At 33.2% G+C, this 267,626-nt stretch overlaps 1 protein-coding gene across 2 annotated transcripts; it reads right to left on the bottom strand.

Moving 5' to 3' along the window:
- Window positions 1–42,696: 42,696 nt before the first annotated feature.
- On the bottom strand, window positions 42,697–212,965 carry LOC126881295 (katanin p80 WD40 repeat-containing subunit B1). Of its 2 annotated transcripts, none has more exons than XM_050645491.1 (12): window positions 212,588–212,965; window positions 125,807–126,062; window positions 106,184–106,329; window positions 100,633–101,042; window positions 83,228–83,507; window positions 68,170–68,232; window positions 67,975–68,111; window positions 60,797–60,977; window positions 56,705–56,970; window positions 46,446–46,687; window positions 46,314–46,388; window positions 42,697–44,900 (listed from the first exon to the last, which is right to left on the bottom strand). In XM_050645491.1, the coding sequence occupies exons 1-12, from the start codon at window positions 212,616–212,618 to the stop codon at window positions 44,648–44,650; spliced, it is 2,340 nt and encodes a 779-aa protein (XP_050501448.1). In that variant the 5' UTR covers window positions 212,619–212,965; the 3' UTR covers window positions 42,697–44,647. The 2 variants fall into 2 exon arrangements, with proteins under 2 accessions (XP_050501448.1, XP_050501447.1); XM_050645490.1 differs by having other exon boundaries at window positions 83,219–83,507.
- Between the last annotated feature and the right edge of the window lie 54,661 nt (window positions 212,966–267,626).

The raw sequence follows: 267,626 nt of genomic DNA on the forward strand, positions 1-267,626 counted from the left end.
AGTCAATGCTCAGAAAACAGAAATCGTCAACTTCAGCCAAAAGACAGCACTGCAAGACCTAAAACCACCGGTGCTGGGAGGAAAAGAGCACAAAGAAACAAAATACCTTGGAGGGGGGGGGGGTTATTTTGATCATAGGCATACATGGAATACTCATATCCTGAAAACCACACAGAAAGCTACTATGTCCTTGTGCAGATGTAGAAGAATGTGCGGTAAGAATTGGGGGCTTAACACCAAAATGACTCTATGGTTATACACAAGTGTTATTAGACCCATGGTAACCTATGGCTCGGTGAGGTGGTGGACAAAGACGCAGCAAGTGGGAGCAATAAGGCTGCTAGGTAATACACAAAGGCTATAGCATGCCTGTGTATTACGGGGGCCATAAAAACAACTCCCAGAGCAGCGCCTGGAAGTCCTGATGAATCTACCACCCCTTCATATCTTTGTTCAGGGCAAGGCCAGATCAGCGATGCACATATTAATGCATTGTCAGCTACATATAAGCCAGGTACATGGTACTGGTGCTGACAACTAATTGAGGAGCTAAAAGACGATATTGTGATGGGACAGCCTATCGATGCAACAGCAACGAGATATAGCTTTGACAATAAGTTCAAAATTAATATACCAGGCAGGGAAGACTGGAAGGAACGTTACCCATGCAAGCTGATACTACCTGGTACACTGATGGCGCAAAAACATCGGAAGGTGTGGGAGCCGGCATAGTAGGGACAAAGAATACATATCTCCCAAGAACCGACACAAATGGATTATCTATGAACTAAATTTTTAGGCGCATGTGCCAGATCGGCCATTTCTCAATTTGTCTGAATAGCAAATAATTTTGGTGACATTTGTCTTGTACAGGATCGGCATCGGCGTTTGTTTGGCTTGGCTTGGCGTTAGTATTTTGTTTTTGTATCAGTTTGTAGCTCGTAATATTTTGTAAATATAGACTTATTTTCTAGGTTTTAAGTTTAGTTTTTATTTTATTTGTGTATAGTGTATTAGTTTACTAGTGTAGTATTTATTCGTGTGTACATAGTTAAGTTTGGTTAAGTGGTTTATTTACTGTTGGAATGGCTGCGAAACGACGAGGGTTTTCTTGTATATTTCATGGCTGCCAGACAAGAACAGGGGATGGTTTAAGCCTATTTTCAATCCCAAAAAATCAGGAGAGGTATGTAGCAATTTTGTTATACCTTATGGTCCAAGAGCTGTGAGACATTTTTGAGTAGGTATTTTAGGCAACCTGAAAATTTTTCAGGTGACTCTTCCATGATAGCCTAATACAAAAATGCCGGTCTGGCTGAAGGGTAGCGGTTATTTTCCCCAAAAATCCCCCCCAAAGTTAAAAAAGGGTAAACATTGTTATTACAAAAAATATCATTGACGTGACTTTAAATTAAATTTAAATATTCAAAGATAAAGAAAATAAACAGGCCAGGCGATTTGAGGGCGATTTTAACTCTGCAAGATACTTGCATGGGCGCCCCAGGATTATTTTCAGGGGGTGCATCTGAACTTCAGAAGATTTCATCTGAATCTGTAGGTACATACTATTAACGAGTATAAAATATACAACTATACATGCATAGCTATGTACATTCCTTCCGGACAGGGAGGTGCAATTGTTATTTTGACAGGGTATTTTTTAATATTAAAAATAAATATTCTAAAAAAACAGGTTTTTTGGTGAAATTTTCCAACAATTAAACAAATTACGCGTGCATGTGAATGAAAAGGGCTATAGGTAATTCTTCAACACCTAACGGAAATTGATGGATACTAAATATGGATAAATTAGATTTTAATTGGTTTGAGGGAGATTGGTTGCCTATAGTTCATCAGCGAACCAAATAAAATTTCAGATATATTTCTGAAGGTAAGCTTACATACATCTTGTTTTTATAACTGAAATCTTTTTTTTTTTAGTTAACTCAATCTTCTGCTTATTCGTGTGCCTCATCCTTTCATGACAATGGCGATCATCACGGCCCATTTTATTTTGTCTGCAGCGATTCTGAAGAGTTCTATTGTTGTTTTTACACTCCACTACTTTTAATTTTCCAACCAGTATATGCATCGTCTTCCCGCTTCTCTTTTTTCTTGCACTTTTCCTTATATAACCAATGACATCACGTTTTTTTTTATTTTGTAGTATATGACCAAAGTAGCTCATTTTTCTTTCCTTCATAGTGTTGAGTATTTCTTTTGCCTTTTTCATCTTTCTTAATGTTACCGTGTTTGTTACGTGTTGTGTCCATGATATTTTTTACATTATTCGGTAACACCACATCTCAACAATGGCACAAAGTCTTTTTTCAGATGCGCCCGTGATTGTCCAGGCTTTGACTCCGTATAAAAGGACAGAGAATACGTAGCAACTTAATTAATTAATCAATAATTAATTTTTAATTAATTCTAAATACATATTACAACTATTTACAGATCATGTAGAAGAGGAATCTGAGTCTCGAGGGGAGTCTGACAAAGAAGAAGAGAATGAATATTTAAGCTCAGATGAGGAGTTTGAAGAAGTACAAGATTCGGACGCAGAATTAATTTAGTTTATAGTTTTATACTTTTCCACCTATATACCTATTTATAATAATAAATTTGTCTTTTTCTTTCATATTTGCAAAATCTATTGTATAGTATAAACTATAATATATATATATATATATATATATATATATATATATATATATATATATATATATAATAATTACTTTAACTTTTAGAGGCACAACAACATGGGTATCGCCAGGTCACGTGATTTTTCTCGAGCGAACGGACTCGCTTAGCTACAACATAGGACGCAAAGAGCTATCGGTATACGCTCTTTCTCACACTGCTGCTTACCTATAGCGCTTTTCATTTACATGTACGCGTAATTTGTTTAATCACCTGGCAGTTGGAAAATTTCACCAAAAAAACCTGTCTTTTTTAGAATATTTCTTTTAATATTAAAAAATACCCTGCCAAAATAACAATTGCACCTCCCTGTCCAAGGGCGGATCCAGGGAGGGGGCCATGGGGGCCATGGCCCCCTCCGAGAATTAAAAAAAAATAAATTTAAATATGTTTTCTGGACTAGAATGGAACAAAAACAGTAACGGAAGCTTTAAGAATGACATAGGATGTTTTATAAATCAAATTTTAGATAATTTTACAAAGTGTCAATTTTTAGAACGACCTTGGCAGCCATCAAAATCTTATTAATTCCCATATTCTATACACACAAAGAATAAAAAAGAAATCAAGCGTTACTTGGATCACAAGAACTTAGAACAAAGGAGTTGGTGGGTGTTTTCGCACAGTTAAAAGGGATTGTTTTATAAGTATTGCGTTTTATTTTTCTAATGAAAAATATGCTCATAATAAAGGGATGGCAGCCCAAAGCCTTGTCATGAAACCTTCAAAATCTTTCGCCAAATTCATGGGCAAAGACAAAGCCATACAATCTCATGAAAAAACATCATACCACAATGTTATGAGTGCGTTGAAGTTGAGGTGGGTTTTCTACAAAGATATCGCAACCCGCAAAAGTCAGTCGTTAGCCAAATAGACGCTCAAAGGTCTAAACAGATATAAGAAAATAAAGAAAGACTACGACTAATAGTAGAGTCTATAGTATTTTTAGGTCGACAAAATATTCCTCTAAGAGGCCATCATGATGATGGCCTTCTGCTTCAGGACGAAGATGCTGGACCTAGCAATGAGGAGTCCAGGGCAATTGTCAAGGTTTAAAATCGCATCAGGAGATAAGCACCTATTAATCGACACCTATCTGCAGCAATATGCATTAGTAACATCAGTCAAAATCAATTGATAACATGTTGTGGTGAAGAAATAATTGAAAAAATAATGAATCAGGTTCAAAATACAAATTATTACTCTGTGATATTTGACGAAACGACCGACGTATCCCACATAGAACAGCTTTCTCTAAATTTGAAATACATACGCAATAACAACATTCGTGAAAACTTTGTCAAGTTCATTGATGCTTGGGCTTGACATAAAAACAATGAGTGAAAATCAAGAAAGAGGGGAAGAACAAGGCCTGACAGGAGAAGCATTCTGAAAAATAGTATTAAACTTGTTGAAAGAACTGCACTTATGGATCCGAAGAAACGTGGAGGGATCGGTACTGACTTAATAATACTTTAATAACGATAACTTTTGAATGTCTGTATGCAACTCAAAAGTGTGTGAAAAGTGCCTTAAAACTCACCATTGTAACCCTAATTTTTTAAAATTACTTTCTGGCCCCCCGGTACCCCTCCCCAAAAAAAGTTCATGGCCCCTCCCGAAAATCGGTCCTGGATCCGCCCTTGTCCCTGTCCGGAAGGAATGTACATAGCCATGCATATATAGTTGTATATTTTATACTCGTTAATAGTATGTACAGATTCAGATGAAATCTGTTGAAGTTCAGATGCACCCCCCTGAGAATAATCCTGGGGCGCCCATGCAAGTATCTTGCAGAGTTAAAATCTCCCTCAAATCGCCTGGTCTTTTTATTTTCTTTATTTTTGAATATTTAAATTTAATTTAAAGTCACGTCAATGATATTTTTTGTAATAACAATATTTACCCTTTTTTTAAATTTGGGGGGATTTTTGGGGAAAATAACCGCTACCCTCCAGCCAGACCGGCATTTTTGTATTAGGCTATCATGGAAGAGTCACCTGAAAAAATTTCAGGTTGCCTAAAATACCTACTCAAAAATGTCTCACAGCTCTTATACTATTATTCTTTATCGATGGAGAAGTTTGTTATGTATACATAGTGTGACCAACTCCAATTCAGTCGAATTCGGGACAAGGCTAAAAAAATATACCTAAAATCCGGGACTTTTCAATGAAAATCGGGCTATTTTTTTAAAATATATCTACAACATTAATATCATCATTTTATTGATTATTTAACATTTTTATGTTGACAAATTTTTTTTGATGGGATGGGTTGTAATGATAATTACATTTTTGTTAGTTTTTGACGTTTCGACTTCCAATCCGGAAATCGTTCTCAAAAAAGGAAAAAATTAACTGTTTGGATTTCCATGTAAATAGAACCTAAGGTTAATATAAAAATAAATATAATTATCATTATTTAATATCCATGTTTTTGAATCGTCTTTTCCATAGACCATAATTAAAATACAGAAACGAGACGGACAAGTCCAGAGTTTGAGTTTTCGTAGAACTATAATACCACGATATAAAATGAGGATTATTTTTCGATTATTTTACGAAATAACGAGCGATCCACAATTATTGGGATCAAAGCTAGCCGTGCAAAAAATTACGTATGTCTTGTTTTAATCTGAATTTATATCATTGGTTTATCAATTAATTTTGATTAACATTATAAAACATAAAAATTCATCTTTACACAGAACTTTAATCAAAAATAAAAAGAATTAACAAAATTATTAGTAACAATAATAAATAAAATCAAACAAGATGCTGTACAGTAGGAAAAATGAAAGAATACCCATGAATGAACATATAAAACACACTGTATTTTTCTGTCACCGTGTCAGACAAAAAATTGGCCAGCGCAAGTACATGTAATAATTATTATTACATGTACTTGCGCTGGGCAATTTTCTTTGTGACACGGTGACAAGAAAATACAGCGTGTTTTATATGTTCGTTCATGGGTATTCTTTCATTTTTCCGACTGTATATATATCCACCACCATCTCTACATAACCTAACTTTTCTTGTTAAGTTGACGTACACTGCAAAGTTGACGTAAACTGGAAAGTATATCTGAATTAAGAATAGACATGCACTGTATAGCTATCTCTGTCGTTCAGAGCCACCTATGGTGACAATAATTTTGGATCACACGTTATAATGAATTAGGAAATACCTCGACAAACAAGTAATAATTGGTCCTAGGTTTTCACCCAAAGTAATCGAAAGTAGAACTGGAAGTCGATATTGGAACTCTTCGTGTACCTTTGCGTCGATTGATATACGATTTTACTAATTTTGAGTCATCTTTATTTACATTCATATCATATTTTGAGTGACTTTAAAACAGTACCTATGGTTGTAACTCTAAAACCGAAGTCCGATGTCAAATTTCTCATTTTTAATACCATCCATGGGTTATAAGCTTTCATTCGACACCTCATTTGTCATTCTATCTGTATTAGTAACTGAAGAGTTGCATTCGCGGTCGGACGGACAGACAGTCATGAAACCAGAAGTATATATTTGTTCTCGTCTTGCGAATGAGCGTCGAATAATATATCACTTGTGCTATTGCGGTGACTTTAAAAAAATACTTCCGGTCGCATTTCTAAAACGGGAAGTCCTAGGTCAAATTTCTCACCTTTAGTACCATCCTTGGATTATGAGCTTTCATTCGACACCTCATTTGTGATTCTACCTGGTACAGTGACGTAGGAGTTACATTTGCGGTCGGACGGACAGACAGTCTAGGTCAAATTTCTCACCTTGAGTACCATCCATGGATTATAAGCTTTCATTTGACACCTCATTTGTCATTCTACCTGGTATAGTGACTGAAGGAGTTATATTCGCGGTCGGACGGACAGACAGCCTATTAGGTCACACCAAGTCGTTCAAATTCTCACCAACTCGTTCACACTTTTTCAAAATTGGTGAAAACAACAAATTATATTTTGTATCGTTGTATCAATATAAGCCAAAAAGAATAATTAGTGAATGTCACGCCACTATAATATATTTTATTATTGATCTTTCAATGCTAAAATCAGGATAAAAAAGGTATTTTATCCATGGTTTTAATCAATATAATTCTCACCATTACTTTGTGTTGTATTTGCAACCTTTTGTAAATCAATAATAATTCCACCATATTAAGAATGTCAACAAAAGCCGGCCCTGCATGCAACCTTTTTCTCAGTGCAACTAAAATTTTATTGATACACGCCAGAAATGTGCGAGACTTTTCTCAGTGTACTCGTGTGTGCTCTTGCCAACTCGATACTAAAATTAAGTACATGCTAACAAAAGAATCGCCGTCCGTGTCGGTTCTTGTGGGAGATATGTATTCTTTGGTAGGGACAAATCAAGGAACCTTTCCCAGTAAGTCTGTCAAAGGAAGTCACCGTTTTCCAGGTGGAAATTACGACAATCCATCACTACTTGGAAGAAATAGAAGGGCAGGAAAGAACGTTCCGTTCAGTTGCCCGTTGAAGTTCCGTTCATCTTCAGAAATAGTCAAGCAACGCTTAAGGCACTCAATTCTGTATATGTCAATTCTAAGCTAGTATGGGATTATGTGTGCCCTAAATAAACTAGGAGCCGTTGTTCTCTGCTGGGAGACTGTAGCAAGGTTACGGTAGCTTGGGTACCGGGGCACGGGGGTCATAAGGGCAATGAGAAAGCAGATGAAATGGCCAAAAAAGGCTCATCAATACCATTCGTTTGATCGGAACCCTTCTGCGGCGTTGCAAAGGCAGTAATAAGAACGGCTACAAGAAAGTGGGCAGCTCACAAATCTTTATGTTGTTCTGAAGATATTTTCTTGTGGCATTTTTGAAATTAACTAGTTTTGATGGGAACTAAGCCACAATTTTACTAATAAATGATTTTATTAACGTTTCGACGTCAAAATCGGATGCCGTTGTCAAAATACAAAAAATATTAATGAATTAAACAAAAATGTTGTTGCTTAGTAAAAAATTATCGTAATTAAAAAATATAGTATATTAAAATATATATAGTAAAAAATCGGCAATTCAGACATATATATTATACATTTTAAAGTAGAAGACTTTAAAATGATATTGCCAATATTTATGAGTTGTTTTCCTGGGACGACTTTACTGAAAGATAGTTCATCCGATTACTTACATGAAATCAACCCCAACTTAAAAATATCCGTCACAAAAAAATTTATTGGATCGAATGGAACAGAACAACTTAGAACGGGATCCTATAATATTTTTTGTATTTTGAAAACGGCATCCGATTTGGACGTCGAAACGTTAATAAAATAATTTTTTAAGTAAAATTGTGGCTTATTTTCCATCAAAACTAGTTAATCACAAATCTTTGGAATGTTGGAGGAATTCATCAGGACAAAGACAGGCGAAACAGTTCATTACAGAACATTAGCCAAAATTTACGGCAGACCTAATAAGCAAGACAGGAAAACAGTCAAAGCCATAGTAGGTCTGCTAACAGGGCACTGTAAACTGAATAGGCACTTAAAACTGATGGAATTGTCAGATGATGACCTGTGTAGATTTTGTCACCTGGAAGAAGAAACAGCAGAACACATTCTATATCAGTGTGACAGTCTGGCAAATGTGCGGTTCTTTGCATTAGGAGAAGAAAATCCAACAGCAAATAGCTACATGAAAGGTTCAGTCTGGAAGCTATTAGACTTTTAAAAAAGGGTCAGGCTAGAGTTTGTTATCTAGGACTAGAGGATCACAATAGATCTGAAAAGGTTTAAGTAGAGTAATAGGTCTATCTATCTATAGTATTTTTACTACAAAAACGTTATTACGTAGGTCAAAATTTTTGACGTAAGAGAACTGTCAAAACATTAGAATGTGACTTTTCATTATTGCTATGTTTATTATAAACACGGCAATAATGAAAAGTCACATTCTAATGTTTTGACAGTTCTCTTACATCAAAAATTTTGACCTACGTAATAACGTTTTTGTAGTAAAAATACTATAGGAATATGGTCTATGGGGATTGGGAACATATCTGGCTGACATGTGTCGGACGCGTTATCCTTATCGGATCATGCATACATATGCTTTGAGATAAACGCAGTCAAACCGGAACCAAGGTTCTATACTTTAATAGAGACCCTAAGGTTACCGATTGGGAATTCTTTAGGAGGGATCTTGGAACAAGGGTACCTAATTATCCTAAAAGGCCAAAAAACAAAGTTGAGATGGCAGTAGATTGGTTGCAATATGCAATAGTGGTCTCATATGAGGAAAACTGCCCGTAAAACGATAGTCGTCCTACCAAGCAAGTAGATTGGTGGAATAAGGAGCTGTCTGAGCTCAAAAGAGAAACAAGACGGCTCTTTAATAGGGAGAAGAAGAAATCAGGTGATTGGAAAGCATATAAGGTTAAACTGAAAACCTATAATAAGACAATCCTATCAGCTAAGGAAAGGTCCTGGAGAGAATTCTGTGAAACCATTGAAAGTGTATCTGAGAGCGCAGGGTTAACAGAATTCTCAAAAGATACAGTGTGTCCACGGATGAGGTGCCCAAGAGGAAAAACTTTTTTATTTTCAATTTAAGCGAAAAACGTTATTTTGATAAAAAGTTTTGCTTGTATTAAAACCCCATAAAACGAAATTAATTTCAAGTTTTTCAAAGTCTGCCTAATTTTGTAGCCAATTTTATGTAAATCCCTATAAATTTTTACACTAAATTCGAAATTGTAACAATAATTTAGTGTTGCTAAGCTACAATGTAGCTTAGTAACTGTCAACTCCCATTAATAATTTGCCAATTGTCATTTTTTTCGACAACGTTAAGCATTCAACAATGATTTTATGTGTCATTTTTTAAATAAAAGTTTAAAATTTACGTCGAAAAAAATGACAGTTCGCAAATTATTTATCGGAGTTGACAGTTACTGAGCTACATTGTAGCTTAGCAACACTAAATTATTTTTACGATTTTGAACTAAGCGGAAAAATTCATAGGTATTTTCGTAAAATTGTCTACAAAATTAAGCAGGTTTTGAAAAACTTGAATTTTATTTCGTTTTATGGTATTTTAAAACAAGCAAAACTTTTTATCAAGAATGACATTTTTCGCTAAAATTGAAAATAAAAAAGTTTTTCCTCTTGGGCACCTCATCCGTGGACACACTGTATAACATTATAACAAAGTACGAGGTAAACACTTCGGTTGTATTTAGGTATATGAATTTATTAAAAAGAATCTTTAAAATGTATCCAAAAAGTTATGGACAATTATTACAAAAAACACAAAACGTTTTCGGTCTAAACTGACCATTTTCAGTGTGAACGTCCAGTGTACATGTACATACTTGTAACTATAGCTACTGTGGAAGGTGTGAAAACCTTTAAATTACATGGTTAGCTTATTTCACAATATGCGACATCAAGTCGATGATTCAAATCTTCTGAAGTACCGTGGCCAAATTTTAGGCGTGAGTAGCTTCCATGACAATTTGCCGATATCGTTCTCGATCTAGCGCGGCATGTAATAGTTTGATTTAAACGCTGATTTAAATAAATATTGTTAAATAAGCTAACCATGTAATTTAATTTAAATAAATATTGTTAAATAAGCTAACCATGTAATTTAATGGTTTTCACACCTTCCACAGTAGCTAGTTCCAAGTACATGTACACTGGACATTCAAACTGAAGATGGTCAATTTAGACCGAAAACGATTTGTGTTTTTTGTAATTATTGTCCATAACTTTTGGATAAATTTCAAAGATTTTTTTAATAAATTCATTCATTCATTGTTGATTTAATCTGTCTAATATTGACAGGTTTATGTTTATTGTTTTTTTTACAAATCATTATTTTATTTTTACAGTTTCTAATCTAATTTCTATGTTTTTTTATCTAGTATAATTTAAATTTATTAAATTGTTACACCACTCCCTTTTTTCTTTTACCCAAGCAGTAACTTATTTTTTATACAAACAAAAATTTTTGACATTTTTAAAATTTATGGGCAGTTGGTTGTATATTCGTATATAATATCACAAGAGAGAAAATTTTGCCGGCAATATTTTTGACTGGTATGAAAGTTTGTTGCCTGGCAATTTTCGCGAATTAAATTTTGACTTAAATCACGAGACGTCAGTCGAGTGATTTTGTCAAAATTTCATAAGCGAAAATTACCAAAAGGCAACGAACTTGAATGAAACCAGGAGAAAATTTTGCCGGTAAATAATTTTCTCTTGAATGATATTCGACAAGACTATTTCACGAGACAATTAATACACAATATCAACGAAATATAATATTTATTTATTTGTTATTACCAGAAACTTTCGTGACAGATATGTCATAATTTTGTTGCTGAGAAATCACGTCGCTAAGGAGTTTTGTCAGTAGGAAACGATGCGTTGCTATGAAGTTTTATCAGTTAAAAACAGTCTAGTGAAATAGTCTTGGAGCAAAATATTTAATTGACCGTTGCGTGATTGTTTTTAAAGTGTGAAGACATTCGACATTCAATTTTCTTCTTGTTTCATAATTTGACACTTTTACTTAAGAGGAATTTTATCTTTATTAATATTTTTAAGTAGCTCTAAGCAGTACAATTGCCGAACATTAAGAACATGAGTTTCATGAAAAAGTTGGTCTGATATTTTTTCGTTTTCCATATATTAGTTTAAGAAACCATTTCTGAGTATTTTGAAGGGTCACCAGATGTCAATCAGCTACTCCACCCATCCTAAAATCCCATATACAAGATGAGACTGTACTAGAGACAGAAGCATTTTAAGCTGTTCAACATCCAAAAACTCTTTTAATTAGCGGAATTTTGGTAGCAGTCCTCGTATTCTTCTTCTAATATTTTTTATTTGTAAGTCCCATTTAAGGTGCCTGTCAATTATGACTCCTAAATATTTTATGTACTCTGCTTTAAATATTTGTCTTTTTTATTTATTTTTAATGAATTAAAGTTGGCAGAGAATTTTTATACAGTGCGTCCATAAAGTAACGCATAAATTCATTATTTAGTAAACCGGCGACTTTAAAGAAAAATCCCAAAACAGGTCGATTTTTATTTTTAATTTCCGATTTTTTGGCATGTATATCATAGTAGTGACGTCATCCATCTGGCCGTGATGACGTAATCGATGATTTTTTTAAATGAGAATAGGGGTCATGTGATAGCTCATTTGATAGGGTATTCAATTCTCTATTCACTAATGTAAACATTAACATAATTATTTATACAGGGTGTTCAAAAAATATTTTTTTAATTAAAATAATTGAGACAAAAAGAAGAATGTATGTAATTTATTTATTTCAAAATGCTTTTTCCTACTGTCAGTAAACAGGAAAAAAAATTATTTGACAAATAAACACTGATTTTCGCTTGAACGAAATGTTCAAACGGGCAAGAGGCAGGTGGGTGGCAGCTTTAACATTGAATTTAAGCGAAAAACAATATTTATTTGTCAAATAAACATTTTTTTCCTGTTTTCTGACAACAGTAAAACGTATTTTTAATTAGATAAATTACATACATTCTTCTTTTTTCTCAATTATTTTAATTAAAAAAATGTTTTTTTGAACACCTTGTATAAATAATTATGTTAATGTTTATATTAGGGAATAGAGAATTAAATACCCTTTCAAATGAGCTATCACATGACCCCTATTCTCATTTAAAAAAATCAACTATTACGTCATCACGCCCAGATGGATGACGTCACTAGTATAATGTATATGCCAAAAAATCGACCTGTTTCGGGATTTTTCTTTAAAGTCGCCGATTTACGAAATAATGAATTTATGCGTTACTTTACGGACGCACTGTATATTGCAAAAGATATATATGTATTTAGTTTTTTCATAATTTAATGTGAGTTTGTTTTTTGCAACCATGTTTTTATAATTTTAAGATCTTTTTTTTATAATTTGTCTTGTTCTGCTATAATTTTAAGATCTTCCCAATTATCGGCATTAAAAAATTGCAGTGTCATCAGCAAAACTAATTATGTTTCCAACAGTTTTTAGTTTGAGCATGTCATTAACATAGAGTGTAAAAAGTAGAGGGCCTAATACGGTCCCTTGCGGTACGCCATAATTAATTACTTCAGGATCACTTTTGACACCATCAATTTCTACAAATTGTTTTCTGTCAGTTAAGTAACTTTTTATTAATGTCAAAACCCGTCCTCTCAGACCATACTTCTCAAGTTTTTTCAACAAGCTCTCGTGTCAAACGCCTTAGAGAGATCGACGAATATGCATAAACTAAGTTTTTTTCTGATATTTGTGATGTTAGTTTACAAATATAATCTTGTGTCTATTTTCTTTCTCTAAAACCGTATTGGAAATCCGATACTATACGTGACTAATATAATAAACCTGTCCAAAAAACTTACTAATCTATTTTTTAAAATTATTTCAAATATTTTGGAAAAAACAGACAACAAAGAGACTGGTCTGTAATTAATTACGTCTTCTTTTTTTCCTCTTTTAAACAGAGGTTTGATTTTGCCTATTTTCAGACATTTTGGAAAGCAACCATCCTGAAAACATGCATTAATGAGAAAAGTCAAAGGAGTAATAATTTCTTCCTTAATTTGTTTGATGGTTTCTGTCTTGATCCCATTCCAACCAGGAGCTTTTTTGTTTTTTAAAGATTGTATTGCATTTACCACTTCTTTTTGATCAACGAGATACAAGTACATGCTGCTTTCTATCATATCTATTTCCTCAATCTGGTCATTACAAGTGGGTATTTTTTGTGCATACGTTTGTCCTAAAGTACTGTTATGTATATTAAATTCATTTGAAATTTCTTTTCTGTCAGTTATTATTTCTCCTGTTTTTGGTTTTAACCGATTCAATTTTTGCATTTCCTTTTATTTTTCCGCACAATGAATTAATTACATTCCAAAGTGATGAGAAGAGGTCTTATTTTTTCAATTCATTGTTTTGTATAATTTCTTTTTGCAGTTTTAACTAAAAGTCTTAATTTATTTTTATAGTCTGTATATCGTTGTTTTTTTTTAAGTTATCTGAGGGATCTTGGATTAGCTGATCCTATATACGTAAAATACAACCCAAGTGTTTACTTCACAATACGTTGTCTTATCGAAGGTATACAGCCAACTACAGGGTTTACCTCTTTTAAAATTTTAGATAACATTAACAAACCCAAGTCAATTAAATTGCCCAATGGAAAGTATACGGACAGAGAGAAGGAGGCTGTAGAGCATCCTTGTGGGACCGGGAAGTGTTCACTTCCCGAGTTCGACGCAATAGGACTTTTCAATGTTTCTCATTTGTCTCGAGCTCCTGTCATATGTCGTATAATATATGCATACTATTAACACTTCAACTCCTGGGCCCATTTATCCTCATAAGTTGTCAAAGCCTGGCCACTTTTTGTCGTTTGAATAAGTTCTACTCTTGTAGCTACCATTTAAAAACTTTGCATTATCTTATCAGGTTATACGCATTTTAGGTAAGCACTGATGCTGATCAGTTATGCGATCGAAAACTAGTTCTGTGATGCAGCCCTTTTTAGCGATTTTAACAAATCGATGCCTCAGAAGCAATCGGTGTGAGTCAATAAGTGTTTAACATGAGATACTAAGATGTTTCTGACAATAGTTGCAGAAATATAAGTAGGTACACTTGAGAGCAAAATAATCGACTCACTTGCTGAATTGTACACGTTAGAAGTCTCGATTGTTCTAAACCTGTTGTCCGATTTGAGTGATTTTTATAGTATGTTATAGCCTTATTATTTAAGAAAATCGATGTAATATTATTATTGCTAGACAGGTAAAGGTCATTTTATATCGGGTGTAACAATCATACGGTGTTTTTTTTTTCTTAAAGTTCGGAACACCCTCTGTAATATTCTAGCATATATAAAATATTTAAATTAAAACTCATTTGTAGCCTTAGGCTTTCTTAAGAGCTTGTTTATTGATTCATTCGCTTATGTTCAATAATAAAAGAGATATGTACTTTTATATTACAAATGAGGTATGCTATTTGGTCTCGATCAATATCATTCCAAATCTCGAGAGCTACTGTTTCTACCTTATGTAAGGTTCTAGGAGGTGGCAAACGCTGTCGTAGTTTTCTGCCAATTATGTCCCACAAATTTTCGATCAGGTTAAGATCTGGACTAAGCGATGGCCAATACAAAGTCCGAAGATTTACCTGTTGTAAATATTCGGTTACAGTTCGTGAACGTGGTCTTGCATTATCGTGCATTAGCAAAAAATTGTTACCAATATAAGGAGCCGATAGCATCGTAGCTAAGTCCTTCGCTATGTAAGATCACTACTTGAACACACTCATCGCGGGTCAAATTCTAGCATCGCGTTCCATTTCCACCAAATAACAAAAAAAAACTACGGACTTAATTGAAACTTTAGATAATAAATCTACTAATTTTTACAACAAACCAGACACTTTTTGACTGTCAACCATTTGACATCCATTAAATTGTTAATTTCTCATAGCCTACTTTAAGATTGTTTATTAAACTAAACAGAAAATGAAGATTTATTGATGAAAAACATCGCTAGTTGTTAACGTACCTAACTCTTTTATTATCCAACATAGACAAATGAATCAAAAAAGAAAATGTTAATAAACCCTAAGGCTACCCTACCCTAAATATTTTTTATATGCTAGAATATTCCACAGGGTGTTCCGAACTTTAAGAAAGAAACACGGTAAGATTGTTACACCCGGTATAAAATGACCTTTAGCTCTATAGCAACAATAATATTACATCGATTTTCTTAAATAATAAGGCTATAACATACTAAAAAATTACTCAACTCGGACAACAGGTTTAGGAAGTTCGAGACTTCTAACGTGTACAATTCAGCAAGTGAGTCGATTATTTTGCTCTCAAGTGTAGTTATTAAAAACAAATAAACTGTCTTTATTTATCATAATATGGGTAACATATTCATAAATATAAAAAAGGAAATAATATTATTATACAGTGCGCTGGAGTAAGTGTTACCCCCTTACTAACTTATTTATCTTTAGCACATAAGCAAAACGCTCGGACAGGTCGATTTTTAAAATAATCATAGTATATTATAGCATCAATGTTTCGAACTTTACGCGCTACCTCTTCAGGTGACAGTGATAACTTTGATCTTTTTTAATGGGAAAGTACATCATGTGACCCCTCATTTAAAAGCTTTTGAAAGCCTGATTACAAAAATGTATAATACTTTAATCCAGTGGCGCACTCAGAATTTTCCCTTAGGGGGGTTGGCTAGGGCGGGGTTCGGACAAAAAATCCCCACAAATTATTTCTGCACAAAAAATCCTCAGAAAAAAAATCCCGGACAAACATGCCGAAAACTTCAAATTTTACATGACAAACGAGTGTGAGTTTTTTCAAAAATCGTGGAAGATATGGGGAATGACCTAAGGCTGTGGGTCACTCTGCCTTGAATAATTAAGCTCAAAGCATTGCCTATTATCTGTATGCATTCATGAAAAATTTTTGCGCTATTAAGAATGTTTAGCTTTGTTATGAAAAAACGCAGTACACAGGTTTTTGACATAGCTTTTGAAGCAGTTTTCTGAAATGTTTCTTGCAGTGAATTGAAACTGATGGCTAAATATTTTTCGTTATGTATTACCAAAAAGATTACTACCATACGCTGAAGAAATAGTTGGTGACTACCAGTGTGATTTCAGGCCCGGAATATCGATTGTTGATCAAATATTTACTATTAGACAAATGCTTGAAAGGATTGGGAGTATAATCAAGACGTGCATCAGATCTTTATAGATTTCAAACAGGCTTATGATTCAATAATTAATCATCCTACACTATGGAATACAATGGTCGAGCTGGGCGTACCCAAGAAACTAACTGCGGTAACACAAATATGTGTAAGTAACTTCTTTGCACAAGTTAGAAGAGGTGGGGAAATATCAAATGCTTTCTGTGTAAATTCTGGACTGAGACAGGGAGATCCGTTGTCCCCATTGTTGTTTAACCTGGCCTTAGAATATGCCAGGCGAAAAATTTATCCAAAAATCAAACCAGGCATAGCTGCTCGGGGAGAGGCCAGATAGGAGAGAAAGTCTGTAGGACGGCCTAGAAAAAGGTGGAAAGATGCAGTCAGAGAAGATCTGGAGAAAATGGGAGTGAGACAATGGGAAATAGTGGCACAGGAATAACATGGAAGGCAATAGTAAACCACTCGCAAGGACACTCAAAGAGTTATAACGCCATTCATGATGATAATAACTAAATATTTTTAAATTTACAAAAAGTAACAGGTTTTTTGCATTATAATCAAGATTATCGTTTTCAGGACCAGCAGTTCTCGTCACGAATAGGCAATGTTTTGAACATAGTTATTCAAAGGAGGTACATATCTTCCACGATTTTTGAATACTTGTTTGTCATGTAAAATTTGAAATTTTCGGCATGGAATTGAAATTCGAAATTTGGTAATCGAAATTACAATTCAGGCTTAATATTAATTGCTAATCATTATGTTCGTGCCGAAAAGCGGTTTCATGGCGATTGCTATGGCTCTCACGCACTGAGGCTGAAAAACATTTGAGTCGATTGCATTCACACGGGAAAATTTTTAGAGAACTATTCGGCAGCAAACATTCCTTGGGGATTTTTTGTCCGGGATCTATTTGTGGGGTTATTTTGCCCAAAAAAATTTGTGGGGATTATTTGTCCGGGATTTTTTGCCCGGGGATTATTTGTCCTAGCTTCGCTTGGGCTCCGAAATTTTTTGTATTGTTTCTGAAAGACAAGTTACATTTTCCTATTATTCTTTATATTTTTTTATATGCTCTGGGAGGGGTTTTAACCCCCAAAACCCCCCGGGTGCGCCACTGCTTTAATCCTTTTTTAGACCGTATGCACAAAATTTCGGTCGAATTATTTTGAAATGTATTCATTTTTTTCGAATCCTGAGAAAACTAATAAGTATTTTTGAAAAATTTAAACGCAGAATGAAATATTACAGTATTATTGAGGGTTAAAAGTCCATGAGAACTTCTATAATGACTATTTTAATAAGTCACAGGGGTGAAAAAAAAAAGAAAATTTAGACGGAATTTTAATTTCAAATTATCATTCAAAAGAAATTTTTGTTTATTCTAAGGGACTTTCAGCCCTCGGTACTAATGTAATCTTTTATTCTGCGTTTACATTTTTCAAAAATACTTATTAGTTTTCTCAGGATTCGAAAGAAATGAATGCGTTTAAAAACAATTCGATCGAAATTTTGTGCCTACGCTCTTAAAAAGGATTAAAGTATTATACATTTTTGTAATCAGTATTTCAAACGCTTTTAAATGAGCAACCCAATCGAAGTTGACATTGACAGTTGTGACAGTAATTAAATATTTGATAATGATCATTTTTGATTAGCGTTCGAACCGGCCATTAGTGTTAAGTATATCTCATTTTTTCACAAGTCTATTTTAGGGAGAATGTGACTTGCACCGTTTGACTTCTGAGGCATCCAAATACAGTGATGAGCGCGATAATAACCGGCAAAATAGCGCAGAAGATGTAAAACATAATACATTGCCAAACAAAAAGAGATGAAACTAGTGGATGGAGAAATTGCCGTTATAAACGTATAAATTAACATTAAATTACATAATTTCCCACCTTTAGACGTATCAGAGGAGTATGACAACTGCCACTGTGACAGTAGAATTTTATAAAATACTCCTATCACAGACGTCTAAAGGTGTGAAACTCTGTAAGGTCAATTATTTATACGTTTATAACGATACTTTCCACCTTCATTAGTTTCATCTCTTTTTGTTTCGCAATGTATAATGTTTTCCATCTTTGGCGCTATTTTGCCGGTTAGTAGTGCGCTCATCACTGTATACCTTTTATAAAGCATTTTAGTCGTGAAAAATAGAAGTCAAAGTGTTAATATACGACATATGACAGAAACTCAAAACAAATGAGAAACGTTGAAAAGTCCAATTGGGATACTTACATTAAAAAAGTCACTCTAGAGATTGCGCAAACAAACAAACACATTTATTTATTTTGTAGTTATTTATTACAATACTAGTATTTTACAACTTATAATACATTATTTCAAGAGAGACAGTTATTGATGTCAAAAATATTAAAAACGATACAAAAAATTAATAAAATCACAAATGGCACAAATTAGTTTGTGTATATAATTAAACGTAGGCAAGACAAAAAATGTCAAAAACTGTTAAAAACCAAAAACCTGTCTTTTATATTATTAAAAAAACCTTATTATCACTAATACTAGTATTATTAAACAGTAGTTCATAATAAATACTTATAAAAATCAGAATTTAATTTTAATAGTAACTTTTACGATTAGGTTGTTTTCCAAGCATACAATTACCATGCATATTATTCCATATTCAATACATATTCATATTCAATATCAATGTTATTACGAATGATTAAAAAAACTATGAAATAAGTAGGTAATTGGACGGATTTTGAGTCTTCCATATACAGTGTATTCTCCAAATAAATAAAAATCCCATTCTACTGACAGCTCTTTAAAATACCGAATATTTTTGTAGTTTATAAAAATATGAGATTTTTTGCTTTTTGGGTTACTGTGTACTAATTAGTTGGTAATATAAAGCGTATTTAAACATTCAATAAATTGTTAAAATGATTCAGATCTGCTATTAATTGAACTCCTGAAATAAAAAGGTGTCATCAACAAAAATATAATAATAAGAAAGACAACATTTAATACATTAGAAATGGGCCAAATGGTGTTATCATTGATTTATTGATTGTGATGTAACATTGTGATTACGTCCTTAAAAATAATTTTTTTCAAATTTTTTGCTTCATGACAATTCAAACTGATTTTACTCCAAAATAACACTAAAAATAACTATTAACAAAATTTCATATCTAATTCCTAGTTTACAGGTTGTGCTACCAATTTATTCTTTGTCTCAAAAACTAGAACAATAAGAAATAACGTCTTCAACAAAAGTCCGACGAGCTTTTATTAAAATAAAGTCGCAATTTGTAAAAAAAAGTTCCAGGGCATAAGAACTTCTGGACTGAAGAACTTAAAACAATGTTATAAAGCCAATACATCAACAGTTTTCAGAAGAGTAGTAAACAAAATTCAAACACTTATGATTATTGTCAACATACAACAGACAGTACACTAAGAAGATTATGAGAAAATCATGTTGATAATAAGGTACTTCCAATGGAATGAAGCATCAGAATAATCGTTCCAATAAGATACCAATGCAACTGACTACGATTATCAAAGCACTTCGAGTGCAGAGAAATATCAGAATTCAAAATGAATTAACAGATACAATATCTGCTAAGGGGGCGTTCAAGTATTACGTAACGCGATTTTTGACCCCTCTCCCTCCTATGTAACGCACCGTAATGGGGCATTCAAGTAGTACGTAACGCAATGTTTGAAGGTTTTTGACCCCCTCTCCCCAACCTGCGTTACGTAATACTTGAACGGCCCCTAAGAAAGGACAATGCCAAGAAGACGCCTTATCCTGCATCTTATAACTTCAAATTTGAAAAAATCATAAGAGAATTAACAGCCAACCTCAATCATAAGAAGAAAAACACGATTTTTCAAACACGTGACCTCCGTCTAAGAGCACATCCATAGTGCAAGCTGGTTTCTGAGTCAGAAAGCCGAGTCCGTGTGCGAATAATCCTAATAACATCGTGCATGTGCACTTTGGACAGGCCCGTTTAAATACGAAGGATCATTTGCACACAGACTCTGCGTTGACTTCAGAAACCAGCGTGCACTATAGACGCGCCCTAACACAAAAATGTCGGCTACTTTCAGTTCGGCTACAGGGTGCTTGGTAAAGAATGGGCCATAGCTTAACCTTAGATTCCTGAGCTTAAAACAGGTCGATTTAAACTAACTTATCTTAGTACGAAAGTTGATAATAACCGAAATACAGGGTGTCAAAGTTAAACTTTTATTTTATTTACTCTTGAATATTTCCTAACAGACATGGGATAACACGAAACTTGGTTATAATCTTGGTTATAAATCTCATATTAAAAAACTTGGTTTTTTGGGATGAGAAATCTAAATTCGTCACCAAAAATTATGTATTACCCAGAGGGCGCCACATACGTTTTTAAGCGCTCATTTAATACGTTCAAATTTTTATCCCCCACTCTACATACTATTTGAATCAAAACTTTTATTCTCTTAATATTTTTACTTAAAAAAGGTATACTACATTCATCTTTATACTGTTTTCGAGATAAACGCATTTTAAATCTGCGATACAACATAATTCTTTGCGTAATATCATTGTAGTTACATTCGAAAAATAAATTTGAAACCATAATAATTGTGCCAGTTCTGATATTTATGTCATTGCATCGCAAATTCTATTTGATGAAATTTGCGATACATTTTTGTAAATTTTTATGGTTTAAGTTATTTTTCGGGTGTAACTACAATGGTATTATGCAAAAAATTATGTTGCCTCGCAGATTTAAAATGCGTTTATCTCGAAAACGGTTGAGTTTAGCGAGAAAAATATTAAGAGAATAAAATTCTTAATTCGAAAAGTATACAGGGTGTCCAGAAACTCTACCGACAAACGAAGACAGGAGATTCCTCAGATAATTTTATGACAATTTAACCCAATTCATCTAGTCCGAAAATGCTTCCTAAGGGAGCTAGAGCTCTTTGAAGATGGCGCCATGTAATTAGTTTTTCTTAAATACCTCCAGAACGGTTCTATTTAGAAAAACGAAAATTGGTACACATAATTACTTTCCTGAAGTGAATCGATTCCATCCATTGCTAATTTCTAGTACCGGTCATAGGCGTACGTTTTGGGTAGGGCAACGGTTATTTTATCGCATAACTTTTTTGTCTTCAACTTTTAAGCATTTTTGTTACTGGATTATTAAATTGTGAGGTATTCTAGTACTAAAAGGTACTCTTACTTTAAGTCGATAGGATACACCGTTTTCTATAAAAATTGATTTGAAAGTTTTTAGTTTTGGGAATTTGAAAAAAAAAAGTTTAAAAAAAATAAAAAAAAACCGATGTATTTTACCAACTTAAAGCAAGAGTAACTTTTAGTACTCGAATATCTCATAATTGAATAATCTAGTGTCAAAAATACTTAAAAATTAAAGACAATAAAGGTGTGCTATAAAATAACTGTTGACCTACCCAAAACGGACGCCTATGACCGGTACTAGAAATTCGCCATTAATGAAATCAATTAATCTCTGGAATATAAATAAATGTACCAGTTTTCATCTTTCTAAATAGTTTTTTTTTAATCTTTTTTTTTTTTAAATTCAAGGAACGAAAAATTTTCAAATCGATTTTTCTAGAAAACGGTGCATCCTATCGACTTAAACTAAGAGTACCTTTTAGTACTAGAATAATTCACAATTAAATAATTCAGAGTCAAAAATGCTTAAAAATTAAAGACAAAAAAGTTAGGCGATAAAATAACCGTTGCCCTACCCAAAACGGACGCCTATGACCTGTACTAGAAATTCGCAATAGATAGAATCGATTCATTTCTGGAAAGTAAATATGTATACCAATTTTCGTTTTTCTAAATGGAAGCGTTCTGGAGGTATTTAAGAAAAACTAATTACATGACGCCATCTTCAAAGAGCTCTAGCTCCCTTAGGAAGCATTTTCGCACTAGGTGAATTAGGTTAAATTATCTTAAAATTATCTGAGGAATCTCCTGTCTTCGTTTGTCGGTAGAGTTTCTGGACACCCTGTATAGAGTAATAAAAAAATTGAATCTATTAAATAAGCGCTGAAAGGCGTATGTGGCGCCCCCTGGGTAATACATCATTTTTGGTGGCAAATGTAGATTTCTTGTCCCAAAAAACTTACCAAATTTCGTGCCTATCCCATGCCTGTTAGGAAATATTAAAGAATAAATATAATAAAACCTTGACACTCTGTATTTCGGTTATTATCAACTTTCGTACTAACAGTCCTGTCGCCAGTGGGGGTACAACGGCCTCGTTAATTCAGATGGACTTTCTAAAGTTTTTTTTTTATGTATTTTGGCCCGTAGAACACGAATTTTTTGGGTAACGGTCGATCCGGATGTCGATAAGATTGTTATAAACAAAGAACTTGAGGAATCACATAACAGCGATTTTTCGCAAAACAAAACATTGTTTTGTATTTTTGGGGTCATTCTAAGCAAAACACCTTTTTACAAGTTTTTTCGTAGGATGCATAGTTTTCGACATAAACGCGGTTGAACTTTCAAAAAATCGAAAAATTGCAATTTTTAAACCCGAATAACTTTTGATTGAACAATAAAATAGCAATTCTGCTTACCGCATTTGAAAGTTCAAGTCAAATTCTATCGGTTTTGATTACTTTCATTGCTAAAAATTAATTTTTTTATTGTTAAACAAAGCTATATACACATAGTGATTGAATGCTGTTTTCAATGCATTTCCCATTTGAAATCCAACGAGTAGGAGCGCATACACACAATTTCTACGTAGATTACGTACATTAAAACGCATGCATTGTGCACGGGAAACACTATGTGTTTATGGCTTTGTTTAACAAATAAAAACTTAATTTTTAGCAATGCAAATAATCAAAACCGATTGAATTTGACTTGAACTTTCAAATGCAGTAAGCAGAATTGCTATTTTATTTTTTAATCAAAAGTTATTCGGGTTCAAAAATTGCACTTTTTCGATTTTTTGAAAGTTCAACCGCGTTTATCTCTAAAACTATGCATCCTACGAAAAAACTTGTATGGCCCAGAGAGAATCTTGCTGAGAATCACCCAAAAAATACAAAAAAATGTTTTGTTTTGCGAAAAATCGCTGTTATGTAATTCCTCAAGTTCTTTGTTTATAACAAACTTATCGACATCCGGATCAACTGTTACCCAAAAAATTCGTGTTCTACGGGTCAAAATACATAAAAAAAACTTGAGTAAGTCCATCTGAATTAAGGAGGCCGTTGTACCCCCCCTGGCGACAGGACTATAAGGTAAGTTAGTTTAAATCAACCTATTTTAAGCTCAGGAATCTAAGGTTACGCTATGGCCCATTCTTTACCAAACACCCTGTATATATTACTGTTTTACTATCACGATAGAATTTCACTTCTTTGCCCTTGTTGTTTGGACAAAGAAGTGAGAAATCAAGTACAAAGAGCAAATAGACCAGCAGGATGCCTTAATAACACTATATGGCGAAACCGACATATTAACACTGAGATGAAGTAGAGAATTTATAAAGCCAGTGTAAGACCAATAATGACATATGCATCAGAAACAAGACCCGATACAGCCACAACACAAAGACTACTGGAAATGGCAGAGATGAGAGTACTGAGAAGAATTACAGGAAATACACTGAGAGATCGAAAGAGAAGTGAAGATATCAGAAGACAATGTAACGTACAGTGTATAAACGAATGGACACTAAATAGAAAAAGGGAATGGAACAACCGCATAACCAGAATGGGGGAGACACGTGTGGTCAAAATAGCACGAGATAAATCACCAATCGGTAGAAGAAGTATCGGCCGACCGCGCAAAAGATGGAGTGACAACCTTCCATAGAGGTATCAATCCGCCAACGAACAAGCAGAATTGCTTATAAAGAGGAAAAAGAAGAAGAAGGAGAACGAGGAGAAGAAGAAGATAGAATTTCAGCAAGCACAAAACCTCAGCGCCCTCACGGTGTGAGTAAACAGGATATTACGTTGAAAAAAATTCGTTGAAAAAAAAGTTTAAGCTATGGCCCATTATTTACCAAACACCCTGTATAAAGAAGCTGCAGATTGAAAATATCATCCTAAAGATGAATACTGCGAATCTTATGGGTTGATCTATTGACGAATTCTGAAGTTCTGTGCTGATACATCCAGAACGGATAGAACCACATGAAGAAAAATCCCCTATAAGAACAGGTACCCTTGTGTCGTTTTTATACTAATTACTATATTTTATTGGAACAAACCATAGTTATAATTAAAAATATTTTATGTTTTAGTTTAGATGTAGAATAACAAATTTATTCTAGTTTCATAATATAATATTTTGAAAAATGGTTATTTTTTACAAAACAACATATTTTATCAGATAATTAACAATGGCTCAATTAACCCCTTTTCAAATGGGGTAACAACAATTTTTATTATAGTAAAATGAAGAATGATGCGAATGATGAGAAGTATGCATTTGTTTATTTAATATTTACTGATTTTTAGACACACTGAATATTACCCAACCGTATTCTATCAAGTACATAAGGCATCTCTGAATATTTACATACTTTATTAATATTTTGGTTAGATATGAGTCTAAATTCCAACTGAAAAAATAAATTTTAATAGACTTTTAATAGACCAATATTTTTCAATTATTACTAGAAATGTACTTATTCTTCTTTTAACACAATATGACAAAAGTTCAATGATCATTTTAATTTATTTTAATACTACAATAGAAAAGTTTAAACTTTCATATTTAATAGTTGTACTCACTTATGGAGCCGAAACATTAACACTCGCAAAAAAGGTAGTGAACAAGATTCGCGTAACTCAGGCACCAGATGTTGGGTGTCTTCCTGAGAGACCAAATCCCAAACGAAGAAATACGCCGTAGAACAAAATCAACAGACGCTTTTGAAAAAATCGCCTCGCTAAAGTGGAATTGGGCAGGACACGGCGCCAGATTGTCAGACAACCGATGGACAAAACGTATTGTCGAGTGGAGGCCACGAGAAGAAACACTACGGAGCAGAGGACGCCCACCGACCAGATGGGCCGACGATCTGAAGCAGGCTATCGGTAACTGGATGCAAGTCGCACAAAGCAGAGACAGATGAAAAGAGCTGAGGGAGACCTATGCCCAGCAGTGGTCCCATAGGGGTTGATGATGATGAGTTCAAACTTTAAAACAAATACTTATAATTTTACGAAACTAGTACATCCAGTTTTTATATCATAGGAGGTAGAGTTCTCGAACACGGCTTTCAAAAACGAGGTCAATTACGAGAAGAAATTTTGAAAAGTGTTACGAATTTTCAAAGCGATATTAATGAGAAAATATCTCGATCCAAGATACGGCCATTATAAAGTATTGAACATTTGGCAGAATATGTAGGGATTTGGTTGTGGATCTAACGAAAGTTTGGCAAAATTCAATCGAAAATTAATTAAGTTAGAAATTTTCTCAAGGTACATTGACACTATTATAATGTAATTCTAACAGCAAATCTAAGACTCGCCTTATATATTACAACTTCTTGATATTATTGTACGGAGTTGAAAACTGGACACTCATTAAATGTGTATTAATAAACTACAAGCTTTCGAAGTGTGGACGTATCGAAGGCTGGAAAGAAAGGAAGGAAGGAAGGAAAAAAAGCAACTAGAAGTAGTGAAAATGGTAAAAATACGAAAATTTGAATATTTTGTCCATGTCATGTAGCATACTGGCATACAGAACGATACCGAGCTCTGCATCTTATTATTTACAGGAAATGATAGGGAAAGGGAGTCCCGGTCGAAGAAGAACATCATGGCTTCGTAGTGAGTGATTTAATCAGTCTTCGTCGTCATTCTTCAGAGCTGACGTAAATAAAATTATGAAAAGAACGTTCAGTTGTGGGCATGGTATGGAGAGAAGAAGAACTACATGTAATGCAGATGTCTAACTACCTGTAATAATAAACTAGTAAATTGGTTTCAGATCATAAGTTTCGTATCTTAATAGCTTTAAAGATATACCTTAAGGGCATAGGCGCAAAATGTCGCCTGTCAAAATATTCAATGTGTTTTAAATGTATTCATTTTTTTCGAATCCTGAGAAAACTAATAAGTATTTTTAAAAAATTTAAACGCACAATGAAATATTGCATTATTACCAAGGGTCGAAAGTCCCTTAGAATAACCCAAAAAAAAGTTCAAATTCAAGTTTCTCTTGAATGAGATATTTGAAATTAAAAGTCACACTAAATTTTCTCTTTTTTTTTTCACCCCTGTAACTTATCAAAATAAACACTATAGAAGTTTTCAGGGACTTTCAACCCTCGGTAGTAACGTAATCGTTCATAATATTGTTGTTCTAAAGCTATTTCTAATGCAATCTTTCATTCTGCGTTTAAATTTTTCAAAAATACTTATGTATTAGTTTTCTTATGATTCTAAAAAAAGAACACCTTTTAAAACATTTTGACAGGCGACATTTTACGCTTATGCCCTTAAGTGTATAAAATTTTATAGTTTTCTATTAAAACGGATTTTAAATGAGTTGGAATCAATATTAAAATTTTACCATTATAAAGTCAGTTAAAACTTACTTCGACGATTTAAAAAAATTATGTAACAGAGTAAAAACAAACAAAATATACGTTTTTGTCGCTCTCAATCTTTAGATTGTTTCAATAAGAACTTGAATCCAGAATTTAATGAAATTGTGTCTGACTTATTGATCACGCAATCGGAATAGATACTGCTTTTTTCAAAATATGTAGTATGTACATCCAAGAAACTTAATTATTTATAGATTATTATACACTCACCGGCACAAAATTCCGCCACCCAAAATTTTTGATAAAATTTGACAATTTATTAACTTTATTATTTGTACTCCGATTTTCAAGATTCTTACATCAGTTTGTAGGTACATGTGTTGATGTCGTTTGGTATTATTCCAGTAACAAAAAATTTTTGCTTAGAAGGCATTATACGGGGGTGAATGCAAGCGTTGTATTTTCTCCCAACTTTAAAACATTCTGTGGAAAAATTAAAGGGCTGATTTTGTTTTATAGTCCTGTCATATTATCCCGAAGGCATCACTAAAATTTTATTTTTTGAATTATCCGAATCTCTTTTCTTGTAAGAAAATATGTTCGCTGTACAATTTTTTGTAAATAAAAACAGATTTACTCGTAAACATATATCTTAAATAAAGGATGGATTGATAAGATTAGAACGGCCCGCATGCAGCCCAGACCTCAATCCTATTGAGAATTTTTGCTTTGGCATTATATGGCATTATACGGGGGTGAATGGAAGCGTTGTATTTTCTCCTAACGTTAAAAAATTCTGTGGAAAAATTAAAGGGCTGATTTTGCTACATACTCCTTTTGTATTATACTGGAGATATTCCTAAGATTTTGCTTTTTAAATTATCCGAATATATCTCTATTGTTGCAAGAGCTGTACAATTTTTTGTAAATAAAAACACCCATTGACTCATAAATATAAATATCTTAAATTAGAGGTTGGATTGATATGATTAGAATGGCCCGCATGCAGCCCAAATCTCAATCCTATTGAGCATCTATGGGATGAACTAAAAATAGCTGTTTGCCGTCATCCTAGGCCTCCAGAAAAGGCCTTTGGTACAGTTATGGCCCTGGTAGAGGAATATCGAGCTATTCCCCAGGCAAGAATAACACATCTTTATTCGATGCCAAACAGATTATTTTGGTGTGTTATTAATTTTGTTACCTCCAGGATAATCTAAATTTTAGGGATACCTCCAGGATAATACAAACGGAGTATGAAACAAAATGAGCCCTCCAATTTTTCCACAGAACTTTTTAAGAGTAAACTGTAGCGCGTCATCAATATTTTTGTTTTTCGAAAGTTCTGCGAACTTTTAACAGTGAATCAACAGTGCGTCAGTAATTCGACACTGACAGTGACATTTATAGTATCAAAAACAATAATTTTTATACTCATAGGCGCGAAATGTTGCCGAGTCAGTCACGTTCGATTTCTTGTTATAGAAAATCGATTTTTAGTAGATCCAATGTGACACAAAATCTAGGCATGGGATAAAAAAGTTTATTTGAAGAAAGTGTATTTTTTTGTTCTTCTTAATGGCGGTACAGGCTCCTTTTTGCAATATTTTATTTAGTTATAGAGTAATTTCCACATACTAACATATTTCTCAAATCGGGATCTGTACCGCCATTCTTTATTATATTTCGAATATGTGTGCCAAATATCTCGACAAAATATTCAAAATTACAGCCGCAATCTTGGACCGCGTTTGTTACTACCTGTTGATCGCTACTGTATGCTCTTAAAGTTTGGAGAATATACAACGCTTACATTCACCCCCCGTAGAATGCCATCTAAACAAAATTCTTTTATTAGCGGAATAATAACAAACGACATCAATACATGTACCTGCAAACTGATTCAAGAATCTTGAAAATCGGAGTACAAATAATAAAGTTAAAAATTGTCAAACTTAATCAAAAATTTTGTGTGGCGGTGAGTGTAGAAGTTAACAAAATATTCCCGAAAAAATAATGGATCCACTTCTACCAATAGTTTACAGTGGCGGCTCGTGACCTCAGTATGCGGGTAGCCGACACATATACCATATACATATATAGTGTGCCGCATCTAAGAAGAATATACCCCTATTTTTCGACTATCAAAATAAATACAGATTTAAAATTTTGCAGTCATACAGTTTGATGGTTCACAGTTTTTAAGATAGGCTACTGAAATTTAAATTATAAACGCGGCCTACTGCGAATTCACAAACAGGGCGAATTTTCGATAGTTTGTTTCGCATATCGGAAAAAGTTATTTGGAAAAGTTGTTCCATATATTATTCTAACCACACATACCAAATTTCATGACGAAATTCGCACTTTTAGTTTTTTCAGTACTTGTAGTCAGGATCCTAAAACATACAATTGGCTGTCCCGCGATGCAGCTCGAAACAACCAATGTCAAAGGCGCAAAAAAATGTAGCCTTTAGCCCCAAAAAATTCCTCGTCCGCCACGGTCAGACAAGCGACAATTAAAAACAGCGATGTGCTTAGCTGAGAGAGTGAGAAACACATGCCATTCTGCTCTGTTCTTTAGGCTCCTTCTAAAAGTGCCTATATAGGGTAGTGCCGTACTACGGGTAGCGTACAATAATTACAACTCCGGAAAGAAATTAAAAAGTAGCTTTTTTTATTTTAGATTTTTAGATACTTAGGTATTGTGTCAAAATTTCTTAATTAAAATTTTGAAATAAGTAATTTATATTAACAAATAATTTATTACTGTACATTTGAAGAGGTTACGCGGCGCCTACCTTGCATGCCCGTGATAGTTTACCATTATACAAAATCATTCAATTTGAAAAAAAAAAAATGAAACCAAAAAGCCTTAAGGTACTAGTACAGTTTAGAAGACCAAAAATAATCATTTTTTTCAAGAATTTTTTTCTCAGAACCTTTATTAAAAATGAACATAACACTTTTTACATGTTAATATCTAACTTTTAGAGAGTACAAAAATATATGTTTTTTCATTTATGCATGTACACTACTATTGTAGAGGGCGCAAAAGTCGAGGCCTCGAAAAATGATGGCGGGCAGTTAATCTCAGGATTGGGATATCTGAAACAAAAAAATCGTACTGCATTTGAAAAAGGAAGGTTTCTTACGTGACAATTTACCACAATTTGACCAAAAAATAAAAAATAAATATTTTTTAACCAAGGAAAACTAAAAAGTGATTTTTTCAAATTTCCGTAAAATCTTTTTTTTGCGGAATTTTTCACTAACGGTGGTAAATTGTCACGTAAGAAACCTTCCTTTTTCAAATGCCGTACGATTTTATTGTTTCAGAGATCCCAATCCTGAGATTAACTGCCCGCCATCGGAACTACTTTTTTTCGAGGCCTCGACTTTGGCGCCCCTACAATAATAAATGAAAAAAGATATATTTTTTGTATTGTCTAAGAGTTAGATATTAATGTAAAAAGTTTTATTCATTTTTAATAAGGTTCTGAGAAAAAAATCTTGAAAAAATGCTTATTTTTGGTCTTCTAAATGTACTAGTACCTTAAGTAATGGCCAGTTAGTGCTGTATAAAAACATAGATATTATTTCAAACAATATATTTTGAAAAATGACAGTCTGATTGAATATTATTGCACGACAAATTGATTGCTTTTATGAACAATAATACTAAAATTTTCTTAAAATACATATCCTTACAAATACTGCAAGCTTCCTAGATTCAAGTTTTTATTGTGACATCCTTAATTTTTCATAGGTTATCACCCATTAGTTTTTTTATAAAATTTGAATAAGTAACTAACTACAAGTCTTTGGGACTTAATACTAAGTTGCAAAGGCGATATTTACAGGTATAAGCTTATGGAAATGTAAAATATTTACAGAATTTGAAAAATTTAGTCTACAAAATATCAACTACAACAATTAATATTTGGTCAGAAATCTTTGAAGATCTACAATAGTCAATAAGTTAAATTCGAACTAGTGTTACAATAATTGGAAGGTTATAATTAAGTAAAATTAATGTAGTCTTGGCAATAATTACAAAATATTACATAGCTTGTTAAATTTGATGTACATACTTGAGTAAATGATTTAAATGAGCACTTATATAACAGATAAAAGTGTAAATACTGCAGAAGTGCTAATTTAAAAACATCGTTTTTAAAACTATTTTAAATAATCACCATTATATTCTGATAGGAAGGGAAGTTTTACAGAAATTAGTAAACATAGAAAACCGCACTAAAAGTTTTGAACAGTTTACTTCATATTTCAGTGTATCAATAGTATCAATCGAGGAAGTTGTAGTCTGCGTTTACAAGGTAGTACATGAATATTGTTTGAAAAATGATCGTTTTCAAAAAGATCATTCAGAAATTGTTAGGCCTGGATCCCGCGTACCAAAAAAAGTTGATTAATAGCAAGCTGAAAATTTGTTAATAGCTTAACGGTGTCTCGTCGGACAAACTTTGATATATGGGAACACTGGAACAGGGGAAGTTTTAATTGTGGAACAAGTTAAAAATTTGGAACGCCAGACTACGAAAACGTCCCATGTATTTTGTCGGACAGAAATTCCAATTGATTTATTACCCTTTCATTAAACGCTCATGCAAAAATCAGACTGGTATTTATCACCAACTGGGCATTTTAATAAGTCCGACACGTAGAACATGTCAAATGACAGGAATTATGACAGGTGATAAATAGAAGTCTGATTTTTGCATGAGAGTTTAATGAAAGGGTAACAAATCAATTGGAAGTTCTGTCCGACAAAATACATGGGACGTTTTCGTAGTCTGACGTTCCAAATTTTTAATCTGTTTCACAATTAAAACTTTCCCTGTTCCAGTGTTCCCGTACATCAAAGTTTGTCCGAGTAGACATCGTTAAGCTATTAACAAATTTTCAGCTTGCTATTAATCAACTTTTTTGGCACGCGGGATCCAGGCCTATGTGTTGAAAGAGAGTATAACCGCCAAGGTGCTGAGGAGGTTATGTCTTATCAAAATTGAAGTTGACATACTTGGCCATGGTGTTATAGATAATAGCCATGCTTTGGCTGAAAAGACTGACGGATGTTTTATGCCCTATGGTACATTCAAATTCTGATGATTCTGGTTGTTTCGGAATTATTTCTATGTGCTTTATGCGGTTCTGATTGCGAGACTGTTCGTATTGTGTGTACAGTCGGAAAATAGAAAGAATACCCATGAACGATCACATCAATCACTTATTTTGTATTTGCTATCTTTTTCTATAACAAACGTTTGTTATTTATAGAAAAAGACAGCAAATACAAAATAAGTGATTGATGTGATCGTTCATGGGTATACGCTGTGAGCTCGTACGTAGAGGGGATATTTACAAATTCGCGAGCGCCAATAGTGGCAAGTCTGTAAACGTTTACCGGAAATTTGACATAAATGTCAAAGTGATTAATTTAAAATTAAAAGTAAAAACATTAATTATAAAAAAAATTAGTTGGTCAAAGCCGTGGTATATATTTTTACCTTAAATATACTTACGTTTTAAATACTGAATTTAAGTTTTTTTAATGTTCCGTAATATTTAATTATAAATTAATCTATTAATCTTAGCGACATCTACACGATAATTGTGAAAGTATCCGAAGTAAGAAATTCATATTTTATCAATAGAACGTCAAAATGATTAGCAAAATCTTAAAAAAATCGATTACAATTTAATTACTTTTTTGCGTTGTAAATATTAAGCGATAACAATTAAATAATAAATTTAAAAATTACCGGTGAACGTTGAATTACTAATCCGCTAGGAGCGCCACCAGCGAAGCTCAGAGCGTATAGGGCTTTTCATTCACAGTCATTTGTTTCGAGCTTCTGTCATATTTTGTATATTCCGTGTATATTATAGACCTGGATCCCGCGTAAGAAAAAAAAGTTGATTAATAGCAAGCTGAAAATTTGTTAATAGCTTAACGGTGTCTAGTCGGACAAACATTGATACACGGGAACACTGAAACAGGGGAAGCTTTAACGGTGGAGCATGATAAACGTGTCGTCCTGACAAGTTTATGATAGTGAAAAATAGGAAGTTGTTTTTAAGTTTGTTCAATAGCCAACGTTATATAATATATGAAAAAATGTTTGTCCGACAAAAAGGTTGGGCATTTTAACGAGTCCGACACGTAGAACATGTCACATCACAGGAACTATGTTGGTGATGAATAGCAGTCTGATTTTTGCATGAGAGTTTAATAAAAGGTTAAAAAAGCAATTGGAAGTTCTGTCGGACAAAATGAATGGGAAATTTTCCTAGTCGGACATTCTAAACATGTAAGATATAGACAAAAATGTTGGTGATAAATAGCAAGCTAAGTTTGATTTGTTTATGTACAAATTATATTTTGTAACGCAAAAAGTTATATGTCGGACAAAAAGTTTGGGCAAATCGAAGGAAATAAATAAAAAACATTTTTTCAGAATGACTTCAGTCACATGTTGATAAAGCTATTTTAGTTGTATATTATTATTTATATTCACATATTTGCATGTGCATATATATATATATATATATATATATATATATATATATATATATATATATATACATGCACACTCCAAAAACAGTGAGGTAAGTATCAATGCATTATTTTTTTGGGTGGAGTTTGATCTAGATATTCTCAAAGTGACAATAAAAAATATCAAAGAACATGTGAAAGCAATCTCTTAGGGTTTTCTAATTAGGCGCATTAGAAAGTACGGAAAATTTCCTACAAAAAACGTTGTATACATTTTTTTCCATACTCAAATATTAACCCTGTAAACGACATTGAAAAATGTGAATAGTCTAAAACTTCGGTGCTTATAAGAATAGACGTAAATATGACACATTATGCTTAGAAGTATGTATTAGAAGGCTGCATTTGTCAGTGTGACACTTTGTGCTATACAAAGTAGTATTTGAAAGTACATGGTCTCTGAGTTTCTGTTTGCCACGTGTGTTGGAAATTAAAATTTATATTAACTATGGAGTGTTTTTGTGTCTATTTTTGAGTGTCAACAGTTTAAATTTTAAGTCGCCAAATCGAAAGTGAAACCATTCAACGGAACATTTTTGAGTAATTTTCGAACATTTTACAAAGTTAGTAAAATACTTGGTCATCAATTCAATGAGGTTCAGTTGCCAGATAATTGTGAAAGTTCTATTGAATATCATTCTTCGTGCTATAATGCTTTGCTTGATTGAAAAAGGGTACCTAAATAAATTATTAATAAAATTGTATAACGTAATTTTTCTCAACTTTCTACAAATGAAATAATAATGTAATTAATATGTCACATGGCAAGAAATAATTTGCTGCCAAAATAAGTCGATTAGTTTAAATTTGAAGTTACGATTGCAATTTATTATGAATTATTGTCAAAAGTGACAGTTTTTCTTAAATGGAAATGTATTCATAGACATAAGGGTAGACAGGGAATACAGTGCAAAAAGTCGATAGGTGGTCTATCTATCTCTTTTAACCAAGCGATCCCGCGCATGTGGCAGACAAAGATAGCTAGACCACTCAATACATAATATAATTTACCTGATCTACTATAAATGTATTACAGTGAGGTATCTAAATGATGTTGAGATAAATCGAAAGATATCGATTGATTGCAGGTACTTTTGACATAGAATAATCACCCCTTATTGAAATTTCAAAAATTATTTTTTTAATTTGTCCGACTACAAAATCTACCCCTTATTTTTTTCCGACAACAGTCATTCTTGGTAAGGAATAATTTACTTAATTAAATTTCGTCTTTGTCGGAAAGCTATTTATCACCAGCATTTTTGTCTATATCTTACCTGTTTAGAATGTCCGACTACGAAAACTTCCCATTGATTTTGTCGGACAGAACTTCCAATTGCTTTTTTAACCTTTCATTAAACTCTCATGCAAAAATCAGACTGCTATTCATCACCAACATAATTCCTGTGATGTGACATGCTCTACGTGTCGGACTCGTTAAAATGCCCAACATTTTTGTCGGACAAACATTTTCGCATATATTACATAACGTTGGCTATCGAATAAACTTAAAAACAACTTGCTATTTTTCACAATCATAAACTTGTCAGGACGACACGTTTATCATGCTCCACAGTTAAAACTTCCCCTGTTCCAGTGTTCCCGTGCATCAAAGTTTGTCCGACTAGACATCGTTAAGCTATTAACAAATTTTCAGCTTGCTATTAATCAACTTTTCTTTCTTACGCGGGATCCAGGTCTATTAATATTATACACAGATTATACAACATATGACAGAAGCTCGAAACAAATGACAATCGATGAAAAGCCCTATTCTTTCATTTTTCCGACTGTATGTACATATTGTGTACGATTGAAGAAGTGCGTCTCACATTTTTTGATCAACTATTGTCGGTATACTCTTGTGGAACACTTCTTCTGGTAGGATGAGGGCTGGTGTTTTGATTTTATCTTTTTTATGTATTTTTCCTTCACGATTATCGATGCATCTTTCCATTGTACTGTGTATTCATTGTTCCAGGTTATGTTTGCATATATGTGATTTGTCGAAATCATTATTTTTTATGTATGGTTCATGTTCATTTATCCTGTCGCTTAGTGATCTTGCAGTTTCTCCCACATATAAATTGTTGAAATGTGTATCATAATGTGGAAAGCTCAAATTTAACTATTTCACCAACTTTTAAGAAATCTTTATCGTCTGTAAGTTCAATTAATATGTCATTCATAGTAAAATATAAAACTTTATATAAAATTATTGTAGAATAATGATTTAGTATGTATCAATAGATATGTACCAATTGAATGTTAATGGTATGGCTGTAACTGTTACCAACCGTACCACAAATATTTGTTAAACTGGGTTTACTGTTTAATCACATAATAATATTATAGTATTATGTTATAATATGTACTGTTTATTAAACGGGCGTTAAATGTGATTGTAAAACTGTCTTTATATAAAGACATAAATTTATAAATGCACATAATAACCACAAGTGACAGTGCACAATAAACGATAGTATTTTTAATTCAGACAATCAAAGTGAATGTCATGATATAGAATACAGGAATATGGAGATATATACTATAACAACGAGATTTTGCGTCTTCTATGTTCACTAGTTACTCACCCACTGTACTGTGCTTACTAAGATTGTAAAAATCTACAGAAAGAAATGTACACCGATTTTCTACAAGAACATGTAATAATACTATGTAATTCAGTTCGAATCACCGTTATATATTTAAGAAAAGTAACTTTGGTGAATATGAACTCTTGTATTAAACGATTTATTTTAATATAAGTCTCCTTTAATGACGCTAATTTTACTTTATTGCTGGCTTCTGCGTTTGGCTGTGTTTTGCTGGCTTCATCGCTACAGAATAATTGCATGCATGTGCAATATTTTCCATTAACACCTTGACGGACAGTGCGTCAAATGTGTAAGCAAATGTTGTGACACTATTATGTATTTTGCAAAGTAGAATAGGGAAATTCCTGAATTTCTTTTAGCGCTTATAGTTTATGGAAACAATGAGATTTTTAACATTTTTTGTAAACATGTGGACGACGACCATGAACATCGTGTAACATTTTAATCTTATGCATCTGTGTATGCAATGTAACATTTTTTTAAACACCGATTTTTGGTCACAACTCGTTATTTTAAAAATGTCGTCTATAGACGTCGTGTCACATAACATAAATTGAAATTAGACGTCTATAGACGTTCTGTTCATCAACGTGTTAAGAAAATTCAGATGACGTCATATTTTTGACAATGTCAAAAAGAATGAAATATATCAAAATGTGGGAAACTGGAAAGATAGATTGACTTGTTGAATGTTTATCTAAAGGCTAAACCCTAGGAAAATACTATTTGAAACAAGAGCTATTATAACCCCATTCAAAAGAATTAAATAACACGGCACCTGCTTGCCTTGCTAGTGATTACGTCATCAACTTAGTTTAGTTATCCAAAAATTTATTATATAAGTTTTTTTAATTCAGATAATTGTTGGGGTGAGAAACTTCAAATATGTACTGTGTATTAACAGTAGAAAAAATACTTTCCTCTCAAAACAAATTGTCAACAAATATTAATAGAATTCGTCACGAAAGTAGTATTAATCTCTTTTCTTCTGGTTCCTATCCGTTTCGGATCTTGGAAATCATATTGGCATTCATAATATTGCTCGCTGCGGCTCAAAACAGTTCCGTTGAGATTTTCTTAAACCATGTTCTTAAATTCCGCATTCATGATATTCTCCTTCTACCATGTCCGCGCTTACCTTTGACTTTACCTTGCAATATGGACTGATGCAGCAAGTGACGGTGCTGATTTCTTATAACGTGTCCCAGATACTGCAGTTTTATGCGTTTGATGGTAAACGCAATCTCCGGTTCCTTCTTCATTCTACCTAAAACTTCCTTGTTCGTGATCCTTGCTGTCCATGATATTCTCAGCATTTTCTATAAAGCTACGTAGTATTAATACTGTAACGAAAAAGTTAATTTCGACCGATCTCAAATAACGGTTGCAACTCGGAAGACTGAAACGTGGATTCTAACGTGAAATTCACACTGGGATTGCAGTACGGTTAAGATAGGAATGCGCATTCAGTGTTGCCACAGTTCCTGTGCGACGCTCTTGAGAGAGCAATCAACAACTGGTGAAGACCGACAACCCTGTGCGTTTATTCCCCATTAAAAAATGTATTGCCCTACCTTAGCCGTACTGCATTCTCAGTGTGTAGACCCTAGATAATTCTCGCATTCTTGAGAAGTGGTCAGAAGCCAGACCAAGCGATGAATAGAGATGGGTGTACCATTCCATATGATTCTGAAATAACTTATTTATGTATAAAGGAAACGATACTGTTAGTTTAAGGGGCTATCCTAGTGTAAAAGTACGAAATTCATATATAGGTCTGGATCCCGCGTATGAAAAAAAAGTTGATTAATAGCAAGCTGAAAATTTGTTAATAGCTTAAGGGTGTTTTGTAGGGGTGTATCACTAACAAATTTTCAGCTTGCTATTAATCAACTTTTTTTTCATACGCGGGATCCACACCTAATACATTTTTTGGGAATTTATAAAATAAAAAATACTTTACCGATTGTTTTGAAAATTTGCACCAACAGTTACTATGAAAAGAAGTGCATGTAAAACAATTTTTATAAAAAAAAAATTTGAAAATTAAACGATTTATGCGCCATCTACTGGCACCGTGAAAATAAAAACATGGCCCCACTGCTGAAGTGATTGGGACTAATAGAGATCCTGAAACATAAAATTTCAAAGTGATTATTGAAATATAAATTATTTCCTATACCATCAACTAGGATTTTTGAAAAATATTAAAATTTGGAAAAATGACGTGTTAATTTTTTTTTAAATACATATTTTCAAATATTTTAAAATATTTTCAGTTTCAAAAACCGCCAAATTGGCATTTTTTATCCGATCAAAAAAAACGCCTAGTTTGTGGATGGTATAGAATATAGAAAATAGCTTATATTTCAATAATAACTTTGAAATTTTATGTTTCAGGATCTCTATTGGTCCCAATCACTGTAGCAGCGGAGCTATGTTTTTATTTTCACGGTGCCAGTAGATGGCGCATAATTAGTTTAATTTTCACTATTTTTTTATGAAAATTGTTTTGCATGCACTTCTTTTTATAGTAACTGCTGGTGCAAATTTTCAAAACAATCGGTAAAGTACTTTTTATTTTAGAAATTCCCAAAAAAAGTATATGAATTTCGTATTTTTACACTGTAAACTTTTAAATACATAGGTTTATATAAATATATATAAATTCCAACGGCTGGTTTTATAAGATCGTTACAATACGTATCTTTTACATGTCCCTGTATAAAAATAAACAAATTTGAAATTATTGAATTCATTCAATGCAAAGGTATAAACATAAAACATACAGTAAATGATGTTCATTTTAAAAACACATTCGTGACACTTTTTTTTATCAAATAAGTCACGGGAAATACATTTTTAATATTTTAGTTAGGTCTCATCTTTTCTTTTCTTTTTATACTGTCATAAAATTAGTGTGGAATAACCTAAAACTAAAATTTAAAACAATTCAAATTTAGCTTTTTAACACATGTTAAAAACTTTAAGCTACATTTATCTCCAATAGAGGTACGCAATTTTACTTTGAAACTAAGTTTATTTGACATTTCGATTTCCACTTCTGAAATCGTTATCAAAGTACAAAACATTAATAAATTAAACAAATTTTGGTTCTGTTGCTTGGTAAAACATTCTTTACTGATTTTATTTTATCTGACTCAACCATATTGACAATTTAGACGTATATGTATTTTAAAGTACATAGATAGCATCTAGGAAAGCTGCCAAAAACTCAAAAATAACATAATTAACGCAGCAACAGAATCACTTAGAGAGGAAGTGAAGATCAAATGTGAAGAAAAGAAGAAAGCCTTCTTACAATACAGAACAAAACAAACAAAACAGGCATACAACCACTATAAACGAATCACTAACGAAACGAATAATTTAGTCAGACAAATAGAAAAGAAACACTGACAGAGCTTCTCAAAACAGATAGAACACGACTTCTACGGAACACAAAGAGAGAAAAATGAAACACATTCAGAAGGAAACATGAGCAGACTACGTCCGATCTCTATTTGCTAAAGGTGACGATAATGAACGAATAAATTAAGAAATTATGCTAACTGTAGATGCTTATCGTAAAAAATTGTAATATGTAATGTTTACAATCAATTTTGGTTTAATTCATTTTTTTACTTAACTTAAACATGCTGCAAGAAAACAGTTTTAGAACTTATTTTTTCTTTTCGACTATTCTCATCAAATGTTCAAAATTCAAACCTATCCAGTTATGATATTCTGTCAAACGGTACGATATAGCCTAAAATAGATTGCAAAATAATTGCCACAAAACACGTTCTTTTACAGTTAAATTTCACGCCGAATTGAGAAAGCTACCGGCATAGAAAAAAAAAGATATTGTTTTTATCACACATATTATAATTAACTAGTTTTGATGGGAAATAATCCACAATTTTACTAAAAAAAAAGATTTTATTAACGTTTCGACGCCCAAATCGGATGTCCTTGTCAAAATACAAAAAAAAAACATTAATATTTTTTGTATTTTGACAACGACACCCGATTTGGGCGTCGAACCGTTAATAAAGTAATTTTTTTAGTAAAATTGTGGCTTATTTCCCATCAAAACTAGTTAATTGCAAAAATGCCACAAGAAAATAGCTTCAGAACAACACACATATTATGTTTACTTTCTTGGCATATACAACACTAAGAAACAGTGTCAACTTTTTGGTAAAGTTATAAAAAATTTTAAGCTATTAGATTGCAATAGATGTTATTCTATTCTAGCAAGTTCTGATGAAGCCCGAAAATATGTGGCGAAAGCTTGAAAATACAAGACACTTACTTGGTTAGCGGATGAAGCAATCGGTTTTACTGCTTCCTTCGTAAAGGATTGTCTCCCAGTTACATTCACACTTGGATTTTAAACTGCTATATTTAAATTTGTATTCTGGAAAGCGCGTGGCTTGAACCGTAAACGTACTAAATGATTCACAAAGATATAAGTGTGCTGAGCCATCGAGCTGACAAGAAGGATATTATAGACGGAGAGGCAGCGCTGTAAAATCTCTTTGAATTTACTAAAGCCAGATTTTTCACAGTTGATTACTGTGAGTGTGTAGAGAAACATACTGCGGTCGGTCAAGCGAAACGTAGAACAGGGGTTACTAAGAGGGTATCAAAGTTGGTTTGCTACGAAGGTAATTATTTCCATTTACTAGGGCTGAAAATCAGTACACACATTCTAAATTAAATATAAATAAAAGTTATTATAGTCGGTCAGCTGTACGACGGGACAGAGCCGGTCGGTCGGCCCCAATAGTCGATTGAGGAAATGAAGCATTTTGGCTCGCAATTTTTTCGTCCAGCATGAATTTACTTGAAATTTTCACAGAAGGTAGGGAATAGTCCAAGGATCATTTTCTATATCATGCCGCTATCATACGCTAAAACCTTGGGGGTGGTTGCCACCCCATCTCGGGGGTGGGAATTTTTTATTACATTTTAACCATGTGATTCATGTGATTTAACCATGTGATTTGACAAAGTGATTCTAAGAAAAAAATGTTTTTTTACATTTTCTTCGTAAAACTAATATTTTTCGAGTTATTCACGCTTGAAAATAACAGTTTTTCGACGAAAAAATCGACTTTTTTAGAGGGTTTTTTGAGAATACCTCGAAAAATACTCTATATATTTTTGGCGATAAAAAGTTCCTTCAAAAATTATTTTGTAGGATTTTTAAAGAGCTATAAGACTGTGTAAATTAAATTCCGTAAGACACTTAGTTTTTAATTGGGGCGGGTTTAGGGCTCGAATAAGGGGGTGTTTGCTGGTAAATAGAGGTTTTAAACAGCTATATCTGGCTAACTATTCACTGTAATGAAAATCTATGCACAGGGAAATTTTAGTCATTAAAAAAACTACAATTTAGTATTTTAAAATTTTTTTCGTATCTTCAGTATTTTCGGAGATATTTTGAAGTAAAAGGTGAAAAATACCAAATTGCAAAAAATCAATTTTTCTTTAAACTCCAATTTTTCCAAAATTAGGCATTTTAAATAGGTCAAACTCCTTGAGTGTGTTGATAATATAAACATAAAAGGAACTACAGAAAGGTGAAGACAAATTTTGAATTAGGAAGGTAGTTAGGGGGTTGTTTTCACTGATTTTTCGTAGAGAAAAGCAGGTACCGACATTTTTTTGATTATAAGCCGCTTAACTTTCATGCTAGAAACTTGTTATTTTTTTTAAAGGTTTAATTGTATACTTGAAAAAAGATTATTTAAGTTTTCCTCGAAAAATGCAAATTTTTCCCATTATTTGGCTTTGAATATTTCAAATTATGCATTTGTCGAAAAAAGATAACCTTTAACATGCCGTATCCCGGTTTGTATTGGTCTTAAAGATATTATAGAATTTGGTTTGTGTTACTAAAAGATACAATTTCGATATCTACAGTTTTTTTGATCAAATGCATATTTTTCAAGGTATTCTCAAAAAACCCTCTAAAAAAGTCGATTTGTTCGTCGAAAAACTGTTATTTTCAAGCGCGAATAACTCGAAAAATATTAGTTTTACGAAGAAAATGTAAAAGACATTTTTTTCTTAGAATCACATTTTCCATCGAATTACATGGTTAAAATGTAATAGAAAATTCCCACCCCCGAGATGGGGTGGCAACCACCCCCAAGGTTTTAGCGTATGATAGTGGCATGCTATAGAAAATGATCCTTGGACTATTCCCTACCTTCTGCGAAAATTTCAAGTAAATCCATGTTGGACGAAAAAATTGTGAGCCAAAATGCTTCATTTCCTCAATCGACTATTGGGGCCCACCGACCGGCTCTGTCCCGTCATACAGCTGACCGACTATAATAGCGTTTATTTATATTTAATTTAAAATGTGTGTACTGATTTTCAGCCCTAGTAAATGGAAATAATTACCTTCGTAGGAAACCAACTTTGATACCCTCTCAGTAACTTCTGTTCTACGTTTCGCTTGACCGACCGCAGTGTGTTTCGCTACACACTCACAGTAATCAACTGTGAAAAATCTAGCTTTAGTAAATTCAAAGAGATTTTTCAGCGCTGCCTCTTGGTCTATTAGGATTTAAGAGTCTTTTAAAAATAAGGTACATACGGTCAGAGTTGCAAACGGCAATAAGGATACCTGTAAATAAATATCCACATCATTAACAACTATACATGACAAGAAGAATTTAATACCTAAATCACATACTTATTAAAAAAAATGAGACCCACTAAAAACACATTATTTATGCTTACATATATTTGAAACATTATTGAATACTATGGGTTTTGAAGATAAAAATTCATAATTTGGTTTTCTATAAATATGATAACTCTACAGTTCTGAGTAGGTGCATTAACATTTTAAAAGATATGTCTACAGTGCCCAATTGCACATGTAACCTACAAAAAACTTTTGGTCTCTAATATTTCTCACTAATTTCGGTCAAGAGTGGCTACTAACTGTTATCAAAATACTGTAAGTTTCGGCCAGTATACAAAACTAAGTTAGATTTTCAAGTATACGTTAAGATATATAGGCAACCCTGTTATTCTTTATACAATATCAATATCCGATAATATCGAGGTCACACAACTTGTAACGTGTAAATATGAGAGTAGCTCATATTTTAATGTTTAGGCCATCGATGAGAGAACTCATATTGTAAATAAAGATGTAAAATTTTGATATACAGATATATATCTATAATAGGAGTAATAAAAAGTGTTATTGAAATCAGATACAGCCTTCTCTGTTAACTGATAAATGAAGAGATAAGTGGATAAAGGTCATAATATGTCACATTTTTTGAGAAAATTGTTTTATTAGCTTTTTGTTCTTGTAATACGCTGTTTAACTTAAATGTTGTTTAATTTAAACGCTCGCGCTGTTTAATTTAACATTTTAAAATTACCTATTTTTAGCAAAATAAAAAACAGGAAGGTATTAGAGCAATATGTCACACAATGATTTCCGAATTGTGGTGGATAAAGGTATTATGTCCAAAACTGCGTTTGGTCATCATACCTTTATCCACGTCAAATGTGTAAATATGGAGAATTTTCTACTACTTACTATTTGGATAAATGTAATATGTCCACAATATTTGACATATTTGGCTTTAGGTAATTTTTTTAAATTTAATTTAAAGCGTAAAAAAGTACCTTCGCTACCTGTTTAAAAAAGTATAGCAATGCAAATTTATAAAACAAATAATGAACTTGGAACAAAAGACACTAAAATGCTCATTACTCAAAAACATTATTTTGTGACATATGACCTTTATCCATTTATGTCTTCAAATGTGTTAATAAAAAATTACTTTAATGAGAGCAATTGAACACAAGTCTAAAACACAAAACATAACGCAAACTGAAAACAGAATTAAAGCAATTCATATATGGCGATTGGCAAGTAACTTATTACATAGAAAATCTTATACTGGATTTTGTTTCAAACTTTCTGGCTCGATAGTACCTTAGGAAAGTAGTAAACAAAATACAGCTCCATATTCCATGTAGGAAATTCAAATTAAATGATAAAAACGAATAATAATATAAATTGGAAACAAATGACATGAGACACTTCTCAAACTCCCATTATTTTCGAACAAGATATCAGTACTCTCAGTATGAAACCGCTAAAAAGTTGTTACAGTTACAGCAACTTAGACTGTAAGACTTTCATAATAGTTATTAGTTGTTTAATGTTCAGTTAATTATGAGACTCTCGTGTGTAATAAGTGTGACATTAAGAACTAACATTGTGTTCTTTATTTATTACAGCCCATTCACATTCCGACAAAAGAAAATATGAGCCACTTTCTGAACCATTCTTCGAAAATAAAGATTCACTTTCATAAACTCGTATTTTTGAATTTGACTAATGCATTTTTCGGCGGTCGTCTTTGTCAGTCGAAAACAGTCTGGATCATCTTATGGATTTCTTTGAAAGACGTTCCTATACCTGGCAATGTCTGTTTTTTGACAACAAAAGATCGAATTTCAGTAAAAAACTCATGACATCTCACTGACTTCTGGTATCGTTCCTCTCGACTGATGTCAACACCGAAGCTTCCAACTGGCGAATGGACGTTGTTTCGTATCGTATCTCCGAAGTGGCGAAGAATGAATTTTAGCGTGTTACAGCCAACTGTTAAATACCTAAAATCAAATAAAAAATATATAAAAAGTAGACGATATTATAATAGTCGAACTGCACAGTTATGAATACACGAGAAAGAAACGTGGATTATGGAAAATAAACTTGCGCGACTAGAAATCGGCCCAATTTTAACTTTTGATTTGAACTATATTTATTTCTGAAACTAATTACTTGCATAAAAAAGGGATATACTGTTTGAAAGATAATTTAATACGCTTAAATATGAGTATAAATTTGTCATATATTGCCACCTATCATTTACATGCGTAGCAACCGATAAAATATAGAAAAGTGTTATAAGTATTTGATGTTTCTAACGATAATAAGTTTGTTAAAATTTGTTATTAATGCCTTTGCAGCTAAAAATTGGGTACTGTTCGTTTTTCATAATTCATTAGTGTTCACAACTGGACTTAACTTAGGTACTTTAACAACTAGCCATGTTCTTCATCAATACAGGGTGTTTCTAAATAAGTGCGACAAACTTTAAGGGATGAAAAAAATAATGACCGTTTGCTTTATAAACATATTTCCGCATATGCTTCGTTTCCGAGATACGGGATGTTGAATTTTTTCTTACAAACTGACGATTTATTTATTGCTCTAAAATCGGTTGAGGTAAGCAAATGAAATTTGGTAGGTTTTAAGAGATCGTTATTGAGCACTTTTTGCCACACAATTAAGAATTTTATATTCACCTTTGATGTGCATACGGGTAATACGACCCATATGCACGTCAATGGTGAATACAAAATTCTTAAGTGTATGTCAAAAAATGCGCAATAACCATCTCTTAAAACCTACCTTTCATTTGCATATCTAAACCGGTTCTAGAGCAATAAATAAATCGTCAGTTTATAAGAAAAAATTCAACATCCCGTATCTCGGAAACGAAGCATTTGCGGACATGTTTATAAAGCAAACGGTAATTATTTTTTTCATAAAGAATTACCCCTTAAAGTTGGTCGCACTCATTTAGAAACACCCTGTACTGATGAAGCACATGGCTAGTTGTTAAAGTACCTAAATTTTTTAGTATCCAACATGAGAGAATCAATTAAAAAAACTGAGTGTTAAGAAAACCTGAGGCTATAGATGGGTTTTAATTTCAGTATTTTATAAATGCTAGAATATTCCACAGGGTGTTGCGAACTTTGAGAAAAAACACAGTTTGATTCGGACACCCGGTATACAATGAAAATTTACCTGTTTAGCAACAATGTTATTATAGCGATATTGTTAAAGAATAAGGCTATAACATATTAAAAAAATCATGTAAATCGGACAACAGGTTTAGGAAATTCGAGACATCAAAAATGACCGATTTTGTGGGCCGTCCGTTTTCTCTGACGCGCAGTGTATAAACAACTGTTACATTTTTAATTACAATATTACAAAGAATTCATACTTACGCTTCATACTTGCTTTGCAATAATTCTAAAATTTTCGGTAATACCAAAACACACAGATCGAGATTCCACAAAGAGCTAAAAACAAATACAATCAACAAAAACTGTTTAATTTTAATAACCAAATATACTTACTATTTTGTATTGATAACACCTAAGAGATCTACTAAAACTGCAACATCTCCCATAGCTACCGCAGATTCTACAGCAGTTTTCATGTCCTTACTTCTGTATTGAGTAAGTACTAATCTTAAACTTCTTTTCCGAGTGTTTAAAATATCCATAATGGGATCATGTCCACGCATGATCACGCCCAGTACTTCAGCTTCTGACATGTCTGGAAGTTGTTGTTGAAAACCTGGAGAGGTGTAGTTCTTCTGAAAAATAATAATTATTATTAGAAAAATTTCCTTTTTTTAAAATAACTTAAAAAGTATTAGTGATACGAAAATTCTCAAAGAGTACAAAAATTTAGGTTTTGCTGTTGTAAATATGCTAGTTTCATTTTGTTTTTCTGTAAGACAAAAATACGTAAAGATATGGCTGTTCAAAGTTTGCATATATTCGTAACTAGTGACTCGTTCCAGCCTTTTCAACTATAACCCTTTAGTGTAGGAAACAAAGGTTGAACCTTGCAAAATGGACACAAGTCCGGTTGTTTTTTTCTGATATATCAAGGGGTGCTTATTATAAGACTAACTTTTTCTGAAAAAATTTCGCCCCGGAACCCCCCTTTTCACCCCTTTAAAGGGGGTAATTTGTGGTTTTTGCGGAACGTAGCCCTTCCTGTACCTTTTACAAAAAATTTCTTTTATAGAAATATGAAGAGGACTATATTTTCTACGATTTATTTCCCGACAGCATCTGTCTATCATCCACCGTTTAGCGGGAATGGCGCCCCAAAGTTGATAAGTTTTTAAATATTTTTCCCTAACTGTAACGGAAATTAAGAAGAAACCCTGCGGCAATTATTCACAAGTAATTGATTGATTTTTGGTATAGGTTTCACTTAAGGGTAATTGCCCTTTTTTTAATTACAGGGTGTTACATTTTAAAAAACCCCTTTTTATACCATCTGAACCGTTTATGCTAGAGTAAAAAGACTTTCAGCGATTACCCATGTACTGGTACTATTTACAAATTTGTATAATGCACCCCCATTTTTTCCCCGGAACCACCCCAAAAAAAAGAAGAATTAATAAATAAAGTGATTTTCTTGTAATCCTTCACACACAATGCCCTCTATTAATATGCTTCATATATCAATTTGTGCACGTTATTATTACCCATGCATGGACATCAAAAGCGATTTCCTAGTGCAACCCAATGTAGCCAAAAAAAAAATAAATAAATTGGGGGGTTGAATTTTTTTTTTGTTTTTTGCTTTCTGATCCATATGGGCATACGCTTCATCAATACTGCTTTTCAAAAATATATACAGGGTGAGTCATGAGGAACTGTACATACTCCTACCTCGTATAGAGGCCCCTATGGGGAATAACAAATGACCATTAAAAAGTGTCTGCTCCCATTGTTTAATAATATACAGGGCGAGTTTCGCATTTTGACAGAAATTTGTATTCGTCATAATTTTTGAACGGTCAGATCGATGTGTCTCTTATTTTGGTCAATCGTTACACTATTGCCACCTAATCAACTGATTTATTCAAACTAGAAAAAAATCAGGTCCGGCTTTAAAAAAATTAGTTCGTTTGGGTCTTAGAAAATATTTCATCCTGTATAAGCTTTTTGAAAACTCTAATATAAATTTTACAAATTAGACAAATAGGCAATTGAAACAACATATTTATTTTTTTCCGCACACGATTGCTTAATTTTTTATAAAAAAATTAAATTTGATTATGAATTAAAAGTTTGGTAAAGTGAATCATAGATTTAAAAAAATTAACTTTTATTACCAAAATTAATTTTTTTTGAACAAATATTTAATTTATGTTACCACCAATCAACTGATTTATTCAAACAAGAAAAAAATCAGGCCCGGATTTAAAAAATAAGTTCGTTTTGGTCTTAGAAAAAATTTCACCCTGTATAAGCTTTTTGAAAACTCTAATATGATTTTTACAAATTAGGCAAATTGGCAATTAAAATGGCATATTTATTTTTTTTCCCACATGATTACTTAATTTTTTATAAAAAAAAAATCAAATTTGACTATGAATAATTAAAAGTTTGGTAAAGTGAACCATAGATTAAAAAAAAAATAACTTTTATTACAAAAATGAATTTTTTTTGAACAAATATTTAATTTATGTTATCACCCAATCAACTGATTTATTCAAACTAGAAAAAAATCAGGCCCGTATTTAAAAAATTAGTTTGTTTGGGTCTTAGAAAAAATTTCACCTTGTATACGTTTTTTGAAAACTCTAATATGAATGTTGTTCTGAAGCTATTTTCTTGTGGCATTTTTATAATCAAGTATATTCAAATGGGAAATAAGCCACAATTTTACCTAAAAATGATTTTATTAACGTTTCGACGCCCAAGTCGGGTGTCGTTGTCAAAATACTATTTTGACAACAACACCCGACTTGGGTGTCGAAACGTTAATAAAATCATTTTTAGGTAAAATTGTGGCTTATTTCCCATTTGAATATACTTGATTCTAATATGAATTTTACAAATAAGACAAATAGGCAATTAAAATGGCATATTTATTTTTTCCCCACACGATTACTTATTTTTTTATTAAAAAATCAAATTTGACTATGCATAAAAAGTTTGGCAAAGTTTTTGCATAGATTTAAAAAAAAATAACTTTTTTTACAAAAATTAATTTACAAAAACAACGTTTTTATTAAAATTAAAAGTTTTACCATTTTTTTTCTATAACACGTCTAGATCTAAAACTTCCCATAACACTTCTTTTGGACTCTATAGTTTAACATAGACGTGATCAAATTGATAAATTTTAAATTTTTCCCCCTAATTTTTGCGATTTACAAGTTTGCAACTTTTACAAGAAGAAGACTGAAAGTCTACAACAATTTTCATAGTCTTCATAATGGTAAGAGGTATGTGCTGTAAAAATTTCAGAAAAAAAATATTAAAATGGAACAGAGTTGTAGCGAGTTAAACCGTGAGTTCATTTTTTTTTCATTTTTAGAAAATTCCGATTTTGACAAATTTGATTTTTTAATAAAAAATTAAGTAATCGTGTGGGGAAAAATAAATATGCCATTTTAATTGCCTATTTGTCTTATTTGTAAAATTTATATTAGAGTTTTCAAAAAGCGTATACAGGGTGAAATTTTTTCTAAGACCAAAACGAACTAATTATTTAAATCCGGACCTGATTTTTCTCTAGTTTGAATAAATCAGTTGATTGGATGGTAACATAAATTACTTATTTGTGCAAAAAAAATTAATTTTTGTAATAAGTTATTTTTTTTAAATCTGGTTCACTTTACCAAACTTTTAATTCATAGTGAAATTTGATTTTTTTATAAAAAATTAAGTAATCGTGTGCGGAAAAAAATAAATATGCCATTTTAATTGCCTATTTGTCTAATTTGTAAAATTCGTATTAGAGTTTTCAAAAAGCGTATACAGGGTGAAATTTTTTCTAAGACCCAAACGAACTAATTTTTTTAAAGCCGGACCTGATTTTTTTCGAGTTTGAATAAATTAGTTGATTAGGTGGTAATAGTGTAACGATTGGCCAAAATAAGAGACACATCGATCTGACCGTTCAAAAATTATGACGAATACAAATTTCTGTCAAAATGCGAAACTCTCCCTGTATATTATTAAGCAATGGGAGCAGACACTTTTTAGTGGTCATTTGTTATTCCCCAGAGGAGCCTCTATACGAGGTAGGAGTATGTACAGTTCCTCATGACTCACCCTGTATATGGTTATTGCAACATCCCTGTGGAAACCACCCCTATCCTTGAAAATATACTGCAGAAACTACCCCTATCCCTTGGCGAGCATGTTTTTACGATTTTCTCATTACCTATGCATTATTTTTAAACAAAACTTATACAAGGTTAAAGACCACTATTTACTCTAAAAATTAGGTCCTATTCATTTTTTTCATATAAGCAACCGTTACGGCACAGTGGCGCCGTTAACCTCATATATGCTTTGGAGGGCTCCAGTTTTTGTTTTTTTTTTTCGTCATCTGTTCGTTTTATTGATAAAGTACTTATGTAAAATAAAACAACACAGTGTAACCTACAAATTATGACTTATACACATTTTACAATCTTTGCGCCCCAAAGCCACAGTGGTGGCCCAAAATCAATTTTTGCATATTTTCGCCACCTACACGCATTTTATTGCATTAATGCTACTTTAATAGCACAATATTTACCCTTAGGTGGTCGCTAAGCAGTGGCGGATCCAGGGAGGGGTGATGGGGGTGATCACCTCCCCCCCTCTCAAACCAAGTGATATTATATTCAGAGATTATAAAAATATTCTGTTATTTTTATAGAAATTTAGCCAATTGGCACCCCCCTCTTAACGATGGTGGATCCTCCACTGTCGCTAAAGCATAAAAAGTACGCCATTCTTATAAAAATAATAATATAATATAAGTATGTCTATAAAAATAAATGAATATTTTTATAATCTTTGAATATAATATCACTTGGTTTCAGAGGGGGGGAGGTGATCACCCCCATCACCCCTCCCTGGATCCGTCACTGCTTAGCGACCACTTAAGGGTAAATATTGTGCTATTAAGGTAGCATTAATGCAATAAAATGCGCGTAGGTGGCGAAAATATGCAAAAATTTATTTTGGGCCACCACTGTGGCTTTGGGGCGCAAAGATTGTAAAATGTGCATAGGTCATAATTTGTAGGTTACACTGTGTTGTTTTATTTTACATAAGTACTTTATCAATAAAACGAACAGATGACGAAAAAAAAAAAACAAAACTGGAGCCCGCCAAAGCATATATGAGGTTTACTTAGCCACTGTGCCGTAACGGTTGCTTATTAGTTCAGAGAAATAAGGAAAAAAAATATCGTGTTGGTGACACATTCCCCTCCAGGCTGAAACCAAATTTTTCGAGTAATATGGTCATCTATAATAATAACCTATATGTTTCCTGCAGCCGATTTTGATGATATACATAGTTATAAACAAATGAAGATCAAAAAACGGTAAATTTTCGCTTTTTTCGTCTCTTACTAAAAAATTGGGCATTTTAAACAAATTTGAGAGTAATAAACTCATAAACCGTATAAAAAACTTCAATATGGCGTTCGCTGAATATGTCTATCCTTATTGGTTACTTAGAAAATTGCCAAATAAATCATAAATTTTGAGTTTTTATAAATATTCATAACTTATGTAAAAATTAACTTAGAACCTTCTTATTACATGGAATGCTGAGACTTATGGTGCTTAAATTACACCCTAAATTCCAAAGCAATTGGTCAAATAGTTTAAAAGTTATTTAATTTGTTTATCCAAAATTAATTTTTTTTGCAACACTGTAAGTCAGAAAATGATATAGTTACAGTAATATTTTGGATATTTTATGAAAGAAGAAAATTTACAGTATTAATTTAATTTAAAAAAAATGACAAAAAGTAATTATAGATATTGCAAAATAATTTTGCAAAAACATGTGAATTAAAAAAATGGGGGGGCTAACTTTGTCCCTAAATGTCCTAGAACAGTTGTTTTTCTTTCTAAATGTGTATAAAAATTCAGTCTTTCTAAATATGAAAACATAATTTTTCTACGGGTAACGGTTAAAAAGTTATTCTAATTGTTTATAAGTAAGCCAAAAATGGACATGTTTTTGCAAAATAATTTTACACTGTTTAAAATTATTTTTTGTCATTTATTTTTAATTAAGGTAATAGTATAAATGTTCTTCTTTCATAAACTGTCCGAAGTATTATTGTAACCTCATAATTTTCTGACTTATAGTGTTGCAAAAAAAATTAATTTGGGAAAAATAAATTAAATAACTTTTAAACTATTTGACCAATTGCTTTGAAATTTAAAATATAATTTAAGTACAAGAAGTCTCGGCATTCCGCGTAATAAGAAGATTCTAAGTTAATTTTTACCTAAGTTATGAATATTTATAAAAACTCAAAATTTATGATTTATTTTGCCATTTTCTAAGCAACCAATGAGGATAGACATATTCAGCGAACGCCATATTGAAGTTTTTTATACGATTTATGAGTTTCTTACTCTCAAATTTGTTTAAAGTGCTTAACTTTTTGGTAATAGACGAAAAAAGCGATAATTTACCGTTTTTCGATCTTCATTTGTTTATAACTATGTATATCATCAAAATCGGCTGCAGGAAACATACAGGTTAATAATATAGATGTCCATACTACTCAAAAAATTTGGTTTCGGCCTGGAGGGGGATGTGTCACGAGAAAAACCTTATTTCTCTGGACTATATACGAAAAAAATGAATAGGACCTAATTTTTAGAGTAAATAGTGGTCTTTAACCTTGTATAAGTTTTGTTTAAATAGAATGCATAGGTAATGAGAAAATCGTAAAAGCATCCTCGCCAAGGGATAGGGGTAGCTTCGGCAGTATATTTTCAAGGATAGGGGTGGTTTCCGCAGAGATGTTGCAATAACCGTATATATTTTTGAAAAGCACTATTCATGAAGCATATGCCCATATGGATCAAAAAGCAAAAAAACAAAAAAGAAATTTCAACCCCCCATTTTATTTATTTATTTTTGGCTACAGGGGTTGCACTAGGAAATCGCTTTTGGTGTCCATGCATGTCTAATAATAACGTGAACAAAATGATATATGAAGCATATTAATAAAGGACATTGTGTGTGAAGGATTACAAGAAAATCACTTTATTTATTAATTCTTCTTTTTTTTGGGTGGTTCCAGGGAAAAAATGGGGTGCATTATACAAATTTGTAAATAGCACCAGTACATGGGTAATCGCTGAAAGTCTTTTTACTCTAGCATAAACGGTTCAGATGGTATAAAAAAGGGTTTTTTGAAATGTAACACCCTGTAATTAAAAATAGGGCAATTACCCTTAAGTGAAACTTATACCAAAAAATCAGTCACTTATTTGTGAATAATTGCCGCACGAGTTCTTCTTAATTTGCGTTACAGTTAGGGAAAAAAATATATTTTTTAAAAACATCTTTTTTAAAAACTTGTCAACTTTGGGGCGCCACCCCCGCTAAACGGTGGATGATAGACATATGCTGTCGAGAAATAAATCGTAGAAAATATAGTCCTCTTCATATTTCTATAAAAAAAATTTTTGTAAAAGGTACAGGAAGGGCTACGTTCCGCAAAAACCACACATTACCCACTTTAAAGGGGTGAAAAGGGGGGTCCTGGGGCGAATTTTTTTCAGAAAAAGTTAGTCTTATAATAAGCACACCTTGATATAACGAAAAAAAAAAAAAAAATAAAACCAGACTTGTGTCCATTTTGCAAGGTTCAACCTCTGTTTCCTACACTACTTTTAAAAATAAGCACTTTAAATCGGTGAAACTGACAAGGCAATATAAAAATAGATAAGTAAAGTAAATTTTTTGTAAAGCGATAACGATTACTAGTAAGAGAAGGGGGCCAACTTTATTTTGAGCGTAACTCGCTTATTTTTAATGCTAGAAACTTTTATAAACAATTAAAATAAAGCTTTTTTTAAACACTTTATAAACGTTTAAATGGGGTTTTCCCGAAAAGTCCTTCATTTTTTGGTTATTTCGCGATGAAATATTCGCTTTGGAATTGGACGAATAAAAACGTACTTTTCATGAGCTACAAATTTGCTTTTGCTGGATCTATAGACTCCACGAATACTAAACTCTTTTCGTTTTTTTTTCTAAACTATATTTTTGCTAAAAATATTTTTTTCCATAAATTTTAAAGTTATTTACAAAAACCGTCTGAAAACGTGTTTTTTTTTGTCGAAAAATAAACATTTTTAATCGCAAATAACTCGAAAAGTATTGACTTAAAACTCAATAGTAAAAAGACGTAAAAAACTCTATAAAACGAAAGTTGCTTATAATCAGTCAGTTTATCCTTCCGGGCTTATCTTGAACGTATGTTTTTTCACCCCTGAGAAGAGGTGACTGTCACCCCCCAAGTAAAAGCAACCAACGGCACAAATTCAACTTTGAAGTGGAGGGTAAGTAGAACCTAAATCCTAATTTTCATGCAATTCGGAGTTGCCCCTGAAAGTTACAATTTAAAAATGCGCTCTATAATTTGATCTTATTTTTTTTCAAAAACCATGCATTTTAAACCCGTCCAACATAGAAATCACACTATAATAAAAGGTATTGTAGAAGTAAAACGATGCATCTAAATCTGGTGGATGAGGGATTAAATATACTTCGCATTTTATCTTAAAATAAATTAGTCATCAATTTTTTTTGCATCATATCTCGCTTAGTTTGAATGTAATCGACAGTTAACAGGATTTTTAACGATGTAACGATGCTCGTTTTAAAGGTTTTTTCAAGCACTACAAAAGGTATTGGTATCATTATACTCCTAAAATCGACCATTTCTCTGTTATTTTAAGTTGAATACAAAGATTTGAGCATGCACCAAAAAACAATCTTTTTTAACCTACCATATCTCTTTTTGTATTTTAACTACTTTAGATTTAGAAGAAAAGATTTATGAAGAAATCAATCCCTTTGATTTTTATAAGCTACAAAAATGTTTTATGGGCCATTCCACGAACATACGCCTGTTTTGGATTACTTCGACAACGAATATTTTACTGTGCAACATAAGAAGTACGAAAGTAAATGGCGCTAATAATTATTCCAATAAACAACAATGTAATTTGCAATTTGCTTTCGTTCTTATTTTGCACAGTAAAATATTCGTTGTCGAAGTAATCCAAAACAGGCGTATGTTCGTGGAATAGGGTATATATAGATTTTTTCGTTAGAGGCATAATAAGGTACAGTCGAACCCGCTTATTAGAATACCGGCTAAATGAATAAAAATTTGAGGTCCCAAAACGTTTTTACTATGCACATATGATCGGTTATTAGAATATCCCTGTTATAGGAATACTTTTGCTTGGCACGAAGGCTATTCCAATAAGCGGGTTCGACTGTATACGCAAAAAAACCGTACGAAAAGGTGTCATTTTTTCAATGAAAATGGCAAATTTTCAGCCGCGAGTAACAAAAGTATTGAGTTTTCAAGAAAAATATATAAAACAGTTTTTGCTTAGAATAAGGTTTTCTAGCCACTTCCACCCAACTTCACCACACCCTTCCAAAAAAAATTTCCACCCCCCGAGAAGGGGGTGGAAAAGATAAAAAGCGCCATAGGATATAGGGTAGATTTTGTTTCTTGAGCTACTACTTACAATGAAAATATCAAGTACATTGATGCAGTAGGATGGAATTCGGAGATAAATACCCTCACTAACTGAACTAATGCTATACTTTGTTTAACGGGGTATTGCTGACCTTAAAACATTTTCTCAAGATTTTAATTAATTCTTGCCATAATTCTGATTCAAAATTTCGTCCTTTACTTTGGCAATTGTTCTTTTAACTCTAGAATGTCCTTCAGAAAGACTGGTATAAAGTTCTTGCAACACATGTTTAATGTGTGTTTTTGGCAGTACCAATTGTTGAAATAAACGTACTCTATCGGCACTTTCCCATTTCTGATATAACAGACAATTGTAAAGATATAAATTCCCATTGAGCCCAGTACGCCATTAGTATTCAATTGTATTTGGTTATTTCCTGACAACTACGGATTACTCCATTTTTAAACCAGTCCCGTATGACTTTTAAGTCGCAATCTTTATTTTACCTTTTTAAGGTTTTCCGGAAAAGCATGATCATTATCTTCTTCCTGTTTAACAGTAGTCATCCGGAAACTTACTTCTTTGGTTACATTCTCTTTTTCTTCAAGTTGGCACTGGCTTTGAACACGTAATTCGTTCAAAGCATGTTGTAATTGCTCATTCAATAACACATTCTAATCGCTAGTTGCTCCTTCAAATGAGCAACTCCAGATCTTCTTCATTTTTGTGATCAGTTGTGGAAATCAATTTATTAGAGACCTATCTCCACTAGTATTTCTAGTAGCACTTTGACACGGGCTTCTGGATGTCGATATATGTGACATTTTGACCTCATCCTTTGGTTCTTCTTTCCTTGATTCGGATCGGCCTCTTCGGCTGTTTTGCAACTAGCTTGCCCTATTCTTCCACAATTAAAACATATTTTCATTTCGAGCTTTTTTTAAGATTTTGCAGTATGCTTGAAATTTGGGATAAAATAGGTTGTTTGTTACCTGCGGTATTGTCTTCGTCTTAACTAAAAAGTATGTTTTAGAGTTTCAACATATATCTGAATTGGTTACTTTATTGCAATACTTATTGTAACCTTTATTAAGTACTTACTGGTAAAAAGTCATCCATATCCAATCCCACAGGTCGGTCAATTGAAACTGGGACAAACACGTTGTCGTCTCCTCCAGTGGGTTCCTCTGGACTAACTCTTGCTGAGTTTACATATATGTCTACTTGAGGAAGGGTATTGGATTTGACTACAGAACTCCTGGCACTGTTGGAATTAGGCACCTTCGAAACGTTAGGAACACTTGTAGAATTACGACTAGGTTTTGAAAAAGAATTTTTTCTAGAGGACGCCCTCGACGAAAGGGAACCTAAAAATTAAAACGAAATATAAAAAAAAAATAAAATAATTATCATTAATGGTTAAATATTACACTACTTATTGCAACGAGGTTTGTCTCTTTAGTTTTGCTTATAGCCGCTTAGAGGGCGCCACCAATAAAACCTTCCAATTCTGTCTAAATCCTGACCCACTACTTTGTGCCGTGTAATTTGGATTCCCTATATGAACTTGAATCGGCGAATTGCGCATATAAATAATAAACTTTTGCTCTATTAACCACTATAAAAATTCACATTGTAAGGCATGAATGAATCAAATATGTAGTACCTTTTTGTAGAAGTATTTAAAAATGAAACTGAAAAGTTATTACTATAAATAGTGGTATGTACCTATACTGTGGCTATATGCTTGACTAAAATAAAACAAGGATTAGATATAACAAAAAATCACAAATTTTAGTAAATTTGGGAAAGTTTTTGGGTAATTTTTTTCTTAATCATTCACTCTTTTTGCACATTTTATATTTTTAACTTGGTATCAGAGCTGATGGGCAATATTTCAAAACTTAAATACTTTTTGTAAGTATGTATTTAAAATTTTGGACTTTAGAGTAATTATTTAAATGCCAAGTATTTAAATACTCTATAATTATAAATAAATACTTGGTATTTAAATGCTCTAAAGTCTAAAGTATTTAAATACCTACAAATAAGAAGTATTTAAACTCTTTATAGTAATAACTTTTCAGTTGCATTTTTAAATACATCTACAAAAAGGTGCTACATATTTGATTCATTCATGCCTTACAATGTGAATTTTTAAAGTGGTTAATAATACTAATACAGCAAAATTTATTATTATTTATATGCCCATTTCGCAGATTCAAGTAAAAATAGGCCACCCAAATTACACGGCACAAAGTAGTGGGTCAGGATTTAGAATCAAGTAAACCTTCCGACACAAATGTAACCTCAATCTTTTGTTAACATAAACCCAGAGTTTCATTGCAATACAATAAATGTACATAAAGTGAATTTGAAATTAGCGGCAACGGTCGAAAAAAAGGTAAAAGTCGGTCGAAACATGGATCTTAGCTGAGAACATTTTCGAGCAATAATTTTTTACAATTTTCGGAGAGGCTTATCCCAACAGTAATGTCTCGCTGAAATGGTTTCTGTGTTTGGGAATGAAGTATTACACCAGTAAACTATTTCCCGCTGGTATCATGAATTTCAAAGTGGTCGATCCAGTCTCAGCGATGAATCCAGGCCAGGTCCACCCAAAACAGTGGTCACACAGCAAAAAATTTATTCAGTTCGTCAGCTAATTAAGGGCAACAAGCTCATCAAAAACATATGGCAAAAAGAGAAAATACCCGACGACTGGAAGAAAAGTATAGTATGCCCGATCTATAAAAAAGGAGACAAACTCCAGTGCAAAAACTACCGTGGAATTTCTCTACTATGTACAACATATAAAGTTCTCACATATAATATAAACCAGCGGCTCCAACTACTAGCAGACAATATTATTGGAGAGTATCAAACGGGCTTCCGACGGGGAAGATCGACATTGGATCAAATATTTACAGTCAAACAGATCTTGAGCAAATCATGGGAACACGACATTGATGTCCACAACGTGTTTGTAGACTTCAAACAGGCATACGACTCAGTCAAAAGGAATAAACTCTACAATATATTGGCTGAATTGGCAATACCACACAAGCTAATTAGACTCATTAAAGCCACAATGTATGAAACTGAGGCATGTGTACGAATACAAAACCACCGGACAGACTTTTTCAAAATTTCGCAGGGACTAAAGCAGGGAGATGGGCTGGCTTCAACTGTGTTTAACCTGGCACTGGAGTATGCGGTTAGGCAAATGAAAACTGGACGAGGAAACCTACTGACTAACCGAACGGTTTAACTGGCCGCTTGTGCCGATGATATTAATATTATGAGTAGAATATCAATAGGAGCAGAGGAAACATACGCAGAGTTAAAAACGCAAACAAAAAGGCTAGGTCTGGAAGTTAACACAGAACAAACAAAAATAATGATACAGACGAGAAGAAATATAGTCCCACAAAACATTAAACATCAAGATGACATTGAAACGGTTGAAAAGTTTACATACCTGGGAGTAGAACTACATGCCGACGAATCAGAAGATGGAGAAATACGAAAGAGAATAACGCAGGCAAACAGAGCTTATTTTGCCTTCTCCCATATATTTCGGTCTAAAAATGTCCACCGAAATACAAAGATGAGACTCTATAAAACCTTAATTCGACCAATAGCATGCTATGGCAGTGACGCATGGGTCCTGAAAGAAACATCCAAAAACAAACTCACATTCGAAAGGAAAGTACTGAGGAGAATACTAGAACCTGTGAGGGAAAACGGAGTCGATACAACAACGAGCTTTATCAACTTTATAAGGAAATACCCCTGTCCGACTTCATTAGAATATAAAGATTGCAATGCACCGGACATGTGATAAGAATGGGAGAAAATAGGCTATTAAAAAGAGCACTGAATGCTAGAATGCAGGCAAAGAGACCGGTTGGAAAGCCAAGAAAGCGCTGGGAAGACACAGTAAACAGTGACTCATAAACCCTTTTAGGAGTCCATGTAAGGAGAAGAACAGCCACAGACAAGTAAGGGTGGAGGCAAAAAATAAAGGAGGCCACGGCTCAATTTGGGCTGTAGTGCCGTAGAAGAAGAGGATTATGAATTTCAACGTGGTCGCTCCAATCTCAGCGATGAATCCAGGCCAGGTCCACCCAAAACAGTGGTCAGACAGTAAAACATTGAGTCAGTTCGTCAGCTAATTAAGGATGACCGCCGTGTATCATACCAAGAGATAGAGGCATCTTTGGAGATTTCAAAGACCTCAATCTAAAAGATCCTACACGAAGAACTGGGTGTTATGAAGTTGGTTTCCCGTTGGATCCCCCATTTGCTCATAGAAGAGCAAAAGGCGGTTCGCGTCAATTGGTGTCGAAAAATTGGAACGTTTCAACAAAAGAAGCACAAAAAACGTTTATAGTATTGTTAGTGGCGATGAATATTGGATTTACTCCTACAAACCAAAAAATAAACGCCAATCCTCTGTGTGGGTGTTTCACGATGAGAAAAAACCAATAAAGTGATCCGTTCTCGAAGTGTGTCAAAGAAAATGGTCGCAACTTTTGTGTCAAAATCTGGTCATGTGGCAACAATTATTGCTTTAGAATTTAGAAGATCGAAGAACGGTTACTTCTGATTGATATATAACTAGGTATATATTGTCTATCAAAAGTTATCGCGAAACTATGACAAAGCAACATACAACGGCGAATCATACTGCAGGACAATGCAAGTGCTCACACTGCTCAAAAGACAGAGTTTTTGAAGCTTCAAAATATCGAATTGTTAAAACATCTACCGTATAGCCCCGACCTCAGTCAGTGACTTCTTCACGTTACCAAAGATCAAGAATTCAATGTGTGAGCAGCGATTCAAGTCGCCAGAAGTAGCTATCGATGCCTTTAAAACAGTGATTTGCAGGTGTCAACAACTGAAGACTAAAATAACTGTTGTACTGTTGTTTAAAGTACTTTAAGTCTATATATATTTTTTACTTTATGGCTATATGCAAAACTAAAAAGTACCCCTCGTAAAGCGGCATATGAGAGTATCATAGGGCACCGTTTATTACTTCGGATTTTATTCAGAAGGTACTGGTTTTACGTACGTAAGTCCAACTGGAATATTTTAAAACACAGCCAATATGACACAAAAACATTTTTACACGCAGGGGTAATCAAACTCCCTATGTTTAGATCGTAGTAAAGAATAATTTACCTTTGTTAATATTTGCTTCTGAAACGCTGTGTTTAATATTACTCGTAGGCTTCGGAGGTTTCTCGGGAACATCTTTACAACTACTCTGCCTATGTAATCCGAATTTAGCTGCAGGTTTTGACCTATTTATATTAGGTAATATATTTTCCCTATTATCTCTTTGCTGTCTATTTTCATAAACCTAAAAATTACGTGTAAAATAAAAATGCAGAAAGTTGAAAGCAAATACATATAGTATAACATCAGATTATATCAGATATAATATAACTAAAAAAGATTCTTTTTCAGGCCTAGGTTTATCCTGAAAATTTATTTAGGTATTTAGCGCATGGCATATTCATAAGGTTATAATAAACAATAAACAAGTTACATGAAAATTCACTATATATAAAAATAAGTAGTCATAACCAATTTAAGTATATGCAATCGTCGAGATTTTTAATGTAATTAATCGACTGAGGAGTCGCAAATAGGAAATCGTGGAAACTGCCCTTATAAGGTCGCTAGTGGCACTCCTCCGTTATGTGCTTGATAGTTTCGACCTCGCCGCAGCTGCATGACGGGGATGGTAACGGATGTGCACATCGATCATATTGAGTTCTGATGCGATTAATTGGGTACCAAGTCTTACGTGATAGGTCAAATCCAGGTGTCTCTGTGATGCAATGTATAATTGTGTTTGATGAGCTTTCGACCATTCATGGGTTCTTTTGGTGACCATGTTGAACCCAGTCGATTTTGGTTGCATCTTCTCTATAGTTATGAATCGACAGTGCCGTGCTGTAAGGATCTTTTTATATTTTTTGGTTAGCAGATTGAGTTTGCGAAGGTGTGGATTTGATTACTCCAGCGATCATTCTTAGCCCAGGGTAATAAGGTTTTTTCCATGACACTTGAACAGCCAGGATACTGAAGCGTTTTTTCGACAGGTAATACCTATAAGAGATTATGAGAGAGAGATTATGGGAGTCACACATACGATTGTCGAAGATATAAGAGTACAACAACTAAAGTGGTATGAACATGTGCAGAGAAACATGTGCAGATTCTAGATTGGTCACCACATGGAAAGAGAAAAAGAGGCCGACCCAGAAAGAGCTGGAGAGATCCCAGAGAGAGGTTTAGACGAAGACCTTTGGGAAGACAGAGATGCATGGAGATTGGGCATCGGAAGACGTCGGAGGACGTTTTAAACCGATTATAATATAACATATGTTATATAATACCTATAAGAACAAATTGTAACTATTTCCTGCGTAGGATCTGGCGGCCATTTTTATTTATAAACAATTTATTGTCAAAAACGGCATTTTTTCCTTTTTTTTCCAAATTAATGGAAAACAGTAAGACTTATAGTTTTCTTAGTACAGACATATTCGAGAGAATGGAAAAATCTTTAAAATGGCGTATTACAAAGTTTAATACACTCATTTATTGTTAATATAATTGCGAAAAAGGTCGAAATTTCAAAAAAAAAATAATTTTAGAATAACCATTGTAAAAATAAATGTACAGCTTTGAAATTTTGGCCCAATGAGGGATCTTTGGCGCTTAATATGTGAAAAAAATTTCAAAGCGATTCATTCAATTGTTTAAATTTTATTCAAATTGTTTATCCCAGAGAACTTTTTTTGCAATAACATAAGTCAGAAAAAAAATGTGTTAGAACCATTCTAAAGGCGTCAAATGAAAGAGCATGAGCTATACTTTCAAAATGGTTTTAAAAAAGTGAATAAGAAATGCATTTATTAGTAATAAATAATTATTCAAAAGTACGTTCAATTTTTCCTTATAAACTTTTAATTTTTTATATGATAAATTATATTATATATTTATTACAATTTTTCATCAATTATCATATACATAACATTACTTGGTAGGTGTGGACCTAAAAAACGGTAAAAAAATAGATTTTTTTGAAAAAAGGTATTCAAAAACTTTATAAAGGAAAAATTGACGATACTTTTGCATAATTATTTATTACTAATAAATGCATTTTTTATTTACTTTTTTTAAACCAATTTAAAAATATAGTTCATGCTCTTTCATTTGACGCCTGTAGAATGATTCTAACATTATTTTTTTCTGACTTATGTTATTGCAAAAAAAAAGCTCTCTGGGATAAACAATTTGAATAAAATTTAAACTATTGAATGAATCGCTTTGATTGAATTTTTGTCACATATTAAGCACCAAAGAACCCTCATGTGACAAAAATTTCAAAGCTGTACACTTATTTTTACAATAGTTATTGCGAAATTAATTTTTTTTTTAAATTTCGACCTTTATTCGCAATTATATTAACAATAAATGAATGTATTAAAAATAAAAATGTATACCATTTTTATTCATTCAGTTGCGGTGCGAAACCAAAACTGTTTTAATTTTTACTCAGATCAGAGAGTGCAGCCAGCACTCTTATCGACGATTTCACCTCTTGTTAGAGGTTCATCAGAGACTGCATAGGCTGCATTTCTCTGGCCCAGGTAAAAATCTTCGACATATCCATCTCCCACCGCAACTGACGAGATGGTAGTAGGTGCCTAGCGGCATCTGCTAAATAAAAGACTAAGTTTTTCAACCTAATAAAAATATTTGTAAATTAAATATTTTTAAAAGATTTTTAATTGAAAAACTTTATTGGCCCATTTCCTGGTGACAACCTCCAAGGCTTCTACAATATGCAAGCCAAATGGATGCTGCAGTGAAGACTAAATGGAAGGAATTCTACACTATGCAATTCACAACCCCTGTCTGCAGCGTGGTAAAGTTCCAACGGAAAATGGACCTAGTTACTCTATAGGAGTAATACTAATATAAAAATAAAAATGTATACCATTTTTATTCATTCAGTTGCGGTGCGAAACCAAAACTGTCTTAATTTTTACTCAGATCAGAGAGTGCAGCCAGCACTCTTATCGACGATTTCACCTCTTGTTAGAGGTTCATCAGAGACTGCATAGGCTGCATTTCTCTGGCCCAGGTAAAAATCTTCGACATATCCATCTCCCACCGCAACTGACGAGATGGTAGTAGGTGCCTAGCGGCATCTGCTAAATAAAAGACTAAGTTTTTCAACCTAATAAAAATATTTTTAAATATTTATGAATAAATAAAATGCTAAATATTTTTATTAGGTTGAAAAACTTAGTATTTTATTTAGCAGATGCCGCTAGGCACCTACTACCATCTCGTCAGTTGCGGTGGGAGATGGATATGTCGAAGATTTTTACCTGGGCCAGAGAAATGCAGCCTATGCAGTCTCTGATGAACCTCTAACAAGAGGTGAAATCGTCGATAAGAGTGCTGGCTGCACTCTCTGATCTGAGTAAAAATTAAGACAGTTTTGGTTTCGCACCGCAACTGAATGAATAAAAATGGTATACATTTTTATTTTTATATTAGTATTACTCCTATAGAGTAACTAGGTCCATTTTCCGTTGGAACTTTACCACGCTGCAGACGGGGGTTGTGAATTGCATAGTGTAGAATTCCTTCCCTTTAGTCTTCACTGCAGCATCCATTTGGCTTGCATATTGTAGAAGCCTTGGAGGTTGTCACCAGGAAATGGGCCAATAAAGTTTTTCAATTAAAAATCTTTTAAAAATATTTAATTTACAAATATTTTTATTAGGTTGAAAAACTTAGTCTTGAATGTATTAAACTTCGTAATACGCCATTTTAAAGCTTTTTTCATTCTCTCGAAGATGTCTGTACTGAGAAAACCATAAGTTTGACTGTTTTCCATTAATTTGAAAAAAAAAAAAGGAAAAAATGCCGTTTTTTGAAACTTGTTTATGCCTTGTTTATAAATAAAAATAACCGCCAGATCCTACGCAGGAAATAGTTACAATTTGTTCTTATAGGTATTACCTGTCGAAAAAACGCTTCAGTACACTGGCTGTTGAGATGTCACGAACAGGGTATATTTTTGTCTTATTACCCTGGCCTATCTCATGGTAATATTTAGCTGGACATCAATCCTTTGAACGTGAACACTGTCGATGTTGATGTTGAAAGTATTGGTGTACAATATTTGGCCACAGAATAAACAAGAGCTAAGCCTGAAGACCTAAGTGTGGATGCCGATGCCCCCATGTTGTGCAGCAGAGATTCTGAATGATGTTATTTCTGGTATTTAGCTTCTCGGCAACTGAACCTGAAGTGTTCTGTAAAGATTAACGTTCTTTCCACGCCTAGTACGCCAGTCAGTGAGAGCAAAAACAGAAATTACCTCCTCCGAATTCTATCATACTGCATGGATTTTAAAGTCTACGATGGGCCTTTTAAAACGAGCATTGTTAAATGTCGATTACATGCAAACTAAGCGAGATAATATGGTGTAAAAAAACTGATGGTTAAGTTATTTTAACATAAAATACGAAGTATATTATTAACCCCTCATCAACCAGATTTAAATGCATCATTTTACTTCTACAATACCTTTTATTATAGTGTTATTTCTATGTTCAAAAAGTTGGACTGGTTAATGCATGGTTTTTAAAGAAAAATAAGATCAAATTATAGAGTGCATTTTTAATTTTTTTTTAAATCTTTCTTTGTCTCGATGTAACTCGAAGATGATAAAGAGATACAGAAAGAAAAACAAACCCTACATTTTTTACCGTATCTTTTTTTCGTATCTCTTATAATTTTCGAGATACATGGAGAAAAACGAAGATTTTTAAGAAAATTTAAAAATGCGCTCTATAATTTGATCTTATTTTTTCAAAAACCATTCATTTCAAACCTGTCCAACTTTTTGAACAGAAATAACACTATAATAAAAGGTGTTGTAGAAGAAAAACGATGCATTTTAATTCCGGTGGATGAGAGGTTAAATATACTTCTCATTTTTTCTTAAAATACATTAGTCATCAATTTTTTTTAACACACCTTGCTCAGATGAAATAAAATCAACATTTAAGAGTGCTCGTTTTAAAGGTCTTTTCAAACAATACAAAAGGTATTGGTAGCATTATACCCCTAAAATTGATCATTTCTCTGTTATTTTAAGTTGAATACACCGATTTGAGCATGCAAAAAATCTCTTTTCATCTACCATATCCCCTTTTGTATTATAACTAGAAGATTTATAAAGAAATGAATCTGTTTGATTTTTCATAAGCTACAAAAATGTTTTTTATCGTCTTTTTCGTTAGATGTATAATTTTTAAGGTATTCGGAAAAAACCGTCCGAAAAGGTGTCATTTTTGAATGAAAATAACAAATTTTCAACCACGAATAACTCAAAAAGTATTGAGTTTTCAAAAAAAATATAGAACAGTTTTTGCTTAGAATTAGGTTTTCAGCCATTTCCGTGGTTATTTTTACCAAAAAAATTTTCATCTCAAGAGGAGGGGTGGGAACCACCGGAAGATAAATGCGCCATAGGATATAGCGTAGACTTTGTTTCTTAAGCCATTCCCTACTTACAGTGAAAATATCAAGTAAATTCATGCAGTAGGATAGAATCCGAAGCCAAATACCCTCACTGACTGCACTATAGGTATTTTGGATGTTTATTGTGATTGAGTCGTGTATTATCAAAGTGAACGTTAACTGTTCTTGACACCAAATTGTTGTTTAGGTGAAAGCAGGTTACTTCGGTTTTAGAGGCGTTGGCGCAAGCCTCCATTTGTGAAAGTAACTTCCCGTAACTTCTAGGTGTTCCCCTATTGTTTGTATTAATAAACTCCAGTCATTGGCACAATCACATTTTGTTGATGTTGTTTTCGGCATGTCTGAGATGTAAAGGCTAAAAAGCAGTGGTGCGAGTACAGGACCTTGTGGCAGATAATTTTTGTTACTTTCTGAGAGTGCTTGTCTGATCCCATAATTACTTCAAATAAAAAATTTAAGTAAAATCTTTTATAAAAAGTATATAATTTATTAAAGAGTAAACAGTAAAGGCGAAGGTGACTTCATGAAGATGATAAAAAGGAGAAAACTTGAATAGCTGGGGCATATAATGAGAGGTAGCAGATACAGGATGCTGGAGTTAACACTCAACGGAAAGATCGATGGAAAAAGAGGAATTGGTACGAAGAAAAACTATTCATGGCTCCGAAAGCTTCGTCAATGGTTTATCAGAAGATGAAATATTACATGCCGCGCAAGATCAAGAACGATATCGACAAATGGTCATGGAAGCTACCCACGTCTAAAATTTGGGAACGGTACTTCTCTAAAAGTCGATCTAGACGGTCCAGTTAGCTGAGGCGCAGTCGATCGACAAGTTTAGTGGATTTACGATCGCTGGTTCGAGCCTCAGCTAGGTCATGAAATTAATAAAAGGCCAACGCCGTAGTATAAAACTCAATAGAGTCTACGGCTTGGTCTGGAATAAACTGGCGCCTGATCGGCCTATGGAGGAGCGGTACGGCAAGGGATAAGGGCTTGCGGCTTGGTGATACTCCTCCATAGATCCCTACCGAAGGGCGTTGACGCCTAAGAACGGTGTGTATATATCGATGGCTTGTATGTCCATTTTTGTACCATTTCACACTTGTTGTATGTTCATTTTTTTCTATTATTGAGTTATGCACTGTACCTTGATGACCTCCTAACAGTCTATCATCCTGCACAGACATTGCATGTCCTAACGCGTTTGGTGTGGTATAAACGACATTTCAAAACTGTGCGCTGTAATGCTGGCTGTGCTATAAGAGCTTAAACATTCAAAGTCGATTTTCTCAAAAAGTACATGCACGGACATACAAAAGTGTGCTGTAAGCCATCGATATAAATATACTTCTCTAAAAAAGGGGTTACAGCACATATGCAGAACGTTTTCGATCTATCACAGATCATCATAAGTGCTGAACAGAATGCTCACATGCTAAGCCATCAAAATTGAAAATATTTGGGTAAAAACGCTTTAAAGTTATACAGTCATGGGAACATTGACTAGAATTGTTATAAGTAACATGGATGTTGTAAATATTATATGATTAGGCCCCGGGCACCATTTGACCCTCACTTAAGTAGAACACGTTCAGAGGTTCTGCTACCTCCCATTTTGAACGGTCGATGGCAACTCAACTACTGGTACTGACGGTAATTCAAATAGTCCGGTGAAAAAATGGTGGAAAATAACGAAAAGACCTTGCCTTACAAAACTGCCAAAATTTACATATTGTTTAAAGTACATCTAATTTAATTGAACAATCACTTACCTGATCTAGATTTGATTTAGACCTGGAATAATGATTCGTATTTAATTGTATATTAGAATTCTTGTAATTATTTAAATCATTATCTAAAGAGAGAGCTTCAAAACTCTCCGTAATAATGCTTCCTAAGATTTGAGGTTCTAAAAGAAGATAACATTAATAAGTTTGTACTGTCACTGAATTTATTTAATCCTTTACCTAAAATATCATCTTTTTCCGGTTCTTGAAATGGTTCTGGTTCGGGTGGCGGCGTCCTTTGTACTAAAATAAGATTGATTTTATTTAACGAAATGCTCACAATAAAGTAAACCTGTAAGAAATTCATCTTAAGCTAAGATAAATAACATATTTCAATGGTTAGTACAGTCATTCAAGCAATTCAGCTCGCAATTCTAAAGGCCTTCATGGATTTGTTTGAAATTTTGAAAGTAGCTCAAAAATGATGCAAATAACAAACCTGACTTAGTGCCAATGTATGCTTCCACCCCGGGGGGTGAATGCCACCCTTTCTTAGGGGTGGAATTTTAAAATTTAATTTAAAAAAATTATGTGTCAGATTTCTTGTACTTGAAGGAAAAAAATTCTTCTATTATGATCCAAAATAAAAAAATTACATGTTTCTTGACCCTAGTTTTAAATAATCTTTTGACTGAAGAGTTGTTATTATTGACTGAATATTAAAGTCATGATTCAAAACAATCAAGATTTAACATATTTGAACATACAGTTGAGTCCGCGAGACTTTACCCGTGCGTCATTAATACCTGAAGAGACGTCCATGGATAAAACACATACTTTTTATCTAGCATCATTCTCTTCCACGCATGAAACTCATGACAAACCAGCTGCCGTTTGTTATTAAGTAACAACACATGTTATTTTTATGAACCATCTAGACTCAGTGCATTGAAAAGAGATAGGTACAAAAAAAGACGATTCGGTATGTTTTCATATTTTAAGCACAATTTGTTTGACGTTTCTGCTTTGTTTACTTTTGTGGCTGTCAGTCAGTTGAATTTGTGCGGTTTTTGTCGAATTTTTCCGTTTTGAAGTTTCTTTATATTACACAAACAGTTGTTTTCACAACTAATTTTATATTGGGCTTTGAAATTTTAAGGTAAATAATTATATTTTGGCAATTAATATTTAAAACATACAAAGTTAACGTCATTCACACAGTAAAGAAATGATTGTGTTTAGATTTCCGTCACAGTGAATAAAATAACAAAAATAAAATATGTTATTGAATTTTTTTTATAAATTGTTTATTTATTTATAAATCAATAATAATAAAAGAATTTATTAAGCTACTTCAAATGTAGCTGTAATTCTGCACAAAGATTTTGAAGCAAAACTTACATTTGACATTCTATATATTTTATAACGTCAAATTTTATAATAAAACCCGTAATCGGAACAGTAGCCACTTTCTGTCAGTTGTTGTTGCGTGAAATAGATTTCCGACTTATTTCGTATGCTTTAAATGATGACGCACGGGTAAAGACTCGCGGACTCAACTGTAATTATAGGCCATTACCGCTTTAATTAATTAGTTTTCAATTTATTTTAATAAGGGGTAGTTTTCAACATTAAAAATAAACTGCGACCAAGTCAGGCCAGAACAACGTAATGGCTTAAAAACCTGAGAGAATGGCTTAACAGATCCCCTGCAACCATTTTCCGAGCTGCCGTCAACAAAATTACTATAGCCAATTTGATAGCCAACGCTCGATAATCGAGCACGGCACATGAAGAAGAAAAAATATGCAATATTGATAGCCCAAAATGAAGATAGCCTTCAAAGACTAGTTCACAGATTTAACACAAGAACAAAAGAATTTTAACATGAAGATTTCTACTAGAAAAATAGAACAATAGTAATCAGTAAAGAACCAATAATATGTAAACTGGAAGTGGATGGAGCATTGAACGAAGTAATGGAAATGAAAGTATACTGAATTCGCTCTATCGAGATTCACTTTGACACTGACGTTAGTAATTTCTTTTTTGGGAAGTTCAGTTGATTGGAAATTACTACACGACCAACGCACCTGCTCATAGCCAATATTATTAATAGTAAATAGACATAAAAATAACATAAACCTTACGCCAATCAATAATTATTTATTTACACCATTATAATTAGTCCTGTCGCCAGGGGGGGGGGCACTACGGCCTCCTTTATTCAGATGGACTTACCCAAGTTTTTTTATGTATTTTGACCCGTAGAATACGAATTTTTTGGGTAACAGTTGATCCGGATGTCGATAAGATTGTTATAGACAAAGAACTTGAGGAACTACATAACAGCAATTTCTCGCAAAACAAAACATTTTTTTGTATTTTTTGGGTCATTCTAAGCAAAAAATGTTCCTACAAGTTTCTTCGTAGGATGCATAGTTTTCGAGATAACCGCGGTTGAACTTTCAAAAAATCGAAAAATTACAATTTTTGAACCCGAATAACTTTTGATTAAAAAATAAAATAGCAATTCTGCTTACAGCATTTGAAAGTTCAAGTCAAATTATATCGGTTTTGATTATTTGCATTGCTAAAAATTTATTTTTTTATTGTTAAACAAAGCTATAAACACATAGTGTTTCCCGTGCCTAATACATGCGTTTTAATGCATGCTACGTAGTTATTGCCTCGCTTGCACTTGTAGCTACTCTACCTACTCGTTCGATTTTAAATGAGAAATAATTGAAAACATCACTCACGCACTAGGTGTTTATAGCTTTGTTTAACAATAAAAAAATAAATTTTTAGCAATGGAAATAATCAAAACCGATATAATTTGACTTGAACTTTCAAATGCGGTAAGCAGAATTGCTGTTATTTTTTAATCAAAAGTTATTCGGGTTCAAAAATTGCAATTTTTCGATTTTTTGAAAGTTCAACCGCGTTTATCTCGAGAACTATGCATCCTATGAAAAAACTTGTCAGATCATTTTTTGCTTAGAATGACCCAAAAAATACAAAAAATTGTTTTGTTTTGCGAGAAATCGCGGTTATGTAGTTCCTCAAGTTCTTTGTCTATAACAATCTTATCGACATCCGGATCAACTGTTACCCAAAAAATTCGTATTCTACGGGTCAAAATACATAAAAACACTTGGGTAAGTCCATCTGAATAAAGGAGGCCGTTGTACCCCCCTGGCGACAGGACTAAATGTATTGATAACAAATGAGAAAATTATTTATTGTACAAAATAAAAATATTTTGTAGAAATAAACTCCACAAAATTTTATGAGATTAGTAGACACTCCCACTATTTCTAATAATTCTTATTTTTTTAATGAAAGATTAAGTTGATTTTAGCAGTTAATAGTGTGAGGTAGGAATTTTTGTGTTGTATGTTTCCTATTCCGAATGTGTCAAAGTGAATCTCGGTAGAGCGAATTCAGTATACCTATAGTGTGTCCCACCTTGACTTTACAGTACAGGTTCTTATGACCAACAGTGATGCCAAATTTTATCAGAAACAGGTTTTAAGCAAATATACTTTTTTCTATAGGATAACTTACGAATTAATATTATTGACATTTTGTGGTTGTCAGGGGTTCTAAAACATTTTTTTTTTAGAAAAATAACTGAACTAACTAATAATTAATGAACTTCAACGAATCAAATGAACTAACTAAAAAAATAAACTAACTAAAATTAATTTTAAGTTTAAAATTTATACTAAATTTTAATGAACACATTAAAATGACATTAATTTCAGGTTGGAAATCAGTCATTAAGAATAACAATAAACTGTAATTAGGATCCAAATTTTCCAAATAAGCAATCAGTTACTCAATACAATGTTATCAGTAAGAATTATAAGTTTATTTGATATTCTTTGTTATAATTTAATTAAGGTGAACTGACCATCAACAATTATAATTTATTTATTCTCAACTGTAGGACAATATAAAACTTTACTTAAACTTGACTGACAATCTATTTTAAATTTTTCTTGACATTGCTTTAGTAAAGGCCACAAAATATTTTTGGTCTATTACCAAGGGCCGCAATATTTGTTACCTTAACATGTTCGAGTTTTTAACTTTTTACTAATTTTGTTTAAGGGGGGGGGATGGTTTGAAATCAACATTTCAAGCACCTTTCCTTGAATTTTGTTTAAAATTATGGTAGAAATTATTTTATTTTTAAATTAAATAAACATATTCAGTACAATTCAAAGATTATTAAAAAAAAATTCAAGACCAAATATTGAAAAATAAGCCAATGATGGCAAATTTTTACAGGCAGCTCCAAAAAAAATGGATTTTGCAGTAGAACTCGCCAATGGATCATATGAAACAAAAAATTCAAAAATATTTTATTAGCTTATGAGTTTCACGAAGTAACGCTGTTGAGTTTTTTAGTTTTAACGATTTTTGACTTTTTGATATCACTCAAAATACAAGTCAAAATAACGAAATTTTTGTAAAAAAGGGCGAAAATCAACATATTTATTATTGTTAACCAAAACATATCTCGACAAAGTTACATCAAGAACTGTCTAAAGAAAATCTATGAAAAATTTCAGATGGATGTGTCAAGTAGGTAGTTTTCGAGTTATAATGTCCACCGCCTTTAAAAAAAGCAGTTTCGAGAAAAACGCGTTTGGTTTGACAACTTTTATTTCAATTTGTTTTTTGCCTATCAAATCGTAAAGCGATGCACGCCGGAATATGTTTTTGAATCGCACAGTAATTTACAAAAGAGACGGGTACAGTTGTTGAACGTTTCTCACTACGCTCAAGTTACTGCAAAGCGAGTCAAAGGTGGCCAAGCTGAAAATTTTAAAGAGTATTCTTGAAGTTTATTTATTTATTTATTTATGTACTTTCATTTAAAATAATAAAAAAATCAAAAATTTAAATTTTTTACACCGTACCCCTCCCCCCTAAACAGCATTCGCACGTCATTAAGCACGGGATGCCCCTCAAATATATGTGTATCTATATATTTATTTATTTTTATTTTATCTATGAACCTATTTCTTTCTTCCCTAATATTGTTCTGAAGTTATTTCCTTGTGGCATCTTATGCAATTTACTATTTTATTTGGGAATAAGCCACAATTAATTTGACGTTTCCATTTCCACTTCGGAAATCGTTATCAAAATACAAATCATTAATAAATGAAGCATTTATTTAATTAGTTTAATTTATTAATGTTTTGTATTTTGATAACGATTTCCGAAGTGGAAATGGAAACGTCAAATAAATTTAATTTCAAACTTAAATTGTGGCTTATTCCCAAATAAAATAGTAAATTCTATTTTCACATTTCTATTAGTTACTTAAATATTTGAGGGGAAACTCCGTGCTTAAATAGATGCAAACACGCATCACACGTAATATGCAACACGCGTCATTTAAATCAAAATAAACAAAGTTATAAATTTGAAAAATCTTAGATTCCCTTCATTGTTTTTGTTTTCTTTGAAAGAATTAAATAATATAAAAATATGCACGATGATTTAATCCTATTGAACGAATAATTAACAATATTAGTTATAATTGAAATGACGTTGGCGTTGACTACTTGCAAAATATTTTTGCACAATACCTGCTCATGGATTAAGCAGTGAAAAATAATAACTGATGTTCTGAGAATTGTTCATTGTCGTAATCTTAAAGTTTTCTAAACATTACAATATTTTCTCCTCTTAAATTTGGTGCTCCGTCAGTTGTTACACTTACTAGGTGGTTACAGCGTTAATTTAAAATTTTCCAAACAGTTCCAGACTAAATAAAAAATATCGTTTCCATTTGTTGAAATTTCGTGGATTTCATTCAGGTAGTCGACAAAACTCTGCCGGAAACCCAAATAATTGCCCGCGTTATGTTAAAAATTTGCGAAAAAATCACCCGCTGAGAAAGCGTTAATAGCTGCATTATCTATATTTATTTATTAATATTAGCAATGATTAAAATAAAAATCTTTAAATGAAAATAATTCACTTTTTTCCGCGGGCCGCAAAAAAATGTATAAAGGGCCGCATGCGGCCCGAGGGCGGCACTTTGCCCACCCCTGGTCTATACTGTCAATACATAAATTAACAACCATAGAACAACATCCACTTTTAATGTTGGATATTCTAACATTCTTAACCAAAAAAAAGTTATTACGCATATCGATTATAAAATTGCTGATTACTTTTCGAAAATGACTATCACTCACAAAAAACAATGAAAAATATTGTTTTGCTACAATGCTATTGACTGTAACGGGTTAGTTTTAATTTAACATTTTTAGGGCCCTACATTTTTAGGACCCCGGTAATGTTCGATTGAAAATTCTTTTGAAGAAAATCGGCATCGCCACGCTAAAAACTCCCATAAGGATTCCCTTGCCATATGTTCGTGTACTGTAAAGTCAAGGTGGGACAGACATTAGGAATTATACTGTCCAGCTATGGATACATCGAAAAGGAAGTAAGAGATCAACTACAAAGAGCAAATAGATTAGCAGTATACCCTAATAACATTATATAGCCTAACCGATACATTTAAGTTTGGGATGATATCAAGATTTTCTAAGGCCAGTATAAGATAAATAACGACGTACGCATCAGAAACAAGACAAGACCAGACATAGCCAAAACACAAAGGATGCTGCAAAAAGCAAAAATGAGAATATTCAGAAGAATTTCAAGAAAGATGCCGACAGTCAGTCTCTTGGATACGGAGTGATGAGATCAGAACAAGATGGAATAATGTACACGGTATAAATGAATGGACACTAAACAGAAAAACAGAATAGAAAAAATCGCATCAGTAGAATGGCGGACACAAGAGTTCAGTGGCGGCTGGTCAGGGTCGGCAGTGCCGACCCACACATTTATGGACACATTATAGATTTTTTCAAATATGTAAGTTAATCAGAGTTGATGATATTCGTTTCTGTGAAATAAAAAAAATATCTGTGAGATAATACAGACTAAATTTTATTCATTGTTTTTTAAAAGAATTCGATCGATCCGATACGTTAAGTGATTCCTGTGCGCTGTGCGTAAGAGACTTTTCAAACTAATGATCCTAGCCATACACCCGATTGCGATTGTGTGAATTTAAGGCCCGCTTCGGCAAGCCGTCCCCAGATTGACCATTTGCTTGTACTAAGAAGCTATGGAATATTAGCCGATAGGCAACCAATTATACATTCCCCGTATTTATTTGACTGGCAAGTACGGCAGATAAACAATCTGTCGAGCGGTGATCTGCAAACGGCAACAAGACACGTACCTATAGACCAGGGCGCATCTGTAAAAATATTAGTAACATTAATTTGGACGTTGAGAGGTGACTCATATTTGATTGCAGAAATTGCTTGAAAATAACTCATATAATAATATTTGAGTTATCCTCCCACTCAAAAAGGTCCGGAACATTGTTTAAATAATCAAAATGTCAAAAAATGAAGGAAAAATTCGATTTTTTTCTTCATTTTTTGATTATAACTTTAAGAGTATTCATTTTCGAGAAAAGTTGCACTGACATAAAAGTTGCGTAATTAAATTTCCTACAATATAGGATTAGTTAAAAATTTTAAAGATTGTCACCCTTGTTGCAAAATAGCAATAATTGCGAAATATCATAAAAAACAAGTATTCGCATTTTACGTTTTTCAACCGTTTATGCTACACTTAGGACCTTCATAATTTTACCCAGAAAAACTATATCATATAATAAAACAATACTGTGAATTTCATTAAGGCCATCGGTACATAATTCGCAAATATTTTACGGGTATCCCTACTTTTTCTGTCTTTACACGGCAAATTACGTGTAGTAAAATTTACACTGGTATGGATATGTAAACATTACTACAGTCCATTCATTTTACATATTCCCAACTGTAAACAAACGCACATGGAAGCTAAACAGGGTCGTCCTGAAGTGTATCTTAAAAACCAATACGCTACCTACAATTTGAATTTGCAGACTGACCAGTTTGGACCTGTAAAATGAGAATCCGCCTCGTTTAGGGCAATAAATTACATTTAACAGCCTCTTGACGAATTAGACGGCGAATACTAACACGTGCGTTTGTTTATAGTTGGGAATTTGCTATGTGAATGTGGTGTAGAATATCATTCTACTTGAAAATGTAATCATTAATTTAAAGAGATAGCTTTTGAATGTTTTTGGATAACTGTTTTTTTATAATTGCAAATTATTAATTCAGTTAATAAATGTGATAATTTTTTCACTAACTATGTATTCAGTGATTGTAATAATTTACATGTACAACAAAAACTAATACTCAATCGAGAAAAGAGGAAAAGTGTTTAAGTGATTTTTTAATAATATATTGTTACTATGGAACGCTTACAATTTTGAACATCTTTAACAACAAAATACTTGGATCACAAATCACAGAATATATTATCCTGATGTATTCTCTGCTTGGATCTTCCACAAATAATACACAATAAATAACTTTTTATTAAGGTCACGTCATATCAATATTATTTAATCAACAACTCAAAATATTCCCGAAGCCATGTCAAATATTTAAAATTGTCACTGATTGTCACTGTCTGACTGACAGTATGCTGATAATATTCTATTTGACTGAGTGCGTTGTATGACAAAGATAGATTTGGAAATATTACCACGGACATTGTGTTAATTTTTTTCGAATCCTGAAAAAACCAATAAATATTTTTGAAAAATTTAAACGCAGAATGAAAGACTATATTATTACCGAGGGCCGAAAGTCCCTTAGAATAAATAAAAAGTTTATTTTGAATGAGATATTTTAATTTAAATTTCACACTAAATTTTCTCTTAGTTTTTCACCGCTGAAACTTATTAAAATAAACATTATAGAAGTTCTCAGGGACTTTCGGCCCTTGTCAATAACGCAATCTTTCATTCTGCGTTTAAATTTTTCAAAAATACTTATTAGTTTTCTCAGGATTCGAAAAAAATGAATCCCCATTTGAATAGCATTGCAGCCGAAAATACGTACCCATCCTCTTAAGATCGGTTCAATAGATTTTGCAATCCAGCTTTCGCAAAAAAATTCATTTTTCAAACTGTTGTAGAACTGAAAATAAAGCAGACGGCAAGTTGAATTTATTTTTACGTATAGAAGAATACTGTACCTTTCTTCTATATGTAAAAAAATTCAACTTGCTATCTGCTTAATTGTCAGTACTGCAGCATTTTGAAAAAATTAATTTTTTTGCGAAAGCTGGATTGCAAAATTTATTTTGCAAAATGTATTGAATCGATCTTAAGGTGGTATGACACAATGTTAAAATTTATATAGTTTTTAGGTACAGTTACCGTCACTATTTCAAAACCAATCTTCAACTTAGTGGTATGTACGTGAACTGTAGACTTTCTATTTTAATAGTATCTAGTTAAAATTTAAAAAGAAAGTAGTATATCTTTTATAACTGTACTTAAAGGAGTCCATGTCATAACTTACTTAGTAACTTATTGTAAAAATTCGTTTTGCATAATAATTTTTGAACTTGGGTAGAAAATAACTATCAGAAACGATTAACTATGCCAAAAGCTTTATTTTAAACAAAATTTCATTGTCCGTACTGCCATAATTTTTAAATTAACTGTACCTAAAAGTAAAAATTATTGTTAAAAGCTGCAATCTGGGGATTTTGTTCATATTACAGCAATAAGTTGGCATTTTTCTAGTGATAAATTAGTTCCGCTGTCACTTAATAGATGAGAAGATGAGTTCACGTGTCATTTAGTAGATGGCAGCAGTGATGTATTAAATGGCGACAGATGCGCGTTTGCCGGAGTTTAAGAAAATCTGCAAACAATTGAAAACGAGTTTTGTAACCACGTAAATACGATGAATCACGCGGTTTTGTTTAGAAAAGTGGCCCCACCCCCTCCCAGTACACATTTTGGGCCTTGTTTGACTTTCAATCATGATTGTATAACGTCACGGTGTCTTTACAATACAAATATACATATTTTATGCTTGAAACCGTGATGTTATACAAATGGTTGAAAGTTAAACTAGGCTCAAAATGTCTTAAAGTGTTTACTGGGGGATTATACTAGTTTTGACATAATACATAGATAACCTAAGCTCTAGTATGTTACGTGGGGCGTATCTAAAAATAATTTAAGTTTTAATAAAAAATCAATGGGAAAATCCCAATAGTTGGCTGTATACCATAGTTTAAAAAACCAATACAGAAGTAAAAACTTCGAGATGTATTCTGGTATAAGATGGTATTTTATACCAGAATACATCTCGAAGTTTTTACTTCTGTATTGGTTAATTTAAGTTTTATTCACTTTCTGGCAAATTTAATTTTTATAATAACGCAAATAATACGTTGTTCGGATACAATTAGCTTTTTGTAAAGACGATGACATCGACATTTTTACACACATTACACATGCCAATGGCTATTAGTATTTGTTGAGACATTATCCTAATAAAAAAATTGTAGACAAAACAATATTGTATAATCATTGATTAATTTATGTCAAATATTTCCGTAAGTGAAAAAAAAATATTGAAATTTACTGAAGTAATAATTAGCTAAACCGATATGCAGACGATACAGTTGTGGTTGCTAGCAGTATTGATGAACTTCAGCATCTTATGGACAGGGTACCTACAAAGAGCGAGTGAAAAAAGAGAATTTAACCTTCAACATAAATAAAACAAAAATAGACACCGGTGAGCAAAACTCAAAAACCTGCCAGACAATTGAAAATAAAAAACCAATTCAACACGTAGAATTTTATGTATACTTTGGAACAGTCGTCAACTCGAAATGGGATCAAAAAACCGAAATACGATGTAGAATTGAAAAGACCAGAGCTACATTTAACACGAGAAATATATTCAATCATTGCGACATATCTGTCCCACTAAAAATATGGCTGCTAAAATGCTATGTATTTCCAGTCTTGTTGTATGGAGCAGAGACCTGGACAATAACGGAAACATTATCGAAAAGGCTAGAGGGATTCGAAATGTGGGTGTACCAACGTATCCTCAAAATATTCTGGACGACTCACACCACCAACGAATAGGTATTGCGCCGAATGGGAAAACAAAAAGAAATATCTTTCACAATTAAAAAACGAAAACGTGAACACCTCGGTCATATATTATGAGACATGATAAATATCGTACACTGCAGCTGATAATATAGGGTAAAATAGAGAGTAAACATGGACCCGGAAGAAGAAGACACTCATGGCTTCAAAACTTACGCCAATAGTTTGGACTAACATCGATCGAGTTATAGACACGCTGTAAACAAAATTAAAATTGCTATGATGATAGCCAACTTCCACAACGGACAAGGCACATGAAGAACAAGAAAATGTAAAATTTTCCGAGGAAAAAAACTTCCCGTGTTGACATTCCAACATACAAATCAATGGTGTCACCCTTCAGAGTTCCCAAAGCTTCATATACCTGGGCACAGAGCTAAACAGTCAGCTAGACCACTCAAAAAAATTAGAAGACGCATTTAAATAGCAAGATATGGCTTCATGAACATGCTTAAAATGCTCTGTAACCCCAAGCTATCAGTCACAATAAGATTGAGGACACTAAAGTGTTATGTGTGGTGTCTATTACTATATGGCTGTGAGACCTGGACATTAAAACAGTATGATGTCAACAAACTGAATTCATTCGAAATGTGGATGTACCGCCGAATGCTAAGAATAAGCTGGACCACCAAAACTACAAATGAAGAAGTACTGGAAATAATGAACACACGTCCTCATCTGGTCAATACAATCAAAATTAGAAAGACGTCATATCTAGGACACATAATGCGCCATAGGGAATTTGAGCAGCTTCAGGTAATACTAGAAGGCAAAATCGAAAGTAAAAGGGGCATAGGAAGAAAGAAAAAATCTTGGCTCCGAAACATCAGAGATTGGACTCATACAACAGGGAAGGACGTTAATACATCAAGCCCAGAACAGAGATAAATTTGCCATATTGATCTCCAACCTCAATAGAGAAGGCACTTAGGAGGAGGAGGACAACGCAAGAGACCCTAACGGCCGGTTTCACAAAGTAAACTTGTGGTTAAGAGATAACCAGAGGTTACCCCAAAATATGCGTTTTAGTTTCAGGTCAACGGCGAAGTATGGTTAACTCACAGAATTTTTAACCAGAGGTTGGAGTGTGTTACCCTTATGGGTATACCCAGAAGGGTAACAATTATGAAACTGAAACGCATATTTTGGGGTAATTTTGAGGTTATCTCTTAACCACAAGTTAACTTTACTTTGTGAAACCGGCCGTAAGAGGTAGTTTTCTGTCCCGGTTAAACCCCGATTAGCTAACCAGGACATAAAATACCGGTCCTAAGGCTCAAAGATAGATAGAAAGTAGCTTGTGAAGTGGTTACGATTGATTTGATTTAATATGATAATTAGGGGGTGATTTTCCCGAGGTTTTTGACCAAAAAAAGGGACCAACTATATTTTGAGCATTTCCTTAGTTTTGATGCTACAAACTAAAAAAAAAAAAAAAAAAAAAATAAATATTTTTTAAACACTTTAAAAAAGTTGTAATGAGTTTTCTCCAAAAAAGTGCATCATTTTTTGGTTATTTCACGTTGAAACGTTCACTTTGAAATTTGGCGGATATGAAACTATTTTTTATTAGCTACAACTTTGTTTCAACTGGGTCCATAGAGTTCATAATATATAGACCTGGATCCCGCGTACCTAAAAAAAGTTGATTAATAGCAAGCTGAAAATTTGTTAATAGCTTAACGGTGTCTAGTCGGACAAACTTTGATGTATGGTAACACTGGAACAGGGGAAGTTTTATTTGTGGAACAGCTTAAAAATTTGGAACGTCAGACTACGAAAACGTTCCATGTATTTTGTCGGACAGAACTTCCAATTGATGTGTTAGCATTTCATTAAACTTTCATGTAAAAATCAGACTGGTGTTTATCACCATCTGTGTATTTTAATGAGTGGAACACGAAGAACATGTCAAATGACAGTAATCAAGTCGGTTAGTAATAGCAGTCTGATGTTTGCATGAGAGTCTAATGAAAGGGTAACAAATCAATTGGATGTTCTGTCCGACAAAATACCTGGGACGTTTTCGTAACCCCCTGTTACGAAGTTCCCTTGTTCCAGTGTTCCCTCCCGTACATCAAAGTTTGTCCGACTAGACACCGTTAAGCTATTAACAAATTTTCAGCTTGCTATTAATCAACTTTTTTTTGGAACGCGGGATTCAGGTCTAATACACCATTTTTTTATACTTTTTTAGAAGCTACATATTTTTGTTAAGAATGTTTTTTTCGGATAAAATACTTACCTTTTGAGTTATTTGTAAAAGCCGCCTAAAAACGTGTTTTTTACTCGCAAATAACTCGAATATTAATTTAGTGAAAAAATCCTATAGAACAAAAGTTGCTTAGAATTAGTCAGTTTATCCATTTTCAGACTTATTTTGAACGTATATTTTTTCACCCCCGAGATGGGGTAAAACTCACCCTCAGGGCAAAATCTTACATCGGCACACTATCACTTTTCTTGGTTGACATGTTACCTATGTGTACGCCAAATTTCATGTTAATCCAAGCGATTATTTAAAATTTAGAGCAAAAAGTGTGATTCAATGTATATATTTACTACTTGTATTTCAAACAATTGCAAATTTCTTTATCAGTTTAAAATAAATATTTTTGACCAGGTAAAGAATTAATAATTGTCACAAAATTACAAATCACATTATTACAAATATAATCTAAATACAATAAGTGATAAAATATTTCCAAACGAAACGTTTTGTATCTATTAGCATTGTTTAAAAAAAGATAAAAATTTGTCTAGTTATACAATGCTATCTATTAATAGTAAGAATTTACCATTTCCAGGTAAAGATTTAAACACCCTCATCTATAAATACAATAAAAGTACGATTGAAGGCGAACGGTACCGATCGATCGGTAACGATCATAAGTTCTATTTAGTACTTGGCAATGGCAACAGCGCCGTCGTTAATAGAATTAAAATTTGTCGTTATTAAAATGTTCGAATATAAATACGTGCTGCCATCTACTGAAAGAATTGTTAAACGTTTAGTTCCTATGATCACCAACGATTTTGACTGTGGCGTTTACATACCCCCTTAATGAAATTTACAGTATTGTTTTATTATATCATAAAGGTTTTCTGGTTAAAATATGAAGGTCGTAAGGGTAGCATAAATGGATGAAAAACGTAAAATGCGAATACTTATTTTTTGTTTTTTTTTTCGAAATTATTGCTGTTTTGCAACAAGGATGACACTTCTTAAAATTTTTAACCAATCCTATATTGTAGGAAATTTAATTACGCAACTTTTATGTCAGTGTAACTTTTCTCAGAAGTGAATACTTTGAAAGTTAAAATCAAAAAACGAAGAAAAAAATCGAATTTTTCCTTCATTTTTTGACATTTTGATTATTTAAACAATGTTCCGGACCTTTTTGAGTGGAAGGATAACTCAATTATTATTTCCAAAGAATTTTCAAAATATCTATTAGACATGTTCATTAAAAATTATCCATCATTCTTTAATCAAATAAAATAAGAAAATTGATTAACAGTTTTATATGGTGATCTAAATATTTTCGGAAGGTGGAATAAGTTGCAAAATATGTTTAACTTTATATACTGCAATTCGTTAGGTATAACAAACTGTTCCTGAAATTAATAAATTATTGTGCTCAAATGCGGGCAAATTCTGCCTCAAATGAACGGGATTTCTCTTGTCTCAAAAGAGTCAAAACGTATTGTCGAAACACCATGAAACAAGAGAGAATGTCAAACTTGTCTCAAATGTCAATAAAAAAAAACTTTTAAAACCTCTCCAAAACAATAATAAATTTTACAATGACGTTATAACCCATTTTGCTACTTCGAAACAACATAGACTAGAGTTAATTTATAAACAGGTTTAGGTTCTAAATTTATAGGAAAAAACAAAAAAAAACAAAAAAAAAAAATAAAAAAAAACAAAAACCAAAAATCTTGTATGAAATTGAAGCCTTTTAATTAGATGGCATACCTATCTGAGGAGACAAAACCTTGCCGACCCTGTCCCTAAAGCCACGAGCCGCCACTGCAAGCGTTGTTAAAATAGCAAAGGACAAATCACCAAGTGGTAGAGATGCAGTGACAATCTTGCAAAGAAGCATAAATATGCGTAGATGTTACTACAGATACATAAGTGTATATAGATAAGTTCAAAAATGAACTTACTTGATCTACCTCTAAATATTTCGTTATAGTCCTTCACATTCGTAATATCAGCGGTTGATTCTTCTTCTGGGTCAGTTCCAGACGTGCTTTCTTCTATTGTTTTCACATCTAACATTCTCGATTTCAAACTTGGTGGTCTTTCAGCTTTTGAAAAACTTTTCCTAATGTTTTGGTTCGGCGTAAAAGGTCCAGTTTGTGAATCTAACACCGATGAAGAACTGAAAGGTTTGCATTTCTTAAGATCTACTACGTATACCTGGACATTGGTGAGATGGAAGGAGGCACCAATCTACAAAAGAAAAGTTTATTATTACGACTTCCAGTAACATCTTGTGTTTATTTAAATTTAAATATCACGTGTCAGAATAACACAGTAATTACAAATAATAATTATTGTTTAGTGCATACCTTAAGCTTCGATATAACATAATAATACCTCTAATAAATAAATATATAATTATTTCTGAAGTCTCATTGTTATTAACTAATATTTACAAGAGGAAAGTAATAGACCAGTATGTTGTATCGTAAATTAAATTTTATAAATTGCGCATTACGTATTAAAAACTAATAGACATTGGAAATGGTTATATTCAGTTAAAGGGGGTATTACATGAAAAATATTCAGAATTACTTATAAGCCCGTATAGACGACAACGATTTAACGGAGCGATGTGACTATGCAGTTCGTTGGTGTCGATTTATCGAACATGTGGAGGCAAATAGACACAGATTTTTGGTTAAAACAAATACTATAGACTGTAATACATACAACTCTTGACATTTCCCATTAATTTTGAGGAAGCAAAAAAAAGCGCCATCTAGCGGTATGAGTAGGATAACCAGAGCAATCTAACCTTACATTTATAAAATTGCTTGATTATTGTTTTTGTATAAGTTTTTGGACTATTTTTATTTTAATTTAATTTAGCAAAAATAGCTCGCTATTCAAAAATTTATAAAATTAAATTTGATTGTTTACGTCAAATTTTACGTTGTCAAAACGTAGTTCAACTCAAGCCGACAGTGGCGTTAGTGGCAACGTGCTTCCAGATTTCTGTGGGAGTTGGATGTATTACAGTCAATAGTATTTGGTTAAAATTAAAAATTTTGGTTAAAAATCTGCGTCGATTTGCGTCCACACGTTCGATAAATCGACACCAACGAACTGCATAGTCACATCACTACGTTAAATCGTTGTCGTGTATACGGGCTATTAGGTAATCTAAAAATCGTGAAATATGCAGGTTGATCTGTTTGGAAAAAACAAAATTACCTCAATGTTTAAATATCATTTCTTGCTAACACTTGTCTTTTTTACTTTATTTGTAATTTTTTTTATAATACTCTTAAGAGGAAACAGTAGCGATCAACAGGTAGCAAAAACGCGTTCCAAGATTGCGGCTGTAATTTTGAATATTTTTTCGAGATATTTGGCACACGTATTCGTAATATAATAAAGAATGGCGGTACAGAGCCCAATTTGAAAAATATAAATTACTCTGTAATTGCGGCTCTGTAGATTGCGGCTGTAATTTTGAATATTTTTTCGAGATATTTGGCACACGTATTCGTAATATAATAAAGAATGGCGGTACAGAGCCCAATTTGAAAAATATAAATTACTCTGTAATTAAATACTATATTAAAAAAACGAGCCTGTACCGACATTAAGAAGAACAAAAAAATACACTTTCTTCAAATAAACTTTTTTATCCAATGCCTAGATTTAGTGTCATTTTGGAACTATGTACTAAAATTTTTTATTTCATTAGTAGTTCCAAAATGACACAAAATCTAGGCATCGAATAAAAAAGTTTATTTGAAGAAAGTGTATTTTTTTGTTCTTCTTAATGGCGGTACAGGCTCGTTTTTTTAATATTCTATTTAACTACAGAGTAATTTCCACATATTAATATATTTTTCAAATTGGGCTCTGTACCGCCATTCTTTATTATATTACGAATACGTGTGCCAAATATCTCGAAAAAATATTAAAAAATTACAGCCGCAATCTTGGAACGCGTTTTCGCTACCTGTTGATCGCTACTGTTTCCTCTTAAGAGTTTCTCTCAGAACATAATACAGGAGCATAAAAAAATTTAAAAATAGGCAGTTTTAAACAATTAGATAACAATAGAGGTTGGTTTAAATATTTTAAATGAGGTATGACTCGATACCTAAGAATTCAGAAAGCCTAAAATAATTTTTTAGGGTGCCCTTTCCTGAGTCTGAAACAAAACTGATACCACTAGACACATGGCAGCTGGACTGGATAACAAGATTTATGATTCTAGTGAAAACTGACGCAAAGCAATGAAGTGGTAAACCAGGATAATATGAAATAGGCAATAAACTCATTTGGGCCATTTAAAACACCAGGACTGGATGGGACCTAAAGCAATGATTGCTAATAAGAGTGACTTTTATAACCAAATCCGGCAAAATCGGACACGAAAAAGCGAAGTCCCTGTGGCCGATAAGTTTGATGCCCTTCGTATTGAAGATTCTAGAAAAAATTATAGATACAGTTGAGTCCCTGAATCTTTACCCGTGCGTTATCATTTAAAGATACGAAATAAGTCGATGATAAGTGGGAAATTGAAATTTACTAAACGCAACAGCAAGTCACTTACTGTCACTTGCTGTTGCGTTTAGTAAATTTCAATTTCCGAGTTATCATCGACTTATTTCGTATGCTTTAAATGATGACGCACGGGTAAAGATTCAGGGACTCAACTGTAGGTATTTTACGGATGCTGGATTGGTTGAAAGTTCGATATATTAAGGGCACTATACGAATCGAGCAGGTCTCCACAGAAACAACACTGCATAATCTGGTACAGAGGATGGAGTACGTTCTGGAAAACCTAGAGGTGATGTTAAGTGTATTTCTCTATATAGGGGAAGCATTCGACAATACCTCCTATGAAGCAATGACAGGGCCATTTCGTCTAAAAGGAACAGACGAAACAAGTTGCAAATGGATAGACTACATGCTGAGCCGTGTGATACACAACAATTATGATACACGCGTGCGTTATCATTTAAAGATACGAAATAAGTCGATGATAAGTGGGAAATTGAAATTTACTAAACGCAACAGCAAGTCACTTACTGTCACTTGCTGTTGCGTTTAGTAAATTTCAATTTCCGAGTTATCATCGACTTATTTCGTATGCTTTAAATGATGACGCACGGGTAAAGATTCAGGGACTCAACTGTAGGTATTTTACGGATGCTGGATTGGTTGAAAGTTCGATATATTAAGGGCACTATACGAATCGAGCAGGTCTCCACAGAAACAACACTGCATAATCTGGTACAGAGGATGGAGTACGTTCTGGAAAACCTAGAGGTGATGTTAAGTGTATTTCTCTATATAGGGGAAGCATTCGACAATACCTCCTATGAAGCAATGACAGGGCCATTTCGTCTAAAAGGAACAGACGAAACAAGTTGCAAATGGATAGACTACATGCTGAGCCGTGTGATACACAACAATTATGATACACGCGACGTTGCCGGGAGATATACTGTCAGCTGTCCGAAGGAGGGGGGGGGGGTTATCTCCTCTCTTGTGTAATCTGGTCATTGATGAACTTATAGCTAGACTCATTCATAGAACTTACAGCTAGATGACCTAGTCATCTAAGCCCATGGCAATTTTAATGGCTCAGTCACAGATAGAATGCAACAGGCTCTGACTGTAGTTACAGAATGGACTTCAAATTTAGGACGCCCTCAGAAGTCCAAAATCATGAAATTTACCAAAAGGAGGGATTTAGAGGGATTGGGTCCTCTAAGAGCCTAAATTATAGACATTTAAACCTGATGAGTGAAGTAAAGTATCCTGGGGTAATATTTGGAATCCGCAGATAAATCGAACAACCAAGGGAGCGATAACTACGTTAATGATAACCACACAAACTCATTGAAAAAATGTGGGGTTTAAAACCAGACATGCTATATTGGATTTATAACATATTGGTAAACCCACAATTACAAATGCATCAGTGGTATGGTGCCCAAAGGTGAAACAAAAAAGCGCCATTCTCAAACTAAGCAAGGTGCACAAACTTACTTGCCTGGGAATCACAGAGTCTATGAGGGACACAGCGATGGAAACTATGGAGGCACTACTGGATTTCCCTCCTTTACATATAATTATAAGAAGGAATACGAAGCGAGCACGAGGATGGGATATTATAGACTGCGAGAAAAACTGAGCAACGTACCGATTAGATCAGGATCTAGTAATACAATAAATGAAACTAGGGATGCCCAATGGATGATAATTGCTGGCCATACGGCACCCTGATACAGGCCTGAAGTAGCTTTTTACGTAGACATTTGCTCACGAGACGGATGGGACAGCATAGAAACATATTCACTATTAGGTTTTCGCATAATATGAAGAAAGAATAAAATAGAACAGTTTGTAAGGCAGGCCCGCACATCAAAAAAAACATGAAACGTGAAACATATATATGCTAATTGATGAAACAAAAATAAAATTTGTATAGTCGGCAATGGATAGTGACGTGGTCGTTGCTGTCGCGCCGCGCCGCTCTTTAATTGCTTTTTAATATCAAAGAAACGTGAAACATGAAACAAATAAATTGTGAAGAACGAAACCGTTTCATGTTATATAGTCTTAGTGTAGGAAACAAAGGTTAAACTTCGCAAATAAGTCCGGTTTTATTTTTTTCTAGTATATCAAGTGGTGCTTTTAATGAGACTAACGTTTTCTTAAAAGACTTCGCCCCGGAATACTCATTTTCATCCCTTTAAAGGGGGAGTTTGTGGTTTTTGCGAAACGTAGCCCTTCCTGTACGTTATTGCAAAAAATTCCTTAATAGAAATATGAAGAGGACTATATTTCCTACAATTTATTCCGCGACAGCATATACTTATCACACACCGTTTAGCGGAAGTGGCGCCCCAAAGTTTTTAAAAAGGATGTTTAAAAAAATATTTTTCCCTAACCGTAATGGGAATCATGTCTATTAAGCTAGAAAGACCATTTCATAAGGGAGCCATGAAACACACCCCATATTTTTTTGCTATTTTATTGCTAATTTATTACGCAAATTAAAAATTTATTGCTTCATCCCCTTCAGAGAAACAGGTGGCCATTCCAGCTTAATATTAAGCTAGAAAGGCCAACATTCATATATCCGGAACGAAAGTAGATAGAGAGTTGCTTCCGGTGGCCTATTTTATTGCTAATTAATTGCTAATTTATTACGCAAAACAAAAATTTATTGCTTCATCCCCTTCATAGAAACAGGTGGCCATTCCAGCTTAATATTAAGCTAGAAAGGCCAACATTCATATATCCGGAACGAAAGTAGATAGAGAGTTGCTTCCAGTGGCCTATTTTATTGCTAATTAATTGCTGAAAGATTGAATTTACAAGAATTTACAAACTCACCCCCTTCAACCCCTACCGATATCATCATTCCCCGGAATCCACAAAAAGTGAAAATAACCAGTTTAAAAAGCTAAAACCAAGTACGTATTTTTTGCTTATTCATTGCTACAGGTCTAAGCCAAAAATGAATTTTCTGCTTCCTCCCCTAACGAGCCAAAATTGCTACTGCGGTTTAATACTTAAGGCAACAATACTCAACACTCCTATTTCAGGAAAGAAAGCAGATAGAGGGTCGTTTCTGGCGGCATATTTAATTTTTAATAATTGCTGAAAGATGGGGTATACCAGAATTTACAAACTCACCCCCTTCAACCCCTACCGTTATCATCGTTCCACGGATTTCACAAAGAGTGAAAATAATCAGTTTAAAAACTTAAAACCAAGTGGGAATTTTTTTCTAATTAACAGCTGCAGGTCTACGCCAAAAACCAATTTTTTGCTTCATCCCCTAACGAGAAACAATGGCTACTGCGGTTTGATCCTTATGCTACAATACCCAACACTCCTATTTCAGGAACGAAGACAGATAGAGGGTCGTTTTCAGCGGCATATTTTATTGCTAATTAATTTCTGAAATATATGGTATACAACAATTTGCAAACACACCCCCTCCAACCCCAACCGTTGTTCTCATTCCCCGGATTTCACAGAAAGTCAAAATTACTAGTTTAAAAACCTATGACCAAGTGGGTATTTTTTTCCTAAGAAACTGCTGCAGCAGGTCTACACCAAAAACGATTTTATTGCTTCATCCCCTAACGAGCAACAATGGCTAATGCGGTTGAATACTACAACACTCAATTCTCCTGTTTCAGTAACGAAAACAGATAGAGCGTCGCTTCTGGCGGCCTATTTTATTATTAATTAATTGCTTATTTATTACTAAAGACCGGATTATATGTTCCTGTTTTGACTGAAATATGTGCATATATATGTCTGAAATATGAGTAAAATATGTTGAAAATATTCCCTAAAAGTTTAAAATATGTTCCAAATATGTGGAATATGTGAAAAACATTTTAAAGTAACAAGAAAATATGCATTACAAAATGTATAAAAGTTTTATTAAATAACGGTAAGTACATATATTGACAAAATTAACCTAAATATACGAATGTATACCTATCTAGTACCTATTACTATTACACGTTTCTACATTTTATTCCTTCTTATAAAAACAATTCACAATCAAATGTTTTTAAATATTTTCAATAGTAAAATTATGTCGCCTATCCGTTAGTAGTAATTTGTATGTTGAAAATCTTTGTTCAACATCAACTGATGTGATTGGTGCAAATTTTATAACGTTAACAATCTCCGCATTTAAATTGGTATTGACATCAAAATCGCCCCAAAAATTATTTTTTTTTGCTTCCTGTAATAATAATTTTAAATCACTATTTTTCTGTAAAGTTTCAATCCATTTTTTATTTATTGACTGTCCAATTTTTCCAGAAACTTCTTCAGCGTTTTCCTTAAATTTCTGAATTAAATTAAGGGACTCTTTTAGTGGAAACGATTCAGTTTCATGATTGAGGATGGTTTTATAAATAAATTCATAATTCGATTTAATAAAACAAAGCTCATTGTGCAGTGATCTGTTTTCTAAAATTTATTTGCATTTTAAAATCGCACCAATATTTGTTTCTTCAAAACATAAAATTAGTTCTTTTATATGGAGAAAATGTTCCGCATAAAAACAGGCAGCTTTTAAATATGTTCCCCAACTTGTGATTATAGGCTCCGGTGGCAAAGGAGTATTTGGTAATTTTTCTTTATATATCTGAATCCTTAAAGACGATTTTAAAAATATTTTCTTCACTTTGCTAATTAAACTATTAAATGTAGGAAATGAATTTCGAACGCCACTCTGTCTAAACCATGCGACAAAAACCCGTCACATGAATTAAATTGGGATATAAAACTTTTAGTTGTTGGCCAGATTTGACCATGTATGACGCAGCATCGGAAACCATAAGCAAGATTTTGTTAGCTGGAACAATGTCGGGAAGGAAAAAGTTCATGAATGCATTATTTATAAACCTAACCATTGTTACATGGTTAACTGTGTCAAGCTGTTTACAGCGAAAAATATGTCAAAATATGCCAAAATATGTTAAAAATATGCCAAAATATGTTAAAAATATGCCAAAATATGTCAAACGGTCGAAAATATGTTCAAACAATCAAAATATGTTAAAAAACCGAAAATATTCTAAATATGTAAAATTAAATTAGTGTCAAACGCCTTTAATTATCATAATTCGTCCACATCCTGAAGCGTTTGATTGTATCTTTGATGGTTATCGATATGCAAAAAACATATAATCCGGTCTTTATTTATTACGCAAATTACAAATTTATAGCTTCAACCCCTTCAGAGAAACAGGTGACTATTCTAGCTTAATATTAAGCTAGAAGAGCCAACCTTCATATTTCTGGAAAGAAAGTAGATAGAGAGTAGCTTTCGGCGGTATATTTTATTGCTAATTAATTGCTGAAAGATTGGGTATACCAGAATTTACAAACTCATCCCCTCCAACCCCTACCATTATCATCGCTCAACGGATTTCACAGAAAGTGAAAATTACCTGTTTAAAAATCTAAGACCAAGTGGGTATTTTTTTCCTAAGCAACTGCTGCACGTCTACGCCAAAAACGATTGTATTGCTTCATCCCCTAACGAGCAACAATGGCTACTACGGTTGAATACTTAAACTACAACACTCAATTCTCCTGTTTCAGTAACGAAAGCAGATAGAGCGTCGCTTCCGGCGGCCTATTTTATTGCTAATTAATTGCTTGTTTATTACGCAAATTACAAATTTATAGCTTCAACCCCTTCGGAGAAACAGGTGGCTATTCTAGCTTAATATGAAGCTAGAAGAGCCAACATTCATATTTCTGGAACAAAGGTAGATAGAGGGTAGCTTCCAGCGGCATATTTTTTTGCTAATTAATTGCTGAAAGATTGGATATGCAAGAATTTACAAACTCACCCCTTCAACCCCCACCGTTATCATCATTCCTCGGAATCCACAAAAAGGGAAAATAACCAGTTTAAAGACCTAAAACCAAGTGGGTATTTTTTGCTTATTAATTGTTAGAGGTCTACGCGAAAAAGGAATTGTTTGCTTCATCCCCGTTACGACCAACAATGGCTACTGCGGTTTAATACTTAAGCTACAATACCCAACACTAATATTTCAGGAACGAAAGAAGATAAAGAGTCGCTTGCGGCGCTATATTTTATTGCCAATTAATTACTGAAAGGTGGGGTATAGAAGCATTTACAGACACTCCCTCTCCAACCCCTACTGTTATTTTCATCCCCTTAATTTCACAAAATGTGGAAATACCCAGTTTAGAGATTTAAATCAAGTGTGCATTTTTTTTGCTAATTAATTGCTGCAGGTCTACGCCAAAAATGGATTTTTTGCTTCATCCCCTTACGAGCAAGGATGGCTACTGCAGTTTTATAATAAACCCACAGTACCCAACACTCATATTTCATTTATAATTTTCTTAAATGCTCATTAAGAATATCTGTACAGTTCAATATTGATTTGTAGAGTTATGTATACTTTAGAGTCTATGTTAAATTGTCGATATCCATTATCACATATCTGTAGCACGTGACCCAATGCGCAGATTTTGTATATCGTTTTTTAATAACTAAATGGTAATATTATCAGATTATGTAAAATCTGTACATTTAAAATAAAGTATGCAACGTCCTTAAAAAACGAATATACTAAGACAGTTGACCATAATTTTTGCATTTATGCGTGCTAATAATAAGCTGCGAAAGAATTTAAGCATAGGTACCAAAAAATTAAAGCAAGTGTTGTTTATTTAATTTTAATTTATTTTATCTTTAATGTACATTAATAATCTGAGCGCTATTTTTTTTGTTTCTTTAACGAAAAATGATTTTTCTAGTAAATCATCGAAGCCCATCCAAGATGTGTTTCCTCTTCGATAGGTATAGGTTATGTAGTGAACACCTCGAATTTCATTAAAATCAGACAAACTGGTGCCTCCTACACCAGTGTATCCGATAGCACCCATTAATACTAGCTGGTGATTGTCGTCGTGAAGTATCTTTAAATTTTTATGGAGTGTCTTTAATGGTATGGTTTTAATATCTTCATGTTCATTACAGACTTGAAAAACCAAAACATCCCCTGCAATGAATGTAAATTAATTAACTTTTGTTTTTTATAAAATACCTGTAGAGAATTTGGAATGAAATTCAGCACAAAAAAGACAAAAAGGGTGGTCATTAGCAAGCACCTAAACAGAAGTGTGAAGGTCAATGTCGACAAAACATTGACCTTCACACTGTGACAAAACAAAGATCGGGAAGGAGTGAAGGAGTAACAAGAATAACGTGCCTTGGAAGAAACCTTGATGAAACTTTGTACCACTCACTGGAAGTAAGAACACATCTGGAAAAGGAACGTACAGTGTTTTACGAAATGCAAAAAGTTCTATGCAACCTCCAGCTGGATATCTCATTGAGAACTAGAATACATAAGTGCTATGTTTTCTACATCTTCCTCTATGGGGTTGAAGCCTGGACAATGACAGAAGTAACACAAAAAAAATCCAAGCATTCGAACTTCGGTGCTACTGTAAAATGCCCAGAATATCCTACATGAGCCATACGACAAATGCGGAAGTCTTTCGGAGGGTGAACAAGGAAACAGAGCTTATGCTTATAAGAAAAAAACGGAAAATACAATTTTTTTTTATCGTAAGAAATCAAAAGTATGAACTGCTCCAACTTAACGAAAATAATCGAAAGCAAAATCAATAGCAAAAGGGTACCAGGAAGAAGACGCAACTCTTGGCTTAAAAACCTACGACAATGGACGAATATGACCTCCACAGAACTATTCAGGATGGCTGCAAATAAGATTAAATGGGAAAATGTAATGGTCAACGTCCTTAAGGATAAGGCACCGTAAGGAGAAGATAAAATATATGAGTAATTCCACATAAATTCTCTATATTTCTGTCACAGATTGTGGATTTTTTGAAATTTAGGGGCATGCTTCTGAAACCACTTTTTGTTCGTTCTTTAGGACCTGAAATTCAAGCTGTTTTGGGAACTGAAATCGAAACTTATGTCATATTATGTCCGAATTATCTTTCCTATCCTTGTTTGCATTCATTAAATGCTATTTTGTAAATTTTTTGGTACAATATATCAACACTGTCGATGTAAACTTGCACGTTAAAGCAGATGGCCTTAACACAATTTGTCTAAAGTCCAAAGTAACGTTCCTATTACCTATTTTTGAAAAAGAGACAAGTGTATTTTAGCATGTTTTTAAAGCGAAGGAACATTCCTACTAGCTATTTTTGAACAAGCGTATTTTAGAATTTTTTGCGTTTTTCTCTACTCCGACTATAATTTCAACACAAAAAAGATACAAGAAACATTTCCATATGGCATAAACAGAATTTACCTAAAACCGTAAGGAACTATCCTACAAGCTATTTTTTAATGAGAGATTAGAGTATTTTAGCATGTTTTTTTTTTCATTTTTATGCATTTATTTGTACTCGGGCCATAATTACAACGATAAAAAAGTAACAGGTCGGTAACATTTTCGATGTAAAATTTTACACTGAAAAACGTGATACTAACAGAATTTAGCTAAAGCCTGAAGGAACTTTCCTATAACCAATTTTGGAAGGAGAGATTAGAGACAAGTGTAGTTTAGCATCATTTTTCATTTTTATGTATTTATTTGCACTCTGTCCATAATATCAACCCTAAAAAAAGGATCAGGTAACATTTTGGATTTAATATTGCAGGATAAAGAAGATGACGCTAATACAATAATTAATACAATGCTCGTAGGAACATTCATAAAAGCTATTTTTAAAGTAGATGTTAGTGGATTTTTTCTACAATCCATCTTCATGTGCCGTTCTCGTGATCAATTGATTTAAAAATAATACTTTTATAATTAAAAGTAATTTAAGAGAATACCCTTACTGTTCTTAATATTGTATTCAGCTAAAAATCTCAAACTAAATCACCAGCAAAATGGCTCATCAAAACGGATTGTAGAAAAAGTAATTAAGCTTAAAAAACATCTTAAAGTCCACTAATCTCTCCTTCCAAAATTGGTTATAGGAAAGTCCCTTCAGGCTTTAGCTAAATTCTGTTAGTATCATGTTTTTCAGTGTAAAATTTTACATCGAAAATATTACCGAACTGTTACTTTTTATCGTTGTAATTATGACCAGAGTACCTACAAATAAATGCATAAAAATGAAAAAAAAAACATGCTAAAATACTCTAATCTCTCATTAAAAAATAGCTTATAGGATAGTTCCTTACGGTTTTAGGTAAATTCTCTTTATGCCATATGGAAATGTTTCTTGTATCTTTTTTTGTGTTGAAATTATAGTCGGAGTACAGAAAAACGCAAACAATTCTAAAATACACTTATATGATAGTTCTATGGAGGTCATATTTGTCCATTGTCCGTTTTTTTTATTATAATCATAAGCTCTGTTTCCTTGTTCATCCTCCGAAAGACTTCTGCATTTGTCGTATGGCTCATGTAGGACATTCTGAGCATTTTACGGTAGCACCAGAGTTCGAATGCTTGGATTTTTTTTGTGATACTTCTGTCATTATCCAGGCTTCAACCCCATAGAGGAAGATGGAGAAAACATACCACTTATGTATTCTAGTTGTCAATGAGATATCCAGCTGGAGGTTGCATAGAAGTTTTTGCATTTTGTAAAACACTGTACGTTCCTTTTCCAGATGTGTTCTTACTTCCAGTGAGTGGTACAAAGTTTCATCAAGGTTGCTTCCAAGGTACGTTATTCTTGTTACTCCTTCACTCCTTCCAGATCTGTTTCGTCGACATTGACCTTCACACTTCTGTTTAAGTGCTTGCTAATGACCACCCTTTTTGTCTTTTTTGTACTCAATTTCATTCCAAATTCTCTAGAGGTATTTTATAAAAAACAAAAGTTAATTAATTTACATTCATTGCAGGGGATGTTGTGGTTTTTCAAGTCTATAATGAACATGAAGAAATTAAAACCATATCATTAAAGACACTCCATAAAAATTTAAACATACCCCACGACGACGATCATCAGCTAGTAATAATGGGTGCTATCGGATACACTGGTGTAGGAGGAACCAGTTTGTCTGATTTAATGAAAATCGAGGTGGTCACTACATAACCTATACCTATCGAAGAGGAAACACATCTTGGATGGGCTTCGATGATTTACTAGAAAAATCATTTTTCGTTAAAGAAACAAAAAAAATAGCGCCCAGATTACTAATGTACATTAAAGATAAAATAAATTAAAATTAAATAAATAACACTTGCTTTAATCTTTTGAAACCTATGCTTAAATTCTTTCGCAGCTTAATATTAGCACGCATAAGTGCAAACATTATGGTCAACTCTCTTAGTAAATTCGTTTTTTAAGGACGTTGCATACTTACCCTCTATCTACTTTTGTTCCGGAAAGCTGAATGTTGGCTATTCTAGTTTAATATTAAGCTGGAATAGCCACCTGTTTCTCTGAAGGGGTTGAAGAAATACATTTTTATTTTTCGTAATAAATTAGCAATTAATTAGCAACAAAAAAGGCCACCGGAAGCAACTCTCTATCTACTTTCGTTCCGGATATATGCATGTTGGCTATTCTAGCTTAATATTAAGCTGAAATAGTCACCTGTTTCTCTGAAGGGGTTGAAGCAATAAATTTTTATTTTGCATAATATAGCAATAAAATAGGCCGCCAGAAGCGACCAGCTATCTGCTTCCGCCCCTGAAGTAGGAGGGTTGAGTGTTGTAGCTTAAGTATTCAACCGCAGTAGCCATTGTTGCCCTTCAGGGGATGAAGCAAAAAAAGCGTTTTTGGGGTAGACCTGCAGCAGTTACTTAGGAAAAAAATACCCACTTGGTCTAAGGGTTTTAACTGGTAATTTTCAGTTTCTGTGAAATCTGGGGAATGATAACGATTGGGGTTGGGGGGTGAGTTTGTCAATTGTTATATACAACATATTTCAGCAATTAACTAGCAATAAAATATGCCGCTGGAAGCGACCCTCTATCTGCTTTCGTTTCTGAAATAGGAGTGTTGGGTATTGTAACTTAAGTATTAAACCACAGTAGTCATTGTTGCTCGTTAGGGGATGAAGCAAAAAATTCGTTTTTGGCGTAGACATGCGTAGAAGTTAATTAATTAGAAAAAATACCCACTTGGTTTTAAGTCTTTAAACTGGTTATTTTCAATCTTTGTGAAATCCGGGGAACGATGATAATGGTAGGGGTTGGAGGTGGTGAGTTTACAAATTCTGGTATACTCCGCCTTTCAGCAATTAATTAAAAATAAAATATGCCGCCAGAAGCGACCCTCTATCTGCTTTCTTTCCTGAAATAGGACTGTTGGGTATTGTAACCTCAAGTATTAAACCGTTGTAGCCATTGTGGCTCGTTAGGGGATGAAGAAAATATTCATTTTTGGCTTAAAAAAAGCAATTAATAAGCAAAAAATACCCGCTTCTCTCTATCTACTTTTGTTCCGGAAATGTGAATGTTGGCTCTTCTAGCTTAATATTAAGCTGGAATAGCCACCTGTTTCTCTGAAGGGGTTGAAGCTATAAATTTGTAATTTGCGTAATAAATAAGCAATTAGTTAGCAATAAAATAGGCCGCCGGAAGCGACGCTCTATCTGCTTTCGTTACTGAAACAGGAGAATTGAGTGTTGTAGTTTAAGTATTCAACCGCAGTAGCCATTGTTGCTCGTTAAGGGATGAAGCAATACAATCGTTTTTGGCGTAGACCTGCAGCAATTGCTTAGGAAAAAAATACCCACTTGGTCATAGGTTTTTAAACTAGTAATTTTGACTTTCTGTGAAATCCGGGGAATGATGACAACGGTGGGGTTTGGAGGGGGTGAGTTTGCAAATTGTTGTATACCATATCTTTCAGAAATTAATTAGCAATAAAATATGCCGCTGGAAACGACCCTCTATCTGATTTCGTTCTTGAAATAGGAGTGTTGGGTATTGTAGCTTAAGAATTAAACCGCAGTAGTCGTTGTTTCTCGTTAGGGGATGAAGCAAAAAATTGGTTTTTGGCGTAGACCTGCAGCCGTTAATTAGAAAAAAATACCCACTTGGTTTTAAATTTTTAAAATGATTATTTTCACGCTTTGTGAAATCCGTGGAACGATGATAACGGTAGGGGTAGGAGGGGGTGAGTTTGTAAATACTGGTAGAACCCATCTTTCAGCAATTAATTAAAAATTAAATATCCCGCCAGAAGCGACCCTCTATCTGCTTTCTTTCCTGAAATAGGAGTGTTGAGTATTGCAGCCTTAAGTATTAAACCGCTGCAGCCATTTTGGCTCGTTAGCGGAGGAAGCAAAACATTCATTTTTGGCTTAGACATGTAGTAATTAATAAGCAAAAAATTCGTACTTGGTTTTAGCTCTTTAAACTGGTTATTTTCACTTTTTGTGGATTCCGGGGAATGATGATAACGGTAGGGGTTGAAGGGGGTGAGTTTGTAAATTCTTGTAAACTCAATCTTTCAGCAATTAATTAGCAATAAAATATGCCGCCGAAAGCTACCCTATATCTACTTTCGTTCCGGAAATATGAATGTTGGCTATTCTAGCTTAATATTAAGCTGAAATGGCCACCTGTTTCTCTGAAGGGGATGAAGAAATAAATTTTTGTTTTGCGTAATAAATTAGCAATTAATTAGCAATAAAATAGGCCACCGGAAGCAACTCTCTATCTACTTTCGTTCCGGATATATGAATGTTGGCCTTTCTAGCTTAATATTAAGCTGGAATGGCCACCTGTTTCTCTGAAGGGGATGAAACAATAAATTTTTGTTTTTCGTAATAAATTAGCAATTAATTAGCAATAAAATAGGCCGCCGGAAGCAACTCTTTATCTACTTTCGTTCCGGATATATGAATGTTGGCCTTTCTAGCTTAATATTAAGCTGGAATGGCCACCAGTTTCTCTGAAGGGAATGAAGCAATAAATTTTTGTTTTACGTAATAAATTAGCAATTAATTAGCAATAAAATAGACCACCGGAAGCAACTCTCTATCTACTTTCGTTCCGGATATATGAATGTTGGCCTTTCTAGCTTAATATTAAGCTGGAATGGCCACCTGTTTCTATGAAGGGGATGAAGCAATAAATTTTTGTTTTGCTTAGTAAATTAGCAATTAATTAGCAATAAAATAGGCCGCCGGAAGCAACTCTCTATCTACTTTCGTTCCGGATATATGAATGTTGGCCTTTCTAGCTTAATATTAAGCTGGAATGGCCACCTGTTTCTCTGAAGGGGATGAAGCAATAAATTTTTAATTTGCGTAATAAATTAGCAATAAAATAGCAAAAAAATATGGGGTGGGTCTCATGGCTCCCTTATGAAATGGTCTTTCTAGCTTAATAGACATATGGGAATCAAGAAGCAACCCAGCTGCAATTAATCACAAATAAATGTCTGATTTTTTTATAGGTTTCATTTAAGGGCAATTGCCCATTTTTTAATTACAGGGTGTTAAATTTTAAAAAGCCCCTTTTTATATATACCATGTGAACCGCTTACGCCAGCGTAAAAAAACTTTCAGCGATTACCCATGTACAAGTATTATTTACAAATTTGTATAAATCACCCCCATATTTTCCCGAAACCACCAAAAAAAAAAGGAAAATGAATAAAGAAAATATGTAAAAATTTACTCTGGGCCACCACTGTGGCTTTAAGGTGCAAAGAAAGTAAAATATGCAGCAGACAGTGTGTTCTTTTATTTGTCATAAGTACCTAGTTTTTTAATAAAATGAATAGATGACGAAAAAAAAACAAAAACTGGAGCCCGCCAAAGCATTTCTGAGGTTTGCGGCGCCACTGTGCCGTAACGGTTACTTATACGAAAAAAATGCATAGGGCCTTATTTGTAGAGCAAATAGTGGTCTTTAATTCTGTATAAGCGTTGTTTCAAAAAAATATATAGGTAATAAGAAAATCGTAAAAACATGCTCGCCAAACTTATTTTCAAGGATAGAGGTAGTTTCCGCAGGGATGTTGCAATAACCATAATAAAAAACCCGACTGATGGAGAAGGATTTCCCTACCCCCTTTAAAGGAATGAAAATGGGTGTTCCGGGGCAAATATTTTAAGAAAAAGTTAGTCTCATAATAAGCACCCCTTGATATACCAGAAAAAAATAATAAAACGGACTATCTTGAGTTTGCGAAGTTTAACCTCTGTTTCCTACACTAATATAGGTACTAATCAAATAAACAAAAATAAAATTTGTATAGTAAATAATGGAAAGTGATGATGACGAGGTAGTTGGTGTTGTATCAACTATTTTATTACTGTCCAAAAATCATAACCATAGTACATAATAATTGGTTGCAAACGAAATAATAATCCTGCAAACTTAATAATCATCTTGCTAAATTTCAATCATTTTATAGAATGACAGAATGAGTATTCAAACATTTACATTGTTTTATTGTGGGTCCTAGTTAAAAAAAACGATATTTTCTTGTAACTGTCTATTCGAGTACCACTCCAGGTTATAATTGTACAACTCTTCGTTCGGCTCCATCACAGAAACCAATACAATATTAAATTATTGGTTGGCATTCATTTTACGCACGTAATTAATTATTCAAAACAATGAAACTGATATCGAAAAATAGAACATGTCCTATTTCATGAAACACGTTTCAAGAAGATAAAAATGTTTCATGGGCATGAATCACACTCGTTTCTTAGATATGCGGACGTCTATTTGTTTAGCAGTGTTTATAACCTTCCGAAGATAAAAATGTTTCACACGCATGAATCACACTCGTTTCATTGATATACGGACCTCTAGCTATTACTGGAAACAATATCAATACAACATTTTTACTAGTGTTTATGTTGACTTACCAACTGATTCGATGCCACCGAAACATCAGTAACTCTACCCCAGTAGACAGGCACGGAATCGTACAATCTATTAGGCTCCCATCCAACGATCTTCAAATAATCTCTCGTACCGGCAAAAAGGCATTCTCCATCGGGGTTGAAAGTTAAACATCTGACCGCTCCAACATCACTCTCCGTTGACACTAAGTTGAAGTTTTCTAAATCGAAATAATTTACAGATCTATCGATGCTGCCACTGGCTAAGAGAAATTCGTGTGGATGGAATTCGACACAGGTTACGGGGTTCATGTGGTCTTTAAATTCTTTGAGGACTCGGCTAACTCGAAGGTCCCAGATTTTAAGAATGGAGTCTTCTCCTCCGGTGGCTATCCATTGGCCATCAGGACTAAATTTTACGCTATTGACAGTACCTACAAATAAAGAGTTAAATTAATACTGATCTTAAATAAATAGAAAATGTAACATTTATTTTGGTGAACATGTAAAGAGGCATTCACGAAGTCCGTTTTATTAAAATCTGAAAGAGATCAAATGTATCTTTGGCAGTAGTGATCTTTGCACCATATTGATTGCGTATGCAGCCAATGAAATGATCCACCCATTTTCTCATCCAACACTTGTTTTCTTAACTTGTTTTTCGTTTTTGCACAATCGTATAAGCAATTATAAAAGCTGATACTGAATTACAAAAGCTAATAATGACGCGAATCTGTTTTGAATAATGAAAATATGTTTTCCACCTACCTCTACCGAAAGTATACCTTTCCGGACCTGATTGTAGGGAGCAAAGTTGTACTTTTCCTCCCTAGGGAGGAAAATATTTTTCCTCCCTAGGGAGGAAAAGTAAAAGTGACGTCATGGTATTTCATTCATGAAATATAACTTGTTGACGCCCTGTACAATATCTATTTTCTATTACGTAAGTATCTATACATTTTAACGTTTATCTAAAAACACTCTGTATTTTGCAGAATGGTAAAAAACAGTAAATTGTTATTCTGATTTAACAATGTTTACATTAATAATTTGACTTATATTTGACAGTTGACAGTTATATTGTACCTACTTGTTAATTTTAGTTCTAATAAATTTTGTTGGTTAGTTACATAAATAAATTAAGTAAAAATGAAAAAATGACTTGTTATTTGAGGAAGGTGGAAAAACCATATGTATAACATGGGAGTAAAGTGCCTTTTCCTCCCTTGAATGATTACTGCCCTCCGCTACGCGTCGGGCAGTAAACTTCATTCTCGGGAGGAAAATTAGCACTTTCCTCCCTTGTTATACAAATAGCTATTTTACACGATTGATCATTTTTGACTGTTTACCGTGACAGATTTTACGTTAGTAGGTGACATTTACTAGCAACTCGACGGTAAGTAATCCAACTCGACGGTAAGTACTCCAACTCGACGGTAAGTAATTCACTTACCGTCGAGTTAAAAAATCTCTTAATTTTAATTTATTTTTTGAAAGAATAAAGAAAACAAACGAATTATTTATTAATATTGAAACTTATGGTACAATTTGTTAATTTTTCTCTTCAAATACGCGATCAAAGTTGAAAACTTGGAAATATCAATGCCATCATAAAGAAAAACGGTGGATTTAATCATTGAATATTCTGCCCAGAGGCTTCCAGGAGCTTTCAACTCCATATGTCTTTGAACGAAATATGCCAATAGAGTCTTTTCTTCGATTCTTAAATTCTTGCCTTCGCACCATTTTTTAAAACTTTGGTAGGTATTTTGATAACGGATTTTGAATTTTTCGGGAATAATTGCGGAACACCCTTCTTCCCAAGCCCGTTCAATTTCTTCAAATTCACTTTCGCTCATATTTTAATTTATAATAATCAAAATTGTACTTAAAATTATTGACAACTAAATAAAAACTCAATTCTCCATTGTTGTTATGCACCCTAGTTACTACCTAACAACCAAAGTATCTATCTTGATAAAATGAATGAAACTAGTCAATATGACGAAAATGTTTAATTTTATAATTTATAATGGTATCAATCGTGCAAAAAACGTTATAAGCATGTCGAACGTTAAGGGTAACCGATCTCAGACAATAATTGGAGTCGTCGCTCCGCTCCTCCTCCAAACAATTGTCTTCGATCGGTATAAAACCCTTACCGTTCTCCATACTTAATATACTAATACGCGCGATGAAGTCACACAGTGGGTTGTGTGTTAATTCTCTAGTCGACACGGAATAGTCTTGGTCTCGAGATTTAAGTCACCAGCGAGTCTCCCAGTCTCTCGAAATTTTATATCAAGTGGACAGACTACAAGAAGACATTTGACAATGTTAAGTATGATATCATGATGAAACTACTACATAAGGCCAACATTGACCAGAAGGAGATCAGAATTATTCAAAATCTATACTAGAACCAAGTGGCAAAGATGAGGATTGATCAAGACCAATATACGGATGAATTTGAAATCCTGAAGGGTGTCCGCCAAGGCTGCATACTCTCTCCGAAGCTTTTTAATTTATATGTGGAAAATATATTCGCGGAAGCATTAGAAGGCACGGAATTTAGTCCAAGTAATGAAGCTTAAAATAGGACAAAACCTCGCAATTTTTACAGAATGGATCGATTTGCTTGAAAATTTGAGAATAAGTAGTGGATAGTCCAAGGATCAAAATCTATATCATGCCAAAAGGCGCTTTTACCATGGGGGTGGTTGCCACCCCATCTCGGGGGTGGAAATTCTTATTACATATATTTTGACCGCGAGAGTTGGTAAAAACATTCATTATAAGCAAAAAACGTTCTATACATTTTTTTGATAAAATTAATAGTTTTCGATTTATTCGCTATCGAAAGTGTTAGTTTTACATCGAAAAAATCAATGTTTTCAATCAGTTTTCTGCTAATAACTCAAAAAGTTTTCGTTTTATCAAAACAACTTTACTTAACAAAAATGTACCCGTTGAAAAAAATAAACAAAACCTTTTTTTATCTTCTTTAAGACCAACAGTAATCGAGCTATACTTTATTATATGTTGGTTCTTCTTCGTTAAATGCTAAATACACATTGTAGTTTCAAAGTCAAAGGACGGGAAAACTATGCATTTTTCGAGGATAACTTGTTGAAACTAATTTAAAGTATTTAAAAATACGTATCTCCAGAAATAAAAAAAAATCTCTAGCTAAAAAAATTAAGTGACTTAATAATGAAAAGAATGTCAGTCCCTATTTTTTTTTAGCAAAAAAGTGATAGTAAACAATCCCCTAATCACCACCATAATTAAAATTTGTCATTGACCTGATTTGGTTTTCTTGATTTATGTATTGTTAATAGGTTCTAGAAGTTTGATCGGCTTAGAATGATTAGTTTTTTAAAAAAATGGAGTTAAAAGCGAATAACGAGTTTTTGTAGTTTGTTAAAAATTGCTCTTTTCTTCAGAATAGAAAGATTAGTATCAGGGATACGAAAAAATATTTAAATATGAAATTATAGCTTATTTCATTCCCAAGAACTTGGTATGCAAAAAGTTTTTTACGACAAAAATTGAGTGAGCTATTGAGAATTAAAACTTGTAATACCATGCAAAAACCACCTTTACCAACCCTTTCAATGCCACCTCTTTTTGTGACTGAGAATTTTAAAAGGATTTAATATTAATAACTTTATAGTTCTTGTAAATACCTACAAAATTCTTTTTTAACGAACTTTCTAAGATAAAAAATAAAAAAGTTACGGTTGAAAAATCAATAAATTTTTTTGAAAAAAAAAAGGAGAAATACAATTGGAAGCATAATAATGTAAGTTAGCGGTGTTCTTAGTCATGGGTCTTACTTATTCTTCTTTATTTATGTATTGTTAATAGATTCTAGAAGTTTGACTGGCTTAAAATGATTAGTTTTTAAAAAACTGAAGTTTAAAACGAATAACGAATGTTTGCAATTTGGTAAAAATGCCATTTTCTTCAGAATAGAAAGATTAGAATCAGAGATACGAAAAAAATGTTTAAATATGAAATTGTAGGTAATTTAATACCCAAGAACTTGGTTTGATAAAATTTGTTCTACGGCAAAAATTGACTGAATAGTAAATGAGTATACCATCGAAAAACATTTATTTTTATCAAAAAAATGTATAGAAAATTGTTTACTTAAAATTAATGTATTTATTAACTTTTGCGGTCAAAATATAATAAAAATAGGAATACTCATTTTCATCCCTTTAAAGGGTGTAGTTTGTGGTTTTTGCGAAACGTAGCCCTTCCTGTACGTTATTGCAAAAAATTCCTTAATAGAAATATGAAGAGGACTATATTTCCTACAATTTATTCCGCGACAGCATATACCTATCACACACCGTTTAGCGGAAGTGGCGCTAAACGTAGGTAATTTAATACCCAAGAACTTGGTTTGATAAAATTTGTTCTACGGCAAAAATTGACTGAATAGTAAATGAGTATACCATCGAAAAACATTTATTTTTATCAAAAAAATGTATAGAACATTGTTTACTTAAAATTAATGTATTTATTAACTTTTGCGGTCAAAATATAATAAAAAATTTCCACCCCCGAGATGGGGTGGCAACCACCCCCATGGCAAAAAGGCTTATCGGCATCATATAAATTTTGATCCATGGACTATCCACTATTTATTCTCAAATTTTCAAGTAAGTTGATCCATTCTGTAAAAATTGCGAGGTAAAAAGCTTTGGTTCCTGGACTAATTAGGCATTACGGTGACCGGTATACTAATTAGCAACCTACGCTATGCGGACGACACAGTGATTATAACTGACAATTTGGAAGATCGGCAGTTATTATTAGATAGGGCGAATAGCATAGGTAAAAACTATGGACTCAAGACCAACATTTTGAAAACGAAATAAATGGTCATTTACAGAAACTCTCCAGAAGACCCGATAATATGCATAGGTGACGATCGTATAAAATGCGTGAAAACTTTTAAATACCTTAGTGCTACAATCAATAATCAATGGGATCCACAACATGAAATAAAAACCCGAACACAAATGACAAGGCAAGCTTTTAATTTCAGACCGCTTCTATGTAATCAAAACCTAAATTTCGAAATACGCTACAGAATGGTCAAGTGCTACATATGGTCCATCTTGCTTTATGGCATGGAAACGTGGACTTTGAAAAGAACATTCATCAACAAACTTGAAGCATTTGAAATGTGGTCATTGAGAAGAATGATGCACATACCGTGGGTGGATAGAGTTCGAAACGATGACGTCCTTAAGAGAACCGGCGTGGAAAGAAACTCTTTGGATTAATTAAGAAACACAAAATTAGTTACCTTGGACACATATTAATTAATTCCAATAAACTTGACCATTACGAAACACTAGATAGTTCGATCGAAAGACATACAAAATATCCAAATCGAGATTTGGATGATATCCAGGAAGCACTATCTTCACCAGTCAACAACAACAATGGTTACCGGTGATTATAATACTTCACGAATACATACAATATATTTTGTTTTTGAATGAAGCTTAGGTAAGCTGCTACAGAGTAATTGAAAAAAAAATTAACTTACCCTTATGTCCATTATAAGTAAATAGAACACCTTTCTTTCTTGTATCCCACATTTTAATACTGCTATCGGCACTTCCAGAAACCAAAAAGTCTCCGTATGGATGGAAATCTATGCATTTTATTGCGTATTTATGGCCATTCAATGTCCTAGAATAAGACAAATTATTAGTTATGGGTTATGGTATGAATACATTATCTTCTAAAGAGATTTCATTCATAGTAAATTATAAGCTTTCGAAATGTGGCTTTATCGTCGAATCCTGAAAATTAGTCCAGTCGGGTTAGACCAGTGATACTCAACCAGCGGCCCGCATGCGGCTCTCTGGCATTTTTTATGCGGCCCGAAGGCTAACTAAAGGACCCTGTGATCAATTATTTGTCAAATTTCACGTGTTTTTCAAATTATTTGATAGTGTGCCGATGTGTTTGAGGCGTGTTTGGGCGCGAGGCAGACAATTTAATGACTTTAATTTTAAATTATATTGAAATTTCTAAGAACTGGATTAAAAAGTAAGGTATTATTATTTTTAATAATAAATTATTAAAGTTAATGAACAAATGCTCATTTTAAAAATAATCAATACTTATTTACTACGTACATTGCAACGACCTATTTAGTAAGAAAAATTCAGGTCGGATTAACAAAAAAAATTAAAATAATTGTGACCTTGAAACAATACCCTGTATATTAAAATTTTCAAACTTTGTCTGCACATTTGAAAAGAGTACAAAAACTAAGTTTAATTGCTCGATTCAATTTTTTGCGCAGATAATTTAATGACAATAATTTTAAAATTATATCGAAATTTTTGTTTTGAAAGTTCGAGTTTTTTAAAATTTCGATATAATTTCAAAATTAAAGTCATTGAATTGTCTGCACAAAAAATGAAAGCTCCATTAAAGCTCTTTTCAAATGTGCAAACGGGTTTTGAAAATTTCAATATACAGGATGTTGTCTCAAGGTCACAATGGATTTATAATTTTGTTTAGTCCGGACCTGGATTTTTCTTGTGATTAGTAGTTGGGTGGTTTGGGTTCTAAATGTGACATATGTGTACCATATATCAAAAAAATATACAAGATAGTTCTAAAGTTATGGGTCCAGAAATAAATGGGCAAAATCGATAAAACACCCTGTAACTCGGTTATAAAGTGGTGGAGCAATAAATTTAGTATGTATGTCTAGAAACGCCTCATTTACCTCTGTTTACTATTTAAATATTTCTGTTTCCCAATGAAACAGCCTGTATAATATACTACTTCATCTTGATTGCGGCCCGCAAGCTGTGGCAATAGCTACTATGTGGCCCAGGAAGGAATAAGGTTGAGTATCGCTGGGTTAGACGAATAACAGGCCTAACCTTGCATTAGGAGCTGCCCCAAATTTTATTTTTTTAATCTTTAGGGGGGTCAATAGTAGTGTAAATTTAAAATCTCGACTGAATTCCGCCATTGCGTTAACCGCCATCTTGATCTTAAACGAGAACCGTTTTTGCTCAATATCTCTGCCATTTTCAACTTTTCGACAAAAAGTATAACAACCAAAATTGTTGAAAATGTAATTTTCTATCATTTCTATTTTTACAATTTTTTCGTGCCATCAATATTTTCCGAGTTATAGCGAAAAATAGTGACAGTTATATATAAATAGAGCACAATTATTGAATTATCTCGTTTATTGTTAGTTTTACGACAAAAATGTTTCTATACAAAAATAGAGAGAATTGAATTCTACACAATTTTAGTTTCTTTCATTTTTTTGCTAAAGTTAATATTTAAGGTAGTATTTATGCGATAATGGCGCGAGCGTAAGACCTGATTGATTTTGTAGCAATTGTTTTTGTTCAATATCTACGCCATTTTCAACTTAAATTGTTCCAAATATGATTTCCTACAATTTCTTTTTAACAATTTTTTTAAGCGGTTGATATTTTCCGAGTTAAGTGGGAAAATAGTAAAAAGTGGTGGGGGGAGCATAATTACTGAATTGAATCTTTTTTCCAAGTTGCCCCAAATTTTATAATTATATCCTGTAGGGGAGATCAATAGTAGTGTAAATTTAAAATCTCGACTGAATTCCGCGGTTGCATTAGCCGCCATATTGATTTTAAAGGAGAGCCGTTATTGCTTAATATCTCCGCCATTTTCAACTTTTCGACAAAAACGGTAGGAACTAAAATTGTTGGAAACGCAATTTGCTACAATTTCTTTTCCACAATTTTTTATGCGATCAATATTCTCCGAGTTAAGGAGGAGAATATTGGAAGCGGAGAGGAAGCATAATTATTGAATTGTCTCATTTATTATTAACTTTGCGACATAATTGTACATAAACAAAAATAAAGAGAATTATATTTTATACAATTTTTGAAACTTCCAATGAAACACCAACCAAACTAAGTACATAAAAGACATAAATAATAACTTATACGCATTAAGTTCACTTAATTTTATTAACTAGCGGGTTCTATTGGTTAAATTTTTCTGTCGATAATTAAGTTTCATGTCAGCTAACATATTTTAATATTTCAACAATTTTTTTTAAATTCTGGACCCTGTTGGGGGGAATTTTCCCATTCCCCCCTCTTAGACCCGCCACTGGTTCTCTAGAAAAATTGTAGTAAATCGTAATTGCAACAATTTCAGTCCTTACACTTTCTGTTAAAAATGGGGAAGATATTGAACAAAAACAATTGCTTTAAAATCAATCGGGTCTTACGCTCGCGCGTTTACCGCATACGTACTACCTTAAATATTGATTTTATCAAAAAAATGAAAGAGATCAAAATTATACAAAATGTAATTCTCTTCATTTTTGGAAAGGTTGAAATTTGTTGTAAAAGTAAACGAGATAATTCAATAAATCAATAATTATGCTTTAACTGTCACTGTTTTTTCCCATAACTCGAAAATATGGACCGCACAAAAAAAATTATAATAAACGAAATGATAGAAAATCGCATTTTCAACAATTTCAGTTTGTATATTTTTTGTCGAAAAGTTGAAAATGGCGGAGATATTGAGCAAAAACGGTTCTTGTTTAAAATCAAGATGGCGGCTAACGCAACGGTCAAATTCAGTCGAGATTTTAAATTTATACTACTATTGACCCTCCTAAAGATTAGAAAAATAAACTTTGGGGCAGCTCCTAATGCAAGGTCAAATGGTATCTCGACTGGGCTAAATATCTTATACCGACCACTTTACTAACCAGGACGTCTTATTTAGAATACAAAAACAAAATAGCTGTCACCCACAATAAAACAGCCAAAATCGAATATCTCGGTCATATCATGTGAAGCAGCGAAACATATTGATTGCTGCCCCTAATTTTACAGAGAAAAGTAGAAGGAAAGCGGGGACCAGAAAGACAAAAGATCTGGCTTAAAAATCTACGTCCGTGGCTCAACACAACAACCACATATCTTTTTAGAGTAGCAGTGTGCAAAGTACAACAAAGTATTGTCATGGTGGTCGCCAACATACGAAACTCATAGGTACTACAAGATGAAGAATCGAGTCGAAGGAAAGAAGACAACCACTAGCGGAAAACAAACGTCATACTCAAGAATACGTAGATTAAATAAATCAATTTGAAAATAACTAAAATGTGACATAAAAAAAATGGACCGAGAACTTAACAGAGTAAGTCATAGAAATAACACAGGCCAATGTATAAGGCCAACACTGGGTATTCAGAAAATAAAAAAAATCGAAGACACCAATAATAAGGAGGAAGGGGCAAATATAAAATAACAAATAAAGGGTGATTCAGTGAAACGGTACGATTTGACAACGCTGCTGACGATAAAATAGAGGAGCCGTGGGCTTGCGACGTAAACGCTGTGAATCTAGACTCTAGAGAGTGGGAAGTTTAGTTATCATGGAAGCGTGGTCTTGTGAACAACGCGCATTTGCTGTGAAAGCTTATTACAAAACTGGTGAAAGTTTTGCGCGTGTACAACGAGAATTTCGTTTACAGTACCATTTGCCGCCCTGTTCACAAGACCAAGTTACAAGACTTGGGTTAGGAACTTTGAACTTAGTGGTTCAACATCACAAAAACGAGCTGGCAGTGTCAGAACAGCTCGCACACCACAGAATATTGAAGCGGTGCCAAATTCATTACACGCGAGTGCTCGAAGATCACTGCGACGACTGCATGTAATGAATTTGGCATCGTTTCAATATTCTGTGGTGTACGAGCAGTTCTGACACTGCCACCTCTTTTCTGTGATATTAAAACCACTACTTTCAAAGTTCCTAACCAAGTCTTAATAGCCATGTTAGCAGAAACTGCAGCGCGGGGCGGCAAATGGTAGTGTAAACGAATGCTCGTTGTACACGCACAAAACTTTCAACTTTTTTGTAATAAACTTTCACAGCAAATACGCGTTGTTCATCCGACCACGTCTCCATGATAACTAAACTTCCCACTCTCTAGAATCACAACGTTTACGTCGCAAGCCCGCGGTTCCTCTATTTTATCGTCAGCAGCGTTGTCAAATCGTACCGTTTCACTGAATCACCTTGTATAATTGAAGACTTCTACAAAACCTGGTATAGCTCGCGAAGCCAGTTTAATAAATTATCAGAAGAAAACGTAAAAAGAAAAATACAAAAATGAGGGATCGGAGTTACTATAAAATATAGAGAAAATTTGAAATAGAAAGAGCTTTAAAAGAACTAAAAAATAATATAGCTCCTGGACACGCACACGACGGTATAATTGCCGACCTTTTGAAACCAGGCAAGAGGGAACAATCCCAATAATAACAGAGCTATTTAATGGATGTGCCCATAATAGCAAAATCTCTAAAGACTGAACGAGAGTTTAGTAATACTCTTACACAAAAGAGGAGACAAATGTGACCTAAAAAATGATAGATGTATATCGGTGCTAACCGATCGGTGCTCCTAATCGGAGTCGTGCAAACTGTTTATGAGAATTATTAGCAACCTATTGAAAATGGATAATTACCAACCGGTAGAACAGGCTGGCTTGCGCAAGGATATAGAACAAACAGAAGGCAAATGAATACCAACTTCTAGTATTTCTTGCCTTCGTAGACTGAAAAGGCATTTGAAAGTATAGAGATGTGGGTCACAGAACAAGCTATTAATAATTGTAGAAAAGATTCGAAATATAGGCAACTAATAAATAATATATTATGAAAACGCAAATATGAGAGTATAACTATAGGAAAATACAAATCACATCCCCATTAAGAGAAAAGTTAGACCAGGCGACATAATATCGACAAAGCTGTTTAAGAGCTCTAGAAGACGTCTTCAAAACTTCAAATTGATCAACATATGGCATCAACGGTAATGGCAACAAATTAAACCACCTCATGCAAGAGAATGTAAGTAATTATTATGATGTATGTGAACACTGGAACAGGGGAAGTTTTAATTGTGGAACGTGTCATCCTGACAAGTTTATGAATGTGAAAACTAGCAGGTTGTATTTTAAGTTTATTCAATAGTAAACTTTATATACCTAATGGTCTAAGAGCTAGCAACGTTTTCGAGAAACTATTTTAAGACAGCTGATTCTTTCATATATTGTTCCCTATGCTTCCTCAAACACCGTACCGGCCATCTGGCAGCTGATACAGGTTGCGTTCATTACTACGTACAGCTAAATACAAAATCAGGGTGATTGATTAGTGTGATAAAGCTTAGTAGATCCGCTATAGTAATAGATAGCAATAAAAGTTAATAACAAAACTTGTAGGCAACTTTGAGCTTCACATTACAAAATTAGTTAGAATGTTACAGGGTGTTCGATAGTGGCAGACCAAACTTATGTTTTTATAAATGGAACACCCTATATTTTATTTTATATTCGAAATCCTTTTAACTTCTCCGTAGCAAAAATATAAAGGTTTGTTATGTTATACAGGGTATTTACAAAGTTATAACCAATGTTCTACGAAAATCGTAATAAGTTCAGCTCCCTGTATAAATAAAAATAAACACAACAGCAATAGTTTATTGGTGCCATATTTTTTTGTTGATTGTCAAAATTTATAAAAATGGTTGATATTGCTAATTTTCTTTATATCGAATACAGGATGAGTCAAAACGCAAGTTCATTATTTTCTCAGTAATTTAAAATAGAACACCTTAATTAATAACTTGCTCTGAAAAATGAAAATATCTCGAAAACTAACAAATTTAGGCATAGGGAATATTATACAAAAATTAAGGTACGGTAATGATACTTTTCGATGGTGATATAAAATACAGGGTGTTCCATTTAAAATTTCTGAGAAAAGAATATACTTGCGTTTTAACTCAACCTGTATTCGATATAAGGAAAATTAGCAATATCAACCATTTTTATAAATTTCGACAATCAACAAAAAAATATAGCACCAATAAACCATTGCTGTTGCGCTTATTTTTATTTATACAGGGAGCTGAACTTGTTACGTTTTTCATAAAAAATTGGTTATAACTTTGTAAAAGCCCTATATAACAGGGGTGGCCAAACTGTGGCTCGCGAGCCACATGTGGCTCTTTGAGGGATTATTTGCGGCTCTCAATAAATGTCCCTGAATTACTTTTAATTTTTGTGTTAAATGTCTTAAATTATTGACACCAAATATAAGAGACTAAGTGTAACATCAGGACTCAGACAAAAAGACTCCGTATCAATGTTGCTATTCAATTTGGCCTTAGAATATGTAATAAGTAAAATGTCATCTGAGCTGACAGGAGGCTTCGCGAATCTAGGATCAAATCTATTGTTGGCCTTTGCTGATAATCTAGGTGCAGTCGCTCATTCTACAAGAGACGCGAGAGAGGTGTTTTTACAACTCAAGGAAGAAGCAGGTAGTCTGGGCCTTCGAATAAATAAAGAGAAAACGAAATACATGCTAGTAACCCAAAATCCAAGACCAGGAGTTAGGCAGAACATAACTATTAATTACCACAACTTCGAAGTAGAAAAATATTTTAAATATCTAGGGGCGGTAATCACAGATGACAAGCACTTATAAATAGAGGTCTCAGCAAGGATAGCTGCGTGGAATCGAGAATTATACTCCCTATCATCATTATTAAGATCTAAGCTGCTTAAATGACAATCTAAATTAAGATTGTGCATGTCAATTATTCGCTCATTTATTACATAAATATGGAAGTGAAACATGGACTCTACATCAGCGAGAAATAAATATGCTGCTGGTTTTTGAAAGAAGAGTTCTCAGAATGATAATTGGCCTTCAAAGAGATGAATTGACAGGAGAGTGGAAAGTGGTACCGCACAGTTGAATTGGTGACTTTGTATGGTACTGAAAACATCGTCAGACATATAAAAGCCAACCGGATAAAATGTGCAGGTCATGTGGTAAAATCAGAGGAAAGGAAGACAGACTGTTACAAACAGTGTTTTTTGATAAACCAAATGGTAGAAGATCAGTAGACCGTCCCAGACAAAGATGGAAGGATGATGAAGAATCGAAGCATCCTGAAATAGTCAAGGCTGCTTGCAGAATTATTTCCATATTTGAAACAACGATGTAAACCGTTATAATTCACCTTAAAATTCGTGAAATCCAATCACTGAGAGAAAAATTAAATACCATTTTTACACTTTTTAAATAATTGTTTAATTGCGGCTCGCGAAAAATTCTAATTTTGAAAAATGGCTCGGATTATCAAGGAGCTTGGCTACCCCTGCTATATAACATAACAAACCTTTACATTTTTGTGATGGGAAAGTTAAGAGAATTTCGAATATAAAATAAAATATAGGGTGTTTCATTTAAAAAAAACATAAGTTTGGTTTGCCACTATGTTATCGAGCACCCTGTAACATTCTAACTAATTTCGTGATGTAAAGCTGAAAGTTGGCTACAATTTTTGTTATCAACTTTTATTGCTATCTATTACTATAGCGGATCTACTGAGCTTTATCACACTCATAAATCACCCTGTATATTGAATTTAAATTATTTTAGGACGAAACATTTTTTTGTCATTACTTTTTAAACCACAAAAATGTCTGGAAATTATAGTTCATATTTCTAATAATGTTTAAAAAGTATATAATGACAAAATAATTTTTCGTCTTACAATAATTTTAAATTCGATATGTTTACCTGCACAAATGTGCTGCGCAGTAATGAACGCAACCTGTATCAGCAGCCAGATGGCCGGTATGGTGTTCGAGGAAGCATAGGAAATAATATTATATTAAAGAAACAGTTGTCTTAAAATAATTTTTTTTCCGACGTTGAAATAATATTAATTATATAATATAATTATATAATAGAAATAATAATAATTACTCTTGGTCCATAATATACCTATGAAAAAATGTTATATGACAAATATAATTTTAATAAGTCCGACACTTACAGCATGTCAAATGAGAGGAATTATATTGGTGGTAAATAGCAGTCTGATGAGAGAGTTTTGCATGAGAGTTTAATGAAAGGATAACAAATCAATTGGAAGTTCTGTCCGACAAAATACATGGGACGTTTTCGTAGTCTGACGTTCGAAACCTGTAACCTGTTCTACAATTAAAATTTCCCCTGTTCCAGTGTTCCCGTACATCAAAGTTTGTCCGACTAGACACCGTTAAGCTATTAACAAATTTTCAGTTTGCTATTACTAAACTTTTTTTGGTACGCGGGATCCAGGCCTAAAAAGTTTTCAGCTGCATCTACTTTTACGTTGAAATATTGTCAACATAAGAAGAAATACAAGATCGTCAGATTCATAGACAATTTGAACAACATTGGGAAACCGATTTATTAGCTACATCCTTTTTTAGAGACCGGTCATCAATATGTCGGTTATTGGACGAGTTGAAAGAAAGACAATCAGGCGAAAATAAACAAGGTCAATTGTATGCAGAAAGCAAAAAAAATCGGAAATGAAATTTAACGCAAAACCAGTTTATCAGTTAAAATTCTTCATAATTACTACGAATTATCGAGAGTTTGTTGATTAGCAAGTAGGTACTGGAATATTGGACTTTGCTATCATTAGAATTACAACACCTACCTATGAAAAATAAAATTAGCGATGAGCGTGTTTTATTGAAAGATACCTAAAGTTAGTTTTTTAAGCATAGACTTATTAATAATTCATAAGTTCAATGAAGTGAAAAATGGAGATATTTATAATATAAAAGTAATTCAAAATCTCCTACTTAAATTTTTTTTGTATCATTCCATTTATCGTTCAGGTTTTTTTTAACGATTGTTTTACATTTCAGATGAATTTTTCTCTGAATCATCTTCTATTTAAGGTTGTAACGGGTCAAAAATCCGATGCGTTATATCTTGTCCAATTTTCGTTTATTTTATTAAATTTTATTAAAAAGACTGTACTTGACTTTAAATTTTTGACTAACTTGGCCCCGTTAAACAAACCGTATACTCCCTTGAAAGGTTCTACCATAAAATGTCATTTTTCTTCTTTTGGCATCATAACCCTGGATGGATCTTGCATCATAACCCTGGATGGATCTTTGCCTGCCTGGCTATGTCCTTACACTCAGATCTCTCTTGTATACGTCTCCTCCATTGTCTTATATTCATGGTTTTTAAGTTGTCTTCCACGTCTCATTTCTTCAGTTTGGAAATCCAATTTTTAATGGAAAATCGTCTGATTAATGATACGTCTATTCGTAAATTGAATCCCTTTCTAGATCCCTCTCAAATGATACGAGTAGGCGGTCGTCTTCTCCTTTCTGATGTTCCTTATGATCAAAAATTCCCTCTGTTGTTACCGTCGAAATCACATACATATTGTCAATTTATTACTTACCCGAGAGCATCGAAGACTTCTACACTCCGGCCCTTAAAATACACTCTCCAATGTTAGATTGAAATTTTGGCCTCTGGATGGTCTTCGACAAATCAAACGTTTAATACAAAATTGTCTCACTTTTTATCGTTTTAACGCACAAGTCGCTTCTCAAATCATGGCTAATTTCCCAAGGGAAAGAGTTAATAAACGTTGGAGTCGATTTTGGTGGTCCATTTCCAATTAAGACTTCTAAATTCAAAAGAGCTCCCATTACTAAGGCCTATATGGCTTGTATGTTTAGCTACTCGTGCTGTGCATGTGGAATTAATTTCCAGTCTCTCTACTGAATGGCACGAACTTTCTCGGTGCAAAAAACCAATTGAAGGAACTATATGAGTTGCTTCTCAAAGGTGATACCTCTGAATCTATTCGCTCGTTCGCTACTTCATGTCAAATTCAGTGGAAGTTTATCCCTCCTCGCTCTCCACATCACGGTGGTAATTGGGAAGCTGCCATAAAAAGCTTCAAGTATCATCTTGAAAGAGTAATGGGTAACTCCAATTTTACCTTCGAAGAAATATCTACTGTACTTTCACAGATTGAAGCAGTACTTAATTCACGCCCTATTTGCGCGCTTTCAGATGACCCGTCCGATTTTTCCTTTCTCACTCCCGGACACTTCCTTATTGGATCTAACTTAACCTCATATCCTGAATCAGATTTCTCTCATATTCAAGAAAATAAGTTGTCCCTGTGGAATAAATGCTCCAGGATTCAGCAGCATATGTGGAAGGTTTGGACACGCAATTATCTTAATAGGCTTCAAAATAGACCTACACCCTATTCAACAAACATACGTCTGTTGTGGATTATCTCGACAACGAATATTTTACTGTGCAAATTATGAAGAACGAAAGTAAATTGCAAAATACATTGTTGTTTATTGGAACAATTATTAGAGCCATTTACTTTCGCACTTCTTATGTTGCACACTAAAATATGCGTTGTCGCGATAATCCAAGACAGTCGTATATTCGTGGAATAGCCCATAAATGGTTTACTCCTCAGGAAGGCATAAAGCCTGATGATCTCATCTTGCTCAAGGATGAAAACTCGCCTCCTCTTAAATGGCCTATAGCTCGGGTAGTTGAGATATACCCGGGAAAGGATAACAAAGTAAGAGTTGTAAAGGTTAAAACTCCTAAAGGGTTATACGTTCGCTCTATTGCTAAACTTTGTCCTCTTCCTATGACTCACCTTCAAGAATTTTAATAATTTGTTAGTTTAGTTATACAGTAGACTCGCGATTATCCGAGGTAACTGGGACCGTGACTACCTCGGATACGGAAAAACTCGGTTAACACTGAGATTGGTTATATTGATAGAAAAACACGTAAATAACCATAACTGTGGATATTTTAATGACAAAACTAATACGTACTGTCTATAAAAGATAAAAACATTTACCTTATCATTGTTACTGTTTTAAAAAGTGTTTGATTGATTTTTTGCGTAAGCTTCATTCCTCTTTTTGAGGCGGCGATGTTGTGCCAAAGTTGAAAGTTGTAACTCACCAGTTATGACTTTTGCCTCGGTTAACAGAGGGGCTCGGATAATCCAGAATCGGATAATCGCGAGTCTACTGTACCTTTTTTCGAATTATACTTAATTATTTTCTCTCAAGGCGGGGACTATGTTGCGATTGCAACTTGTAGAAAATTATGGTGCAACTGACGCTCGCCTTTTCTTTCCGACCAGCAGAATAATTTGGCTAAGTGTAAGACAGGTTTTTTCTACATACTCGTAAATGCGTTGGGTTTTTTGTGAGCCGGTTTTATGTAAACGTAGGGTGTGTGGTTCTCTCCCGCTATTTTTGTAGAGCATTCGTGTGCCGACTCTCAAACAACTAACATGCACCACTCTGTGTAAAATTAGATCGCTAAATGCGAAATTTTCTTTGTAAAATCAATGTAAAGGTTTAGTAAGTAGTTATGTGTAGTTTTTGTGAAGATAATCGCCAGAATAAAGGTAAATTATTTTATTAAACTTAGATCCTGCACGAGTTTTTATTTCCACGAACCAGTCGAAGGAAGCCGCCCCCAACCGGTGGCTTACACGAAGTAGAGGGGATAAATCAACCCCCACTCCGTTCAAATATAATTGATTACCTGGAGATCCAATAAGAAGAGACCCGAAGATGTAATGGGAGCAAACCTATCAAGGAAGTAGAAACAAGAAGAATATAACCCAACCATTCTCTCATATTAAGGTGGAAATTAATGGTTCTTGTCTCGGATCATTCGCGTGGACCCTACTTAGAACAGGAAGGAAATTTCTGAGGAAAATTATTATTTAATTTGTGATCATTGAATATAGAGTGAAGAATTCATCATCATCAAGGCCTGTTATTCTCAGAGCTCTCTGGTTCACTTATTGTGGTAAATCACTCCGTATTCTTCTTGTGTATTGTCAAAGTTTGTTGTGTGACTTGGCTTTCGTTACAATTTTCTTCCACACCTTTCGATATGTGCATAGTTCTATTCGGCTTCTCACTTCCAGGATTTTGAAATCTCTCATGACCTGGTCCTCCCATCATTCTCAGTTTTTCCCTTGGTCTCTCAGTTACTGGCTTCCATCTGGTGACCAGTGTCAGACCAGAATCAGTGGATAGTTTTTCTTCTCTCTATTTGTCCTTGTCTCTGCGCTTTAGAGTTACGAATTAAACGAGATAGAGTAAACCTGTGGAAACTAGACAACAAAGATTACTAAAATAATTGTCATAACGCAACCGAACGGCAGGATCATAAAACCGGGCAGATTGCCGCAGAAAATTTGGAAACTCGGTTGATATTAGTGATGTAAGAAGAGAATATTCTCAAGAGAATATTCTCGAGAACGAGAATATTCTCGGCCAGAAAATTCTCGGACAGAAAATTATTTTTTCTGCCCGAGAGAATTTTCTATATTGTTTTTGCCAATTCATCTCGTATATTTTTTGCATCCCAACCATTATTATTCTTGAAGCTCGAACACCATGAAGTGCTTTTTCGCTTTCACGCGATTTTAGATCAAATCCCCGAAAATCTAAGAAGCCGGGGCTGGGGAATCCCATGAACCACTAGCTACGGTGTTTACAGTGTCAGTATTTATTGTTTTGGTGCTATATTAACGTGCAAATATTTAGAATGGATCGAAGTAAAGCATAATTTACTAAAACACCTAAAACGCTCACTATACTACTCGCCAAGTCGATCGAAGTTCAGCGAGTACGAGAGTGTAGACAGGTTGTTCATGTGACATTGCTGCACCTCGGCCTACTTGCATTCTGTGGCGGTTTTTGAGACCAAGTCAAAGGAACCGAAGTCCTTATCGCTCGGCGTGAATGTGTTCCTCACGAAGTAGAACGAGTGTGTAGTGACGAGTACTTCGGACTTCGGTGAACTTTCCCGAAGTAACTTCGCGAGAGTGTGGTGCTCGCTTTAAAAGGAATATATGGACTTACTGTAAAATTAACAGTGTACAAGGTAAAACAAGTACTTTTGCAAATTTTATGATAGTCAATACTTGAAAAATGCAACAAGAATGACAAAACATTTAGTAAAATGTGTTAAATGTCCAGTGGGAGCGAGACAATTACTTAAAAAGGATCAACAGAAACATTCATCAACTCCTTTTCAGCCAACACAGTTGTTAGATTCGTCAAATGACGGTAAGCATGCTTTCATCCAGTGCATCGACTGAAAGAAGTTTCAGTACTTATGGTTTTATCCACTCCTCTAAAAGAAACCGGCTTACTGGTGAACTTACGGTGATAAGGTAACTTTTATTGCTCACAATTTAAAATTGTTAGACGTAGACCAATCCATGACTGAGCTGGCGACTAGTGGAAAACAAAATCCCACAACTTCTCATCAGTACATTAAAATACAGAATGTAGATGACCAGGATGAGCTAATGATAGATATAGATTCTGAATCTGAGGCTTCATCTTTTTCTGATTAGCTCACCACATCCAGTATTTGATGTTAGGTCGATTTTTGTTTTTAAATTAAAATTTTTTGGCATACATATCATAATAGTGACGTCATCCATCTGGGCGTGATGACGTAATCGATAATTTTTTTAATTGAGAATAGGGATCATGTGATAGCTCATTTTAAAGGGTATTCAATTCTCTATTCAGTAATATAAACATTGTCATAATTATTTATATACGGTGGCCATTTTTTTATATATATTTATATAGCCAAAAATATGAATGTAAGTATGTAATTTATTTAATTTTATGTACATCTTACTGCTGTCAGAAAACAGAAAAAAATTTTATTTGAAAAATTAACATTGATTTTGGCTTAAACGAAGTTTTCAAACTGTTTTAGAGGCATGTGGGTGGCAGCTTTAACATTGAATTTAAGCAAAAAACAATATTTATTTGTCAAATAATTTTTTTTCTTGTTTTCTGACATAGTCCTGTCGCCAGGGGGGGTACAACGGCCTCCTTAATTCAGATGGACTTACCCAAGTTTTTTTTATGTATTTTGACCCGTAGAACACGAATTTTTTGGGTAACAGTTGATCCGGATGTCGATAAAATTGTTATAAACAAAGAAGTTGAGGAATTACATAACAGCGATTTCTCGCAAAACAAAACCTGTTTTTGTATTTTTTGGGCCATTCTAACCAAAAAATGTTCCTACAAGTTTTTTCGTAGGATGCATAGTTTTCGAGATAAACGCGGTTGAACTTTCAAAAAATCGAAAAATTGCAATTTTTGAACCCGAATAACTTTTGATTAAAAAATAAAATAGCAATTCTGCTTACCGCATTTGAAAGTTCAAATCAAATTCTATCGGTTTCGAATATATACATTGCTAAAAATTTATGTGTTTATTGCTAAAAAAAGCTATAAACACATAGTGTTTCCCGTGCCTAATACATGCGTTTACATACATGCTACGTAGAAATAGCCTCGCTTGCACTTGTACCTACTCTATCTACTCGTTCGATTTTAAATGAGAAATCATTGAAAACATCACTCCAGCACTAGGTGTTTATACTTTTGTTTAACAATAAAATAATAAATTTTTAACAATGCAAATAACTAAAACCGATATACTTTGACTTGAACTTTCAAATGCGGTAAGCAGAATTTCTATTTTATTTTTTAATCAAAAGTTATTCGGGTACAAAAATTGCAATTTTTCGATTTTTTGAAAGTTCCACCGCGTTTATCTCGAAAACTATGCATCCTACGAAAAAATTTGTAGGAACACTTTTTGGTTAGAATGGCCCAAAAAATACAAAAACATGTTTTGTTTTGCGAGAAATCGCTGTTATGTAATTCCTCAACTTCTTTGTTTATAACAATCTTATCGACATCCGGATCAACTGTTACCCAAAAAATTCGTGTTCTACGGGTCAAAATACATAAAAAAACTTGGGTAAGTCCATCTGAATACAGGAGGCCGTTGTACCCCCCCCCTGGCGACAGGACTAACAACAGTAAACCGTATTTTAAATGAAATAAATTACACACATTCTTCTTTTTTTCTCGATTATTTTAATTAAATCATTTTTTTTTGTACACCCTGTATAAATAATTATGTTAAGGTTTATATTACTAAATAGAGAATTGAATGTCCTTTCAAATGAGCTTTCACATGACCCCTATTCTCATTAAAAAAATCATCGATAACGTCATCACGCCCAGATGGATGACGTCACTAGTATGATATATATGCCAAAAAATCGTAATTTAAAAATAAAAATCGACCTGTTTCTGGATTTTTCATTGAAGTCGCCGGTTTACGAAATAATGAATTTATGCGTTACTTTATGGACGCACTGTATATAAAGAACACTGTTGTTTCGTCTCATAATTTTGTATACAGGGTGAGTCACCACTAACGGGACGGAAGATTACAGCGAAATGGTAAAAGATTTGAAAAAAAAAATAAATTAATAGTTTGTAAGTTGATAAAAGCTACATTTTAAAATTATTTTTAAATATACAGGGTGTCCCAATAAATGGCGGCGTATCAAAGTTATATTTTTTCTTATGGAATACCCTGTATTTGATTGCATTTCTTATTTGTCCGCAAAAAATAAAGTATAGTTTCATAAGACTTCCCTATACCTATGTACAGAGTGTTCTGAGTTATGTTGACTTTTCTTAAAATGTAAAGTTTTAAAAGAAGGCTTATTCTCAAAACATTTAAGAAATTATAAAAATATTACTTTTACATCTAAATTGTTGGATATTGGTTGAATGTATTCCATGATTAATTATTACACATTTGTCTACAGGGTGTTCAAAATTTACAGTTTCATTATTGAAGTATTCACTGTGTCATATGATGCTTATTTTAAATAGAACACCATGTATATTAATAAACAATTATACTTAGCAAATTTACCTCTTTCGAATGGTATATGGATGTCCTATACCTAGGTCTCATAGTTTTTGCGTAATTTACAATTATTTAGGTTCTTAATCTGTAAATCGATTTTAAAACAAAAGATTAAGTTAATTAATGTCATTGCATGACATTGTGTTTTTATGACAATACGGTCTGGTAATTATCTTATAATTAATGCATTCCATGATTGATTATTACACATTTATTTACAGGGTGTTTAAAATTTACAGTTTCATTATTGGATTATTCCATGTAGCCTAATATGATGGTTATTTTATTAGAACACCATGTATATTGATCAATGATTATACTAAACACAGGTTCCTCTTTCGAATGGTATATAGATGTTCTATAACTAGGAGTCATAGTTTTTGCGTAATTTACAATTTTCTTAAACGGTACATCGATTTTAAAAATGTGGAGAAGTGCAATTAGGGAAGCCGACCCCGCATAGGGATAAGGCAAAGAGAATGATGATGAATGATGATGGTACATCGATTTTAAAAATATTTATAATCACTTTCGATTTTTAAACCCATCATCTTGGCATAGTTGTTATAGAGTGTATTTGTAAATAAATATGTAGGTATATTTTTATTTGCTGATTTGTAAAATAAATTTTTTCGTTATTGAAAATAACTAAATACATAACGAAACATAAAGAATATTAATAAAACAAATACATGGATAATACAAAATGAACCATAACTTACTATAAGTAAAAAATTACCAGTTATGTAATACATGTTCAAAATGTTTATACAACAAGCGATTTTAAATAATGATTTGTTTACATTATTTAACATAGCTGGTGTTATAGACGCAAAAGCGTTCGAAATTCTTAATTTCATAAAAATATTATCTGAAGTAGTAGGGTAGGAAGTGTAGCATTTACAATATTTTTAATATAACCCCAATTAAAAAATTCATCTTGGTCAAACCTGGTGACCTAGGTGGCCAAATATCTGGACCGAATCTATCTATCCATTTATTTCTAAATTTTATGTTGATGTTTTTTAACATCACGTCAAAAGTAAGCAGGAATTCCATCGTCCAATTGGAGCCACATGTTTGTTCGCACGCTATGTGGAAGGTTTTAAGATTAATCCAAAAAATTTTTAAAAAATTTAAAAAAGCTTCATTAAACTCCATTCAGATTTTCGTCAAAAAATATGGGTCGCTCACGTACTCGTTCAGAATACTGCCCCAAACATTAACACTTCATCGATGTTGGCAATCAACAGTAAAATGTTTGTTTACTGTATCATAATAAAATTAACTATGTCTATTAACTAGACGATTATTATGAAAAGTAGGTAGATCTTAAAAAAAATCAGGATCTTCTCCAAATTCCAAAGTCTATAAACGAAAAGTTAAACGTTCCTGTTCTGTCTAATGCTGGTGTAGTTGAGTTTTATACGGATGATAGTGGTTTTTCTTATGTATTCTACATACACCTGACTCATTTCCAATTGACTCGAAATTTTTCACGTATTAGTATTTGGGTTTTCCGTAACAGAAAGCACGACATCAGCTACGTTGACGTCATCAAAAATAAACGGTTTATTTTTATTTAACTTTTCGTACCTATGCAACATCACCAGTAGCACGGAATCTGTCGAGAAATCTCTCAAAAACGTTTTTTTTTTGGTGTCTTCTATCAGGATACTTTTAAGCGTAAACTTTAGAAGCTAAGAGACAATTTTAAAAATATTCCCCAATGCAAAGTAGCATGTCTACTCTTTCATAGATAGCGTGATTATTCATTTTTAGGAACCATTAAATTTGAATGTAATTGGCTCTGCCAAAGCCATTTTTAAGTAAAAAAAAATTTGAATATCATACACGTATGTTTATAGTTTTGATAATTACCAGGCCGTACTGTCATAAACTGACAATGTCATACAATGACACTAATTAACTACATCTTTTGTTTTAAAATCGATTTACAGATTAAGAATTTAATAATTGTAAATTACGCAAAAACTATGACACCTAGGTATAGGACATTCATATACCATTCGAAAGAGGTAAATTTGTTTGGTATAATTATTTATTAATATACATGGTGTTCCATTTAAAATAAGCATCATATGACACATTGAATGCTCCAATAATGAAACTGTAAATTTTGAAGACCCTGTAGACAAATGTGTAATAATTAATCATGGAATACATTCAACGAATATCCAACTATTTAGATATAAAAGTAATGTTTTTATAACTTCTTAAATAACTTGAGAATAAGCCTTCTTTTAAAACTTTACATTTTAAGAACAGTCAACATAATCAGAACACTCTGTACATGGGTATAGGGAAGCCTTATGAAACTATACCTTATTTTTTGGGGACAATTAAAAAATGCAATAAAATACAGGGTGTTCCATAAGAAATAATATAACTTTGATACGCCGCCATTTATTGGGACACTCTGTATATTTCAAAATAATTTTAAAATGTAGCTTTTATCAACTTACAAACTATTCAATTTAAATTTTTTTCAAATCTTTTACCGTTTCGCTGTAATCTTCCGTCCCGTTATTGGTGACTCACCCTGTATAATTTAATGATTTTTAATATTCTATTTCATCTTTAACAATATCCATAAGCGCGTCATAAGGTTCATTCTCAGAAAATTCTCCATATCGAGAATATTCTCGAGAATATTCTCGGGAATATTCTCCGACAATGCGAATGATCGCAGGTACAATTCGACCAACACCGAACTATTGGCTTCCCATTCTGAGTCACATTCCACCGCCGAAACTAAGAAGAAGGCATTCTCTTCTCAGAGAATATCGAAAAATCGAGGCTAACCATCAACTACCCATCCACCATGATAAGCTTGATATCGAAATGAACAGACTGCGCTCCAGATATCCCCCATTGTTAAGGACCACCTGCCTACATCAGGAACATTTCGACCTCACCAACGCTTGCAGAAGACAATGGGAGAGCGACTCACCACAGGAATCACACCAAATGGCCTGTATCGATCAGAAACCTCCAGGCTTTGAACTGCCCCGCAATACATGGACAGCGCTGAACAGAATAAGAACTGGTACCGGTAGATGTGCTGACAGCTTGCATAGATGGGGAAAGGCCCTTACTCCTGAGTGTGACTGTGGTGCGCAACGGCAGACTTCCGCCACATTATTGAGGAATGCCCCCGAAGGCGGTACCCTGGAGTTTTCGATGAGTTCCTGAATGCGACCGAAAATGTTTTACATTATATTAATACATTAGATGTTCGTTTGTGATACTTCATGTAATGTTTTATATACTTTTTTTAAATTATGTGTTCTTATTGTATCTATGCCATACAATAAAAATAAATAAATCTCCGATTTTTCATTCTCGAGAATTTTCCAACACTAGTTGAGATTCTGTGGAGGTTGTAGTGATTACATCATATTTAAATACTTTACCTTACAAGTTTAGCAGCTTCCAAATCCCACACTTTAAGAGCTCCCGCCCTTGATCCTGCACACACAAGTTCTTCTAATTGATTAAACTGAACACAATCCACTGCCGTCGTGTGGCCGCTTAAACTCATAAAACAGCTCTGCTTACCAACTGCCCACAGATTGACTTTCTTATCATCTCCTCCTGTCACTAGAACTCGGCCTGACTTGTGACCAAGGGCTAGACAGTTGACGTTTGCATTGTGGGCCATAAAATCTTCTGTAACGATAAAAAATGAATATTAGTAATATTATGTTCAAAATATAAACGACGAGAGAAATTACATGAAAAATAGCTATTGTTCATATGATGGAAACGTTTGTTAAATATGACAATTGGTCTGAGAAAGTAGATCACATAAACAGTCAATTGAAAAAATACTCAAAATTTATCAATGTTACGAATTTAATAGCCATTTCAGCATACGTTACGTAATAATCGTACGATACTTCTTTTGCCGATTGGTGATTTATCTGTTGATATATTGACCACAACTCCATTCTGCTCATGTGGTTATTCCATACTTTTTTCTATTTAGTGTACATTCGTTTATACACTATACGTTAATTTCTTTCTAATGTCTTCACTCCAATTTCGATCTTTTAGGTATGTCCTGTAATTCTTCTGTTTTCTCATCTTTGCGGTTTCCGGTAGTCTTTGGCTTGCGGTTGTGTCGGGTCTTGTTTCTGATGTATATATTTTATGTCTTGCACTGGCCTTATAAATTCTTGACTTTATCCCAGTGTTAACATGTCCGTTTCACCGTATAGTGTTATTAAGGCATCCTGCCAGTCTATTTATTTTTTTGTACTTGATCTCTCATTTCTTTGCCCAGTGTAGTGTAATTAGTTGGACAGTGTAATTAAAAGGTATTTTATTTCCATTACTTGTTCAATACTAATGCCATCAATTTCTATTTTACATCTGATTGTTCTTTGCTTATTATTGTTGTAATAATTTTCAACGAAAACTTTTCGATTATAAATTTGCAAAAGTCTGTGTGTTATTGCGTTGCCGCTCCTGCAATACTTAGAGCAGGTGTATCGATGGATTCTTATGTAGTTTTGCCTTCTGAATCCAAATCTGAAAACGGCATTTCGATATATCTAATCGTCTTCGAGATAATCGACCTCAAAGTTTAAAATGTGACGTCACAATCCGGTTATCTCCCACAGACGCACTAAACGTCAGCTCAAATGGTTGATTAGGAAGTAGGCTACTTTTTTTTTAAATCTCGATTTGCCAAGCATAGGTTATTTACATTTGAGTTTGACACTTCGTGAATGTCAAACTAAATTTTAAATTAAGTATTAATAAAACATCAATGACATTTGATAGCATAGATATATAATACTCTAGATTGCGCCTTACGATCTTAAAATGGGTGACGGTTGCGACAGAGATAAATGAGCCTATTTGGTCGGTAGTCTCTTTCTAATTCAAGGGCAGTATCGACCAAGGTTCATAGATAGGGGTTAGGTTATCTCATAACTATGTGGGCGGAAGCGAGAGGGAGGGGAATGCCTACGTCACTCGTACGACAAAGTCAAGTTTGACAGTTGTTTGTGGTTATATTTCCGTATATTTTTGTGGAATTTTCTTATAATATCGTTTATTTGTTTAACCCTTAAGTACTAACATCTTAAATCAATGGCGCAAACACTAACTAACCGCCTGACAGACGGGTTTCACATTTTACTGGTTATTTTTCTTTTGTTAAATATTATAATGCAAAAAAATATTTCAATGACTTACTGAAAGTATTATTTATCTAAAAAACACAGTAATTGATCTAGTTTTTCTGTATTTATTAAAATACAAAACATTATAACAAGAATGGAAGGATTGTTTGTGTGCCTTTTTATTTCTGAAAAAAAGTGTGATAAAAATGAAACAAATTAAAGAATCTTGATAAAAATTTATAATCGAGTTAAACGAAGAGTAATAAACATGAAAATAAAAAAAATTTAAAAAATATTAAACCAAAAAAAAACTGACAGGCACTAAAATTTGTACAGTGTAGCAATGGTAGTCAGTGGCAACATTTTCATCACAAATTGATCCCACTTCGCTTACGTCGTCTTCTACCTCATCAAGTCATTTCAAAAGAGTTTCCTCATAGTGTTTATTCCCTTATTTGAAGTTTTTTTCGAACTGGGGCACATTATGTTTAATGACGATCTGGGCACAAACACTAACACCCCGTCTATTAGACGGAAATCACACTTTGAGTCTAAATATCTTTCGAATAACAACCTGCAGCAAATTGCCGAATTCAATACTAGTAAATAACAACCCAACTTGAAAAGTCATAAACGGATGACCTTGAAATTTTTCTAGGAAGGGAAATATCCCACTTTCAACAAACGATGCCGTCTGAGAGACGTTGTGTTAGTACTTAAGGGTTAATATTTGTTGAGTTTTTAAGCATATAAGGACAATATTACTATAATTACTTATTTGGGTCCTATACAAAGGCAGTAATGACCTGTGAAGTGTGTTTTCGTAACCGTGTAAAGTTAGTTTAAAAATTATAATATTACACATAATAATATGTAGTTTTGTATGTTATAATAATAAAACATTTTTTAGATGAGTGGTGGTAACATTTGTAGCATAGCTATATGTAAAAGCAACTCCAAAATTCCTGAACCAGATGGAAACAAAATAATGTTTTTGGACATTTCCCAAATACCTTAACATTATCAAACAATAATGGATAATAAAATGTTACAAGATAAATGGGCCTCTAAACATAAGAAAATAGGTAGCAAACATTTCCTCGTGTCTGAATATGTTAATATTATGTTACATCTTTTTTATATTTTAACCTAATAATAAATTATTTATATTATTCGTTCTTTTGTTGTTGCATACCACCAAAAATGATAAAAGTGCTGCACATTCCACGAAAAACACAATAAGTAAGTACCTACATATTAGTATTTTTGATTTTAAACTTTTTCTTCTATTTTTTTGGATTTTTGTGCTAATTAAATTGTTTTCTCCATTTAAAACACACATAATAAGTGTTAAATGAATTCTAGTTTTTTGTTAGCAGACTATTGATTTTTAAGGGAAAAATTGATATAATTACCAATATAAGAACCACTTAATATACCTATACCCAAGAAAATCTCAAAATATATTGCAAAACCTAAGTTTTTGAACCTTTTATTAGCATTGACTCTTATGACAATTTTAAAATTGTCGTACGGATGACGTATTCCCGCCTTTAAAAAGCCAGCCTTTGATTGGTCTACAGTTATGAGACAACCTACGCCCTAATCTATTAACCTTGAGTATCGACGACGTCACTATCCTACTCTGTCGTCGAGTATTTTAGATGGTTTGACAGTTCGAGCGGATGGCGACGAGAACTGGTCGTTTGTCTTCGGACGTGGATAATCCTGGTTCGAATCCCATACCAATCTTTACTTTTTTTATTTTTTATTTAATCAATATTGCGTTTATTAGATATTATTACATCTCTAAAGTAAATCTATGCAAAGAAATATATAACAAATAAGAAAAACTGTATAGGTACCTATAGATTTTTAAAAATATAAAAGCCAATGTTATTTTTTTAATAAGTTAATTGTAGAATAGTATAAAACAATTGTTAAAAATATTCGTAAAAAATTACCAATAATTAATATCAACATAATGTACCATCGATTTATTAATTGAATCGGTCATTTCAAAAACAACATGAGTCACATACAGTGGAACCTCGATAACTCGGATTAATCGGGACCGCGGCCGATCCGGGTTATCGAAAATCCGGGTTAGCCGGAGAATATAGTAAAAATTAATAAATAACCTCCATTACAATTACAAAAACATGAAACACATATGCACAGTACACATCTAAATTACGTATAGTTGTATAGAGTGTAGAGTTTTGTTCATTTCTTGGTAAAAAACTCAGTCATACTGTAGAGATGTACCGATACCATAATATGGTAGGTCTGGATCCTGCGTACAAAAAAAAATTGATAAATAGCAAGCTGAAAATTTGTTATTAGCTTAAGGGTGTCTAGTCGGACAAACATTAATATATGGGAACACTGGAACAGGGGAAGTTTTAACTGTGGAACAGGTTAAAAATTTGGAACGGTCAGACCACGAAAACGGCACATGTATTTTTTCCGACAGAACAGACTTAAACTCTCCGAACAGAGATTAAACTCTCATGCAAAAATCAGACTGCTATTTATCACCAAATTGGCGTTTTAATGAGTGGAACATGTAGAATATGTCAAATGACAGGAATTATGACAGGTGATAAATAGCAGTCTGATTTTTGCATGAGAGTTTAATCTCTGTTCGGAGAGTTTATGTCTGTTCTGTCGGACAAAACAAATGTGCCATTTTCGTGTTCTGACCGTTCCAAATTTTTGACCTGTTCTACAATTAAAACTGCCCCTGTTCCAGTGTTCTCATATATCAAAGTTTATCCGACTAGACACCCTTAAGCTATTAATATATTTTTAGCTTGCTATTAATCAACTTTTTTTTCATACGCGGGATCCAGACCTATGGTAGCATAATATCATATTATGATGCTGCAATAAATTTATTTTAAAGATTCGTCTTTATCAATCCTACCTAATGTTTCTAGTTTCTTTTCCATTGTCACTGCAACATTTTTACGTTTTGTTACCATTACGTAGACAAAGCAAACACAATCTGAAGCACGATTACATTATAGAACGGAAGTGATTAATAGGCTGTACTACACACAATACAAGAATTTTTAAATAGTCACGTCTTTTTTAAACAATGCTAAGACAGTTTGACATAAATAAAGAAAAAGGAATACAGACAGGTGTCTGTTCTTTCCGATAAGCTGAGACGGTCGCTCTGGCTGCCGCCGTGTGCATGAATCATTTTTACTATTGTACTTATGTGTTCAAATTACACAAATACACATTATCTCTGAAATATTATTTGGCCTACATACATTTTTATTTGATAAAATTGTTAAATTGTTGATTTGTTAAATTTTTGTCTGATGAAAATCGGTCCGGGTTAGCCGGACTTCCGGGTTATCGGGGGCCGACTTATCGGGGTTCCACTGTATTCCTAATTTTACAGAAGAGCAAAGAAAACTAACTATATAGTCGAAAGATGGATGAAATGGATGACATCAAAATTCAGAGTTATATTGTAGTTTTGTTCCTAATGTTTTTACTGGACTGGTGTCGTTTTTGCACACAACGTTTATCTTAAAGGAGTCTATTCCTCTCAAAAAGTTAGTTTCTGAAAATTGTGGACTTTGCTGTTTTTGAAATGACCGATTCAATTATAAGTAATTAGACATTATTTTTATTTATGAAACTATTGTTACAATTTTTTAAAAAAGTAGAAACAAAACAAACATTTCATTCAAATAAGGACGAATTTATATTAATAACGAATGACTTTTATTTTACTATGCAGTTCACAAATTATGTATTCCAATATTAACTTACTATACTTACATACATTTATTATCTGCTAGATTTACTTAGGTCCATTTTTCAGATGTAAAAATATATAATAAACGCAATATTGATTAAATAAAAATAAAAAAAGTAAAGTTGGTATGGGATTCGAACCACGATTATCCACGTCCGAAGACCAAAGACCACTTCCCGTCACCAGCATAGAGTTATATATTAGCATAGAGAGAGTATCATTCAGAGCAAAGTGACGACACCATCTTTTTTATTTGGATTAGTGCTGTTTCACTCTTACGCATAGTAAAGCTGCTACAGTTGTCCTCCTCTTCCGTGCCTATATTCACACTGAATGTCATCATAGATTTTCGATACAATGTGTTAGAAAGAGATGCAGCAAACCAGTCCATGAGATCTTGTCGTCAGGAAGCGCAGAAGGTAGGCTCCCTCTATGTTAATATATACCTCTATGGTCACCAGCCGCTCTAACTGTCAACACATATTACTCGATAAAGTGGGATATAGGGCTTTTCATCGATTATCATTTGTTTCGAGCTTCTGTCATATGTTGTATAATCTGTGTATAATATTAATATACAAGGATTATGCGACATATGACAGAAGCTCGAAAGAAATGACTGTGAATGAAAAGCCCTATTCACGTCGTCGATATTCCCCTTAAATTAAAAAGAGACTACCGACCAAATAGGCTCATTTATCTCTGTCGCAACCGTCACCCATTTTAAGATCGCAGGGCGCAATCTAGAGTATTATATATCTATGTTTGATAGTGAATTTAATTATTATATAAAATAAATAAGATGTTCAAAAATACAATTTGAGTATAAATATTTTAAAAGCAATAATTTATTAACAGTTTTAAAAAGGTTTATACCAGTATATATACGGCCTCCCCTTTATGATAAATAGACTGTTCCATTTGCTATAAAATTAAAATATTATGTATACCTAGTCGTTCCCTAAACTCGACACAACTGGATAGTGATTGTAGAAGGTAATTTTTTTGTTTTTTGAGAATTTTGCCGAAATTGGCAAAATTACTAATTATTTAGTAATAATTATTAACTATTTAGAAATTATTTTTTTGTCGAATTGGCAAAATTATTGACTAAAATCACTAGCCAGTATTGTGTCTGTGTACATCCTTCTAATGGAAAAAATAATTGAAGATTTTTCTCAAATTATGGATACCAAGAACATTTTCATTTATAACTCTTTTATTTTTAATTTGACAAATAAAAGTTATTCTTCATAAAAAGCTGTTCTTGTTCTAAGATTTATGATGCAACCGTGTCCCAAAAGTAGGGGAACGGTCGAATATTTCGCGAACTAAACATCGGATGGAAAAACTGAAAAATACGTGTTCAATCATTTTCAAAAATCTATCCAATGACACCAAACACCAACTCCCACTACACCCCCTGGAGGTGGGGTGGGGGTAACTTTAAAATATTAAATGGAAAACCCTAGTTTTTCTTGCAGATTTGCATTCGTTACGTACAAGTAAGCAACTTTTATGCAAGACATTTTTTCGAACTGTAGATAGATGGCGCTATAATTGGGAAAAACGATTTATCCTGATACCATAGGTAAATTATAGAAACGGTCTAATATCTCGAGAAAATACACTTCCAAATAAGAAACCAAAAAACAGGTTTTTAATATTTTTCGAAAACCTATCGATAAACACTAAACATGACCCTCCAACCCACCCCCTGGAGGTGGGGTGGGGTTAACTTTAAAATCTTAAATAGCAACCCCCACTTTTTATTGCAGATTCGAATTCGTCATGAAAAACTAAGCAAGATGTATTCGAAACATTTTTTAAAAATGCTGATGGCGCTAATAAATATAAAAACAGTCAAAGCAAGAAGAAATAAACTTTTTTTGAAAACCAAAATTTCAGACAGAAACCTAACTGCACCAAAAACGGAATATTATGTAGTTATACCTATCATGCTTCAATAGAAATAGAAATATGCTTTATTGTCATGAAAAATTTAACAATTTTATAGACAAAGCTTACAAGAATCATAAATAATAATAAAAACAATAACAAATACACTTTACTAAAATTATAAAAATCGTCAATATAAATAAAACATAAAAAAGTGAGATAAAAATCAATAACAATCTATTGCAAAATTTTAAAAAAATTGCAAATTGCATAATTTACCTTATAGTATGGTATAGTTAGACCCAGACATCCAAAGTGAAAGTTATCCTCCAACACCAAATTGTTCTATATGGTCCATATAATGTTCAGAAAAAAGTCACACCATGTTGAGAGTCGGGTTTGGGGGGGAGAGCGGGGAGAAATCTGTAAATTCGTAGTTTTTTACGTTTTTCGTCAATATTTCTAAAACTATGCGGTTTAGCATGAACAACCCTCTATGCAAAATTGTTCTACATTAAATTTGAAATAAGAAAGGCCCTATGCATAACCCTTCTAAAATGAATGGTTCCAAAGTTACGGAGGTAGTATAGTATAATTGGTCCAAAAAAAGGCCTAACCCAGACATCCAAAGTAAAAGTTTTCCTTCAACACCAAATTGTTCTATATGGTGCACATATTGTTTAGTAAAAAGTTACACCATTTTGAGCGTCCGGTTTGGGGGGGGGGGGAGAAGTCGGTAAATTAGTAGTTTTTTACGTTTTTCGTCAATATTTCTAAAACTATGCTTTAGCGTAAATAATGTTCTATAGAAAAATGTTCTACATAAAATTTAAAATAAAAAATTTTCTATACATAATTGTTATAAAATCAACGGTTCCAGAGTTACGGAGGGTGAAAAGTGGAGGTTTTCGATACTTTTTATATTTACCGATTCCCCCCCCCCCAAACTGGACGTTCAAAATGGTGTGACTTTTTTCTGAACATTATGTGGACCATATAGAACAATTTGGTGTTGGAGGATAACTTTCACTTTGGATGTCTGGGTTTTTGGTATAGTGCCCAAAAAATATAAAAAGTATCGAAAACCTCGACTTTTCACCCTCCGTAACTCTGGAACCGTTGATGTTATAACAATTATGTATACAAGATTTTTTTGTTTTAAATTTCATGTAGAACATTTTTGTATATAACATTGTTTACGCTAAAGCATAGTTTTAGAAATATTGACAAAAAACGTAAAAAAACTATATTACCGACTTCTCCCCCATCTGCCCCCCAAACCGGACGCTCAAAATGGTGTAACTTTTTACTGAACAATATGTGGACCATACAGAACAATTTGGTGTTGGACGAAAACTTTTACTTTGGATGTTTGGGTTAGGCCTTTTTTTGGACCAGTTATATTATACTACCTCCGTAACTTTGGCACCATGCATTTTAGAAAGATTATGCATAGGGCCTTTTTTATTTCAAACTTAATGTAGAACAATTTTGTATAGAGGGTTCTTCATGCTAAACCGCATAGTTTTAGAAATATTGACGAAAAACGTAAAAAACTACGAATTTAACGATTTCTCCCCCCTCACCCCCCAAACCCGACGCTCAAAATGTTGTGACTTTTTTCTGGACATTGTGTGGACCATATAGAACAATTTGGTGTTGAAGGATAACTTTCACTTTGGATGTCTGGGTTATGCCATCTTTTGGATCAACTATACTATACCATTAAGAAATTTAATAATAAGTTAAGCTGCTGCATATGAAATATACAGGGTGTTTCATTAATAATTGTCCATATAGTAACTGGAGAAACCTTAGCACAAAATACGAAGATTTAACCTAAAACACTTAAATAAAATGTGGTTCCTTACTGATTTACAGGGTGTTTTATCTGAAAATTTAAAAACTATTTTTGCTCAGCATTTTAAAACTATTCGACGTATCCTTTTCGTAGAATTTGGGAAGGGTCAACCAGCCACTATCCCCTGTCGTACGCCTCTGGTAGTAGCTAGAAACATTTATTTATCTTAATTTAGTACGGTGTACAGTACCTACACTTTCTGCCAAGTATGATAAGGATAGGCCAAATAGTTTTAAAGTACTGGCTACAAATAATTTTTAAATTTTAATCATAAGAATCAATATCATAAATTTAATTAAAATAACTGTGCCGTTTCATATTTAACTTCAAATATCTCGAAAACTAATGACTTTATCGTTACCAATGAAGAGTAGATTATTTACGTAGAAAGTATTGGTGAATCTAAAAATGGCACTAAAATAGTAATTCCTCCAGTGGCGTAGAATTTGAGAAGGGTCAACCATTCACTATCCCCTGTCGTACGCCTCTGGTAGTAGCTAGAAACGTTTGTGTATCATAATTTAGTAGGGTGTATAGTAGTCGCACTTTCTGCCAAGTATGAAAAGGATATGTCGAATAGGTTTAAAATGCTGAGCAAAAATATTTTTTAAATTTTTAGATAAAACACCCTGTAACTCAGTAAGGAACCACATTTTATTTAAGTGTTTTAGGTTAAATCTTCGTATTTTGAGCTAAGGTTTCTCCAGTTACTATATGGACAATTATTAATGAAACACCCTGTATATTAAGATTCTACTTATACATAAGAATGCTGTAATTTCTTAGTTAATCTTTAAGACACTCTGCTATTGAATAATATGGTCTTTCAGATAAATAGGCTTTTGTCATTTTACGGAACTTGGGGAAAGATGTTGCAGATTTAAGTTGTATAGGGAGATGGTTGTATAGTTTTTTTGCAGAATATAATATAGATTTCTTTGCTAACTCACTGGACGGGATCGGTAAATAGATGTCAAAGGTAGAATTTCTGGTGGAATAGTCATGTCTAGGTCTTGCTCGAAAGACATTTAGATGTTTACGAATTAAGCAAACAGTTTCTGAAATATATAAAGAAGGTAGTGTTAGAATCCTGTGATCTTTAAAGTAGCTTCTGCAATGTGTTTTTCTTCTGCAGCCAAACAGATATCTTATTGCTCTTTTTTGTAATTTAAAAATAACATCGGATTGGGCAGCTGTACCAGAACCCCAAAAAGGAAGACCATATCGAAGATGGGACTCGAACAAAGAAAAATATGTTATTTTGGAAGAGGCTAAATTCATTTCCTTCGAAACAGATTTTATTGCAAAGCAAGCTGAGGATAGTTTCTTGCTTAACACATCGATATGATGGGACCATTTAGGGTTGCTATCTATATAATACCAAGAAACTTTACAGAATCAACGATACTGATCTGGCTGTTATGAAGAGGTAAGGGTTGAAGAGTTCCTTTATAGGATAATGTTACTGTTTTCTCTACGTTAAAAGAGAGTAAATTAGAATCGGACCAGGATTTTATTGTGAGTAGATCAGAAGTTATAGTAGCATGAAGAGTTGCGATATTTGAGTTGCTCCAAGTGATACTGGTATCGTCAGCAAAAAGAAAAACTTTTCCATCGATTTTTAAACTAGTGATGTCATTAATAAAGATAAGGAAAAGTAGAGGACCCAATACTGAACCTTGTGGTACCCCACATACAACATTTTTGAGACTATAGTCTGTACCATTTGCTCTAACCAGTTGTTTCCTATTATCCAAGTAAGATTGAAACCAGTTCAAAGAATACCTCGAATTCCATAGAAATCTAGTTTTTTTTTTATCAAAATGTCGTGATTTACACAATCAAAAGCTTTGGCAAAATCACAAAAAACAGTGGCAGTGTGCAGATTATTGTTTAATGCTTGATAAACCTCATGTAGTACAGAAAACATGGCATCGGTGGTACATTTATTATTTAAAAAGCCAAACTGATTTTGTGATAAAATGTTATCAACGAGAAAGGACATAATAGGTCTGGATCCCGCGTATGAAAAAAAAGTTGATTAATAGCAAGCTGAAAATTTGTTAATAGCTTAATGGTGTCTAGTCGGATAAACATTGATATATGGGAACACTGTAACAGGGGCAGTTTTAATTGTGGAACAGGTTAAACATTTGGAACGGTCAGACTACGAAAACGGCACATTTATTTTGTCCGACAGAACAGACTTAAACTCTCCGAACAGAGATTAAACTCTCATACAAAAATCAGACTGCTATTTATCACCTGTCATAATTCCTGTCATTTGACATATTCTACATGTTCCACTCATTAAAACGCCCATTTGGTGATAAATAGCAGTCTGATTTTTGCATGACAGTTTAATCTCTGTTCGGAGAGTTTTATTCTGTCGGACAAAATACATGTGCCGATCTCGTGGTCTGACCGTTTCAAATTTTTAACCTGTTCCACAATTAAAACTTCCCCTGTTCCAGTGTTCCCATATATAAATGTTTGTCCGACTAGACACCCTCAATCTATTAACAACTTTTCAGCTTGCTATTAATCAACTTTTTTTTCATACGCGGGATCCAGACCTATAAGTCGGGCTTTTATGAGTCTCTCAATAATTTTAGAGAGTACCGGTAGTAATGCAATAGGTCTATAATTGCAGGGATTAGATTTTTCACCACCCTTATGAAGAGTAATAACGATGGCCGTCTTTAGGCACTCTGGTACCTTTCTCAAAAGAATCATTAATTAGAGAGATGAGCACTCCCAACACATTGTCTGGGAGATTTGAGAAAATTTTTATGGATAGTCCATCGGTACTACAGGAAGATTTTCTTTTGATACTATTGATTGTTTGGATCAGTTCATATTTACGAATGAATTCGAAACCTTTCCTGAATTAGGGAGATAGGAAATGGGATCTTGTTGTGACACAATAGTTGATGTTATATTTTTACTCACATTAACAAAGTATTCATTTAGATTTTCTGGGTCTGGAAGGGAAAATGTTTGAGCTGTGTGAGTTTTATTTCGAAGGTCGTTTATTATGGACCAAGTTTCTTTTACAACACTTTTAGAGCTTCTGAGACGATTTTGATAGTACAACTTTTTAGCTGATTTTATAAGTTTTAAATAGATTGCCCTGTACTTGGTGATATATTCAGTAACAGAGACGTTGGTAGTAAATTTCTTGATGCGCAGTAGTGAACGCATATTTTTGGTTGATATGCGGACACCTTTGGTAGTCCAGGGTTTGCGATGTTTTGGCTTAATTGTGATTAAAGGAAATGCTTTATTAAAGATACAGACAAGCTTATTCAAAAAATCACTGAAATTATAATCGACGTCCATAGAAGGAAAGTGCCAATCAGAGGTTAAGCATAAATTTTGAAATTTATGAAAATTCCGAGCGGAAAAAATCCTACCTAAACGTCGGGTTTTCGAGGAGGGCTTGCTGAAGATGTTAAACTTCGTATAAACAGCTTCATAATCAGATAGTCCCGCATTAACAGTTGTAGCTGTATTCTTTCAATACTGAAAGAATATTAGCATGTCTGATTAAATTGAAATTGATCCATAACGCTTAACGTAATGCTTTTATTACTAAATTAATTATATGAATCAAAATATCTGATTATAAAATTATAGATCTTTCACGAAATTTTCCGCTAGAATTCAACTCAGTACATTACCCGTTATTATATAGCTTCTTTCAATACGAGAATGTTTTATTCAACCCAAAACGATTTCGATCCAAACAAAAGAAAACTTATTTTAGTTCTAATGGATTTCCATGAAATGAGAGCTCATTCACCCTAATTATTAAAAGTACATAAAATACGCGGATATTAACCGTGTATTTCTAAAATTATTTAATACATACTATATCTTGCTTAAAATACGTGGGAGTAATAAACCTATATATATTTAGATGGCTAATTTTTCTTTTTTTTTATTAGATGGCTAGTTTTAGAAACAAACAAAGAAATGCAACTTATGTATACAATTCATTATAATAAGAATCGTATGTCTTTGTATGTACGGTGTGTACACAAAACTCTCTATTTAGACTCTAAATAGAGAGTTTATAGAGGGAAGTGTTCAATAAAAGTTTTTGTCAGATAAAACAAGTTTTAATAAAAAATTAATAAATGAAAATAATTTCTATCTTTGAACATTTGGATTCAATAAGCGTCTCTTTGTAGAAGACATAATGAAGTCGACTTTACTAAGTATTAAGACATTTACTCAAAAACTACACTATACAATACTCCCCTGAGCTAGTGATAACTATATACAGGGTGTCCCGAAAATAATGGTCATAAATTATACCACACATTCTGGGGTCAAAAATAGTTCGATTGAACCTAACTTACCTTAGTACAAATGTGTTCACAAAAAAAGTTACAGCCCTTTGAAATTACAAAATGAAAATCGATTTTTTTCAATATATCGAAAACTATTAGATTTTTTATTGAAAATGGACATGTATAATTCTTATGTCAGGAACATCTTAAAACAAAATTATAGTGAAATTTGTCCACCCCATAAAAAATTTATGGGGATTTTGTTCCCTTAAACCCCCCCAAACTTTTGTGTACGTTCCAATTAATTCATTATTGTGGTACCATTAGTTAAACACAACGTTTTTAAAACTTTTTTGTCTCTTAGTATTTTTTCGATAAGCCAGTTTTTATTGAGATGCGGCTTCTTTTTCAATATATTTACGTAAAAATTTTATGGGGGTTTTGTTCCTTTAAACCCCCCTAATGTTTGTGTCCGTTCCAATTAAACTATTATTGTGGTACCATTAGTTAAACACAGTGTTTTTAAAACTTTTGTCTCTTAGTCTTTTGTTCATAAGTCACCTTTTATCGAGATGTAGCTTCTTTTTCAAAATATACCTGAAAATGTAAATTATAAATAAATTTTCAGATTATTAACAGGTCTCTATAACCGTACTTAACCATATACAAATATGTGGTGGATTCGACAAATATTCAAAATATCTCGATAAACACTGGCTTATCAAAAAGTACTAAGAGGCAAAAAAGTTTTAAAAATAATGTGTTTAACTAATAGTGCCACAATAATAATTTAATTGGAACGTACACAAAAGTTTGGGGGGGTTTAAGGGAACAAAACCCCCATAAAATTTGTATGGGGTGCACAAATTTTACTTAATTTTTTTTTAAGATATTGCTGTCGTAAAAATGCCACATGTCAATTTTCAATAAAAAATCTCTGAGAGTTTTCGATATATGAAAAAAAATCGATTTTCATTTTGTAACTTCAAAGGGCTGTAACTTTTTTTGTGTGCACTATTGTATATTGGGACCGTGCAAGTTGCGCAAAGCGACACCTATTTCTACGCTCTGAACTTTTATTCGCACTTTTAATTGTATTGACCAATTACGTTAGTCCTGGTTGCTGGATAATTGTCAAGGCCATAGCCCAAAAAAATAATAAGAAGAAAAAATAAGATTCAGGTTATGCGATGAAAACGTAAACAAGTGTATGTAGTAAATAAAATTAGTTATTAAAATGCAGTACTGCAAGCAAAATACAATTAATTAAATTTACCTTTATATAATAATTGCATATCATATCAATATTGTGGAGCAACATATAATTTTTCTCCTTCAATGACAGTAGATATGAAATGTACGTCAATTTGACAATTTCAATTGACAATATGAATTATTTAAGAAAGTTGCAATATTTCTCCGCTATTCGCGCACGATCGTTTCACGTATCCCTTCCAAGTACTTGCACACCGCGAATAGGTAAGTGAGGTTCAATCAACCTATTTTTTACCCCAGAATCTGTGGTATAATTTATGACCAATCTTTTCGGGACACCCTGTATAATTACGTGGTTAAAGGTTCCAAACCAAGACCAGAAAACAAAACAAAAGAAAAATAAATAAAACCAGTTATTACAAACAACAAGGTTCTGAAACTGTTTTCTTGTGGCATATCTAATTTAAGTATTATCCAGAACACATTTCTGGATGTGCTGGTCCCAAAAGTACACAGAATACGCAACCAAGTCTACAGAAAACCAATCCACACCAACAGATATTTAAATTTCCACCCCAACTATTTATTTCCATAAAAGTAAATTTTACAGGAGAAGGTAAAAACTAAATAATTATGTAACCAAATCACTTAGAATCGGAAAACTTGGTATACATGTTCAATATAGCTTTATATACAATACAGTAAATAAGTGGTAAATAATTTTAATTATAATTGTATAATATTCACATTTTAATGTTGTGCAGAAGTCCCCTTTTTGCAGTTAACTGGAATTCAAATAAAAATTATCAGGAATAATTCAATAAGATAAACATTACTTGCCAGAAAACACCGTTATTTGCCATTATAAACATGTAATATAAGTATATGAGTAGAAAATAGTCGATAATATTAATTGTCAACTTGGTGGACAGTGGGCCAGTCTGTTATTTCCCTCTAAAATGGGATATTGTCATCGTCGATGAATCTTAGCATTTTTCTAATGTCTTTAAACTTGGATGCCATTAATGGACGTTTTTCAGAGTAAGCTCGCGTTGAAGGCAAAATTATTACTTGTTCTGTTATTTTTTTCGTTATACTTCTGCTGTAAAGGTCCCTTTTTTGCATTTAGATAAAATGTATAAAAAAAAATAAAAATTTGCATTGGGAATTGAATCTGCGTCTATCACGTTGTTAGATTATTTTGAACTCACCCCACGCAGAATTTAACTACCGAGACATGTGAATGAACCGGGAAGATATAGCAATTGAACGTTTTAAAATTTTTTTGACAGTTGCTTATTCTCTTAGTTTAATCAAATAAGTTTTGATTCTTGTGGAATTAAAATACGACAAAATATCAAATTATGTAAATCAAAGCATTAACATCTACTAGCTAGGTAGGTACATTTTACAAATAGGTACGTAATTTGTAATTTGTTATTACCATACTGAAACATTTACAATAAGGTACGTACCTGTTGCTTTTAAAAACTATCTAAAAAGTCACTACAATAATTATAAACTTGCTTTTTGTATCTGTCCTCACAACAATAAAAAATAATATACACAACATTTGTTTATCCATAATCTCCATATTATTGAACAATTTTGACAGATGATTTTAACACCCAATCAGATCCCGTATAACGTTTGAGTGACTAATACCACACGTGACCATACTGTCGGTATGCGCATGCGCCCGGCAAAATAAAAATTCACCCTCGTGCCTAAAGAAGTATACCTTCAAAAAATTTAATATATGAAAATTTGTTGGAAGTCCCCTTCTTGCAGTTAGCAATTCAAATAAATACATACCACGAAATGAATTATCAAATCCGTATTATGATATCCATGCTAACAAAGGTTTTGACTAAAAATGACTACTCGTTGTCATTTATAAACAATTAATTCCACAGGATTGAAGACTAGAAACAACAAAACGCCACAAGCACTCCAGAGACGCCCACAAGAAGGGATTCAAAGATGATAACAATAAACGTAAAGGGCTTATCAGAAAAGTTGAGAAGGATACGAAACAAGTACATTACAACAACTTTCAAAACAACAAACACTCTCAGATTCATCCTCTTCAAAACCAAACCCAACAACCCACAAGAAAGATCCAAAAACTTCATCTATCTACAAAATACAATGTGAGTGCAACAATTTCTACGTGGGAGAAACTGCAAGGCAACTAAGTGTCAGGGTAAACGAGCATGACACATAAGAGTGACTTTTATGTATGGAAACACTCAATAATCTCGGAAACGCCTTGCACGATTTTTATAGATTTTGGTGGCTAAGGGTTTTCTAATCCGGCCGATCTTATAGTGGTAATTACATTGTTGTCAGATCTTATATTTTTCCGAAAATCTAATGAACTTTCGTATTTCAAATGGGAAACACTGTATTTTTTTTTCGTTTTGAAGTCCTTAAGAAATACTGATTATTTTTCATGTTACATTCCCTATACCTAAATGTCATAATTTTGAAGTTATTGCTACATTTATTTAAAAAAAATTTTAAACAAATTATAAAAATTAATTTTTTCGGCCTGGGTAGACATTATTTTAGGTTCTTTGGATCATTGAGAACAAAAAAGATCTTGTAATTTTTCTCTAAAGTTAATCGTTTTTGAGTATAAACAATTTAAAACTGAAAAAAAAAACGAAAAATGACGATTTTCAAGGTTCAAAAACAAAAGTGAATCATAGAATTTTTGAAATTACGAAATACCTAAATTCAGGCTCAAACCTTGTTCTATCAGCTCCACATAAGAATTTTTGGCACGTTTTATTCTAAAGCATTGTTTTTAATTGTTAATGAAGCGCATTTGAGAGAACGGGCGATCGGCCTGCATTAACAACTAAAAGACAATATTTTAAAATGAAACAAGCTCAAATTACTTATCTGTATCTGATAAAATAAGGCTTGAACTTGAATTTGGGTACTTTGCAGTTTCAAAAATAATATTTTTTATTTGCGTTTTTGAACCTCGAATATCGTCATTATTAGATTTTTTTCAGATTTAAATTGTTTATAGTTCGGAAACAATTAATTTTAGAGAAAAATTACAAAAGATTTGTTCAAAATGGTCCAAACAACCTAAAATAATGTTTATGGCATTTAGGTATAGGGAATATAACATTAAAAATAATTAGTATTTCTTAAGGATTTCAAAACGTAAAAAATATACAGGGTATTCCATTTGAAATAAGAAAGTTCATTAGATTTCCAGAAAAACGTAAGATCTGACAACAATGTAATTAGCATTATAATATCGGCCGCATTAGAAAACCCCAACCTACCAAAATCTATAAAAATCGTGCAAGCCGTTTTCGAGATAACTGAGTGTTTCCATACATAAAACTCACTCTGTATATCAAGAATAGATACTTCGAGAAATTACAGATATGGGATTAGATAAGGGACCCAAAAAATGAGACCTACCAACAAATTGTTGTTATGTTGTTAGTTATGTTTGAAAACATTTGTTATGTTTTTCAAAATATTGAATTTTGTCCTAGTTCTAGTCTTATGGTATTTTGAATGTTCCGTACAAATGACTTTTTTCCTACAATTTTATTTATGTATCTTTCAACATACACTTTAAGAACAGTGTAATGTTCAGGGTACAGTGTAAGAACACTGACAAAATGACGATTGTTAACAAACTGCTTGTGCATATAGAACGTGTCTACGTAAGTTGGAAACATATGGGAAACTTTTTTATTATTAATTTTACGAAAAAAAGGTATTCTTCATAAAAAGTTCTGCATGCTCTAAAACCTAAAATTCAACCATCAGATATCAAATTTTATCAATATTATACGAGGTATGTTAAAAAATGTGAATTTCGTTCAAGGGTAAAGTGCCTTTATTTCTCTGAATATCGAAAAATCTTATTATAAAAAGTTGTTTGGAATTAAAAACTAAAATCAAATATGCAATTACATGCTTCTAATTGAAAAAAAAAATATTTTAAAAATTTTTCTCAAATTTATGAATACCCAACATCGTTGAATACGTTTTTATTTATTACAAATATGATAACTTTTTATTATTCATTTTACGAAAAAAAGTTATTCTTCATAAAAAGCTCTGCATGGTCTAAAATCTAAGACACAACCAGGATATATCAACTTTTATTAATTTTATACGAGGTGTGTCAAAAATATGAATTTCGCTCATGAGTATTAGTACATTTATATTTCACAATATTTCAACTAGAAGGATGTAATTGCATATTGAAACAAAGTTTTTAATTCTAAACAACTTTTTGTAATAACAATTTTCAATATTGTGAAAAATAAAGGTACTTTACTCCTGAGTTAAATTTATATTTTTTGACATACCTCGTATAAATTTAATAAAATGTGATATCTGATGGTTGTATCTTCGGTCTTAGGACATACAGAGCTTTTTATAAAGAATACCTTTTTTTCGTAAAAGTAATAATAAAAGAGTTATCATATCTGTAATAAATAAAAACGAAGTTGAAGTGTCCATAAATTTGAGAAAAATTTGGAATTTTTTTTCAATGTAATTGAATATGTAATTGAATATTTCATCTTAGTTTTTAATTCCAAACAACTTTTCATAATAAGAATTTTCGATATTGAGAGAAATAAAAAATATAAAAAAATAACTACTCTTAACTAAATTCACATTTTTTGACATACCTCGTATAATATTGATAAAATTTGATATCTGATGATTGAATCGTAGGTTCTAGAGTATGAAGAACTTTTTATGAAAAATAACTTTTTTTCGTAAAATTAATAATAAAAAAGTTTCCCATATGTTTCCTTAAGTAGACACGCTGTATATATAAACTCCTTAAAAATTTCTACAAAAACAATAAAATATGACTAAATATAAAGTCCTAGTAAAAACAATCAAATAAATAATATGACTAACGGTATTTTATGTTTGTGCTAACCGCAAATATAGACATATTTTTTCTTTTAATCTGGTGCTAATGATAATACAGTCAAACTAGACTTTATGTTTTTAAAAAGAAATTATTTGTAGCATTCGAACACAAAGGAAAATATGTAATGTAAAATATCTTATTGTTTAGTCACACATGTCTTCCATCATGTCTTCCTTTCTCAGTCCTTTGCAGGTGTTTGAACCACCCAACTAGGCTATCTGTTTTTTATATCACACCTAGAATTTCTACAATATACACTACTCCAAGAAACTAACGCAACACCTTAAAAATGGGTAATTTTTTATTTTTCTAGTTTCCTAAAGGCTCGTTTTCACGCTACGTCTTATTGTACGTTTTGTGTGATAGGATTTGTCCTATCCCCGCTTATTCACAAAACGTACGTTTTGTTGTACGTTTTGTATGACACACAAAACGTACAATAAGACGTAGCGTGAAAACGAGCCTTAAACCTGTTGTCCGATTTAAGTGATTTTTTAATATGTTATATCCTTATTCTTTAACAATATCGCTGTAATAATATTGTTGCTAGACAGGTAAATTTTCATTGTATAGGTACCGGGTGTACAAATCAAACTGTGTTTTTTTCTCAAAGTTCACCACGCCCTGTGGAATATTCTAGCATTTATAAAATACTAAAATTAAAACCCAACTATAGCCTTAGGGTTTCTTAACATTCTGTTTCCAGATTCATTCGCTTGTAGTAGGGGAGGAAAGTATGCTAAATGTGCAGACACTCAAGCGTTATGGGGACCTATTGGGTTGTGAAGATTAGGCCCTAAAACCAAAAAAAGTTAAGTTTTCCATTTTAGTGGGGACTTTCCATTTTTTAATCTAATTTTCCTCCTATTAAAGATTTCAAAGTAACCCCCACCCCACATCCGTGGGGGGTCGTGTTTGGTGCCATCCGATAGATTTTTCAAAAATATTGAATACGTGTATTTTTCAGTTTTTCGATCTGATGTTCCGGACGCGCGTCAATGGAGAATATAAAATTCTTAATTGTATGTCAAAAAATGCACAATAACTACCTCTTAAAACCTACCAAATTTCATTTGCATATCTCAAACGGTTTTAGAGCAATAAATACATCGTCAGTTTGTAAGAAAAATTTCAACATCTATTATCTCGGAAACGAAGCATTTGAGGACATATTATGTTTATAAAGTAAACTGTGATTCTTTTTTCATGCAGAATATCCCTTAAAGTTTGTCGCACTTATTTATAAACACCCTGTATTAATGAAAAACATGGTAAGTTGTTAAAGTACCTAACTTTTTTATTATCCAACATAAGCGAATGAGTCAAGAAACAGAATGTTTAGAAAACCTGAGGCTATAGTGGGGTTTTAATTTCAGTATTTTATAAATGCTAGAATATTCTACAGGGTGTGGTGAACTTTGAGAAAAAAGCACAGTTTGATTGGTACACCTGGTATACAATGACAATTTACCTGTCTAGCAACAATATTATTACAGCGATATTGCTAAAGAATAAGGCTATAACATATTAAAAAAATTACTTAAATCGGACAGTAATAGGTTTAGGCAATTCAAGACATCAAAAATGACCCATTTTTATGGTGGTACGTTAACTTTTTGGATTAGTGTATTTATTTATAATTTCAATAATTTTTTTTTCAAAGTTTTTCTTTATTTTTAACTGGTCAATATTCAATGCAGATAGAAAACGATACATAGAATGAGTATCTAAAGAAATTGTATACAGAAGAACAATTGAAGTTTTACCCATAAACGCCAGAATTATAACAAACAAATAAAACTATTTTTCTATAAAATTAAATAATTACAAACTACAATTATAAAATTAAATAACTATATACAGTGATGAGCGCGCTAATAACCGGCAAAATAGCACAAAAGATGGAAAACGTATTAAGTTGTAAGATAAAATGAAATGAAACTAGTAGAGCTGGGAAATTTAGCGATTTGGGCTATTCCACGAATATACGACTGTCTTGGATTATCGCGACAACGCATATTTTATTGTGCAACATAAGAAGTGAGAAAGTAAAAGGCTATAATAATTGTTCCAATAAACAACAATGTATTTTTCAATTTACTTTCGTTCTTCATAATTTGCACAGTAAAATATTCGTTGTCGAGATAATCCACAACAGACGTATGTTCGTGGAATAGGGTATAGTAACCTTTTTATTTACATTATATTGATTGTTTCCCACCTTTACACGTATCAGAGGAGTATGTCAACTAAAACTGTCACTGTGACAGTGGTATTTGCCAAACTCGTCCGATACGTCTAAAGGTGGGAAACACTCAATATGATGTAAATTAATAGGTTAATATCGCTAAATTTCCCAGCTCGACTAGTTTTATTTCTTTTTATCTCAAAACTTAATACGTTTTCCATCTTTTGTGCTATTTTGCCGGTTATTAGCGCGCTCATCACTGTATATCTACAGTGACGAGCGTGCTAATAGCCGACAGAATAAAGCAAAAGATGGAAAACATAATACATTGCGAAGTAAAGAGAGATGAAACTAGTGGAGGTAGAAAGTATCGGTATAAACGTTATAATAGTTATTTATGAAACAGTTCGTGAAGTATGCTTTTTGCGAACGCACGCGATTTTTAGAGCACGAGCGACAACGGAGCGAGTGCTATACATCGCGTAAGTTCGCAAAAAGTACTTCACGCACAGTTTCATACAATATTTTATCTACGATAAACAAATAAAAAAACTGTAACTCTTCGTCACTGGAATTCATTTCTAACTACTTTCAAACCACAAAACTGTCAATAATTTTTTTTGGAAGTCATTGCTCATATTGTCATCACCATGACAACGCAAAAGTTAAGAATATTTGATTATATGAAAGTGTGCCAAAAAACCCATTGAAAGTGTGCGAAAAAGTAAACCCCATTTAAAATACATTGTTACTTCACGCACACTTTAAACCCTTCATGCACTGCTATCTATAATGACAGTTTTCACGAGTATTTTATAAAATTCTCCTGTCACAGTGACAGTTGTCATATTTCTTTGATACGTCTAAAGGTGGGAAACTATGTAATGTAATGTTAATTTATAGGTTTATATCGATTATTTCCAACTCGTTCTTACTAGTTTCATCTCTCTTTACTTCGCAATGTATTATGTTTTCTATATTATGCGTTATTCTGCCGGTTATTAGCACGCTCATCACTGTATATAAATTAAATAATAATAAAGAAACAAAGAGACTCGCGTCGGAAAGACTTATCTAAACACAATATTGACTGAGTTATTGCTCTTTAAAGGATGATTATTTTCGAAGAACCTCAAAATGGAGAACCTTCAGTCTCAAATAACTCTTTTAATCTAACATCTTTTAAAGCACATTAAAAAAGCTTTCAAATAAGTTCTGATAAAAGTTTTTGCATAAGAACTGACTGTCTTATGACAGTACAATCCTAATAGAGATGAATAGCTTCCTACTTGAAATTGAAATTTACTAGGTATAATTGATACGATACATGTGATTTGATCGGTTTGGAATGCATATAAGGGATTTTTTATAATTAAAAAAAGTGCATTTTTCTTAAATAAACCTAAAAGTATTCATGATACCAAAACAAAAAAAAAATGAAAATTTTCAGTAAAAAAGTCCTACAATTATTATTTGAAACATTTTTTCATATTATGAATACTTTTAGGTTTATTTAAGAAAAATGCACTTTTTTTAATTCTAAAAATGTCATTATTGATTTAATCAACTATTTTTTCTAAACTAAGCATTCCAAACCGGTCAAATCACATTGATCGTATCAATTTTAAATGATAAAGGTAATTTTAAGTGGGACGCTATTCATTTCTATTAGGATTGTAATGGCGAGAGTTTATTGTTACATTTAAAAAAGAGACAGGGTCGCAAAGTCAGCCAGTTCTTATGCAACAAACTTTTGTCAGAGCTCATTGGAAACGTTTTTAATGAACTCTGAAAGATGTCTATTAAATTTTCCCAAAAAATTGCACCACATTTGAGATATTTGAGATTGAACGTTCTCCATTTCGAAGTTCTTTGAAAAAATTCATCCTTTAAAAAGCAATAACTCAGTCGTTATTGGGTTTACATAGGTCTTTCCGACGCCAATCTCTCTGTTTTTATTAGCTACAGTTTTGTTCTTAACGTTTTTTTATAAAATTAATTTTTTTAAAGTTATTCATGAAAAACGGTTAGAAAATGTGAGTTGTTTCAATGAAAAATGCATAGTTCCAATCGCTAATAGGTACTTGAAAGTATCAACTTTGCAAAAGAATTTTATAGAACAAAATTTACTCAGAATTGGTCAGTCTATCGACTTCGATAGTTATTTTGATTAAAAAAATTTTCATTCCCTAGACGTGGTTTTTTCACCCCCATGGCAAAAGCCCGTTTCGGCGTATGGTATATTTTGACAAAGGTTATAAATATTACCCAAATCCAAATTTTCAGTAGTAATTGCACAAGTGCTCTAAAATTATCTAATTTTTTCCGAGTGACACTTTGACAGCTTTAATTTCACGACCCGAAGGGAAGTGAAATTATGTCAAAGTGTCACGAGGGCAAAAATTCGACAATAATTTTAGAGATCGAGTGCAATTTGCTGCGATTATTTCATGAATAAAACTGTTCAAAACCAAAATTTTATTGTAATTTATTTATGTAGGTAAGTACAAATTAGTACAATTAAACACACAGTTGTTATAAATATTTGACGATTGAAAGTCATCACTTTTATAATTTTTAAAACATTAACTGTCATCTGTCATTAATGTTACTGAATGTATTTTTTCGTAGCAACGAAGGGCATCTGACGTAATATACTTGACGACGGGATATTATAAAAAATTATCGGGTATAATATCACAAGAGATTGAGAATAAATTGAAAATAATGCGACAGTTTTTCGAAAATTTGTTGTCTGGCAATAGACACGAGAGCTCGCAGGGCTCGAGTGGCTATTGCCCAATGACAACAAATTTGAGTAAAAATGAAGCATTATTTTCTTATTTATTCTTACTGTTGTGTGATATTCGTAAGATTATTTTTTATAGATTTAATATACGTATTATATTATGGATATTTTCTTAAATGTGACAGTTCTCAAAACTAGGAAACTGGTTGCCATTAAACAGAAACAATCTACTTAAAAAAATTCTATCGGTAATTTTCTACAGTAGATAATTCTCAGTATAATTTTAATCTGATTGGACAGAATTAAACACGTGATCAAATATCTTCCTATACGATTGGAAGTTAAAATCATCAAAAAATAATCACTTTAATTTTTATTTCTGTAGCTTTCTATTGGGAAAAAAGGAATTAAAATTACTCTATATAAATTGAAGACAAAAAAGAACTCAATAATTTATAGAGTCGGTATAAAAAGCAGGAAATCAATTCGTAGTAAAGCAAGCATAAGAACAATGTGCCTACGACTTTTTTTTTGTAAATTATCACTGGTCTATAACAGCGTTTCCCAACCGGTGGGTCGCGACCCACTAGTGGGTCGCGGGCAGATTTCAGGTGGGTCGCGGCTCTTATAGTAGCTGAGTGACGTACAAAAAAAACCAAAAAAAAAAAGAATGTGTGTACTTTGTACGCACGTAAGAAGTTATACTTCTATTATATGATTTCAACGAAATCAATATACTTTAAACAGTTTCTCTACTACTTTCCAAAAATTTTTATTAAAACAATACCAAAAATTAAAAAAATAAAAGATTAAAACACACACAAACACATTGAAAAATGCCACAAATGATTTCTGAACAATAATTGTTGCCAAAAATTTTAATTAAATACATATTTTCTGAAAAAAATTATATTAATAATATACTCACAATCATAAAATCTCTAAAAAAAATAAAAAATGATATAACTTGCATTGGACTTGAACCTACTTCCCGTATATCCCGCCGTACGAGAGTCGAAGCGATTTCAAACTGCACCACCTTCGCGTATATAAGTCATGTGGGAATATACACAAACTGTACAACTTTTTGACATTTTGTTTATATGAATTTTTATTAGTTTGATTTTTGTCGAATTAAAATACAACAATATATAGAGTAAGAAAACGATACATTAGATGAAAATTTGTAGAAAGTTTGTTCGTAATCAGATTATGTAAATTAAGGGATTGCCTACTAGGGGTATAGCATAGCAAGTACTAGGTAAGTACATTATTTTTTTACATTTTCAAAATAGGTATGAAGATAATTTTTTATTGGAATACAACTGAAACATTTAGAAATACGTACCTGTGGCTTTTCAAAACTATTTAAAAAGTCACTATAATTATAAATTTGATTTTATTTCTGTCCTTAAAACAATAAAAACTAATATATTATACAACATTTTTGTTTACCGATAACCTCCATATTCAACAATTATTGACAGATCATTTCAACACCCAATCAGAGCCCGTATAAAGACTAATACCAAACTGTCGGTGTGCTCATGCGCGCAGATCAATATAAATTCACCCTCAATCTCAATCGCGCCTAAAGAAGTATAACTTCAAAAAACCAAAAAAAAAACCAAATATTTGACCTTCAGTAAGAATCCAATAAATGACACTAGTATCACAATAAACGGTACCCAACTTGAAAAAGTAAACGAATACAAATACTTGGGAACCCTTATCAATGAAACAGGTGACCAAAATCACGAGATAAAAAGACGTATTGAAATTGCCCGGTCTACTTTTATAAAAATGAAAAAATTATTTTTTAATCGTGATACATATTAGTATTCATCTACGAACTAGAATGTTAAAATGCTATGTATTCAGTACTTTGCTCTACGGTGTTGAGTCATGGACTCTTAAACAGAGGAATATTAAAAATCTTGAAAGCTTTGAGATGTGGTGCTACCGCCGTATACTAAGAATAAGTTGGGTGGATAAAATTACAAATGAAGAAGTAATACGCAGAATAAATAACGAGCCAGAAGTTCTACTGAATATAAAAAAGAGAAAACTTGAATACTTAGGCCACCTGATGAGAGAGGACAAAAGTACACATTCCTACAAAATATAATGCAAGGAAACATCCAAGGACGAAGAAATCCAGGCCGTAGAAGAATGTCCTGGATGAGAAATTTGAGAGAGTGGTTTGGCTGTACCACTAACGAATTGTTCAAAACAGCAGTAACTAAAATTAGAATCGCCCTAATGATATCCAATCTCCGATAGGAGAGGCACTCAAAGAAGAAGAAGACGTACACAGTACAGAATAGTGTATCATCATGGGTGAGGGATGGGTCGCAAATTTTAAAAAACATCAGAAGGTGGGTCGCCAGACATAAAAGGTTGGGAACCACTGGTCTATAATAAACACAGCGAATCTCTACAAACAAAATAATGGCATACATTCAGCCGTAATTTCTTTAATATTATCACCAGCTTGTACTATTTGTTCACTGCTTTTGACATTTGGTTATTTAATTAATCATTGTTTACTAACTTTTAGGTTTCTAATTCGAGGTCAAGCATGCATTCTATTTTGGTTATGATTCAAGTTCAACAAAAGGAACCTGCTAAACGTTTGATTTTTGTCATTATACAGGGTGTCCCGAAAAGATTGGTCATAAATTATACCACACATTCTGGGGTCAAAAATAGTTCGATTGAACCTAACTTACCTTAGTACAAATGTGCTCATAAAAAAAGTTACAGCCCTTTGAAGTTACAAAATGAAAATCGATTTTTTTCAATATATCTAAAACTATTAGAGATTTTTTGTTGGAAATAAACATGTATCATTATTATGGCAGGAATATCTTAAAACAAAATTATAGTGACATTTTTCCACCCCATAAAAATTTTATGGGGGTTTTGTTCCCTTTAACCCCCCCAAACTTTGGTGTACGTTCCAATTAATACATTATTGTGGTACCATTAGCTAAACACAACGTTTTTAAAACTTTTTTGCCTCTTAGTATTTTGTCGATAAGCCAGTTTTTATCGAGATGCGGCTTCTTTTTTAATATTTAATATAAACATAAACATTTTATGGGAGTTTTGTTCCTTTAAACCCCCCAAATATTTGTGTACGTTCTAAATAAACTATTATTGTGGTACCATTAGTTAAATACAGTATTTTTAAAACTTTTTTGCCTCTTAGTCTTTTTTTGATAAATCACCTTTTATCGAGATGTGGCTTCTTTTTCAAAATATACCTAAAAATGTAAATTATAAATAAATTTTCAGATTATTGACAGGTCGCTACAATCGTACTTAACCATATACAAATATGTGGTGGATTCGATAAATATTCAAAATATCTCGATAAACACTGGATTATCGAAAAAGTACTAAGAGGCAAAAAAGTTTTAAAATACTGTGTTTAACTAGATGGTTTAGATATTGTTAATTTATTTGCTGGGTTCTTTTCGACTGTCTATAACAAAGAAAAAATAAATCAGGTTCCTGATTTTAAGTACGAAAATAATGTTGATGTTAATACTTATTTAATTAGTGTTAAGGATATTATTGATAAGATACAGAATAATCCGTGGAAACAGACAGCGGGTCCGGATGGCATACCAATGTATTTTATTAAAAAATGTTTATTCACTCTTGCAAAACCTATTCAGTTATTATTCAATATGTCATTAACTTCTTCTACATTTCCTGTTTTTGGAAAGTAAGTTTTTTAAGGCCCATTTTTAAATCTGGTAAAAATAATAATGTTGAAAATTACAGGGCGGTTTGTTTGCAGTCTGAACTACCAAAGTTGCTTGATTTTTTTGTTAATCAGATGTTAACCTACGACTGTAAAAATTTGATTGTCGGTCAACAACATGGTTTCAGTCAGAAAAAGTCTACTTGTACAAATCTTATTTTATATTCAAACTTTATCGTTGATTCTTTGGAATCGGGTAACCAAGTTGACTCCATATATGCTGATTTTGCCAAAGCATTTGACAGGGTGAATCATGAAATATTAATTGCTAAACTTCGTGGATATGGAATTGGAGATGATTTATTGGGTTGGATCAGGAGTTATTTAACAGATCGTTCACAAATAGTGAAATATGGTGATTTTGTTTCTGAAGCCATTAGTGTTACCTCGGGTGTTCCTCAAGGTTCTCACTTAGGCCCACTTCTATTTAATATTTTTGTGAATGATATATCATCAGTAATTAATAATAGTGAATTTCTGTTGTTTGCTGATGACATAAAAATCTTTAAAGCGATTAAAAATACCTCGGATATGGATGCTCTTCAGTCTGACATAAATAATTTTTCTCGTTGGTGTGACATCAATGCCTTGTATTTGAATCTTAAAAAGTGTTACAAAATTACATTTTCTAGAAATATTAAACATCAGTTAGATAGAACATACATACTTAACGGCGTATCAGTTACGGAAGTTAATCAAATTAGAGACCTCGGAATTACATTTGATCAGAGACTAATGTTTGATAGGCATATTAATGATATTATGTCGCGGGCTTATAGGATACTCGGCTTTGTTCAGAGGAACTCGCAGGAATTTTCAATATTTACTTTTAAAATTTTGAATTGTTCTCTAGTTCGGTCCATTTTGGAATATTGTAATATTATTTGGTATCCTCATTATAATATGTACATTGATCAGTTAGAACGAGTTCAGAATAAATTCCTAAGAATTTGCAGGTATAAAATGGGTTTTAATAGAACTAACTGTGATTATAATTATATTCTTTGTCAACTTATATGAAAACTTTGGAAAATAGAGAATCTGAGTGTGAATTGCGTTTTTTGCATAAAATTCTTAATGGTTTTGTTGATTGTCCGGAACTGCTAGAATTAATTGTTTTTAATGTAAATTCTAGAAGAACACGTTCTTCTGACCTATTTAGAATAAAGTTTCATCACACTAATTATGGTAAAAATGAGACAATTACAAGGATGATGAAAACTGCCAATCATTTGCAAGATAGTGTTGATTTGTTTAATCCATCTGTATCCGCATTCAATAATACTTTAAAGAAATTGAGACATTGATGTTAATAATACCTACTTTTGAAATAATATGTAATGTATGACTACAGTTTATTTGTTAATTATATGTATATATTGTAATTTTTTGTAAGAAAAAAGGGTTCGCCCCGTTTAATAAATAAATAAAGAAATAAATAAATAAATAAAATAAATGAACTAATGGTGCCACAATAATAATTTATTTGGAACGTACTCAAAAGTTTGGGGGGGGGTTTAAGGGAACAAAACCCCCATAAAATTTTTATGGGGTGCACAAATTTAACTTTAATTTTTTTTAAGATGATGCTACTACAGGGTGTAACAAAAATACAGGTCATAAATTAAATCACATATTCTGGGAACAAAAATAGTTCGAATGAACCTAACTTACCTCAGTACTAATATGCACATAAAAAGAGTTACAGCCCTTTGAAGTTACAAAATGAAAATCGATTTTTTCAAATATATCGAAAACTATTAGAAAAATTTTTACGAAAATGGACATGTGGCAATCTTATGGCAGGAGCATCTTAAAGAAAAATTATAGTGAAATTTGTGCACTCCATAAAAATTTTATGGGGATTTTGTTCCCTTAAACCCCCCAGACTTTTGTGTACGTTCCAATTAAATTATTATTGTGGTGCCATTAGCTAAATTCAATATTTTTAAAACTTTTTTGGCTCTTAGTATTTTTTCGATCAGGCAGCTTTTATCGAGTTGCGGCTTCTTTTTTAATATGTTTACATAAAAATTTTATGGTGGTTTTGTTCCTTTAAACCCCCCAAATGTTTGTGTACGTTCCAATTAAACTATTACTGTGATACCATTAGTTAAACATAGTGTTTTTAAAACTTTTTTGCCTCTTTGTATTTTTACGATAAGGCACCTTTTATCGAGACCTTTTATCGAGAAGGTTTCTTTTTTAATATGGTTCAAAATATACCTAAAAATGTAAATCATAAATAAAGGACACAGCACACATCTTACGGAAAATATAATGTCACTCAAATTCAATAAAATTTATACGATTAGATTCGTTTTAAATTAACGGTCAATTCTTATCATTGCGCCAACTCTTAATTATGATTAACTACGGCGCAAATTGCAATTAAAGTTTATCGAAATCACATATATTCATTTTTAATTATGTTAATGTTTATATTACTGAATAGAGAATTAAATAGCCTTTCAAATCAGCTATCACACAACCCCTACTCTTATTTAAAAAAATCATCGATTACGTCATCACGCTCAGATGGATGACGTCATTATATATATATATATATATATATATATATATATATATATATATATATATATATATATATATATACAGATATATTCTGTCAATCTGGCACCATTTTTAAGCAAAACATGTCAATGTCGCACCCAATTTGACGATGTGGCACCCGATTTTGGGTGCCAGTACGACAGCGTGTATATTTTCGTCCTAGGAGAGTACGAGTGTTCCTAATGCAGAATATGTAAAAAACGTAATGGTGCCAGTTTGACACTTTTTCCAAACGGACATATTGATTTGTTCAGGCATTTTTCGATAGAGGGCGCTCTACTATATACAACTGTATGTAACTATATAATTGTAGTCAATGTGGCACCAGTAGAAAAAGTGGCATAGTGGCACCATAAATCTGACAACACCGCCTTTCCCTAATATAACCTCACTTGTATTATTTAGCGCCGATTTGTAATACCGTTAAAATCGCTGCGATCAATGCAGATTATATCTCCGGTTCTATAATAATAAAATATTTTCAAAGGTGATCTTTGTGTGCACTATGTCAAATGTGCAAATTGTGTGCAATAATGTGCAATAAGTCAAAATGTGTGCAATAAACAATAAATTGGGTGTTAACATTATAGGTCTGGATCCCGCGTATGAAAAAAAAGTTGATTAATAGCAAGCTGAAAATTTGTTAATAGCTTAAGGATGTCTAGTCGGATAAACTTTGATATATGGGAACACTGGAACAGGGCAGTTTTAATTGTGGAACAGGTTAAAAATTTGGAACTGTCACACCACGAAAACGGCACTTTTATTTTGTCCGACAGAACAGACTTAAACTCTTCGAACAGAGATTAAACTCTCATGCAAAAATCAGACTGCTATTTATCACCAAATGGGCGTTTTAATGAGTGGAACATGTGGAATATGTTAAATGACAGGAATTATGACAGGTGATAAATAGCAGTCTGATTTTTGCATGAGAGTTTAATCTCTGTTCGGAGAGTTTAAGTCTGTTCTGTCGGACAAAATAAATATGCCGTTTTCGTGGTGTGACCGTTCCAAATTTTTAACCTGTTCCACAATTAAAACTGCCCCTGTTCCAGTGTTCCCATATATCAAAGTTTATCTGACTAGACACCCTTAAGCTATTAACAAATTTTCAGCTTGTCATACTTTTTAATCAACTTTTTTTTCATACGAGGGATCCAGACCTATTACCATGAGAGACAGAACGAAAAGAATACTTAAATTATTAGACGACAATGTACAAGGTAAGTATCCTAATTTAACTATAATAATAATAATTGTAAAGTATTAACCCTTTAACGTTTAGTAGTTATATTTGGAGTCACTAGAGAATACTCTGAAAGCATTAATTTTTTTCTTGTAAGAACTGAGTCATTCTATTGTGGAGTGAAATAGAGGAAAAAACGAGGTTTTTTATTTACTGAAATTTTTTATTTGATTAAATAGCATAGCTAAGGTAAATGTACAGATTTATAATCCATATTATATAGCAACAGTGGCTATACATATTAAGTACAGTTATTAGTGTTTAATGGGTGGAAAGTGACTTTATTTTCGTCATAAGTCAGTCAGTTCTTATGCAAAAAAACTTGTCAGAGCTTTTTATTTGCAAAGGTATTTTAATGAACTTTAAAAGATTTCTGTTAAGTTTTTCCAAAAAATTGCACGAAATTCGAGTTATTTGAGATTAAAGATTCTCCATTTCGATGTTCTTCGAAAAAATAACCATCCTTTAAAGATTAAATAACAACCTCAGTTGTTATTGGGTGTACATATAGGTCTTTCAGGCGCGCATCTCTTTGTTTTTTATTAGCTACAATTTTGTTTTTTATGTTTTTTTTTATAAAATTAAATTTTTTTAAGTTATTCCTAAAAAACAGTTATAAAACGTGAGCTTTTGTCATAGTTTTTCGTGAGAAAAATGCATAGTTTCAATCGCAAATAACTTGGAAAGTGTCAATTTTGCAAAGAAATTTTATAAAACAAAATTTACTCAAAATTGGTCACTTTATCGATTTCCATAGTCATTTTGATTAAAAATTTTCATCCCCTAGATAGGGTTGTTTACACCCCCAGGGCAAAAGCACACTTCGGCATAGAGTAGATTTTGACAAAGGTTATAATCTACCTAAATCCAAATTTTCAAGGAAATCGACCTTGGTTCTCAAAATTCCACGAGAAAATGGCTGTTGATTGGACTATAATATACTTGGAAAGCAAAAATTTTTTAGAAAATCATATTAAATAATCAAATTTTTGTCTTTAGCTATTTAGGTACAATAAAGTAAACAAGTTTTCAATTAACACTGTGGCCTAGCAGTAATTAATTATAAATAAAAATTGAATTATCTCAGTTTCAAAGTTGAAAAAAATTAGCGGTTTTTACAGTTTTCAAAGTTATACACGGCTTTTTTGCGTAAATTATGAGTCTAATCAAAAAAACGTATTCTTTTTATTTCTAAAAAAGTGTTGAAGATTTTGCAGATAATGGAAAAGGGAAATGCAGCTGAATTTAAAAATAAAACACTGGAAGAGATAGATATTAATATGGATGAACTAGATGTAGGGAATGAACCACGCCATATGGAATTTAATAAAACGAATCTAATAAAACGAATTTAATAAAACGCCATATGGAATTTAATAAAACGAATCTATGCAATCCGAAACTGAATTTCTTGAGTCGCAAACAGAATATATAGAAAATAAAGAAAAAGGACAAGAGGAATCAATGAAAATACAATCAAAGAAAATGTATCAAAAAGACGAAAAAGAAAAATATTTTGGTATATTATTTATGTCTCTTAAATACACTAGAAACTAATTGTTGTTTGTTTGTTTTTTTTTAGATAAAGTAGATATACACCAAATTGTTAATGTACCAGAAATACAACAATCCGATGACAACTTTTCACAAAAAAAAGGTAGCTCTTTTGTAAAGTATTGTGTTCATGTGTTATTGAATTTGTTGTTTTTAGGTGAAAGACTAAAATGGACTTGTAACCAAAAACGTATTATGCGAAGATTTTTTTCAAACCAAATAGCATCGAAGAAAGCATTAAGAAAAGTTGAATGCGAAGATTTTATTAAGAAACATCAACCTAATTTCGAAAATATTTCTTTTTTAAAGGTTAAGACATTTATTTTCAATGAGTCAAGAATGAGAAAGGAGGATTCTTAATTAATCTAAAATTCAACATTAAATGGACTTTTGTTAAAAAAGACATTTTTGTTTTATATTTTTTATACAGTGTGTCTGCGTAACTTGGGTAACGCGTAATATGGGAAACTTTTTTAATATCAATTTTACGAAAAATAGTTATTCTCTATAAAGTGCTCTGCATAGTCCAAAACCTAAGATGCAATCATCAGATATAAAATTTTATCAATAATATACGAGGTATGTCCAAAAATATGAATTTCGCTCAAGAGTAAAGTGCTTTTATATTTCACAATATCGAAAATTGTTATTAAGAAAATATGTTTGTAATTAAAAATTATGTTATAATATGCATTTACACTCTTCCAATTAAAAAAAAATGAAAACCTTCCTAAAATTACGTATACCCAACATCATTTTCATTTAAGATAACTCCGTTATTATTAATTTAACGAAAAAAGTTATTCTTTATAAAAATCTCTGAATAGTCAAAAAACTAAGATGCAATCATAAGATATCAATTTTTTTCAATTTTATACGAGGTATGTCAAAAAATATGAATTTCGCTCAAGAGTAAAATACCTTTGTAGTTCACAATATTTCAACTAGAATGATGCAATTGTATACTGACACATAGTTTTTAATTCTGAACAACTTTTTAGAATATCAGATTGCAATATTGTGAAAAATAAAGGTACTTTACTCTTCAACGAAATTCATATTTTTTGACATACCTCGTATAAAATTGACAAAATTTAATATCTTATAATTTTGTCTTAGTTGCTAGACTATGCAGAACGTTTTATAAAGATTAACTTTTTTCGTAAAGTTAATAATAACGGAGCTATATTAAATAAAAATGATGCTGGGTGTCCGCGATTTGAGAATAATTTTCAAAAACATTTTTGTTTAATTAGAAGAGTGTACAGATTATAACATACTTTTTAATTACAAACAACTTTCCTCAATGATAACTTTCGATATTGTGAAATATAAAAGCACTTTACTCTTGTGCGAAATTCATACTTTTTGACATACCTCGTATACTGTTGATAAAATTTGATATCTGATGATTGCTTCTTAGGTTTTAGACTATGCAGAGTACTTTATAAAGAATAACTTTTTTTCGTAAAATTGATATAAAAAAAGTTTCCCATATGGTTCCAAGTTACGCAGACACACTGTATATTTTTAACTTGTAATTATTAAGTGTTTAATACAGGCTTTGAAAAATATTCGTTAATTTTATTGTTCGTGCTCCCAACGAGGATTTTTTAATATTAGTTTTCATTTTATAAGACCTTTGTTTAAATCTTTTAATCAGAGATTTGTTAAATAAGCAAACAAATATATTTTTTCGTAGAATATTATAAAGTAAAAGATAAATAACAATAAAATCAATTACGATTTATCATATTCCGTAGTTTATTATTATTTATTTTGTTTTTAGTATACATTTTGTTTGTTCAGCAAGTATGTCTTTCTCTTATGCAGTTTTGATAGTTTATTTTTGATAAAAATATAAGCACACATTTAAAATAAAATAAAGTTTAAAACGTTTGAGGTCTTTCTTCACTCGAATAAAATTGCATATTTTTTATTGCGATAATTACTTGCACCCACCTTTACATACATAGGATGAACATGTAAACTCAGTGTCAAGTTTAAATAACTAATATACATTTTAAGCAGAAAAACAGTTAATGTGACCCCCATAAATGTGGCAACGCTGCGTGGTGCCTGTTTGTAATTTATTATCAAAATTTTATACAACTTGGATGCCTCTTTATCAGATATTTTCGGGGTGCCGAAATATCAATATTTATTATATACAATATACACTGGGAGCTACATTGACGTCGGTTTACTGGGTGCCTGTAGCTACAGTTACTATGTATATATATATATATATATATATATATATATATATATATATATATATATATATATATGCCAAAAAGTCCTAATTTAAAAATAAAAATCGACCTGTTTGAGGATTTCTCTTGAAATTTGCCCATTCTCGAGATAATGAATTTATGCAAACTCAAACGTCCTCACTTATACTACAGTGTCGCGCCCGCTTGATTAGCAATTAAAAAAACAAAGGGGTTTTCGATATTTTATTGCAAAAAACTCTTCGGGATTTCATCAATCAATGTTTAAAGAATATCTACGTACCTTGGCAACATTGAAATTTTTAGATAAATGCCCGATTTAGGGTTAAAAATGGAAGATTTCGCAATTTTCAAAATTTTCAATCGCGTATATAACAAAAACTATTCACTTAAGAGAAAAATCACTAAAAATCTTTTCTGTTTGGAATGATTCAAAAAAGCTAAAAAAAATTTGTTTGATGCAAAAAAATAATTTTAGGAAAACCCCTAATCTTTCCCCTCGCCTGGGTCTTATGCTCTTCAGAATCGCCTGTCATTGTACACATTTCTTCTAAATGACTTACTCAAACACATACTTAAATTTAAACTTTACAGGAGAAAGTTTATTTTACCCCCTAAATTTGCACTTTTCGATTCACCTGGTAGATACACGTGCACGGCTGATGCCTGCCAGGTCATGGTTTTTAGCCTTGGTGTGCTATGAATTATCACTAGACAAATTTCTAGCCTTACAGGACGACCGTTAGTCGGAGGGTTCACTAGCTCTTAGACTATAAAGAATGGCGGTACAGAGCCCAATTTGAGAAATATGTTAGTATGTGGAAATTACTCTATAACTAAATAAAGTATTGCAAAAAGGAGCCTGTACCGCCATTAAAAGAACAAAAAATACACTTTCTTCAAATAAATTTTTTATTCCATGTCTAGATTTTGTGTCACATTCGATCTAGGTACTAAAAATCGATTTTCTATAAAAAGAAATCGAACGTGACTTACTCGGCAACATTTAGCGCGCCTATGAGTATAAGAATTATTGTTTTTGATAGCATAATGTCACTGTCAGTGTCGAATTATCGACGCACTGTTACCTCACCGTTAAAAGTTCGCAGAACTTTCGAAAAACAAAAATATTGATGACGCGTACTGTTTACTCTTAACATATATCTGTAACTAAGTTACTCCCTGCTACTACCTACGAGCTGTTAGCTTTTTTTTTAATTTTCCGTTTGAATAATTTTGGAAAAAATAAGAAAAGATCGGAATGCAACAATCGTGTCAGATTATAATCGATTGCTTGGATGAGTATACAGGTATCCATTAATTTAGATAATTATCTACATATTTTAATGTTAAGTTATGCTGCATGTAATACGTAATATTAGTTTCTTTGCAGAAATATTTAACAATATAAAATTAAGCAGTAAGTAATTTGAATTTTTTATTTTAAACGGGAAATCATTAAACATAAGATTGTGATCGTAGTAAAATGAGTATGAGATAGAAACTATTTTTTCGCTTTAGAATAAAATTGTAAATTATTAAAGATTTTATTATTGTTTAACCATCCGCCACTTGAATGATCATGTTTCTCTTAACGGGGTAGTCGCAAAATTTCGTCTCCAATACTTTTTTAAATGCCTTCATTTTTTTCGAATCCTGAGAAAACTAATAGGTAAGTATTTTTAAACAATTTAAACTCACAATGAAAATTACGTTATTACCGAGTGCCGAAAGTCCCTGAAAACTTCTATAATGTTTATTTTACTAAGTTACAGGGGTGAAAATACAAGAGAGAATTTAGTCTTCTTCTTCTTCTTTTTATGTAGACATGACTGTCTCTTTTTCAATGTACCTCCAGTAAGTTGTCATTCCATCTTTTACGTGGTCTTCCCACTGATCGTCTTCCTATTGGGGAACCGTCTCTCGCCGTCCTTACAACTCTATTTGTTGTCATTCGGCTTATGTGGTCGTTTTCATCTCTGCTGTTTCTAGCATTCTTTTGGTTCTTTCTGTATCAGGTCGTGTTTTGGTCTGATTCACTATTGGTCTGATGACTGCTTTGTAAATTCTGCCTTTAACTTCTTTTCCGATATTTTTATTTCTTTATATTGTTTCATTCATTCAACCTGCAGCTCTGTTTGCTTTATTCACCTGATCTTCCACTTCTGTTTCGTAGCTAGATAGTGTGATGCCTAAATATTTAAACTCCACGCTCTTCATTATTTTCTGCCTGATGTTATTGCAAAAAAGGTCTATGGGATAAATAAATAGAATAACTTTTAAACTAATTGATGGATTGGTCTAAAATTTTGAGCGTTTGTTAAATATCGCAATACTCAACCTTGGGTGAAATACCAATGTTCTATGTTAACTTTAATAATAGTAATTAACAAATAACGATTTTGACTTAATTTGCAGTTTGCGAAGCAACAAATTGACTTTTTAACTTTCAAAAATCGCCATTTTGAAGCTCTTTCAATGTTCTAAGAAAATCAAATTTCGTGATTTTTATTCGTGATTTTTCGTTATTTACCTTTTTATTGGGGTGCAAAAAATCGCGTTTTTTGCACAAACTCGTTAATAATTAAAAAACGACTCAGAACTCTTGGCATAAAACATGTAGCTAGGTCTAGCGCAGAAAACGCGACAGAAACACGACCTGATACAGAAAACACCAAAAGAATGCTAGAAACAGCAGAGATGAAAACGACCACACACCCGAATGACAATAAATAGAGTTGTAAGGACGGCGAGACACGGTTCCCCAATAGGAAGACGATCAGTGGGAAGATCACGTAAAAGATGGAATGACAACTTACTGGAGGTACATTGAAAAACAGACAGAGTCATGTCTACATAAAAAGAAGAAGAAGACTAAATTTTCTCTTTACCGGTGTAATTTCCCGAATTGCCACCCTGAAATGGAACTGGGCCGGACACGTCGCCCGAATCAGTGATGGGAGGTGGACGAAGAGATTACTTGAGTGGAGGCCGAGACTAGAAAAAAGAAGTAGAGGAAGACCACCTACTCGTTGGACTGACGATCTCAAGAAAATGTCAAGAAATTGGATGCAAAGTGCTCAAAATAGAGCACAATGGACAAAAATGAGGGAGGCCTATGTCCAGCAGTGGACGCAAAGGACTGGATGATGATGATATCACCCCTGTAACTTATTAAAATAAACAATATAGAAGTTTTCAGGGACTCTATAGGTCTACAATAACTAAAAAAGTTTTTTAAATACCTGCATTTTTCAAAATCGTGAGAAAATCTTATTTCTCTGGACTATACAGTGCGTCCATAAAGTAACGCATAAGTTCATTATTTCGTAGAGCGGCGACTTTAAGCAAAAATCCCGAAACAGGTCGATTTTTATCTTTAAATTACGATTTTTTGGCATATGTATCATACTAGTAACGTCATCCATCTAGGCGTGATGACGTAATCGATGATTTTTTAAAATAAGAATAGGGGTCATTTAATTCTAAATACATTTTACTGCTGTCAGAAAACAAAAAAAAAAAAAATTTAAAGAATAAACATTAATTTTCGCTTAAACGAAATGTTCAAACTGCCAAGAGGCAGGAGGGTGGCAGCTTTAACATTGAATTTAAGCGAAAAAATAATATTTTTTTGCCAAATAAATATTTTTTTCCTATTGTTTTTACAACAGTACAACGTATTTTGATTTAAATAAATTACATACATTCTTCTTTTTGTCTCAATTGATTTAATTAATTTTTTTTTTGAAAACCCTACATAATTATGTTAATGTTTATATTAGTGAATAGAGAATTGAATACCCTTTCACATGAGCTATCATATGACCCCTAATCTCATTTAAAAAATCATCGATAACGTCATCACGTCCCGATGGATGACGTCAGTAGTATTCCATATATTATTCCAAAAATCATAATTTAAAAATCAAAATCGACCTGTTTCGGGATTTGTTCTTAAAGTCACCGGTTTACGAAATAATGAATTCATGCCTTACTTTATGGACGCACTGTATAGTTCTTTGGCACTTTGAGTTATGTGATTGTGCAGAAAAGAGAATTTTCTTTTATGTAAATCTAGGGTAAAGGTCTTGTCTTCAATAGAAATAGGTAACATATTTTTGACAAACAATTTTTTTGATAACGATTTCCGTGGAAATCGACATGTCAAATAAACTTGATTTAAAAGTAAAATTATACGCTGTGAGCTCGTACGTAGAGGGGATATTTACAAATTCGCGAGCGCCAGAAGTGACAAGTCTGTAAACCTTTACCGGAAATTTGACATAAATGTCAAAGTGATTAATTTAAAATTAAAATTAAAAACATTAATTATAAAAAATATTAGTTGGTCAAAGCTGTGGTATATATTTTTACCTTAAATATACTTACGTTTTAAATACTGAATTTAAGTTTTTTTAATGTTCCGTAATATGTAATTATAAATTAATCTATTAATCTTAGCGCCATCTACACGATAATTGTGAAAGTATCCGAAGTAAGAAATTCATCAATTTATCAATAGAACGTCAAAATGATTAGCAAAATCTTAAAAAATCGATTATAATTTAATTACTTTTTTGCGTTGTAAATATTAAGCGATAACAATTAAATATAAATTTAAAAATTACCGGTGAAGTTAAATTAGTAGTCCGCTAGGAGCGACACCAGCGAAGCTCAGAGCGTATAGTTTATTCCCGACTAAAATAGTAAACAAAAAATAACATATGATTTTTGTTAATTTGAAAATTAATGTAAGTAGAGCTTATCTTGTTCTTTTAAAAATAAATCGATAATTAATTGGTGTACAATTGATAGCAAATAATTTTATAAAACGAAGGCTGCTGATAATTTAACAGGAAACTTTTGCAAATTGTATACATAATACTAACGTAATTTAAATATTATGTTTATATGGATTTAAGCCACAGTAGGTAACAGTTTCAGAACCTTACTAACGTAATAATCAACAATAGGCCTGGATCCCGCCTACCGAAAAAGTTTATTAATAGCAAGCTAAAAATTTGTTACTTATAGCCTAACGGTGTTTAGTCGGACAAATTTTGATGTATGGGAACACTGGAACAGGAGAAGTTTTAATTGTGGAATGTGATTTTAATTGACAAGTTTATGATTGTGAAAAGTAGCAGGTTGTTTTTAATTTTATTCAATAGCAAACTTTATAATATACGAAAAAATGTTTGTCCGACAAATATGTTGGGTATTTTAATAAGTCCGACACGTGGAACATGTCAAATGACAGGATTTATGTTGGTGGTAAGTAGCAGTCTGATTCTTGCATGATATATTAATGGAAGGGTAACAAATCAATTAGAAGTTGTGTCCGACAAAATACATGGAACGTTTTCGTGGTCTGACGTTCGAAACCTGTAACCTGTTCCACAATTAAAACTTCCCCTGTTCCAGTGTTCACATACATAAAAATTTGTTCGACTAGACACCGTTAAGCTATTAACAAATTTTCAGCTTGCTATTAACAACCTTCTTTTTGGTAAGCGGTATCCAGGTCTAATATGATATGATATAAACACATAAATAACATGAGATTAAAGGATTCCCTTACTTACTTACTTGTGAATATCGGTTGTTGTAAGCATTAATTTGTAGTCTTTGAAAATTTATTACCATGGTTTATTACATAAACTTTTTTTTGGTACACGGGATCCAGGCCTAAACGTATACTTTAAATTCATGTACGTAATATTTAGACTTACTTTATATTTAGATATATTTAGAACAATGTTTAGGGGGGGGTATGGTTTGAAATCAATATATCAAGCACATTTTTTTGTGAATTTTTTTCGAAGCTATGGTAAAATTATTTTATTTTTAAATTAAATAAACATATTAAGTATAATTCAGAGAATATTTAAGAAAAAATTCAATCCAAATTATTGAAAAATAAGCCATTGGTCAGAAATTTTTACAGGCAGCTCAAAAAAAATTATTTTGTGGTGGACATCACAACTCGTCACTGGATCATACGAAACAAAAAGTTCAAAAATATTTAATTAGCTTATGAGTTTCATGAGGTAACAACGTCAATTTTTTTTATTTTTAATGATTTTTGAATTTTTGGTATCACTCAGAAGCCAAAAATACGAAATTTTTGGTAAAAATTTTGTGAAAATCAACAGATTTATTATTATTGAACAAAAAATAAGCACAAAACGAAAAATATCTCGACGTTGTTACCTCATAAAATGTCTATAGAAAATCTATGCAAAATTTCAGGTAGATCGGTCAAGTACTTTTTCAGTTACAATGTATTTGAAAAAACAGTTATGAGAAAAATGCGTTATAAGGTTTGACAACTGCATCTTCATCTTCTTATTTGTCTGCCAAATCGTAAAATGATGAACATTGGAAAATGCTTTTTGGATCGGGGAGTAATCTGCAAAAGAGAAGGCGAACAGTTGTTTAACGTTTCTCACTACGCTCAAGCGTGCTTTTTAGCTGGTAATTTTACTCCCATCAATCTGAAATTTTCAGAGAATATTCTTGAAAGTATGCACTTTTATTTGAAATAACAAAAAAAATTAAGTATTTCAAACCATACCCTCCCCCTGTTAATATAAATCTCGCTAATACTTTTATCTTATTGTTTTTGATTTGTATACAGAGTGAGTTTTATGTATGGAAACCCTCAATTATCTCAGATACGGCTTGCACGATTTTTATAGATTTTGGTGGGTATATGTCGTCTAATGCGTAAATAAACATAAATGTTATGCTATCAATTCTTAATGTGTTTTAGATAATTTTAGTTGCATTTGTTTGTAATTTTGTTTTGTACAAGGATTAATTTAACATTTTTACTGGAATAATTGATACTATGCTTCATTTCTGTGGTGTTTTGAAGTGTAGAATGCGAGGTAATCCTGATAAAGTTCGGTTAACTTCAGTGCTTTATTTTAAGCATAAAACCAACTGAACTAAATAAGTTATGATCTGAGAGACACCAACAATGGTCAAATATAACAATAAAGCTATAAAATTCACTATAAAAATGCTAAATAACTAAGTACTGTACCTACAAGCAACATCAGTGACCCCAAAAATCCCCCAAATAATAAATTTTGTTCCTTAGTATACTGATTTTGACTTGTATTTTTATATTTATGAAATTTTGGATGCATTTTATGCACTTTGCAGTGCAATTATGCATTTCCACCCATTGTTGAATAGAAGATTTTTTTCCTGACGTCATCCTGAACATAATGCAAAAAACTGCAAGTCTCTAGGTGCTGTATTTAAAAATCTATTTATTTTGTGCTAAATGCCCTCGTCTATATCTATATTGTTTTTACATCAACGTCAACAATTTTGGCAAATAACCAGAGGCGGACGTTTGAATATTTATTAATTAAATGCGAAACTATAATTTTAATGCACTAATATTATTATATATTAATAAATGCTTATTCAACCATACTATTTTTGTTTGGGTTTAAGCTGATTTTAACGAATAAATTTAATAAATACTAAAATTCTAATTTGGCATTTAATTAATAAAGATTCAAACGTCCGTCTATAGTTTTTTGTCAAAGAAGTTATCGCTTTTTAATTCTCTTAGTTGTTTTACGTCAACGTCAACTTTTTTGACAAGTAACCATAAGCGGACGTTTGAATTTTTATTAATTAAATGCGAAACTATAATTTTATATTTTATTTAATTTATTCATAAAAATCAATCCATCAAAATTATTATGATTGAATAACTATTCAATAATATTATTCAATGGTACAGGTTAATATTTGTGCAATAAATTAATATAACCTAAGGGGTACTAGTGAGTTTGTCCTTAAGTTTTTAGTAGTAATTTAGGTTAGAAATAAGTTGCTCATTGATCATATTATTTGATCAGATTGTAATGTTCTTAAGCATCTTATTGGTATTTAATAAATAAAAAAATTGTCAGAGTATTATTAGCCCAATCGTCAAAGATTTGACCTCTAGCTAAAAAGCATACGAAGATGCTGAAATTTGCTGGGAATGTTCATTTTTTCGACACAAAAAAGTTTACCACTACTTACTATTGATCTCATAAAAATCGTAAAAAATTGCAACAATCGCGTAATGTTTACTTATAGGGCTTTTCATCGATTGTCATTTGTTTCGAGCTTCTGTCATAAGTAAGTGTGTATAATGCCTTTTGGGTCCAAATTAATTAAAACTCTGTTGTTCAGCTAACATTATATTTACATCTAATAAACGGTGATTCAAACATAAGTTTTTTACAATAACATCACATTACCTAACTCAAGTGTCTAATAATAACTCTAATACTAAATTCATCTACACTGCATTTATACGCGACATAATATTAATACATCACGTTTCTAATTCACGGTCAAATGTCAGTGTCTTCGTATCGGGCTAATACCCTATATTATATTTTGATAAAGTTATTTAAAACTTAAAACATGTCTTATATAGATTGTCCCAACTATACTACACTTCTGTCAAATGTCGTATAATCCGTGTATAATATTAATATACACGGATTAAACAACATATGACAGAAGCTCGAAACAAATGACTGTGACTGAAAAACCCTATTTTAATAAACGTTTATAGAAACGGACTTATTTGTGACAAAATTCAAAAATTGTCTCAAAACTCCCAGCAAAATCCAGCCTGTTCGTATGACTGTTACGAGGTCAAATCTATATTTAATGTATTATATTTTCGCAAAATTTTGGAATGTGTAATGTATAATGTATAATTCGTAGAACAATTTTAACATTTGTTTTTAATACAGGGAAGCAGAAATTTTTAAAATAAATAGGGAAGCAGAAATTCAACAGTTTAGAATTTCCAATTGAGTTTCCTATGGCCCGTTTGACGATTCACCAACTGGTATATTCATTTTTCTCGGATGTGTTTTGTTTATACTGCTTTTATTAATATTTATTCAAATGTTCCATTGGAAGTATTTTTTATATCCCGTTAACAAATTACGGTCAAGAAATCAGTGTCCCTATTTAGTCCATAACAAATTCAAAAACCACTTTCGTATCATCTTTTTCTTTGTAATAAATACTAAAACACTATTTATTATAAAATAATGTACCGTATAGTTTGTCTAACAAATTTAGTATAGACCACGGTAATTAACTATTTCAAACACCGTCCGACCCACAGAAGGTAGGTATTTGTTTTAAATCAATAAACTTTCATTATTATATAAGATGTATAGCGTATTTCCTCCTTCCTCCGCATTTTAAAATATAAGTTATTTATTTATGGATTTTATTATGACGCCGCCACATCTTATTGCCTTACATAAAATTATGAATTTATTAGTTCCTAATGGACGAGTAATGATTTAAAATTTAAAAATGAATTTAAAACACTTGCTCTTTTCTTATAATTACGTTTTTAGTACTAATTAAGCGTGAGACTTTTTTTTATATTTATTAAGAAAATTAATTATTTATTTCATAAATTTTATATCTAAACTTGAGAGCAAAAGATCTACTCAAAAATAAAATAAGTTATATTTTTTGATTAAGGTAGGGGAGCCCAAGCGGGGATTTTTGCAGTTACTCGAGCGCGTCAGATTATTACATGGGGAGAAACCTTGTACCCTGAAAATGTACCTCTACCATATATTGGCTCTTAATGCAGGGGAGTTCGGGGTCTAGGACGTTTCATCGCCACCAGTTAATCGCTAACTGATTTATTTCCGAATTTCCGACCAATTTTCGACAGTTACATTTATTATTTATTTTTAATATTAATTAGGAATTCTAGGAAATAACCTAACCTACAAAACCTAACTCAACCTAACACTACATAAATTTGAACATATTATTATTTCTACAAAGGCCATTTAACACTTCAAATTTAGTACTATTTAGTATAAAAGTTAGGGGAAGTAGAAATAGAACAGTAAATATAATAATATTTTTTATCTGTTTAATTGACATGTTTTGAACTGAATTTAACGTCGTGTCGAGTTATCTCCCAAAATACAAAATCAACTGACTAACTGGCGATGAACTGGCGGCGATGAAGTGGCGGCGATGAACTGGCGGCGATGAACTGGCGGCGATGAACCGGCGGCGATGAAACGTCCCATTCCGGGAGTTCGTTAAGGAGGGGGGGGGGGGAGCGAAAAAAACTATCCTAAGAAAAACTCGAAATTGTCAGATTAACAGATTAAGATAAGGTCCGTTAAGTCCCAAAGTTTCACAAGAAAAAGCGAATATTTCGCGAAATGAATGACAGTTTGAAAAATGAACATCAGATCGGAAAACTGAAAAATACACTTATTCAATATTTTTGAAAAATCTACCGAATGGCACCAAACACGACCCCCACGGAGGTGGGTGGGGGGTTACTTTAAAATCTTAAATGGGAGCCCTCATTTTTTTATTGCAGATTTGGATTCTTTACGTAAAAATAAGTAACTTTTATTCGAGACATTTTTTCGAATTATGGATAGATGGAGCTATAATCTAAAAAAACTATTGTTGGAAATGGAAAATTAAATTAAAAAATGGAAAGTCTCCATAGTCCTGTCGCCAGGGGGGGTACAACGGCCTTCTTATTTCAGATGGACTTACCCAAGTTTTTTTTTATGTATTTTGACCAGTAGAACACGAATTTTTTGGGTAACAGTTGATCCGGATGTCGATAAGTTTGTTATAAACAAAGAACTTGAGGAATTACATAACAGCGATTTTTCGCAAAACAAAATATTTTTTTGTATTTTTTGGGTGATTCTCAGCAAAAAATGGTCTTACAAGTTTTTTCGTAGGATGCATAGTTTTAGAGATAAACGCGGTTGAACTTTCAAAAAATCGAAAAAGTGCAATTTTTGAACCTGAATAACTTTTGATTAAAAAATAAAATAGCAATTCTGCTTACTGCATTTGAAAGTTCAAGTCAAATTCTATCGGTTTTGATTATTTGCATTGATAAAAATTAAGTTTTTATTTGTTAAACAAAGCCATAAACACATAGTGTTTCCCGTGCCCAATGCATGCGTTTTAATGTACGTAATATACGTAGAAATTGTGTGTATGCGCGCCTACTCGTTCGATTTCAAATGGGAAATGCATTGAAAACATCATTCAATCACTGTGTGTTTAGAGCTTTGTTTAACAATAAAAAAATTAATTTTGAGCAATGAAAGTAATCAAAACCGATAGAATTTGACTTGAACTTTCAAATGCGGGAAGCAGAATTGCTATTTTATTTTTCAATCAAAAGTTATTCGGGTTCAAAAATTGCAATTTTTCGATTTTTTGAAAGTTCAACCGCGTTTATGTCGAAAACTATTCATCCTACGAAAAAACTTGTAAAAACATTTTTTGGTTAGAATGACAAAAAAAATACTTCTTCTTCTTCTTCTTCGCGCGACTAGGATTACTCCTGTTTGTCTGCCTCTTATTCTGTTTCAGTTGTTGTTGACTGTACATTGTCTTTCCACCTTTTCGGCGGCCTTCCAACGTGTCTTCTGCTATACGGCTTGTTGTTTTTACAGATGTTCGCTAATCTATCTGGTTCCATTCGATTTACATGTTCGTTCCAGTTTTTCTTTCTTGTTTTTATCCACCTGTTAATATTTTGAATTTTGCAACGTTCTCGTATACTTCTGTTGTTTTGTCTGTCTCTTAATGATATGCCCGCTATTGATCTTAATACTTTCATTTGGATATTGTTGATTTGTTGTTTCGTCTTTCTTGTATCGGTCCTTGTCTCCGCTGCATATGTTAGGATAGGTCTTACTGTTGTCTTGTATACTTTTATTTTGCTTTCCATGGTCAGATATTTGTTTCTCCATATGGTTTCTCGGAGGCAACCACTTACTCTTGCCGCTTTTGTCGCTTGTGTTGTGGTCTCTGTTCTTATATTCCTGTCACTAGTGATCTCTACTCCTAGGTAATTGAATTTCATTACTTGTTCTACAATTTTGCCGTCTATTTCTAACTTGCATCTACGCGGCTCTTTACTTATCACTATACATTTAGTTTTTTCTACCGATATTCTCATATTAAATTTATTTGCTGTGAGATTGAAAGTGTGGAGCTGCCTTTGTAGGTCATCCTTGTTATCAGCAATTAGTACTGCATCATCGGCATATAGTATCGTGATTTTATGCGCTCCCATGTGGTATCCATGTCGTTTTCTGACTTCGTGAATTATTTGATTCATCATCATATTGAATAACAATGGGCTGAGCGAGTTTCCTTGGCGGATTCCTCCCTTTAGTTCTATGCGTTCTGTTTCTCCTGTTGACATTATAACTCTGTCTTGTTGTTCTTGTTAATTTCCTTAATTAGCCTTATTATCTGGTGGTCTATTTGTTCAGCTTGTAATAAATTTAAGATATCATTTCGCCTCACCCTGTCAAAAGCACTTTTTAAATCTACAAAGCACATGTATGCTGGTTTTCCATATTCAATAGACTTTTCTACTATTTGCCTGCTAATAAAAATTGCATCTATTGTGCTGCGGTTCTTCCGGAAGCCTTGCTGTTCATCTGCCATATTCGCTTTTTCCTGGATTTTATCTTTTATGACTGCCGTCAACAATTTTAATGTGCTTTTAAAATAAAAAAAAAATGGTACGGGTGCAAGCGCCCTTCAATCTAGATCTACATAGAGTTGAGACGGCAAACAGAATGAGTAATGAGTAGAATCCAATGCTGAATTTTAAATGCTTTTTCAAAAAATAAAAACTGACAAGTGTCATGATTGACAAAATGAAAAGTGAAATGTATCACAGACTAAATTCAATTACATAAATTTTAGTAAGAATAGTATACATGTTGAAATTGAATAAAGGTAAAAAAAAAGGATCAATTGACAAGTTACCTCAACAACAAAAATTCAATCCATATATTGAGGATATTTTTTTACATAAAGAAGAAACTTGATTGTAATGTTTATATTATGGTACTTAAGGCCAGTTGTTCGAACCCTAATCAAAAATGATCATTATCAAATATTTAATTACAATTACATATATATTTGATTAAGCATACTTCTGACAGATGTCACATTTTGAGGTTATGTTGACATTGTTGACTGATTTATTTTATTATTTTGGTTTTAATCTAAAATAAACCATAATTAAACTCTTTGTGATGTTAATTTCTTGTTTTTACTTACAAATCAATAATAATAATAAGCAATTTTTAATAATTTAACAGCTGCGGCTATATTTTAATTACTGCTTTACCTACAATCAATGAATGACTAGTGTTTTACATGTATTTTTGATGTCTCGATTTGATTTCCATCAAGAAATTTGATTACAATAAACTGATTGATTTTAATCAACTTCTTGATTAGCGTTCGAACAACCGGCCATTAGCTTATTAAAAGTTTACTCAGAAAAAATATCTTCCTTAAGAGCACACAGTAGCGATCAACAGGTAGCAACAAACGCGGTCCAAGATTGCGAAAGTTCTGCGAACTTTCAAAAGTGAGGCAAGAGTGCGTCGGCAATTCGACACTGACAGTGACGTTTATATTATCAAAAACACTAATTTTTATACACATAGGCGCGAAATGTTGCTAAGTCAGTGACGTTAGATTTCTTGTTATAAAAAAATCGATTTTTAGTAGTTCCAATGTGACACAAAATCTAGGCACGGGATAAAAAGTGTATTTGAAGAAAGTGTATTTTTTTGTCTTTCTTAATGGCGGTACAGGCTCCTTTTTTCAATATTTTATTTAGTTATAGAGTAATTTCCACATACTAACATATTTCTGAAATTGAGCTCTGTACCGCCATTCTTTATTATATTACGAATATGTGTGCCAAATATCTTGAAAAAATATTCAAAATTAGAGCCGCAATCTTGGAACGCGTTTGTTGCTACCTGTTGGTCGCTACTGTTTGCTCTTAATATGTAGAATGCAATTCGGGTAACTTTACTTTTAACATGAATTTTCTATTTGCCTTTTCATTCTAATTTCTGTTTTTGTTAATATGTAATTTTATATAGAAGGGCCATTATTTTATTTTGGGTCCAATAACCGGTCCCTCTCGAACAAACACGATTATTATCAAAGCAAGCAATGATTTTTAAAAAACAACATGATTAGTACGTTACTGATATTATACTCATCTTAAATATGTACAGTTATTAACGAAATATGTTATACTTTTTCCAAAATAACGGTAACTCAGTTGTATTTTTGATAAACGCAGTTGTTTCCCTATAAAATTTCGCTGTCCCTCTAATCAACTTACTTCAAATACATTGAAATTACTTAGAAAACTCTTCATGGCGCTACTAAATTTGAATGTTTATGCTAATTATAAGTTATCTGAGCTTTACTTAAACAATAATAAGTATAATTTTCTTTGACAGTTTTTAAATTACGTCAAATTATTTGTTATGTCCCCGCAGCAAAGTAAAAAATTATGAACACTATGTTACCATTAGAAATCGAGTCGTTAAATTGAAATTTTTGCGCCTTTGCTTCGATGTTGGTTTGACAAATCATTAAATATTATCAGGAAGCAGGGGGAAGGGCGTAGCCGTGAAACCGGCCAAGTCAGTCGCCTGAGAGTTGTCAGGAGAGGTGCGTGTGTTTATTGTGAGACTGCTGAGTTACCATTGAAAAAAGGTGAGTTTTTTAGATATTTATTTATTTTATTAGTTGCATCTATATGAGAATGTGTACATATTTGAATGGCTCAATTCGTTTTTTTAAATTCATTACCACATGGTTATAACCTCAAAATACGTATGATTTCTACAACTGTGTTATGTATACACTGTGTTACCGCGAAAAGTAACGCAGTTGTAGCTATAGTAACGCAGTAGTTAAACTTCAAGTTTTCACTTAAAATTTACCCATTTAATAGTTAAAATAATCTATTTCAAGATTATTTTGTTACAGGTTACTATTTACAACATAATGGCTTTAACACCGGCTGAAAAACAACGACGCTACAGGGAGAAATTGAAACAGGACCCGATCAAAAATGCTGATAGCAAAAAAAAACATCTTGAAAGATATCACTCCAATAAAAAACTTGCTAAAGATATGACAGAGAGAGAACATAGAGATGCAAAGCGTAAATGGAGGAAAGCAAACAAGAAACGTCAAGAGCGCCAAAAAATAGCACAAGTAATTTTAAATAATACACCAGATTCGACACCACGAGCAGGAACTCCTGTTTCTCCACACTCTCGAGGAAGACGTCAAGTAAGACGAGACCGATCTGCATTGTACAGACAAAATATAAAATTAAAGGAAGAGAACGAGATGCTGAAAAAGAAATATAACAAGTACAAGAAAAGATGCCAAAGACAGAAACACAAAGCAAATAAACTAGAGGACGGAGACAAAAAGTACGCAACTTTGTCGAACGCCATCAGAGACCACTACTCCAAAATAAAGACCGTAAGAGATCGGTTAGCAATACGACGAATTTTTTATGGAGATATTATACGAAATTCAAAAATGAAACTCGCTATTGTGAAAGACAGTCTCGGTATTATTAAGCTAAAGAAACCACAGATTGCACCAAAACAGGCTACTCTGGCAAAAAAAATTAAGATGTTTTATGATCGTGATGACATTTCTAGAACCACTGCTGGAAAACGAGAAACCGTGACCTACAAAAAGAGTAAAATGCAGAAGAGGTACCTGCTCGATACAATGAAAAATCTTTTTAATTCTTTCAAGAGAGAAAATCCTGACGAGAACTGCTCATACTCTTACTTCTCCAAGCACAGACCATTCTACATAAAGCCACCAGGGATACCTGTCAGTGTAAGATGCATATTAATACACAATACATTCTGAATGCTCTTTACAGTAAGAAAATCATATTAGAGTCAAACATGACCCAGGTTATTGAGAAGACTGTATGTGCAACTGATAACAGACTTTGTATGACGAATGGTTGCGCATCTTGCAGTACCAAAGACATAATATATAATACACAAAATCAGTCACAAACTCTTTGGCAACAATGGGTTCGGAGATCTGAGATTATTACTGACAAATCCGGAAACCGCAAGAAAGTCACGAAAAACATAAAAGAAATTACTGAAGGCACTGTCGAAGAATTGATAGACAAGTTTAAAGTGGCAATGACAGCGATAAAGAAACATATTTATAATATTAAAATGCAATACAAAAGTTACCGATTGGCTATTGATGACTTAAAACATAACGAAGTTCTTCTACATGTCGACTTCAGTGAGAATTACAATGGAAAATACTTTGAAGAAATCCAATCACATCATTTTGGAGGATCGCGCAAGCAAATTACATTGCATACTGGTGTTTTGTATATAAAACCACAAGAAGCGGACAAAGCACAAGTTAGTTCATTTTGCAGTGTGTCGCCAAATAATTCTCACAATCCTGCAGCCATTTGGGCACATCTTCACCCAGTAATTAGCACATTAAAAGCTAATCATCCACACATAACAACAATCCACGTCTTCTCCGACGGTCCTGCTACGCAGTATAGGCAGAAGATAAACTTTTATTTCATCTGCACAAAAATATTTGAGGAGTATAGCTTTGATCGCATCACCTGGAACTTTTTTGAAGCAGGGCACGGGAAGGGCGCAGCTGATGGTGTCGGTGGCTACCTTAAACGAACAGCAGACCAAAAAGTTTCTTCTGGCTTAGACATCCATGATGCAGAGAATTTTTTCCTCGCTTTAAAAGACTGCAGCAAAATTCAGTTGTATTTCATAACCGATACCGATATTGAAAAGGTGGAGCAGACTGTTCCAAAGGATATTGTGCCTCTTCGCGGTACGATGCAGGTACATCAAGTTTTCTCGGAAACTGCTGGTAAATTGTACTACCGTGATCTAAGTTGCTTTTGTCAAAGGGGTCTTTGCGACTGCTTGTCACCTCAAACATATCAGCCAATTCCTATTTCATCCAGCTCTATCAGCCAAATGTCTGAAGGAAATGACGTGGATGATACTGTTAATAATAAAAGTTCTGAAAGAAATGCGCTTGAATTTATGAACGAAAATGAAGTATTAACTGATATATCTAACATCGTGACCAATCCCAGAAAGAGTTATTACGAAATGGTTTATTCTCCAACTTCTAGCTCAGATGATGATGAGTCTCTTTCAAATCTTCAACTTGAAAAAGAAGAAGCTTCAGTTTCTAATTCAGTTGATAAAAAATTAATTGAAAAAGAAAATTTACACCCATCAAAAATATCTTTCGGTGTTTACATACTAGTTAAAGTTTCATCCAACAAAAAATCATATTCTTATCTGGGTGTCGCCCAAAGTGATGTTGACGACGAAGGAGATATCAAGATTATGTTTTTAAAATCAATTGACGATTCAGGAAAGAGGTTTAAACTTATAGAAAAGGATGTTTCATATGAACCATATGAAAATATTACAGAAATTTTACCAAATCCTAAAATAACAAAAAAGGGTAAACGTGAATTTTACGAATTTGATGTGCCATTAAATGTATTTGAAAAATGAGACTGAACAGACACAGACTAATGTATATTGTTTATGGTTATTAATTTTAGAGGTTCTGATTTTTTTATTCACAGAGAAGATTTGTTTGATTTGATATGTTTTATTTTTGTTTTCATTCTGTTTTTATTAGTTTAAGGCAAATAAAAATATCAAGATAGGAAAAGTTTACCACTATGTTACTCATCAAACTACTGCGTTACTTTTTTGTCCCTTATTTTTGGAAGACGTTAAAGGGTATATTACTAATCCTACTTTTACAGATATTCAACTTTTATTCGTTTTTTGATTATTTGAAATATTTGAATTGACTCTATAAATTATAAGCTTAAACTGCTATTATTTTCTCATATTTTGAAAAATTAAAACTGCTTAAATCAAAATTAGGTGACAAAGTGGTAAACTTAACCGTAAAAGGAGATAGCAGACTGAGATTTTGCATGATTTAACGATATACGATTAAAGGCCTCCTATTTTATGTTCATGTAATAGGTTTATGTTTGAGATAAACGATGCTACTAACAATAAAACTTAATTTTGTTAGAAAGTAACACAGTTGTTATTTTTCTATACCCCGCCTAATATAACAATCAAATAAAATCAGAAAAAATTAAAAAGCATCTCTGCAAATAGCTGTAATATATACTTTAAATAATAATCTTGTTATCACAGTATGACATATTAACAAAAGATAATATATTTAAAAAATATTTTTTTTGTCAAATCTATTCAGCATAGGTCCCAAAATAAAATAATGGCCCAGAATACAAATAATGGTAACATTATCGACGACTGCATAAAACCAACGATTTTGATTCACGGTTACTTTCATTGCTTACATTCTACAAGTTTGACAACATCTTGTGTTTTAAATTACGGCGTTGAAGCTACTAACAACCATATACGTCTCAAAATAAGAAAGTTTACAAGAGTCACGTACGATAAAAATTTTTAATTGTAATTATAATAATTAAAGTTGTTAGTAAATATAATAACAAATGTAAACACTGATGGGAAAACGCTCATCAACAAAACAGTTTCTGTAGGTTTGATGTTTCCAAAATTTTATCTCTTACTGCGTACGGAATGTTCTAATTAACTAACTTTAAAAAAATAAATAATAATATATTTTTTTACAAAAATATATGTATATTATTTCTTGTTTATAAAGCTCGACAGACCCTGGGGCCTAGACTATTGTTTATTACTTTTTAATTTTAATTATATTTCATTTTATTATTTTTCAATGCACTTCTTTACGTCTTACGTATGGATTCTATGCAGGTCTTCATATACATTATTTAACGGAATGGGACGTTTCATCGCCGCCGGTTCATCGCCAGTCCATTTAATCGCCGTCATATCTCGCATTTCCTAGAATTCCTAATTAATACTAAAAAGAAATAATAATTTTAACTGTCGAAAATTCGGAAATATATCAGATACCGATTAATTGACTGGCGATGAATCGGCCGGTATCGGCATCGAACTGGCGGCATCGAAACGGCGGCGATGAAACGTCCTAGACCCTTATTTAATCATCTTTTTTAAGGTCTGTTTTAATCTTAGATTATTTTAATGCTTCTTCTTTATTGGTTCTCGGAGAGCACCAATTTATAGTTCCACCCTAATTTTATAGCTCTCTAAATGTTTTATTCTTTGTACCAAATCCAACCAGAACTACTTACAACTAAAGCACTTTAAAACAGATGATCGAAACAGAAAAGCATAGAAAATCAAAGAAAAGAACCGCCGAATGTCGAAACAATGTTCACTAGAACCATGGTACTCTTACACTGTCCGATAAATCATGTAACTGTTGTTACACTGTCAAAAATAAATTGTTTTGGATTATCGTCTTTGATTTTCCCTACTTCCTCGATAGGATTGCGTCTGTTCCATCTTCAAATGCCTTCTTCTTAGATATCTAGGTTATCACTCCAACATTTCTTTGGCCCTTCTGTAAATCTCATGACTTTCACTGATGTATCTCTTGGTATTTTAACTAGTCTGCGCTTTTTTGTTATACTAGGTCTGGATCCCGCATATGAAAAAAAAGTTGATTAATAGCAAGCTGAAAATTTGTTAATAGCTTAAGGGTGTCTAGTCGGACAAACTTTGATATATGGGAACACTGGAACAGGGAAGTTTTAATTGTGGAAAAGGTTAAAAACTTGGAACGGTCAGACCACGAAAACGTCACATGTATTTTGTCCGACAGAACTTCCAATTGATTTGTTACCCTTTCATGAAACTCTCATGCAAAAATCAGACTGCTATTTATTACCTGTCATAATTCCTGTCAATTGACATGTTCTACGTGTTCCACTCATTATAATGCCCATTTGGTGATAAATAGCAGCCTGATTTTTTTATGAGAGTTTAATGAAAGGGTAACAAATCAATTGGAAGTTCTGTCGGACAAAATACATGTGACGTTTTCGTGGTCTGACCATTCCAAATTTTTAACCTGTTCCATAATTAAAACTTCCCTGTTCCAGTGTTCCCATGTATCAAAGTTTGTCCGACTAGACACCCTTAAGCTATTAACAAATTTTCAGCTTGCTATTAATCAACTTTTTTTTCATACGCGGGATCCAGACCTATACAACTACATATGCGGCTATTACATTTCTTTTCTCTGTCTAGCATTCACAAATCTTTGGTCCTATGAACGCTCGTACATATTTATTGGTCCAAATTGTGTTTCAAAAATATCCCACGGGCTTTACTTATTTGTTTCTGACACTTTCCGCTTCTAAATTTTTATAGCAATGTTTCAGCATTCGCAAGTAGTTAAAATACTGATGTGCCTATCCGTGACGAATGTTGGCGATCCTCATGGCAATCTTTGTAAAATGGCAAAAAGCTGCACATGTTAAACCAGGTTCTGAGGTTCTTTAACCCGGATGTTCTACTTCCTGGACCTCGCTTTCTGCAGGCAGAGGTGTAATCAGGATGACCCTAAGGGGGGGGGGGGTTACAACTACTTGATGGTCTCTGGGGTATAGAATACTAATGGTGTTAAGCGTATAGAGCGCAAAGTACATCCAAATGGGAGGGGGGGTTATAACCCCCAAAACCACACTCTGGTTACGCCTATGTTTGCAGGATGACTTATAAGAGTTCATTCATGTATCTAAAATCAATTCACATGTGTCCGAAGTATTGTAACTTTTGACATCTGATGGTGGTCAGTACCTCTCGGTTTGTCTTTAGTCTTTAATCTTCTGAAGGCCTCCTCATTTGTGAATCTAAGAATACGAGATTTTAAGTATTCTCCAATATAGTCACATTTCAAATGCAAATATATCATCTTATTCATCATCATTCTCTTTGCCTTATCCCTATGCGGGGTCGGCTTCCCTAATTGCATTTCTCCACACAATTCTATCTTGGGTTATATCAATGTCAATCCCCTTTACCAACATGTCCTGACTTATCGTCTCCCCCCAGGTCTTCTTTGGTCTTCCTTTCCTACTCCTTCCAGGAATCTCCACTTCAGCTATTCTTCGTATTGGGTGATTAATGTCTCGACGTTGAACATGACCAAACCATCTTAACCTATGCTCTCTCATTTTGGCATCAATTGGTGCCACACCTAGACTAACCCTAATATACACATTTCTAATTATTGTATCCTTCTTTGTCACTCCACTCGTCCATCTAAGCATTCTCATTTCCGCCACATGCATTCGTTGTTCCTCTTTCTTCTTCACTGCCCAATATTCAGTTCCGTACATCATAGCCGGTCTTATGGCTGGTTTATAGAATTTTCGCTTCAGCTTCATTGGAATTTTTCTGTCACACAACACACCACTCGCTTCTTTCCACTTCATCCATCCAGCCCTAATTCTACTGCATGCATCACCATCTATTTCTCCCTTACTCTGTAATACCGATCCCAGGTTCTTAAAACTATTGCTTTTTACAATCATTTCACCATCCAAAGATACCATTTTATTTGTAGTAGCTCCATCTTTAAATGAACATTCCAAATACTCTGTTTTTGTCCTACTAAGTTTTAAACCTTTTTCCTCCAGAGCTTGTCTCCACTGTTCCAGTTTTTGTTCTAAGTCTCTTTCACTATTTCCTACTAACACGACATCATCAGCATATATTAAGCACCATGGAATGTTACCCTGTAGTTTCGCTGTTGTCTGGTCCAAAACTAATGAGAATAAATACGGACTAAGCACAGAGCCTTGGTGCAATCCTACTTTCACATGAAATTTATCAGTCTCTCCCACACCTGCCCTAACACTAGTCGTTACTCCCTCATACATATCCCTCACAATCTTTACATATTCACCAGGGACTCCTTTCTTATTGAGTGCCCACCACAGAATCTCTCGAGGAACTCTATCATATGCTTTCTCAAGATCAATGAATACCATATGAGCGTTTGTTTCTTTACTCCTGTATTTTTCCATCAACTGCCTTATAATGAAAATTGCATCTGTTGTTGATCTGCCCTGCATATATCATCTTATTCACGTTCTGAAACTGTTTTCTTATGATTTTAAGTTCAGTATTGTTTTATATGGAATTAAACCACAACTGACTGTAACGAGAATTACATTTTACATTTGTTTTGATGTTTCGATTTCCAAGCGGAAATCATTTTCAAAAATTCCAAAATAAAATAAAATTATGAATGATATTAGCAAATGTTATTATAAACACACCAGTGACAGAGAATCTGGTGCTGGAGAATCTATATCAAAATGTTTAATGATAAAAAATTTCGCAAAATAAAAATAATGTAAATTTTCAATGATGAGTTTACTTTCGCAGATCATTCAATGAGGTCATAATTATATTTGTTGTTTGTTACAATATTTATTATCATCATTCAAAAAAGTCTATCCTGATTTGTGCCACTTATTTATAATGGATTTTATAAGATTAACATAAATTATTGGGTATTCTCTCATCGTTATGAAAACCAATAAAAAATTACGCATTACTTATAATCTCATAACTTACGTAACTTAGAGTACACAACATAAAACGAATTTTTCAGTTAACAATTCCTTAATATATTGTTTTATTATATTTCTAAAATAGTACATTGTTTCACGGTTTTTGCTCCAAATTCTAAAAAACCGCTTGGACTGAAATGAAAGATCCCCGCAGAAACCTTATGGGAAATGGCTCCCTGTCAAATGCTCTGAAACTTTGGGTACTGGTAGTCCTTGATGTGTAGAACAAAAGACTAAATGGGTGCGTAGCTCGAAAAAATCATGGTTTTAAGATACATATAATAGTGTAGGAAACAAAGGTTGAACCTTGCAAAATGGACACAAGTCCGGTTTTATTTTTTTTCTGGTATATCAAGGGGTGCTTATTATAAGACTAACTTTTTCTGAAAAAATTTCGCCCCGGAACCTCCCTTTTCACCCCTTTAAAGGGGGTAATTTGTGGTTTTTGCGGAACGTAGCCCTTCCTGTAACTTCTACAAAAAATTTCTTTTATAGAAATATGAAGAGGACTATATTTTCTACGATTTATTTCCAACACCATCTCTCTATCATCCACCGTTTAGCGGGGGTGGCGCCCTAAAGTTGACAAGTTTTTAAAAAAGATGTTTTTAAAAAATATATATTTTTCCCTAACTGTAACGGAAATTAAGAAGAAATCCTACGACAATTATTCACAAATAATTGACTGATTTTTTGGTATAGGTTTTACTTAAGGATAATTGCCCTTTTTTTAATTACAGGGTGTTACATTTTAAAAAACCTCTTTTTATACCATCTGAACCGTTTATGCTAGAGTAAAAAGACTTTCAGCGATTACCCATGTACTGGTACTATTTACAAATTTGTATAATGCACCCCCATTTTTTCCCCGGAACCACCCCAAAAAAAGAAGAATTAATAAATAAATTGATTTTCTTGGAATCCTTCACACACAATGCCCTTTATTAATATGCTTCATACATCATTTTGTGGACGTTATTATTACCCATGCATGGACACCAAAAGCAATTTCCTAGTGCAACCCCTTAAGCAAAAAAAAAATAAATAAAATGGGGGGTTGAAAATTGTTTTTTGTTTTTTGCTTTTTGATTCATATGGGCATATGCTTCATCAATAGTGCTTTTCAAAAATATATATGGTTATTGCAACATCTCTGCGAAAACTACCCCTATCCTTGAAAATGTACTGCAGAAACTACCCCTATCCCTTGGCGAGCATGTTTTTACGATTTTCTCATTACCTATGTATTATTTTTAAACAAAACTTATACAAGGTTAAAGACCACTATTTACTCTAAAAATTATCTCCTATTCATTTTTTCGTATAAGCAACGGTTACGGCACAGTGGCGCCGTAAAGCTCATATATGCTTTGGCGGGGTCCAGTTTTTGTTTTTTTTTTTCGTCATCTGTTCGTTTTATTGATAAAGTACTTATGCAAAATAAAACAACACAGTGTAACCTACAAATTATGACTTATGCACATTTTACATTCTTTGCTCCCCAAAGCCACAGTGGTGGCCCAAAATAAATTTTTGCATATTTTCGCCACCTACATGCATTTTATTGCATTAATGCTACCTTAACAGCACAATATTTACCCTTAGGTGGTCGCTACGCAGTGGCGGATCCAGGGAGGGGTGGTGGGGATGAACACCTCCCCCCCTCTCAAACCAAGTCATATTATATTCAAAGATTATAAAAATATTCATTTATTTTTATAGAAATTTAACCAATTGGCACCCCCCTCTTAACGATGCTGGATCCGCTACTGTCGCTAAAGCATAAAAAGTCATTCTTATAAAAATAATATTAATATTATATAAGTATTTCTATAAAAAAAAATGAATATTTTTATAATCTTCAAATATATCACTTGGTTTGAGAGGGGTGGGGGTGATCGCCCCCATCACCCCTCCCTGGATCCGCCACTGCTTAGCGACCACTTAGGTGTGAATATTGTGCTATTAAGGTAGCATTAACGCAATAAAATGCGTGTAGGTGGCGAAAATATGAAAAAATTTATTTTGGGCCACCACTGTAGCTTTGGGGAGCAAAGAATGTAAAATGTGCATAGGTCATGATTTGTAGGTTACACTGTGTTGTTTTATTTTACATAAGTACTTTATCAATAAAACAAACAGATGACGAAAAAATAAACAAAAACTGGAGCCCGTCAAAGCATATATGAGGTTTACGGCGCCACTGTGCCGTAACGGTTGCTTAAACGAAAAAAATGAATAGGACCTAATTTTTAGAGTAAATAGTGGTCTTTAACCTTGTATAAGTTTTGTTTAAAAAAAATGAATAGGTAATGAGAAAATCGTAAAAACATGCTGGATAAGGTATAGGGGTAGTTTCTGCAGTATATTTTCAAGGATAGGGGTGGTTTGCGCAGGGATGTTGCAATAACCATATATATTTTTGAAAAGCACTATTGATGAAGCATATGCCCATATGGATCAAAAAGCAAAAAACAAAAAAAAAATTTTAACCCCCCATTTTATTTATTGTTTTTGGCTACAAGGGTTGCACTAGGAAATCGCGTTTAGTGTCCATGCATGGGTAATAATAACTTGCACAAAATGATATATGAAGCATATTAATGAAGGGCATTGTGTGTGAAGGATTCCAAGAAAATCACTTTATTTATTAATTCTTCTTCTTTTTTGGGTGGTTCCGGGGAAAAAATGGGGGTGCATTATACAAATTTGTAAATAACACCAGTACATGGGTAATCGCTGAAAGTCTCTTTACTCTAGCATAAACGGTTCAGATGGTATAAAAAGGGGTTTTTTAAAATGTAACACCCTGTAATTAAAAAAAGGGCAATTACCCTTAAGTGAAACCTATACGAAAAAATCAATCATATATTTGTGAATAATCTCCGTAGCATTTCTTTTTAATTTCCGTTACAGTTAGCGAAAAATATATTTTTTCTAAAACCATCTTTTTTAAAAACTTGTCAACTTTGGGGCGCCACCCTTGCTAAACGGTGGATGATAGAGAGATGCTGTCGGAAATAAATCGTAGAAAATATAGTCCTCTTCATATTTCTATAAAAGAAATTTTTTGTAAAAGGTACAGGAAGGGCTACGTTCTGCAAAAACCATAAATTACCCCCTTTAAAGGGGTGAAAAGGGGGGTTCCGGGGCGAAATTTTTTCAGAAAAAGTTAGTCTGTTAATAAGCACCCCTTGATATGCCAGAAAAAAAATAAAACCGGACTTGTGTCCATTTTGCAAGGTTCAACCTCTGTTTCCTACACTATAAGCCTCTGAAGTAATAGGTACAGTGAGGACGTTTGAGTTGGAATAAATTCATTTTCTCGAGAATGGGCGACTCTGGAGATAAATTACGAATACGGTCGATTTTTATTTTTAAATTATAATTTCTTGGCATATTTCGCACCCAGGGCGTTCAGGGTGACTAACCACATACAAAGTAGGGATACGGTGTATTATTAATTTACACGACTAATTTTATAATCTAAAGTTTCAATTTACACGACTTAACATAATCTAGCTAGAAGAATCCTAAAGATTGACGGTTTGTTCAAAGCTAGTAAGTTCATCAGATTATATGGGGGATAAACGTTTTCTTGCAATAGCTGCATATTCAGTAGATTTCTTGGTGTCAAATATTTGTCATATGCAAAAAATATACGATCCAAGTCGCTTATTGTATTGCAACTTTCGCACAAATCCGACTGTATTACATTGATTTTAGAAATAGATATGCGGGATAACAGGCATGGCCAAATTTTAGTCGAGAGATAGTAACAATATCGTTTCTTGAAAAATCTAAATTTTTATGCCAATAATCTGTCGGGATTTTCGGATGTAAAAGAGTATACCTTGTCGGACAATTTATATAGTATTGATTCCATTGAAGTTTCCAGTTATCATGTAGTCTGGTTTTACTTATGGTTATACATTCTTGAAGTCCAATATCATTCAATGTTTCCTCTCCACTGAAAATGCTGTCTTTTGAGTTATTTGCGAAAAACCGTCTGAAAACATGGTTATTTTGTTGAAAAATGAACATATATTTACTCGCAAATAACTCAAAAAGTATTGACTTGGTGAAAAAACTCTATAGAACAAAAGTTGCTTACAATTAGGCAGTTTATTCATTTCCGGACTTATTTTGGACATTAATTTTTTCACCCCCTAGAGGGTGTGAAATTCACTCCCAGAGCAAAAGCACACATCGGCACAATATCACTTTTTTTCTTTGACGTATGCGTATGCTATGGTAGGGGAGCATAGTATGCTAAATGTGCAGTCACTGGAGCGTTATGGGGAACTATTGGATTGTGAAGAGTAGGTCTTAAGACCAAAAAAAGTTTTCCATTTTAGTGGTGACTTTCCATTTTTAATCAAATTTTCCATTTCCAACAATAGTTGTTTTTAGATTATAGAGCCATCTATCCATAGTTCGAAAAAATATCTCGAATAAAAGTTACTTATTTTTACGAAAGGAATCCAAATCTGCAATAAAAAATGGGACTCCCATTTAAGATTTTAAAGTAATCCCCAACCCCACCTCCGTGGGGGTCGTGTTTGGTGCCATTCGACAGATTTTTCAAAAATATTGAATAAGTGTATTTTTCAGTTTTTCGATCTGATGTTTATTTAGCGAAATATCGCGGGATTCATATTTAAAATATTAAATTTACCCCCCACCCCTCTCCGTGGGAAGTCGTGTTTGGTATCATTCGATATATTTTTGAAAAATATTGAGCACTTATTTTTTAGTTTTTCGATCTGTCATTCATTTCGCGAAATATTCACTTTTTTCTTGTGAAACTTTGGGACTCACCCATTTCCTTACGCCCCGCTCAAATCGTCAGCATGTTTTGCATGTAGAGTCCTTTTCGTGAGAATTTTTCAGTGCGTCACAGTTTTTCGATTTCTTTCTACCGCATTAAATTGTATGTGACAGAAAAAGGCACGTCTGTGATTACAGACATTTATAACATTTATTCTAGTTTTCGATAGATGGCGCTATAACCGAAAAAAAATATTTACGAATTATATAATACGAATATAATCTGTACAATTTATAAGACTATACAAATCAAACAAAATACCATTTTATAAATGTTTTTATGCCAAATTGCAAATAAAATGTGACAGCTGTCAGATTTAACTAAAATGTCATGTTAGAATAAATGTCATGAATGTGTATTATCACGGACTTACCTTTTTTCTATCATTTGTGACGCACTGAAAAATGCTCATGAAAAGGACTTTACTTAACTTACCTTTTAATCTGACGATTTCGAGTTTTTCTGAAGATAGATTTTTTTTCGGCCCCCCTTAACGAATTCCCCTGCATTAAGAGCCAATATATGGTAGAGGTACATTTTCAGGTTACAAGGTTTCTCCCCATGTAATAATCTGACGCGCTCGAGTAACTACCAAAATCCCCGCTTGGGCTCCCCTACCACTAAATTTCATATCAATCCAAGCAGTTCTTTAAAATTTAGAGGTTTTGTAATATTTTACCATTAAAGAACGTACTAAACAAGTACGTTACTATGGGCACAAACTCTCGAAAATTTCAACAAACACGTATTTTAAATAAAAAAGAAAAAAATGTACAAATAAATCATTCTTTAAAAGTGCACAATCTCTGACTAAAGAAAAATATTTTATGATTGATGATATTGAATATATTGATTGATAATATTGATTAAGATGATATTGTTCTTTACACCAAGTCTGTTTATAACTATAATTTTTTTTTAAATATTATCTATTGTTTTGAATATTGTAGGTATTCACCGATATTATCTTTAGTGACAATAAAAATAGTAAAAAATAAAGCATTTCAAAAGAACCTTTTTTTATGTTCAAATTATCAAAACATATATTTTTCGATTGGTTTAACTGCCATTTACACCATTTTCTAAAATTAAAAGATAATTAATACAAAAATGAAACATTTTCTTATACAACAGAAGACCGATTATGAATAGGTATGTGTAGTATTTTAAAACTTATCAAACTGTTCCTATTCTTGCAATTGCATAGTGGCATATACACAAAGATAAAGTGACATACTTTAGTAAATTTCTTAACTAGTTACATAAATTCGTAGTCCTCATATTGTATGTAAAATATGCTAGGTACACCTACTGGTATTTTCTTATATTATTTTAAATATATTATTAGTAGACCAGGACTAATTTGTAAAAAACGTTTATTTTTGGATGTGAGAGGTGGCATTCGGATTTTAGGTGACACCTTCAGTAATAATAACTGACTTATGCTCCTTCTCAAATATGCCCCAAAACATTAATAAAAAAAATAAAATATTTGAAAATTTCGAAAAACATCGATTTTTTTCTGCTTTCTTTGCTTAACTTTAAAACGGTTCGTTTTGGAACAAAGTCGTACAGAAATAAAATAAAGATAATTGAATTTTGTATGATATACGACTGGTCAAAAATGTCTTAAGGTATTAACTTTTCTGCAATATAGCAATAAATACAAAATAAGAGGGGCAAAATACGCCTGTTGTTATTCAATGTTTCTTAACTACTTTGGTGGCACTTAGAACCTTATTAATTCGCTTAGAAAATTCTTATAACTTACTTAAATGGTCTACCAAATTTCATTAAAATCGACCTAATAGATTTTGCATAATAAATTTGCAATGTAAATGTTTTTAAAAAAGTTCAAATTTTTTAAAATCTTTTTCGTACTTCCGGGCCTAAAGTGACAACTTCACTCCCTTGTGACAGGTACTAAAGTGTCACAATTAATCCCTCCGGGATTAAATATTGACGAAACTCCCGGAACGATTAAATCACAAACAAACGAATTTAAGGGATATTTTATTGAAAAATATAATTAATTAGAATGGTAATTAACGTTAATATTCAAATTAATATTGTGACAGTTCGTCATATTGACCAGTCTTTCCTGGGTTAATGCAGCAGGTAACTGACGAGTAACAGATAGGTCCTTTTCATATTGAACTGGTGTTTGTTTCGAAGATCCTGCGGAAACAGGAAGCGAGAATGAGGACTGTGGCATAACTATAGTGGACGAATCGGCGACTTGACCAAATATTTTATCTGAAATTTTTTGTTTATTTTTAATAGACGATTCAATATATCCCTCGGCCACGTTGGAGGATTTCCATCCTCCATGTCTCTTCAGCACGTCTATTGTTGCTCCCGAATCAGCTAACAAAGACGCAGATGTGCGTCTAAAACAATGTCCCGTATAAGACGTCGCATTTTCTAATTTCAAGAAAGCTGCTATTTGCCGTGGAATTGTACCAAACATGTTTTTTCCTACTACTCGCGTAGTACATTCTTTGTTGATGTATTGAACAAAAAATTTTGAATGAGTTGTCCCTGTCTTTCGCAATGCCACATATTTCCGAAATATCGCCACAAAACTGATGGCACTGTTTTCTGAATTTTTGATCACAAAATTTCGGTCAATTTTATTTTTGGTGTTTCTAATCGCAATTAGGAAGGAATCGCCCAAATCTCTCACATCGTCGATTTCTAAATCAACCAACTCTTTTCCACGACAAGCTCCCGCAACGCCCAAAATAAGTGCAACCTACAAAAAAATTGATTTCTTAAAATTTCTGAATATAAACAAATTTCCAAATTTACCTTAAGCATTAAATATTTATCATCCGGAGCCTCCCGTAAGAACTGATCTACCTGCTCAGACGTGAGAATTCTTGACTTCTTTGGCTTAAATCCCTCATTTCTTCTCTTCAAAAAAGCTAATAATTTTGGAAATTTACTTATATCAATATCTTCTCTAATGTTAATAACCGATTTCAGCATTGAGTAATGTGCCCAGAGAGTTGAGGCACAAACCGCTTTTGATTTATCATCGAAGTAGACTAACAGCGCATTTTCAGTAGGTTGTCTCACATTTTTTAAGCGGCACCACTTTTTAAAAGCATCGTACTGCTGCTCGTATAGTTTTCTAGATTTCGGTGGTAACAATTCTTCACCTACTTCGGCTGCTCTTTTATCAATATCAGATACACCTTCTTCACTCATGATACCAATAATTATCAATAACAATGTTTCTTTACAATGACACTAGTAATGACAATGTTTCTAAATTATAACTGTCACAACGCAATGTTACTATGGTAACTTATTTTAAAGACAGTTTATTAAATGAGTTGAAGAGAGAAAAAACTGATTGAAATTATTGAAATAATTAATAAAATTATACCGGAAGTACGAAAAGTATCGTATATACCTTGCGACTGAAGTACATTTAATCCTTCAGGTAAATTATGGCCCTCCCTGCGGTCGGGCCATAAACTTTACCTTCAGGATTAAATGTACTACTTCAGTCCCGCGGTATATAATGTACTATCTGAACAAAAAGTAAATTATGTATTTAGAAGTTGGCTAATTTTTTTGCATATAAAGAGGTGCTCTACCTATCTAATACACTTTACAGAATTAAAATCGGATTATTTAGGGGCCTCAGCAATGTTTTAAAATTATAAACAATATTTTGGTTTATAAACAAATAGCTTTGTTTAATAATAAAAAAATTAATCTTTAGCAATGCAAATAATTAAAACCGGTATAATTTGACTTAAACTTTCAAATGCTGTCAGCAGAATTGCTATTTTATTTTTTAATCAAAAGTTATAGCCAGGGAGGTAGTGTCAAATTTGACCGGAGCATTTTAGCATGGCTGTTTTCTTTTTATTTAGGTAGGTGTTCCAAAGCTTATTAACAAATGATGTGTCAGCTGGCCCAAAACCGGGGATTTTAGACAAGAAAAGGTAAAATATGAAAGTTGATGGACAAACGCTACAACTTAAATGTCAAATATTTATATACGTTACTCAGAACATTTGATAGACTTGCTTACTTGGCTCCTACCTTTCACTCAGGAGATCCGGTTTCAAATCCTGGCGCGGAAAATTCTTTTTGGTTTTTAAATTGACATTTTATTTTGAAAAATAGTTATTTTTATAATACCACGGCATGTCCACTTGGCCAGCTAACATTTTTTGCAACGTACATGATGTAGCTGACGCTTTTTTATTACAATCTAAAATTCATAAATTATTGATTTATACTTTTTAATCTTTGCCACACCAGTCCAAGAATATCTTTTTATTATTAACTAGCTGACCCGGCAAACTTCGTACCGCCTTAAAACTAAATAATGTTTGAAAGTTTAATACCTAAAAATTACCAGAAAGCCAAAAAATACTAAAAAATATTGCGTACCTATACTTTTTTCCACCAAATGCATAGTTTACGATTCTGTAAGGGACATAGGTACAGACAAACATTCATTTTTATGTACTATTATAGAGAATAGGGAAATATTATATTGCTATTAAAAAATGGGGGTTGGGATTGGTGAGAGAAAAGTGAAAATTTAGGGTTGTATCTTTCGGTTCTACAACATATAAAATTAAGAAAAAACAGTTTGTCCAAAAAAATAACAAATAATGTCTCCCTTTCCACTTTAGATTGTTGTTCTTACCAACTCAGGAACCTTCAGAGGTTCATGTTTAACAAATTTGCTTATTAAGATCAATCATAATATTATGACCAAAAATGCATAGTTTGCGATTCTATAAAAGGCAAACAGATTTTTTTGTATTGTCTCGTATAAATAATAAAAACGTGGTATTATAAAAATAATTATATTTCAAAATAAAATGTCAATTTAAAAAACAAAAAGTATTTTCCGCGCCAGGATTTGAACCTGAATCTCCTGAGTGAAAGGTAGGAGCCAAGTAAGCAAGGCTATCAAATGTTCCGAATAACGTGTATAAATATTTGACATTTAAGTTGTAGCGTTTGTCCATCAACTTTCATATTTTAGCTTTTCTTGTCTAAAATCCCCGGTTTTGGGCCAGCTGACACATCATTTGTTAATAAGCTTTGGAACACCTACCTAAATAAAAAGAAACCAGCCATGCTAAAATGCTCCGGTCAAATTTGACACTACGTCCCGGGCTATTATTCTCGTTCAAAAATTGCAATTTTTCGATTTTTTGAATGTTCCACCGCATTTATCTCGAAAACTATGCATCCTACGAAAAAACTTGTAAGAACATTTTTTGCTTAGAATTACCCAAGAAATACAAAAAAATGTTTTATTTTGCGAAAAATCGATGTTATGTAATTCATCAAGTTATTTGTTTATAACAATCTTACCGACATCCGGATCAACTGTTACCCAAAAAATTCGTGTTCTACGGGTCAAAATACATAAAAAACTTGGGCAAGTCCATCTAAATAAAGGAGCCCGTAACACCTCCTCCTGGACACAGCACTAATTTGTTTATAAGCCAAAAAATTGTTTATAACTTTAAAACATTGCTTAGGCTGCTTAAATAATCCGATTTCAATTATGTAAAGTGCATTAGATATAGGTCTGGATACCGCGTAGGAAAAAAAAGTTGATTAATAGCAAGCTGAAAATTTGTTAACAGTTTAAGGGTGTCTAGTCGGACAAACTTTGATATATGGGAACACTGGAACAGGGGAAGTTTTAACTGTGTAACAGGTTGAAAATTTGGAACGGTCGGATTACGAAAACGCCACATGTATTTTGTCCGACAGAACAAAGTTAAACTCTTCGAACAGAGATTAAACTTTCATGCAAAAATCAGACTGCTATTTATCACCAAATGGGCGTTTTAATGAGTGGAACATGTAGAATATGTCAAATGCCAGGAATTATGACAGGTGATAAATAGCAGTCTGATTTTTGCATGAGAGTTTAATCTCTGTTCGGAGAGTTTAAGTCTGTTCTGTCGGACAAAATAAATGTGCCGTTTTCGTGGTGTGGCCGTTCCAAATTTTTAACCTGTTCCACAATTAAAACTGCCCCTGTTCCAGTGTTCCCATATATCAAAGTTTATCGGACTAGACACCCTTAAGCTATTAACAAATTTTCAGCTTGCTATTAATCAACTTTTTTTTCATACGCGGGATCCAGACCTAATAGGTGGAGTACTTCTTTATATGTAAAAAAATTGAAAAATCTTTGTATGCTCTAGTTTTTGTTGTGCAAGATTTTAAAAAATTTTAATTTTTTAAAAAAAGTTTAGATTGCAAAATTATCATGCAAAATCTAGTAAGTCAATTTTAATGGTTTTAGCACATTACAAAATTTTTCTAAGCGAATTAGGCAGGTTCCAAGTGTAATCTAAGTGATAGAAAAACATTGAATAAGGACAGGCTTGTTTTGACCCCTTATTTTATATTTATTGCTATTTTGCAGCAAGGGTGTTAAATTAAGACATTTTTAACCAATCGTATCTGATAGAAAATTTAATTATCTTTGTTTTATTCCTATACGACTTTGTTCCAAAATGAATCGTTTTAAACTTATAAGCAAAGAAAGTTGAAAAAAAAACGAAATTTTTTGAAATTTTTAAATATTGTATTTTTTTTATTAATGTTCTGGGCATATTTGAGAAGGAGCATAAGTCAATTATTATTAACGAAGTTATCACCTAACTTTATCCGCAAAAATCCGAATGCCACCTCTCACATCCACCTAAAAACAGATCCTTCCTGGTCTATAGCTTCCTACAGTAAAAAGATATAAATCGAAAAATCTGGGAACCAAATGGACCCACACACTATTTGGTCCTTCGTGAACCACGCCAAAGCATTTGACTGTGTTAATTGGACTAAAACATCGTTACCGCAAATAGTACCTTCGAATAACTAGAAACACCGAATCTTATAAAATCCTAATGCGAAAAGTCACGCACTCTGTCCGGTCAGGTTTCGATATTAAACATTGAATAACGTTTAATAAACGTCATTTTATTTTGTTACTTATATCTTTTTTATAACAGCTCCAGAATGACTGAATCAAATTAGCTAATTTCGATTTTAAAACATTTGTAGAAGTCCAAGGAAGGTTTAAAAGGTGAGAAAATGTGATGAAATTGTAAAGAAAATGCTAAAAACAACAATGTTACTGTCACATACACAGTTATAATACAGTGCGTAAATCGTTCAGCTGGACATAGGGAACATACATTATACAGGGTGTCCCGAAAAGATTGGTCATAAATTATACCACAGATTCTGGGGTCAAAAATAGGTTGATTGAACTGCACTTACCTATATACAATAGTGCACACAAAAAAGTTACAGCCCTTTGAAGTTACAAACTGATAATCGATTTATTTTTATGTATCGAAAACTCTTAGAGATTTTTTATTGAAAATGGACACGAGGCATTCTTATAGTAGCATCATCTTAAAAAAAAATTAAAGTGAAATTTGTGCACCCCATAAAAATTTATGGGGGTTTTGTTCCCTTAAACCCCACCAAACTTTTGTGTACGTTCCAATTAAATTATTATTGTTGCACTGTTAGGTAACCACAATATTTTAAAAACTTTTTTGCCTCTTAGTACTTTTTCGATAAGCCAGTGTTTATCGAGATATTTTGAATATTTGTCGAATGCACCACATATTTGTATATGGTTAAGTACGATTATAGAGAGCTGTTAATAATCTGAAAATTTCTTTATAATTTACATTATTAGGTATATTTTAAAAAAGAAGCCACATCTCGATAAAAAGTGACTTATCAAAAAAAGACTAAGAGGCAAAAAGTTTTAAAAACACTGTGTTTACCTAATGGTACCACAATAATAGTTTAATTGGAACGTACACAAACATTTGGGGGGTTTAAAGGAACAAAACCCCCCTAAAATTTTTATGTAAATATATTAATAAAGAAGCCGCATCCCGATAAAAACTGGCTTATCTAAAAAATACCAAGAGGCAAAAAAGTTTTAGAAACATTGTGTTTAACTAATGGTACCACAATAATGAATTAATTGGAACGTACACAAAAGTTTGGGGGGGTTTAAGGGAACAAAACCCCCATAAAATTTTTATGGGGTGGACAAATTTCACTATAATTTTGTTTTTAGATGTTCCTGCCATAAAAATGCTCCATGTCCATTTTCAATAAAAAATCTCTAGTTTTCGATATATTGAAAAAAATCGATTTTCATTTTGTAATTTCAAAGGGCTGTAACTTTTTTTATGAGCCCATTTGTACTAAGGTAAGTTAGGTTCAATCGAACTATTTTTGACCCCAGAATGTGTGGTATAATTTATGACCAATCTTTTCGGGACACCCTGTATATATTTAGATACATAAATACATACATTGCATTATATTAAGATAATTGTGGCAACTTCGCTCTCTCAATGACAATATAGTATATAATTGTTAGCATTAGGGCATTAACCTCAAAATTGACAATTAATTTTGGGTGACACAAATAAACGTCAAAACATGACATTGTAGTATGTACAACTATTTGTTGTTTATTTGGGTTTATAATATGACTGCGGACACTAAATCCATTCGCCAAAGTAGAACTATTTTTGACCTATTGGGAAAACTGAGTCTGTTTAATTTGGAAATTAATTTTTAAATAAAAGATATTTTAAAAATTAAAGTAAAATTATTAATTCATCAGTCATAATCTCTGTTTTTGATTTATTTATAGACTGCCTTGCATTCAAAATCACTCAATCTATTCGTTCTAACAGCTCTATTGCACCGGAAACTCGTACTCGAACAGAAGTTTCAACTAACACAGGTTAGCGCAGTTGCCACAATTATCTCAATGTATATTCCCTATGTCCAGCAGAACGATTTACGTACTGTATTATACTCCTTTAGATTCAGGTCACTAAAACTGCGGCTAACTTCGGGAGTATTTACTTTGTTACGTTTCCCGTGAAATCCATATTTTGGCACTTTGTTTGATCTAAATATGGTATTTAGAATTGTTTCATTAAATTTAAAATTTAAAATGTATTGCATTAATGCACAAACTTGAATTTTCAACTTTATCGCAGAGAAAATGTTGAAAAATAGTTTTTATTATTGTAAACAAGTGAACAATTAGCCTAGTCCATTTGACCTTGCATTACGAGCTGTACCAAATTTTATTTTTCTAATCTTTAGGGAGGGTCAATATTAGTATAAATTTAAAATCTCGACTGAATTCCACCGTTGCGTTAGCCGCCATCTTGATTTTAAACGAGAACCGTTTTTGCTCAATATCTCCGCCATTTTCAACTTTTCGACAAAAAGTGTAGAAACTGAAATTGTTGAAAATGCGATTTTCTATCATTTCGTTTATTCCGAGTTACAAAAATGAAGATAATTAAATTTTGTGCAATTTTGATGTTCATTTTTTTGATAAAATCAATATTTAAGGTAGTACGTATGCAGTAAAGGTGCGAGCGTAAGATCTGATTGATTTTATAGCAATTGTTTTTGTTCAATATCTCCGCCATTTTCAACTTTTCGACAAAAAGTGTAAGGACTCAAATTGTTGCAATTACGATTTACTATAATTTTTTAAGAGAACCAGTAGCGGGTCTACAAGGGGGGGGATGGAAAAATCCACCCCCACCCAACAGGGTTGAAATTTTAAAAAAAATTGTTGAATATTAAAATATATTAGCTGACATGAAAGTTAAAATATCGACAGACAAATTCAACCAATAAAACCCGCCAGTTAATAAAATTAAGTGAACTTAATGCATATAAGTTATTTTTTATGTCTTTTATGTACTTAGCTTGGTTGATGTTTCATTGGAAGTTTCAAAAATTGTATAAAATATAATTCTCTTTATTTTTGTTTATGTACAATTATGTCGTAAAGTTAATAATAATTGAGACAATTCAATAATTATGCTTCTCCTCCGCTTCCAATATTTTCCCCCTTAACTCGGAGAATATTGATCGCATAAAAAATTGTGCAAAAGAAATTGTAGGAAATTGCATTTCCAACAATTTTAGTTCCCGCCATTTTTGTCGAAAAATTGAAAATGGCGGAGATATTAAGCAAGAACAGTTCTCATTTTATTTAAAATCAATATGCGGCTAATGCAACCGCGGAATTCAGTCGAGATTTTAAATTTACACTACTAATGATCTGCCCTAAAGGATAGAATTATAAAATTTGGGGCAGCTCGGAAACAAGATTCAATTTAATAATTATGCTCCCCACCACTTTTTACTATTTTCCCATGTAACTCGGAAAATATCAACCGCATGAAAAAAAATTGTTAAAAAGAAATTGTAGGAAATCATATTTTGAACAATTCTAGTTGAAAATGGCGTAGATATTGAACAAAAACAATTGCTATAAAATCAATCAGGTTTTACGCTCGCGCCTTTTCCGCATACGTACTACCTTAAATATTAATTTTAGCAAAAAATGAAGCAAATCAAAATTGTGTAGAATTTAATTCTCTCTATTTTTGTAAAGGAACATTTTTGTCGTAAAACTAATAATAAACGAAATAATTCAATAACTATGCTCTAACTGTCAATATTTTCCGCCATAACTCGGAAAATATCGACCTCACGAAAAAATTGTAATAATAGAAATTATAGAAAATCACATTTCCTTCTGCTAACGCAACGGCGCAATTCAGTCGAGATTTTAAATTTACACTACTATTGACCCTCCCTAAAGATTAGAAAAATAAAATTTGGGGCAGCTCCTAATGAAAGGTTAGGCCTGTTATTCGTCTAACCCGACTGGACTAAATGTTTTAAAATTATTTTTAATTATAAACATATTTTTTGTGTATTAATTTTCAATATTGTCGAAAATGGAGATATTCTTGAGCAAGGAGCACATTTTTTACACACTTAATATACAATTAATAAAATTTTACATCTGATGGGATATTGTAAAGATCTTCTTCCTTTAGACTTCTACAAATATTTCAAAATTAAAAGTAGCCAAATCAATCCAGTCCTTCTAGACATTCTAGAGTTATAAAATAAAAAAATAATGTTCGAAAAAAAGAAGGGTTATCAGATAAAATTGGAGAAAAAAATTGAGGGAATCATAAAAAAATGGAATGGAAAAATGTCACAAAAAATTTAGTGCAGTGACTGTAGAAGGCAATTGATTGCAGGTATTCCCCATAGGGCTTTTCATTCACAGTCATTTGTTTCGAGCTTCTGTCATGTGTCACATAATATTAATATATCTACGTCGTACGTTATTGGATATCGGTCTAACTGCTGCCTGCAGGCAGCAGTTAGAGTTGTCACCATAACGACGTCATTACTTTGCACTATTAATTTGTATATTTATTAGCAACTGCTGTCCGGCAGAACGTCAGTTGCTAAGAAATATACAAATTAATAGTGCAAAGTAATGACATCGTCCTGGCGACAACTGCAACTGCCGTGTGCAGTTGCCTTTTGCCGTCGATGTCGGAATCGTACCTTACCTTCAGTCTCATACCAGTAGGTATTCTTCTTTGGTTGATTTGATTTATGTGATCTTTTCAATGAATGAGCTGTGTTGGAATTGGAACTCTTTCCGTGTTATCGAGACCAACGTGACTTGACACGTCGGAGATCTCCCAAAAATTTTCGTATGCTTCTGGACGTCGAGAGTAGCACAAATATCTGTATGGTCTTATACAGGTGTTTACATTAGACCCAGCTGTTTTTTGTTTCATAGAAGGTTTTAGATACAGTAATACAGGGTGTCCCAGACTAATTTATCCAGGCTATATCTCTTAAACGAATAGAGATTTTCGAATGGGACAAAAACTGAGCTATTTCATTTGTAATACACTTTAATATGGCGTAGAGAAAATCATCCCCTAAATATTCATCCCTTACTTACAACCCTTAACTTTGATTTTTTTAATAGCACCCTGTACATTTTTTTTAAGTTTTGGATGTGGCCTTCTATCGTCTATTCAATAGATTTTTTAAAAATATAATCGGTTCGTAAATAATCAAGAAAATATCAGTTCATTTTTGTTAATTATGTGTCCCAGACTAATTTATCCAGGCTATATTTCTTAAACTAATATGAGATTTTCGAATGGGACAAAAACTGATCTATTTCATTTGTAATACACTTTAATATGGTGTAGAGAAAATTATCCTCTAAATATTCATCCCTTAGTTACAACCCCTATGTTTAATTTTTTAATAGCACCCTGTACATTTTTTTATAGTTTTGGATGTGGTCCTCTATCATCCATTTAACAGATTTTTTAAAAATAAAATCGGTTCGTAAATAATCAAAAAAATATCAGTTTATTTTTGTTAATTATGTGTCCCAGACTAATTTATCCAGGCTATATTAAATTTCTTAAGCGGACAGAGATTTTCGAATGGGACAGAAACTGATCTATTCCATTTGTAATACACTTTAATATGGCGTAGAAAAAATTCATCCCCTAAATATTATTCTCTTAGTTACAGGGTGTTATTAAAAAAATTAAAGTTAGGGGTTGTAACTGGGAGATGAATATTTAGGAGTTGATTTTTTTTGTACGCCATATTAAAATGTATTAAGTACAAATAGAATAGATTAGTTTTTGTCCCATTCGAAAATCTCTATTCGTACCCGCCGTTACACGCGTCTTCTATTGTGACGTGGTTGCACGCGTATGAGCGTCGCCCTCACCTACATAAATTCGACTCATTTCGAGAAAGAATGAATGTCAACATGTATAAATATAAAATGTGTTGTACTCATATATTATAGAAAGTTTCGTAAACCAATTTTTTTTATTAATTTAACAAAACAAAAGTAAAAATAATATAGATCAAAAGTTTCAATTTCAGCAAGCCACTGAAGAAATTAACGTTCTTTACGCGAATTCATTTTACTAAAAATACAAATTAAAATTAACAACTGTTCTGAAGCTATTTCTTTGTGGCATTTATGTAATTAACTATTAATATTTTGTATTTTGATAACGACGTCTGAGGTGGAATTCGAAACGTCAATAAAATCATTTTTTCAAGTTAAAGTGTGGCTTATTTCCCAATTAGAATAGGTAAATTTAAAAATGGGTTCTTAACCCTAGAATTTCCCTCTGGGGGGGGGGGGGTTTGCTTGGGCACCGAAAGTTTTTTGTATTATTTGTGAAAGACAAGTTACATTTTCCTACCTTCTTTTATATATATTTCTATATGCTCTGTGGGATTTTAACCCCCAAAACCCCCCTTGGTGTGCCACTGTTCCTAACCTAATCCAAACAATAATATTTTATTTAAACCTACCTAAATATTAAATAAAAACCTATAAGTTTCTTTGAGATAACAGAAACGTGATTTCACCGTGATTGCACGCGCAGTGAGGAATTCCCTCACTTGAAGAGGGATGTCTCTTCTTTCAACTATCACACAGCACACTGACCGCCTAAAATATTCTATAACTTTTTCATAACCTCTCATGAACCATGCTAAAGGCATTCCTGGGTGCTTAAGGTTATCGTATTAGTTTACACAATTTCATTGCTTATAAACAAATATGGTGAGGGATTCCCTCATAGCGCGTGTAATGGCGGGTTAAGAAAGCCTGGATAATTTAGTCTGGGACACATAATTAACAAAATTAAACTGATATTTTCTTGATTACTTATGAACCGATTTTATTTTTAAAAAATATGTTGAATAGTCAATAGAAGACCACATACAATACCATAAAAATGTACAGGGTGCTATTAAAAAAATTAAAGTTAGGGGTAAGAAGCAATATTGAAGCAAAAAAATAACAAAAGCGCAGGAGAAAGCGGAATTCCGGCAGAGATTTTTAAAGTAGGAGGAGAAAAGCTGCAAGAAAAAATTTTCCGACTAATATTAACAGTCTGGCAAAAAGAGGAAATGCCGCAACAATGGAACAATGCACTCATCTGTCCAATCTACAAAAAAGGTGATGAAACAAGTTGCGAAAATTATAGAGGAATATCGCTATTAGAAGTGGCCTATAAAATACTTGCAAAAATCATCCGAAATAGATTGCAAAAGGAGGTAAATAAGATCATTGGAGAATACCAAGGAGGTTTTAGACCAGGAAGATCAACAACAGATCAAATATGTTTATTAAAACTAATACAGAACAACAGCTACGAACAAAATTTGGGACTACACATGTTGTTCATTGACTTTAAACAGGCTTACGACTCAGTGGACCGAGATATGCTATATGAAGCAATGAGATCCTTGGGTATTTCAGGAAAGCTGGTTAAATTAGTGAGAATGACGCTCAACAATACAAAAAACAGGATAACACTGGAAGGAAATTTTTCAAAACAATTCACAGTGAATAAAGGACTGAAACAGGGTGACCCTCTATCTACAGACTTATTTAACTTGGTACTAGAACACATAGTAAGAAGGATAAAAATTAATACAAGCGGTACCATATTTAACAACAGACAGCAGTTTATAGCTTACGCTGATGATCTAGTCATCCTAACAAGAACAAAGGAACATCTCCAAAAAATATTCCAAAAGTTCGAAGCGGAAGCAAAAAGGTATGGATTAAGAATCAACCAAGGAAAAACACAATACATGGTAATGAAAGGAGATATAAATAAAGAGGATAACTATATAAAAATGAAAGGAGAAGGAGATGAATATAAATTTAAGGAAGTAGCAGAATTCGAATACCTGGGAGTGACTGTAACCAGTACTGGAAGGGAAGAAAAAGAAATAGATAAAAGATTATTGAAGGGAAGTCGAGTTGTGGGTGCCTTAAACACGATATTAAAAGCAAAAAATGTATCAATAAACGCGAAAATCAGAATGTATGAAACGATAATACGGCCCACAGTGTTGTATGCGAGCGAAACGTGGGTAATGAATCAACAAGAGGAGAAGAAGATACAGATATGGGAAAGGAAGATCCTGAGAAAAATTTTTGGAGGTATACAGATAGCGGAGAAAACCTGGAGGAGACGAACAAATGAAGAAGTAATGAGGATGTATGGGAGACCAAAAATAACGACAAAAATACGAGCCCAAAGAGTTAGATGGCTGGGACATATTACTCGAATGCCAGAAACTAGAAACGTCAAACGAATATTGAATGACAGAGCATTGGGAAAAAGGAGACGAGGTCGACCAAGGAAGAGATGGTTAGAGGCTGCAGAGAGGGATTTGGAAGAAATCGGGGTGAAGGACTGGAGAAAGAGTGCAGAGGACCGAACAGAATGGAGAAATATTATCCAGAATTTAGAAGCCGTAGGCCTATAAGGCCTGTTAGCGCTGTTATATATATATAAAGTTAGGGGTTGTAACTAAGGGAGGAATATTTAGAGGATGATTTTCTCTACGCCATATTAAAGTGTATTACAAATGGAACAGATCAGTTTTTTCTCCCATTCGAAAATCTCTATTCGTTTAAGATATATTATAGCCTGGATAAATTAGTCTGGGACACCCTGTATGTACTGGATACTTTCAATTCTCCATTATCTTCTTATTTGTATTTCTAGATCTCTATACTTGGCGATCTTTTCATTGTATTTAACAAGCAGATTATTCTTATTAGGTATCATCACCATCTAGAAGGAAAACCAGCTGGCAAGAGTCTACAGTACAGACCACCATAAAGATGGAGATATAGCTGGCAGTCTACCTGTCAAGAAATACTTCAACGTCGAATTAACAGATCGACAGATCTACAACAAGTATAAGAAGAAGAAAGAGATCATCACATCTGTTATAATTATAGTGTTGTGTTGTTGTTTTATCGATTTGTTTATCTGTTTTTTATTATTATTTCTTATTATTTTAAAGGTTTTTATTAGTTTACCTTGTATATTTATTATATAATTTGTTTACAAGAGCTTCATAGCAGTTGTAGGAATCAATGAGTAAAAAAAATGAAATAAAAAACTATAAAAGTGTCAGTATATTCTATAAACTTTTGTTAACTCACACTGACCCTTTATTTCTAGCCTAAAATAATCGGCAAATGCACATATTGTTCAATGTTTGCATTAGCATGTATCAAATAACTTAACTCATCTGATTGGGTGGTCAACCTGTTCATTTTAAATGTTTATTAAATAATAATGTCCAATTCATTCAAATGAGAATAACAGGTGTTGCGAATATTGAAATGAAATTCAACAGTTACGATTTAAAAAATCGGGTTTAATAAATAAGCTTGTTTTAGAATTATATTTTTTAAGGAAATATTTATATGTTTAAACCAAATACAAATAGTTCTAAGTAAACTAAATATTTTATGAGTTTGTTTTCCTGATTCATTATTGTATTATCTTGTATATATGAATTATTCACATGTAAGTTTTATATTTAGAACAAAGACAACTGTCTGAATACAAAGATAACTATAACAATGTCAATTTTTTATGTTTAAAATAATATACCTCAAAGTATAGTTTCAAAAACAGCTAATAAATTGTGTATATACTTATGCTGTTCACCCGGAATCCTTTTAAGTAGTATTTATCTATACTGTAATAACACAATTTGCTAAAAATGGGAATGTGTAGAAACTTCGTAATTGTTTTATATACAAAATATTTTTTAATATACATACCACTTTTATTGCTCTGAATATTATTCACAAATAAAGCCCTATTTAAATTTTATTAAAAATTTATAACTGAAGATACAGAAATGGAGTCATCTACAGATTTCTAATTGCAGATGAATGACTAGACACAACAATAATAGTAAAAAGATACCTATTATAGCAAGTATTATAAAAAACTTAAAAAAAATTTAATATTTACAATTTGCAACACACATATAACAGGAATGAGCTCAAAGTTTGAAAAATTTGTTTAATCTTAGGATACTGATTGATACCAACAATAGGATAAAATATAAGGGCAATAACATATACGAAATAAAAAAAATAATAAAAAAGCTTGGAGTATGCAAAAACGACTTTTAGGAAGCTTAAAAAACAAGACAAAATTGTTCTTTTGGTGCTGTAGTAGTATGTAGCAGTTCATGCTGGTTAGAGATAGCTGCATGGTCATTCTTCATCTGATATGATTATTATATTAATATCAGTTATACCTACTTATACTACATCAGTTTCTTATGTCTCAGAACCATAAGTGTTGTTTGTCATCTAATCAATTTTGCCAATTAAGATGACATTGAATGTGGTTGTTACCTGTTGAGGTTGAGAATATTTAGTTTAACAAGTAGCTCTCTTTGGGTATTAGTTCTTGTTGGGAACTCATTTGTTATGTGGACCTATGGGAATTTTGAGTGACCTATTTGGTTTAGCATGGTATTTTAAGGGTTCAGATTTCGCCACCATATTAAGATTGGCCATACGTAGTATTTAAAGAGACAGTTCAGTTAGGAAGATTTTAAAGAATCATCACTTTATTTCAAAGAAAAGTAGGAAATTTAAAAAAATGTACACTAAGTAAGTATATACTTAGGTCATCATCATTCTCTTTGCCTTATCCCTATGCGGGGTCGGCTTCCCTAATTGCATTTCTCCACACAATTCTATCTTGGGTCATATCAATGTCAATCCCCTTTACCAACATGTCCTGCCTTATCGTCTCCCCCCAGGTCTTTTTTGGTCTTCCTCTCCTACTCCTTCCAGGAATCTGCACTTCAGTTATTCTTCGTATTGGGTGATTAACGTCTCGACGTTGAACATGACCAAACCATCTTAACCTATGCCCTCTCATTTTGGCATTAATTGGTGCCACACCTAGACTTCCCCTAATATACTCATTTCTAATTTTATCCTTCTTTGTCACTCCACTCATCCATCTAAGCATTCTCATTTCCGCCACATGCATTCGTTGTTCCTCTTTCTTCTTCACTGCCCAACATTCAGTTCCATACATCATAGCCGGTCTTATGGCTGTTTTATAGAATTTTCCCTTCAGCTTCATTGGATTTTTTCTGTCACACAACACACCACTCGCTTCTTTCCACTTCATCCATCCAGCCCTAATTCTACTGCATGCATCTCCATCTATTTCTCCATTACTCTGTAATACCGATCCCAGGTACTTAAAACTATTGCTTTTTACAATCAGTTCACCATCCAAAGATACCATTTTATTTGTAGTAACTCCATCTTTAAATGAACATTCCAAATACTTTATTTTTGTCCTACTAAGTTTTTTCCTCCAGAGCTTGCCTCCACTGTTCCAGTTTTTGTTCTAAGTCTCTTTCACTATTTCCTAGTAACACGACATCATCAGCAAACATTAAGCACCATGGAATGTTACCCTGTAGTTTCGCTGTTATCTGGTCCAAAACTAATGAGAATAAATACGGACTAAGCACAGAGCCTTGGTGCAATTCTACTTTCACATGAAATTTATCAGTCTCTCCCACACCTGTCCTAACACTAGTCGTTACTCCCTCGACTCATACATATCCCTCACAATCTTTACATATTCACCAGGGACTCCTTTCTTAATAAGTGCCCACCACAGAATCTCTCGAGGAACTCTACCATATGTTGTCTCAAGATCAATGAATACCATATTATGAGCGTTTGTTTCTTTACTTCTGTATTTTTCCATCAACTGCCTTATAATGAAAATTGCATCTGTTGTTGATTTGCCCTGCATAAAGCCAAATTGATTCTCGGATATTTCAGTCTCTTCACGTATCCATCTATCAATTACTCTTTCCCATATTTTCATGGTATGGCTAAGCAGTTTTATAGCCCTGTAGTTTGTACATTGTTGTATATCTCCCTTGTTTTTGTAAACAGGTACCAGTATCCTACTTCTCCATTCTTCTGGCAGTTGTCCAACTTCCATAATTCTATTAAATAGACCTGCTAGCCACCTTGTTCCTGTCTCTCCCAATGCTCTCCATACTTCCCCAGGAATATCATCTGGTCCTACCGCTTTTCCTTTCTTTATTTTTTGAAGCGCTTGAGCCACTTCCTCGTTTGCTATTTTGGTGACCATTGCTGCTACTGTCTCCGTTGACTCTACAGGCCATGACCCGTCAAAATAGCCCGGTCAAAACAGCCCCGTCAAAATAGCCCCAACCCAAAATAGCCTCGACAAAATACCCCCGCAAACAAAATAGCCCCGACAAAATAGATCGCACACAAAACAGCCCCGGCTAAAACAGCCTCTTATAAACAATTACATAATTATTTATACAAGGTGTCCAAAAACTTTTTTTTAATTTAAATTATTTGACAAAAAGGAAGAATGTATTTAATTTATTTAATTTAAAATGCATTTTACTGTTGCCCGAAAACAGAAAAAAATGTTTATATCATAAATTAACATTGATTTTCGCTTAACTTAAATGTTCAAACTTCCAAGAGGCAGGAAAGACAGTACTCGAGTTCTCTGAAAAGACAATTTTTATTTAATGTGGTTAAGATAAACATCTGCATAGCGGATAATTACCTTTTCCGAAAAAAAATTTCTTAAGGAATTATTTCATGATGAATTCTGAAGGGTGCTTTTTTTTCGGGACTATTTTGTCGGCAGGCTATTATTCCGCGGGTATTTTGTCTGCAGGCTATTCTGTCGGAGCTATTTTGTGTGCAGGATATTATGTCGCGGCTATTTTATCGGAGCTTTTTTGACGGGGTACCCTACAGGCTGTCTGTCAAATTCTTCATTTAATAAGCTGTCAAAGTACTTTCTCCATCTCTTTTTGACATCCCTTTCGTGTACTAGTATTTTATTATTTTCATCTCGGATACATCTAATCTGATTAAAATCTTTTGCTTTATTTGCTATCTGTTTGGAAGTGCTTAAGTATATGTATACTTAAGTAGGTATATACTTAAGTATACCTAATAAAATGGCAAACTATTTGTAAGATGAACTAACAGCATAAAGGGAAACTATCAAGACATTTTAATGGGTACAAAATATATGTAAAGCAATCATTAAAAACCTAATTAAAGTAGGCTTTGCAATAAAAAGGACAGTTTCACATTTTAGCCACTTGCACAGAATGACCTATAAATACCTAACTTGTTAATTAGAATTGAGATTTTTAATATAATTTGTTTAAAAACAACCTATTTATGACAATGGTAATGATATAAATATCTCTTATACAGGCATGAATTTATAAATCTAATTGCTTTCAATCAGACCTTTGAATCTGACCTGATTAGACTTTTCTCAATGGCTCAGTAAGTATAATCAATCAAAATTAATAAGCTACAATGGTATTATTTGAGAATCCTGCAGGACAACTTAGTAGTTAAACTACAACAGGTTGCTATTCAAGAAGATATGTTAAGCACACTTCACTGTAACAGCTTATTACCACACTTACAGTGATCAACCAACACTATCAAATTAAAAACATCCCTTAAAAAAATATGAAACATTGTTTTTAAAAATGAAATGAATAACACCAATATCCTTGTTATGTTGAAAAAAAACATTGATATTTTTGAAAAAAATTGATATATTGAGAAAAAAAAAACATTATATGGGTGTAAGACCTAAGAAATTAACTATCAATGGAAAATGGGAATTTTTTACACAGTAAAGCAATTTCTATGAAACTCCTAGAAATTCCCAGGTGTGCAAGAAGAATTTGATTGCCCAAATCAGGCTGTGTAGAAATTTTGGAGAAAAAGTAGATGAAAATATTTGGGGAAATTCTAAAGATTTTCTAAATCTAGGTACATACATAGTTAGGTTTAACAAATATATTAGCCTCATAAAAATGATGTTAGTTTTGAGAGTAAACTGAATGTAAGACCAAATACTTACAATGTCAGGATAGTATCATGAGGTTGTTTCCTGGTTTTTGCTCATGATTTACTGTGGAATCACTAACATGAGAATTTTACTGTCACCATGCATGTGGTTGTCTTTTTAAAGACAAATCACATGCTATCATTTTTTTGTGACGGATATTCTTGAGCTAAAGTTGATTTCATGTAACTGAATGAACTATATTTCAATAAAGTCTTCCTGGGAATGCAACTCATAAATATTGGCAATATCATTTTAAACTCTTCGACTTTAAAATGTATAATACAGTAGAGTCCCTCTATAACAAGAACTGAAATGGCGGACTAATTACCTCGTTATATCAGACAACAATAATATTGAAATGTTTTGATGCCTCTTACGTAGTTTAATAGGTGTCTATGGTCAACCTGAACAATGAGACTTCGCTATCGTAAATTTCCTACAATATTCAATATCAGTAGATAAAGGAAGAAGTTTATTACAGGCAGTGGAGTTTATTACAGCACTGGCCTCTATAATAACACAGATGTTGGCTATTTCTATATACAGGCAGTTGGGGTATTTATTTATAGCCATTACTGCGCTAAAAACAAGCAAAGAAACATATTCTTCGATTTCATCTTTCATCGTTATAACCAAATATGCCTCGTTATAGAGGTGTTATAGTTCAATGGGAATTTCATGGGACATCTAGTGTACTTCGTTATAAGCAAAACCTCGTAATATCTGTGTTTGTTATAGAGAGAGTCCACTGTATATGTCTGAATTGCCGATTTGAATGAGTCAGATTAAATTAAATTATTAGAAGAATTCTTTTACTAAGCAACAATATTTTTATTTAATTTAGTAATATTTTGTATATAACCACGTCTGAGGTGGAAGTCAAAACATCGATAAAATCATTTTTTAAGTTAAATTGTGGCTTATTTCCCAGTTACAATAATAAATTACATAAATAACACAAAGAATTAGCTTCAGACCAACATAAAATGACATTGTATGTGTCAAAAGTTGTAGTAAGAGTAAATGGAGAAGAGTAGCAAAAAATAATTGCCGTCCAACCAGTCTTCGGAAAGTATTCCTATAACCGGGACATTCTAATAAGCGATCATTGGTGGCTAGTAGAAACGTTTCGGGACCTCAAATTTCTATTCCTTAAATCGGAATATGCCTATAACAGGTATTTTAATGAGCGGGTTCTACTGTACTAAATTTACTAAACAGCTGGGACTGAGTTCACTGAACCTAGTATATTTGTAGTTTTTGTTTTGTTTTAAACTTTTACTGTGTTGTACCCTGATATAATTACTGAAACATTTTACTTAGTGTACAAAACTGATAGGGATACACTGGCTGATAGAATCGAACAGTTAAAAGTAAACAATTACAAATACCATATTTGCCATGCCAACTAGGACATCAATGTATTTTAAGAAAATATCATCATAAAAAATATATAATGTCTATTATATATTATAATATAAATATAATAAACATGAATTTGGAATTTTTATATTCTTGAAATATACCTAGAAGATACTCAATGAAATCTTTAATGTTATAATTTTCATGAGAAATATTAGATTATTTAAAAGTATTGATTTTTTGTCACTAAATAAATGTAGACGATTATACTACACAATTAATACAACAATACTAGGACACAAAGATGTAAAAATGGAAGTCAAGAGAAAAATTCACAATATGACACTGCGAATAATAACATATCGATGGCATAAAGGCAGGACCTCGTAACTGAAAAATGTTCATAAAATGAGTTACTTCGGTTTTCACTTTATAATAAGTGTAGCGGCACCTATTAACTAGTGGTTAAAGCTGTGAAAATTTCCGAAAGGCTTTCAATTACAGAAAACGGTACTACTAAACATATATGCCCTAAATGAAAAACGATTCGTTTTGTTGGTCTCCTGTAAAATGATCACCTTGCCCCTTACGAGTTCCTGCCTTTCCGCCGTTGATATGCAAGTAAAAATTAGATCATTCTTGAAATGAAATGAAAAATCAAGGCAACTGAAATGAAACATTGAGAAAAATGTGCAGGGAAACAAAATGAAACAAGATAAGAAATGAAGATATCACACAAATAACAAAGCAAAAACCTATTACTGCATACAATAAATAAAAGTAAACATAGTAAATTAAATAAAAGTACATGTATGAAACATTTAATGGTAAACTTCCATTCTGGTCTTGAAGTCTAGCAATTGGTACTTTTGTAGGGTATTTATTAAGTTCACAATTAAGATTACCTATATGGTTTAGGTCTGCAGCAGAGTAGTTATTACAAGAACAAAGAGAGTTAAAAGGCATTCTCATATTAGCTAAATATGCAGGAAAATAGCCATGGTTTAACATTAAATGGTTGAGGCAAAATTTTGGAATGATCTAAACTGTTTTCCATTTACCAAATTTAAATACAATCAACAATAACAATATATCATGTGCCAGACTGAACACCACATTGAATGTAGACTGTACTCATTGATTAAAAAATTGAAAGTAGGTACACATATATGCAGTTTGTTTACTTATGTATATTAAGTTACAGACTCAAATGAAGACATACAAAGTTTGCCTGAGTTTAAATGTACTGAAAGTACACACAACTGACGAAATCACACCAAAATAAGTCAATATGGTAATTCTACATCCCCAAGTAACAAGTGGATTTAAATTTATGCTACAATAGTTACACGTATTATATAAAAGGGTAAAAAATAAACAAAAACTTACGGAATTTCCAAGATCTCTTCATAGAAGCCATTGTGTCAGAGGGGTTCTTATTTATGTTGGTTTAATGGTTATGTTCACCTCAAGTCCATAAAAATTCTCATTGTAACTTCTTCACACACTTGGTTAAAAATAGCACTAGCAATCTAAGATAGGAATAGAGTTAAAATAATAAAAAGAGTACACTTTTGGATGATTTTCAATGATTTCCTTGACATGTTTCTTAGCCATTGCCTTATAGGGTTTTTTCATTCAACAGTAAACGTATAAAAAAGTCCAGCAAGAAAGAACCTTATAACACTATTTAATAAGGATAACGGTAAGCTTAAGTTTCTCGTTTCTTCTGATTTTTCTGAAGGACAGTCGGTGTGACATGTAAGTAAGAGATTTAGTTGAAGTTTGAAGTTTGATTTGATAGTTTGTATTTATTTATGGCATGGCGCATGGCCATGGTAAACTGCCACTGTCATTTGTCAACCGCAAGAAATAGACAATAGGTTTGTTCCAACACGACCGAGAACCGTCAGGAAACGGTAACGATCCTGCGCAGTAAAGAAAATCTGTTCCAACAAAAATATGATCATCATCGGATCGTCCTTCCCACTGTTCCAACAAGAATTGTGATCTTTCGGTGACGGTTTCGTGATGATCATTTCAGTAATCGGGCAAATGCATAATGTGCTGGTTGGACTGACTTGAGCACTAGGATTTAATTCTTTAAATTTTTTGAGCCTTTGATCGACTAAAAGCACACAAGCTGTCACCAACAAAAATGACAAATATATGATTACCGTCATGGGACGATAACTGGGCGATACAATTACGAACATGCGCACAACAAACGGTACAAGCAGTTTCGTGACGGTTTTTGGGCCGTCCAAAAGTTCATGTTGGAACAAACCTAAAGTAATGTGCGCATATAGGCAATTGATTATACAGCAAGTAGTAATACGTATTGCATACAAACAAGTTAAAATTATAAGCTGAATTTTAAAAAAACAAGAGGTAAAAGTACTATATAGGGTGAGGCAGATAAAGGGCCTATTAGAAATATCTCGAGAACTAAAGACAATTGAATTATGAAAATTGGAATAAGGGGGTTTTGAAGACTGATATATTTAATGAAAATATTTTCATCTATTTGGTACTTCCGGTTATACTGGAAGTTGCTTATAACTTCGTTTTTTTAAATGGGATATCCTGTATATTTTTACATTTTTGGATTCTCCTCGATTTCTTCTTTCTTAAAATATAAGTTTTGTAATAATATACAGGGTAGGTTAAAAGATAATTACGTTTTCTTATTAATTTCATAGCAATATTCCCACCCTGTAGGATTGTAGTAGTTTGACATAATAAACTCTATTTATGTTCAAATGATTTTTAATATAGTCTACTATTGTTAACAATTATTAGTGGAGCTAAATTTTTAATTTTAGTATACAGGGTGGGTCGAAACTCGGAATGAGTATTTTATGAGTTTTCTTAAATGGAACACCCTATATTTTAGTATTGTAATGAAATGATATCTCATGGTACTTTTTACTTCTTAAACATTCCCTATACCTAACTGCTTTAGTTTGTGCTTAATTGTTAATCGCACCAACAATCTTAACTTCGATGGTATTTTGATACCTCAACCACTATTGGCATTTTTTAGTATCAGTATAGATTATTATGTATTTATTTCCAAAAAATTATTTGTGACTGAATATTTTCACGGCTAACCTAATACAATTTCACCTATTTTGTGTTGAAATTAATGTTTGGCTTTAATCACCAATAACTCACAAATTAAAGAAGTTAGGTATAGAGAATGCTTATGAAATTAAAAAGTACCATAAAATACCATTTCATTACAATACTAAGATACAGGGTGTTCCATTTAAGAAAACTCAGTAAATACTCATTCCGAGTTTCGACCAACCCTGTATACTAAAATGAAAAGTTTAACTATACCAATAACTCTTAACAATAGTAGACTATATTAAAAATCATTTGAACATTAATAGAGTTTATTATACCAATCTACTACAATCCTACAGGGTGTTAATGTTGCTACGAAATTAATAAGAAAACGTAATTACCTTTTAACCTACCCTGTATAATATTACAAAACCTTATATTTTGAGAAAGAAGAAATCGAGGAGAATCAAAAAATGTAAAAATATACAGGGTGTTCCATTAAAAAAAACGAAGTTACAATCAACTTCCGGTATAACCGGAAGTAGCAAAGAAAAGAAAATATTTTCATTAAATAGTTCATACCTCAAAACCCCTGTATTCCAATTTTCAAGATTCTCTTAGCTTTAGTTCTCGAGATATTTCTAATAGGCCCTTTATCTGCCTCACCCTGTATAATAAATTAAAATTACTTATAATATATTTTATTGTTGTTTTGTTTTATTTTTAATACTATTTTACCGAGTTCATGTCAAAAAATTATTGTCTTTCATATTATTTTCCAGATTTTTTTTGGTGTTTTATCTCTCATTTTAATAAGCAATAGCAATATTTGTTAACTGTAATATATAAGTACATTTTGCCATTGTTTTTTATTTGCCGTTATTTGCTTAAATCACCTTAAACCCCCTACCTACTAGGCCGGGCCGGAAAAGGGCAAAAAAAAATTTTTTGGGAAATTTTGAAAGGGCTAGTAAAAAAAAGTTGTGTACGGTAGTCCTAATCCTGTGTACAAAACATAGGCCGAATTAAATTATTTTTGACCGGGCAGGGGCCTAAAAAAATTATTTTTTTTTGCTTTATTTTTGGGGCGGGCTAGTCTCTAAAATATTAATATCGATTCTACTATTTCGTTAAAAAATTTTCATCATGATCTAAAAAATTTAACCGGCCCCCAGGTCTAAAAATATAAAAGAGGGGTAAACAATGCGTATTTATTTACTATTTTTGCGCTGTGAACTGTGCATCTCTTTACTTAAATCAATATTCGGCACGAAAGGTTTTTACATTGAACTATTATGCACATATTTAACATTATCTCGTATATTAATTTAACCAAGAACTCACCACGATGAGGTACTGCACGGCGATTTCCACCCGCCCACCCTCCTTTGCTCAACATTTTTATTTTACTCACTTCTTGAAGCATAGGTGTGGCATAGGATTGACATTTACTTTCAAATATCAGCTAATTCTTTTGGAATCAAGTTTAGCTCGGATGTAACCATCTCTAGATTCCTCACCACACACTTTTATTAACGCATCAGGCATCAGTAATTATCTTCACACACCTCTCCACCGCTTCACGCCAAGGAAAATTGTCAAATTTTGGAACTTGTTTCACCATGTCCCACAATTCCTCGTCGGCCAAAGGCTGTATTAGAGGAGGATATTTGTTACAGTACTATTCATCCAGTCTATGAGATCTATGTAATCTTCTACAACCAAATTGATTTAGGGATTCGGGATACTACCAAAACGCGATTTTTATACCAACCTTCCTACATTTTAAAAATTTTCTGACAGCAACTTCTCTAATACGTTGACGTGAATCTGTTAATATTCAAATTTGAATGATTTCCGGGTGCGCAAATTAAGCATTGTCTTAAATAACTTTATTGATAATTGATGAGACATTATTCGGAAAATCTCTCGAGGTCTGCATTAATTTCCATAGATGCCTGGCACCATATTCCAATCTTGGCTGTGTTTTTATCACAAACTTCATAGGAGAATATACTTGTACTACAAACTCAGCTAAAACCTTTAGGCTTTCACAAGGATCAGTTGTAGCTACATAAATTCTAAAAATGCGGTTATCTGTCGTGAATCAACGTGTTTGTGCCAGCTTCCCTGGATTTCTCTCTGCCAAACTTTGAGAACATAATCCATCTCCAATTATTATTGCTTCAGATAGTTTGAACAAGTACTGTTGAACTGATCTTAGATCATTTTTATTTATAAGAGACATGACAGCTTCTATAGGTTTAAATTTAATAACAGGAATTTTTTCAGAATTGGGAAGAAGGGATCCAATTGGCTCAGAATATGAATAGGGACCTTTTGTGTGGTCATTTAGTTTTTGCAGCAAATATCGCAAGGGAAGTTCATTAGCGTGCAACGGGCATATACTACACTGTAATGGTTTATTTACTCGCCTTTCTATAATGCGAATGATTACACCTTCCAGCCCATATTGACATTTGTAGCATCATATCCCATAACACTTAATTTGCTTAGATCTATATTATGGCTTTGTACGTAGTCTGATACTCCTTCGACAATATCTATGACTCGAGACTGGCTAAGAGCTAAGTACCCAAAATATAAACTACCGGGTCCTTCAATTAAAGCTACATGGTCTTCAGTTTTCATAATTCGTCTCGCGTTTCCAAAGACCATGGTTTGATCTTTTCTTTCACCAAAGTATAGTCCTTTAATTAACTTGTTTAAATTTTTATTCTCATACTGGGGTTGCTGTCTGTTTTCCTTTACTCCTCGTCGAATTTTATTTTTGTCGATGACCAGCGTGGTATTATCTTTGAAAATTTAGTTTAGATCTTCTAAAACGGTATTTAAAAATGATCTTTCTTTCACTTAACAACAGAATATGGCAACAAAGCTTTTTTAATAACTCCAAGCATTTTTTTAACAAAATAAAAATTCTTTAAGGGGCGGGGGGCCGGTTAATTAATTTTTAAACCGGCCCAAATTTAGTATAGGATTATATAAATACTACATAGTTCCAACTTTTAGCAACTAGCCATGTACAAGAACTAAAAAAAAAATTGACCCAAAAAAATTATTTTAATGGCCAGGGGGCCCGGTTAATTATTTTTTAAACCGGCCCAAATTTGCTATAGGGTTATATAAATACTAGTTCCAACTTTTGGCCACTAGCCATGTAGAAAAATATAAAAAAAGTTTTTTCGGCCCGGCCTACTACCTACACCCTACACCATGGCTGTTTATATTATGCAAACCTCTGCATTATTAAAATGCAAGGTATTCTAGTATAATACTAAAAGCACCTAAAAGGTACTCTTAGACTCTTACTATTTGTTTTCCAGAGATAAATCGATTCCATATATTGTGAATTTCTAGCACAGAATAAATAACAACATGTGGTTATTTATTCTGTGTTTCTAGTAACGGTCATTGGCGTCCCTTTTATTATTTATTAGGTATGATGGCAACAGTTATATTATCGCATATTTTTTTGTTTTTAATTTTTAAGCATTTTTGACTCTGCATTATTAAAATGCAACGTATTCTAGTACTAAAAGGTACTCTTGCTCTTTAAGTCTATAGGATACACCGTTTTCTAGAAAAATCGATTTGAAAATTTTTCGTTTTTTTAATTTAAAAAGGAAATTAAAAAAAAACTATTTAGAAAAACGAAAACTGGTACGTTTATTTATATTCCAGAGATGAATATCGATTTCATTAATTGCGAATTTCTAGTACCGATCATATGCGTCTGTTTTGGGTAGGTCAACGCTTATTCTATTGCATAACTTTTTGTCTTTAATTTTTAGGCATTTTGACACTAGATTATTAAATTATGAGGTAGTCTAGTACTAAAAGTTACTTTTGCTTTAAGTTGGTAAAATACACAGTGTTTTTTAAAAAAATTTTAATTTTTTTTTCAAATTCAAGGAACGAAAAATTTTCAAATCGATTTTTCTCGAAAACTGTGTGTCCTACCAACTTGAAGAAAGAGAAATTTTTAGTACTAGAATACCTCACAATTTAATAATACAGTGTCAAATGCAAAATTTAATAATAAAATGCTTAAAAGTTAAAGACAAAAAAGTTATGCAATAAATTAACCGTTGCTCCACCCAAAACGGACGCCTATGACTGCCACCGTTCCTCAGAGTCTGCAGGGTGACTGTCTGATAGGAGGCTGCAACTGTTGTCACGTGATTTTTTTACACCAATAAAAACACTTATAGAGTTTTAAGAAATGTGTCGGTTTATGTACAAGATTATTGCTGCAATGTATTGATCATTCATTCAGGTATATTACATTAATACAATGATTGCGTTACATCAAAACAATGTATCGAGTTATTAATCAAAGTCAAAGAACACTGTACATTAGTGCAATTTTTTATATTCATTAATTTAACCGCATAATCCTGATGTATAATTTCATATAATATATACAATGAACAAATTATTAGTATTATGAAAAAAGTCATTGGATAGATAAAACGATTCATTGGATTAATGATTCTATTCATTATTTTTTAATGAATAGAATTACATTGTAATAATGAATATGATCATTACTTAATGACTACATGTTTATAGTATTAACGAAATTTTCATTAAATTAATGTAAAGAAAGTCAATGATTGGCGTTCATTGGTACTATGTACAATTTTTTTTTTCAGTGTATAACTTGGTTGATAGCTGTTTTATTAAATGGCATTTCTGACTGAACAGCTACATAACAGCTTTGTTTATATCTTATGAATAATAATGAATTCTCTTTTTCTTTTCCACTGCAAATTTCTGAATTTTAGTCTAAAACAAAGAATTTCCAATTATCGGCACGTATAGGCATGTATTATCGGCAGTGTAATACTCGGTCAAATTATGACTATTTCTAGTAGAGATATGCGATGCCGAAAATTGGTACAAAGAATCATCTTTTTTTATTGCATATAATGACCAAACGTTTGTCATAATAAGTTAAAAGGTGACGCTAAAATCAACTTATATACAATTGTACAGTATAATGTATAATGCATATAACCAATTATCGGCACTCCAGACGATAATGGGATGATCTGCTAATATTTACATACCTATTTATCGGCACCTTCAAAATACTGTAAAAAGCTATAGAAAAACAGTTTTTGACCAAAAAATAATCAAAATCAACTAGTTCTGAACATATAAAAGTTAATAAAACAGTTATTCGAAATTTTAATTAGGAATTATAGCATTCTATAGCTTACCTGTTTCTTAACACATACAAGAAGAAACACTTCCCATAAGAGCTTGGCGCCAACAGGCCAATATATTTTTAAATGTTGTGATTACAGTTTTCGTCTGACAATTGACATATTTTTCATACGCGTGGATAAAGGTTCTTATAAATTAGTGAAATACTTTCGTTTAACGCAATCACGCGCAAGAATTCTTATTTTTTTCGATAATGTAGAATTACTGCCGATAATTAGGGCAGTGTCGAAAATAGGAGCGTTTACCTTATATTACAACCAAACTGCCAACATTAAAGTGGATGTCCAGTTGATAGAGGCAATATCCATAGATAGAGGACTTAGAGGAGTGAGACAGGGATCCATTCTGTTCCCGGTGTTATTTAACATGTACTCTGAACATATCTTCGAGTAAGCACCGAAAGAACTACAGGAAGCCGTATAAGTCAACGAAGTGCTTCTAAATAGCATTAGATATGTCGGCAACGCAGTAGTTTTTGCAGGTAGCTTAGATGGTTTGCAAAGAATAATGTTACATAGACGTAGAGAACATGGACCCAATACGAAAACAAAAACAAGTACATAGTAGGCAGAAAGCGCGCCATATTAAATAACCGGATAAATAGCTACACATATCTTGGCACAAACAGGCAAACATAAACTGCCAATGGAGCCACTCTACTGAAATAAAACACGGCAGAGGAAAAACAAGATAAGCGTCTGTAAAGATGAATCGTTTTAGAAGTCACATTTTTTAATATTTGTTATCAAAATCTTTAAAATCAGATGATATGTTTTTTCTACGTTATTATACGGAGTAGAGGCCTGGACATTTTCTGAAGTTTCTTTAAGAAAACTAGGGGCCTTAGAGATGTGGTGTTACAGTCGCATCTTAAGAATTTGATGGGTGGATCGTGTGACTACTGTTGAGGTGCTACGTAGAATGGGCAAGGAATGCGAGATTATTAATGCAATCAAAAAGCACGAATTAGAGTATCTATGTTATACCACGTTATGAGAAATGCAACATAAAACAGAGATATGGCTTAGGCTTGTTGCAACTCATTCTTCACTGCTACGTATTTGTAAATAGAGGGCCAAGGAGAAGAATAGCCAAGAAGAAACCTTGGCTTCAAATCCTGAGAAAGTGGTTTAATAGTCTACAACCGGACTATCAAGAATGCCAGCAAGCAAAATTAGGATAGCCATGCTGATCGCCAACATCCGGAACGGATAGGCACCGTACGAAGACACAATATCTCAAAAGCTGTGTAACCAACTCCTAGAGGATGTGTTCAAAAAATTATATTGGTAATAGAAATGATTAAGTATAAATGGAGAATATCTTGACCATCTACGACACATCGATGATGTCTTCCTAGTAGGAAGTGATGAAGAGGATTTAAAGAATATGCTTTTGGAACTAGATAGAAAAGCACGATAGATGGGTATTAGAATAAACTATGAGAAAACAAAAACATTAATAACAGAGAATATCACAATAGAAATTCAAAATAATAACATAGAACAGATCTCAAGCTACATATTATACATGTTTTGGATAAATCATAAAATTTAGCAAAGCAAATGAGACTGTGGACATAAAACGTCGAACACCCGTGTTGAGCTGCTTCCCCCCTTCACTTGTAAAAATTAAAAAACAAATAGCCCTGATTTATGAGCTTTCATATTCCACAAATTAAAAATTTTGAGCTCGTTTCACTGAGCAGGAATTTAATATTTTAGTGGGGGGGGGGGGGACTTAAAAATAGGAATATTGAATCTATTTTTGCGGCAGAATTATGAGCTATTTATGAGCTCTTGAAATGATATAGTTTCGATTTTTGAGCTCATCCCCTTCACCCCAAACAACCCTTTTAAGTGATTTAACTTAAGAGTAAAATGCTGAGAAAATGATAGCTTATATATTCTAAGAATAAACTATTTAGTCACGTGCATTTCGATTATTGAGCTACAACCCCTTCGCAAAAAACCACCCCATCTTCCCGGCTTAAGAGAAAGTTGTACTTACAATGCATTAAATTAATTATTTGGCGACTACATAGAGATGCATCAAGTCAAACTAGTTTGATTTTATTCAACAAACTTGACTTGACTTGAAAATCAAACTTTTTTTGTAAAAAAGTTTGACTTGACTTGATTTCGATATCTTTAGGTTTGACTTGAAATCAAACTTCTTCAAATAGTTTGAAGTTTGAATGTCATATTGGCAACGTGTTTATTTCCAATTCTAATTGAGAGCGTACCGATTTTGTTGTGACTTATTTGGATAGGACTGAATCTGTATTCTGCTACTCCGCAAATTAGTTTGTAGTAGTTCGTTTTGAAGTGTGTGGCTTTGGGAGACAATATCTTTGTGGATATTTTTCGGTTCAGAATAAGTACCAGAACAAATTGAATCTGATATTGAAGGTATTCCCACTGCAAAAATTAAGAGAAACAATCTGTAGTCGAAGCAGTATTAATTAAGAAAAATGAATATACTGATTTATTTGATGTTGCGGCAGGCGATTTCAAAACAATGAAAATTGCAAAGTGCATACATACTTCTATTATGTAAAAATAAAGAACAGCGTTATAAAATCACAAACAGTGAACCAATTCTTTAAAAGGACAGCGTTATGCATAACTCGACCAAGCGCCATTTCTTTAAAATCGAGATAACAGCGGATTATGGTGACACATAGCTAAAACTATCTTGGAAAAATCCCTGTTATTGTCACGTTAACGGTTGCTAAGAAAAACAAAAATAAACCAAGCGACATTCTGTCTATTAAGGGTTTTTAGTTTTGCATAACAAGTCTATATTCATAACTGCCATTCTTAACTCCCATTCATAACTGCCATATATCCATAATGGTAGGGGAGCAAAGTATGCTAAATGTGCAGTCACTTGAGCATTATGGGGACCTATTGGGTTGTGAAGAGTAGGTCTTAAAACCAAAAAAAATTAAGTAAAGTTTTCCATTTTAGCGGGCGCTTGCCATTTTTTAATTTAATTTTCCATTTCCAACAATCGTTTTTTCCGATTATAACGCCATCTATCCATAATTCGAAAAAATGTTTCGCATAAAAGTTACTTATTTTTACGTAAGGTATCCAACTCTGTAATAAAAAATGGGGCTCCTATTTAATATTTTAAAGTTACCCCCCTCCCCACCTCCGTGAGGGGTCGTGTTTAGTGCCATTAGATAGATTTTTTAAAAATATTGAATAAGTGTATTCTATAGTTTTTCGATCTGATGTTTATTTCGCGAAATATCGGGTGATTCGTATTTAAAATAATAAATTTACCCCCCACCCCTCTCCCTGGGAAGTCGTGTTTGGTATTATTCGATAGATTTTAAAAAAATATTGAGTACGTATTTTTTAGTTTTTCGATCTGTCATTCATTTCGCGAAATATTCGCTTTTTTCTTGTGAAACTTTGGGACTCACCCATTTCCTTACGCCCGGCTCAAATCGTCAGATTTTTGAAATATACACTCTTTTGCATGTACCTAACTTACCTTATCTTAATCTGACAATTTCGAGTTTTTTTAAGGATATATTTTCTTTTTCGGGCCCCCCTTAACGAACTCCCCTGTGTTAAGAGCCAATATATGGTAGAGGTACATCTGCAGGGTACCAGGTTTCTCACCATATGATAATCTGACGCGCTCGAGTAACTGCAAAAATCCCCGCTTGGGCTCCCCTACCATAACTGTCATTCATAACAGTTTCGCAATTGTAGACTAAGCGCCGACTTTGGTCTGTTTATGCTAAACTAAGCGTTTGGCCAGAATAACAGTTTTGCCCCCATTAATGTACACATTAATTTTGAAATTTCCGTCAAAAAATGATGGAATTTTTTTAAAGTGAAAATGCTGTGTTTATATATATATGTAATTAAATTGAAAAATACAAATACTCTATATAAAATCTTTATATTATGTCTAACGACGTGCTATGTACTAAGAATATAGTATAAGTCATAAACTGGACCTTTCGGGATTCTTCTATATTTTGAATTTTGAATGTTTATTAATCATTTCTGTACTAAGAGTATATATAAATTAATAGCCTGTTTTTCATGTATAAATATTGATTTTATTCCAACAGTACAACTTTTAATTTCAAAAGTCTGCTTTGTAAGGTACAGGTCAACTTCTACTGTTAGTACCTTCTGCTTTCACTTACGCAGCTTGACTTATACTTTTAGTACACACCACATGTTATGAGATTCTGGGGCGTTTGTATTGAAAAAATGTAGATAATCCAAATTTGACCATAAAATTTCAATGAATTAACATCCTTAAAAAGGGGTTGGTACGAAAACAGATTTTTGAGGTTCTTTTTTTCTTCCTTTTTAACTTTCCTGAACCTTTTTTTATGACTTTCGTTCTGTCGTTGAAGACAGTGACGGTGTTTATTGTTATCGGTTATAAAAGCAGAAAATTATAAAAATAGCTAGATCCCATTTAACCAAAAACTGTTCATTTAGTATTTTTTTATTTAATTTTCTTGTGCGTTCTAAAAAATAGTTTACTGTGAAAGTGTCAGTGTTCTATTGTACATGATTTGTAAAAATGAGTAGAGGGAAACAAATACTAAAATTATTGGAAATAAAACTAAAGGATGATTTATATGGCACTCAATGTATTATTACATTTCTTATCTTAATTGGCAACTGACATGTCTATCTCAACAAAAAGTATATAAAAAAATTAAAAAAAATACAGGATCCTTTGTAAAAGGTATATCTAAAAGACCCTAATAATGGTTACATCACAAAACAAAACGTTTTCGGATTAACAAGTAATCCATCATCAGTGTTAAGCCAATAACATGCATGCGTGAGCCACCAAAAAGTTATGGGTAAAAACCCTTTAAAAGATATAGTTGACACTCAATTTTCAATATGTGAGGTAATAATAATAATAATATCGTATGGCATTTTTGCCGGGGAGATCCTTTCGGATAGTTCCGGCGCCATTTACATCTTTAACCCTGTTTTAAGTAACTAGTGCCGATGTACACTAGCCCAGGGGGAGCGACGGCTTTACGTGCTCTCCGAGGCACGGTGAGACGGCTCGTGTCATTATTGGAAATGAAAATGGTTTGTCTTTGGCAGGGCTCGAACCCACGTCTACTGGCGTATGCGGCCAGCGTTTATGCCGTTACTCCACGGCCGCTCAAATATGTGAGGTTCATCCCTTTCATATCACATCCACGTGGGTTAGAGTCCTGTGTTGCCCTGGGTAATATCCAGGAATATTTGCAACATCTAACTATTTTAAAGATAATATGTAATATAATATAAGATCTTATACCTTTTAAAGGGTTTTTACCCATAACTTTTTGGTGGCTCACGCATCCATGTTATTGGCTTAACACTGATGATGGATTACTTGTTAATCCGAAAACGTTTTGTTTTGTGATGCAACCCTTATAAATTTAAAATCTTTTAAATATACCTTTTACGAAGGATCCTGTATTTTTTGTGATTTATGGTATACAGCCAGCTACAGGAATTTTATTTTCCTCGTAGATTGTTAAAAAAGTATATCTTCGAAATAAATTATTTTTCAAACTCTTTCAAACTAGTTTGACAAACAGTTTAAATTTTCAAACCTGTACGATTGACCAGTTTGACTTGACTTGAATTATTTGTCAGAAGGATTGACTTGAGTTTGACTTGAAATTAAGTCAAACTCAAGTCAAGTTCAAACATTCAATTCAAACTTGTGCAACTCTACGACTACATATCATTTAATAATTTATGAGCTCCCAAATTACGCGCATTTAGATCAGTAAATTGCAATTTATTGTGTATAGTGCAGTCACTGAAGGTAAAAATCAACGATTACCTTCAATTTCGGTGAACCTTCATCGATTTTCACGAAAAATGGTCAGTGGTAAGGGGATACCTCGAGACACAAAGGTGACATGGTACCACCTTGCGCCTTTACCCTGAGGGGGGATACCGCCCCTTCTCGGGAGTGAAAATTATTTTATAAAAAATAACTGCACAAATCAATAAAAGGTCGGTCTTGACGGTCCAAATAGCTGAGGCGCAGTCGATCGACAAAGTTTAGTGGATTTGCGATCGCTGGTTTGAGCCTCAGCTAGGTCATGAAATTAATAAAAGGCCAACGCCGTAGTACTCAATATAGTCTACGACTTGGTCTGGAATAAACTGGCGTCTGATCGGTCTATGGAGGAGCGGTACAACAAGGGATAAGGGCTTGCGGCTTGGCGATACTCCTCCATAGATCCCTACCGAAGGGAGTGAGTAACCGTCTTCACTACTCACTCCAAGTTGTCCAATCTTGTCAGATCCGTAAAAGACCAAATCCCCAATGAAGACCATGGTGTCTACGCGATACCTTGTTCCAGTTGCCCACGGACGTATATAGGACAGACAAACCGACGAATCCAAAACCGTATTTACGAACATTCCATATCTGTAAAACATTCCGACACTACTTCAGCCCTAGCCCAACATCATATTCAGACAGGTCACAAAATAGATTTCGAGAAAGCAAAAACCATCGCCCCTGTCCGCTCCTTAAAATCGAGAATTATCCGTGAAGCCATCGAAATTGAAAAACGCCCTGACAGCCTAAACACACGCGATGACGCTAAAAGACTGCCGGCAACATGGCGACCACTACTGCAGCGACTCTCCGCGCCAATCGATCCCACTCAGCCCTCTTCCGCGCACACAGTCCCCGCGCGTACTAAGAGTATAAAAGGAGCTACACAAACACAGGCGAAGCACAGAGTACAACCGAATCTGTGCCAGGATAAAGAGGGAGATATCTGTCCTAACGGCTCGCCGGTGGGAAGAGACTACCTCAAAACTGGACTACAGAGACGGAGGTAAATTCTGGCAAAAATTCAAAGTCCTAACAAAACAAAAATTATCTCAACCATCTCATCTGTTGGTCAACAATCACATAGTCAATTCCCCAGAAGGGAAAGCCGAAGCATTCAAAAATTCGCTTCAAAACAATTTTCAAACGCCAGATAACCCGAACTTTGATCGCATATTTAAATTCAACACAGAATACATTGTAAATGTTACTCTCAACCACCACATTCCAGTCTATGATCCTATCATGGACCCCCTCACAGACAGGGAAACGGAGAGCTTTTGCCAAATCGGCAAAAACAGCGCTCCCGGACCTGATGGCATCAACCGAAGGTGCCTCAAAAAACTTCCAGAGAGTATCATCCCTCTTCTAACTAAAATATTCAATGCATGTCTCAAAAACAGCCATTTTCCTACTCCTTGGAAAGTGGCCAACACCATCATGCTTTTGAAAAAAGGCAAACCCCCAACCGACGTGGAATCCTACAGACCAATTTCATTAATCAATACTCTGGGTAAAGTTCTTGAGCTAATCCTAAAGGAGAGGCTCAATAACTTTCTCGAAAACCACAATATCATACCAAAATTCCAATATGGATTCCAGTCAGGTAAATCTACCAAACATGCATTAATAGATTTCACTACCAAAGTCACTCAAACCATCAACGATGGTTCTATCGCCATAGCCACATTTCTGGATGTGCAGAAGGCTTTCGACCAGGTCTGGCACGACGGGCTTGTTCGGAAACTTCTGGACATCGGGCTTCCATTGCAATTTACCAAAATTGTACACTCCTACCTCCACAACCGTACTGTCAGAGTGAAAATATGCGATCAAAAGTCCACCCCCTTCACTCCACAAGCTGGAGTTCCCCAGGGTTCAGTCCTAGCGCCGCTGTTGTACATCATCTACAACAGCGACATCACTAACCAAAATATCCCAGGTACTCGGCTGTTTCTCTATGCAGACGACACGACTCTGCTCTCAACTACCTCTCGATACAACCCAAGACTCCTCTTCAGAAGAGCACAGGCTCTGTTGGACGGTGTCGGCGAATGGTGTTGTAAGTGGAGAGTCACGCTCAACGCGAACAAAACAACAACAATTGTGTTTCGCGCCCCTACTGTGTCAAATAGAATCATTCGCAATGAAGACGACCAATATCCTCTGAGTTTGTTGGGAGAAAGGCTTGTTGTTAGCCCGACTGTGAACTATTTGGGAGTACTGTTTACCAGGACTCTCAACTGGGACGCAGATCTAAAGGCAACTTTAGATAGGGTAAGGAACAGGGCCAGACTTCTCAACGCTCTCTCGGGAAAAATTGGCAAGACACACAAGAAGACTCTCATTCACACTTACAAGACCTTTATTCGACCCGTCATGGAGTACAAATCATGTATCTACTCTCTTTGCTCAAGACAAAAACAAGAGAGGTTGTTGAGGACGGAGCGCAGAGTCTTGCGTAGATGTAACTATGAGCACTGGCGATATCCCTCAAACGAAATCCATAACATCTCGAACATCCCCAAAATCACCGAGAGAATAAACTCTCTGAACAGGAACTTCACAATCAAAGTAATCAACGGCCCCCCTTCCGACACACAAGAATCTCTCAAATGTTCCTGTTCATCTTCCGGCCACGTACTCTACCGAAAGCCCAAACGCAAAAAGATTCACGTACCGTCCGCTCTAATGCAAACATGCATTGACGAACTCCCGGTAGAGTACGAAAACATCCTTGAGGCTACCCCGTTAGCCTTCCGTACCCACCTCTAACATTTCCTCTTCCTTACCCCGAACAGGGAGAAGTTGGTTTTTTGCGGTTTCCCAACTTCATTGCACAATTATACCTGTTCGTCCCAAGAAAATAGCCGCAACTATTTTCTCCACTCGAACGCTCACTGTCCACGCTGCGCTCAAAGCCACCTCCTGACCGCCGACGAGGGACGCAGGTTCGCCTGTCGTTGTACAATGGTTTCTAGGGAGCTTGGTCGAAAGCAAAGCACGGACAGTACACGTAAATGTCTATGGAACCAACAACAATCCATCAAACTTTCTTCTCTGTTGACTTCTGGACAACACCGTCTGGCATAACCCAGGATCCAAGAACACCAGGACACGGCGCTTGCCCCGGTGTGGTTTTCGGACTGTTTGCTTTGCTGCCAACACAATACATTCACCTCAAACCCTGAAGAGGACAAAATCCTAAACGGGGAAGCACATTGAACGCATTTCTTCTAAACATTATCTAGACAAGCAAATCAAACAATGTGGCATGGCACAGGCGAAGCATTTTCTCGATCCGGACGTCGAAGAGTAAGGTCACTGCTTGCACACCCCACTCTTACCGACGAACAGCGAGAAGCTTGAGAGCATCAAGTGCTGAAGTTGCGGCGCACGGCTAGCCCTAAGCGATTAGTTTGAACTCAGTGTGAAAAACCAACGACGCTTGGCCGTGTAAACCAAAAGGTAGACGGATTGCGCGGTTACAGAGGAATACTCTGGCCCTGGGCTCGAGTGAATACGCTCGCCCCGAACTCTACCTAGCGTTCACACACGGCTCCAAGAACAAGTGCGAGTAAGGGGTACAGACTAATCACGAGAAAGGCTTTCAACGAGGGACCAACCAGCAGCAGGGTAAACTGCACACATCAGGTAATTATAACCACTGTCTAAACGCCGGAAAAGCACGGAGGGGTGGACAAGCCACCTTTATCCCTGGGGTTTACCCCCCAGAACACCTTGAGGCTGAGGTGCCCTTTGGTCGCCAGACTAGCATCCTGCCCAAATCGTCATGCCTTCGTCAGTAAGGTCCGTCAGCTCTACCCGGTCGCTTCGTCCTCGGACGACGACCTCGACAAACGTTGCCACCACGATAACCACAACAACAGCCAACCAATTTGCCTCCTTACAACAGGAGGGCTCTGTACCTCCACCCAGCGGCTACAACCGGCTCCAGGCGGAACTGGATCTCGAGAGCCTAAACGCGGAGATGCAAATCGTCCGCGATAGGTATCGCGAGGTCTATGTACGCATGGAGCAGGAAGACGCCACTAACCCGTTTCTGCAGCGATATGCACGCGACTTTCCGCCTATGAAACCAGCACAGGCTGGTTCTCAGCGTCAGAGCACTCAGGTTAAGCAGGGTGCTATCCCAAAAATACCCAAAACGTCCACTCAAGCATCTTCTCAACAATCATCTCAACAACAATCCACGCAACAACAACCCACGCAACAACAAGCATCCATCAGCGCAAACAATCCACAAGAACCTAACGACTTCGTCTTCCAAAGAAGACAACTAAAACAAATGTCATATGCCAATGCCGCAGCTAATCCTCTCCCAAAAAATCAAGTAAAAAACCAAAACGTCATCAATGCCATCAATGATCCGACTCTGTCCGAGTACCTCATCAAAGATCTTCCAAAAGATCTATGCAATAAACGCACCTTCTTTCGGCAAATAAATGCCACCACTCTTCTAGCCAATAAGATCCATTCATGTAAAGTTCTTTCTCATGGCATCGCACACCTGCGACTTTTTAATCCAATAAATGCAGAGGAAATAGAAAAAGCAATCCGCAAAGCAACTGGCCAAACTATGGTTACGGTTCACAGCCGTAGCAAAAACCCAAACACTTCCTCTAGAGAGCCCACTTACCTCCTCTGCATTACCGGTATCGATGTAGACTACTCTGAGAAGGAAGTCACCGAGTTGCTCACCGAACAGCAGTTCCCAGTCGAAAAACTGTGGAGGGTCAAGTCGTACAAACTAGGCAAGGACTCTAAGGTAATCAAGGTGGTGACTAAATCCTTAGAGAAGTTCACATCAGCATTGAGCCGAGGCATAACTCTTGACGGAGAAATTTATAATGCCGAGCTTCCACATGGCTCCGATCCTACTATCCCTACCCCAAAATACTGCAGCAAATGTTGCATTAACGGACACTCTATTGACGAATGCCCTCAAAAAGCATTCGTCTGCCCCCACTGCGGCGGCAATCATAAATCCAGCGCCTGCACAAAACAGCAGGAACCCAAATGCCCGAATTGCAGTGGTGACCACCCTGCATATTCCAATAAGTGTCCACAAAGACACACTATCCCCTCCGCCCAACACGAAATACAGCCACTATCGATCGAAAGATCATTCCCTCCTTTTGAACTCCCAACGGAAACGAAGAACATCCTGTCGATCCAGACTGCTCTGCTGCTGAACCTGTTGCCGGAACTTCGCAAGCATATCGCAGCTATCACGGCTAATCTAATTAGCCAAGTCTACGACCACTCGACAGTGGTCCACGGGTACGGAAGCAATGTCACGGTGACATTCCGCTCCAACCACTAGACACCCTCCCTTATGGATTTCACCCTAGGCACAGTCAACTGTCAGGGTCTCTCCAAAAAGAGACCCCTCATCAAGAATATCCTGTCGAAGCACAACATCCAGATCCTCGCACTCACAGATACTCTGTCGAAAAGCGATCCACACTTCGCAGGATATTCGATCATCCATCGAAACCGCTGTCAGGTTTCACGTGGGAATGGTATTCTCGTGAAACACGGAATACCGCACACCACACACACATTCCCACAAAACTTTCGTCCGCCTGACGTGGACTTCCTGGCAATTGACGTGCATATCCCCAATAACGAAACCCTCACGATAGTCTCTTACTACAAACTCCCGGGTTAGCCACTCAGCAGGCACTTGCTTGAGTATTTTTCGACGCTTAGCAAGGCTGTGCTGATGGGTGACCTAAATTGTAGACATACACAGTTTGGTGATCACCGTTCAAACCCAGAAGGCATCCGCCTCACGGATTATCTACTAGACCTTCCCATCTCAAGAATCACCAACACTGAATACACGTTTTTGAACGCCAATGGGGCCTCTATTGTCGACCACATCCTAGTTACTAGTAACATTCTGGATCGGTTCGCGGATAGATGCCACATAGGCGATTCAATAACGTCAGACCACGTACCACTTCTTGTCGACACCGACATACTAATTCCAAAACAACCCAACCCTCCAAGATCCATAAGAGACTATCGTCACGCTAACTGGACTGAATTCCAAAATTTCATCACTCAAAATCTCCCTATGTTAGGCGAACTCGACACTAACGATAGTATCGACACCAGTGCAACCGAAATTGAGAACCTCATCACCGAGGCGTTCACGCACGCAATCCCACTTAAACAAATAACCTATACATCACCGGCACTTCCACAATACATCATTGCCAAAATCCAACAAAAAAGACGTCTTCTACGTCAATACAAGGCCAACAGAAATCCACTAATCAAAACAGAATACAACCGAATCTGTGCCAGGATAAAGAGGGAGATATCTAACCTAACGGCTCGCCGGTGGGAAGACACTACCTCAAAACTGGACTACAGAGACGGAAGTAAATTCTGGCAGAAATTCAAAGTCCCAACAAAACAAAAACTATCTCAATCATCCCATCTGTTGGTCAACAATCACATAGTCAATTCCCCAGAAGGGAAAGCTGAAGCATTCAGAAATTCGCTTCAAAACAATTTTCAAACTCCAGACAACCCGAACTTTGATGCTTATTTAAATTCAACACAGAATACATAGTAAATGTTACTCTCAACCACCACATTCCAGTCTATGATCCTATCATGGACCCCCTCACAAACAGGGAAACGGAGAGCTTTTGCCAAATAGGCAAAAACAGCGCTCCCGGACCTGATGGCATCAACCGAAGGTGCCTCAAAAAACTTCCAGAGAGTATCATCCCTCTTCTAACTAAAATATTCAATGCATGTCTCAAAAACAGCCACTTCCCTACTCCTTGGAAAGTGGCCAATACCATCATGCTTTTGAAAAAGGCAAACACCCAACCGACGTGGAATCCTATAGACCAATCTCTTTAATCAACACTATGGGTAAAGTCCTTGAGCTAATCCTAAAAGAGAGGCTCAATGACTTTCTCGAAAACCACAATATCATACCAAAATTCCAATACGGATTCCAGTCAGGTAGATCTACTAAACATGCATTAATTGATTTCACTACTAAAGTTACTCAAACCATCAACGATGGTTCATTCGCCATAGCCACATTCCTGGATGTGCAGAAGGCTTTCGATCAGGTCTGGCATGACGGGCTTGTTCGGAAACTTCTGGACATCGGGCTACCACTACAATTTACCAAAATTGTACACTCATACCTCCACAACCGAACTGTCAGAGTGAAAGTAAGCGATCAAAAGTCCACTCCCTTCACTCCACAAGCTGGAGTTCCCCAGGGTTCAGTCCTAGCACCGCTGTTGTACATCATCTACAACAGCGATATCACCAACCAAAATATCCCAGGTACTCGGCTGTTTCTCTATGCGGACGACACGGCACTGCTCACAACAACCTCTCGATACAACCCAAGACTCCTCCACAGAAGAGCCCAGGCTCTGTTGGACGGGGTTGGCGAATGGTGTTGTAAGTGGAGAGTCACGCTGAACGCGAACAAAACAACAACAATTGTGTTTCGCGCCCCTTCTGTGTCAAAAAGAATCATAATTAATGAAGACGACCAATATCCATTTAGTCTGTTGGGAGAAAGGCTTGTTGTTAGCCCGACTGCGAACTATTTGGGAGTACTGTTCACCAGGACTCTTAACTGGGACGCAGATCTAAAGGCAACTTTAGATAGGGTAAGGAACAGGGCCAGACTTCTCAACCCTCTCTCTGGAAAAATTGGCAAGATACACAAGAAGACTCTCATTCACACTTACAAGACCTTTATTCGACCCGTCATGGAGTACAAATCATGCCTCTACTCTCTTTGCGCTAGAGCAAAACAAGAGAGGTTGCTGAGGGCAGAACGTAGAATCTTGCGTAGATGCAACTATGAGCACTGGCGATACCCCTCAAACGAAATCCATAACATCTCAAACATCCCCAAAATCACCGAGAGAATAAACTCTCTGAACAGGAACTTCACAATCAAAGTAATCAACGGCCTCCCCTCCGACACACAAGAATCTCTCAAATGTTCCTGTTCATCTTCCGGCCACGTACTCTGCCGAACGCCCAAACACAAAAAGATTCATTTACCGTCTGCTCTAATGCAAACATGCATTGACGAACTCCCGGCAGAGTACGAAAACATCCTCGAGGCTACTCCGTTAGCCTTCCGTACCCACCTATAACATATCCTCTTCCCTACCCCGAACAGGGAGAAGTTGGTTTTTTGCGGTTTCCCAACTTCATTGCACAATTATACCTGTTCGTCCCAAGAAAATAGCCGCAACTATTTTCTCCACTCAAACGCTCACTGTCCACGCTTCGCTCAAAAGCCACCTCCTGACCGCCCACGAGGGACGCAGGTTCGCCTGTCGTTGTACAATGGTTTCTAGGGAGACTGGTCGAAAGCAAAGCACGGACAGTACACGTAAATGTCTATGGAACCAACAACAATCCATCAAAACTTTCTTCTCTGTTGACTTTTGGCCTTCTGGACACCACCGTCCGGCATAACCAAGGAAAAACACCAGGACACGACACTTGCCCCAGTGTGTTTTTCGGACTGTTTGCTTTTACTGCCACACAATACATTCACTACAAACCCTGAAGAGGACAAAATCCTAAACGGGGACGCACATTGAACGCATTTCTTCTTAGCAATTATCTAGACAAGCAAATCAAACAATGTGGCATGGCATGGCACAGGCGAAGACAGGTCGTCACTCGACACTGAGGAGTAGGCAGATTGGGACCTCAGTGCCGCTTGACCGTTCTCCTAGAGAACAAGACACTACTGGTATGTCACGTACTCATACTTGTTTTACTCATAGACAGAGTTTACACTATTAATAGATTATAGATCTATTGCCACTCTATTTCCTTTTCTTAAAGTTTTGAAAGTATTGTGTGCGATCATTTAAGCAGGGTATCTGGTATGCTTACTACAAAAGAGTATGGCTTTATCGGGGTAGATGCACAGCAACTAATCTGTTGATTTTTAATAAATAAATTTCTTCAGCTATTGAAAAGGGTTACCAAATCGACACAATATATACAGATCTCACTAAGACCTTTCATCGGGTGCATCACGGTTAGTTACAGCAAAAGTTATGTTCATTAGGAATCGACGGCAGTGCTCTTAACTGGCTTGTTTTTTATTTTTCTCATCTCAGTTATATGGAGAAATTGAGAGGTATGGTTTGTTCAACAGTAAATGGTTTGAGTTCAATTAGTGCGGTCGTAAATATTATCAAATTTATCTGACCTGGCCCATTGTTAAGACCCACCCGGAGCGATAAGCCACCGAGGTAGACAGAGTTGGTCTTTTGCAATTAACACTGACTAGACGGTACTCCCATAATAAAGCCTAAAATAAATTTTACCTGAAACCGGGCCTTTTATACTATTATCGGTTAATCCGGGCTGTTTATAGTGGTAACTAATTGAACTTAACCATTTACTGTTTAACATACCATACTACGTTTGATGAATATCTTGCTCTATCCGGTGTGCCACAGGGTTCCCACCTGCGACCTTTACTCTCCATCTTATTTATAAATAATTTAGTACCTACAACTTATTGAAGACTGTGAAATACTAATTTATGATGATGATATTAAATTGTTTCGAATAATTGAGAAGTCATCTGACTTTGTTCGTTTGCAGGATGTATTAACATGTTTGCAGGACTATTGTTCTTATCTCAAATTAAATTTGAATCCCTCTAAATGTAATGTATTATCTTTTTGCAAAACTTTTCATAAAATTGATTTTTCTTATATGTATGTTACTCGGCACTCATATACAAAAAGTACCTATCTAGTTATACAGATCTAGGTGTTACATTTAAGTGTGATTTATGGTCAGCATGTAGAAAATATCTCTGCTAAAGCACTGAACAGCTTGGATTTTTGAACATTGAAGTTGCTGTCTAATTCTCTGGTTAGGTCACATCTAGAGTACTGTTCTGTTATTTGGTCACCTTACACTTTGGTTCATACTGAAATAGTTGAGAGAGTTCAGCGTAGGTTCCTCACGTATTGTTCTTTCAAGCTTTCTATTCCTTATTCTTACATAGGTAGGCATATGCTTTTGTTAACTGATTATATTTGTCTTCTCGTAGAGACATATTAGATTTTTTGTTTGAATTTAAACTTTTAAAAACTTAATGGATTGTCTAAATTTTAGATCTGTCACCTAGATCTCTTAGAGCTCATTCCACTTTTGCTTTACAAGTCGGACACCAAAAATTATGATCTGGTATTGGCTTGGTCAGATTGCTTAGGAACACTAACAGCTTACTAGCGAGGTCTAATGTAGATATGATTATTTGTTTAATTTGTATTGTATTTGTATTATATTTGTATTGATTATTTTTGATCTTTTGTATCTCTTTGTTGTAATTGGTATTTTAATGTAGTGCTTTTTTTGTAAGTGGTTGTAACCGTCACTAAATAAATAAAATAACTAAACACAAATGTGATGCCTTAAAGTTATCTCTAAGCATTAAATATATTCTGCCTTTCAAATATCATATTAATATATATTGTTTTCTCAGTGTATTTCATTAATTAAAACATTACTAATTTACATGTCACACCTCTAAACTTTTAACGAATAAGTACACCCTCGTAGTTCCGTTTTAGTTCTAGCGTGCATACGATTTGCAGCAAAAAATTGAGTCACACCTGGTACAATTTCCAAAGGTACTACCATTAACATTTATCTTTAACCGAGAGCCGACCTGACGACATATAATTGCTGGTTTGGCCCAGTAATCTCAGAGAGTAAATCTAGTTTGCCCTCAGTCGTACAAGTGTGTGATGTGTATTTTCTTATTATTATAGTAGAGTCAATATCGTCTTAGCAAGCAGATTTTAGAGTTGGAATATCTTGCGTAAACCACAGTTTTATCCTGCCATAACTTAATGAAACGAAAGTTGCAAGAAGCCAAATACATATTTTCCGTATATCATAAAAATGTCCGTAAACCCAAAGATTTACTGTTTAATAAGTCTAACTAAGGAGATTGCCATGTACGCAGATGTTGTATGTAAACTTGATGGGAAGAACTGCAAGAGACGTCACAGAACTATATGTGGAGCTTGAAGAAAATGCGAAAGAAATAGAGCTGGCCCTCAACGTAGATAAAACTAAAGCCCTAATACAAGCAACGAACCAATGAAACTGCAGAATTTAACAATAAACGATGTTAAAATAGAAGTAGTAGAACAGCTTACATATTTGGGTGTACAGATAACTGAGAATGGCAGCGAGGAGGAAGAAATACGGAAACGGATAATGCTTGCTAACAAAGCATACATCTCTCTGTCACAGGTGTTTGGATCCAAAGACATCCATAGGTAAGTAAAGTTTAAAATATATAAGACCATTATACGGCCAATAGCAACATATGGTGTAGAAACGTGGATCATGACAGAACATACAATAAACCTTATTAATACTTTTGAAAGAAAGATATTAATGAGGATACTGGGACCCATTTGTGACAATGGTATATATGGAGAATAAGGTTCAATTACGAGCTATACTCGTAGAAAACCCCAAAGAATTCCAAATATAGATGTTAGAAAACTGAAAGAAGTTGATATAAAAAACAAACTTCAACAGAAAATATACGAAAACTTTGATAAATTAGATACTAACATCTACGAGATAAACCATCAATGGGAAACACTAAAAAGCTGCCTACTTGTTCCATGCAAAGAGATATTAAAAGAACCGATAAGAAAGAGAGACAACGGGATCACCGACGAGATACTCGGTATGATGGACCAACGAAGACAAGCCAAGAACAAAGACAATCACAATTACAAAATAATTAACAATGAAATCAGAAAAAAGATAAGAGAGACAAAACAAACTTACTATGAGGAAAAATGTAAAGATATAGAAGATCTTCAGAACAAATACGATCTATTCAACCTGCATAAAAAGGTTAAAGAAATGGCAGAGCTGCAAAAAAGAAACCACAACACAACTCTTTTAGACAAAAATGGATACACTATTATAACGACTGACGAAAAGCTAAAACGATGGAAAGAATATATGGAAGAACTTTTCGACGACGAAAGAGGAAACCTACAAGACATATCTTTCGAAAACAGAGAAACAAGTGTAGAAATTACAAAGGAAGAAATATTGTATCCACTAAAAAGCACCAGTAACGGAAAAAGCCCGGGGCCAGATCAACTGCCTATTGATATCCTTAAAATAATAGAAAATGAGTACATAGATGTCCTCTTAAAGCTCTTTAATCAAATTTATCTGTCGGATGACATACCCAATGAATGGTTGACCTAAACATTTTTTTGTCTCCCAAAAAAGAAAAATGCTAGAGAATGCACCGACCACCGCACCATAAGCCTGATGTCTCATACACTTAAAATGTTTTTAAAGATCATTCATAAACACATTTACCAAACACTTGATATGGATATTGAAGAAACCCAATTTGGATTCCGTAGAGGCGTAGGTACCCGTGAAGCTCTCTTTGCATTCAACTTACTAATCCAGAGATGCTTGGACGTGAACCAGGATATGTACGTCAATTCATCCAGGGATCCAGGGAGGGGGCCATGGGGGCCATGGCCCCCTCCGAGAATTAAAAAAAATATAAATTTAAATATTGGCAGTTCAAATGTTCTTAATAGTTTCAAACACATATAATATGTATAAAACAGGGGATAAATATGTTTTCTGGACTAGAATTGATTAAAAGCAGTAACAGAAGTTTCAAGAATGACATAGGATGTTTTATAAATCAAAATATAGATAAGTGCCAATTATTAGAACGATCTTGGCAGCTATCAGAGTCCTATCAATTTCCATATTCTATACACACAAATAATAAAAAAGAAATGAAGCGTTACTTGGATCACCAGAACTTACAACAAAGGAGTTGGTTGGTATTTTCGAACAGTCAAAAGGGATTGTTTTACAAGTATTGAATTTTATTTTTCTAATGAAAAATATGGTCATAATAAAGGGATGACAGCCGAAAGCCTTGTCATGAAACCTTAAACATCTTTCGCCAAACTCATGGGCAAAGACGGAGCCATACAAATCCATGAAAAAACATCATATCACAAGGAGTGCGTTGAGGTATAGGTGGATTTTCTACAAAGTTATCACAACCCGCAAAAGTCAGTCAAACCAGAAAAACCCTCAAAGATCTAAACAGATACAAGAAAATAAAGAAAGACTACGACCAATAGTAGAGTCTATAGTGTTCTTAGGTCGACAAAATATTCCTCTAAGAGGCTGTCGTGATGATGGCCTTCTGCTTCTCGACGAAGGTGCTGGACCTAGCAGTGAGGGGAATTGTTAAGATTTAAAATCTCATCAGAAGATAAGACTATTCAACGACACCTATCCACAGCAGCATATATTAATTAGTAACACCAGTCAAAATCAATAATTAATAACATGTTGTGGTGAAGAAATAATTGAACAAAACATGAATCAGGTTCAAAGTGCAAATTATTACTCTGTCATATTTGACGAAATATCCGACGCGCGACGTATCCCACGTAGAACAGCTTTATCTAAATTTGAAATACCTACACAATAACAACATTGGTGAAAACTTTGTCAAGTTAATTGACGCGTATGAGAACATAAAAACAATTATTAGTGAAAATCAAGAAAAAGGGGAAGAACAAGGCCTGACAGAGTGACAGGAGAAGCATTGGAAAAAATAGTATTAAAGTTGTTGAAAGAACTGCACTTGGATCCGAAGAAATGTGGATGAATCGGTAACAACTTTAATAATACTTTAATAACGATGCCTTTTGAATGTCTTTATAGAACTCAAAAGTGTGTAAAAAGTGCCTTCAAACTCACCATTTTAACCGTAATTTTTAAAAATTACCCCCTGGCCCCCGGTACACCTCCCCAAAAAAAGTTCATGGCCCTTGATGTACGTCTGTTTCATAGATTACAACAAGGCTTTCGATAAAGTCCGCCACAAACAGCTAATGGACGTCCTCAAAGCAAAACAATTAGAATACAATGACCTTCGAATTATAACAAATCTATATTATAAACAGCAGGCACACATACGGATTAACGAACACACATCAGAAGAGTTCGAAATTAAAAGAGGAGTGCGACAGGAGTGTGCATTATCACCACTACTATTCAATGCATACTCTGAAGAAATTATGAAAAGAGCTCTTGAGGGAGAAACAGCAGGAAGAAAGGTAAATGGAACGCCAATTAACAACATTAGATATGCGGACGATACTATCATAATAGCACACAACCTTAAAGACCTCCAAAAGCTAATGAACTAGATAATTGAGTATGGAAAAGAATATGGATTATCAATAAACATCAAGAAAACTAAATTTATGAGGATATCAAAAACCCAAAATAATGATGAAAGCCTGACAATTAAAGGTAAAACTTTAGAACAAGTAAAAAACTACAACTATTTTGGCACAATAATTAATCACACACACGATTATTCCAAAGAAATCAAAGTTCGAATAGAGAAAGCAAGAACAAACTTCAATAAAATGAGAAAGATACTTTGTGCAAGAGAACTGAAATTAGACTTGAGAGTTAGGCTGGCAAGGTTCTATATTTTCTCGACTCTGATTTACGGTATAGAAGCATGGACACTTAACGCATCGACTACTAAAAAGTTGGAAGCATTTGAACTGTGGGTGTATAGAAGAATCCTGAAGATATCATGAACCGAGCATATAACAAACAACGAAGTCATGAGAAGAGTCAACAAAAGACTGGAAATATTGGAAACCGTCAAGACATGAAAGCTGCAGTACCTGGGGCATGTTATGCGTAATGAGAGATACAACATACTTCAGTTGATTATACAGGGGAAAATCCAGGGCAAGAGAAGTGTAGGAAGGAGACGAATCTCGTGGTTGCGTAACTTGAGGGAATGGTACGGATGCACATCAACCGAACTATTCAGAGCAGTAGTATCTAAGATCAGAATAGCCATGATGATTGCCAACCTCCGTCGCGGAGATGGTACGTGAAGAAGAAGACGAGCTATACCAATATTACAGAGAACCCTCTATAGCAAATTATGCAAAAATACAAAGATTGCTTTGGGCAGGTAACCTTATAAGAATGGATAACGACAGAACACCTAGCAGAACACCTGGCAGAACGCTTAGCGGAACTATGGTGGGACGTCGGCCAGTAGGAAGACCAAGGAGGAGGTGGTTAGACGAAGTGAGAACGGATGCTAAAGAGATATTGAGGGTGGACAACTGGAGGAGAGCAGCCAAGGGTCCCCCCCAACTTGACTAGGGCCGACTTGACCTGTAGCGCCTTAGGAGAAAAGTGAATAAGATATATCAAAATAAACACTCGCGGATCAACTGAGAACATAAAATATGTTCTGCATCTATATCTTTACTGTAGATTTGTTGATTGAACATTTCACTATTTCACATATATAAACTCATTCATATACATACATACACATGAATATTTACACAATGCTCAATCGCAGCAAATCATAGACAGCCGCGCCGCAACCAAAACTAGCTCATCATACGGTAATAAAAACTTAGTCTTTTGCTAGCAGTTGCCGCTAGGGCATTCATGCCATTTCGTTCGTTGCAGTTCGTAACTGCACGCCGGGGTTTGTTCTGGTTGGGTCAGAGAGTGCAGCATATGTGCCTCCTGAGGAGAGACTAATAAGTTTCGAAACCGGTAGAGGTACTTGCAGCACTCTCTGATTGAACTAGAATATGATGCAGCTGTAGTTTCGTGTTGCAACGAAATTGAAAATGGTTATTCATTTTTGATTTACTTACATGTTTACTCTGATTGGAGTACGAAGGGAACCATTCTTGTTGGAACTTTACCGCGCTGAGCAGATGGGACGTGAATTATAAATTGTAAAATTCCCTCATCTACCTTAGTCTCAGCATCCGTTATGGCTTGTAAATTTTAGAAGCCTCGGAGGTGTAACCAGAGAAGGTTCCCATTGTTTTCAATCTGGTAGGATGTAGAGCAACATTTTTGGTGTTGTTTTGTGTGCTACTAGATTGAAAACTTAGTCTTTTGCTAGCAGTTGCCGCTAGGGCATTCATGCCATTTCGTTCGTTGCAGTTCGTAACTGCACGCCGGGGTTTGTTCTGGTTGGGTCAGAGAGTGCAGCATATGTGCCTCCTGAGGAGAGACTAATAAGTTTCGAAACCGGTAGAGGTACTTGCAGCACTCTCTGATTGAACTAGAATATGATGCAGCTGTAGTTTCGTATTGCAACGAAATTGAAAATGGTTATTCATTTTTGATTTACTTACATGTTTACTCTGATTGGAGTACGAAGGGAACCATTCTCGTTGGAACTTTACCGCGCTGAGCAGATGGGACGTGAATTATAAATTGTTAAATTCCCTCATCTTCCTTAGTCTCAGTATCCGTATGGCTTGCAAATTATAGATGCCTCGGAGGTGTAACCAGAGAAGGTTCCCATTGTTTTCAATCTGGTAGGATGCAGAGCAACATTTTTGGTGTTGTTTTGTGTGCTATTAGATTGAAAACAGAGAGAGCAGCAAATATGCCTCCTGATGAGAGTCTAATAAGTTTCGAAACCGGTAGAGATGCTTGCAGCACTCTCTGATTGAACTAGAATATGATGCGGCTGTAGTTTCGTGTTGCAACGAAATTGAAAATGGTTATTCATGTTTGGCTTCATATAGAGTTGAAAAAGCATTTAAGAGAATTAAAGTTCTTCACAACACAACTCCCTCAAATTCCTTTAGCGAACCTCCTAGCATAGTAAGGCAGTTTTCTCTTCCGAGGATTTAACGGTGGTAAAAATATTGATCACAGAGGGATGAAGAGAGGGAGGGATTACCTATAAAAGTGATAATTCTCGCATCAGCAACCCTTTCATACGATACGCCGAATAACTTCTGCAAGAAAGACAGAACAGCTAGTGAGAGATTGGATAAATGGACTGCAACTGATCATCGGCTATGATGCCAATGCGCACTATCTGACCTGGATCAGTGCAAACACCAATGAAAAAAGTGAGTGGTTACTACAGTTTACTATGGAATATCATTTTGACATACTACATATAGGAAATAAACCAACAGTAACAAAATTGATGCATATATAACAGTAGCCACAACACAACTCATTTTGCTAGAACTATTTAAAAAGCTTGTGTCAGATTGGGGCTTGTTCAGACCATAGGCGTATTGCACGTATCTGTTTTGTTGAAATAATTTATCGTAAACCTCATAGTAAACAAACTACAAAAGTACAAAACATATAAAGCCTACCTGGAATACCTACTGTTTAGGGAGAGCTAAACGGACGTTAAATACATAGTACACCTAGACATTTATTTTGTCACATCCTAGGGCTTTTCTGTTTTTAAATTCCGTCGTGACTGTTTTCTTCATTATTGACATTGGTTGTCCCTTTTTCTGCTATTCTTAATTCATTCATGATTATCAGTTCTTCGTTATAATCATTCACCACCTCGTTTTTTATGTTGTTTTCCTTTGTATTTTTGTCCCAAGTAGATCTTACAAGTGTTCTTTCATCTATTCATTATTTCTTGTTAATCGGACAGTTTGGACAATATTCCTATTTTTTATTTATTAATGTGATTTATGTCATTTATGTCATAAAAAGGTTTTTCACTGTCTTTATAGTGGGGGAGGAAAGTATGTTAAATTTTCAGTTACTCGAGCGTTATGAGGACCTATTGGGTTGTGAAGATTAGGTCCTAAAACCAAAAAAAGTTATAAGTGATGTTTTCCTTATTCTAAGCAGGGACTTTTCATTTTTTAATTTAATTTTCCATTTCTAACAATCGTTTTTTTCCGATTACAGAATTCGCTAAATATTCGCTTTTTTTGTGAAACTTTCTAACTCACCCATTTTCTTACGCCTGCTCAAATCGTCAGATTTTTTAAATATACACTATTTTGCATGTACTTGCCTTATCTTAATCTGACGATTTCTATTTTTTCTAAGGATAGATTTTTTTTGGACTTAATATATGGTATTCTTTTTCCAAAGTCAGTTTGCCAAGTGTCGGCTTTTGAGATTCTTTGATGCCAATGCCGACCATTGGCGTGGAAATTAAGAAAAAGGATCAGTTCATCAAACGCATACCTATTTCAAGAAAAATCATATAATTTTTATTAATTTTTGCATAACATATTCAGGAAAATCTCTCAATTTTTGAGCAGAAATTGTTAAACAATTTTTTAAACAAATTCAAAATATCACCTTTTGTGCTCCAAAAAATATTTTTTTAGGTTTTTGGGCGACTCTAAATAAGAAAGGTACTTTGTCATTTTTCTCAAAAGTTAATAGTTTTCGAGTTATAGGCGATTTAATATCTGAAAAATGCGAAAATACGCATTTTGGAAGCTTAAAACTCATATTAAAATTATTATCTTTGAGGTTGTCAAGAGCTTAAATTGAAATTTAAATATTTATTTTGAAGATTCTGAACAGTAATCGGGTATAACTTCAATTTAGACCGTTGTTTTTTAATTGTTAATTATGCGCGTCCATCCGATTTTTATGCCGTATACCATTTCAGAAATCTCTTATGAACTTCTCAGAAAAATGAAAAGAAATATTTTGTGTTTAGAATGGCCTACAAAATCTAAAAAAATGTTTTTCAGAGCAATGGACGCGCATAATTATCATTTAAGGAACAAACTGTCTAAATTGAAGTTAGACCCGGTTACTATTCAGAATCTTGAAAATGAATGTTTAAACTTCAATTTAAGCTCGTGACAACTCAAAATAATAATTTAAATACGAGTTTTTTAAGCCTCTAAAATGCGTATATTCGCATTTTTCAGATCGCCTATAATTCGATTCGCCTATAACTCTAAAACTATCAATAGTCTGGGCCGATTATCGGAGAATGGGCCATTTTTGGGAAAAGTTATTTACCAGCAATTTTATTGCTGGAATCGAATCTTATGATTGTATATATTAATAATATAGGTATGCAAAGTCCGCAGATAGTGTGCTACTTTTTTTATAAACAAAATGGCGCCCGAAAATCGTGTTTTTTTTCAATTTTTGCTCTATAACTCCAAAGATTTTAACTTTACACCAAAAATATTTAAATAAAAATTCACCGCAATTAAATTCTGCATAGAGAAGTGTTTTTTTCGATTTACTTTGACGAAAACTTTCCCCGGAAAAAGAGGGGTTTTTCAACAAAATCTTTAATATTCAACTAAACTTTTAGATAAGTACTTGTTAATCAAAAATTAAATAACTTGGTAATGTAAAAGCTCTTTTCGTATAGATTATAATTCCAGAAGCCGATGGAAATTAAATGAACAGTTTAGCAACAATTAAATTGTTAATTAAAAATTTACGGTCGCTATAATAACGACAATAATTACGATGCATAAGAATAACTATGATTTTTTCATAAAAAGATACTATACCTATCTAATGTACTTTACACAATTAAAATTGGACTATTTAAGCGGCCTCAGGAATATTTTAAAATTATAAAGAATTTTTTGGCTTATAAACAAATAGAATATCTCGGGAAATATTAAACCAAATTAAATTAAAAAAACGGTATTCGAAAAATAGTGGCGGGATGCTTCTTTTAAAAGAAAAAAGGTTTAATTATGATGAGTAATTCCTGAGATACAACCGGTCAAAATTGACCGGAATTTACGGCAAAAATATAAACAATAGGATTATAATTTTTAAACCGTCACCTTTTTATTTTTGTCCTCTTTCTCCACACCAATTTTCATATCCTTAATTTCTCATAACATATATTATTATAATAAAAACTATCGATAATACGTGTGAAAATTGCCAAAAATTCCAATCAAAAATTAGGTTGGAGAAAATGTAACCCTCAAAGTTCAAAATCGGTATACGTTAAAAAAATTCATTTTCTCGGCTTCACATGGAGCAATTTCCTTCATTCTTTTTTTGTTCCCAAGTAACTCGAGTAGGGCCATCGAACTAACGCATTACTAAATGTCAAACTTGCTTTTGTTTTGTTATAATAAATTTATTTATTTATTATAACACAAAACTTTAATTTGTTTAAATAAAAATTGTTTAAATAATTATGCAGCTTTCAAATGAGAATATTTATGTTTTTAACTTTAAAAGGTACACTTGTAGTAAGTTTATCTAAAAAAAAGCCTACAACTGGAAAAAATATATAGTTTTCTGTTCTTATAAATAAATTAATCTATTATAACAAAACAAAAGCAAGTTTTACATTTAATAATGCGTTAGTTCGATGGCTTTACTCGAGTTATTAGGAAACAAAAAAAGAATGAAGGAAATTGCTTCACGGGAAGCCGAGAAAATGCATTTTTTTAACGTATACCGATTTTGAACTTTGATGGTTACATTTTCTCCAACCTAATTTTTGATGGGAATTTTGCTATTTTTGGCAATTTTCAAACGTATTATCGATAGTTTTTATTATAATAATATATGTTATGAGCATTTTAAAGATATGAAAATTGGTGTAGAGAAAGAGGACAAAAATAAAAAGGAGATGGTTTAAAATTATGATCCTATTGTTTATATCTTTGCCGTAAATTCCGGTCAACTTTGACCGATTGTATTTCAGGAACTACTCGTCATAATTAAAGGTTTTTTCTTTTAAAAGAAGCATCCTGCCGCTGTTTTTCGAATACCGTTTTCACAATTTAATTTAGTTTAATATTTTTCGAGATATTCTATTTGTTTATAAGCCAAAAAATTTTTTATAATTTTAAAATATTCTTGAGGCTGCTTAAATATTCCAATTTCAATTCTGTAAAGTACATTAGATAGGTATAGTATCTTTTTATGAAAAAATCATAGTTATTCTTATGCACCATAATTATTGTCATTATAGCGACCGTAAATTTTTAATTTACAATTCAAGTGTTGCTAAACTGTTCATTCAATTTCTATCGGCTTCTGGAATTATAATCTATACAAAAAGGGCTTTTACATTACTAAATTATTTAATTATTGATTAACAATTACTTATCTAATATTTTAGTTGAAAATTAAAGATTTTGTTGGAAAAACCCGCTATTTCCGGGGAAAGTTTTCGTCGCAACTGTGTTGCCATCAATAAATACGATGCCAATTTAACGTTAGGCAGACTGAGGAAGAACTAACTAATAGTGTTCTTTTGTTGTTGAATTGAAACGAAATATATGTTACAGTTCAAGTTGATTCTCAGTTAGAGTTGACTTTTCCTAGTTCGAGTCAACTCCAACTCCAACTGAAACGAGCAGTAAAAGTTGATTTGAAAAATTTAAATCAACTTTTACTAGTTGAAGTTGACTCTTCCTAACCCTTGTTAGTAAAAGTAGATTATACAATTTATACGAGTATAATCTCACGTGCATTTTTGATGGGTGTGCGTCTCTTTGTTTTGATCGTTTCAACTACTTATTAGTCCAGGCTGTAACGTCGCCCCCGTTAGGTACATTATTCTGATTCGATTTTTTGCACAAACTTACTGAAACAAATAATACATCCTTATAACAAATACACAGTGTCAGGCGGTACCGCGGTCGAAAAATTGTTTAACCAATTTTTGTTAACCAAATTCACAAAGATAATTCTTATCTACTCTACCTCATTAAAGTGTGCCTGAAGTAATAATGTATTTTAAATGGGATTTACTCTTTCGCACTGTTTTTTAGCACACTTTCATATAATCAAATATCCTTAACTTTCGCCTTGTCATGATGATGACATGTGAGCAATACATTACAAAAAAATTTTTGACAGTTTTGTGGTTTGACAGAAGTTTGAATTTTTAAATGTCAAGGTTCTAAAAAATTGTAAAATAGGAATGTATTCCAGTGACGAAGAGTTGCAGTTTTTTTATTTGTTTTTTGGTAGATAAAATATTGTATGAAACTGTGCGTGAAGTACTTTTTGCGCACTTAGGCGATGTATAGCACTCGGCCCGCTCGTGCTCTAAACATCGCGTGCGTGCGCAAAAACATACTTCATGAAATGTTTTATAAATAACTAAGTATTTCACTCCGGATAAATTTTTTTAGATTATTTTGGTCATTCGGAGCAAAAAAGATCTCTTGTGATTTTTCTCTAAAATTGATAGTTTTCGAGTTATACGCGATTTAAAATTTGAAAAATGCGAAATGACCATTTATAAGGGTTAATAACTCGATTAAAAACTATTATTATGAAAGTCAGAAAGTCACCTAATCAAAGTTTAAAGTCCCCTCTACAAGGTCCTGAAGAAATTTTTGTCATTATTTTATCACTAAGCTGTTATTTTTAATTATCAACAATGAGCGCTAAAAGCGTATTGAGGCGGCCGTCAATGTGAGTGCAAGTAAGATCCTCCATTCCGACCGTCCAATGGTGCATCTCACTCGCACTCACATTGACAGCCGCCTCAATACGCTCCTAGCGCTCATTGTTAATAATTAAAAATAACAGCTTAGTATTACAATAATGACAAATATTTCTTCAGTACCTTGTAGGGGGGTCGTTAAAATTTGATTTGGTGACTTTCATAATAATAATTTTTAACTGAATTATTAAGTCTTGAAAATGGTCATTTTCGCATTTTTCAAATTTTAAATCGCGTATAACTCGAGAACAATAAATTTTACAGAAAAATCACAAAAGACCTCTTTTGCTCCGAATGACCCAAATGATGTAAAAAAAATGTCCGAAATGAATTTTTTTTGTGAATTTGTTTAAACAAAATTGTTTAAACAATTTTTCGATTACGGTACCACCAGACAGCCTGCGGATTCATTATAAAGGACCTCTTTTTGAGTAAGTTTGTGCAAAAGAATCGAATTGGAATAATTTACCTAACGGGGGTGACGATACACCTGGACTATAAATATCACAATTTGAACATAATATACAGTAACATTTAATCTCTAGAATCGGTTGTTTGTGTGAATCAACTTTTACTAAATGGCATTGGGAAGAGTTACTTTAACTAGTTGGAGTCTACCTTTACTAGTAAATGTTGAATAAAAATCTTCATTTTATATTTATAATCAACTTTTACTAAAACCAGCCGTTTGAGTCGACTCGAACTAGGAAAAGTCAACTCCAACTGGATAATCAACTTGAACTGATAAGTAATGGATGTGACATGTGACCATCACAGTTTGGTTTTTTATTACTTAAAATTTGATACTTTCAATGTTTAAACCTGTTTTAACATTAAAGCAAAGTGTTGCCGATACTCCAAAATTTCTTTAAAGTATAATATATACAAAGTTGCTTCAATCTATTAGTGAAGGCCCATTGAAATTTTAAGTACTTACCTAGTTAACTAATTTATATATTTTTAAGAATATTTTCATATCTTTCTAACAGTGTCATTGACTAACAATTGAAAACTAAAGTAGAGAAAACATTTTCAGAATATATAAACTTGGGAATTTTAGGAAATATATCTGACAACATTGATTCGAAAGCCGGTCTCTTTGATATCAATATGACTGCTGAATATGTTGGAAAATTATTAGTGGATAAACTGTAGAGGTACACTTACCTACAGAGTACAAGGTTTCTCCCCATGTGATAATCTGACTCGCTCGAATAACTGCAAAAATCGCCGCTTGGGCTCCCATACCATTATTAACTCTCTCCATCTTTTCACCAAATTATAATTTAATAATCTTTTTCTTTAATTCAGTTATTTAGGTAATCCTCAATTTTCTTTCTTTAGTTTTACTTGATCTTTATTTCCCTTATCCTTTATCCACCAATACGTGTCATTTTTCCACAAAATAAATTTATCACACCGTCAAAACCGTACTAGAACGATGACCTATATTACATCAATTAAGATTAAAATCGCACGCGTGACAAATTGCATTTTTTCAGTGTAGGTGAAATTCCCTTTGGCGGAATAAAGCTATAAACGCCAGAACCAATTGATAATGAATATCGATGAACCGACAGCAAGATTTCTATTTCAATAAAGTTATTACCTATGAATGTTTATTTAATAACTGATTTTGCGGAAGCTATTTTATTAAATAGCGTAGTATGCAATAATGAATAATAATATTTTAAATGAGTGAAGTAAAAGACAGACGTACTCTCAATCATTGATTGTAACTTCCGACGACCGGTTTCGCTCTCTAAACTATGCAGAGCATCTTCAGGTCAACGGTTACAAGTCACTAAATGCTACAAATAAAAATCAGAGTTAGAACAGTGTCTGGTTATAAAAGATGCTAAAGATCCATAAGATCAAGCCAATATTGAACAACAGACATAAAAAGTAGTTAAGACAGCAGACAAATACATATGCATGTACACTCGGGGGCGGCAACAAACGTCCCCAAGCTAACAAAAACATGCAAATGTATGCCGTCTGTAATCATGCAATGATAACGTGTCGTATGTACTTACGTTCGGCTACAAGGAGCTACTTCCTATAACATCTCCAATGTGGGAGTATCCAATAACATGATATCTTGCTCAAGTTATGCTAACGGGATATGTTGGAATAGACGGAGAATATTGTAAAGGTTAACAAGTGTATGGAAATTCTTGAGGGTGGTGAGATAATTGGTAAAAGACATCCAACAAATCTGTGTCTGCTATTTTGTTTGTGAAGTAAACTAAAGTGAATGTCATATACTTATACAATTTTAATATGTTATGGTTTTAAAGATTTTTATTTATATTTATTAAAAGACTTCTATTTATTTATGTATTAGGCTATTGATTATATTCAAAATAAGATAGCTAAAAGGAACTACAACGTTAACGGGGTTTTATTATTTCATATGGTCAACGGACATCTATATATGAAAACACCGCGGAGTGCTACCATTTAAAGGGGTGCGTTTTTGAGAAATGGGTGAATTAGTCCCTGGGCACAGGTTACATTAGGGTGAGTTCTATGCACTTTTGGTATAAACATACCTACATAAAAATTGTTCCTGGTTAAATTTCCTATCTAAATATCGCTTTTTAAAGTCAATGATACTTTTTTTTACAAAAATATATTCAAAAGAAAAAGCACAAAGAAACCCAAAAGAAAGAAATTTTGTTTTTTGTCCCATAACTTTTGTCCACGAAGATATAGGTATAGACATTGCTTTACACAAAAAAAATCTACATATTTCTTCTTTAAAATGTTTTGTAGTAGAGGTAATTAGGATTTATAGTTTTCGAAATATGATTTTTCAAATTTCGCCACTCACAGCAATTTTGGGCAATTTTCCTTGTAATTTCGCAAATATTGTTCTGTAACTTTTTTCCACGTAACTTTAGGTATATGAAATGGTACACGTAATAGAAATAGAAATCAATTAGCTTTAAAATGGTCTACTGTCTAACGTTGTACGACTTTTTTTTAAAGAGATTATGGTTTTTCAAAGTTTTATACTTTTAACGATTTTTTATAATATAATATAAAAATAAAATTATATTATTATATGATATATTGTATATTATATAATATTATATTATATATAGTATATATAATATAATATTATATTATATAATATATAATACCTAATATAAAAAAATATTATTTTTTACATTTTTTAAGATTATTTTTGAAATTTCTCATTATAACTTTTTTTCTTCTACATTTAGGTATATATTATATTATATAATAAAAAAAGCTTATTTTGTTTACATTAAAATTTTGTATTAAAAAAAATTCGAGGATTATTTTTGAATAAGATATTTATTATTTTTCAAAATGTAATAAGTACTTGCAACGATTTTTGATTTTAGGATTATTTTTTAAATTTCTCATTATAACTTTTTTTTTCTTGTACATGAATATACTGAATAAAGAGGGCTTACTTTCTGTTCTTTAAAATGGTGTATCATCTATATTTAAATAATGGAAACCGAGTGATTCTTTGATATTTTTTTACCTGTATTATTTAAAATTATTTCTTTTACAAAAATTACATAAACATTAGTCTTAGAAAACATCACTTTAGTTAAAATTATTTAAACGTTGACATTTAAAAAATTTCAAAATCAAAGTCCATCTCTTCGTTAGCATTAGCTTCAATATCTTCCTCTGACACCTCAGTTATCTTAGAGTCCCACAATTAGTACCCATGCACATGCACCCTTTGCAGAATATTGAAAAACTAATTCCTATCTTCCTACAACCGCAGTTTTTTGTACATCCTTTGGTACATTTACATGCTATTTTTTCAAGCAAAGCTTGTGGTGCAGGAGCTTTGACAGTAAATATTGGAATTAACCCATATTTTGAAGTTTGCCCGGCCGAGTCAAGTGGATCCAAAGTATTACCTGTAAAAAATAAGATTCAATCATAACACACAATCACATAAAAAAGTTATAAGGAGAAATTTAAAAAATAATCCTAAAATCAAAAATCGTTGCAAGTACTTATTACATTTTGAAAAAGCATACCTTATTCAAAAATAATCCTAGAATTTTTTATAATACACCATTTTAAAGTAAACAGAATAAGATTTCTTTTTTATTATATAATATATACCTAAATGTAGAAGAAAAAAAGTTATAATGGGAAATTTAAAAAATAATCGTAAAAAATATAAAAACTGGTTAAAAGTATAAAATCTTGAAAAAGATAACCTCTTTAAAAGAAGTCGTACAACATTATACAGTAAAACATTTTAAAGATAATTGATTTCTATTCCTCTTACATGTACCATTGCATATGCCTAAAGTTGCGTAGAAAAAAGTTACAGAAAAATATTTGCTAAATAACAAGGAAAATTGCCCAAAATTGCTGTGAGTGGCGAAGTTTGAAAAATCATATTGCGAAAACTGTAAATCCTAACGACCTCTACTAAGCATCATTTTAAAGAAAAAATATGTAAGTTTTTTTTCTGTGAAGCAATGTCTATACCTATATCCCCGTGGACAAAAGTTATGGGACAAAAAACAAAATTTCTTTCTTTTGGGTTTCTTTGGGCTTTTTCTTTTGAATATATTTTTGTAAAAAAAAGTATCTTTGACTTTAAAAAGTTATATTTAGATAGGAAATTTAACCAGGTACAATTTTTATGTAGACGTGTTTGTACCAAAAGTGCATAGAACTCACCCTAATGTAACCTGTGCCCAGGGACTAATTCACCCATTTCTCAAAAACGCACCCCTTTAAATGGTAGTACTCCGCGGTTTTTTCATATATAGAGATTCATTGACCATATGAAGTAATAAAACCCCGTTAACGTTGTAGTTCCTTTCTATAGTACATAATCAATAGCCTATATGTGTTGGTGTAAGGCAGACAACGTTTGGATCAAAACAGGTTAATAGGTATCTAATATCGATGTTAGCTACCCATTCAACATTTGAGTAATATTTTAATATGATGTGTAGGTACCTTAAAATGGGAGTCCATTTAATCACGGTTTTGCTCCAGATTTTAAAGAACCGCTTTTGGATTGACATGAAATTTGGCATGGCGTTACACATAGCTAACATATAGAAAAAATATTGTGCGATATGTGCTTTTGTCCAGGTGGTGAGTTACACTCCTTCTGGCGGGTGAAAAAATATACGTTCAAAATAAATCCGGGAGTGAAATTTTAAGCAAATTTTGTTCAATAGCGTTTTTTCAATAAGTTAATACTTTTTGAGTTATTTGCTAGGGAATATGTATGTTCATTTTTCAACCAAAAAACTACGTTTTTATACGGTTTTTCGCAAATAACTCAAAAAGTAAGCATTTTATCGAAAAACACTCTTACCAAAAATATAGATTAAAAAAATTAGAAAAAAGTGGTGTATGTATGAGGTATCTAGACCCAGTAGAAGCAGAGTTGTAGCTAATGAAAAATAGGTTCATATTCGTCAAATTACAAATCGAATATTTCAACTTGAAATAATCAAAAATGAAGCTTTTCTGGGAGAAACCTATTAAAATCTTTTTAAAGTGTTTAAAAAATCTTTATTTTTGATTAAAAAAAAAGGTTATAGCATCAAAGATAAGCAAGTTACGCTCAAAATAAAGTTGATCCCTTTTTTGTTGGTAAAAAGTCATGAAAATCACCCCCTAATTAGCATCTCAAATGAAATTAATCGTTAAGTACTAGGTACCGCTTCACAAGTTACTTTTTCTATTCTCATACTCTAATATTTATATGAATTAGGATTTCACTATCTGTATCATAATGAACTTCATTATGATACATATTTTCATTACGATACAGATTTTTAACAAATAGAATCGCGATATGGCATTTGCGATGAATCTGGCACACGCGCACGCGCAGTGACCAATGAAAATTAACAAATTTGAATATATTTTTCATTGTGAATGATCATAGAAAAAATCGTGTATACAACTTTTAAGCAAGCTTTCAAGCTCGTACTCTATTAATTATATTAACTCGTTAACTCGCCGCTAGGCGGCTCGTTTCGTATCTCTCATACTCACCATCATTAAATGGCCATCATTAAATGCTCGTTGCAAAATATACTATTACTTATATTTTATTTATGATCTGTAAGTTTCATCGGTTCAAAGGGCTTATTTTTGAAAAACATTGGAAAAAATATCTTAAAAAAGTAAAAAAATGTAGGTTTTGCTTTTCTGAATATTTTTGATTTTTTGATTTGCGAGATCCTAAATAACATCAAAACAAGAAAGCTGGAATATTTAGGCCACATTAACAGAGTTGCGAAATTTGAGATATTAAGGCTTATAAAGCAAGGTAAAATTAAGGGTAAAAGATCCATAGGAAGCAGTGGCGGATCTAGACATTTGCCTTGGGAGGGAACTTTCAATGAAACACCAACCAAAAGATAAAAAAAAAGATAAATCCAAACTACATAAAATACATAAATAATAACTTACATGCATTAAGTTTCCTTAATTTTCCTAACTAGCGTGTTTATTGGGTTAAATTTGTCTGTCTGTGGTTGAAGTTTCATGTCAGCTAATATATTTTTATGTTTCAACAATGTTTTTCTTTAATTTTGAACCTTGTTAGGGGGGAGATTTCCCCTTTTTTCCTCTCCATAGATCCGCCACTGAATAGGAAAGCGGAGAAATTCCTGGCTGAGAAGTGCAGCTGCAGCTCAGTAGATCTTCTCAGAGCAGCCGCCAATAATGTAAGGATAGATGTGATGATAACTAACCTCCGATAGGAGGTAACTATAAGAAGAAGAATTCACTGCTGTATTCGAATAAATGTTCAAGTAAATATAACAATGAAATAATATGGGAATTAATATACATAGAGACGATCTGAACCAACTTAAATTTGCCGATGACATTGTTTTAATATCTGATAGATAAGAAGTAGGTGGAAAATTTTAAGGAAGGAATATGTTCAGCAATAGACAAATTTAGACTAATTCATGAACTCATAGTATTAATTGAATCGTGAAGTCTACTGAAGACGGTGAAAGATCGTGAATAATGATTATTTTTATATATAGGCCTGGATCCCGCGTACCAAAAAAAGTTGATTAATAGTAAGCTAAAAATTGGTTAATAGCTTAACGGTGTCTAGTCGGACAAACTTTGATGTATGGGAACACTGGAACAGGGAAAGTTTTAATTGTGGAACAGGTTAAAAATTTGGAACGTCAGACTACGAAAACTTCCCATGTATTTTATCGGACAGGACTTCCAATTTATTTGTTACCCTTTCATTAAACTCTCATGCAAAAATCAGACTGGTATTTATCACCAACTGGGCATTTTAATAAGTCCGACACGTAGAACATGTCAAATGACAGGAATTATGACAGGTGATAAATAGCAGTCTGATTTTAGCATGAGAGTTTAATGAAAGGGTAAGAAATTAATTGGAAGTTCTGTCCGACAAAATACATGAGACGTTTTCGTAGTCTGAGGTTCCAAATTGTTAACCTGTTCCAAAATTAAAATTTCCCCTGTTTCAGTGTTCCCGTACATCAAAGTTTGTCCGACTAGACACCGTTAAGCTATTAATACTCGAGGAAATGAAGCTGAAAAAATGGCAAAACCTCGCAATTTTTTCTTCCAGCATCGATTTGTACAAAAATTTGGGATTAGGCTCATTTCACCCTCTAGTTCATTTTCTATATTGAGCCGTTGTACGCTTTTGGTTTTTAGGGGTGAAAAATACCCCTAAAAAAACTACTTGTAAAAATTTATAAAATAACATTTTAAACTTTAATATTGTCAACATTTGGTTCTTATTAGTTACATAATGATTGTTTTATGCTTTAAGATAGACTATCATAATATTTCAACCCTTAAAACCACCCTTTTGAAACTATATATAAAAAATTACTTATCCTAAAAGAATAATTTCGGCTTGCATCGATTAACATAAAAATTCGGGATTAGGATCATTTCACCCTGTACTTCATATTCTATAATATGCTCAAGGGCGTCGATTATTTTTAGGGGTGTAAACTACCCCTTATTGTCAAAAATTATATAAAAATATTGTAAACTTTAATATGGGTAAAATTTGGTTTTGATTGGCTAAAAATAATGATTGTTTTATGCTTTAGGATATAATATCATAATATTTCAACCCTTAAAAACACCCTTAAGAATATTACAATTTTTATAAGTAGATAATTTAATGGATAGAATAGTACAGAAAAAAAAGTAGAATTAAAGAATTACAAAAACATTTATTTACACAAAAATACAAATTTACAAATATGTAGAAGTACAAATACAAATATTAGTCCAGGGCGGATCTGTTTTGAGATGGACGTTGAGAGGTGACTCAATTTTTTTTGCAGAAATTGCTTGAAAATAAATCAAATAATAATATTTGAGTTATCCTCCCTCTCAAACAGGTCCGGAACATTGTTTAAATAATCAAAATATCAAAAATTGAAGGAAAAATTCGATAAAATTCGATTTTTTTCTTGGTTTTTTGATTATAACTTTAAAAGTATTCACTTCCGAGAAAAGTTGTACTAACATAAAAGTTGCGTATTTAAATTTCCTACAATATAAAGTTGGTTCAAATTTTAAAAAATAGTCACCCTAGTTGCAAAATAGCAATAATTGCGAAAAAACCATACAAAAACAAGTATCCGCATTTTACGTTTTTTAACCATTTATGCTACACTTAGGACCTTCATATTTCACCCAGAAAAACTATATGATACAATAAAACAATACTGTAAATTTCTTTAAGATCGGTTTAATAGATTTTGCAAAATAAATTTTGCAATCCAGCTTTCACAAAAAAAATTCATTTTTTCAAAATGTTACAGGACTGTAAATAAAGCAGATAGCAAGTTAAAATTTTTTTTACTTATAGAAGTATACTGTACCTTTGATTTGCAAATTTTAAAATTAAAATCGATTAATTACCACGGCGTCAGAAAATTTTTGAAATAAACAATAATTTTTGGTGCTACGCGCAGGACAGCGGTGTTCGATTCACACAAGTTGATTTCCACCTAAATTTCTTCCAATCTTTATCTAATATATTATTTTCTTACTCTATATTTTGTTGTATTTTAATATTTTAATTCCACAAAAATCAAATTGATTTTATTATTGTTTGTGAAATATTGTTTAAACAATTGTATACGTTTAAAAATAATAAACCTTTATTATTTAAGTTAAAATATATGAACAAAGAAAGTTCTTGCTAATAAAAGTGTTATTTCAAAGAATAGAGTATGTGTTTTTATTTTGCAATAAACAAATTTATTTATTTATATCGAAATGTAATAAAAATTAAAATGTATCAATCGTTATCAAAGGTCATTGGAATGCCCAATCAGAGCAAACTATCCGCTGTCCTGCGCGTAGCACCAATAATTAATGTTTATTTAAAAAAATTCCTGACGCCGTGGTGTTAATCGATTTTAATTTTGCAAAATTGTGAATGGAAGGTACAGTACACTTCTATACGCAAAAAAATTTTCAACTTGCTATCTGCTTTATTTTCAGTCCTGTAACATTTTGAAAAAATGAATTTTTTTTACGAAAGCTGGATTGCAAAATTTATTTTGAAAAATCTATTGAACCGATCTTAATGAAATTTACTGTATTATTTTAATGTATCATAAAGTTTTTCAGGGTGAAATATGAAGGTCCTAAGTGTAGCACAAATGGTTGAAAAATGTAAAATACGAATACTTGTTTTTGTATCTTTTTTTCACAATTATTGCTATTTTGCAACAAGGGTGACTATTTTTTAAATTTTTAACTAATTCTATATTGTAGCAAATTTAATTACGCAACTTTTATGTCAGTACAACTTTTCTCGGAAATGAATACTTTTAAAGGTATAATTAAAAAACCAAGAAAAAAAATCGAATTTTTCCTTAATTTTTTGACATTTTGATTATTTAAACAATGTTCCGGACCTTTTTGAGAGGGAGGATAACACAAATATTATTATTTGATTTATTTTCAAGCAATTTCTGCAAAAAAATTTGAGTCACCTCTCAACGTCCAAATGTACTAATATTTTTACAGATGCGCCCTGGTCTATATGTAGTTTTTAAGTCATCTTTCAGTATATGAACCAGTTCTGTGGTATTATACATGCATTGAAAATGTTCCATAAGCGGACTATTCAAATATTTCGGAAAAAAATTAGTTTTATAAACATAGCTCCTACAGTTTTTGGCGATAAAAAGTTAAAAAAAAATGATTTTGTAGAAATTTTGAAGAGCTACAAAGACTGTAAATTAAATTCCGTTAGATTCCTTAGTTTTTAATTGGAGTGGGTTTAAAGGGCTCGAATAAGGGGGGTGTTTGCTCGTAAATAGAGGTTTTAAACAGCTATATCTCGCTAATTGTTCACTTTAATGAAAATCTATGCAAAATATAATTTTAATTATTAAAAAAGCTACAATATAGTTGTCTATTATTTTTTCATATCTCCAGTATTTTCGGAGATATTTTAAAGTAAAAGGTGAAAAATACGAAATTACAAAAAATCAATTTTTCTTTAAACTCCAATTTTTCTAAAATTAGGCCTTTTATATAGGTCAAACTTTTTGGGTGTATTGACAATACAAATATACAAGGAATTACAGAAAGGTGAAGACCAATTTTTATTTAGGAGGGTAGTTAGGGGGTTATTTTCACTGATTTTTTTCGTAGAGAAAAACAGGTACCGACCTCTTTTTGATCATAAGTCGCTCTATTTTTATGTTACAATTTTTTTATTATTATTATTTGAAAGGATGAAAGGAGTAATTGTATATGTACTTGAAAAATGATTTTTTAAGTTTTCCTTGAAAAGTGCAAAGTTTTCCCGTTATTTGGCTTTGAATATTTCAAATTATGCATTTGACGAGAAAAGCTAACCTTTAACATGCCGTATCTCGGTTTGTATTTGTCTTAAAGATATTGTACAACAAGAATTTAGTTTACGTTACTAATAACGCCCGGTTTCCGAAAGGATGATCATCTTAAAAATTATGTAATCGACGATTAACAATAGATTAAATGCGTCAGAAACGTCAACCAAACTAGTTTTAACAATAGTCGATCACCTGACAAAAGATTAATCGTTAGTTAACAGCCGATCATGAGTGTTTTGAGTCTACGAAAGGTCGATTAACCAGTTTCGCTTGTCAAACGGCGGTAAAAATGGACTGTTACCTAATCTGCGACTATCCGTCGATTAACGAGCTGTTAAGAGTTTTTTTAGTTTTTTAATTACTGTAATTAACAAATACCGGGAAAAAATTGTCAAATAACACATATATAAATGATATAAATCATATTATTCAATAAAAATAAGATTTTTTTATGGAAGAAATAATTTAAAATATTTATTTAACTTGCAGAACATGGATATCTCGGACATTTTTTATATTTTATTATATAATTTATATTTTTTTTCTTTTAAAAATGTAAGATAACAAGGATGCTAGACTCATAGAGCTATTTTTTGAGAGGCCAGAGCTCTAAAAAGCAGAACATAATGATTATAGCGATGTAAATAAGAGGGAAAACGTGTGAGAAATTATAGCAGCTAACTTTGAAGACAATAAAACAGCCGGTAAATAAATTAAAAATAAATATAAAAAGTAAATATATAGACCAAAAATGAAAATACGATTATAAAATATTATAGATCATAAATAAACTGTTTTATATCTCCAACTCCCGTCACATAACCTAGCCTCATTTTTAAAATGCTCTCGTTCAATTCTTGCTCCAAACAAAAGTGACAGTACGTAAGAGAGAATGCACCTTTAGAATCTAAAGATACAAGTTTGGATTTAGAGGTTAATATAATTGAAATTTTGAAGGATAACAGCCAATTGTGATTATTATGTATTTTCAGTCAGTTATCGTAGACAAGTTGGTTTCTGAATAAATTGATTTAAACGAAGTGTAACAATACACTCAGATAAAACACTCCTTTGACTTAATTTGTTTGAAAATTAATCGTGACTTATTTTTTAGAGCAACTTAAAGGTCCGGAAAACGTCACAGTTGACAGTTTTTAATTTTTGCTAAAAAAACCTCATCAAACCTAATTTAGTGTGAAAACAGTTGTTAATTCTTGTTAATTTTTTATTTATCGTTGATAAGAAGTCGAGGTCCGCTGGGATGAACAGCCTCGGCTTCTTTTCGCAGTGAATATCTGTTGTGAATTTTGTTGTGTTTGACATTTGATTTTTTGGAAGAAAACTTAAAATAGACAAATCTGTGATTATCGTTCGAGGTGAACGGACGACTCATCCAAAGGGTAAGGGCCAAAACTATCTATATTTCCCTGTTAATTTCTAATTTGCATCGACTGGCATAGATTTTAAATTCGTCAATCTGCCGCATAAGATGGAGGAAGAAGTTCCTCCCGATCCTCCTCCACCACCTGACCCTCCTAATAAAATCAACCAACATGAATGTCAATCTCAACCTCCAATTATTCAGAAAAGTCTTAAAGGAAAAAAACAAATACTATTTTCGGAGACCGACATAGGTCCTTATGAAGTATTTGTCCAGGGTCAGGATAAAAATATTGGAGATTACCACGTGTTAAGTATAGCTAAATCTATTTCTGTTTTAAAAATTAAAGACATCACGAAAATCAGTAGAAAAGGTAAAAACAGGATAGGGGTATTATTTGCCACTAGAAAAGCAGCCAACGATTTCGTTGTGAGGAAAGATTGGGAAGCCCTAGGGTATGACGTGTTCATTCCATTTCATCAGATTTCTTGTAGGGGTATAGTAAGGGGAGTTAATAAAAGATTCACAGAGGAAGAAATAAAGGAGGCATCAGAAACCAACTTGGCTTTATGTAAGATATTAAGTGTAAAGCGAATGAACCGGAGAGTACAAGTGGATTCAAAGGTTGAATTTGTCTCCACGGGAACTATTAGCATAACTTTTTCAGGAAAAACTATTCCTAAAGAAATTTCCATATATCAACTACCAATGAGGGTCACACCATTCATCAGCCCTGTTCTTCAATGTGGAAATTGCTTACTTTATGGCCATTCTACGAACCAATGTAGAGGAAAAAAGAAATGTGCTAGATGCGGAACTTCTCATGAGGATTCTTCATCTAATACGTGTACAAAATATTGCATTTTCTGCAAATCTTCTGACCATGAATCAAATAGTCGTAATTGTAGAGAGAGAGTCAGACAAAAAGATATTAAGGATCTAATGTCCTTTTCTAATCTATCTTTCTATGAGGCAAGTCAGCAGGTTCCTAGGATCCATAATATTTCATCTTTAAACATAAACGATTTCCCCCCCTTACATAGCGATCAGAATAATTCTAATGGCATCTTACCACAGGAGAGGAGGTCTGCAGCCTCAGCTCAATATTCAAAACCTTTTAGTCAAGTCACTCAATCTCCACCAAAAAGAAGAAGACCTTCAATACAAGAAAATACAGGTTATGATAAAATCTCCCACCAAAGACTACTTATTAATCCATCAGGTAGAAGAATAAATGAGCCTTCGACTTCAAAATTCAATCCTGCTCACTCTGATTCTCAAATCACTAACTCACAATCTTTATCCCAACTTCATTTGGATTTCAATCAGGCCATGTCTATGCTGAACCAATCTCACAGGGAGCTCGTCATGACCTTCATTGGGGACTTAATAAACTCAAAATCATACTCCATTCCTTACAATATGGCAGATCTAAAGACTAGCATAAACAAAAGTGTATCACCTTTCAATACAAATGTAAACCAGGGTCGGAGGGGAATAGAGGATCTCGAGCCTGAGGATTCGAGATCTTTTGACTCCTTGGTCTAGCAAACATACTCTTTATAATGAATCCTAACACTCCGATAACTATTATTCAGTGGAATATACGTTCGTATAACACTAATTCTGACAATCTAAAAATCCTTATAAAAAACCTTAACCCAGATATAATCCTTATTAGCGAATCTTGGCTCTCAAACCAACATGTTATAAGATGTAGAGGGTATCAAATAATCAGAAAAGATCGAGAGGATGGCTATGGCGGATTAATTACTCTTATCAAAAATAATATTGATTATAGGGAAATTCAAATTGCCAATCCAGGCTTCAATCATGATGTCCAATTCCAACTCACATTTCTCCCTAACTTTAATTTGAATATTCTTAATATATACTGTCCACAAGACAACTCTATCTCCAAATCCAACTGGTTTTCCCTTGTTAAATTACTTAATAAGCCATTTTTAATCATGGGTGATCTAAATTGTAATCATAAGGCATGGGGTAGTTCTAGAGACAGTCACAATGGTAGGATTATTTTTGATTCTTTGGAGGAACTTGAGCTAGTATTTCTCAATGATGGGTCCCCAACTAGACTGGTGGCCCCAGGAGGCAGTAAGTCGGTAGTAGATCTAACAATGGCATCAGTCGATGTGGCAGCCAGTGTGGGCAAGTGGTCCACTATTTCAGATACTGGAACTAGTGACCACTTCCCCATAATATGTCAGATAGGTGTATGTCCTCAATCTCCCCCGCATTCATGTAAAAGAAGAAATCTAAAGAAAGCCGATTGGTCTACTTATCATAACAATTTAAACAGCATTTTCTTAGCTTCTCCCAGGGAAGATTACGAATTTTTTACAAACTCCATATCATCGGTAGCTGATGAAACAATACCTTGGCTTCACCCTTCTAATAATTCCAAATACCACATTCCATGGTGGGATGACTCATGTGCTGAAGTCGTCTCTGCGAGAGTGTCTGCCTTAAAAAAATTTAAAAATATCCCCTCAATGGAAAACTATATCGAGGCTAAAAAGAATATAGCCAAATCAAGAAAATTCCTAAAATCAAAACGTAAAAATAGTTTCAGACTATTTTGCAGTAAATTAAATAGAAACACTCCTCTAAAAGTTGTGTGGGAGAAAATTAATAAGGTATCGGCTTCGAAACCTTCAATATATACACAATTGCCCTCTACTCCTATATCCCACGAAATTCTATGTTGCTTAACCCCCCTTTCCGCTGTCAATAAAGTATTGGTTAGATCTCCTCAAGCCCTAGAACCGCCATTTGCTCTCGACGAGTATCAGAACTCCCTCTCAATTAAATCTGACTCGGCTCCTGGTTTGGATCAGATTTCCTACTCAATGCTAAAAAATCTTCCCGTTGTTGGATCTTTGTTATTAATTCAACTTTTCAATGAAAGTCTTAGAACGGGTATAGTTCCTGTTCAGTGGAAACAATCAGTAATTTTACCTATAATCAAAAAAGATAAAGATCGTAATAATCCGTTAAACTTTAGACCAATAGCTCTTTCTTCATGTGTAGGCAAAATGCTCGAAACTCTTATAAAGAATAGAATAGAGTGGATTGTGGAACATAATAAGATTTTTAATCCACTACAACTAGGATTTAGAAGGGGTAGAGGTTGTACGGAATGCCTTACATACCTCACCTCAACAATTCAAATAGGCTTCGCTCAAAATCAATACACTGTTGGCATATTTCTAGATATCTCTTCTGCTTATGATAATGTCAATATATCACTCTTGTATTCCAAATTATTAAAGTATAACATTCCAACCCAACTGGCTAATTTGATTTTCTGCCTTCTAAATGATAGAGAGCTATTTGTCAAAGACAAACTGGGACAAACCCATGGCCCAAGAAAATCAAGTCTGGGACTACCCCAAGGTTCCCCATTAAGCCCTATCCTCTTCAACCTATATTGTCTTTCCCTGTATAATTTAATCCCCTCTTCATGCAAACTAATTCAGTATGCAGACGATTTGGTTCTTCTGATTAGAGGGAGTGATATTAATGAATTGGTAATTAATGTAAATAAATTATTGATTTAGATGGAATCATGGTTGCTAGACCACAATTTAAATCTGTCTAAGAACAAATCTTCTGCAATATTATTTACAAAAGGAAACACGAAAATCTCTCCCCCTAACGTAATATTTTGTAACCAGAATATTGGTTGGGTGGATTCAGTCAAATACCTGGGGGTAAATATTCAAAAAAACTTAAAGTGGAATTCATATGTAAACTCAATAGAACTAAAAGTAAATCGTGGCCTGAATGTGATGAGAGCTCTTTGTGGGACTTATTGGGGAAGTGATCCAAAAACCTTACAAATTGTACACAATGGTCTGATTCAGAGCCATCTGGACTTTGGCTGCCAGGTAATTTTCGATTGTCCAACTTCCTTAATTAAAAGATTGGAGAAACTAAAATACAAAAGTATCCGAATTATAACTGGATGCATGAAATCTACCCCAATTCATGCTCTCTTAAGTGAAAGTGGTCAGATCTCGCTTAAATCTAGATGGGAATGGCTTAGCTCTAAATTTATATTAAAAAATTTAATGTTAATTGGCAACCCAATTATTTCCGCTCTCGACCTGTTAGAGTTGGCAATTCAAAGGAACCAAAATCATTGGAAAAACAGAAGTATTCCATTTCTAGTGCTTTTAAAAAACAAATTTAAAAGTACTTATCCCAACTTATATTTAAGTGACTTATACCCATGCCATAACTTTGAACTAGACCATCAATTATCAACAATTCCAATCATAAATATCCAATCTAATCGTTCAGATGAACTTGCCTCAGTTCAACTCCAAAAAATAATTCTAAATAAACCTAGTCACACCAAATTCTTCACGGACGGCTCGGTTGATGATGAAGGATCAGCAGGCTTTGGTGTCTTTAGCCGAGAGATCAACTATTCTTATACCAGTAAACTACCTAAGTATACCCAAATATGTACGGCTGAGATTGTCGCAATTAATCATGCCCTCCAAATTATTTTGAAAAAAGGGATTAAACAAGCAATCATCTGCTCGGACTCTAAAAGTGCCTTACAGAAAATAGGCAGATCAACCTATTCTATGGAAACAGAACATTCATCGTTCATGACCAAGAGAGGCATCATTGAAGCGAAAGAAAATAACGTTAATATTAGTCTGGCATGGATTCCAGGACACTCGAATATTAAAGGGAACATGGTGGCTGATAAACTAGCTAATATAGGTAGAACCTTAAATGTAGCTGCTGGTATCACTCTTCACTATTCCAACTTTCTACCAGACATCAAGCATTCCATCTGGAATCGGTGGAAGCAAGAATGGCAGGGGAAAAATCGAAATAATTCATTTTACTCTAAAATTGTAGGTCATATAGATAAACTCCCCTGGTACCACAATTTTGCATACCAAGACAGAAGACATATAACCACCATTATTAGAATGAGGACAGGTCATTGTGCTACTCCAGTTCACCTATTCAGGATAGGAGTAAAATATGACCCATATTGTGACTGTGGCCGAGTTGGGTCCTTAAATCATCTGATTTTTGAGTGCCCTATAAATATGTCACCCAATTTTGACCTATATAAAGAATTAGCCAAGACAAATATCCCTACTCCCATTGAAATTTGCTTACTTATGTCCAACCTTAATCCACGTAGGATTAACCTGATCCTTAAATTCCTTAACTTAGCCAAACTTAATTTATAAATTAATCAATTCCCAAATTTGAATTAAAAAAATTAAGAAGATAAAGATATAAAAAGATATTGGACCTCCAAATGATAAAAGCCTTAACCCTTATGGTATAATATTGCCTTTCCTGTAGGGACTGTCTGGCCCTATACGAAGATGTTCCTGCTAATATATATTTAAAAAAAAAAATTGAGGCTTTAACATATATATTTGGAAATATTCGACTGCCCAGAGCAAGACAAGAGTATTTCCCTGGTGTAAGCTGGGCGAATTATCCCGAGGGATATAACCCAATAAAGGAAGAAGAAGAAGAAGAACAGCCAATTGTGACAGTATCGCTACCAAATCGTATGTCAGATCATCGATTACATGATCTATGATCATGCAATTTTACAATAATTGGCGTTTGAGAAACCCATCACAGGTTAACAGTTGATCAAATCTGACAGCCGATTAGATGATCGGAGATTTGAATAACGTTTCGGAAACCGGCTGTAAAAGATACAATTTTGTTATTTGCAGTTTTTTGGATTAAATGCGCATTTTTCGAGGTATTCTCAAAAAACCCTCTAAAAAAGTCGATTTTTTCGACGAAAAACTGTTACTTTTAAGCGCGAATAACTCAAAAAATGTTAGTTTTACGAAGAAAATGTAAAATACATTTTTTTCTTAGAATCACTTTTTACATCGATTTACATGGTTAAAATGTAATAAAAAATTCCCACCCTCGAGATGGGATGGCAAGCACCCCCAAGGTTTTAGCGTACAGCGGCATGATATAGAAAATGATCCTTGGACTATTCCCTACCTTCTGTGAAAATTTCAAGTAAATCCATGCTGGACGAAAAAATTGCGAGCCAAAATGCTTCATTTCCTCGACTATAACCAATTTTCAGCTTGCTATTAATCAACTTTTTTTGGTACGCGGGATCCAGACCTAATAGATAAGAAAGTGCGCACGCCACTGTACCTACGCCACTGTGGAAAACAAAATACAGGAATGCATCTCGGCGCCTAGTTAAAATCAGTTACTATATTCTTTCTAAATAGATATTATACCTTGGTAATTGGGAGGTCAAAGCCTCCTAAATATAAACAAGATTTATTTGGCTGTCCAGGATTACCTAATTATGTATTCCATGCATGCAAAAGTTCTCATTTTTTATGTAAAAAAATGCTAAATGTAATCCACTTTTCGGGTGTGACTTAATTTCTCACATTATATTTAGATATGAATTGATATAGAAAATTACTTAATAAAACTCGTTTGGTAGCCAAACGAAAATAAATTTATGATGTTCATTTTTCTAATAAAATGAAAATATGGTTGTTGTGGCCGATATTTAGTTTTTAGTATCATAACACTGACTTCAGATTCTCAAAATAAAGTTGGGTTTTTAGAATCTATTTTTGAAAAATTTGCAATAAAAATATACAGTGTGGTGCAAATGAAAGGAATAAATTCGTTATTTCGTAAACCGGAGACTTTAAGGAAAAATCCCGAAACGGGTCGAGTGTGATACGAGTGATGTCATTCATCTGGGCGTGATGACGTAATCGATGATTTTTTAAATGAGAATAGAGGTCTTGTGGTAGCTCATTTAAAAGGTTGTTCAATTTTCTATTCAGTATTATAAACATTAACATAATCATTAATACAAAATGTCCAAAAAATAAATTTAACTTAAATTAATTGACACAAAAAGAAGAATGTATGTAACTTATTTATTTCAAAATACGTTTTAGTGCTATCAGAAAGCAGAAAGAAATATTTATTTGATAATTAAACATTGTTTTTCGCTTAAATATAGACTAATTCATGAAATCTATTCAAACTGCAAAGAGGCAGGTAGGTGACAGCTTGAATATTGAATTTAAGCGAAAAGTAATATTTATTTATGAAATAAACATTTTTTTATGTTTTCTAACAGCAGTAAAATTTCCTTTGAATTAAATAAATTACATACATTCTTCTTTTTGTGTCAATTAATTTAATATAGGCAACATGTTTTTGTACATTCTGTATAAGTAATTATAATAATGTTTATATTACTGAATAGAGAATTTAATATCATTTCAAATGAGTTAGCACACTATCCCCATTCTCATTAAAAACATAATCGATTACGTCTTCACACCCAGATAGATGACGTCATTAGTACGATAGATATTATGTCAAAAAATTATAATTTAAAAACAAAAAGCGACCTCTTTCAGGATATATTAAAGTCGACGGCTTACGAAATAACGAATTTATTCCTTTCATTTGCATCATACTGTATACTGTATAGATTATTATTATGTATACAGTATGGTGCAAATGAAAGGAATAAATAATTTATTTCGTAAACCGGGGACTTTAAGGAAA

This window comes from Diabrotica virgifera, chromosome 3 (assembly GCF_917563875.1).
Source record: "Diabrotica virgifera virgifera chromosome 3, PGI_DIABVI_V3a".
Classification (NCBI taxonomy): domain Eukaryota; kingdom Metazoa; phylum Arthropoda; class Insecta; order Coleoptera; family Chrysomelidae; genus Diabrotica; species Diabrotica virgifera.

Coding starts and splice junctions, on each gene's coding strand:
- LOC126881295 (XM_050645490.1), bottom strand. CDS start 212,618: ATGGCTTCTATGAAGAGATCTTGGAAATTCC. Junction 60,978..67,974: donor CTAAATCAAATCTAGATCAG/GTAAGTGATTGT, acceptor CGTAATTTTTAG/GTTTATGAAAATAGACAGCA. Junction 56,971..60,796: donor AGAAGCAAATATTAACAAAG/GTAAATTATTCT, acceptor TTTAATTTTTAG/GTTCCCTTTCGTCGAGGGCG.